The 263353-nt window shown below is 34.6% G+C and overlaps 13 protein-coding genes and 1 long non-coding RNA gene across 15 annotated transcripts; 8 read left to right on the top strand and 6 right to left on the bottom strand.

Moving 5' to 3' along the window:
- Positions 1 to 7564: 7564 nt before the first annotated feature.
- LOC130613836 (AP-1 complex subunit gamma-1-like) lies at positions 7565 to 20234 on the top strand. The gene is made up of 19 exons (XM_057435183.1): positions 7565 to 8257; positions 8818 to 8942; positions 9592 to 9648; positions 9726 to 9810; positions 10307 to 10403; positions 10509 to 10585; positions 10867 to 10962; positions 11471 to 11551; positions 12815 to 12913; positions 13084 to 13139; positions 13792 to 13905; positions 14353 to 14548; positions 15051 to 15173; positions 15985 to 16074; positions 16875 to 17403; positions 17532 to 17651; positions 18303 to 18466; positions 18580 to 18678; positions 19035 to 20234. Exons 1-19 carry the CDS (start codon positions 8057 to 8059, stop codon positions 19137 to 19139), a joined length of 2514 nt encoding a protein of 837 aa, XP_057291166.1. The 5' UTR covers positions 7565 to 8056; the 3' UTR covers positions 19140 to 20234.
- A 3348-nt stretch (positions 20235 to 23582) lies between these two features.
- On the top strand, positions 23583 to 26711 carry LOC130614173 (inositol-3-phosphate synthase-like). The gene is made up of 2 exons (XM_057435583.1): positions 23583 to 23993; positions 24487 to 26711. Exon 2 carries the CDS (start codon positions 24494 to 24496, stop codon positions 26192 to 26194), a length of 1701 nt encoding a protein of 566 aa, XP_057291566.1. The 5' UTR covers positions 23583 to 23993; positions 24487 to 24493; the 3' UTR covers positions 26195 to 26711.
- Positions 26712 to 32385: 5674 nt separating this feature from the next.
- Positions 32386 to 46693, bottom strand: LOC130614102 (glutathione synthetase-like). The gene is made up of 12 exons (XM_057435502.1): positions 46371 to 46693; positions 43839 to 43914; positions 42343 to 42518; positions 41333 to 41381; positions 40261 to 40334; positions 39680 to 39760; positions 39253 to 39354; positions 38824 to 38893; positions 38183 to 38374; positions 37265 to 37346; positions 32879 to 33071; positions 32386 to 32627 (listed from the first exon to the last, which is right to left on the bottom strand). Exons 1-12 carry the CDS (start codon positions 46631 to 46633, stop codon positions 32504 to 32506), a joined length of 1482 nt encoding a protein of 493 aa, XP_057291485.1. The 5' UTR covers positions 46634 to 46693; the 3' UTR covers positions 32386 to 32503.
- Positions 46694 to 66959: 20266 nt separating this feature from the next.
- Positions 66960 to 78510, top strand: LOC130614080 (proteasome subunit beta type-5-like). The gene is made up of 7 exons (XM_057435477.1): positions 66960 to 67136; positions 71213 to 71357; positions 72307 to 72418; positions 73002 to 73101; positions 74037 to 74066; positions 74211 to 74415; positions 78279 to 78510. The coding sequence occupies exons 1-7, from the start codon at positions 66996 to 66998 to the stop codon at positions 78368 to 78370; spliced, it is 825 nt and encodes a 274-aa protein (XP_057291460.1). The 5' UTR covers positions 66960 to 66995; the 3' UTR covers positions 78371 to 78510.
- On the top strand, positions 74422 to 78311 carry LOC130614081 (uncharacterized). The gene has a single exon (XM_057435478.1). It carries the CDS (start codon positions 75270 to 75272, stop codon positions 76023 to 76025), a length of 756 nt encoding a protein of 251 aa, XP_057291461.1. The 5' UTR covers positions 74422 to 75269; the 3' UTR covers positions 76026 to 78311.
- An 8216-nt stretch (positions 78511 to 86726) lies between the features above and the next one.
- Positions 86727 to 103122, top strand: LOC130614865 (3'-5' RNA helicase YTHDC2-like). Its single transcript, XM_057436330.1, has 13 exons — positions 86727 to 87578; positions 88733 to 89430; positions 92095 to 92651; positions 92916 to 93101; positions 94062 to 94226; positions 94438 to 94611; positions 95888 to 96133; positions 96378 to 96527; positions 96729 to 96902; positions 97336 to 97508; positions 97936 to 98245; positions 100571 to 100910; positions 101270 to 103122. Exons 1-13 carry the CDS (start codon positions 86934 to 86936, stop codon positions 102270 to 102272), a joined length of 4821 nt encoding a protein of 1606 aa, XP_057292313.1. The 5' UTR covers positions 86727 to 86933; the 3' UTR covers positions 102273 to 103122.
- Positions 103123 to 106647: 3525 nt separating this feature from the next.
- LOC130614866 (protein fantom-like) lies at positions 106648 to 135590 on the bottom strand. The gene is made up of 39 exons (XM_057436331.1): positions 135416 to 135590; positions 135013 to 135113; positions 133995 to 134038; positions 133445 to 133500; positions 131272 to 131366; positions 130920 to 131000; positions 130762 to 130850; positions 130606 to 130647; positions 129905 to 129952; positions 127990 to 128062; positions 127681 to 127751; positions 127238 to 127343; positions 125981 to 126055; positions 125768 to 125839; positions 125516 to 125589; positions 125308 to 125362; positions 124420 to 124504; positions 123755 to 123861; positions 123253 to 123303; positions 122402 to 122468; positions 121905 to 122023; positions 118878 to 118979; positions 118700 to 118768; positions 118347 to 118421; positions 117846 to 117961; positions 117182 to 117381; positions 116854 to 116933; positions 116394 to 116535; positions 115964 to 116118; positions 115449 to 115574; positions 115114 to 115209; positions 114121 to 114558; positions 113542 to 113641; positions 113229 to 113374; positions 112853 to 113045; positions 112620 to 112704; positions 112245 to 112332; positions 107085 to 107127; positions 106648 to 106979 (listed from the first exon to the last, which is right to left on the bottom strand). The coding sequence occupies exons 1-39, from the start codon at positions 135426 to 135428 to the stop codon at positions 106888 to 106890; spliced, it is 3870 nt and encodes a 1289-aa protein (XP_057292314.1). The 5' UTR covers positions 135429 to 135590; the 3' UTR covers positions 106648 to 106887.
- Positions 135591 to 136768: 1178 nt separating this feature from the next.
- Positions 136769 to 137784, bottom strand: LOC130614872 (ubiquitin-conjugating enzyme E2 W-like). Its single transcript, XM_057436337.1, has one exon. It carries the CDS (start codon positions 137435 to 137437, stop codon positions 136973 to 136975), a length of 465 nt encoding a protein of 154 aa, XP_057292320.1. The 5' UTR covers positions 137438 to 137784; the 3' UTR covers positions 136769 to 136972.
- A 3541-nt stretch (positions 137785 to 141325) lies between these two features.
- On the top strand, positions 141326 to 142017 carry LOC130613448 (uncharacterized). The gene is made up of 2 exons (XM_057434791.1): positions 141326 to 141835; positions 141946 to 142017. Exons 1-2 carry the CDS (start codon positions 141326 to 141328, stop codon positions 142015 to 142017), a joined length of 582 nt encoding a protein of 193 aa, XP_057290774.1.
- Positions 142018 to 145460: 3443 nt separating this feature from the next.
- Positions 145461 to 216453, bottom strand: LOC130614868 (coadhesin-like). The gene is made up of 10 exons (XM_057436333.1): positions 216442 to 216453; positions 149951 to 150015; positions 149552 to 149837; positions 147890 to 148074; positions 147300 to 147476; positions 147034 to 147210; positions 146768 to 146944; positions 146502 to 146678; positions 146005 to 146281; positions 145461 to 145923 (listed from the first exon to the last, which is right to left on the bottom strand). Exons 2-10 carry the CDS (start codon positions 150000 to 150002, stop codon positions 145629 to 145631), a joined length of 1803 nt encoding a protein of 600 aa, XP_057292316.1. The 5' UTR covers positions 150003 to 150015; positions 216442 to 216453; the 3' UTR covers positions 145461 to 145628.
- Positions 174443 to 180894, bottom strand: LOC130614869 (uncharacterized). 2 transcript variants are annotated; one of them, XM_057436334.1, is made up of 2 exons: positions 180744 to 180894; positions 174443 to 176233 (listed from the first exon to the last, which is right to left on the bottom strand). In XM_057436334.1, the coding sequence occupies exon 2, from the start codon at positions 176223 to 176225 to the stop codon at positions 174720 to 174722; it is 1506 nt and encodes a 501-aa protein (XP_057292317.1). In that variant the 5' UTR covers positions 176226 to 176233; positions 180744 to 180894; the 3' UTR covers positions 174443 to 174719. The 2 variants fall into 2 exon arrangements, with proteins under 2 accessions (XP_057292317.1, XP_057292318.1); XM_057436335.1 differs by having other exon boundaries at positions 174443 to 176244; positions 180744 to 180849.
- On the top strand, positions 190179 to 203743 carry LOC130614867 (vacuolar protein sorting-associated protein 35-like). The gene is made up of 16 exons (XM_057436332.1): positions 190179 to 190288; positions 193119 to 193217; positions 193436 to 193532; positions 197892 to 198015; positions 198413 to 198598; positions 198690 to 198894; positions 199176 to 199259; positions 199504 to 199710; positions 200236 to 200384; positions 200638 to 200911; positions 201204 to 201293; positions 201975 to 202097; positions 202171 to 202350; positions 202473 to 202727; positions 202929 to 203072; positions 203505 to 203743. Exons 1-16 carry the CDS (start codon positions 190286 to 190288, stop codon positions 203685 to 203687), a joined length of 2403 nt encoding a protein of 800 aa, XP_057292315.1. The 5' UTR covers positions 190179 to 190285; the 3' UTR covers positions 203688 to 203743.
- Positions 216454 to 220489: 4036 nt separating the features above from the next.
- LOC130614871 (protein CUSTOS-like) lies at positions 220490 to 228504 on the top strand. The gene is made up of 8 exons (XM_057436336.1): positions 220490 to 220762; positions 224098 to 224134; positions 224207 to 224299; positions 224386 to 224411; positions 224629 to 224670; positions 224949 to 225045; positions 225503 to 225618; positions 227020 to 228504. Exons 1-8 carry the CDS (start codon positions 220645 to 220647, stop codon positions 227121 to 227123), a joined length of 633 nt encoding a protein of 210 aa, XP_057292319.1. The 5' UTR covers positions 220490 to 220644; the 3' UTR covers positions 227124 to 228504.
- Positions 228505 to 236851: 8347 nt separating this feature from the next.
- On the bottom strand, positions 236852 to 242339 carry LOC130614873 (uncharacterized). Its single transcript, XR_008975984.1, has 3 exons — positions 242108 to 242339; positions 241712 to 241906; positions 236852 to 237727 (listed from the first exon to the last, which is right to left on the bottom strand). It is a non-coding gene; the product is annotated as an uncharacterized LOC130614873 (long non-coding RNA).
- Positions 242340 to 263353: the final 21014 nt, after the last annotated feature.

Raw genomic sequence — 263353 nt, 5'->3', positions numbered from 1 at the left:
TACCCTTTATATATATATTTCATATTTATAGCCATATAGCATTAAATGCGATGCAAAGACATTTATTTAATTTGATCATTTTTATCTTATGACCAAGCTCCATTGGTAAAAGCTTTTTCACTTGATTATTGTGTTTTTGTTGTGGCTTTTCTATTCTTGCAGTTGGAATGTTCTCCTTTGTGCTCTCCTTTGGGGTACAAAGTGGAATTTTCTCAGTCAAACCTTTACAGCAGAAACCTTAATTAAACAGAATTTACAAGCAAAACGGCATTAAAATGTCTCTAAATGGCAGATTTGACTGTAAAAAAAAGAATTCCTTGAAAAATCCAGTCTTGTATTTATGAAGGTTTCACCACGAAAACATTATGATTACGGCATGTGTGTACCATTTCATAATGGCTGCTTAATGATTGGTTCAACCAGTGTTATGACACAAACCCAACCTCAAAAAAGAATTAAATTCATTGATGCAATATACTGTAATTTTAGCACAGTCACATGTTCATTACAAATAAGCTTTCCATTTCTTTAACTTGTTGAAAAAGAGAAGTGATGATTGTTTTCATGCTTAGGATCAAGAACCTGCCAGAATAGATAGACATAGATAGATATCATCATCATCTTCTTCATAAATAGTTCTTTTCGGTTCTGTAGCAAAGTTGTAGTTGCATTTTTTGCCAGAAAATGTTTACACATTTGTGGCTTTCCAATAAAATTTTCGTCGTCTTTTTTGAACAGGCGATCAAGATGTTAAAAAATTTCTGGATTTGCGATATATTTGTCAGACTTCTCTGACAGCAGCTTGGCTGACTGTACACAATTTAGCCCCCTTTTATAGGGGCTCTCTTACCCCGACTTTGAATGCTGGGATTTTGCCAGTGCCATGTGGACCAACAATTATATAAGTTTAACTTGATATTATACCTATTTTTTATCTTGATTGACCATCTTTTATGACTGGTTGTATAAAATGGTTGTTAATACGGACAGTGCAAAGTATCCTACATTAGTGCCAATAGATTTAGCGCTCAGTTCGAAAAAGTAATTTAATTGCTCTTCAAAGATGTATTTGTATGCTAATTCTTTTTCAATTAATCTTTTGTGTAACTGGGTCCATTTTGCTTCACATTGATTTTTGACGATGCATAATTTTGACATAATTACCAGTGATGTTAAAAGATGCGTTCGTTGCTTCTGCGTGAATGTTAATAATGGTAATGCACATTGCATTGTTTCATTTTTATGACGTCATGGTGAATTTATTGCAATGTCAAATAGTATGCAATTCTTTGATCTTGGATGACCCTGCAGCCGCGCAGCCACGGAAGTTTAGGTCAAAAGTTTTGTAATTCATTGCACATGTGCAAAGTATGGATTATGGTAAGATTTGATATCAAAGAATGTAATTTTGTATATAGCTGCCTGGCCATGCAACCAGGTAATTTTAGTTTTTGATTTTTGAAGAGTCAATTGTAAAGTTTCGCCAATATGATTTTCTGCTGTGCATTTTCTACAGAATTACTAGGTATATTTGTACTAAATGTAACCTATAATGCACAAATTTACAGCTGAGAGATGGAGAAGGCCAAGGCACAGATATCTGGTTTAGAGACATTTGAGCCTTAATAATACTTTTGGTTGGTTGGCCAGCAAATAAAAACTAGAAAATTAGTCCAAAATTGTGTCCAACTATTATCCCAGTTGGAATGTCATGTGGTACCACAGTTGAGGAAAAACACAGACTTTTCATGGTCAAACTCTCACAGAAGAAGCTTTGATTAAACAAGAACTTCAAGTATCTGAAGTAAAGTAAAGCTAAATTAGCAAAAACCCACCAAAAAACTACACAATATGTCTGGTTTGAAGTTAGAAAACAAAGATTTTATGAGAAATTTACCCCCGATTTATGAAGAACTTACTGCTTGTTTTTGCTTGAATCATAATGGTTATCCTAAAAAATACGGACCTGTAATTTGTTAAAAAATGTCACAAGATATTTGCAGACTGGGACAATCCTGCAATTACACACTGATAGCTTTCACATGCCATTTTAAACTAGTTCTTGAGACCCTTGGCACTCATTACAGGCATTTTAAATTGAAGCACGATTATAATGGTGAATAATGGCTGGGAGGAAACAATGAACATAAATATTTTTTGTTGTTCCATGTCTTTCAACTCTGTATATAAAAAATTGTGGTTAGTCTGGTGACTCTAAAACTAAATATTTGTGACGCCTGCCTGATATGGTGCCCAGTGCCTTTTTAGGATGGATCAATTTTGAGAGTCCAGTTCAACCTCTTGGTGCTTTTAAAATGACTTATACCAATGTTTTAGCTTTCTACTATCATGTTAGGTAGTTCCTAGGATATTGACACAATTTATGACATTTTGGTGGGAATCAGAGATATGAAATTTAAAGGGGACCTTCCGCCTCAAAAAATCATTTTCTCATGTTGTAGATAATATTAAACTATTACAGAATTTAATAATTATTTTAAAAATATTGCATTCTTTTTTGTCATTTTTAAGACATGTGCTACCTTTAGCACTAATGGCAACCTTTCTCTTGGAAACGATCTAGTTCAGCGGATGCCAGAAAAATGTAAACAAATAAAGTAAACCAAGGTATGAAGCAAACGTGATCATAACTGCTTTTGCAGAATTAATTGAAAACACTGTTCTTGTATAGAATGTGTTTGGTAAGCGTACAGCTTTTAATTCTTTTTTAAATTAAATGTTTTATGGATCAAAAGTGAAATCTATATTCTAATTCCGTATAAGTTTGTCTGTCATGCAATGGGTGACTGCAGTAAAGAGACACGTGAAATGCGGTAAATAAAGGACAGGTGAATCTGTAGATTTATCCACAGGCCACCGACTAGTTTAACAATATTTGCTTGACATAAGACAGTGTAGAAAGATTATTGAAACAAAACAGAAAATACACACATCATTTTTATGAGAACCCAAACCTCAAATTATTGGGCCAGTATATGAATTCTCTTATAATTCTCTCTAAAGCTAAGAATATTATTTTTTACTTGCAATCATTTCTTTACTCATCCATAAGACTGCAAAGTAATATTCATATTGACGCCATTACAGCGCTGTTCATAAACACATTTGTGAGAATTTCCATATGAAAGTAAAATACAGCTGTTATGCAGCCTAATTCTCAGTGCCTGTTGTCTCTTTTTTATATCAGGACGGGGAGACAAATATCTTGCCACCCAGATATAAAAAAGAGAATGCGCTTGGAATGAGGTTGGAAGTTATGTTCTTACTATTAATCTTCCTTAAAAGCCTATTTATATATACATTCCTGTTTAGTAACAAGCCTTTGACCTTTTCCAATAACCCTTTTCACTTTTGATTTTGGGATGATATTCAGTCACTTACATGCCTTCCTAATATCAAAAAGTGAAAAACAACAAAGGGTGTATTCCTCACTTCAATAGTTAGCCTCGTACTAGCAGGGCTCCTTTCTTGCCAATTAAAAAATCATAATGGCGCTTATCATATACATCACAACTAGAATTTTTACAGATCAAATTTGACTATTATATATTTGTTTGAGTAGTTCCTCTTTTGTTACAATAGCCAAAATAATCCTCAGGTGAAGAATTAAAAAGTTATTTTAAAAGAAGATTTTTCTATTTGAAAACTTAGTGCTAGATTCTCAATTCGAGAGTGGAAGAAATTTATAGAAAGAAAAAAAGACATCCAAATAGAAGAGCTGCACCAACGTTCTGTTCTTTGTACCTTGTTGAGTCAAACTAGACTTTTGCTGCCCGATTTACCTGAATTTATGTAAACCGAAAACATTTGCGCCCCAGAGCTCTTTAACAGGTTTTTTTAAAAAGAGTTACAGTTGCTTTGTTTTTTTAGGGTGAGTTAGTCTTTCTGAGCTTTGGTTATTGCAAATAGTTAGAGTGCCTTATTTGTACTTCTTTTATTTTTATATCATGTTGCTAATATCTAGTTTGTAGTAAGTATGTTGAAATATATTAGATTTTTGTACTGCAGAATACCAGCGACTGGGAACCTTTCAAAAATGTTTCTTTAAAAGATGATATTTTTTGTATAAAGTTTATTTCTTGGTACTACTTATACGGTAGAGCAACAAAACCACCCTGCATTGTAGACTTACATATTTAAGTGCATTAAAAATAGGGAGGATCTTATCAAATTAACATCATTTTTTAAAACGTATTTCCATGAGAAATGAAAATAAACTTATGTAGAAGTAAAAAGAATATTATGCTCATATCCTACAGGTATTAAAATGTACAAAAACTCCTGTGGTATTTTTGCAAATTCTATGTACTACAAAATCAAACATTGGTATCATGCAGTACCATATATTCTATTTTGAAACCATTTGAACTGAAACAAATTTGATAAAGTGTTAAAATGAGTTGAGACTTTTATGAATGGTTTTTATTTGAAACATAACTATTTTAAAATGAATTTTTGATCATGGATATGTTTTAAATTAACACAAAAACATCCCGAAAATTGTGGTGCTTTTGGGTTTGTGACAAAAAGTCACATTTTTGCGAAGCATATTGTACTTATTATATTATTACCACCGCATGATTAGTTTTAATCTACAAAATAAAGAAGGCTTTACTTGAGAGAGGTGAATGTCAGAAAAGATTATTTTTTTAATGCATGAAAACTGAGTTCATTTATTTTCAACAAGCAAAATTTTGATGAAATAAGAAACAAAACAAATAACTATCACAAATCTGTTCCTTACAATGAAAAAGCTAACTTTAACAAACTTCAATTGATGATTATTTTATTGCATTTGAGATTGTTACCAGAAATATTGAAGAACTTAGGTGCGAATCTATACAAACAAAGCAGAATTACTAAAGAGGTAGATAAACAAAGAAATTTGAAATTTGAAATTAACCATTCTAAAAATGGGGGATTTTTTTCTGATTACATTAAGCAACACCATTGCCATGGGAACTTCAAAGATCATATGTGGGATAAAATGCGTACATTAATATAACTGCATGCGCCATCCTATATCTACGTAATCTTACTTTAACTACATGATTTAATTTTTTTCACACAGTGAAATTGCTTTAAATTTCTATTGCTTGCCAGTGCTAATATTACAAGCTCTCTCTGAAATACAATTCTGGAGATCATTTTTCTTTTGTGTTGAATGTAATTCTAATCTATTTATATCGTTGCAATCACATTGAGCACATTGAAATGATTTGCTTCTGGTAATAGAGCAATATAGCAGGTATCATTTTTAGGTTTAATTGACGCGTATTTCACAACCTAGTGCCCAGGACTTAATTATTAATTCCTGTTAAAAATATTAAAAAAAGTTAGAATTAAAGTATAAATAATAATTTTCTTTTTTTATCTTCGCTACCTTCGAGCAACAGGTGGCCACTGAGAATATCAAAAATAAATATAAATATAAAATACAATTGAGACACACGCAACTATCTCCTCCTCGTTGCCGCCACTCATTTTATCATTCACACTGTGATTGCTGGGATATAAATAGATAACAAAATTCTATAAACAGTAAAAAACGTTTGGTACATCGCTGTTACAGACAATCCATGATAATTATTATTTTGTTTATTTTTATACCAAAAAAACTTAAATATACATAAAAAACAGAGATTTTACTTTAGATTTATAACCTGATAGCATGGGTTTTTTTATTTTGTTTGTTTGTTTGTTTAATCGCAGGAAGTAAGTGTTATTATTGGCTTAAACAAATGTCTACAAATAAAAGGAAAAGAGCATTGTCAAATTAATTTTAATTCATTATTATTTCGGCAATCAGAGACAAGAAAGTTAAGACTGAGAGAGTCGCTAGTTCAGACACTCAGTTCTCGTGTTTGGGGTTCACGAGTTTAAACGTCCCCCACTTGTCTCCACCATGAAAAAAACAAAACATACGCACAAGTTTATAAAATCATTAGGGTAAGTAAAAATACGCTGAATTTTTTTCTTAACACGATGCGAGTTATGCAAAGGTGCGGGTAAGTAAAACACATCGATTGAAATTTTATTCGGATTATAAGAAGGTGCGGGCTATCTGATAGCATCTAGTTTATAACTCCCTTAAAAAGCTGAGCTGCGGGTTATACGATGTTCGAGTTATATACCGGAAATTACGATATTAAATTTATCAAAGTTTCAGTTAGTTAATATAAGGTGATTTACTTTGGAAAAGTGGAAATTTCTGCTTAGTCAAAATAGGACTTTTTCTTTTCCTTGTAGAAAGTAAAAAAGAGAAGAAAAAAGTAATGTCTGATATAACAGTTCTGGCACATATGCTTACCAGAACATTTTGCCTAACTGCTGGCATTGGAATGTGGTATATAACACGTCTCTATATAACAAAGTGGTAGTTTTTTACCTTTTTCATAACTTCCTACTCTATTTGTTTCAGTTGTGTAAAGCATTGTTAGATCGTGCTATTAAGATGAGAGACACAAAAGTTGACATCCCAGAGACAAAATTATCTGTTATCTGTTGATCCTTCTCAAAAGCCCATGTTTCTTTACAGTTTGTGTTGAAAATGTAATGGTGGGTCATCCGTTTATGTATTTAGAAAATTCTTTTGGAACATACACTAATAAAAAAACAGTTGTAAGAATAGAAAGTTACAAAATACGTAACTTGAAATTTGTTATTAAGTTATGTATCTATATTCAGTCTTGGTCATGAATATTCGCACCCACGTGTGGTGGTACGTACGCCTACACTAATAAAGGCGTGTGATCAGTATTGCACGCCTAGCTTATGATTTTGGCTTGCAATTATTACATTCAGGAGAGCAGCAGCGCGGATTGCCGACGTAATATTAAAAAATTGCCGACGTAATTTTGTTGTGAAATTTAAATGAATGGTGTTATTATGAAGAACATATGGTATAGAGAACATTAAAGTTGACCCCTTTCCTTCATGCTGATACTCTTATGCTCTAAGACTCGAACGAAAGATGCAAGACCATTTTGAACCATGCCACAAGTGAGTCCGACCTTCATCATCACAGAGAATACTGCAAGAAGAGTGCGCACCCATGCAAGTTAAATATAACCAGAGCATTGGAGAGGTTAGGTGTCCTGTACCTCAATACAGCTTTCGGACGAATGTTCTCGTGATGTAATAATACCAAAGAAAAAACATGTTCAATAAAGTTTAAAAAATCTTTTTAAAAAGGGGAAAGAGAAATCAAATATGTTTAGTAATAATAATCGAAAAAATTGTATATCATATTAAAAAAATCTCCAGAAGTTCTGTCTCCCACACAACACAGCAGGCAATAAGTCAGCCCTGCCCTTGGTTTTGTGAGAAGAGATGTTCTGCGAAGACTCTAACAATTGAGTCTCCTGTACAATTTTGCTTTGCATTAAACTGTGCTTGTGACAAGCATTTTTAAAGCATGTCACCAGCGAATTCTGCGATATTCAACTTAATGATGCCTTGACCTTCAGTTCATAAATAGCATGTGTACAACTTACTTCCTAATTAGTTTACCATAAAACATAAAGAGCTAGTTGGGACAGAACTATTAACTTAAGAAGTACACCATCGGGAAGGTAGGTCAATAGGAGTTGTACTTCATTTCCATTTGTCATCGTCTTAAGAAGATCAATACGAGGTTAACGACGAAATTTTTTGCCAGCTAAAAAATAAAAAAAATATTGTTGACGCAAATCCGAGGCAAAACATTTGAAATGTATCTCACATCAGCAATTTTAATGAAGGTGGGTATTTAATAGAAATACATTTTAGAGATACATTTTAACACTGAAGAACAATTATGTATTGGGTAAAGTTTGGGTAAGGGATTACTCTAAAATAGCTCAGTTCTGCTTGGCGTGTGTACAAAGTAGAACAAGGCATGTGATAAAGAGTACACCCGAATTTCACATGGTGTTTGTGGAGGTGTGCATGTGTGATTGCACGCCATTCATGACCAAGACCGTATATTCAATTGTGAATAGAAATTTTGTGTGAAGTACTTTTTGTTTAGTTTAGATATAGAGAAAAAATTAATATGCCATCTAATGTAAAACTCAGAGATTTGATTCGTTCTATCAGAGCTGCAAGAACAGCTCAGGATGAGCGCGATGTCATCACGAAAGAATGTGCACTAATACGTACATCTTTCAGGGAAGAAGATAATGACGTTCGAGGACGAAATGTTGCAAAGTTACTTTATATTCACATGCTTGGGTATCCAGCACATTTTGGTCAAGTAAGTTTTATATTTTACCTTTACATCATCTTCTGTTCTGTTTTCTTGTGTTTGTTATGATGCACTTGTAAATAAGGATGAGTTAAAATAAAGCAAAACCTAAGCCCTAGTCTCTTTCTTAAGATTTATGTATACAAATGATTAAATCTATGGGCACTGTTTAGTTTTTAATTTGAACATAAAGGCATAGCCTAGTTATTAAATTAAATTTTATTAGATCAAATATTGGTGTTATTTCTGTAATTTATGCAAAATTTAGCCTGCTATCATTGAGACATGTAAAATGGGCTAACCATGGTTTGGACTAACTGCTCATCACATTAAATATTAGTACCTAGTGTTTTTTCTAATATTGTGTAATTTTTGGGTGACAATCAAGACTTGTAGGATGACAGTTGATAGGGAACAGGGGGATCAATACAAGTTAGGACTCAGGCTCACAGGTGAGCAAGTCAAATGTTGCAGAATATCATACATACTTTGTTGCTTTCTATATGCTTGATTGTTTAAAATGAAACTTTTGTTGTTAATTATTTTATTTTCAAATGTTTTGATTGCAGTTGGAGTGTTTAAAGCTGATTGCTTCACAAAAGTTTAATGATAAAAGAATGGGTTATCTTGGTGCTATGATGTTGCTGGATGAAAAACAAGATGTCCATCTCTTAGTTACAAATTGTTTAAAAAAGTATGTTGTTTGTATAAATGACCAAATAAGTCCATCAGAATGAACGTTCCTGTTGTGTTGTGCACATATCTAAGGCATCATCTTGTGTACCAGTTTGGGACTAATTATTCATTGTTATAATCACTGTATTTGTACAAATTTGTGGCACAGATTTAATTTGATAGTGGGGCAAAATGTGTGTGTGGGTGTGTATTTAAATTGCTAATGCAAAAAGTGGATATAATTTGCTATTAATGATGGAGGTAAAATAGAGCCACATGGATTTGACATAGTCAAATCCATATGGCTCCCTTAGTGATAAGATAAATAATAGTTCTAATGCACAAAAATTCCTATTGTTGTGGGCAGAAAAAAGCAACATATTGATTCAGATTTTTTATAAGGTATCCTTTTTTAAATTTTTTTTAAAATGTACCTTTAAGGATATTTTTTACCAGTAAAATGTGGTCTCTGAATCTGTTGTCGTGTAAATAATTATTCAATCTAAGCTAGAGTATCAATTCATAGAAATGTGGTGTCATAACAGCAGTACTTGCACCAGAAAATATTTGCCAACATGTTTCTTTTCAGAATAGTAGTTTTTCACAATTCTGATTGAAGAAAAATTTACTCGTGTAAATTTTGTTTTATTGGTATCTTTATATTTTAGTGATTTAAATCACACGTCACAATACGTTCAAGGTCTTGCTTTATGTACACTGGGCAGGTATGTAAAAAATCGTATCTTCTTCATCTTTACATATCTTCTCGCTGAATTTTAATTTACCTTTTTTTGGTTATTAGCATATGTTCATCAGAGATGAGCCGTGATTTAGCTGGGGAGGTTGAAAGACTCATGAAAGCTGGCAACAGTTATATCAAGAAGAAGGTAGCATTTTGTGTTGTTTTGTCGACATTTTTTTGCCTCACCTGAACATTTCATTTGGTTGGTGAATTGCTTTAGGAGAAGAATATAACACGTGTACAAAAAATGAAGTAAATGCACACAAGATAAATTATTTACCACTGCTGCTTTCATGCCGCTTTTTTGCATAAATACTTAAACCTAAGATTAATGCATAAAACCAAACAGGGATCTTTTATCAACAGAAAAAGGGGGATCATTTCTCAATAGAACAAAAAAAAAGGTTTGCCAGCTAGATTATTTTTTTCTCAGGAAAAATTGAGAAAGCATGTCTACGAACATTTCCTACTGATTATTATTTGAAAGTTGTATTTGAAAGTAGTATACATATCACATCAAGATTTGTTTATCTAGAGCTATACTGAATTGTAAAAAGATAAGCAATTTTATGATAAGTACACTTAATTTGGTTTATTGAGTAAAATTGAATTTGCATGGATAGTGTTAATTTGATTATTAGGCCTGCTTATGTGCTGTCCGAGTTATTCGAAAAGTTCCTGAACTTATGGAGATGTATATTCCTTTAACAAGATCGTTAATGAGCGATAATAACCATGGTATGCTTACTTATTTCGTCTTGTAAAAATCTTTTCACAGACAGCACCATTTGGTACATCCAAGCAATTGGAAAAGTATTCTAACCATTTTTAATTTCTGCACAGGTGTTCAACTAACTGCAATTGTTCTTATTGCTGAGATGTGTATCCTTAATCAAGATGTTGTTTCCCATTTTAGACGAGTATGTACCAGATTTTAATAAAACCTTATTTAATTTTATTTTGCTTTATCCAAACACTTTTAATTAAGACTGATACTTCAGTGTCAAAGATCATACTATAGCGATGTGGACTGACACTTAATATTGATGCCGTGCAGCTGTTGTAGTTCGTCTTGTACTTAATAATATTAGGATGAAGGGTGAATTTGAGAATCTAAGTTTTGGAATATCTGTACGATTGATTTAGGTTACTCTGTCTATTAATATATTTCTTGATTAAACATATTTATTTTATTTTTTAGTATGTGCCCAACTTAGTTCGTTCATTGAAATCGCTAATTCAATCAGGGTATTCTCCAGAACATGATGTTAATGGAATAAGTGATCCTTTTCTTCAGGTCTGTTGCTTGCTTTCTGAATGAGTTACAATCATGCAGCATCTTTAAAAGTAGGATTTGGCAGAATGAATTTGCAGAGTGTTAGCTAAGGTCAAAATTCCCATGTTATTTGCAGTTCCTCAAAAGAGTAAAATAATTTATTAAAAAAGACCTAATAACAAAACAAGAATAAAATGGAGAAAACAGGATTGAAAAAGTGATATAGAAAAGCTAAGAATAAGTATTGTTAAAAAATACAAGTTCTTCACATAAAATTGCTTGCTACATAACAACGGTTACCAAATGTAAAAAAATCATGTTGTCCAACGTAACCTGGATCAAATGTATGCTAAAAAATTGATACACTTTTAGAAAAAGAAATCCATTCATTTGGTGAATAATTTTTGATTTTTTCTATACAAGTTTTGGTTTTTATCTTAACTGCATCGTTTTGTTCTATTTCCTAATCTTTCCAAGTCTAAAGTATTTTTACCCCTGGCTTATTAACACCCTGACCTTTTGTTTTTAGGTTAATGCACTGCGTTTGTTAAGGTTGTTAGGACATAAAGATTCCGATGCTAGCGAAACTATGAATGATTTATTAGCACAGGTAAAGTTTTTGGTGTATAATATTCCCGCTAGGAATTTAGGGGACTGTTGCACATACGTTAAGCTTGAGCGAGGTTTGTATATTATATATATTACATATATCAAAAATATTCAAAAATATTTAAGATAAACTATTTTTAACATTACAGACTGCAAAAAATAAAATATTAAGAAACAGTCAGGCTCAAATCAAATTTGACGATTTTTACAAAAAAAGACGTTTAATTTCGTTTAATCACTTTGGCAAATAAAATCTCATACCAGCGTACTGAAGTTCTTAAAGAAATCTTTAACATTGCGTGTTAAGGCCCGAAAAGACAGAACAATTTTGTAGATCAATTTTCGAAAAATACACGTCAAAATTTTGCGTTATTAATTATTCAAACCTTAAATTGATTTAATATTTTTGTATACATACACGATACAATATAAAGAATAATCTGAAATTAATTTATCATAACATCAGGCATGAGCGACAACAAAGAAAAAACAATTTGTGCTCCGTAATCTTTTTAAGCAGTTTTATTCTTTCACGCAAGAAAAGTTTGGGGCTGTTTATATGATAGGCGGGACAGGAAAATTGCGCGGGACGGGACATTTGCCGGAATCCGCTCTCATTAATAATTATACCAAAAAAGTTATAATAAGTTAAAGTTTTTAGCCCCTTAGAAAAAAAAACTGTTTGGGTGAAAGATTGGCTCCATCACAGAAATGAAAGGGGAGCATATAGTACAATTCTGAACGAATTAAAATTGGCGGATTTTGATACGATCAAAACGTACTTGGTAATAAAAAATTATCTGACATAATTTTCAGTCGCGTTTCTCTTTACTACTATTACCTCTCTTATTTAAAATGAATGAAAATTCGAACATGAGTTTCGAAAGGGAGTGAGCAGACGGCGGTTTTCTTTGAAATAATATTGGTCTGTCAAAAAATTGATCTAATAAAATCAAACCAGTTTGATTTTATTAGATCAATTTTTGAATATTGATTTGTGTTTTTCTGTTATTTGAGTATTATCGTTCTATTATTTTTTAATGATATATACACAACAATTTTAGATAAATTTAAGTTTAATATTTTATTTTAAAAATTGATCTGCAAAATTGTTCCGTCTATTCGGGACTTTAAATTTAAATAATCAATAAATTCAATCAAATGTTGAAAGGCTTGAAAAAAAGTAGTTTTGGAATGTATTTTGTTCTAAAGATTTTAACTCTTTCACATTAAATCTCTGTAAATCTGTCTTATTGTTGTTCAGGTTGCTACAAACACAGAAACAACGAAGAATGTTGGGAACGCTGTTTTGTACGAAACTGTTTTAACGATTATGGATATAAAATCAGAAAGTGGATTAAGGGTAAGCAATTATAATTCGCAATGATGTTGCTTGAAAGTTTAACAATGTTGATAGAGTTGGTGGTTGTTTAAAAAATAACGGCTGTAGTATTTTTTTCTTCTTTTAAGAATCGAACAAATTGTAATGTTTTAAAATATCTTTTTCTGAAAACTACAAATTTCTCTTCTCAGGTTCTGGCTATTAATATTTTGGGTCGATTTTTACTGAACAATGATAAAAATATACGGTAGGATGTTAGTAATTTTTTTTGCCATAGGACATCTCATAAAAAGGCCAAAAAATTATTTGATTTGTTACAGTTTGAGTGTAATGTTTGACACACATGCTTTTGTTTCAATTCATCAGGTATGCAGACATTATATGTTCAAAATCTGAGTTAAATAATGTTTTAATTTTACACTGTTACATGGCCAAAACGCCGTTGGAAGTATATTGAAATATGTCGTGAAAAGAATTGTTTTTTTCTTACATTCATTCAATTTTACTTGTTAGTTTTAGCCAAAATTAGTTTTAAATCTGAATGTTTAAGAAAAGGTATTTATCTCCTTTGTGATAGTAAACACGGAAAAGAGCATATTAGGATAAACTCTGTTGTGCTTGACTGGAGAGTAGTAAAGGGTTGGCATAAATAAGGTGTAAATATATTTGCCCAAAATTGCGCGCATGAGATGTTTTGAGGATATCTCGTGTCCTATGAAGCGTTAAGGCTTTTTTAGTATAAAGAAAATGCCAGAAAATAATGTTTCCCTGACACATCCTGAATATGTTATGATATTGTTTGGCAGTTGTGTCACCAGTCAAATATTTTTTGCATAGTATTCGAATTAAAAATGGATGTGTTGTTTTATTTCATTCCATGTCTGTTTGCATTCTTTTAGGTATGTCGCTCTTAACACATTGCTGAAAACGCTGCTTGTTGACAACAATGCTGTGCAACGACACCGTAGCACAGTACTAGAGTGTTTGAAAGATCCAGATATTTCTATAAGGAGGTATGGTTTTTGTCGCATATAATTACAAGTTTTAAAGTTTTTGGATTCTCATGGTTAACCTAGCAATTCATTTAGCCTTGATCAAACCACCTTATGTGATTAAATTGAGTAATCAGGGATTTATTATAAAGAATTTTCATGAATCTCTTGAAAATATCTTATGTAATTGTGATGGATTATTAAAGAAATTAGGGACAATTTGTATTTAGTGGGTGAGACATTTTAATTATATAATTGCAAGATGATAACGAAAACTTGTTTGGTGGGGGGTGGTTCAATTTATAGAGTGATAGGTTTTTTATTTGCCTTTAAGTATGAAATTCTGGAGTTAGGGAATTTTATTAAAATTTATCAGAGTAAGCCAGTGAATTATTTTAGTTTTATTTGCAGCTTAGCTGTTTACTGTTCTGTAAATTCATAATAGGTTATACTTTTGTTTTTTTACAGACGTGCTGTTGAGCTCAGTTTTGCTTTAGTCAACTCTGGAAACATTCGCAGCATGATGAAGGAATTGATCCACTTTTTGGAAAACTGTGACGTGGAATTCAAACAATACACTACATCAAATATAATTACTGTGTCTGAGAGATTTGCACCAAATAAAAGATGGCACATTGATACGATACTGAAAGTTCTTACTACAGTGAGTCATTCATATTAGCGTTTTCTACCTACTTATCTGCCCTTTTTTATTCTCTACTTACCGGATTCAACCCCTGCCTGTTTTTTAAAAAAAACATTTTTGGTATATTTTATGGCTATATTAATTACTGAATTTTATATTTTATTTATTAGACACTCAGAGTCTTCGATATTGGCCATTACTCGTAACAAAATAGTGCTTTTTTGGACAAATTTTAAGGTTCTGATAACATCAAAGTATTGCTGTCATTTTGATCATTTTCATGATGTACAATAACTGTATTAAGTTTAATTTCATTCAAAAGAAATTTGTGAAAGTTTCTATTCCGAAAGTATTTTTTAAAATCGCTTGCAAATATCTTTTACTTTACTCAAGAGTATTAAAATCTGAAGGTCTAAGTTATACAAATCTTCCAAAATTCAGAACAAGAAACTCAATGCTTTTATAACTATCGTTTACCTAGGTGCTAATATATATCACAAAGTTAAATATTTTTGTTCAGGCTAGCGCTTATGTTCGTGATGATGCCGTGTCGAATCTTATCCAGTTAGTATCAAATACAAGTACACTTCACACTTATACTGTTCAGCAACTATTTCGAGCTATCCAGGAAGACAAAACTCAGGTAAAGTTAAAGCAGTTCTCCATCTAACAATGTTCATCACTCAACAATGTTGTCCACTTAGCTAACCATGTTGTCCACTTAACAATGTTGTCCACTTAACCATGTTGTCCTCTTAACAATGTTCTCCACCTAACAATGTTCTCCTCTTAACAATTTTCTCCTCTTAACAATGTTCTCCACTTAACAATGTTCTCCACTTAACAATGTTCTCCACTTAACAATGTTTTCCCCTTAACAATGTTCTCCACTTAACAATGTTCTCCACTTAACAATGTTCTCCACTTAACAATGTTCTCCACTTAACAATTTTCTCCTCTTAACAATGTTCTCCACTTAACAATGTTCTCCACTTAACAATGTTCTCCACTTAACAATTTTCTCCACTTAACAATGTTCTCCACTTAACAATGTTCTCCACTTAACAATGTTCTCCACTTAACAATTTTCTCCTCTTAACAATGTTCTCCACTTAACAATGTTCTCCACTTAACAATTTTCTCCACTTAACAATGTTCTCCACTTAACAATGTTCTCCACTTAACAATGTTCTCCACTTAACAATGTTCTCCACTTAACAATGTTCTCCACTTAACAATGTTCTCCACTTAACAATTTTCTCCTCTTAACAATGTTCTCCACTTTGTTTTGTTTGTAACTTTTTTCGTTAGTTCTTCTTCAACTTTTTTTTTATTTAGGAAGCTCCTATCTTACCTGCTTATGAGTCTTATTTTTACTGTTTTAAACGTTTGCGTCACAGAAATATTTTTTGAAACAGAATTTAGCAGTTAAATGGTGAATTTTCTTTTTACAGCCATCCCTAGTTCAAGTTGCATCGTGGTGTATTGGAGAGTATGGTGAACTACTTATGTCTACAGATTTAGAAGAGGATGAACCTCTAAACGTTAGTATTATTTTTTTATATAGTTACCGCTGTAATTGAAACCAGTACTTTCATCAAATAGGTTGTTTCAGCAAAATGAGAATTATTACCTATAGTTTTGTGGGAAAGTGACACTATGATATGTCTGGAATGTTTATTTTCAACATCTGATGTGACGTTAGTGATGCCAACATGCTTAAAGATTACCTCTTACCAAGAAACAAGTTGAGCTCATGTAAAGAACTTTGAAAATTGTCTGGGAATCTTTTTATTTTTTAAAAAATCTTTATCAGTTTTTGAACTATGGGTCTTAACAGTTTCGCTTATTATGCGAAATTATGACATCAACTAGATGTAACACATGTAACTGCTGTTATCGAGCACATAATTGTAGTAACTAAATATTAAAATTGACTTAAAAAACATTCAACTCATGTGCTTGGCAAAACTGTTAAATACAGCACCTCACTTAGCTAGTTCATGATAGCATACATAATTAATGGAACTAGGTCAAAAATCTTACGAACCAATCAAGATTTTTAAAAAAATATAGAAATTCTTTGACACTTTTCAATCTTATGACATTAACTTGTTTTTTCGCAGGGAGTAAGCATCTTAGATACTTGCTTGCTAACTAACTAGCAGGCTTCTTTTAGGATTGATGATGTGGGCTTTATTACTTTATCCGAACAAATGAGGTTAGAATGTAAAAGGGAAGGTAACGGATGCGATGGCGGACAAAAACCACAGTATTTAAACCACAATATTTAAAGTATAAAAATAAATGGTGAATTTTAGGTGAATCAGTTTATCTTTTTCAGGTAACCGAAGCAGATGTTGTAAACGTTTTGTCAAGCATTTTAAACAGTACGCTGACATCACAAGTGACGAAGGAGTACGCGCTTACCGCTCTGATGAAGCTTACCACGCGTTTTACGACGTGTACTGAGCAAATACAGTATATCATTAATAATTTCACCACAAACACCGATGTGGAGTTGCAACAAAGATCTGTTGAATACGACGCCATATTTCGTAAGTACGAAACGCTACGTCCAGGCTTATTAGAACGGATGCCGACAGTGAAGGCTGAATCGAACAATAATGAAGGTTTCGAAGGCCCCGCTGTAAATGGGGAAGCAGTTCCTGCCGAAAAAGTTAAAATCGAAGTTTCACATACCCCACAACAAAAAGAATCCGATTCGTTGTTAGATCTTTTAGGCGATGGATTGCCTATAACTAATCCTAGTCCAGTTGTGCAACAACCTACAACAGAGTCATCATCCTCTGGATTGATGGATTTACTTGGTGATTTGGATATGGGTGCAACAGCAGCTGCTCCTGCTCTGAGTAAGCAAAAAAAATCACTTTTTATAGACTTAGACTTCGAAAATAAATAAAACTGATATTTGTTGATCTTTGTTGTTTCTTAAAAAACTCTTCACACGACTGTCAACTTTATTAACAATATCTACTAGCAATGCCAATGGATGGACCATCATCTTTAAATGATCTTCTTGGCATGGGTACGGCTAACAATTCAGCGGTTGCCACTCAAGCTATGTCTACACCTGTTATGGATATGACTCAACCAGAAGGTAATCTTTTGTTTAGTATCCTTTCTTGACTTTCTTGACTTATTGAATTATTTTAGCTTGGTTTATAGCTTGGTATTTTGATAAACTAGTCCCTGTTGTGTGAAATCTTTTGGTGTCATTAGAATGGCGAGAGTTACTTGACACGCGAATGTTTTATAAAGAACTTACTTTATTTCAGGAAATTAACAAGTCTGTTAGGATGTTAAACAAATATAGTTCGTTTAAATCAAATGAATAAAATTGCAAAATATATTTTTTGGAAATTGCAATTCAAAGTTAGCACGCATATTGTAGAATTTTTTACAAAAACAAGAGAAACTAGTTGTCATTTAAACCCATTCTTAAAATAAAAATAAACATGTCGTCGAATTTTGGTTTTGTTTTTAATTTCCTGTTTAAAGTTATTTTAATGCTTTTAGTAAATCAATTGAGCTAAATTTTTATAGCCATTCGCATTAATTTCTTGATCGTTCATTACGTGCCTCGTTATTTTCCTGAAATAAGGTATTTTAGAATAGCTATCTGTTTCAGTTTTTATGATATATGTGCAAAAACAAACTCAATGAGAGCATCTTATGTGCAGCTAGGTTATTTTAAGACCTTTTTCACACATCAGCAGCTGGATGATTGAAAGTTTTGTTGTTTTTATAGGTATTCCGCCCATAACAGCCTTTGATAAAAATGGTCTGAGCATTCAATTTTCTTTTGACATGACAAACTTACAAACCAGTAATGTATTTACGGTTACTATGACAGCAAAAAATTCACGAGTATCGCCGATGACCGATTTTGTTTTTCAAGCGGCTGTACCAAAGGTATAACAATATTGATAACAGAATGTCATTTTCTTGTTGGCGTTTTTGTTTTGTTTCTTGTTTATTTATTTTTGTTTAATAGATGTTTTATTATTTTATTGTGAAATTTTTAGTCTTTCAAACTTCAATTACAACCTCCAACAGGGAACCTCCTTCCTCCAGGAAGTAGTGGCGTTGTGACACAGTCAATGATGGTAGCTAATCCAAACAAGGTTGTTATTGTTTGTTTTCAGTAGCCACTTATTTTTTATTTTTTCAATCATTGCACAACCATTTTTCCCATTAGTTTTTGTATACTACCATAAAATTTAATAAAAATTAGTTACCTTAACCCTTCACTCCACCGCCCATTATATAAATCGAAAATTATAGGAAATTTTTTGTTTACTTTGTTTTTATATTTTTTGCAGACAGACAATAAGTTCCCTGGTGTTGAAAGTTCTATTGAAAGGCTGAGATCTGTAAAAAATATTCCTACCTTAAATCTGGAAAATTGTTCTCTAAAAAAACAGAATTGAAAATAGTACTTTTTGCATATATAAAAATTTAAACTTGTTTTATTTTTTAGGAATTGGTTCGTATGCTTCTTCGGATTAGTTACAACTTTAATGGACAACCAGTTCAAGAACAAAGTCAAGTAGATAATTTTCCGTCCGCCCTTTATCAATACTAAAAGATAAAAAATATAGATTTCAAGCTGAATAATTTCCAAATTCGCATATCGAATCTCACGACATACTTTTTGTTTTCTTTTTTTACCGCGCAAGAAATTAAATGCCAACACTACTGATTGGCTGTTTTGGATGCAGTCATGGAAGCGTTTGTTCAAATGGAAATAAAAATGGTAGATTTGTAATATGGTGAAACATTAGTACATTTTTGATTCGTCTTTAAATTTTCAATGGATTGTAATATTTCGTTGGGTGATTTCGTTTTTCCTTTGTTGTTGTTGAATAATATTTTTTTACTGTGATGCTTCGTATATGAGTTAGTATATTTAGGATAAACAATTATTACCATTTCCACTTTCAGCATGCCATTTATAGACACAATTATCGTTATTGTAAGATCCACGTTTTCCTTATATGTTATCCTGAGCATCTTTCGACCGTATTGTTATTTCAAGTTCTAAATACCGATAATCGCTTGTTAATCGCTTATTAGTCTCATCAAAAGGAATTTACAGTTAGGAGTTTTAGTTTTCTATTTACTGTATATTTTTTGTGCTCAACAGAAACGAGTGAATAATTAGTTCAACAGTTTGAACAGAATAAAATACCAACTTCTTTGCTTTTTTGATTGCAATTTTTTTAAAAAAATTAAATCGACTTTATGTCAAAATTGAGTATTCGTCAGCAGCTCTTTAAAATGTGCCAACACCGAATGATAGCCAATAATAGTTTTTCTTTTTTTACAAGTTAATTACCAAAGGAGTATCATATGTCTGAACTGTGAATATTAAATGTAAACAATGGTTGTGAAAACATAACTGAAAAATATGACATTTATTTTCTTTGTTGTCAAGGATTCTGATTGGTTAAATAACTTCGTACTCAGTTCCGTCAGAATGAATAGGGAACCTAAGAAACAAATGAGTCGCTCAACGATTCGTTAAAATAAACATTTCACTCAGAGCTGGGTTTTTTCAAACCTTGTATTATAAATGTATTCTGAAACGTTTCTATCTGTTTATGAATTATGCATTAATTTGTTGAGTAAATATTTTTTAAACTTGCTTTTTCATATATTCAAATATCTGACTGTACTATTTTGGGGTCTTTTTTGTTTTACACAAAAAACCTTAAAAGGGGGGCAAAAATGCGAAAAGAATCTTGAAAACCGTAAAAGTAATGATCTGGGAGAAACTCCGAAAAAATAGGTTTCCTGTGACAAACGATAGCTGCTCCTTTGTTTTTTTAAAATTTTGACCAACTGAATGAAGATAAAGCTCACGCCAGAAATTTTCTTTCGACTCTTTTCGTATTTAGTTCAATTTCAAGATTGTCGAGAAGAATTAAAACTGAGAAGATTCTTTTATGTAAAAATTGTGTCCACTCGGTCAGGAATTATAAAATATTGTTAAAAATGAGGGAAATATGAGGAATGTAGGTTCAAATGCAACCTCGACCCCAGGGCTTTTTTCTAGTTTTGCTAAACGTGGCGCCTCGCCGCCATTAAAAGAGCCCTGGGATCAAGTTTGATTCTTTGTCTATATTTCAGTTCAGTTGGTTCCTTGCCTATATTTCGACAAATTTATATTCGTCGAAATATAGGCAAGGATTAAGTTACAGATCTGTAAAAAAAATTGAAAAACAACCTGCAACAACTATTTGCTTATTTTCATTATTTGAACCTCTCCTTGAAAACGAGACATGGAATGGTAAACTTCAACACAAGAACTGACACACGTCCTGTTTCTGTGAAAATTATATTAACCGAGACCGAGAAATGTCGCATGGCTCTTTTATTAATACAAAAATGCACTATGGGATATAACACAAAGCCTCGTGGGTCCTAGCGACCCCGGGAAATATATACAGTAGACTCCCGGTAACTCGAACACCGGTTAACTTGAACTTTTCTACGGTTCCTTGGACATTTCTTAATACTAATAACATTCGTTTTCTCGAACTATTTTTGGTCCCTCTTAAGTTAATTTCTTTGGATAACTCGAATTTGTTAGTGTCTAAATAGAAAATAAATGTTCAAAAAATGAATACTGGTATAAAATGTAGCCAGAATTTCGAAAAAGCTATTCTTAAATGGTTCTCTTTACAAAGGAGTTAAAATATTTCTTTTGATGGCAATATGATAAAAGAGAAGGCTCCTTAATGTACTGAAAGTTATGATCTTACAATTTTTGAAGCGTCAGATGAATGGCTGGAGAAGTGGAAAAAAGAGTTAGAAAATAAATACATTTTTGCACGTAACAAAAGTTACTTCTGAAGTTACTCCGGGAGTCTATGTTGTTTAGTGAAAACGTAGCCTATCTTCACAAATACATCAACCTAAGAAGTCGAGTTGTTGAACAAGAGCTATCAACAAGGTCAAACCGACATACGAAATTTCTTTCAGTGAAAACTTACTAAATTGTAACATTTGTAAATTTTATAGAGTTTGAAGAAAAAATCGCCTTAACTCGAACTAATATCTCATTTTTGTCTTAGTTCGAATTAACGGGAGCTTCGCTCAAGTCGAACTTTCGTTAAGTCGAACTGTTTTCTCTGGTCCCTTGGAGGTTCAAGTTACTGGGAATTAACTGCACAACATATAAAAACTAAAATGACAATTTCCACAACGATTGACGATTTCTGAAGTTAAATCAAGTTAAAATTTTGTACACATAAAAGACTAATCTTTCTGAACACGACTAGAACAATTTTCTTATATCAAATAAATAGCTAGTTCTAAAAGCATTTTTCGTTAGGCCTCTCCCATGATCCCATGTAGGTTTTTTATAAACATGTTTCTTATAAAAAAAACGTATCTATATCAATCCAAGATTGCTCGAAAATTAGGGAAATGTCAGTAATTTTAGTCAAAAGTATACTTCCCAATGAATTTTCTTTTTTGAATATTTGAAAATGGTGCGATTTTCGTAAAATCGTACGATTTTTTTTAATACAATTGGTCTACCCCCGCGATTGCTCTTAAAACTTATCGTAGGTTACATAAATTTAAAATGTGCAGAGTGATATAAAGTTGAAACAGACAAACGCTCAAGAAAATCAATCTCTTTAACTCAAAAAGGTAACTTGGCACGAATTAAGTTTAAATTTGCCTGTCTGTCTGTCTGTCCGTCTGAATTATATTTTTATATCTGATTATGCAGTCGTGATCGCTAATTTTTTTAGCCACAGTTATTATACTACCATAAGGAATTATTTTAGCGAGAACTAATTTGCGCGAGAGATGATATTTCGCGAGAATTAAACTTTACAAGAAAAGAATTTGACTGTTTTGTGAGTTAGATTTTATTACAAAAATATAGTCACAAGAAGAACTGGTATAGTTATATTTGCGGAAGTTTATGACGTGCTTTGAAGAATTCTGCACTTACACATACGGAAGAACTAAATTTAGTTTAGACTCGCATCTCTCTCTGTATATATATATATCCTCCTAGCTTTTACCATGGAGGTAGAAAAGTGGAGGATTGGATATAGCTTCGCTTGTCTTATAGTTCTACAAATATTTGTACCATCCCATACTTAAAGAGATCAAATTTTAGGAGGAAATGAACAATCACTAATGATGAAGTCTTTCGTTTGAACTATGTAAAAACAACTACTTTGAAAGAAAATAGGTATATGTTTCAGAATATACAATTTTAGAAGGTGTATGGAGAAATCAACTTTTTGGTCCAAATTTTAGGTTATTTGCATTTAAATTTGAAAATCGCTTTAAAATCTGGTATTAAGCTAATGCACAAAAATATTGATTTTTTAAAAATCATGTGAGACTTAAAGCAAAAATCATCATTTCTTATGAGAAATAATGATTTTATATCTCATCTCCGATTCTTCAAAGACTTTGATATGATAAAGAGAGAGAAAATCTGCTGAGAACGTTTTTTATTGAGCAGACATCCTCTTCTTGTCTGAAATATTTACGATGTATCGAAAAGCGGTTCTGCAATTTTAAACACTTTTCCCACATTTGTAATGTGCAACTTCAAATTTGTTTTCACAAATAATTCTCGGTAAATCGTGTGCAATTCTTTGATTGCTGCCTATATGTTTTGAATGGTTTGATATTTTTAAATTCATCGTAAGATAACAAAGTCCGTTAATAAATTATCTTACGTTTGCTCGTACGATTTTTTTTAAGAGCTAGCCAGCTTATTAAGGCATGGTTTCTATTCAGCATGGAAATGTTCTTCCTCAAAACAGCTGTAATAAAAAAACAAAGCGCGTTTAGTATCAATGTTACTTTTAATGAACTTTAGAAAAATAATTATAATTAAATTTGCAACGGTACTAATATATATAAAAAATAATTTGCTTTTAAACAATTTTAAACGTTTAGAATACATAGAAACCAGGTCAATGTTTTGATCACGCCATCGTGGGCTGTTGGTGATAGTTGTAGAACGATTCTTGTTACAATCAAATGTCTATGCACTTTGCACTGGAACGGCAGACATGTTTTATTCATTCATGTTTTTTTTTCAGGGTGTTTTATAATAAATAGATAAATTCCACTGTTGGCAAAGCATAAAATTAAAGTTGTTTTAACATCGAGGAAAAAAACAAGACAGAGAATAAAAGCGTTGGTATGGTTCCTGAAAATAATCAAGTTTATTTGATATTATTTTGTTGTGTGGTTATGCTATTAAAGATAAAATTGTGCCCCCGTACCAAGTTAGAAATCACAGCCGACAACAACGCACGATGGAAAGATACCCTTGTTCAAAATTTACTACAAATATGTCCCTTATCTTCGTTGCCAGTTATTCGTCTTGAAAAGAAGAAAGCAGTAAACACTAGCTAGCAAAGCAAAAGTTAATAAAGCTAAACATTGAGTGGTAAGTAATTTTGTAGTTTTGGTTGCTAGCTAATCTGGAGGTGGGCTAGAGAGCTAGCATTAGTGTTTCATGTAGCAAAAGAAAATCATGCAAAGAACTGTGTAGTTAGATGCAGTCTTATTGCATGCTTGGCAATTTTAGTACTGTGAAGGTTTCTCATTTGGTTTCTTAAACTTGTAGCTATATATATATATCAAATAAAATTGACATTGACTTGTCTCTGTACCGTATTCAATCACATAAAGCGTAAGTACAAGTCTAAAAAATCCAGTACTGAAAGTTTTGTATTTTTTGGAAGTTTATCCTCTAGTGTCTTACAAACAGCTTTTTTTTAAAAAAAACATACATTGACTGTGGAAGAAAAATGCTCAAATAAGAATTAAAAAACATTTTAGACTGGACAAGTGAAAAGAAGAACATCTCAGGATGAGACTAAATTTCCTGAGGGTTCTTATTAATAAAAGTGTGAGCTATGATTCTCCTCTTTTTTTAGGTTTGAAATGGCAAACATTATTGTGAATTCCCAAAATATATCATATACTTCAGAGGAAATCAATAGCAAATACATCTATGAAACAACAAAAGTGAATAAACATAAAGATGGTATCACTGTCACACCAACTGAAGTTCCAGTTCATTTTAAGGTAAAGAGAAATATACCAAAGCTTGGTGTCATGCTTGTTGGGTGGGGTGGCAACAATGGTACCACTTTTACTGGTGCATATCTTGCGAATAAACACAAAATATCATGGGAAACAAAAACTGGTACCAAACAACCTAATTGGTTTGGATCAGTTTTGCAATCTTCCACAGTTAGTTTGGGCTTCAGTGATGATGGCGAAGTCTATGTTCCAATGCATGAAATGTTGCCTATGGTCAATCCAAACAATTTGGTTATTGATGGTTGGGACATTTCGTCTATGTCTATTAAGGATGCAATGCAGCGTGCAGAGGTTTTTGATTTTGATCTCCAACAGAAACTATCACCATACATGGACAATATGACGCCAAGAAAATCAATTTACCGCAAAGATTTCATAGCAGCTAATCAAGCAGAACGAGCTGATAATGTCATCATTGGAACAGCAGAGGAACAATTAATGACAATACGCAATGATATCAAAGACTTTAAAGACAAAAACAACCTTGATAATGTCATTGTTTTATGGACTGCCAACACTGAGCGGTTTTGTGATATCATACCTGGTATTCATGATACGTCTAAGAACCTTCTCAATGCCATTGCTCGCAATGAATCTGAAATTTCAGCATCTTCACTATTTGCAATTGCAAGTATCCTGGAAGGAAGTGCCTATATAAACGGTTCTCCCCAAAACACATTTGTACCAGGCATCATTCAACTAGCTGAAGAGCACAAAGTATTCCTTGGAGGGGATGATTTCAAGTCAGGTCAAACTAAAATAAAATCAGTTTTAGTTGACTTTCTTGTTAGTGCTGGCATTAAACCTGTGTCTATTGTCAGTTATAATCACCTTGGTAACAATGATGGCAAAAATCTTTCAGCACCAAAACAGTTTCGTTCAAAAGAAATTTCAAAAAGTAATGTTGTAGACGACATGGTTGAATCAAACCAAGTTTTATATTCACCTGGAGAAAAACCTGATCATGTGGTTGTGATCAAATATGTACCTTACGTTAGTGACAGTAAACGTGCTATGGATGAATACACATCTGAGATAATGATGAACGGTACCAACACAATTGTGGCACACAACACATGTGAAGATTCATTGTTGGCTACACCTATCATATTAGATTTAGTTCTGTTGACAGATTTGTGTCAAAGAATAACAATGAAGATTGGCAAGAGTGAGGAATACCAGGGTTTTAATAGTATTTTGTCTTTGTTAAGTTACTTATTAAAAGCCCCGTTAGTTCCCAAAGGTACACCTGTCGTTAACGCTTTATTTAAACAACGTGCAGCAATCGAAAACATTCTTCGAGCTTGTCTTTCTTTACCACCTCAAAATCATATGCAGCTAGAATTCAGACTTGCTGATTCAAGTGTGTTTAAACGGGAAATGACCCAACAAACTGCTATCACACAAGAAAAAAACAATATATGCAATGGAAATATAAAAGAATTAAACGACCACGTAAAAGTACAAAATGGACAGGCTATATTAAATGGATATCCTAATTTTAATAATAAATATGAAATAAATGGTTTTAGACATTAAGTTGATAGATAATAGATAATTAGGATATTTTCATTATTTTCTATTTTTTTTCTATTTTTCAAATATCTTCACCAGTTTTAAAATCGTATATACTAGTAGCACCTTTGCGTGAGATTTTTACTTGTTCAGCCTTAAACTGTTTTCATTAAGTTCTTAGATTGTAAGCATTTTTAATTCATTTACAGGACATCTTTGACAAGTTTTACAAAATTGCAACCATTGATTTAATAAAAAAATCTGCTTTTAAAAGATATTATTCCTCCCTGTTTGTTTGCCTCATTGTTCTAATAAAATTGTTCTTATACAAAAAAAAATTGCACATGATGTGTGTTTTACTCTTTGGTCGAAAAGATGGTCTATGACATGCAAAAAAACATTGTGCAAGCATAGAACCATGTATATATAGATTATTCGTGACGAATATTAAACTAATTTTTGTATATTTCGTATTGTTAAATATTAAATTATTTACATTTGTTTAGTTAGATCCATTTTTGAAAGATAATATACTCCTTGACGTTATGCATTTTTCTTAAGACATTAAAGTTAACGTGCATTTAAAAAAACGAAGGCCGAAATATTTTTTTCCCCAGGTTCGAACTTTTTTATTTATAATTTTTTAATGGCCTAATTATTTTACAAAAAAAATTTAATGAGATTCGGCCCAACCATCAAAGTTGTATGCTAAAGCCGGACAGGAGGATTATTCGAAAGAGTTGTTTATCTCAAAAGGTGTATGCTAGGTGTTCTAACATATTTTTAAGTTTTGTCAGCCACTATAACCCCTTACATTATATTGTACAATAATGTTTGTTTGTACTTTGCAATAAGCTATTTTTTTCCTCAGGAGAAAACCTTAAATACATAGCCTGTTGGGGCAAAAAAAACACGCTGCGATATACCGTTTATTTGTGCATTTTTGCTTGGAAGGATAAATTTTTACCACTTTAGATAGATCAAAATAAACCCAGGGGACTAGAGGCTTTAACAATTTCCGCAAGAAAGGCAATATAACGTAAAAAGCAAGGAAGCTTTGGGCTCTTGAAGTGTTATGGGATGTTTCTTGAAAAAAAACCGGCATTACAGGTCGTTTTGGACTAAATTTGGCGTTTGTAGTATAACGTTGCAACCTTTCTTCATGAAAAACACTTTTTTAAAAAATAATAGTAATAAAAAAAAACGTGCCATTAAAATTGCTTTTGTTTTACAATATTGGAAGCAGAATAGTTAGTTTTGACGAAAATATTTATATGGAAGTATGCGTGCGGAGCTGCGAATAAGACGAAATGTTTGCTGCACGTTCTAAAATTTTGTTGGAGTATAATTAGTCCTCTCCCGTCACGTTGGATATCTCGAATACCCGTTATCTCAAACTTTCGCTGTCTCAAACTTATCTTCCAGAGTCCCTTCAGTTCGAGATAACGGATTGCAGGATATAGAACATATCTCGAAATCCGTTATCTCAAACGTTCGCTCTGTCGAACTATTTTTCCGGCTCCTTCGATTTTAAATAAGTTCGATTAATACATAAAAGAGACTTTCGAATTTTTACAATTTGGGATTTTTGAAATCCTCTTTATTTTAAAACAGGATATTAAGCGAAAGCTTGTGGTAAAAACGTTGACTGTATTATGAAAATATAGATTATAGGAGAGGCGAACTGCGAACGGCTGTGTTGATTTTGAAGACAACATCGACGGCTTGGTGTCTGCTCTATAAAAATCAATATCAATGTTCGCTATCATGACAATAAAGTCCAAGAATGTTTTTTGACATTGAAACTGTTCGTAGAGTTATTTTTTTTCACGTTCGCTGAATGGGTGACTTAACTAAAAACAATGGAATATATTTCTCCTTATTATTATGGTCACTGATGAAGACGCACGAAATAATGAAACAAGAAAAAGTTAAAAAATGTTGAACAACATGTGACGAACATATTTTTATTATTTTGTACTACTTACTGAACATATTTGTGAGTAAATAAGATAAAGAAAATAAAAATTCGTAAATAAAAATGAAGTCTTCATATTGCGCGTCCGTCCGGTCTGTATATTTATTAAATTTGGCGCCATCTTATCATAACAAACTTTATCGTTCGAAGCTCGTAGTGTGTTGCAGAAAAGAAACCCAAAACAGGAAAAAAAATTGTTGGTCAGATTTATTTATTTTATTTATTTATCAATATTTATACAGGAAAAACATTTTAGATAAAATATCTGCTTTACAAATGTGTCCTGTTTAAAAAAATAGCTAAAAAATAGTTAATATTTGATTAAAATCAAAATAAAAACGATATGAGAAAAAATAGAAGAAAATGTAAAACAAAGGGCAGAGAAAATGATTGAGTGTGACACAAACTTAGAGTAAAGACGCTACTCAAATGGGACACATCTAGAAAACAAAGAAACAAAATTTCATAACATACACCTAAATATAGTATTGCTTCAATTTCTTTTTAAATGTTACATAACATTTTTCTTTTCAAATATCTAATGGCAACTTGTTGTATGTACCCATCAAATAAAAACCAAGCGTAATGATAACTGCTTATACCGTGTAACACTTTCGTGATTCATCAACTCGAAGTAACTGTTGAAGCTGCTACAACTCTCTCTGTCAATACATTTACGAACTACGCAACACACGTTTCTTATTATCATACTTTTGATTGATGTAACGTTTGCATTTTTCGTGACATTTCTCGCTCCGTTGTCCAGAGACACAAGCCTTTTCTGTTGTGTATTTGTAAATTTAAGGTTGATGATACTGTTAAACGTGATAAGAGGTAGTAATCATCATGTTGTAGATAATAGTAGCAGTGTTGTCATCAATTTGCGATCTCAATGCTGATAGGTGACGAAGCCTTGTTGAAGCTTTCTTGTACTTGTAGGCTGTGTCAAATTTTACCTGCATAGATAGTTTTGAATCCAGAGTCGAACCCAAATATTTATACTGGCTTGTCGTGTTGACTTCCACAAAATTGTAAAATAGCTTGAGCTTGTGGGATACTGAATTCAACTTTTTTCCAGTTCCGAATAACATCGCTTCCGTTTTTCCTCTTTTTAAGTTAATCACAAGGTACTGTTTGATATTTTTTAATTCTGAGTTCAAAATATCTTCGATATAATTCACATTGCTTCCAGCAATATAAACCACTGTGTCGTCAGCGAATTGGATAGTACGTGCTCTAATAAGCGAGATCTCAAAATCATTGAAGAAAATTAAAATAAAAGCGGTCCTATAATAGATCCCTGAGAGACTCCGCATTTTACATTCTCAGTGTTAGATCTGATGTTATCAATAACCACCTGTTGTGTACGGTTGAATAGGTAGTGGGTAAACCATTTTAACTCTTTGCCACAAATACCATATGCGTGAAGCTTTTCAAGCAAGATGCTATGTGAAACAGTGTCAAAAGCTTTCGACAAATCAATGAAGATTGCACCAACTAAATTTCCTTTATCAAGCTCTTTTCTGATGTTATCAGTAAATAACGTTGCAGCTATGTCCGTAGAGCTACGTCTGCGGTAACCAAATTGATAACGATATAATAAATTATTGTCTTCGGATAGCTGATAAGTTGGCTATGAACTGCTTTCTCAAGTATTTTTGATAGGCTTGACAATATAGATATTGGTCGGTAGTTATTTGGTTCAGATGGTGATCCTGATTTAAAGATGGGAGTGATCAGTGCGTGTTTCCAATCTGATGGTACTTCTGAGTTGTCTAATGATAAGTTGATGAAATAACACAGTGGTTCAGCAATCGCAGATAATTCATAAGTTCAAAAAAGAACCCTATACGACCATAAATTTCTGTGAAAATGTTGTGAGGAAAATATATAAGACCAAACGATAAATAAAATGTCTATATGTAGAGATAATTATCTTTAAGATTATTTTGAAAATTTAACGCAGTAAATGATCTGATGGAAAGATAAAAGTCGTTCAAGTACAAAATAATTTATCGCAAAAATAAACAAAATAGACAGTATGATGATAGGTCTGTGGTTTATCGAGAGTTGCAAAAAGTGATGGACGAATGGATAGAATATGAAAACCAAACAATTTCTTTGCAGAGCGCGAAGATTGAACAATTTCACAAGGCACTAAACTCACAAAACCGTAGGAATGGGTGTTAGTAGCAAAAGACCTTAACTATTTAAACTACATGACCTACAAATCCACAGTTATACAACTTGAAAAAAGCACAAATATCTCAACAAATTCAAAATACATAAAACCGTGCCTTGGGCGTGTACCTGATTGAATTTTTCAAAAATCAGCCACCAGAAGTTTTAGGAGCATTTTGTTATCCGTTCTAATGTATACTAATGTATACTAATGTTACTAAAGTATGTCAGGTAGGCATTGTTTCCCCACCTCCCACCTCCCTGGTCTGAATAAGATTAAACATGCTTCATTACTTGATAATCACATTCTGCGGATGAGAACTAAAATTAGGCCTTAAAAAAAAATGAGTCGACTTCACTTGTTACACTAGCTCGCAGATGCTAGGGTATTCAAATACAGCTGTCCGTCCCAAAATGGACCCTGAGCACCGACACGGGAGTAGTCGTGTGTTCGAATCTCATCTTGGTAACTATTTTTACTTTTTTTTTTCTTTTTACTATCTCGCCCGCGAGGATAGGTTTCCAACTCGCAACTGGTATGCCGAACATGGTGGTGACATCAAAATTTTGATTTTTTGTCACCTAAATGTCATTTTAGGCCAAAATTGGTCCGAAATTAAAACTATTTTATTTTCGACAAAATTTGGCACAGTTAACAAAAAAAGTATGCTGAACATGATGGTGACATCACCTAAATGCCGTTTAAGACCATAAACGTTTCAATCGCGCGATAACCATGAATGATAGGCTGCATTTTTGTTAGCAGAAATTGTAGAATTGGGCCGCATTGTGGATGTTTCATAGTTGTGCATTTTTAATAGCGAGATAGTTTATGCAGCGCCTGCATCTTGTTTGCTCATAGTATTGTTCTGTTCATCCTTCGCGTTTCATGTCAACTTTATAATTATGGTTCGCTAGAGCAAAAGGATCAAAAGTAATGTTCGAAAGTTTTTAACAAATTTTAAAATTAATAAATTTTAAAATTAGTTTATTAATTTTTAAATTAGCCGATCATTAATTTTGTCGGTGAAACTTAACGTCAAAAAAATCGTCATTTTTAACCGACGATTATTTTAGCTGTTTTTACATGGACGAAAAATTTATTTATTTCTTATTCATCTTTAACCAGCGTCGTCTTTATTTATCATGTTTGACGTTAAGGCCCGTTTCCACTCTGGGAAATTCTCCGTGGACAGGGAAAATTTCCACGGAATTTTTTCTACCGGCATTTCCACAACGAAGTTGAAGTTTCATCACTACTAGTGTTGTTTGCCATTTTGTTTGTTTACTCTACATCTAGCAATTTCAGCTACCATTTTTGTCCAATTTAAGTCGATTTGATTGGTTGAAAATATTTTTTCCGCCGTAAAGAAAAAAAAGTTGAAAATTTTTAACTTTTATTTTTGTTCCAACTTTTCCAGCGACAAAAAGAACCACCTCTGTTTTGATATACTGCGCATGTGCAATTCGGAAATTTTGACTTTGACATTCGTTTCAATTACGTGTTTTCTTCTTTTATGTTGTCCATTTCGACGTCATTAGAGGTGTCCCTCTTATTGCAAGATTCTATAATTCATTTTTAAAATTAGGACTTTCTTTTGACTATTTTATGCGAAAAAAAATCACAATTTTTAAATTTAACAAAAAACTTCTTCTGCCAATGAAAATTTTCGTCATCTAGTAAAAAGATCGTCATATTAAACCGCAGGATCTTTCACCGTATATCATTTTACGCGAGAAATAAAGAAGATAGAGATTAGCATACTTTAAGCAGTTTATGGCAGCCTTGGCCAGAGAAGAAGAGCGTAAGGCCCGTACCAAGGTGGGTAGGACAAAAATATCATGATATTACTGTACATAAATTCACTCCATTTCTTACAAAGTTAAATTGAATAGTAAAAGGATGAAGGATGTACAAATAACAATTAAAACTAGATGTCTTTCCAAGCGCGTAAAATGTGTAAAATTTTGTTCGTTTGAAAAGAAAAAGCAAAAGGGACTAAGGATCTGTATGTAAGATAGTTTCAACAAGGCAAGCAATTCGTGAGATAAAATAGAAAATATACACTATAGGGAAAATTGTTAGTGACAGGAAATACAGTAATATTTATAAAAAACAGAACATAAAAATCTATATTAATAGTAAATTGGATAAAATCAAAAAAGTTCTTTCGTTATATTAAGTATGGAGTGTCAAGAACAGCTCTTCCTGCAGCTACGCCGCCATCTTTATGTTCGATATCTTTCGTTCTTAATAAATGACCACTTGCTTTGTTAAAGATCTCCTTTTCTCCGTCGCTGTAAGAGAGATTGATATTTTTTCATACAGTTTTTATTTCTTTGAACTTACCTAGTTGTCGTAATTGCATTTATGTCAGAAGTTATTATTCCCCACGTTAAAGCGAAGATACCAAAAGTTATCATTTCGTTAGACCACGAAGGAAAAAAAAGGTTAGACACGAAAATACACACGAGGTATCTATTCTTGAAGCGCGTACGAAGACCTACTCCTATGTTGAACTGATGATGTAAACAGTGTTCACACGTACCTGATAAAAACGCCAAACACACCAAGCTCGGTAACAGTATCAGCTAATGAAGGTTTATCATGGTCAACGTGAACAATGTAATTCTTAACGATAGGTGGCTGCACGCGCTCCATTAAAATGTATTGACTTCTCTCTACAGGATCCGTAATTCGTTTCAACTCTGTTACCATATCATTGTCATACATATTGTTACCTAAAATTAAAAAAAAAACAGTTTAATTGGGGAATTGAATTCAAGAGCAATGTCTGCTAAACTGAAACTTATTAAACTTATCAAGTGAGGATGCCGAAACTTTGTTGAAAGAGAACTCGATTTTTTTGGAACAGAAATGACTTCTGGAACTAACATTTGTAATGCCAGGGGTGGATTCACACATTGGTAAAACGCAGCACTCGCCTAAGGAAAAATTTAGTCTCCCCACGCTTTCTAGAATCGTTACAACTAGGTTCCGTTTTCACTTTGCTTTTTCATATTATGTTGTAGCAGTATCTCCCTCACGGTGATTTGCCGTGTCTGTAAGATTTTTCCTAGTGCTACGGTACCGATTTAATATTGTCCTATTTCATACTTCAGGCCTGTTCCAAGTGCCCCATCTTAAGACTGGCCAGGCCAATCTTCTGACAGTGACAAATGGGTAGCCAGTCTTAAGACTGGACTGCCCAATCTATAGACATACATGTCCAATCTTAGAACAATTGTGGAAAACAAAGAGAACAGTGACAATTTTAGGACTGTACCTCTTAAAAGGAACTTTAAATTGAAACTTTTCTTGGCAAATCAAAAGGCGAAAAAATTATACCATTTATATAAAAATGTGGATAAAAAAAATTGAAACTATTTAACCATATATGGCTGACTATCGCTAGCTGGCTAGCTAGCTAAACTTCTCATTCAAAATGAAGTTAACAGCTAACGATTTATCTGATTCTTTATATATAAACCTTTTTTTTAAAAAATTTGGTCAATACGAGCTGTATATAAATGCCAAATATATAAACATGCTGGCTATAGCGAAATAGCTAGGATTTTTACTATGCACAAAAACTGGCCTGGTCAATTTAACAGTTTTTTGTTTTTCGTTTTTTGTTTATCATATATCCCAAATATGATGTTTTAATGTGCCTGAGAATGGTTGTTGGGTCTTGCAAACAACAGAGCTTGTGTGGCACATCCCTTCTTTAAAATTTAAAAGGCGTCTAACATGGTCTCCTACCCAATCTTGCTATCTTAAGACCGGGCAAGGCATTTTTATGTCCAAAGATTGGGCAGTGTCCTAAGATTGGGCAGAACAACTCCATAGGCTACCGTAAAATTTGGTAAAGTCGGCGAGAAGCACTTCTCGCCGACTGGGGAGTTCTTTTCGCCGACTTTGGGTAAATTTATGGCAGTTTTCTATAGGCCGACAGAAAGTCCACCTTACAAGGACAATATTGTTTATTTTAATCGCTGACTTTTTGACAAAAAAAAATAGTAGCATTAACTCGATGACTACGCTTTCAGGTACACCTGTTTACTTTTAATTCCATTGATTTTATAGTAAGATACACAATTGCTTTCTATTGCTCTGCTAGCTAGCAAGTGTAAACATGAAACTCTTTATAGTTTCACTTTCAACAAATTTGAAAAAGTTTTGTGTCAAATTCAAAAGAGCTTTATGTTGTCTTGGGTTTTTTTTATTTAAGTAACAAGACATTTTATAACATCACAATAAATCGAATAGCTAGCTAGCTGGTTACTTTTTGTAGCTGGTAAAGGTTTAATGTATATAAGAATTTGTTGACTTTGTAACAAATTTGTATGTTTACTTTTGTAGATTCAAAGCTTCTGGCAGTAGACACTTTCCAAACGATTTTTAACATGTCACAAGGCCAAGGAAAAGAACACTAGTTTTGGGAGGAAGACTTTGACTTTATAATGGTGCTAATTATATACAATTCGAATAAGAAAAAGGCATGGCTTTATTTAATGGGTGAAATGACAAAGGTTTTTCACATTTTCACTAAAGAAGTTGTCAAGCTGATAGACATGGAAAATGTATGTGGTTCTACCAATATGGCGAAAATGAGTTAGCATATACACTTATTACAACCCTATCCAGATGGACACAAAAATGTGTAATAATGTAGTTAACGATATCTGTTCTTGAATGATTTTGTTTTGGTAAAAATTTCAAGTATTTATAATAATTATTACATAACAGCTAAAAGGTATTTTCAAGTTTGATTCGACATTTTAAAAGTCTGAGCCAAAAATGGTTACCAAAAAATAAAAACAGTGTTTTTCTTGCTATTAGGCTAATAGGGCTAAATATTTTTTGACTTAATGTTACGCTAAATCAGTGTTCATTCTTTCATTTTTGTAGGTTATTGTGTTGTAAGAGTGTTTTTAATTAGCTATATAATCTTGTCATTTTTATTTTATTGTATTTATCTGTTGTTGTTTATGTTGTTGTTACTATGATCTAAAACAATACAAATAAAGCCTATTTACATATGTATTTTTGTGTTGTTGTTTTTGCTTATTTTCCTTTCAGGACCTCCTCTTTCATGTTATTAAATGTTTTGAATTGATTAAATATGAAAATTCTTTATTAGTCTTATATACTGTTTTGCATTACCGAATTATAAGAATTATGTCTTCTTAACTCAATCTACTTTCCGAAAATTTATAGATTACTTGCCAATGTTTACTATTATTATATTCACCCATAACTTGCAAAAAAATTTTTTGCATGGAGAAGAAAGAAGAAGTTTTGCTAGCTAGCTAATTTTAGCCTTAATTTTTCTGAAAACATTATTTGGCTTTCATTTAAAAATTTTATGATTGTTTTTTTTCAAAAACATGTAAGAAATGGACTTGTAAAGGTCCTGTCTGCTGCATTTTGGAATGCTAAAATATGTAAATAAACTAAAGCCTCTGGGACTTCCCCCCAGACCCCACTTGGGGGGCTTACAGCGTCCCCCAAGGCCCCCAACTGATTTAACACGCGCAATTTTTGCTAAGCAAAAATTGCGCGGTGGCTTCGCTTTGCTTCGCAAATCTGCCTAAGGAGAAAAAAAATCTAGTATCCGACCCTGAATGCCATAACTTTAGCGCACATTTAATTAAAATTATTTACCCAGGATAGCTTTCCTAATTCCTATTGATACTGCTTTCAACGCGGATGCTGCGAAGAGGATTCTATGATAGCGCTATTAACGACTGACGACAAACACGCTTGTAATGTAGAGAATGTACACCGCGTTGGTGTTCACATCATTGATTCCGCCAGCGAAGGCGGAATCTCTAAAATCGCCTGAAGAGATAGAGAGATAGATAGAGACAGCGCAGCTAGGCTGGACGCACGAAACTTATCCAGGCTAAAGCCTGAATCCTCGTTTTGACAGATTTTTTTCTGAGAACGAGGCCAAAATGAGTTTTAAGCCAATCCTAACAGTGCAACAAATTGTTTTATTATCCAATGATTAATATTTTATTTTAAAGTTTATATGCTATCGAAAGTTAAAGCTCGTGCAGTGTAGCATAATGAAGGTCATCTTATAATGCGCCATCTTTGATGTTATTAACGTCATTTCCCTCTGTACAATTTTGCAAGCACGTAGACTAAAGCTATATTCAACAGAACTAATTAATTAATTATTCATGGTTTTTAATTTAAAGAGGAATTTTATAGCTATAAAATCGTGACAAGTGTTTTATAAAAGAAAATGATTATGTGAAAAAAATTTGCTGCCACCTTTAAAGATATTTTCCAAGCTATTTTTCAGAGAAAAAGAGAAAATAGATAAATTTTCAGCTTTACCGTTGTTCTTATTTTGTTTTTATTGTTCATCAATTTTCAGGTTTATTATTTTTTTTTCCTAAATTGTTCTTATAGAGAAATGAAGTTTATGTAAGTTAAGTTAGCTATGATTTACAGTTACAATAATAATCAAAAATTGAATTTAAAATTTTTAGATAATACAATGATTTTGTTCCCCCATATTACTCAGTCCTCTTCAAAGTTCAGTACTTTTTCAGATTATTGCTAATTACGGAAATCTTTAAGCCGCAGGGCTTCTTGTTCAAATTTAATTTTTTGTGAAATTTAGAGTGAAATTTGAATGTTGAATATGAAAATATTCTTGTGTAACTGTTATGTATTTTTAAATATAATAAAGAACTATAGAATGTTTTCGCTGTCAAACAACTTAAATAAATTGTTTTTTGCACCTTGTTCTTCTCCCATTGCCATCGAAAATTATGGTGGATTAAATCTGGTGAATCACAAAAACGACGTATCAACTTTTGAAATATTCGCGAGTTTAATTTGCCTGAAAAAGCCTGAAATTTACGAAAGATCTCCCGCAAAAGTATCTTCACTAAAAACATAAAAGGTCACTCACCTCCTCCTTCTCTCTGCGGCTTTAAAACATATCTTGAAGGAACATTTAAAGCCATCTCTGCTGCAGCATCGCCATCAGCTCCCTGAAGATGACAACAATACAACGTATTCCAACCAATTTGAGGTTACATTCACACAAAACTTTATATTTAAAACAATTATGTCAAAATAAACGCGACACAGAAAATGCATTTTAACCATATAGACTACGCGTTTTTAGATCGAAGCATAATCGAAGCATCGCAGACACGTCTAATTTATCAGGTTACTTTCTTTCAACCTTCTTCCCCTTAAAAAAATCCTAATCAAGAAAATGTATACGATCGTGTACTTTTGACGAATAGTTACAGAGATATTAGGGTTTGGAGGTATTTTGATGCATCATTAATCCATCGGTTCCGAAACAGATGGATTGACCAAGCTTTAGGAAATTACTCCCATTTTGGTCCCAGGTGGTACTCAGGAGATGACGTCAGTTATTTCCATTCGTTTCCAAGTTATTTGGCTTCAAACTAAAAGTGCACTGCAATGGCTTAACCAACTTTCATAACTAAGTTAGTCTTTGTAATCACTTTTTTCGAATTTGCACATTCTTTAGGAAAAAACATCTCCTTTGGAAAGCGGAATTTTGGCCTGGTTCGGTATTTTCAGTCACAGACAACTGTATCCGTATTTTGTTAGTATTGTTTGGTGATGTCAATGTGTCTGGGTAACTCTGGGGCCGGAGATATTCTTAACATAAGCTTGTTTTTCCCTATTGCACCTTTACATGCATATGAGAAGAACAACTTAATCAGCCATACTTAAATAAGGTTTTAAGGCAACAGATACTCAATCTACATGGAAGTTGAAATATTTTCCGCGAACAACGTGACAGATGCTCGAAATTAGAATTTGATATTAACAGAACTGAACTTACAGGATCTAATGTATACAAACCAGCAAATGTTCTTCTGATTCTTTTAACAGCTTCTGCGTCTTGAATAAACCTTTCTACCATACCAGGTGCTGCAAATACTTGCTGAATTTTCTTCGTTCCGACCAATTGCTCAGCCATGTTTGGACATTTTGGTACAGTAGATCTTTCAATCATTAATCTTCCCTTCCATGCCTACATTAAATAAAATTAGAACACCTGCGTGATCAATCAAGATCCCTTGTCTAAAGTTACCATTTATTTATTTTTGATTAGCTGCCCCTATTGACCACATAGACAGGGTTTATCGTTTCGTCATACCTTGCGGCCTTCTGTCCAAGTAACATTAAATGTTCTGTTACAGCCAAGCACACACTGGATTAGTAAAGATGACTTTAATAGGAGTAAACAAGTATTATTTCCACAAACATTAAAAGTGGACTTTATTTGTTCACAGTTATTAACTTTTAAAATTCCACTTACAGCCGTAAACATTTGATGTAAGCATAATTTGGAATGGAGGCTCCTGTTGAGTTAACTCAGTATTGTTGACACATTCAGTATTGCATATCTCTGCTTATATTTTTCTAGCTTGAATATAGCCTAGTTTTCTCACTTTTGGTTTATTTACACACCATACATACCTCTTCGCATTGGAAATGGCTTGGAGCGTATCCTGCTCGAAAATAACACAATGCTACTTCTTTCTTTTCACTAAAAATAATTTAAAAAATAATTATTATATAAGTTAACAGTATTCTTATGGCAGTATTTCAACACTGCTAAATGTTTTTAGATAATTTCGGAAATTTTGTAAAAACTTTATTGTGGTTATGTTAGACACTTCCGAAAGTGCAATTAAAACTGAGAACCTTATTACAATAACTTCAACTTTAACTTATCTCTAATTTTAATCCTATTTTCTCTCAAATTCCATGTTTTCCTTAAATTTCATGTTTTCCTTAAATTTCATGTTTTCTCCCTCAAATTTCATGTTTTTCAGTATTAGTGTAGCTAAAGCAATGTGATACTTTTTAATCAGATGAATGGTAAAAACACACAAAAAAACTTACAAAATTAGGCTTCCATCTTCATTTAGTTTACCATTTTCATAAATTTGCTCCAAGCAACGAAATAAAACAGGAACATGCTTCTTTATACCAAGTCTAGTAATACTAAAACGAAATTTAAATATTCATATATGAATTTCAGTTCTAATGTTCTATATGGGAAGCAGGTATTAGTGCTAATTAATAGAAATTACGATAATAATTGGTATTATGTGTGTATAATCTTAAAATTATGTACACATAATACCAATTATTATCGTAACATCAGCTCCCAACTTTATTACATTTTTTAGTGACTGTCAAACATGAATTCCACATTCAGACAAAAAGCCATCTGTGAAATAACATAATAAAAATGAAATAAGAAACAGCTGATTTGATAGAAATAAAGGTCAAAATTGAAAAAAAAAATTAAAATAGGAATTCATACCTATCGTGAAAACTATATTCCAACGTTTTCTGATCAAATCTGTTTGAGTCACCTTTTTCGACTACAAATATAATAACAGCACTAAAGGTAAAAATATTATTGAGAAGTTTTATGAGAAAAATCTTATACAAATTAAGAGAACATTGCACAGATTAACGTTTGTTGTAACTGTTAGTTATTGAGACAGTATTAAGATTTCAATTTCTTAAAAGGTGATCAATGCTGGAATACAAAACTTCATTTTTAGATTTGCAGAGCAAAAGAAACAAAAAAGTTTTCGAAATAATAAAGAAACAATATGTGTTAGCATTTATGGTAACATACTGTTAGTTATAATCTAGCCTTCAACATTTCATTTGATTTTCATTCATCGGTTACAGAAATGCAATTAAAGCAAAAATGAACGACACGAAGTATACAGAATTCAGTTTTTTCAATTCAAATTGCTTTGGAGGAATATTGTACTTGTACACATGTATTATACTAAGTGCTAAAAAAATCTTAAGGGTTACATTGCACAAAACTTTATCACATGTGTAACATGTGACCAATTTACAGTTGATGAACAGCATTCCACTCACTCCTCATTTCCATACAGCTGCCATAGTTTTGCCATACCATCTGCAAGATTCTCAAGTGTTGTGTTAGTAGCAACCTGTTAGAAACAAAATATCATTTTTTAAAGTTCATAGTAAGTTAAAAAGGCATTTTTACCTAATTTGGTAAGTGTAATTTTATTTTCATTGTTCGACAATTAATTTGGTAAGTGTAATTTTATTTTCATTATTCGACAATTAATTTGGTAAGTGTAATTTTATTTTCATTGTTCGACAATTAATTTGGTAAGTGTAATTTTATTTTCATTATTCGACAATTAATTTGGTAAGTGTAATTTTATTTTCATTATTCGACAATTAATTTGGTAAGTGTAATTCTATTTTTATTGTTTGACAATTAATTTGGAAAGTGTAATTTTATTTTTATTGTTCGACAATTAATTTGGTAAGTGTAATTTTATTTTCATTATTCGACAATTAATTTGGTAAGTGTAATTTTATTTTCATTATTCGACAATTAATTTGGTAAGTGTAATTCTATTTTTATTGTTTGACAATTAATTTGGAAAGTGTAATTTTATTTTTATTGTTCGACAATTAATTTGGAAAGTGTAATTCTATTTTTATTGTTTGACAATTAATTTGGTAAGTGTAATTCTATTTTTATTGTTCGACAATTAATTTGGTAAGTGTAATTCTATTTTTATTGTTCGTCAATTAATTTGGTAAGTGTAATTCTATTTTTATTGTTCGACAATTAATTTGGTAAGTATAATTCTATTTTTATTGTTCGACAATTAATTTGGAAAGTGTAATTCTATTTTTATTGTTGACAATTAATTTGGAAAGTGTAATTCTATTTTTATTGTTCGACAATTAATTTGGAAAGTGTAATTCTATTTTTATTGTTTGACAATTAATTTGGTAAGTGTAATTCTATTTTTATTGTTCGACAATTAATTTGGTAAGTGTAATTCTATTTTTATTGTTGACAATTAATTTGGAAAGTGTAATTCAAATGTGATGTGTCAGGTGTTGAAAATACATAATGCTAAGTTATAGTGAGTAATTCTTGAAATTTTTTATAATCTGGTACCTGATCCTTTTTATAAGGGCAATTCTGGCCAATAACATCAGCCATATATCTATAAACAATACATAAAACTAATATAAAGCAAAGTGGATATGAATTTGAAAAGTACAGCAAACCCTAGTAAACGATCAGTAGTGAAACAATGAATCAAACAAAGTTTATAATTATTAATATATTATATTCTATCTAGCTGTGTGTGAATATTTTTTTTCAAATTTTTGTATGTATAGCTTAAAATTGGTGATAATTACTTTTACAATGAAAATGCATAATAAAAACAGAAATTAATGAGAAATTTAACGGGTCATTGCATCATATCCCAATTTTGCATATGTGCTACGTAAGTTGGGAGCGATTCTTTTTTAGTAGGCATAAAAAAAAGAATTTAAAATATGGCTCTGTTAAGCGTTTCCCATTTCAGTTTCTCAAATATGTCCATTAGTACGTAGTTATAAGTTTACTGTTTCACTAATACTTTCTCCTCACAAGGGTTACATGTCAAATAAAAGATGACATCTTTTAAATTACATGACATAATGAGATTTAATTTCTCAGATTTTTCTGAGAGCTTTTTAAAACAAGCTTACACATAAATATATAGAAATTACTAACTGGGACTAGTGGCCGTGTGGAGGGAAACTGAGATGGTGATAGTATTTGAATTAGGTTCTTCAACTGTTTCTGTGAAAGAATGTATTTGTCATACATACCTGGTATAATATCTGCCCTTTTATGTAACATGATTGTCTCGAAGATATATATTGACTTTCCTTTTTTAACAGGAAAACAAGTGTATCTAGCTTCACCATTTACATGGTGCAGGGGGTAAAATAATTAAATTTGTTCACACATTTATGTCCACCATCTGATATTAAAATGTGCTATTTTTGTGTATGACAAAGGTTTTACTGGTAATAAATTCAATATCAATATTTAATGCAACTACTTTAGGACTTTCTTTCAATTTTTTCACATTTTCTTCATGTCTTATATAATTAACACAATGAACACACCTATGTAGCTTTTCAACTTTTGAGTCCAATCCACCAAATGATGCAGCAATCATGTTGACTTCAATTTGTTTAATTTCATATGGACGAATTTCTTCTAAAGTATGCCCATTAACAACGACATCTTTTTTGGTTTCATCAACCATGTAATCAGAGCGTATAATATTGAAGTTGAACTTCTAGATTTGTTAAAAAAGTGAAAAAAGCCTGATCGTTGCCATATACATGGTAAGCTGGTACTTAACTTTGGGGCAATATTTGGATGATAATAAGACAATGATAACTCAAAGATAGTAATAGTATTTTTTTTTTTTTTTTTTGTAAAAACTATGAAAAAGGTTAGCGTCTTTTATTCTTCTGAAAATAAAAATGGATGAAGCCATTTTGTGCACAATGTAGTACCTCACTAAAGTAATGCTTGATATTACATATTTATTTGTGCATATAATTTTAGAACCCAATATATTTAGCAATATGGATACATGCTTGTTTACAATAGAAACTGTGACAATATGTGTAAAAGAAATTTCTTGGCAACCAAAAGCTTCTCTTAATTTAAACTTTTTTGCCCAGTAAATCATTTAGGCAAAACTTTTAACGAGAAATAGTATGTCGTCTTGGTGTGCAGTACTATAATGCTAGTGGTTGCAGCCATTCAAAGAAATTGTTGTGAACAATTAACAGCATTTCAGACTGTACTCGAAAAAGGCACTGGTTTAAAATTTCTAAAATAAATATTTGTCTGCCTAAGTGGATTCTTTTAAGACTACTATTGTATATCTTAATTTAATTTGCTTTTCTTGGTTACAAACTTTACATTGATGTGTGTGGAATTATTAGTGTTCACTTGTTTGACTACAGAGTGTATTTGTTTCTTTCTGTGTTGTTTTTCTGTGAAATATTGTTTCTCTCTACACATAATTTTTTCTGCTTTCTCAGGTGGCTAGCTTTCAGTGTTTACAACAAAATTTATTAATACCATATTTGCAAAATTTTACAATCATTTTTTGTTTATAGCTACCCATACAAAGAGCATGCTTTTGGATAGTTTTAATTTCTTGCTATTTTGGGTATATATACAATCAGAATTGTTTAAAAATATGCAAAGACCTACTTGGACAACATAACTAAGCATGCAGCAAGTATCAAAAGAAGTTTAGGGTATATGCTAAATGTAAAATAAAAAAATCAAAAGACCTTACATGTTGTATTTTATTGTGAGTGTTTCTAAATTCCTGGAAACAATGCACATAACGCCTTTTATAATTTTCTTTCAAGAATAGTTTTCTGCAGATTGTCAGGATATAGGTATACTCAAAAGATTTTTAATTCAAATGGAATTTAAACTCATTCTGCCAATATGTTACTTATTTAAGCTACATCCGTTTTTTTTTGCATTTTTATTCCTGCATTTTTTCAAAAGATTTAAGTGTTTTAAAAACACAATTTTAGTGACACCCATTTTTTTCATTACTTACAGGCTTTATGTCAATACTTACAGGTTTTATTCCTTCTTTTCTGACTTGATCGTAAATCTCATATTGTCGCTTTGTAAATTCATCGTGAACAATAACACTAAAAGAAAGTGAAACAATTTGTTTCGTCAATATTTGCCACGCATATGCCAGTGGATGGGGAAGTTTATTTCAGTTGGCTACATGCACCACAATTAATGTAGCAACCTTGTGACCAGTCTCTCCAATAAATTGAATTAATTTAGAATTGATTTGGTTTGTGTTAGCAGTTTTTTCTTTGGGAATAACAAAAATATCTGAAATTTCAATTGGACCGAAGTGACAAGATAGATAATATTGAATAAAACTTTTTTTAAAAAAAAACTACCCTCATGATTTTGTTTTGCCATTTTTTGATTTTTTCTCAAAAAAACAACACAATTTTATACTATCGGGAATCAAATGGTTGATAGCATATTTACTTGATATAAAAAATATATTATATAAGGCAAACACAAAGAAAGTTAAAAAATATAAATTAACCTTTTTTGTTTAAAAATTGAAAATATGTAATTTAGATTTTGTACACATACAGATGTTCTATGAACAAAAAAACTAAATTTGAAAACAAGTTAAAATAATTAAAAAAGTTATTATATATTTTCGCTATTTATGTCTACATATTCACCATATTCACAGGATGGGCTTAAATTTAAAAGGTTGCAAAAGAATTTAGTTGAAATGCTTGTGCACTCTTTCTTTCTAATTTCCACTATGCTTATATTACTCACTCTTTTAAATGTGAATAATATGTTAGAAAACCCCAGTCCAGGGGACAGAAAGAGTTTAAATGAGCTAAGAAGCAGGTTAGGTATCGTAGCATTAAAGATGTTATCCGGATAAGAAGATTGAGTTAGTTGGGACACTTGGTAAGAATGCAGGAGGATAGTTGGGTAGGAAAGTTTAGAGACTTGATACTTTTTGGGGCAAAGCCCAGAGGCAGACGGAGAAAGAGTTGGGAGGAGGTAATAAGGACAGACTTTTATGTTACAAAAATGACTAATTGATAAGAGTCACACTTATTAGTCGAAGACCATTCTGGAGGAGGCTTAATGCAAAGGAACTTGAGTTTAGATCTAACTAAGTTCAGATAAGATTGGAAGGTTTTTAATTTACCCCTTCCAACCCATGCTAGCATAGAAAACGAATGTTAAGCCGAGAATGATGATGATGACGAAAACAGCCATGTGACAAGTTCTGCTTAAAATTTTCATTATAGTGTAAATATAATTGGTTGTAAAATTTTTATACTTGTGAGCCTTAGTTCCTGAGATATTAATGGTCAAAGTAGTCCTACGGTTGCTACCTATACAGTGTTGATTAGTACTTTCTGTTTGATGAAATACTAACCTGTGTGACGTAAGTCTGCAGGGATGTAAACAAACGCATTCTAAATGAATGAAGCAAGGGAATGCTAAACTGTGCCTCTTGTGATTGTCTAAGAGTAATTTTATTCATTATGTTTTGAAATAAATACCTATATATATCAGAATAAAATGTTTCACTGTTATAGATATATAGTTTTAGAGTTTTAGACATGAATTATCACTTAGAAAACATAAGTATTACATGTACTCAACTTTATTAAAAAAAAATTTTCTTGTGTTATTTTTGTATCAAAAGGTCTTAAAAGACAGCAGGTGCTTCTTTTAATTTGCTTGACTTTAAAATAAAACTTCAAATAATAATGCTCAGTAAAGTGCAATGGAAGTGATTTTGTGATAGCAAAACAAAGCAAAAACAGTCTCAAAGTTTCTCTTTGTTTACCTACTTTTACATGTTAGAAAAGGAAAAAAAAGGAAAAATGTTTATGTCATGTTGTTTTTGGGATATGTAAAAACATACATTTATTTTTCTCGATGTTCCTCTACTGTTTAAGGTAGAAGGTACAGTGACTTCAATATATGGAGACAAAATTAGCATATAATTATTCTCAAGATATTTAGCTCTCTAAGGATGTTTTTTTTCATTTACACTTAAGAGTCTGAAAGAAAATGTATAGGATTGTATGCTTTTGATGCTTAGTTGAAGAAATAATTGGATTTTGATGATGTCATAAACCTATCTGTTCCAAAATAGGTGAGTTGACAGGGCTTTCAGAAATTGGTCCCATTTTTGTCTCAGATGGACAGATACCTGCGCATCACCAACCCATGATGATGCTATTTGGCCTCAAACTCATAACTGCCCTACATTCATTAATTTATGCTATTGGTGTTAAATTAATGTTATTTACATTATCAGTTTATGAGACAATTTTTTCAGCTACATGTTGGAAACAGATGTATTACTGTATTATTATAAGATAAAAATATACCATAAATTCTATAAGAAAAAAAAACCATTAACCTTCAGAGTTATCCCTAAAATGTCTAAACCAGGCCTCGAAAGCTTAGCAGAAAGAATTATTGCATTACTGTGTTGTTTTCAATAAATTGTTTTCTAACAATTTTTCTTATTTCCATAGGCAGTGAAGAATAGTTTCTTAGACTTGACAAATTTCCAGAGTTTAATTACCTTTTTAATGAACTGTGTATAAATTCATGATCCAGACTTGCTCTGTGAACTAGAGTGTGGAAATCCTTTTGAACCATCATTGCCTCATCATATAAATAGGTAGGAAATGGTGTTGGAAAAAGCATAAAGGGTGCAAAATTTGTTAGATGTTTATGCTTTCCATTCCTCATCACAATGCCATGGATAGTTGCCCAATCTGTTGCGTCTTGGGCAATTTGAGTGATGTCATCTTTATTCAATTTTGTGTTTTTATACATCTCCATTTTGCTGTACAAAACTAAAAGATATAAACTTAAAAAAAATGTGACAAAATTATAGCGAAAACATGAATAGAGGAAATACAGGGCATGATAAGGAAATATAAAAACAAAACAGCTCCAAAAATTGATGTGTTTTTCCCTGCACTAGCAGCAAAAAATTATGGTTACATCAAAAAGCCTTACAGGAACGATACAAATAATATCTTTGTTTTAATATATTCTCATGTACTTTAATAAAGCATTTCAAGCTTCTAGAATATGACCTATAGCTACTAAACATTACACAGTAGCTAAACATATGGAATTTCATTGCATTTTTGTTGCCCTGAAAGTTAACAATTGGCTTAGGCTTGTTGCTATCTACAATTAACAATACTAAGATTTGCTTGAACATCATTAATATTAAGAATCTACAGGTGCGTGTATATGACACGTTTGATGCACAGAACAATATATTTTGAAAATCATCATAGATATAGCTAGCAACAGGTGCAGTTAAGCATTAAAAATAGAGTCTATTCATATGGAAAGTATTCAAATTATAAGAATACTAGCTACATAAAGATATTTTCGCACAAAAAATTGCTAGCTCTAGGATATCAGGATATAGGATAGGATATCATCTAACCAGCAGGAAAAAATCGGCGGGAAAAATCGAATGTGAAACCAAAATATGCAACCTGAAAATAACAAGATAAAATTATGAATTCTCCTCCGTAGAGTTTTAAAGTTAAACAACTCCAACCTCGATCCCAGGGCCTGTAGCGTTTTTGATATGAGGATGAAACGCGTCTCCTGGGGGCGAGATTTTTTTCTACGGAGTATAAGCTGAAGCCAAAATACATTCTCGTCCCCAGAGCTCATTGAGATACTCACAAAGCTCTGGGAGCGAGAGAATAACAATCTCCATTTTGTCGCATTAGATCAATTGATCGCTTACCGTCCTTTTTTTTACACGATCAAATTTATCGAATTCTATCAAATTTGATCACGTATCACCTTTTTTTACACGATCAAGTTTATCGAATTTGACAAATTGGATTCCACAAGGCAAACCTCCATGGCTGGTTCTCCATGGCTGGTTCTCTATGGCTTTTTTTTCTTTCTTTTTATATTTGGCGATGCTGGACTTTGCTAGCATCGATCGTGTCGCCACCTACTCTTATTAACCGTTGCAGAACGTTGGTAATCATCTCTTTATTGTATTCTGATATCATGTGTCTTTTTAACAAAAAATGAAACGCAACGTATAAATCCCATGTATTTGCGATCATGGAATTAAGGCGGGTATAGATGCGATCATGAATTTCCTATTTAGTGCAGGTATAATTGCACTTTTTTAGATATGCGACAAAATCGAGACTGCCAATTTGCATTTGTGTCCGCGAAATTGTGGCCTAAATATTTTGAGATGACAAATGCGACCTAATTTAGAGGGGAACTAGAAATATTCCACGACAAGAACCATCATTTGTCGCCTTAAAATTTTGCTATGGTCAACTCAAAGGGGAATCTATGGTCGCAAATACTTTCAGCTCTCGTTTCCCTAAGCATGACAAAGAATAAATTTAGGTGCTCATCTTTAGAAAGGATCGTCGATCTCTAAAGAGGGGAACTTCGCATATTTAAGACCCAAAATCCGAGTTGCTGGCAAAAAATTTGCCACATATTCGAGGTGACACGGATTGTTGACATTCCTACCGCCTCATAGGTTTCCATCCCTTTACGTTCAAGGTTAAAAGTATTATTACAGTTATGCCTTACAGTTATGACTTATTTTGTCATATTACGATGGTCATAGCTTATCTACGAAGTATGCATTTATAGGACCCATTCATGAAGCCATTGATGAATTTTGATGAATTGAGGGGTTCAAACGGAAAACCCCCCGCTTCTATGGAGATCCACGTAGTTTTGGGGTTCAAACGCAAAACCCCTCTTCTACATAGATCCCCCGACACCCCAAAACTCTATGACGTCATCAGCATAAATTATCATAAATTATAAATCTGTGACGTCATCAGCATAAGTTATCATAATTATCAATTTATGTTGACATCAGCAAAAACATCTGCGCATGCGCAAAAATCTGATAAATTTGATAAAATCCACCGACGATATCATGCGCAAGTTGAGTAAAATAATTCAAAATCTTCTGTTTATCTAAAAATTTATTGATAAATAAAATGTGTATATAATAAAGAGACAAATAAGTTGGGTTAGAAATGTTCCTGATTGTTTCAAAACCCAAGAGATGTGTAATATTGCCGTTATGGATGAAACCTTGATGATAAAGTATGTTCCAGATCATTTAAGGACACAAGAGATGTGTAATAATGCTTTTATGGAGGATTCCTATGCGCTCATGCATGTCCCAGATAACTTCCAGACACAGGAAATGTGCACCAGAGCCGTTGAAGATGATCCCTGGTTGATCGAGTACGTCCCAGGTCATCTCATGACTCAGGACATGTGCACCAGAGCCGTTGAAAAGGAACCCATTATCCTCGATTATTTTCCAGATCGATTCAAGACTCAGGACATGTGCACCAGAGTCGTTGAAGAGGATTCCTTTATGCTCAATCCGGAATGGATCCCAGACTGGTTTGTTACTCAGGATATGTGTAGGAAGTTTGGGTTGAATCTGAATTGCTGGATGCCTATCGGCAGCGGAAAGCGGAGTAGTCTAGAATTGCTTCCGATAACATGGCATCCAGCTCGATATTGGGATTGGTGTATGGCGGAGAGTGAAAAAAATGATCTTGAAAAGTATTGGTTAAAAATATATATAATAAATGAAGCAACAGCAATCAAAACTCGACATATTTGTGGGGACAGCACTCACGATATTTATGGCCGGTATTGGTATCTCTCTTATGGCCATGTCTCTCGCGCAAGAAAGCGATAAGGAGAAGGAGAATGATAGATTGATTAAAGACCTGGAGGATAGGGTTCGTGATTTAGAAGAAAAAGATAAAACGATTCTGTTTAAAAAATTTATTGATAAATATTTTTCTGTAAATAAATGACTGCCTCAAAAATGTCCGTAGTTAAAGAATGGTATACCCAAGAACATCTCAATGGTCAGGAAATGTGTAATAAAGTAGTTGAAGATAATCCAGCGATGCTCAAGTATGTTCCAGATCGATTCAAGACACGGGAAATGTGCAGCAAGGTAGTTGGGCATAATCCCCATATGCTCGAGTATGTTCCTGATTATCGAAAAAACACAGGACATGTGTAACAAAGCAGTTAAATCTGGTCTATATATGCGATGATTGTGAATGTCTACTTGATGCATATGATAGGTGTAAATGTGGGAGGAAACTTGTGGTGAAAGGTAGAATTTTATGTTGGCATTGTTATCATGAATACACTTTGTATAACGGTGGTAGTTGTGAGTGTTAAATATATAATAAATATAATAAATTTTATTAATAACAGCTATATGAAAATAAATGAACGCACTTCGAAAAGTGGCCAAATTAATGAAAATTCCTCGTTATTCTACAATGAGTAAAGACGATCTTGTTGAAGCAATCCGCAAAATTAAATACAAGGACGCCTTAAGTCAAACGGATGGTCCTTATTGTAAACCTTCCGTTGAAATCGCATACGAGAAAAACACGCTTTGATTTTAGTCGAATCTGCTCTTTCAAATTACAGTAGTGTTCGACTTCTTTAAGAATGAAATGATTTTCCTCATGCGAGATGCGATAGTCTTCTACTGCTTTTGAGATGAGGCTCGAGATGGAATCTAACTTGGCCTCAGCTAGAGTCCTAATCTTGTCATGTTTCTTGGCTTTCGAGTCAAAGATTTTTTGCACTTTTTGCACGACAGCTGAAGAGAGCACAAGGATGATTCCAGCTGAAGCCAGAGCAATACTCACTGGAATTCCAACTCCTGTAGTGAGGGTTACGACTGAAACGACTTCAAGGACAGTGATTGCGGTTACTACCGAAGTGTCACTGATTGTAGCGGTAGTTGCACGACGCTTCGCTTGGTAAGGTTGTCTCTGTAGCTCACTTTTGATCGTAGAAACTTTTCAATCTTGTCAATCTTTCTTAGGCGGTACGACTGACTTTCATCCTGCATAGTATCGTCCTCAGGCGCACTTGGCGGTAAGGTCGGATATAATTTCATAGTATCCATGTTCTTTTATTATAAAATTATTCTATAAGCTACTGCATTGTGATTCCTGTAAAAGCTACATTTTTGTCAGGGTGATATTGATTGGTAAGCATGAACTCGAGCCTATCCGTCGACCCTTTCAAAGGAAGGTATACCGGAGTGTCAAAATTCCAGGAGAGCATATCTTCCCAAGCATTTAACTCTTTGGCGGGCAGCATTGCGAGAATTTTTTATTTCTTCCTATTAAACAAGCAATTGTTATCATCTAATTGGGGGCAGACTAAACTTAATCTCTGATAAACATCGGTCATGTAGTATACATCATAGTCACCTTTAGTATAATTCTTACCATCAATGGGGTCAGATAAACCAATGAGTTTTTGAAGTGATGGGTTAATACTAACTTTAAATCCATCATTTACACGAAGTCGGCAGTATCCATTATTCAATACAAATATCCCTACCTTTCCATTAGCCTGTTTGTTGATTATAGCTGCCAGATCCTAGATTTTGTACAAACCTTTCACGATCCAGATCCGGGTAACCAGCTGATTAGATTCCGCCTTCCGGATCGTGAAATCATTATTATTACCAAGATTAAACCAGCCGCCTCGAATACTGATCGATTTTAGAGCTATCCTCGTACACTGCCCTAGGTAATCATCAAAAATAGTCGGGTTAACAATATTTGTAATAATCAGTTGCTTAATCTTTATGAATATTTAATACATGAATATTTATTGGTATAACCCCAAAGCAAAATACAAATCAAACAGGGGAGAATGGCCTCTGGGTATCACGAATCTTGAACATCAGGATGTATGTATCAACGGAGTTGTAGTATTCCCAGAGTTTAACAAGTATCCCATCAAAATTCCAACGACTTACCTTAACGATCCCGTTCGAGTTGGATAGGATGGCCAAGCATTGGATTACTGGAACATTCAGGTTAATTCTGCAGCTTATTGTGCAACGACAGCATTAGGCATATCTGCTAAACATATGACGGGATCTTTACCACTTTTCATGTATACTATCATAAGCGTCGTATATTGGGAAGAATGAAAGTGCCCATGCCTTTTTGACGATGGGTTTAGCCAATACAATAATCCTTATTCAATATCTGGATTTGCAAAGGTACGTCGTGAGTATGGTGCAGATCCTCACGGTCTGTATAAATTTAAAGCAGTAGGTGCTTCACTAACCAACCGTGAATGGTGGCCACAGGTTGATGGTGATTATGCAAAGTCTATTATGCCAACAAGCCAGGGCCTTACAACAGAAGGTTTGACAAAACTTAGTGAAAGTGTTCGTGTATACGTGGTTTTGATACTTGGGTCGCAGGCGCAAGCAAAAGCATCTTTGGTAGGTTCTGGAGCAGACAACTATACAGTGAGGCAAATCCTGCTACAAAAGTTTGAAAGTATGGTGCTGCGGGGAGAAAATGTAGGGGAAGATATAACACGTCTCCAGAAAGTGCTCCAATATCCTCCAGTCAATTTTGCTGTCATACCTAGCGTGTACATGTTACCATCAGATATGAATCTTCGTATTGGTAAAATTGAGGGTTATGATAATAATGTCTTGATTGTATCTGCAATGTCAAACCCTGGGGTTCAAGTCGATCTGAATAAGGTGAAGAAGCGTGTTGAAAAACCGAAGCATCGCCTAGCGGCTCCGACATTGAAAAAGGTACCCGTGCCAGCAATACTTCCGAAGACCCCAGAATCGACGAACATTCGCCCACCCGCGCCAGCAACACCTCCGGGTATAGAAGTAGAGCAACACGATGACACTAAGGCTATGTTGGTTACGACCGGAATAGCGGTTATTGTTGGTGGTTATATCTGGCCCAGAAAGCAATATATACAACAGCAAATGGGATGACGCCAGCAATTGCCATGTATAGGTGTTTAGCCACAAATTCAACAACCTTTGCGGCCACTCTGAAAAAGAAGAAAACTATCGTTCCTATGATGCCAGGTAATGCTGCATTTCCAAGTCTCTCCAGTTGTTTTTGTACAAACCCTTTAGCACTACCGCCAGCTCCTGCTGTAGCACCAGCTGCCGATCCACCTCCTGTTACTGCTAGAACAATGGTGGATATCAGCAAGCCAACAGCTGAGACGATGCTTGCGATGGGTATGCCCTGCTCCTTGAATAAAATCTTGAGTTTTTTAACCAGAGATATCATCCTCAGCGATTTTCATCAGCGTGTCTTTATTTCCATTGAGTTGGCTGTGAATTTTGGATGATAAGTCGGCGTACGCCACTTGTGTTGCTTCTTTTTGATCCTGTAGCTTTTTTAGCCTCTGTAATACCATTATCCCAAATCCTTATCTGCTCCTCATCTCCTTTAGGAAATTCCTCCTCCTTCTCCTCCTTCTCCTTCTTACCCTCAAGGCTCTTTATCTGTTTCTGTTTGTTTTCAATATCTCTATTTATAAGAACAAGTTTACAAGTTCAAGGCCCCTTTCTGCGTTTTAAGTTGCAGATTAAGCCCTCTTCTTTCACGTGGTGAAAAGGCTTCATCGAAAGTCTCCTTGAGCCTCTCAGTTTCATCCTGAACAGTCTGAACATCCTGTGACAGGGTCTTCATTTCCATCTCATCTATTTTTTCGGCAGCCACAACGTCATCAATATTGTTCAGGACTCTCCGAACCTTGGATTCATGAGCCATGAGCCCCTGACTCCTAGCCCTGCTTCTCTTATTTGGTGTAGTACTATAAATTTCGAAACCTAGACCCTTCATTACGTCTATCTTTAGATTCTTCTTTATTCCACTGACTGCTAGTAATCCACCAGTTTTTTTATTATGTATCAGCTTGGTTATATCTATTTTCTCAGGGGGATTAAGAAAATTATTTCCCCTCCTTCTTAGCTTAAAGATAAGGTGATTTTCCTCTGTCCGTTCAAAATCATCATATTGCCTTCCATTTGGTTTCATCTTTAGTCCCTCCTAAGATTGTTGTGGAGAGCGTCGACCTTTTCTTTTTTGCCTCCTTCCAGCACTTTTGCTTTCGAAATACCCCCTCCTTCATCCGGCCCCCTTCCGGTGTTGGCTGGGCAAGGTCCTCAGTACTACTAAAATCATCAGGATCATCTGTAATATCTTTCTCATTGGTAAAATCACCGTCTGGTTCATAAGCTGGATTATCCATTTTATTTGAAGTAAAAATCATCTAATAATAAAGTAGTAGCATGACTGATATATTTGGTAAAACATTAAATCCAGAACATTAAAACGCTCTTTGCCATGAAAGGGAAAAATCAGCGTGTAAAGGTGAGCCACGATAAATCAGATTGAGGACTTGTATGTGGATGTCCCCAATATGGGACAGAATGATGTCATTCTCCCAGGGAGTCTTCGGTTATTGTTTGATCTGGAACTGACCGGCATCAACACGAAACGTACTATCGTTTCAAATATCGGCAAAAGTCTAGTGCAGAACTTAAAAATCACACTTAATAGTAATGAGGTGCAAAACATTAATGATTATAATGTGCTGACTGTCTATAGAGATCTCTGATTACCGAAATTCGAACGTGAGAACAACATGATTCTGTAGGGGATCAACCCAAATGATGGTACGATCCGTGCCTTGCAAGTGAAGGCGAGCGATTATGCGAGGACACTTGAGGAGAAGGCGATCGCTGCAACATATGGTAACACATTTTGTATCCCACCTGGTAAAATGTTCGAGCTGAATAGGGACACGACAGGTTGCAGTTTGTTCTCCATTTTGCGTCGTATGGAGATGTCATCAAAGATGCAGGTACAGCGGCTTCAGGATCTACTGCACCAAAAGCGGCCGATGCTGCTTACAAGATCACCAACATCTCTCTGGAATTCGATAAATTGAATAATGAAGGCCTTGTAGGTGCTATCGTATCACAGTAAGTCTTTTAGCACTACCTTTCAAAAGAATATTACGGAGTAAGGTGCTCAATATAAAAAAAGAGGATACAAGCTATAACCTTCAAATTGATATGCCAGCAAGAAGTTTGAAAGGTGTTCTACTACTGTTCGTAGACCCCTCGAAATATAAGGCGTACTCTGGGGCGAACGAAATTTTCTATAATTCTAAGATTGAAAAAATCTCGATCACTGTAGAAGGTGAGCCTAACGAATTGGAAAGAAAATCGAGCTGTGTATGTTGAGGATCGGGGCAAATGCCTTGTGACCTGCGATGTTTACAAGGCTGTTGGATATAACAGAGAAAATGGTAAAAAAGCAATTCGGAGTTTGATTCCAGAGAAGTATAAGATGCGGTTTGGAAACGTAAAATTCTCGCCTGAAAGTGGGGAAAATATTAGCCCACCCAACCAAACACAGTTTTACTGACGGAAGCCGGTCTTACTTACGGTCTATACTTTCTCTGGAGGTGTTGTCAACTAGAGCAGACAAGTTTATGGATTGGGTCGTAGAAGAGGTGCTGTCTAGAGAAATTGTTGGGATTATTGAAAAAAAAAACGCGATCATCGAGGAAAAAGATGCTAGCATTGCACTCCTCATGGATGATCTTGATGACAGAGATAAACAACTTATGGTGCTGGAGAACGATCTAGAGGATAAAGATCGAAAACTTGCGGTACAACACCAAGAAAATGCGGTCCTTAGACAAAGGTTTGTTCTACGTGCACAAGACCCCGGAAAAGATAACACAATTATGACTTATCGCAAGCATACCACGCAGGACGACGACTTTCATCATCATCATCTGCCATACTATTGTGCACGTATTCAGAGAGGTGCCATCCCTATAAAACGACGACGGTTCAGTAACAAATTTCCGAACTCTGAAGAAATTGAAATAAACAATCCTAATGGTATGTATGCGTTTAATAGATTTGAAGAGGATGGGCATGTGAAGCGATATCAATGTCACTTCAGATTGATCGATCCTACTTGAGATGGTTTGTATGATTTAGGTGTTCCGGCACTGGAAGATTAAGTCGCAGATCGCCTTGAGGCTCTGCAAGAGCACTTCGCTAGCAATATTTTTTGTGGCTTATCAAAGCCACAAAAATAGTCGCAGACCGCGCTAGCATAAAATTCGATCTACCACTTCATCACATGCTCTGGGGGTGCTTAGACATCTTCGGGGACCAGCATTAATTCTTCTGCAAGAAAACTACGGTCAGGCCGTCTTCTTTTAAATACTACATGACCCGACTATTTGGTTCTGTCACAATTCGATCAAGTCTGTACGTTTTCTTGCTCCAGCATGCATCCGTCGCACGTCTTTTTGCATCTCCATGCTTCTCCCCCGGCTGTAAAAAATATAAATACAACCCATCCTCGGGCAAAGGTTTTCCTCGGGGAACTCTTCACTTTTCAAAAGTGGTACATCATCCAGCTTGATGGCTTTTGATGGTTTCATACCATTTGTACGTGTTTCCATAAACCTTGTTATGAGGCACCAAAACTGGTGCATTTCATTCGGTTTTGTGATAGTAAAATGGGGATAATCAATCTTTTTTGGGCCCCGAATATGTCATAGCTATAGGAGCTGGTGGGATAACCAGTGTACGACTCTTTTACGTGGTAATTTACTTTCCTCAGCGAGTAATTTGATGGCTTTCCTTCCAACCCAAAGATGTTCTGGGTTGTCGTAAATACTACTCAATTTTTCTGCATCCCCCTCTGTAACAATATGTTGTTTTGACATGTTTATTACATGTTTACGATTACAAATGTTTATATGCCGCATATCCTAGAAGTGCTAGGGAGCCTACAATGAACGTAAGTTCACCATTCTTTTGTTCTTCAGAAGGCTTGTAAAAGTCCGAAAGTTTTGCAGCTTTATCGATCGTTGCAATGTAGTATTGCCTCATACCTTCATCGATTTCCTTCAAATCCTCACCGGCCTGTCTTTTCAATTCTCGCTGATGACTATACCAATCAATTTTTGCCTGACGATCACGTACCCATTGCGCCTGGGCAGTCTGCAATTGTTCAATAGCCTGATCATGGCTCTTTCTCTCTTCTTCTACATTTCCCCGAAGTTTGCTAAATAAAAAATTTGATCCTGAGAACGCTAGAGCATTAAATATTGCTCCTACTGCTATAGTTACCATTTATTTTGAGATGTAACGGTTGCCTTTCGACATATTTTCACTTGCCCACATAGGTTGGGTATTTGTATAGTGGAGCCTTCTCGCTACTTTCACGAGTAATGGAGCCTCTCCATTTTCTCGATACTTGAGAGGTATCTTGTGATCGATATGCCACTCTTTACCATAATTTTCCCAAGACATACCTTCCGTGAATTGTGCTTCAATATGATCCCGCAGTGTGCCCATATCACATCCAAGATACTCTTGGGAACTAAACTCCTTGTTTCTATATAGAGCCTCGCGTGTTCGGCTGGAAACAAGATTTGCAAGATGGCTGGATGATTACATATGGGGCAATGCCTCCTCTGTTTACCATGTTCACAAATACTTGCACCTTTACACTTTTTGCATGTGGATCTTATTTTTTGATGATCACAGATACTTCCGCCACCACATTCTCTGCATGTGGATCTTCTCTTTTAAAGATCACAGATGCCCCCCATCACTACATTCTTTACACTTTGATCTCTCTTTTTGATGATCACAAATACTTCCTCCTCCGCATTCCTTACATATGGATCTTATCGTACCATGATCGCAGATACTTCCTCCTCCACATGGCTTGCATTGAGATCTCAGTTTTCGATGCTTGCATATGCCCCCACCCCCACATTCCTTGCAACTATATATCTGTATGTCATGCGGGCATATTTCACTTCCTCCACACTCTCTACATCTTGATCTGTGTTTTTGATGCGGGCACTTGGTACTTTCTTTTGATGTCTTGCTGGCATCCAAGCATTTGATGCAACATTTCGTCCGTTGTCCATTTCCCTTGACCTTGAAATCGTCTAGGGATAAAAAGTGATTACATTTTGAGCATTTATTAATCTCTTCCATGTTCTTTTTGTGTTTGCCTATATGACAAACACAAATTTCCTGGACATAATACCTTTATTTTTTGGGGATAATTGAGGCCGGAATCCAGCCCTTTTTCACAGCCATTTCTTGGCTTGCCCTACCTGCTGCAAAGTACCTAGTTATTTTCAATACATCGTTTGTATCCATCTTACTCGAAGGCTGTCCTATTCCTAAAAATTTCTTACACGCAATATGTACCTCTATAAAATTTAAATATAATTCATAGAGCCCTCTGTCTTATATACATATTTAGAATTTTTTTCACCTAACGCCAACTCGCAGACATGGGCTGGAAATCTACCTGCGGGTGGAGTGATTACGATTTTTCGATTCATATCAAAGCCATGGCTGAACCATGCGTCAAAGCTTAGATTCCATCCATGCTTAACCTTCAATTGCAAGTTTGCCATGTCTTGATCATATTTTTCATATAAGCCTACAATTAGTTTTAACATATTGTTTCCCATCTTCTTCTTCTTGATCTTCTCTGTTTTCATTTTTGTTTTGTTTGGACAGAACTGTTGTGCGGTTCGCAGTATGCACCAACACCAGTAACGGTGCTAAAAATTTACCAAAGGTAACATGAAACAAGATACCCAGGTCTGTCATAGTTTTCCTTATTATGGGATCGTTATCGATATCTTTCCTCCATTTTTCAACAGAGTCTATCGAAATCAGATTGCTTACAGCAGTTGAACATAAATTAACTACATGTGCAGATAAGGCCTGGCCTGGCCTGTTTTTTTTCCTTTTTCCTGAAATTCTCATTGCATATATTCCGCATATGTCTTTTCGAGCGCTTCATCTGACGCCTTATCTACAAACTCATCAGTACATTTCTTTGGTAAAAGATGTGCTTTACCTTCCCTGATTGCATCTTTCAAGACTTCTATCGATTGGTTTTTCTTGTTGTTGTAAATATGTTGCTGTGGTATCTACTTCATCAAAGATGTTAGCAAGTTCTGACATTTTATTTATTATTTATCGAAAACGTAAAAAACAGAGTAGTACAATTATATAAGGTAGATTTATCGCAATACAGAGATATACATTCATGCCTTCCATTTATTGTCTAGTGTGCTTGATCTAGATTACTAGATTTACTTACAATTCCAAAAGCACCGTATGCACAACATCCTCTAAAACACGACGTTTGTCATAAAACTCTGATAATCCGAGCTTATTTTGTTCATATGTGATCATCCCCTGATCATAAACTCTAAATTATATGTTTTTCGCAGTGTCTTTATGTCCTTTCAACGTGCTCATGTACCTAGACCAAGTCATGGCATTTTGCTTCTTTGACATCCCTTTGCACGAAAACTTGGTGCCCTCTTTCCCTTCGACGAAATAGCACTTGGCGGTGATAGCAATCATCCTAAAACCTATAAATTTAGGTTTGAATAATCCTCATGTCCTATTGGAGTACGCGTCTGTCACAAGCCAATTTTTCACATCATTGTCGTACTCCTCGAGCAGCTCAGGACACACAACGTCTTGCAATTCTTCTCCGGAGATAGCGAAATAGGCAGAACCTTGACGATCTATGTATTTATCCAGGAAGTCGTAGTAAAATTCAGGCATACGTAACTTAGATAGTTGGTACACTGCAATACCACATTGGTAAGCCCTATCAATACTGCACTGGCGTTTGCCTTCTCTGATCTCATAAGCATCACCTATCGGCTCCAAGTCTTTCAAATATGGCTTGATCAACCCTCTTTTCGTCTCTTGTAAACGTTGTATTCGCATGCCCTGCTAAATCTTCGCTCATCTTACCGTAAAACGAGTTACCCTTCAACTTGGCCGTATCTCCAGTTATCCGCTTGTCTGGATATTTATCCGCTTCCATACGAGCAGCCGCAATTTCTTCAGGGAACCAAGAAAACGGTTTACCTTGCTTATATTTTAAAAATTGGTGGATCGCTGTCACTTTCAAACCGTAATTCAGGTACCATTTTAGAACAGGCGTATATAAAAATTTTTTTCGGCTTTCATCACACCCAACAGCTACCGTGTACCAGGAATACGCTTGCGTCCTGTAGATTTTAAATAATCGTGCATATGATCCGGAATTGCTTCCGCTGGTATCTCCTTGACCACAAATAGAGGTGAAATCTCGGAAAATTTATCATACAGCTCCGCAGGTACTTCAATGCCCACTTGGGCAAACCCAAACCATGAACCTGCTTGCACGCGTCCTGGTAGTTTATCAATGTTTTCTGGCCTTTCAGGTTCATCAATTTTGAACAATTTTTCTTTACCACATGGGAAGTCATACATCAGTGTGCTAGGATATAACATGTTTGCATCTAGCCCCACGATTGTTTTGCACAGTTTGGCGTCCTTGTATACATGGGATCTGATTCCTGTTACATCACGCTCATGGTACCTACAAAATACGATCGCTGGACCTCCTTTGTTTGTAACAGCTCATAAGCCTCACTCTTCGTACATTCCGTACACGCTTTATGCACCTCTTTGCAATCCTTACAGGTCTTGCTGTGGCAGTCTTCTTTACATTTGTGTTCACATGGTTGGCCTGGTGCATAGAGCTCTATCTTAGGGTATAATTTTAGAGTCTTGTTCAGTACATATTTCATCGAGTCACCTAGAACACTGACTGCATCCCTCAAAATGTCGATATCATCTCCATAGTATTGACGTCTGGTTTTATCAACGGCTTCGATGAAGGGTTCAACGTCTGCCATGTTACATTCACGTAACCAGTCCATCATCGTCGCAGCCCCGATTATAAAATTATGCGCAGAAATCTCCATACTCTTCGGTTGATAGCATACTTTTACCCTTTAATCGGCTATAGAAATCATCGTGACCGACAGGCCCGACATAGTTCAACTTGTCGTAACTCATTAACCATTCGTATGGGAACAGTAGCTTTTCGAGCTGACAGTCGACAGACTTGCACGACCGGTCGTAGCTCATATTAGGAGCAATGAAATTCATAATATCAAGAAATTTGAACTTAGATGTTGTCACAAACATATAATTGTTGTCCTTCTTTGCAACCTTGATTTTTTCGCTTTTATCTTGAGCAGTTTCCTCAACAAAATACCGCTTGATCATATTTAAATCATATTTTCCAGTGCTGAACCCTATCACCGCTACCTGGTTTACCCATTCGTTCAAAGCATCCTGGGTTTTTTTGGGAAGCATGTCAAAATCGTCAGGTTTTGGGTACATTATTTCCACCTCAGCAACGATAAGACCGTGTCTCCTTTCCAGTTCTTCCACAAAAAGTTTCAATAAAATTTTAGGATCTTCATTTTATAGGAACGTTGGGTTGTCATTCAAACTATCGTGAATACCAACGCTTACCGGGATATGCCTCGAAAGGTATGTCAAATCAAATGTTTGCTGGTAATTTAAAGGTGGCAAGAGGGCTTCAAAATCAAACACAATATAATGAGGGTACCGGATAGATTTTTTGTTGAAATATCGATTAAGCTTGGGAGGATTTTCACACTCCCACACTGTGATGAGGTTGTCTCCCTTTTCTTCTATCATAGCCTCCTTTTTCATCGTCTGTTCGTAACTATGTGTATTAGGTTCTGACTGACAGGAGCAGCCGTGCCAGTAAAAGCCGTGGTAGTCGTACACGGTCTTCGTGATAGGCTCGTAACCGTCGACTTTTCACTCCTTTTCTTTGTCATCACGTATCACGCGTTCACAACCATGAACACATAAAACATAAGGGATATGTAAGCCAGTCTCCATCGACTAGTACTCTAGCCATTGAGATGCAGCATAGCTATAACCTTCACCATATATTTAACTTTCTCACCTTTGCGTCGTCTTGACGCCTTCGCATTCATTTTTCTTATGCCTCGTGAGATTCCGGGTTTCAGTAAAGAACTGGCCGCATACCTTACACTGCAACGTTTTTGTCAATACCTTGATATTTTTGATATAGAAACAGTGGTCATCAACATTCCAAGAGTGATGTCATCTAAACCGTTTTTATCCTGCTTCTGACCATAGACGAGCCACCATGGCGTTTTCTCGCTGTTTGATTTAGGATCATACACTTTGATGTTAACCTTGAAATGTTGTGCAATACCTTCCATATCAACCAGCTTTGTAGGACGCGCCTCCTCTCGCTTTGGTTTAGGGTTCTCGTAAAACTCTCGAACTAAGGTGAGAGCTGGCCTTGTAAGGAACTCTGTTCCACGTTCTATGTTAGCCCTATTTATTACTGCTAAGCATCTCCAGAAGCATAAATTGTTTGTTCTTTCCGTTTTACCATCCATAGCGTATAAACATCTTTTCTTTCGCAACCAGTCTGGAAGAGGTCCGCATCCCAACAGAGGTTCACGCGTGCTTATGACTTTGATTGACGACGATTTTCCCTTCATATGCTGCTAGGGTCTCGGTGGTTCTGACTGAAGGTAAATATGCTTTACTCCAAAATTCACCATCCTCAAGATCAAGACGCTTCATTTCACATTCTTCTATGAATGCTTCAATCTCTGTGATGCTTGATAGCGACTTGGAGCTCTTACTTTTGTGGTATAAATACGCACTACCGCCACCTTGGTGAATATCACAGCTGAAACTGTAAGCAACATTTACGCGCATGTCTATATTTGGGGTGATTTTATCCAAGATAGCACACGTAAGCGGTTGGTTAAGGTTGTTCCTGAACCGCCATGTCTTAACACGATTCCCATCTTCCAACCTTTCGATATCATTTTCAATGTTTTCTTCTTTGGTTGTCTGCAGCATCATAATAGTCCTCCTGTGCTTCAGCTTCGATTTCATCATGTAGTGTTGGGTTAATTCATTTTTTTACTCCATCCTTTATTTTGTTGTAATAATCACTAACAGTATCCCACACACTCTGTAATCGAGCGGTAAGAGCAATGGTGGTTGCTGCTACTGACGCTGATACAGCGTTGTATATTGCGCTGATTGCATTTATAAAAAAACTCATTTTGCCTCTTTATTATATACGGATTTTATTTATCAATACATTTTTACATGGACAGAAAATTATTTTTATTTAAATTCCGCATGACTCTGTCGGATATCGTTGAAGTTTTACGCATGCGCAGATGTTTGTAGGATTTTAGCGCGTACGCTCCAATGACTTCATATGGTTGCTATGACATCATACGGTTGCTATGACATCGCAATATTGTCGTGCAGATTATACATGAAGTCCTAGATTTTACGGGGGGTGGCAGGGGAGCGAGACAGATGCGGGGGATTTACACCTGTACCCCAAAACTATGTAATGACAAGCTCCTTATATCTACTAAAGGTGAGTCATGTCCCATCTACAATCAATCAGAATGAGGACCGATATGTGGATGTCCCAAACATGGGACAGAATGATGTTATTTTTCCAGGAAGCTTTCGGTTATTGTTTGATGTGGAGCTGACTGGTACAAACACGAAACCCACAATAATGAGCAATATTGGCAAGAGTCTGGTACAGAACCTGAAAATCACACTAAATGGTAATGAAATTCAAAGTATCAACGACTTCAGAGTGTTCGCTGTCTATTGCGATCTCTGGCTCTCTAAATTTGAATGTGAGAACAACTTGATTCAAGAAGGTATTAACCCCAAGGATGGTACTATCCGTGTCATGCAAGAGAAAGCAAGCGATTATGTTGATACTGACGAAGAAAAGGCGGTTGCAGCATTCTACGGTAATACTTTGTACATACCTTTTTTGAAGAAATGTTTGGCATCAATATGGTGTAAGCAGCGATAATTTTGTAACTCTTTGTGAGATTGTCCGCTACGAAAAAAAAGAAGGCAATGGAATATCAAAAAAACAAAATATGGAAGCATATGTACAAAATTACAATTTAACAATATCTACAATATCTCTGTATCTGTACTACAATGTTGTATCAAAGCAGCGTCAGTTACTGGTTATTGCCCGCAATGCTTGGAAAATTTTAGATTTTGAAATGGAATATACTACGAAGGATTTGAGCATCCAACTGATGAAGAGCTTTTACACAGAGTAGTAGCAGGCGAAAAAGCATGGGCAACTTTCGCAAGACATGATATCGACATGGAGTTAGAGAATGATATAAAACGTCTAGGGCGGCATATGGTTAGTGCGGATTTGAACAAATATGGTGTTATCTGTTACGAAGTAATCAAAAATAAAGAAGCAAAGCTATCAGTCCTTGCGGACTTGGAAAAAATAGACGACATCGTAGACTTTCCTTTAGCACATAGACGGCTGGTTGACATCAACCTTGACAACGTGCCAAATGTTATTAAAGGAATCGTGTATGGACATTCTTTCTATACCTTACATCCTTATGATTATTTACGAGATCCAGATGAAGATGATCAGGATGACGATGATTGGAATGACGATAATCAGGATGACGATTAATGCATCTACTCAAATTTTGTCCTTTAAGTCTATAAGACTTAAAAGATGACAGATACCATTTCACCATTCTTTCACATAGTCCGGAGGTATTTCAACCTTTTCTGGTACTAGCATTAATTCTTCTGCGATAAAACTACGCTCAGGCCCATTTTTCAAATAACACAAGACACGACTATTAGGGTCTGCTGCAATATGATAAAGTCTATACGTTCTCCTGCTCCAAAAAGCGTCGGTTTTACGTCTTTTTTGATCTTCATGCTCTTCTCCAGGTTGTAACAAATATAAATAGAAACCATTCTCAGGCAAAGATTTTTCATCAGGATACTCTTGGTTTTTTACAAGTGGTACATCCTCCAGCTTGATAGCTTTTGACGGTTTCACGCCGATCATTGCGGTCTACTTTCCACTCCTTCCCTTTTTCATCACGTATCACACGTTCACCACCATGACCACAGAATGCATGATGTATATGCCTTCCTGTTTCCCTCGACATGTGTTCTAACCATTTAGATGCATCATAGCTATAACCTTCACTATAAAATACCTTCTCCGACCTGCTCGGCATATGTTTCACTTTCTTACCTTTGCAAATTATCGTCGTCTTAACCCCTTCGCATTCATCTTTCTTATGCCGCGTGAGATTGTAGGCTTTTTTGAATAGTTGACCGCATACTTCGCATTCCAATGTATTTGTCAACGCCTCTATATCTTTGATGTAGAAGCAGTGAGCCTCCAACATTCCAATAATGATGTCATCTAACCCTTTCTTATGCTGCTTCTGACCTTAGACAAGCTACCATGGTGCTTTCTCGTTGTTTGTCCTAAGTCCATACACTTTGATGTTGATTTTAAAGTGGTTTGCGATACCCTCCATATCCACCAACTTTGTAGAGCACACATTCTTACGTTTCAGTTTAGGTTTTTCGTAAAACTCTCGTGCTATTCCGAGAGCTTTCTTTGTTAGGTGTTCTGTTCTACGTTCTACGTTAGCCCTCTTTTTTACCGCTATACATCTCCAGAGACATAGATTATTCTTTCTCACTTTGTTACCATCCATAGCGTAGATACATCGCTTCTTCCGTGGCCAGTCTGGAAGAGGTCCACATCCCAGAAGAGGCTTACGTGTGCTTATTATCTTGATCTGCCCGTTGTTCGAAGATGGTTTTCCCTTCATATGCTCCTGGGGTCTCGATGGTTCCGACTGGTGGTAAATATGCCTTGCTCCAGAACTCACCATCCTCTAGATCCAGACGCTTCATCTCACATTCCTCTATGAATGCTTCGATCTCTGCGATGCTTGATAAAGACTTGGAGCTCTTAGTTTTGTGATAGAGAGATACACCACCTCCACTTTGGTGAATGCTGTAAATAACATTTACTCGCATATCTATGTATAGTGTAATTTTTCGCATGATTAGTGGTTGGTTCAGATTCTTGTTGATTCTCCAAGTTTTGACTCTATTTCCATCTTCCAAGATATTCATGTCGTGTTCGTCAAATATGTGTTGGATATCTTCAAGGCCTTCTGGATCTGTGGGTTGGAACTGGGTTCCACGTTGCTGCTTCTTTGCGTGTAAAAATATGTGTTTTATATCCTCAATACCTGTGGTTTCCTTCTTTTTTCGTGGGAACATGTGTTTGATATCTTTGATTCCATGATATTCGTCTTGCATGTCGTTCTCTTGTACTTCCTGCTCGACTTCATCGTGAAGCGTCGTTCCTCTCAAAAGTTGTTCCTTTGCTTTTTTGTAATAATCAGTAACAGTATCTCGCACACTCTGCAATCGAGCGGTAAAAGCATCACTAGTTGCTGCTACTGTGCCGATACAGCGTTGTATATTGCGTTGGTCGCATTTCTAAAAAAACTCATTTTGTCTCTTTATTATATACACATTTTATTTATCAATAAATTTTTAAATGGACAGAAAATTTTAAATTATTTTACTCAACTTGCGCATGATGTCATCGGTGGATTTTATCAAATTTATCGGATTTTTGCACATGCGCAGATATTTTTGCTGATGTCATCACAAAGTTATAATTTTGATAATTTATGCTGATGACGTCACACGGTTTTACGGGGGTGTCGGTGTCGGGGATCTCTGTAGAAGCGGGGGGGGGGGGGGGGGGGGGGGGAGTTAACACCTGTAACCCTGAATTAATCAAGTCGGATGCCGTCGGATTTGTTTACATTTTGTGAATACATTGGGGGGTGTGTGTCGGGGGATCTCTAGAGAAGCGGCGGCTTTCACCTGCTCTAATATCAGAAAAAGATATAAACAGGCCATTTATTTAGCACACAAGATGACATTTTTGGTACTTTTGCATAAGTCCGGAGGCAAGGAACAAAAAAAAGATGTAAATCATACACTAAAATAAGTAAAAATATCCATAACACATAAAAATTCTCTGTTAAATAACAAAAGAACCCTACAACGTCCACCCCTAAACTTTTGTAACAGTTCCTAATAAAAATGATCATATCCCCCACCACCCCCAAGGCATCACGTAATTGATGATATGTAACGATAAAGAGTATTATTACAGCAGTTATGTTGAATATTATGGCGCATTATATTGGTTAAGGATATCTCTACGGAAAATGCTTGTGTTGTCAGGATGTTGGATAATGAGGGTTCATGTGTCGGGTCCATTTGGTTGAGGTGATTTAGTCGGCGGGATGTCGGACTTTTCTTGTCATTAAAGTATGTCTGGTACGTATTTAGCGCTATGCTAAGTAGTGGATGGAGTCTTCGCCAGTTTGGGCCGTTTTCTACTTTTTCGTCGAATCACGCGGGGTGTGATCGGCACACTTGGTTTGTTTATTAGTTTAAAAGAAAGTGCATGATCACCGTGCTAAAAACAAAATGGCATCCACAGCCGTGCATATTTATAATTATAGTCCTTCTGAACTTTATGATGTGAAGAAAAAGTCTTCAAAGATTCTAGCTCCTTCAGACGGACTTGATTTTGCTGGAGAAAGTTTTGCTTTACCTTCAGTACCAGATGTAAGTATACTTTATTTATTCACATTCTAAAGCTATAGCTAGCTTAGCTAGTTAGCTTGCCGCCACCTAACTCACGGCTGTTTCTCGTGTGGACAAAAACGTACGAAAAAATAATACACCAGTTTACAGTTAATTAGGTGAAAATTGCTATTAATTAGGCATTAAAGAAACCAATTACTTGCATCCATACACACATAAATAATTTTACACTAGCAATACACCTTTACGATAATTCAATACACCATTTTCCGATTTCAGCGAGATCATAATTTTAAAATGACGTAATCTAATAATGGCGGATTTCGTATGTAAACAAACCCTTAACGTGATCGAACACAGTGAGCGTTACTATTTCTTATGGTAAACAATTAATTAAATAGACCTTTAAATTATTTTAAAATAGTTTTTTAGTAACATATTAACTTTATTTATATGAAAAGATGCAATATGTGTTTAACGAGTCAAGTTGATGTGCTAAATGCCATCAATTTCTCAGCGTCATTTTTGTAAAAATAGTTTTACTACGCTTCTTAATATCAATATAGAAAGGGTTGCGGAGAGGTTGCCAAGGCAAAGGCATTAAGCACGGCAATGAGACAGGAATGGGAATCAGCAAGGCAGGGGTAGGCAAGGCATGGGAGGCACAGGCAAGGGCATAGTAGTAGGCAGGCACGATAAAAGGCATAGGAAGGGTAGGCAGGGGCAGGAACCTCAACAGAAACTCTCCCCCTACAACTCAAAAATTACGTATAATAATGTACAATACAACAATATAGAAAGGATTGCAGAGTGTGGGACTGGCCCCCCTAGGTTTTCAAGCAAAAATATTTAGTGGTCCTTATTTTGAAAAGATTCCTTGGCAGGACAAACATGTATAATTGCCTTTTCTAAACATGACATTTTTGTGATATGTAAATGAAAGTGGTTATTGTTGCCCTGTCCAGGATTTGAACCTGGATCTCTCATTTTCATGAGTGTCTTAGCCATTAGACCAACAAGGGCATATATATGAAAAACTTTACTGGTGCATATGCTTATGGATTTACAGCACATATAGCCATTTAATTCTTCTTGTGGATAATAAAATTCAATTTTTTCTACTAAATAGATGGGGAGACCTGGTGTTGAAAAGTTTGGATAAGGAACTATATTACCCAATATTAAACATATGGTGGAGCGATTAATAGGAAACTGTGCCATCATTCATGTGGAGCGCTTTAGTAGAAGCATGCAGTATATCATAAATCGGGTGAAGCACACACACAGCATTAGGGAGTTTTAGGTTAATATATTTTTCCAAAAATAACTTTCCTGCAAAAATACAGTTTACATGTCGTGTCCATCATAGCAAATTTTCTCAAAATGTTTGCAGAAAAACTTAAAATATGAATTGTAATCCACGGTGAGCGCTTAGTACAGGTAAACAATGTCGCACATCCATATATATATTTTCATATATTTCATCATGACAGTAGGATTAAAAAGCTCTTATTCCAAACTGAACAGAAACCTCAAAAGTATAGCAATAAACTAGGCTAGCTTGGTACTTAAATAGAGCCGGGCTTAAAAGGATTCCTGAATTGAAAATGTTATTTTGTATGTTATAGAGGATAAAAAATGTTAAAAATCTTCCTTCGTTCTCAAGTTTATGTCAGCAAAATTGGTAGTTTTATCACAGCTAAGTAGTTAATTTTATGCTAGCTTTGTATAGCTAGTTTTATGCCAGTTTTACGCTACCTATATATTTACATACTTGCTCTATTTTATGCCAGCTAAAAGCCTTAAAAGTGTTTTTTTTTTACTGTTGGAAAGGTGAATAATCTTAAAAAACGTAATAAAACAGTACAGCTATCCGCCATCAAACTGTTCAATCTTCTTTAAAAAAGGCAGCAAGTTAGCGTTATATTTCTCACCAGAACGGTGGTTCACACGAACACATTCCTAAAACACGAGTTGTGGAACATGTGTGTGAGCTCCTCCATCTTTCTAGTGCATAATCTTTATTCCCACATACAGAAAAAGCACAACGTCTAGCCATGTTTTATATTCGAAGACTGTACGTCGACTGTTGAACACGCTTTGTTTACATACAAAAATGTAGATTAGTGCCGAGGCCCCACGCGGTAAATATGTATTTTACAGAACAAGCTGAAATCGGAGAATGGTGTATTGTACATGCGTTCCTACGGCTCTCCATTGTTTTACAATATCGGAAAAAAGTAGGTAAAAATTGTGTTTTTATGAGAGTTTGTTAGAGACGAAAGCATGTTTTCTCCATTTTTTAAACTTCTGTTGTATCAATTTCTTTCAAATTTTCAGGAAACGTTAATAATAATAAGATACAACTTATGTGTACTTTTCATTAAAAACAAAACGCGGCAAGAAATGTTATCATGAAAGAACGTGTTTTCTCCTTAATAAACTCTTATAAAAGTGTGATGTTTACCTCCTCCGATCGCAAAATAAGCTGTGATGGAGTTTTAGTTTTCCCGAATTATCGTAAAAGTGTATTTACCACTTGCATAAGGCTGTAATAACAGCCTTATGCAAGTACGTAATTTATGGTCTTGTATTCTGGATTTTAATTGTACACCTCCACAGTGACTCTGTTCTAACGAACACTGATATTATGGCTGGCCAGGCAGGCTGTGATAGGCATTTTCTTTGAACTTTGTGAATGAAACATTGACAAATTATTGTCACAGAATGATGGATTTCTCTCGACGTAATTTTTCTCTGCAAGATAAAACACCATTAAAAACCTAGGGATAGCGAAAAAAGTCGTGATGTAAATTGTGAATCTCAAAATTTAGTTTCCACGAAATTTTGTTTCATTTGAGAACAACAACAACTTTGCTACCTAGGGTATTTGCTTGTCACAAATGATATAAAAGCCAGTCGCCCTGATTATGTTCGTTCTGTAAGTCTCAAGTAATATGAGACTGTCGTACATAAGCCGGCCTGCCCTGATTATGTTGCCCCGATTATGTACTTTCTACACTGTTTATAAACGGGGCAAGCTGCCGTATATAATCTGGGCAGCGTTCATAATCGGGGCAGAACAGCTCCACTCCCTTGTAAATAAGGTTGAGAAATTTTTTGAAATTTGGAAAAAAGGTCAAAATTTTAACATTGTATACAATGGAGAGCTTCGCAGTGTATATTTAATTTAAAAAAAATAAGTTTGGAGACAATTAAACGTTGGTCTCGCTTTCTTCCCATGTATTTTCTAAAAAAATCATTTTTAAGAAATGTAAAGGGTCTATGGTTGAGGTTTGACCTTTTTCTTTGTTAAAATTTTCATATACTAGCTCCACTCTTTTTTAGAGGCATGTGTTCCTGTTACATAATATTTATGTAGCCCTTAAATATTACTGACTGTTATAGCCAGAAAAGATACCTTTGTTCGGCAAAGTAAAATAAAAGTTCTTTATTTACAATTGTTTTTTTTTTAAAAAAAAGAAAACAATAATTCTACATAAAGTTTTCAAACTGCTGCTAATGTATTATTTTTTTCGTTTTGGTGCTTAGACGACAAGTATATCATGTTGAATTATTTTTCATCAAATTATTCGTACAGAGATTAATTTGGAAAATATGTTGAATTTTTTTACATTTTTTGCAAAGGCATATTAATTGTTTTGGGCTATGAAAGTCATTAATTATAGCGAATGAAAGTCATTAATTTGAGTGGTGCATAAATATTATGTAACAGGGTCATGTGCCACTGAATGAAGCTAGTCTGAAATTTTTAACGAACAAGAAGATCGAAGCAGCCATCAAGGTAGCAAGAAAGACAAATATTTTAAAAAAATTCAACTTAAACAAGTACCTTGGGATTCCTTTAAGATCTTGGAATGGAACTTCCAAACTTTGCTTTTGTTAAGATATCATCAGGAGTATATCAGTTTACACACCAAAAAAATTGTGTAACTTTGCAAGATATTTAAAAAACATACTGCATGACATCATCAACAATAATTTGTTGTAATTATGCAGAATTGTTACTATTGCGATGGTCTCTTTCAATTATTTCTCTGGAATTCCGCTCAAGTTGAAATATATTTGATTTTTAGCCAGTTGGGTTTCTAAATGAATGTACAAATGGTCAAAACAATGTAAATATTCAAATGCATCATGGGACAACCACCCTTGCATTCAAGTTTCAACATGGAGTTATAGTTGCTGTAGATTCACGTGCTTCTGCAGGATCATATATTGGTAAGTTAAAATACAAACATTGTGTAGTTGACTTGTTTTGTAAATGCTGTTCTTTGGCTTAAATTTTGCTTGATTTTTATGTTTCTGTTTCATAGTATTGATTTAATTGCTGGCATTTTGACAATTGGCACCTAGAGCATACTTACTCAACACTTGACTCCTTTAAAAAATAAAAAAACTGCAGTAAGGTACTCCTAAGAGTTAATAATCAAAATGTTATTTCTGCTAAAATCCTTCTAAAGTTTCTTTCGATTTTATTATTTTCTGCATATCTGTAACTAGGTTTATTACTATGCTTTATTTTTTCACGTCTCTTTTAAAAAAGTATAAACCATCAAGTACTAATATTTGAGTCTAGTTTCTGTCACTAATGAAATATTTTTGGCGCTATAATTTTCCCTAAACTCTCCTTCAGTTTGAGCTTGTAAAATAGATGGCAACCTGAAAAGGATGTTTTGGTTAAACATAATGATAAATTACTGACTGGTAGCCTTGTGCTAGAGCGTTCACTTCCAGTGCAGGAGGTCTTAGATTTAAACCCAGGCTGAGTCATGCCAGACATTATAAAAGTGTGAATCTATCCTTTCTTCTCAGCGTTTAGCATAAGAATAGGATTGATATTTTACAACTTTCGCTTTAAATGCATTAGGACTCCCTTTGCAGGACCCTTATTGATAGCAGTACCAATAGCAAATGACAGCAAAAAGGCTATTATGGGTAAACAACAACAACAACAACAATAATAATAATAATAATAATAATAATAATAATAATAATAATAATAATAATAATAATAATAATAATAATAATAATAATAATAATAATAATAATAATAATCATGAAAAGAAGTGTTTTCCATTAAAAATGTATATTATTCTTTAGTTTGTAAAACAACTTTGTTTTAGCCCTTTTTTGCCTATAACCAATGATTTTTTTCGTTTTTCTTTAGCTTCACAAACTGTGAAAAAAGTTATTGAAATAAATCCTTACTTACTGGGAACCATGGCTGGAGGTGCTGCTGACTGTGCATTTTGGCAACGAGTACTGGCAAGAGAGTGTAGGTTAGTAGTTCAAGGCTTTTAATCTGATCCAGATCAAGTACTGAGTCCAATCAGACATACTTCTTTTAGACGAGCTCAAACAGTTAATTTGGATTAATTAATTCATTGTAACACTTTTTAGCCCCCCTCCCCCTCCAATTTTGTAAATGTATACCGTAAATGTATTTTGTAAATGTATACTGTTTAAGGCTTGAATTTATTGACTTTCATCATTTTAGTTAGCTTCAGGACAGGAACATTATTTTCAATATGACGTTACTCCTGTCCATGGTGACTCCTGAGTTTAAAAAATTAGACAAAAATAATTGTTCTTTTTTCGGGTATACTCATCAACAATTCCAAAGTCATATTTTGGCCTTTTCTTGCAATTTCTTGTAATTTTAGGCATATAAATTGTTCGTAAGACTTTTTTTTATTCAAAAGTTTTTGTTTTGCCATTTTTTAACTGTTTGACGTCATCCCAAATTTTTTTTTTCCTAATCAGCCTCTATTCTGCTTCCAAAAAGCCTGGCCTAAATAAGGTTAAACGTTTATTTTCATTGCTTACCTTAGAAAGTTGAAAATATCAGAATGATTTGTTTAGGATGTATCAACTTCGCAACAAGGAGCGAATATCAGTAGCTGCTGCTTCAAAACTACTCGCCAACATGGTGTACAATTACAAAGGAATGGGTCTTAGCATGGTAAAAATTTGTCTACAACTAATATAAGTTGTTATTAACTGATAGCTATTTAACTGGTTTATACAGGAAATCTGCTACGCTGATTGTCTAGAGGGCCTTCACTGTGGGCTTTATACAACACTGTTTGACTTTTAACCTCATAGCAACCAAAATGGTTGCTATAAATGTAAACAAACAACTTCAGCAGAGAATTGGTGACATAGCAGCTACATATATACAAACTGAAAAATCAACTTACAGTAAATCCAAAACCTCTCATCAAGCCGCTAGAAAAACAACAAGGAATGTAGATAATTTTAAATTCACTGCATGTTTATATCAACATCCATTGCAACAATGAGCAACATGGATGATATACTTTTTCTGACGAAGAATAAACCTTGGTTTAAAAAACGTTTAAAAAAATTCTATATATGGATATTGGAATGTTTTTTTGTATATGTATTAAGAAAGTTAATACAATGAATTTCAAATCGAACATTTTTTTTTCTTTTTTTACAACCTTTTTAAATCTTCAGATAATAATCCTGGTATAGCTATCAGCTAATAAATACAATATAAACTGTTTTATCTAACTCTTCCGAGAAATATTATCCCCAGTCAGCATATCGACCTCGCAAGTGTTGTCTATACTTTGGACCTATAGATAGACAAAACAGTTTTTTTTGTGTTATTACTAAAAATCAAGGTGTTAATGTTGGATCCCAACCTTCAACAATAAGTAATAACCCAGAAGATTTTACTTTTGGATTCGATATCATTTTGTGCAGAATGTTATCATTGCCATTTACCCAAACAAGGGTTTTTGAGGAACCTTGTCATAAAGAAAAAGTCTAAATCTCATTGTTTGTTGTTTTTTGAACTATGTGTAATGCTGTATGCATACCTTGCATTTACAGTACAGTAACTAAATAATTTATGCATTTTTTTTTTAGGGAACGATGATTTGTGGTTGGGACAAGAGAGTAAGTCTTTAAGATTTGTTCATGTGAACTTTGTAACTAACTGTTAAATTAAAAAATGGGATCAAAATGTTGAAGTTTCTGTGGTCAAGGTTTTTTTCGCAGGTATTATTATAAGAAGCATTTACCTTAGTGTTTTATGTCCAGGGTCCTGGTCTGTATTATGTTGATAGCGAAGGTACTCGTCACAAAGGAGATTTGTTTTCAGTTGGATCGGGTTCAACTTATGCATATGGTGTTCTCGATGCCGATCACAAGTGGGACCTGACTGAGGAAGAAGCGTACGATTTAGGAAACCGTGCTATTTATCACGCCACTCACAGAGACGCCGGTTCTGGCGGTGTTTGTAACTGTAAGTAATTACTAGTTCCATTTTCTATCAACAGTGGCCTTTTGTTTTCTGTTTTCGTGTAAGTTTGCATGAAAACAATCTTGCGCTTAAACATGCGAAAAAATTTTATCGGCATCAAAATTCCGTTAGTGGAACAACTGATGTTATTATCAGTGTTGCTATTAACTCATATCAAAGAATTATGTGCTAAGCTGAGTACAAAAAATATATTTTCTCAATTTGGCATGTAAGATAAGTCCTAAACTCTAAACTATTTTTGTTTCAAGTGCTAGAGTAGAGGGTCCCTTGCTTTTTCGCAATAGTTTTTTAATTTTTAAATCTATCCAAGCGAAAAACTTTTCATGTTGATTTATATTCGCGAATTGACTTTAAAGCAACTTTCACAATTTTGCGATTTTTGGCCATATGACGAAAGTACTGATCGCACACGCAAAGTATGCTGAAATTAATCGTTAACCAACTCTTTAATTTGATTGAAAATCGTGTGGTATTTCTTATAGATATTTGTATTTTATGGTAACACGCTATTTAAAGAACTCTCCTTGAATAATCAACATATTGCGAAAGTAAATTCTCGCAAAAAAAATTTAAACTAATCATGTACGAAAGTAAGAACCTGATTATATTAGGTGTGTTGGCTCGGTGTTGACTCGCCACATGCTCAGCATGATAAAATTAACAGCTCGGCATAATGGCAGATCACTACAAAAAAATATTTGACATTATATGAGGTGAGTCAACCCGCCTAGGCGAGCTGGCTCGTTTTTTCAACCCGGGACGAGTTGGTTAGGTGGGTTGACTCGGTTCATATAATATCACTTTGCTGAGCCAGGGCCGGGTTGGAAAAGACAAGCATGCGCATTGCCATCCAAAACAGAAGAAAAACAATAATGGCGAGCGAAGCAGCAGACAAGAAGTTTAAATGGATTTCAGAACTTGTGGAGCAGCTAATAAATTCCCTAAAGGAATACAAAGTCAATATGACATTTAATAATAGGGACTTTAATGCTGATAAACCTAAGCAGTATGAGGAAATTCGCGTAATGATGGCTCGAAAGAATATAGAGGACGTTGATCTTTTTGGCCTAGAAAAAACTACAATAATAACCAACGATATGTGTGAACAGGACAGGAGCAACATTATAGCTGCCATAAAAATCGAAAAAGGACGAATTAAAAAGGGGTATAATCGTGTTATGGAGAGGACTAAAAAAATTAGGCAAGCATTTTCAAGTGCCGTATTAAGTGGTTCTAGAAGTGGGTCTGGAAAATTAATAGTGGAGTATGATGAACTTGTTAGTATTTATGGTGGTTCAACTTCCACACAGCCATTACGCTTTGGTTGTCAATCTGTAAATGTGACAAATTTTGGTTTTAGTACAGATTCTTCCCATGACGAGAATGAGACAATATCAACTGGGGGTATGTCTACCTCCTCAAACACTGAGGATGTCAATGATGAGAATTTGGAATGTGAAGTTATGCAAACTCCAGTTTTGAATAAAGGAAAGCAAAAGAGACCTCATGCAAAGGACCCTTTCCAACTAATTGACGACAAAAGGCAACATCTGGAAAAAAGTTTGTCTTTGTCTGCCAGACAGCGGGATTAGTTGTTATTAAAAGAAAGTAGAGAAGATACAATGTTTCTTAAATAGCTTTGTGATTCGAGCAAGCAATCTAATGAAATGTTTGCAGAAGCAATACGTGCAATGAGTACCTCTTTCATTGAAGTAGCTGAAAGTATGAAAAGATCAGTTGAGGCTTTATCAAACTCTCCAAGGAGACAAACTTCACATAATATGGTTTACTCACACCTTACTTTTCCAAGTCAATCTAATAGTAATAACAATGCCCCCAATAGGCAAATAGTCAAAGCACACAATCCAGTACCACATACTTGGATTTCCTAGGCATTACAAACTTAACCATTTAATGTTTTGCCATGTATATTTATTAACATAAAGTTTTTGTTTTGTTTTTACATCATTAAAGCACCACATTAGTTAAGGTAAAGTAGTGAACTACTAACATGTATTATATACGTATATAGTTAAAGTCCCAAATTTTGGTAAATGTGTTTTGTTTTACGAATAGAGTTTTCTTTGACTTGTAAGATATTTCTGCATACTGGAATTTCCTTTTTGAAACAACCACAGGAAACTTCAGTTTTAGTGTTTATTTGAAATTGCAACTTTTTAAAAACATAAAACATGCATAAACACAAACTTTTATATATCAATTATATAGTTCAGCAACAAGTCACTATCACTTAGTATGAGTCCGGCAGGTTTTGATTGATATATTCAGTCAATAATGATCTGATCTCGTGTCCTTCAGAAGTATTGCCTGAGTATATTGGGTCTGGAATGTTTTTGTTTAAGCTTTTATCATTTTAATGTTAGCTGTGACTAGATCTTCATCTATAACTGTTGTATTCATTTCACAGAAATTATGTAAAGTGAAACATGTCATAACAATCAGTGGTACAATGTTCAAATCAAGGTCTATTTTTTTAATAAAATTCCCTATCGTCCTTTCAGTCTTCCAAAAGCACTCTCCATAGGATTACGTGCACATCTCAGCATTACATTCAAAATAACTTGACTGTTTGTGTTGCACGATTCATATTCTTTCATGCAGTGTGGTAACAAGGGATATGCAGGGTCACCAATTAAAAAATTTGGAATTCTTTCATAACCAGGTAAAAGGGAGCTGTGAGTTATTGGCAAGAGATTTTCCTTCATGTTTTTGCTGATCATTGAATTGGCAAAAACTTTAGCATCATGGCAAGACCATGGCCATCTGCAATCAACATCCATGAACATACCTCTGAAGTCACAAACAGCTTGGACATTAAGTGAAAAAAACTGCTTATAATTAAAATAATCTTGACTGCATTCTCCTGGTGTCTTAATTGGAATATGTGTTCCATCAATACAGCCAAATGCCTGCACCATTCCATATTATAATTCAAACTCTGATGCTTTTTTGTACATCTCTTCAGAAGTTTCAAATAGTTTGATTAATTTTGGTGTCAGGTGCATAGTTATAGTTGAACACACCTCTTTAACCACTTTAGAAACAGTACACTGGTGTATCCCAAAAGAGTTTGCTGTCATCCAGATAGAACTAGTGTCCTTTAGAAAATATAAAACGACAGCAACTTTCTTTTCTAATGATAAGCTCGGTGGTTAGGTGTATTGGATTCAGGTGTGAGAAAGGGTCTTAATTCATCGCAAAGTTTATTAAAATCTTCCTTAGTCATACGAAATTTTTTTTTCCAATCAAATGGGTTGTTATAAAGCTGGTATGTATTGATCCACCACTGGTCGGTTCTCCCTGGCCTAAACCATACAGATCTTCGTTTACGTGTATTTCCCTGTTGGTGTTTCAAAAGTTTTAAGAGTTTCCTTCGTTTTGTTAAAAAATATGTCAATATGTTCTGTATCAGGCGATTTCTTCGAAGCAATGACAAAAACAGAACACCTTGGATTTGGAATGACAAACTATTGGCGACCAAAATACTTAATGATAATTTTGACTTAATTTCGCTTGTTTGTTTACATCTTGCATCCGCCATTTTTTAAAAAATTACGCGCATTTTTTTTTTAACCCGGCAGCATTGTAGGTCTTGACCCGGGTTGACTTTTCCCATATAATATAAAATTTTTTCAACCGGGTTGACCCGTCAACCGGGCCAACACCAAACCAACTCGCCTCATATAATCAGGCTCTAAGTTCTCGCGGAAAGGCTTTGAACTGGTCATATGTGAAATTTTTTCCTAGTCGTTAAAAAAAGGCCATTCGCGATCACTTTTTTTTTCTTGAAGGTATTTATTTAAATGTGTTTGTTATGTTTATAGTGTATCACATGAAAGAAACTGGTTGGGTTAAAATATCACAAATCGACGTCACCGAACTCCATTATAAGTATCGAGAACAATTGGTTGGATAATAAACAATTGAATTGAAAAATGTTTAAAAACGATATTTGGAATCCCATCTCGAGGCGATGTTAAATTGTATTGGTTTTGTATACAAACAAACGTGAAAATTATTTTTCCGTATTTAAAAGAGGTAAACAATACAAATAAATAGTGATGGTTTTTTTCATTGTCACCTTGCGTGGTTTTTTTGCGTGTATTCGCACTTGGTGTTTCACAATATAAGCACAACATAAAAAAATGAAAGTAAATATAGACACCCCCATGGTATAGCTGAAAAAGCGTCATTTTTTTATGTTGACCCCTTGTCCACAGGTATCATCCGCTATTGCCATAAGATACTAGCGTTACGCACATGCTTAACACAGCCCACGAGGATTTATAGAAATCCTTTCTGACGTGAAAACACATCAATAAAAATAAATATAGAGAACCTATTATCATCATTATTCCACCTAGCATTGATATGTGTCCCTCATATTATTATCATTTTTTCACCCCGTATTGATATGGGGTCCTTCATATTATCATCATCATTTTTCACCTAGCAGTGTATCATTTATATTCGCATGTTGTAAAAGAGATTTCTTTGTGAATAAAAGTTTTACAGGTTTTAAATCTAGCCCTATTCACAGCGCGTCTATCGCAAGCAAAATGTTTCGCGCCACACTATTCACAGCGCGTCTCTTGCAAGAAAAACAATTCGCGCCACACTATTCACAGCGCGTCTCTCACAAGAAAAATCACTCGCGCTACGCTACAACAGTTTAATTTTTTTATTTAAATTTTATTTTAGTTAATACTACATTCTTCAAATTCAAAAAAAAAAAAAACATTCATTCTGTGTTCATCGCTTTTCACTAGTGGATTCTTCATTACCACCGGCTAAAACCTTTTCTACATACAACAAGTCGTGGGGACGAGGTTGTTTTACATGTGCCAATTTAAAAAATAGGATATTGTTAAAAAGCTTGCCTATGTTGTTGAGCTTATAAGCCGATCTACCAAAGTTTCTTCATCATTAGATCAATTAAGTACTTTTGAACAGTTAATGTTATATGAAAATCATTAGCCGTCATTCTTTGCCTGGGCTTTTCTTTAATAAAAGAATATAGATTGATCATAGGAATCTTCAATGCTTTCGAATGTTGTAATTGACATTGTGTTTCCCAGTGTAGGTAACTTCTGGAAATTTCGTGGTGATATGATATCCATGGGTTGCTAACCCACGTGACGTCTATTTTTTTCTGAAAAGAAGCAAGTACTTTAGATATCAAATCAAATCTTTTTTGACATGCTAACGCAGTTTCAGGAGCAGGAAATGAACCCCACAATCCATGCGAAAAAATTAAAACATTCGGAATGCTTTTTGTTTGAAATATATTGCTTTGCTGAGAGGGCAATTTTGAAATACATTGTGATGGTCTGGTGTAAAGTTTGCATAAAATTTTGTCCTTATGAGTCATATTAATGTTCTCGATGATACAGTCCTTCTCACAATGACGTATGTCTGACCATGTGTTGTTCAAGCGGTACATTTCATTCACAGATCCATGCATAAAACGCAAACTGACTCGCAAGCAGGAAATATTTTTAAACAAAATTATCATATCTTTATCAAACCATCTGATATCTCCAGATGACTTTGAGTATGAAGTGCACACTTGGTTTACGTTTATATTATCCCGCAAATAACTGTTCTGTATGTGCTGATAAATATATCGCATGTTTGAATCTCCTGCTAGCATGAGCCATTTATAAGAGTGACATGAAATATTAGAACAGCTTAAACGTTGCCGTAAATGTTCTTTTCGTTGGTGAAACTTCGCCACGAATGTTAATAATATGCGCCATAATATTTTGATTTTTCTTTTCCCAATGAAATAAATTCCAGCTATTAAGACAAGTGTGAAAATAAAGCGCAATTTTCTCATGTTTATGGTAGTTTGAAAGTTAACACTAATAAGAAAGAATAAGGTCGTAAAAAGAAATGGTTTGAAGAAATGCATTATTTATCATATTAAGTTTTGTACTGAAAGTATATATAACAGTGAATTAACAATTTGTGTATTAACGATGTAACCGCTCTGTGGTTTTACTAGAACGAAATAAGTTTCTCAACCCAGATATATCGATGAATAAAAAATTATGTTGTAGAAAAGGGGGTAGCAAGATAATAAAGTGGGGGGAGGGGGGATAGTTTGTAAAAAAATTATTCGCTTATCTTCCCAACATGTCTTTAAATCAAAAAATAAATATAGTCTTTAAACTTCTATTATAATACATTTAATCCTCTCCCGCTATTCATTTCCCCATCTAAAACCACTAAGATTTAAAAAATACCTGACTTAAAAAATTTGCTCTAGATAGTGGTATTTTGAACAAACTTTTAGCTTTCGATAACGTCACAGAAAAAATGTTGAAATAAGCAAAAACTTATTGCTGCCATTTTGTTGCTTTTAAGATGGACTATAACGCTTAGGTCAAACGTCTCCTACATTTTATCCAACATCAAAATTTTACGTTTACAGCTTCATCCAACACATTTTCGTGTTGGATTACGGTACACCATCTCAAAATGGACCTTACACAAGAATAGTTCAAAGTTAAATACAAAAGACAGAAATACTTAATTCTTGCTTGTATATTTATCATAAGTTCTTGTATTAGGAATATATTTTAAACTTACATTAAAAGAAAAACAGGAAATATACAATGATGCTTGCTAGTAAAACGATAATAATCAACAGATGAAGATTCATTCCCTGCAAAATACTATTATTAGGCTTGTTCCTAAGCGTTAGCGATCGCAAAACTTGTGAATAATGTACTATTTCATTTTAACAAACCAGCATTTGCTGCCTTCCTAATCGTAACATGCTTGTCGTCAATAGCCCCCAATGCATGCAGAAAATTCTATCTACTTTCAAAACGATCGGCAATTTTAATCCCCTCATCGGTCGAAGAAGGTAAAGGTATAAATATCGGCACCGTTCTTTCCACAATAGCATCACAAGAACCAGTCACAATGTAAAAGACAGCTGATATAGATATACGAAATTGAAAGGAAAGAGAACAAAACTTTTCTTCAGTTGCCAAAGACCGTAGGGGTCGCATACGCTCTCAACTCTCTCCTTCTTTGCATCCATTCTCTGGTTTTCCTGTCGTCACAATCTAAAAGTTCTGATAGAACAGCAGGGAAGATCAACTGCATGCCCGTCGCGAGCTTGAATTGTTTTCGAAAGAAAGAATTAATGAACATGTTTTGTTTTTATAATAAGAGAGAATGAATGAACAGATATGTTGGATGAAATGTTGTGTGATCATTTGACCTGCGCAAAATTATCCAACATCCATCCAACAACGTCCAGCACAATGATAAACTATTGGATGAAATGTTGGACACGTTTGACCTGTGCCAAGTTTGTTTCAATTTGGACAAGCCTAAGTTATTGGAGAGCCGGAATGACCCCCTCCCCGTCCGGGTCATAATATGTTCAAAAAACCCCAGACCGCCGCCTCTCTTTAATAATAGCCGTATTCTGTCTGTGTGACCGCGAAAGCCACGTGCCGTAACGGAAACACGAAATTTTTTAAAATGCGCACGAATATCAAATGCGATATATTTTTATCCACTTTGTTGCGACGGGTAAATTTAAAGGACGGGCGAACGCGACAGGCGACCCCGTTATTAAGCGCTCCTTGGGGCGTAAAATGTCGGGTCACACATTGACTTGTGGCTTACCCCGGCGTTTCGACGGCGGGTTTCCCGGCTAGTCTCTATTAAAATAATAGCTGTCGTCTGTCTGTGTGTCCACGAAAGCGGCGTCCCGTAACGCAAACACGAAATTTTTAAAATGCGCACGAATATCAAATGCGATATATTTTATCCACTTTGTTGCGACGGGTAAATTTAAAGGACGAGCGAACGCGACGTGCGACCCTGTGGATTTTTCCACGGGTTAACGACTAGTCTTTTTAATAATAGCCGTCGTCTGTCTGTGTGTCTGCGAAAGACGCGTCCTGTTACAGAAGCACTAAATGCGATATATAAAGGACGGGTAACCCCGTGGATTTTCCACGGGTTAACTACCAGTTCATGTATGGTCGACGTTGATGTTTCAAATCGAGCTAATTAGAGCTGACATAAATCTTTGCGTGCGACAAAATAGATGTCAAAATAATACCCTCAGAAACCAAAACACAAGCTTACCGCACTCTGAATCTTATAAAAACAAAATGTCACGGATGTAAGCCGCGCTGACAAATACCGATATATTTTTGAAGTGTTTTACCGATAAAAGAAAAGGATTAAAAGTAACTTTATGAAAGTATTATTTATTAAATAAATCACGAAAGATTCGTATAAAGTACATTTGAAAGAGATAAACTCACTCATACTTATATTGATATGGATTCTTAAAAAAGATTTTCAGTGTCTTAACGTGTGTTAAATTTTAAGTTCATTTAACGAGCCACGAATCCTGAAGTTTTGCAATTCTAAAAATGACTTTACCATTTTTCGGACATCATCGTACATTCCTAACGGTCGTAACAAAATACTTTTAAGTATGCCACTAATGACGTCAACAGATCTGGATAAGATTAGAAATTACTTAATCCCTCGATTCCAAGTATGAAAGAAATTTTTAATCACGTGGATAACATGAGACTTGTTTGTGATAACAGAACCTCTTGCCGTTAATCATCATCACTTTTTAAAGCATTTCGATGACACACTAAAAGAAGGTTTAAAAGCTGGTTTAAACCATTAATTTATAATGGTTAATGTAATAACATTAGGTTATAAAAATTACTATTATTAAAAATAGTCAATAATAATAATAATAATAATAATAATAATAATAATAATAATAATAATAATAATAATAATAATAATAATAATAATAATAATAATAATAATAATAATAATAATAATAATAATAATAATAATAATAATAATAATAATAATAATAATAATAATAATAATAATAATAATAATAATAATAATAATAATTTATTTGATAAAATAGTTTCAAACAAATTCACATTCATTGCTTAAAGGTAAACTTTACAAGTCTTGCTTCATAAAGACTTTAGCAATGTGTCAAATATCAGGCAACAACTCGATGTCACTCTTAGCAACAAGGTTCAGAAACTTTTCTACATGAAAATGCTGTAATAAAAAAGATAGTTATGAGTGATCTACTATATACTTAATATATATTTATACATGTATATATAAGTTTATCTTATGTACAATTCAACAATTTACAGTGAAAATTGCTAAAAAAATTTAAGTCATAAATAAAGGCGGGTGTTAGTAGGACAAAAGGAATTAATTTTTTTTAACAAACCAAATGTGTCACTTATTATTGATTGTAGTTTTATAAAATGTAGTCATAATAATGCACTATTGGCACAGGAAAACTAATAATCTATTTCTATGAATGCTATATCATACAAGAGCATAAAAATATACAAACTATTAACATGCTTATATCCACAGTCTTTTTATTTTTTTATTTCCTGCATAAACATCTTGGTAAAAATTGGTTTATCGAAAACGTAATAAATTCTTGGGTACTAAATTTCTCATGCATAAAAATTTCTCATGCATAAAAATTGATTTATCCAACACGTGAAATGTCTATTTCACAAACAAAGAGGTATGTGGCAGTTATTAAACTATTATAATACATATCAAACAAAATTCCAAATGCAACCAAATATAATAACACAAATTCGAAAAAAAAAAAATATATATATATATACTATAGTACAAGCATATTATATGTACATTAATTTAGCAGTCAAATTGTCTAACAAAATAGTATAACAAACAAATTGGATTGTTTGTATCTATATAATATATATACATAAACATATGAACAAAACTATAAAATTTAAGTTTTATATAATATTGGGTTTTAAACAGGAATTAGAAAGGCAAATATGTCTACAAGTTTCTTTCACTGTTATTGTATATTAAAAAAAGTCAATGGAAATGTGTTGAAATAGTTTCTGTTTACTATTCACTTCTGACAAACTCAATCTTCACCTGAAGGAGTAAGATCAGACCCACTACAAACATCACTTTCAAAGTATGTTAGCAATGTAAAGTCCCTAATCTATAACTTGAAAAAGGTTATATTAAAATCAGGGTTGAGACTTCCTGCTTTGTATCTAAATCATACAATGCAAATGCCATCTAACATTTTTTTCTTTTTAAATATAAATTCACCATTATTTTAAAAATAACGATAACATTCAAGCAATTTAAATCATGTGTTAAAATTCAAAATTAAGTTCTATCTGGTGTTACACAAAAAAGAATTGTAGGAAGATTATAACTGATGTTTGCACATAATTTATGCTGTAGGACGTCCTGCCAAAAACATACTTAAACACTATTGCCTAATATCTGTTTAATATGTAGTTAACTTACAAAAGGATGTAAGAACCAGTAATCGCTAATGATACAGAACTGTATCATTGTCCTTTCAATTTGTTAGTATACATAAACTTGACTGAATTTTAGTATTTTTAAGTATCAAGCCAAACATATATACAAACTTAAAAAAATACAGAAATAAATAATTTACTGTCCACATCAAATTTTACAATTTCATTTGCATACACGGGAAAAACTTGTTGGCAAGGAGTAGAATGTGTAAATAAGATTTAATAGATGCTTTAATAATTAATTAGATCCTAGGATTATATGAAAACCATCAAATCACTAAATCATTTATTCAGCATAATCATAATTTATTTCTTTTTCTAGAAATACCTTTTATTACTTGTAATTAAATAAAATTTTTGAGATTTTTTGAACTGAACACACCTTTTGTGTGAAAATTTTATGATTCTAAATCTAACTGTTGAACCATTTTTTCCAGATTGTTAATAACCCCAATTTGTCTTTGTTCAATATCTCCATTTAAATGTCTATGGTTTTTATCACTTAGAGTTTTTCTGTCTCTACGAAAATATCGCCGTCGTGTACGGCGATTTTGCTCTGATACAGAGTCAATTTTTCCATGTAACATAGCATGTTCTTTGTGTCGTTCATGTAAATTACTCAAGAAACTGCAACTTTTGGAATGCATCATGTTATTGTTATTAACAAAATCTCGAAAATCACCTTCAGAATAAGATGCAGTTAAGTCCATTTTATCTTTTTCATCACTTCCATTATTAACACCGTCATCTTGGTAAGACTGAGAACGCTTGAATTTACTTGAGCTCAAATCGAAACTTTTTTGACGTGATATTAAACAATGCCCATCATTTTCATCTTTATCAACCTCAACAATATGCCCCTTAGAAATGTCATAATTAAAATACCCAGCAGTCTGACGTGGGCTAGATATACCACTGTCATTATTGTCCATATCAGATAACTCACCACCAATGCTCCTTTGTTTTTGTGTAGATCTTTTCTTTCTGGAAGAGGAATTGGGCGTACTTACTTCAATTTTACTGGAACTTACTGACTTTCGTAAAACCCTTCTTGGTGATCTTGGCTTTTCATAAGTTTTCTTTAAATCTTCGAAGTACTTATCAATATCTATTCGATTGGTAACTTTGCATGTGGTAGAAAAGTTGTTTAATTCTGATAATGATAAATGCAGATTAACAACTTCGGCACTCTGCCGCTTGATATTGTTACCTGAAGAACCCATTTTATATCATCCTCGTAGCTAGCCACTCTGTTACATGTACAGTTATTAAACAATGATATTGTCTACACAAGACAACAAATCTTAGTATTTATTACAGGCATACAGTGCACAACACGTGCCTTTCCTTCCCGATTTCGAAAGTTCCTTGAGTGTGTTATTTTTTTCCCTGTTGCCGTTTATAGTGTTAATGTTTGGCTCAGCGCTTTATAAATTCCGGGGGTATTCATAATTTATAAACTCACAGAAACATTTATCTGTGTTATATATATAATGTGTTATGATATTAAAATAATTACAACTAGAAATTTTAAATACTTTATTTCTCCATTAGGTTTCTTTTGCTTGATTTATAGCAATGCATTTTCAAATTTATCAAATTTAATACTCCCAGAAGAACAAGTTATATTTAGATCGAACAAATCGCTATGCGGCACTCCATCCCAGTGATTTTTTGTTAAATCGTTATTACTATTTATCAGTCACTAGATAGATCACTGTTTTTCTAGAATTATTGCAAAAACGAGATATGGCCATCATAAGATAAAACGTACTCTTTTAAGGTGCACAAAAATGAAAATATTTACAAGAATCCTCGAAGGAGCGTGTGTTTATATTTTTTACACGATAGACCCTAACCTTCTCTATAGAGTTGAAGATTTTTTAGCAAGCTGAAGATTTTTTTAGTAAAACAAATTTGTTAAAAAATTGTTTTATCTCTTTTTACTCTAAAATTTGGGTCCGAATTATTATTTAGACATCAAACTTGATTTTATTGGGAAATTTAAAATCCAAAATCTTAATCGCGACAGTATACCAACAATTTCCGCACATGGGTTCTGCGGAAGACGAAAAACCGTCTGGACCTGTGCTTTGATACAGTCAAAACATGGCGGAAAGAAAAGGCGGTGGGAAAGGGAAAGAGAAGTCAAAAGTTGCTAATGAACGATCTGGGAAGACACTCTCTAAACAAGATATATGCGTGGGAGAAGAATTAAAAATAGCTGTTACACTTGCGGTTGATCGTTTTCGAGGCAACGAAGACGAAAAGGAATTAGAGTTTCCATCTTCACTAACCGCTAACGAGCGAGCCTATGTTCACCGCTATTGCCAAGATCTTGGACTTATCTCAAAAAGCCGCGGCAAGGGAAATAAAAGATATTTGACTGTGTACAAGGTTAAAGAAGAATCAGCAATTGTCAAATGCAAATTAAGTATCACTAAGAGTAGTTCAAGTACTATCAACTCCTTACTGAGTAATTTTCCAGTTACTAATCGAGATCGACATGAACTGTCTGGACAAAAGTTGCATAAAGGTATTATTAACGAGCAGAGTAAAATACTAGCAAGGGAAAACCGGCTAGTTTTGGGGAATGGTCCCCATGTGCCACCTGAAGCTGTTGAAGGCAATGAATTTAGTGCAGCAGCACAATCCCTTCCAATATATCACCAAAAAGAGGAAATCTTAAATGTCATAGAAGAGAACCAGGTTGTGTTAATAGCAGGGGAGACTGGGTCTGGAAAGACAACTCAGGTAACAGCCCATAAACAGTTATTGTACTTATTTTCAGCCATTTGCAAACACTTGATAGAGCTGTATAATATATATGCACTTTAAATCTCTTCACATTCGTTTCATGAAACGATCTGTAAACGATTTTAAGAAATGATAATACAATCTTGACATAATAATAATTGTTTCAATGCATATAAAATGTGAAATGATGGTGGAGACGATTCCTAAGTGGGAAAATCATATCATATACCGAAATCCATAAGTTGTGAAGCAAAAATTATTTGAATTTTTCGTAATTTTTAATGAACCAATTCCTTGAATCTAAATATCTTCTACAGTTCATTGCAGAGGGTTTTTTCTTCTAAAGGAGACCAAATGGTATGTCAGCATTTCTTAGCAATAAGTTAGACCTTACAACTGCAATACATTTGACATAAATAATTTGATTGAAATAACTGAAGCCATTGTGTTGCATATATAACTTTATGGACAAACCGCTAAAAGTAATTGGCATTTCTTTTGTGGGTTGTAGGGCCTACCTGGGACCAAATTAGTAAAATTTCTAAAAAAAACCTGTATAGACCTAAAAAATGCTGTACAAAGCTTTACTCAAACTTGAGTTACCATGAAAATTCAAAGCCTGCTGTAAAAATCTAATTTTGACAGTGTTTATTCTAGCATAGACACTATGCACTTCACTATATAGCTTCTAATAGATACTATTGTTAATGATTTGTTGAATCGGACTAACAGCTTGGATTTTAAATAAGGATGTGGTAGCCTCATAAAGTTTAGAATCAAGAGTTTATTTTGTTTTGAAATTGTCTCTAATGCACTATTTTTTATAAATCAGTAAAGTAGTGACTCTGTTATTGTTTTTCTATTTTTAATTTTCGTCAAATACTACAATTTCTAACAGTCACTGTGGAGAAAAATTTTCGACGACATCAATAAAATAGCTATATCCAATGTTTTTAATTGCTGTCGCTAATTTAAAAAGTTTTAATGCATCAGCCATTTAGTTGCCATGTCTTTATACCGACTGGTTGTTGCTGATTTTTCTTTTATGTTCTTGCATTGTAAGCTATAATAAACAACACAATTGTTTGTGTTTGAAATCACAATTTCAATCCAATGCCCTTTTAATCCTAACAATAATATAACATTTTTAGGTTGGTAAATTTATTCTGGAAAAACATCATCTGACGAAACAACCATGCAGAGTAATTTGCACACAGCCTCGGCGTTTGTCTGCGATGTCTGTTTCTGAGAGAGTTGCTGCGGAAAGGGGAGAAAAAGTAGGAGAAACAGTAGGCTATCAAGTACGGTTGGATAGTAAACTATCACCAAGTACACTTCTTCAATTTTGTACCAATGGTGTATTACTCAGGTTATTAATGGTTGGCCACAAGTGTTTATCAAATATAACACATATTATTGTGGATGAAATACATGAGCGTGACGTTTTCAGTGATTATTTAATGATTTCCTTGCGAGATTTATTAAAAACGTACAAAAAACTAAAAGTTATTTTGATGAGTGCAACACTAAATATCGATTTATTTAAAAAGTATTTTGGTTCTTGTCAGTTTATACACATTCCTGGAAAGTGCTATGAAGTAAAATCATACTTCTTGGAGGATGTTCTTAAACAAACTGGTTATGTAACAAAGGGTATGAGAAAGTTGTTGCAGGAAAACGACATACAGCTGTTTCAAGACGCTATGAACGGGCTTGATTTGGCCAGAAAAGATCAGAATGAAGTAAATAGCAAAATTAAAGAGAATGCTTTGAGCAAAAGTGAGGAAAAGGCGAAAACAGTTGAAGAAGGTAGTGACATGGAAATTGAAAGTGAAAATGAAAGTAACAGGTGTGTGTTGGTGTAAATTTTAGTTAAAATCTTCATAACTAATAGTCTGAAGGGTATGCCATATTAATTTAAATTTAATGTTTCTCTTTGTGTGTAGTTTATACAATAAGTTATATCAATTCTTGTATGCCATAAGTTTACAAAAAAATATCTGCATTCTTTGTCAATCTGGGATCCCAAGACTTTACCTACCAATTTGGTATTTCTTTTAATCATCCTGGCTATTTAACACTGTGTTGAGCAGACGAACTAATTTTGCTTCTATTGATATAATGTGCACATTGGGAATCTTTTTAAAAATGGATGTTGGATGGGGTATATTAATGACCCTCTTCCAATCTGAGATAGACTGGGATAAATCTAAACTCAACTTCCTCTGTATCAAGTCTGTCCTTATAACCTCCTGCCAAGTCTTTCATGGTCTGCCTCTGGGCTTTGCCCCAGGAACTTCTAAGTCTCTACACTTTCTTACCCAATTATCCCCCTCCATTCTTTCTAAGTCCCCCAGCCAATTCAATCTTCTTATCTGGATAACATCTTTAATTCTACGGATACTTAGCCTGCTTCTTAGCCTATCTGAACACTTTCTATCTCTCAGACTGGCGTTTCACATCCACCTTACCATTCTCATATTCCTTTCTAAACGATCGAGATCTTCCTGCTTCACTGCCCATGTCTCACTACCATACAACATAACACTTCTTACACTGGCCTCATGCAACCTACCTTTTAACTTAATTGACAAGACTCTGCTACTCAACAAAGGAAGTAACTCTCTGAAATTTTTCCAAGCAAAACCTATCCTGCAAGTAACACTCCCTCCCCCTCACAGCCCAACATATCACCTAAGTAACAGAAGTTCTTAACTATCTCTAAAGAGCCACTGTTGTACATCATTGAAGCTGGAAGTACTTCATTCTCTATATAATCTCACCTTTGTAAGGTTTGCATACAAACTGAATGTCAGCTCTTAACCTTCCACCAATACTACTGCACTTCTTATGTACCCAATGGTTGCAAGTCTGACAAAAAATTGAGTTACTACCAACCCCTTTCCTGCAAACTCCACAAGGCCACTTTCCAACTACAAGGTCACTCTTGGGTGCAATGCTACTAATCATGACTTTAGACTTTGCTGTGTTCACCCTTAGCACTTTCTCTTCTAGTCCTTTCTTCCACTTCTCAAACTTTTCAACTAATTCTTCCATCGACTCTGCTATGAGAACCAAATCATCTGCATACAATAACTCCCATGGACAACCTGTTCTGAACTCCATCAACAGCGCTTCTAAGACTAGAACAAACAACAAAGGACTAAGTACAGAACCCTGATGTACACCAACATTTACACTAAATTCATCACTAAGTGAATCGTTAATCCTGACACGACTTCTAGCATTGTTGTACATAGACTGTACCATCGTAACTAGCCACTCACATCCACACCTAATTTTCTCATAGCCCACCAAAAAACTTTATGTGGCACTCTACCAAAATCTTTCTCTAAATCTACAAAGGCAAAATAGAGATTCTTTTTCTTTCCTAAATACTTTTTCTGAAGCTGTCTGAGTAAAAATATTGCGTCTGTAGTGCCACGCTATCTATATCAATTCTTTCTCTAAGTAACTTATCAATCACTCTTTCAATAACTTTCATTACTTGATAGATATAGAAATAAGAAATATTTCATTTCTGTAAGATACAATCAACCTGCTGTCCTGATCAGCTCTAAAAATCAGCCACATCTCTACTACTATTAATTCCCTCAGTGTATGTTTTACTACTAGTGCTATAGCAGGGCTTCCACCGAGTCAGGGAAATCAGGGAAAGTCAGGGAATTTTATCTGTGGTCAGAGAAAAGTCAGGGAATTTTCTGTCTTTTAACTTGACTTAGACTGATAGAACTTTTTTTCTATAAATTCAAAAATTGCAAATGCAAAGTTGCATGCCTCATTAATGTTATGCCATGTTTGTGATATGTAAAAAGCAAACCAAACTTTGGTTTGCCCTACTTTTGTTGCAACAAATATGGTTTAAACGGTTTCAGTTAATTTGTTTTTCTGTTTGGCTGTGGAATTTCTTCAAAAAGTCAGAAAAACTCAGGGAATTTGACCTCAAAAAGTCAGGGAAAGTCAGAAAATTTGATACCATATTTTCGGTGGAAACCCTGTATTTTTGTCCAGGTTTTAAGTGCAGGTGTTTGTGTAAAGGTAATATTTATAGTATAAATTTGTGGAAATAGTACCTGTTATGACTGTGTATAAGTTTTCCAGCAACCTGTTTGTTAAATGAACATTCGCAAATAGAGCACCCTTTAAGCTTGTAAAGGCAATAACCATATTTAATGTTTTCACAAACAAACTTATTGTCCAAATTGGTGTCTTGAATACTACACACTATGCAAAGTTATTTATTTTGTTTTTCGAAGTTTCCTTGTGTAATCAACACATATTGTTATATTATGAAATAAAAATACGATGATTTTGCCAGTAATGCGAGATTTGAGTTGTGGCCATTATATAAAGATTCTTTATGAAACAACCATTTTTCGTCCCCAACTGAGTGACTGTCTTCGACAGGCTGGACATCATATTATTACTCTGATAATGTTAATGATAATGTTCTGATAATGTTCTGATATATGTTTCTAACGATTTATTTTAGCCCTCCAAAAGAAGGTACTGTCAGTGACACTGATACAAGAGAAGTAACCGATTTAAATGAAAAGTTGGAAAATATTGATGAAACAATTGATATTAAAGATAAATGTAGCAATGAAATTAATGACAAGTTAGCCAAAGATAATGATGTACCTCAAGATGATAAATTAACTGATGCAGTCATAGACAGCGAAGAAGTCGAAGCATACAATGATGACAAGGAGGACGAAGAAGATGATATTCTTATTGACGATGTAGAAGTCGAAGAGATGTCAAAGGAGATGGACTCTTGCTTAGCACAGGCTTGGTTAAGTGGTGACGACGAGGCATTTGATCAAATCATTCACCTCATCATGAACGAAAACGTTCTTATTGATTACCAGCATTCTGAAACAAAAATGACAGCATTAATAGTTGCAGCAGCACGGGGAAATTTAACACTCACAGAGCAACTTGTTGAGTTTGGTGCACAAATTGATATTCAAGACCCAAAAAATAAAAGAGATGCATTAGGTTGGGCCCACCATTTTGGACAAAATCATGTTGCAGTATATTTACAAAGTATGTTTCCATAATACCAAAAATCATTTATCTTTGTGTGAACCTCTATATTTCAATTCTGTTTATTTTTCTTTGTGTTGATATTGGGATTTTATTTGAAAGTTAAATATGATAGTATATCTAGCATTGTAGAATTAAACCATGAAGTCAAACTTCTAATATTTGACCCTGCACAGCAAAGCCAACTCTCATCAATGTCAATCAGAAATAGGGTGTATATTACAAGAAATTATTTGTCATGCTCTTTTGATACTATTTTTTAAGGTCTTATGTCAGAACAAAATGATGAATCTGCAGACACTTCTGCAGAAACTGTTGATGATGAACTTGACGAGAACGATAAAAGAAGGCTGGAGTTGTATCACAAATCTTTTGATGACCAACGTGTAGATCTTGGTTTGATCATGTCTCTTCTCAGTTACATTTGCAAAAAATCATCCTCTCTTCAAGGTATAAGTTTTTGCTGCATTGTCAAAATGAACAAGCTTATTTAAAGTGATTTTTATTTTAGCCTCTGCATTAAAAATTTCCACTATTTATTTGGATGTGAATCTTCGAAGTTTATTATTATTATGATTATACAAGATTTTATAGAACCTCTAAGCTACAAAAATGTTGATGGAGTATTTTTTTATTCAGGAAATTTTTAAAGTTTGATCTCAAGGGTATATTAAAGCTGCATTAAATCTATTGCAATTTGTGACATGTGCTACAAGCAGGTGGTCAGTTGCACCGTAGTTTCAAAGCTAAAGTGTGAACTGTAGCACTTTTTTTCTTAACCATATGATGAGCATATTTTATATTAAATATTACTTATACCTTGCAAGACAGTAGTTTTAAAGTTGTAAGTTACGGAACCAAAACCTCTAACTGGGTCGCTTAAACCCCAAATTGGATAGAGTTTAACAACATGAAACTAAGGTGCAAAAATCCCATGCTTTAAAGCCAATTCAAATTACTGTAGGAGGCATTACTTGTTTATTTTCACATATTTAGAGATAAATGGTTTTTTGTTTCATACATTTCTTTTATGCTACTTTTTGCAAGCTACCATTTTAAATAAAGAATTGTGTGATGATTTTTCTGTTGCAAGTAATGAATTAAATGATTAGAAAAGAGTGAAGTTATTTTACTTAACACTATGCGTACATCCAATATTTTGTGATCATATTTCTATATAAATTATTCTGAGCACAAAATGAAGGTCATTTTAGTACAGCAAGCATTTGCTGTACTAAAATGACCTTCAGTTAAAATACTCATATTAACTCATTTGTTTATTTATAATCTAACTCAAAAATGGTTACTTTTAACTCTAAATAACAATATTTTGGTATTTTATGAAAAACCCATTTGGCTAATAATGTATTATCTAAATGTCTTTTAAACCCATTTGCTTTTTTTGTTTAGGAGCAATCCTAATCTTTTTGCCGGGATATGATGAGATTGTTTCATTGCGTGACTGCTTAAGTGATGACAAGGAGTTCTCTAAAAGATCAAAGTATCAGATTTTGTTGCTTCATTCTATGATATCTACGAGTAACCAACGTAAAGTGTTTGCAATTCCACCCAAAGGTGTGTTTTTTTTATCATGGTTCACGTAATTTGTTTTGTTAGAAGTTATGCTTTGTCAGCTGTTTTAGATTAATTAAAGAATGGAATATTTAGGATTTACTTAGCCGCGAGATAATAAGGAAACTGCTTTAATTCACCTAATTCATGGTCTTGATCTCCAATACACCTTTGTCGTTTAATATTTTTATATATGTAGTTGTGGTTTTTTTAGGTGTAAGGAAAATCATTTTATCAACTAATATAGCGGAAACAAGTATTACTATCAAAGATGTTGTTTATGTAATTGACTCTGGTAAGGTAAAAGAGAAAAGTCATGATGCTGTCAGCTCAATATCAACATTGCGAACTGTGTGGGTGTCCAAAGCTAGTGCTATCCAGCGTCGAGGTATGCAACATTAAGAATAGTACAGTACCAATTTTCGTTTAGTTTTGATAGATGTTTTCATGAGAACTTGTGTGATTGTTTCATCATAATGCCACCACACTAAAAAAAAAAGAGTTTGTAAAAAGACATTGTGGCTATATTCCAGCGACCGTAAGACGTTTTGAGCTGAAACTTGTACACTTTCATTGTACTATAAACAACGTTTTTTTTTTACCAAATTCTATCAAATTTGGAAATTGTAGGTGTTGCATCCAGGTCATTTCACATGGAATGACCCAATAGTAATTTGTTAAATTTATTGCCGCCCGAGCATTTAGTGTTTGAAAGTGAACTTGGATGAAAGGATATGTGTACATTTTGCACAATCTAAAGGTTTATTTGGAGCCACGGAAAACAATATTCATTTATCATAGAAGAATATGGTTCTCATATGCATGTCGTTCTTAAAAATAGAAGTATTACAAAGCAATACAATATCCTTAAATGGAATTCAAAATAGAAATCTCTTCCTTGCCTGGATCAAGCTGGATATAAACAATGTTTTTGATTTTAAATAGATGATAGAGTCCAACAAAAGACGTAAACATACACTATACCAGTATGAGCCATCTTGATATGTGTTCTTTTTAACAGTGGAAAAATGATAGTTTAATTTCAATGGATTTGATGTATTTAGTGGTCGGTTACACGTACTCGATGTACAACGTCAGTCTCTTACAAACCTTAGTAAACGCTTATAAGTGGATACACGTTCAGGGTGAAGTAAAAACTTCAAAAAAGTAAAATCCCACCTGGCGTAAAAATAGCAAAAATTTATTAATTTTTTAAAAGTTAACTTTTTCACTTGGGGTATATAATAAGCTAATAATTCACTTCAGAAGATTTTGTTTCACGTAATGCGAAGGGTAGTCAACGGTTCTAGAATTTCTTAAATTTAAACTACTTTTTCGTACTGGAAATGTTCTTTAAAAAGAAACTTTTTAAGGCTTGTTCTAGCATCGTTGTGTACTTACAAAACGATTTTTTTCTGTTTTATAAGCAAAATGTCTGGCTAAGATAATAAAAAAAATTAAAAACATAATATCTACTAAACCCACTAACCTTACGTTTTCTATAAGACTTTCTAATATTCCTCTTTACTCAGTAATTTTTTTATCCAATACTCATACGATCTTACTGATGTATACCAACACTTTTCTGCAATATTACAGGGTCAGTGATATTGTCTTGCTCTTTGTTCTATGTGACAATAAAATACAATAATTTTTGCGTATAGGGCGTGCTGGTCGATGTGCATCAGGTTTCTGTTACCACTTGTTTAGTCAGGATCGATTCCACCACTTGCAAACATATCAGGACGCAGAAATACTGCGCGTGCCAATTCATGACCTCTGTTTACAGACCAAAATGCTAGCACCTGTTAATGTACCAATCAGTGATTACTTAGCAAAGGCTCCAGAACCACCTTCGAATTTGATGATACGGAATTCTATTCGTGTCTTAAAATCTATCAGTGCTTTAGGTATGATCATATTATTTTAATTGTAATATTTCATTACTCGTTAAATGCGGTTATGATAAGTTGAACTTTATTTGAGCAATTGTTATTATATTAAATATCTTTATGTTTGTACGAACAACTTTGTCTGTAAAAGAAAGGGAGAATCGCATGTTTAAAAATTCGGTTGTTAACCCATATTTGTGTCTTTAAGTATTTGTCTTGTGAGTGCAATAGATGTTATAAGAAGATTTTTTTTTCTCTTAAGATGAAAATGAAGACATGACAGATTTAGGAAAATTGTTGGTGGAAATTTCGATTGAGCCGCAACTTGGTAAAATGGTTTTTATGGGTCTGTCATTGAAATGTTTGGAGCCTGCTATTATTATTGCGTGCTGTTCTGCTTATAAAGAACCCTGTAAGTTTGTTTCGTTGTCGTTCTAGAAGTGCGCTGTTAAAAAAAAAATGTTGCGTGCATTTATCAGCTAAGGATCGTAGATGTAAATTCAGACCCTCTCCTATTGTGTATTTTTTCTAACAGATTTTAATGTAAATACTACATTTTATACAACATTGTTATATATTCCGAACTGGATTTGTTTTTTAATTCAATTTTTAGTTTTGTTGCCTACAGTGGCGTCACAGAAGAGTTACGCAGCCTCTAGTAAGTTAAGGCTGAGCTCAGATTCCCACAGCGATCAAATCGCAATGCTTCGAGCATTCCAAGGCTGGCAACACGCACGAAAGGATGGTCGGGAGAAATCTTACTGCTCCAGGCACTTCATTTCACCAGGTGAGAGTATTGTCACAGGTGAATCTGTGCATTTCATTAATTGATAATCATTCTTACCTTAAAAGCTTCAATCTGCTCAAAAAGCTATTCAAATACCGTATATGCTTAGAATACTACCTCTGAAGGGTTGGTCAGTGTAACATATCTTGATATTGATTGGTCACTGATGAGCTCACAAGTTTTCACTACAATTAGTGCGTAGCAGCAACGTTGCGAAATTACTGAAATTCATTGTTTTCTCATTTTCATTGTCTATCTAAAATGGAAATAGGATATTGGTCTTATTAACGCCGATACTTCGTAAAGTTATTTTTTTTAATGCATCATGATTCTTTTTATATAAAGATGTGTGAATATCTATATGGAATGACTGCTATTTACTTTATTTAGAACAAAAAACAGTTAGTGGGTCAAATTCCTTCTTACATTGTAGGTACGATGGAAATGGTGCACGGTATGAGACAACAGATCTTAACGAGACTTCGCAGCTTAGGTCTGATACGCTCGCATGGAGCAGGTGATATTAAAGATTTAAACAGAAATAGCAAGAATTGGGCGGTCATTAAAGCTGTAGTTGGAGCAGGACTTTATCCAAATCTTGTGAAGGTATTTATTTCCCAAACACGCTTTTTAAGGGAGTCACACTGTGTGTTTCTATCTAAGATCGGTATGAAAGGGGGGCTGATAAATTAAACTCGACTTTGTGCTGTGGCATCCGTCTAAACATTTTTCAAATTATTCAAAAAATCCTATTAAACCAGGCGAAAAGGTTGTTTGGATTGTCTATAAAACGACAGAGTTCGACCAAAGCTCTAAAAAGAAAATTCGCGCACTTTGATTTTTGTCACATCCAAAATAAATTAACCGACAATAGATGTGTTAAAAGATTGGCGAGATTGATAATTAGACCGGCTACACGATACCTGTTTGCATTAATCATGCGGGTTGATTTTTAAGAGAAACAGTGAAATTGTGTGTTTAAATAGAGTCCCTCAGAAAATACTTGCCAACTTGATTATTTATTTTCCTGCAGGTTGATCGAGAAAATTCTGTATTAGTATCTGAAAAAGAAAAAAAGGTTACCATTCACAACTCCTCGGTTATCATGGCTCGCAACGAAGACAAAGTGCAAAGTACAGTCAGTCGTGCAAACAAACTAAAATCCATTGTTTCAAGCCTTCCTTTTGATTGGTTAACTTATGAAGAATTGTCTCGGCTATATTACTCTGTTCAAATTAGGTCGGTGTCCGTTCTGTCTCCAGTCGCAGTAGCTCTTTTGGGCGGACAGTGTTTATCATACGAGCACAGTAGCTTAAGATTAAAGTCAGGTCGTGATAGAGAAGGTTTGATATTTCGTACTTGCTTTTATTTTTTGAAAGTACCTTATTGGAATTTTTTTTGGCGTGGATTAATTTTTGCGAGTTTTGACGCAATTCGCAAAAATATGTCCACGCAAAAATTTGAATTTTTTTTTATCTTTATTCGATTACAATTTTTTATTAAACGCATTAAACACATTTTTTAGCTTTATGACTGAAATAATTTTTTTAAAACTTTTTATTACAAGCTCGTGAGCTTGTATTAAAACGCAAATGTGTCCTACAAGAATGGAAATTTTTGCCTCTCTGAGCACCGACACGGGAGTAGTCGTGTGTTCGAATCTCATCTTGGTAACTATTTTTACTTTTTTTTTCTTTTTACTAACTCGTAACTATGTCCGAAATAATCAATTGCAACGTCATAGATTTAAAATTCGTAACTAAACTCTCTAAGTACTTGGAAGTCATCTAAATGACGTTTCAGGCCAAAATTGGTATTTGTTTTCGACAAAATTTGGTACAGTTAACAAAAAAAGTATGCTGAACATGATAGTGACATCAAAATTTTAATTTTTTGTCACCTAAATGCCGTTTAAGCTCATAAACGTTTCAATCGCGCGACTTTCAACCATGAATGATACGCTTTATTTTTTGTTAGCAGAAATTGTAGAATTGGGTTGCATTTTAGATGTTTCATAGTTGTGCATTTTTAATAGCGAGATAGTTTATGCAGCGCCTGCATATTGTTTATTTTTTAAAAAGATAAGATTAGTGTTCACAAGCTTTATTTAACTAACTGGTAAAATAAAGGTGTTTCCACCAAAGTTTTCAAATGTAGAATTAAGGTCTCCCCAAATGCCTGGAATGTAGTCTGCGAAAAATAAAATTTCCACAACAATACGTAAGAGAGAAACGAAGACACTCCACCATATATAAATAATTACGAGAACGAAATTCTTTTCGCTACGAAAAGATTTTCGTTCTCGCTTTCTTCTTTCTGTCAGTCAGTTTACCCCACACTGACCCAACGAAAATTGAAATTTCGAGGAATTTTCTGTTCAAGAAGATCTCACAAATTAATTTCGAAAAATAACTGCGTAGTCCACAACAAACGTTATTGCCCATCTGAATAGCAAAATATGTCGTGTCTAACTTCGTAACAGAAATCACAATTTAATAGACAGCTTTTTGTAAACTTTATTCGCGAGGTTGTTTACGTATATCATACGTCTTGTTACAAGCTCGTGAGCTTGTATTAAAACGCAAATGTGTCCCGCAAGAATGGAAATTTTTGCCTCTTTGACCACCGAAACGGAAGTGGTCGTGTGTTCGAATCTCATCTTAGTAATTATTTTTACTTTTTTTTTCTAATTTTATTTTTCAAAAAGATAAGTGTTCAAAAGCATTATTTAACTAACTGGTAAAGTAAAGGTGTTTCCACCAAAGTTTACAAAAGTAAATGTAGGCAGAATTAAGGTCACCCCAAATGTCTGGAAAGTAGTTTACGAAAAATAAAATTTCAACAACATTACGTAAGAGAGAAACAAAGACGCTGCACCATGTCTATTTATTAAATACATCGATTTTACAAAATTTGGTTAAAATGTAAGCAAAAGTTAAATTATATTGTAAATAATGACAAGAACGGAATTCTTTTCGCTACGCCAACATACAGATATATGATTTCGGAAACACTTCGAAAGAACGTAAATTTTCCGACCCCGTTCTTGTTATTTGTCTCCGCACCATAAGTGCACAGGATCTTTTTACTGAAGTTTGCCGGTTGTGACAGTGGTAATATATATTTTTTTAACTACAACTATTTCCTTTTTCAAACAAGATTTACTCGCATATTATTTTTTTATTTTGCTATTTCTCGCTGAGTGACTCTCTTATACCCCGTTCTTTTTTTTGGTGGGTCATCTGAATTACTGCAGTTTGCAAATTTTAGTTGGGGCTTGTGGTTTTTCTTCTTCCTGTCAGTCAGTTTACCCCAGACTAACCTATTGAAAATTAAAATTTCGGGAAATTTTCCGTTCAAAAAGATCTCACAAATCAATTTTGAAAAATAACTGCATAGTGTGTAGAGAATATTATTGCCTATTTGAATAGCAAAATATGTCGTGTCTAACTTCGTAACAGAAATCACAGTCTAATAGACAGCTTTTTGTAAACTTTCTTCGCGAGGTTGTTTACTTATATCATACGTCTTGTTTAATTTGAATTCGAAAGAAAAAAACAAAAAAAACTCATTTTTTGTGTATTGTTGACTCGCAAAAATAAATCCCAATAAGGTCATTTAAAATGAAATTTCTGCCTTACTAAGTCGCACATCTTGCTTCGTGTTAGGTAAAAGAAACGAACGGAATCGAGACAATTTTTTTCAAGAGAGTGATAGCGAACAGGAAGATAGCAATGACGAAAACACTAGTTTCTTTAAAATCGACGATTGGATAACATTTTCAGCTGACGACATGACGTTAAATTCTGTCGCCATGCTAAGGGTCAAGTTTTTGGCTTTGTTTACCAAGCATATACAAATTCCCGCTAAATCTTGGAGCGAAGCTGATGACGCCATTGTGCAATGTATCGTAAATATTTTAACGAAAGAAGAACAAGCGGTCGGCTTAACAAATCCAGCAACAAGAGACGTCGAAAAGAAAATATCTAACGAATCTCGTCCCGACAGGTATATTTCAACTTCTTTTTATCCATAACATTCTAGAAGCTCTGGCTGAGGTCCAAAGTTTGTAGAGCTGTATATGTAAATCTGTGTTATGTATTCAGGTACTTGAACCATTATGATTCCTATTCAGGTACTTGAACCATTATGATTCCTATTCAGATACTTGAACCATTATGATTCCTATTCAGGTACTTGAGCCATTATGGTTCCTATTTAGGTACTTGAGCCATTATGATTCCTATTCAGGTACTTGAGCCATTATGTCTCCTATTCAGGTACTTGAGCCATTATGGTTCCTATTCAGGTACTTGAGCCATTATGATTTCTATTCAGGTACTTGAGCAATTATGATTCTTATTCAGGTACTTGAGCCATTATGATTCATACTCGCATTCAAGAGGAGGTTATTCGCGAGGCTATAGACAAGAAGCGTCATCAAGAGGTAGGCGTCGATACCCTCCACGTCAACAGCGTCGACGTCATTTCAGTGACGAAAAATCTTCTGATAACGATGATGCAGGAAGCGAAGAAATAGGTGAACAGAAACGTCGGTCGAAACGTTTCTTTATTTTAAAGTGTAACAACGACCGTAACATGACGATATCTTTTGAACGCAACATATGGGCGACAACGAAAAATAACGAGAAAAAATTGGATCGAGCATTCAGGGAATCCGATAGTGTTTACCTGATCTTCTCCGTTCAAGGTAGTGGTCACTTCCAAGGGGTAGCGAAAATGAAAACCAATATAAGTAATCGATTCTGTGATGACTTCGGTTCGTCAAACCTTGGTGGTGTGTTTGATGTTGAATGGATAAGCAAGGAGGACATCGCTTTCCAGCACACGCAGCATCTTACTAATCCTTGGAACGACAACAAGAAGGTTCAGATCAGTCGCGATGCTCAAGAAGTTGAACCGAGTGTTGGGGAGCAGTTGTGCAAACTGTGGGAACACATGCGTGATATCCCGAAAGAGCCTATGGCACGCTCGCCTTCCGTATCGCCCGTAAATAGTCCTATTAAGGAGAAAGAAGAAAATCAATTTTATACCGGTACGGAAATATACGATGAAAACGAAGCCTCCTACATGGAAGGCTACCAATTGTACAGCCCGCCTCCATTTAGTCCGCAATACATGCCCGAATTTCAACACGTACCACCACACTATGCACCGCCACCTCCACCTATGTACCAACAACCCTACCCAGTATACGCAGCCACTGGTGGTATGCCAGCATACCGACCTGATTATTATCAACTGCAGTACCCTCCACAAAGAAATGGTGATACGGGGGTGTATGCAAGGGACGGTCAATATCAGGGTATCAGACCTGACTCTCAAAACCGAAGTAATTATGGAACGTGAACTGTGTTTACTATATGATTTCAACTCTTGTTTTATTTGTTAGCATTCAGATTTTGCGTTAAATTAGCAGTCTTTTAATTCGCCCTTCTAAAATTGTTTGAAACACGTATAAAATCCTCGATTTACAGTAAGCACGACCAATTTTTACATGTGGGGCAGCCATATTAAATTTTTTTGAGTTTTGCAGGATTACATACTCCTGCTGTACTTATTATATTTTTAGAATAGTTGTAAAACAAATTTGTTTGGTGCTACTTTAGTTTGCCAGTTTTCATGTGATCCTTATTTAGCAGAACTGTTTATAAAGACGAAGAAAAAAACGCGGAATGAAGTTTTTATGGGCTAAAGGGGGATGGATATACATTGTTTTAATTGTAAAAATTCAGAGTAAAGCATTTATAGCTAGTCTTTAAAATCCAAGGGATCCAGCTTAAAAATGTACTATTTTCGTTAATGTCTCGAAGTATTTGATTTATGAGTTGTAGAATATTTAATTTAGAATGACTCGTTTTTGTCTTCGTATGTTGACATTCTTGCTTCACCAATATCTATCGAATATTGTTCAATTAGTCTTTTCTTGTGTTTTCAATTCATTCAATTCAAACTTTTAACGTCCTATATTGATGGTCGCTTGATTGTCGTGAAAAAAATCCCATTTATACAAACATGTTTTTATTTTGAGTTGTAAATATTGAAACGTAAAGGTCTGTTTACACTAAGTGACTAAAACGTCTTTTTATTATACATGTTTTTTTTATCGGAATACGTTAGGTTTACCTTGCTCAGATATTCTTAAAAAAAGCGTGTATGGCTGAAATGGTATTTAGTAGAGAAAATAAATTTTAGCATATATGACGCTTTATTAACTATCTATATTATAATACCCGTATACGTCTGTCTGTCCGTCCGTCCGTCCGCCCGTCTGTCTGTCACGCAAAATGGTAGCTTAGCTTCGCAGGTAGCGAGACGCACGCAATGCGGTATAAAAAGAACGGGTGAACCCGTGGATTTTTCCACGGGCTAACGACTAGTCCTCTAAATACTGCTATCAAATGTGTCTTGTCTGCCTTCACTGACTTAACAATTAGGTAATCGAGCTAGTTTGATTGTGGAATTTTACAATCACGTGAGCATGACGAAATAAAAATAAATGATTTATGGTGGATGAAAAATTGCTATTTTTTATCCCTTAAAACGTGGTTTAAGCAAGATGCCATCCATCGATTCTTTTCCCAAAGTATAGATCCGATGCTAGCCATTCTTAACAATTTGTGATCTCACAGCTAAAAAATTTGAATTGTTATGTGGAAGCAATATTTAAGAAAGTCACGATGAAGTTGCTGCTGGATAGGAAGGGGAAAATAATTAAACAATTTTTTTCCTTTCTATACGAAGGGTGACACTCGAGGGCTAAAATATGCTGATATCAGCAGCAAAAATCTAAAAATCATAGAGCAGAACCACAAACTAGTCAACGAGACACAACTGAACTTCGCGGTTGAAAACTAAGGAGTCATGACTGGGAACTGAAGACAATCCAAAGAATGCCAATTTTTTTATGGATTTACAAGACCCAACAATGAGAATTAACAAACAGACCCCTTTCTGATGTCTGATGATGAGGGATGGTCAATTCTGGACAATATTTATTTTGTGATTTAAAGCTTCCTAGTTCCATGCCAGCACATTTGTTATTAAATAATTAAGTACAAGTAGCTTTATACATTATGTTTATGTAGCTAACTACATAAAAGATTTAAGTGTCATTTTAATTAAAGATAGCTAGCTAGTTATTTTGGACCTCCCATAACATTGAACAGTCAAGACTTATAGCTAGTTAGGTATGCAAGGCATTGCATGTTGTTTAAATACGTTGTCACGACAAAAAACAAACATTCACAGGACGAAGTCATTGTTACTTCTGCAAAGCAATTACAGTTGTTTAGCATTTTTCATTTTGCAGAATAAGTTCCTGTGGGTAATCGAAAATTAATTAACCGTGTTGCAGATCGAGGTGGACAAAAAAATAACTTTCTAACAACATACGGCATAAAATTTAGATTAAATATTTGGCACTGTGCTTTAGAAGCACATTCCCACTTTCTCTGGGCTGGATAAAGTATTTGGTCCTAAACCTAGGACACATTTTATCTGTCTGACATATTATAATCCTGAGAATCATTTTTATTGTTTTCTGTACATGTAGCTTGTCAAAATGGATATGCTGTCAAAAACAGTTTATCGGCGTCTCTGAAAATGGCTGAATTCAAAAGTGAAATTTTTTTTGAGTTAATTACATCAAACTGGTCTAAAACATATAATACCAAATGGCTTCAAGGACTAATCGGTTTCAAATTAATTTATTATATTTTGGTAAAAAACTTTTACTTCTGATGTGTTTTTTTTACTGCAAGAAAGTTGTTGCATAGCCTATATGACAATAGGGTAAGAACGAAAGATTTACACACTATATGAGACCAGGGAGGTTTAAAAGGAGGAGATACATCTCAGCAGTTTCTGTTGAAACCATCCGTTGCCGATTTGCAGGTTGCTGCATTGTTTTTATATTCAGTTTTGTAAACAAAATTTTTGAAATCTCGCGCGTAAATTATAAAAGTAACCGTTGTTCATTGTTATTTCTCCATAATTATAAATTATTTTTTCCAGCGTTAAGAACTCTTTTGCTTTTTATTTTGATCGTTTAACATCAGTTTTTAAACATTTTTGGTGGTACATGCAGAAAATAAGTAAAATCAGCCGAATATGAGGGAAATTATGGTAACATAAAGATAAAAAAAACAATATTAGAAAATAATAACACGAAGAAATAAAAGTAAATCACTGTCCAACGAAAAACGCATAATACACCTTTACGATAATTCGGGAAAACTAACACTCCATCGCAGCTTATTTTGCGATCGGAGGAGGTAAACATCACACTTTTATAGGGAGTAAACACGTTCTTTCGTGATAACTTTTCTTGCCGCGTTTTGTTTTTAATGAAAAGTACACATAAGTTGTATCTTATTATTATTAACGTTTCCTCAAAATTTGAAAGAAATTGATACAAGAGAAGTTAAAAAACTGAAGAAAACACGCTTTCGTCTCTAACAAACTCTCATAAAAACACGATTTTTACCTCCTTTTTTCCGATATTGTAAAACGATGGAGAGCCGTAGGAACGCATGTACAATTGAATTATCGTAAAGGTGTATTAGAGATAGTAACAAATAATTAATATTTTCTTTTGTTCTATGAAAGAAACAATAGTCACCGAACACCGAATCTATACCAAAAAATTCAGTAACTTTGAAGATAAAAATATGTACCAATATGCAACCCCTCCTGCGGTAAATTTTTTAAAAGTTTTACCAATTTTTTAACTGACGCTGTGCTAGGAGTGAACATACAGAAACATCTACAAGATATAAAATTACACCATAACTCAGGGCAACAATTTCCACATTATAAGCTCCAAATACCAGCTGAATCGTTTTGCAAGTGGGGATATTAAACTTCACCAGCATTAATTCTTATAGCTCCACAGAGCCATTTGTTTTATTTATGTTCGGTATAGTTTTTAATATGTTTTTTGAAAGTTCTGCTTTGTCGTTAAAACACTCGTCTCACACTCAGCATATAAAAATACAGCAAAAGCGGCGCAACGGATAGGTTCAAAGGAGCACGTAAACAAAAGAAATTTGAATAGAATTTAAATGGGCGTTGCTGAGATGTATCTCCTTATCTCTTTAAAACTCCTTGATGAGACATTGGTTTTAAACCTAAAAAATTTTCAGCGAGAAATTTAAATAATTATAAATCGCAAAATCGCAGAAGTTTATCTTGAAAAATTTTTAATGTTAGATAATGCGAAAGTAATCCTCATGAAAATTTTTCTGTTCTTTTATAAAGAAATATTTTATATCATATTTTGCCTTGAACCTTCTATTATTCTCCGAGACTTCAGATAGGTATATGTTGCATTAACATTAGTGAGATTATCAAAAACAGAAAAAAAATCTAAAAATAAATAATTCTTTAATAAAGATTTTTTCTTAAAAAATTCCACTCTGTAACACAAAAATTTCGGCGATTTATCTAAGAAAAAGCGGAATCTTCAGGTCTTCATTTCAATTGTCTTCCTTCCTCCAAGTTTTAAACGCACTAACGACAAGCGAAAATTACAATTTGAATGCTTTTATTTCCGAGAATGTTGGTGTAAAAAGCGAAAAAAAGTTTTATCATTTACAGCGCATTTTCGAAGAAAAAGCAGATTTACTGAAAAGCGATTGAAATGTGTAAAACCTAATCAAACAAAGCAGAAACACTTTACACTTTTCCGGTTACCGGATCATTGACACATACCAATCCGAAGGCGCTTTATTTTCATATATTATAAACCTAAAAAAAAGGTTGATTAAATTTAAATAAAAATATTGTCATTCGTTAACTATATACACGTAGTTTTTCTCTGTATAATTTTTAACATTTGTAAGCCTAAAGTCTAAAATTTCTTTTTTAGTGATACTGCGAGTAACTAAAGAATTGTGTCAACAAATCTCCACGGTTGCACCACGGTTTACTTTAAAATGTTGAAACTCTTTCGAAAACACGGTCATTGGTATAAACTTCGAAGAGCTGTAATCGCCTCCACCGTGACGTTCAACGCTCCTATCAAGTTTCCTTCTGTGCCAACAAGATCGTAAACTAAAAACAAAAAGGGTAGAATAGATAATATCAATTTTTTTTTGACCCGAACACGTAGGAAGACTGAAAAGTTAGTCCTGACAGCACACAACATTAAGAACTCACCATCGACATCGTGGTCAATCAGATCTTTTCCGTCACGCAACATCTAAGAGAAAAACAAATACTGAAATCATCTTTTAAGTTGGATTTCAGTGCCAATTTTTTAGAGTAATATGGAGGTGAAACGCGATCAAAACTTAAATCTTAATAATAATAATAATAATACTAAAAAATAAAATAATTCCTAAAACACCAGTGAGCTAATCATTTCGATAAAAAAGCGAAATCGAATATTCAGCTTTCTTTGAGAATATCAAGATACAGTTTCTCTCATAAGAAAGGTTAGATGAAAACGAATGCCTCAGAAGTCAAATAAACAAAAAAACCAACAATTTCTGAGAATTCAAATCGACCAATGAGCACAAACCATCAGACAGTTTACGAATTCATTATTTTTATTTGAGTGAAACCTATTCGCTCAAACATCGTTGATGATAGGGCTTTTCAAAAACATGATCACGTGATTAAAGAACAATAGAAATAACCAAGCAGCAAATAACTTCCTAAAAAATTCGTTTGCGACACAGCATTCCCCAACTTACTCTTTCATATTGTCACACCAACCTGAGCAGTTATTGACAAGGTAGAGAGGAGCAAGGTTAAAAGGTTAGTTGTGGCAAGTAAGAAGATCTCGAACAAAAAGACAAAACTGGAGAACTCTAGTAACAACAAAGGAAGTAAAATTACTAGCTCCACCATACCTTTGTGGGAGACATGGCATCGCACGCCGAATGTAACACTACAGGAAAATTCTCTATGCACTGATTTGGTTTGTCATTACACACATTTATCGTTTAAGCAGGGGCGGATCTAGCAAATTTTTTTAGTAGGTCATGATGCGCAGCAAATTTCGCTAAAACGGGCTTTGCGAACCCTGAAATAGGTTTAAACGGGAACAAAAAACAACCTCGTATACAGACGTTTTAGACATTGATAACAGAAACGAAACATTCTCCTAAATATCCCATCCCCGTATAAACACTTCAAAGAGAAAACAAAAAGCCCTGCGGCTTGAAGATTTCGTCATTAGCCCGGAAGATTCTAAAATTTGAAGTAGACCTTGAAAACGGAGAATAATGGGGTAAACAAATCATTGAGTATACTAATTCGCAATTATTATTGTAACTAACCTGCAATGTTAAAATACAATCTAATAAATAAAAAATAAAATTTTTACATAGCTATATGAAGTATTCTAAAATAACAGTTAAAACTTTAACTGGATATTTTCAATACTGATCTGGAAAATTCTGGAAATTCCAGGATACAAATCTTGTTATGTATGAACATGATTCGAATATAATAACTTTTAAACAAGTTTAATTTTAATGAATTATTATTCAATTAATTCAGCAATAAATACATATTAGCATTTGAATATTTCAGTTTTTAGGCCTTCAAAATTTACTCTCTTGTTAACGATTCCTTGAAAATGCTGAGGGCGCATGGTTGAATAACAGCTGATCTAAAAAAGAAAGTACATTTTAAAATAAGTAACAAGAATACAATTTTACCATAAACTGGATTAACACCAGGTTGTTCAATTATCTCTTTAACCTCTCTTTGCCTCTTTGATTTAAAGAGGGAATTAAAAATATACAAATCAATGCCGTGTGATGCACAAGTTATATTGTATATATAAATACATGTATATAAATTTAATCAAGCTGGCTTTTGATATCTTTATTAAACAAGTAACGTACTAAGCAGGCGATACATGACTGTAAAATCTGTGGACGATATATACAGGATGTAATCGATTAATATTGAATTCAACAAATTTTATCGTTTATTATCCAAATTCTTGAATTTCTTTTTGGAGATTCTGATTAGTTGCAGTTTTTCATTTTGAAGAAAAGAATCTGTCATTGTTTTGTTTGACAAATCCAAAAAGTTGAAATTTCAAATTGAAACAAAAAAAAGGCAAACAAAGAATTAATAAAATTGTCAGATTTTTTACAAGATGTTTAATTATCCTACATCGGCTAATGCTTTGACAACTTTTCTGCAGAAAATATAAAAAAATCCTGTGACGAATATCTTTTTATCTGATAGAAGTAGCATCACAAAGTGTCGTTTTAAAAGTTGTTTTAGTCCCCTTTTTCCTAAAGGAACAGGTGTTGGGTGTCCAGCCCCTCATGGAAAAACTACGTAAAGCAAAACAAAGGTTTTTGTTGCTGACGAGTTAAGAAAAAAGGCACTCTAATCAGAGCACTATTTTGTGTAGCTAGACTGATAACTAGTAAAAAGTCAGTACCAAAAGCTGACATAGCTGACATCCCACTTATATATAAATTAATTCTTACCTGATAAAATGCATGAATTTAAAAAAAATAGCATTTAGCTCCCTAGCTAGCTACATTAATAAAGCTACTAAGATATTGTGGTCATAATAACAAAAACGCATACCTAGCTAATATAGAAACAACAAAAGATAAACATAAACAACTCACTTCGACGTAATTGTACAACTATCCTTCTCTGATTTCACGATTTCACATAGGCAGGAAGGCATACTCTCCATAGCAATTTCTTCGGATAAAACCATAAGTAAGTTGTTTTGCAACACTTAATTAATTTAGCGTATATTTGAGGTAGCTCATCAAAATATACGTTTTTAAAAAATTAACTTTACACGCTCTCTCATGCTCTTGCAAGCCATGTTGAGAACGGAAAGAATTTTCCGTATGCCCTACTGATATTTATACCAAAGCGCCTTATAAAGCCTTATTAATACATAGAAACTATTCTGAAAGGTTTGTTCAAAACTTTCTGACTAAAAATAGGTCAGGCCACATAGATTGATTCTAGTGCACAGTGAAAGTTTCACGGGATAACTTAGTCAAAGGTAAAAGCCTCACGGGCCAAGACTGGCTAACACAGGTCAGGCCAACATAGGTTGATCCAACTCGCGTTATGAGATAGTAACGAAAAGTAGCAAAAACAAGGCGAAATATTTCGATCTTCAGATTCCGGGTAAATTTGACAGAATTCCATTTCGATCCTCGGCATTTTTTTACTAGGTCGCGTGACAGGGTTGACCTAGTCTAAATCCGCGCCTGTTAAGCGTTTAGCAAAAAAATGTTTACTAAAAACCTTTGGTTTAACCACCCTCCTAAAAGGTTTAAACGCAGTGCACATACAGCTACACATCTCTTTAACTTATTTCATGAATATCAAAAGTGAAATAAGTTGATTATAAAAAGAGATGTGGAGGCGAAAGTTTTTATGGAGTGGTTTTAAATCAATGTAAAGGAATCGACATAAGAACTGTTTTTTCGTAGTAGCCAGACCTTTCTCTTTAAACCTTCTTGGCTATACTTCTCAAGTTCACGAATTTTAAAGAAGAGTAAAGATTTTTAAAAAATAACAGAGTTTGACCAGATAATAAACAAATAACAGAGTTTGACCAAAAAATAAACAAATAACAGAGTTTGACCAAATAATAAATGAATAACATTCATTTTTGCTGCTTATAAAAAATAGTTATTCTCCAATAATAAAATAAGGTGAACTGTAGAGATTTTTTAACATAAAAAACCATTACTGTGCTAATTTAGACTTTGAAATGTTACAAAAAGTCAGTTGGAAGGTGAAATAGATTGTACGAGAATTAATATTAGTAAAATAGCTTTAATACATGAATATGTAGCGACCAACTGTCACAGTTTAACCAATGAGCACTTTACCATAAAAAGATAATTTAAAAACAGAATATTTTTTTATACTGAGTTATCGTTAATGACAAAGATCCCCGAAACGACGCTCTGTAAACCATCAACGACGAGAAGGTAAGGTGCTAACTACGAGAAGGTAAGGTGCTAACCACGAGAAGGTGAGGTGCTAACCACGACAGGGTAAGGTGCTAACCTCCTTTTTAGTACAATTTCTTACAACTTACATCTTTGGAGACCGAAGGCACATTACCTTGTGTTAAGGTTTCATCGACTTGACTGTTTATTAAATGCACCAATGGAATTTGAAGTCTACCTGACAGTGCATTTTTATTTGATTGATACTAAATATTATAAACTTGCTTACTTTTTAGAAAAAACTAATTTTAACCCCTTTGACCCAACTACAGAAAACTCTGAGAATCTGCCTAAATACAAAAATTTCTCAAAACTTTCTATTTAACTAAACAGCAGCGATGGAAATCAAAACAACGATCTTTCAAACGATTGAGATACCTATTTCCCAGATGTTATCCTTGGCATTCTCTGAAATATTTTACTTTAGGGGCAGAAACTTTCTCCAGGTCAAAAAATCGCGAGATTGTGCGACAAAATTTTTCAAGAATAACTTCATTTCAAAGGAAAATTTTTCGCCAATGGCAACAATTATCTATTTTTTTCTTCTTTTCTCTTATTATTAGTAATCAAAAGTTTGCATCTACTACCGTTTCAAAGAATCGGAATATCCGAGAAATGTTCGTAGAATCATAGAAGAAGACAACACTAAATGTTATTGTAGTTAATAATTAAAAAAGAAAAATTTTTGACATTTCTCTGTTTTTTTATTTTTTTGTGGTGAAAAAACTTTCGCGTTTTGCTGATTTATAATTTCCACAGGCATAAACTTTCGCGAAAAAAATGCTAAAAAACGCGAAAATCGCGAAGGTTTCCGTCATGATAGTTGACTATCATGATAGTATGAACATGATAGCTGACAATTTGGATTTGAAATATATAAAATATACAAAATATATAAAATAATAAAATAAAATATATAAAATATATAAAATAAAATATATAAAATATACAAAATATATAAAATAATAAAATAAAATATATAAAATAATAAAATAAAATATATAAAATATATAAAATATATAAAATATATAAAATATATAAAATATATAAAATATATAAAATATATAAAATATATAAAATATATAAAATATATAAAATATATAAAATATATAAAATATATAAAATATATAAAATATATAAAATATATAAAATATATAAAATATATAAAATATATAAAATATATAAAATATATAAAATATATAAAATATATAAAATATATAAAATAAAATATATAAAATATACAAAAGGTTTGGATTTTCCATAATAAGTTGGCAGGACTGTAAGTTGTTTCCCATGCAGAAAGCGAAAAAGAAGCCCATGGAACGAAATTGGAAAATCTACACTTTCTTACTTGTATGAGATCAACATAAGCAATTCCAACATCGTCACAATCTTCATCCTCATCATCCATTGGATCACTTACTACCGTGAAAAACAATCTGGAAAGTAAATAAATAAAATGGATTGGAGCAACCAGCAACAATACGAAGTTTGACAAATAATCTATTTTTTTTTTATTTCGAGAAACGAACTTTTGCGAAGATACTTCGAAATTTGCTCATGCTTTATTACTCACACGGGGCTCGTGAAAATAATATAGATCTAATACCTCGAGATGAGGGTGAGACTAAATCTAAAATTCCTTACAAAACTACAAATAAAAACAGTCCTTAACTAATTACATTTTATTGCATAAAATCTTTTAGAGAAAAAAACTTTTTCTTACCGGCCTTCATTTGGATGATCTGGCATCAATAGATGCATCAAATATTGTCGCGATGCCAAATGCTCTCCTTCATCGATATGAAAAACTAACAAAACAAAAAAGTCATGTACAAAATCTCTCTCCTATTTTCACTATATTTTTAAAAACCAAGTGTACACTTTTCACATGATACTGCAAATATACTTCCCGATGTAAAAAAGATGCAAAAAAATAGACGAGCCTAGTTTCCAAACCTTTTTTAAAGTTAAACGATAGTGGTCTGTTAGGTTTTGGCTTGGGTAAAGACATGGGCGTTTCCAGCAGCTCAGGATCATAATCGAGAAATTTATAGGAGACGAATAACTGCTTAATATTTTCCATCTCCAACATAGGTGCATCTTCGAACAATGTCAAACTATTGATGATCACTGTGATCGATGTGGGAGCCTAGAAAAAAGGAGAAAGTGTCATATCTCTCCTACGCAGTGGCTACCCTATTTACACAAATGAGTGTCCCGGTGTCTATTTAAGTGAATTCAGTGATGATAAGAGTTTGTTTCTGTTATAAAATGAGTTTGTTAGAGTGGTTTCAATAAATCTAAATTAAGCGACCATTTAGCTATCCCGAACCTGTAATTTAAACGAAGCTGCCCTCCCCCGCGATGTCGAAATTACGACATCTTCTTCAGTATCTTCACTGGTGACACTGACGTCATCGGGTTGCTTAGTAACGCGAGCAGAACTGGGAATAACAATATCTTCATCAGAATCCTCTTCTGAATAAAAAATAATAAAGAAAATATAAATAATACTAAAAATCTAAATGCTTATATAATATGGCTGGTTTGTGTTAAGAAATTTTATCAGTTATTAATTTGACATTACTCAAGTATAAATATATTCGCAAGCAAAACTAAACGTGACAAATGTACATAAAACCCACCTGATAACCTCTCTTCGAACATGGTGTCAGCAGCCTGGGGTAGTGGCGAAGGAGCTTCCACTGTACGGCGCAATTCTTCTTCTAAGAAGGCTTGATCACTCTAAATATGCGCGAAAAGACGCAAATAAAATCCAACAAATGTATTTCACTGGCAGCGCATATAATAACATTTCAGTTTTAGCTTTAAGTTTATGTGCAAGCATATTAGGCACTATCCAACGAAGTTCTTCGAGCAATAATCAAATTGTTGCTAACGTTTTATTTACATAAAGATGACAGAAACATATATGCAACCTTAAACGCAAATCTTTTGACATTTAAATATTTCATATTCTGAACCATTTTTTGGGGGAATAGGAATTATTTTTAACTGATTTGTCGTCTAAATGCTTCACAGGAGCGTATGTTTGAGTGCCCATGATTTCAGGTATTGACGACACTCAAATAATTTCTAGTATATGAATTTATGGCAGGAAGGAAGGGGAGTAAAGTATTAACGTTTAACGAAACGTCTGATTGACGTTTGGAGCACTTTTCGATTATTTTTACTTTTCTACACTAAAAAAAAACGCAACATACCTCGTTTCCAGTTTCCCTATCATCATCAGTATTTTTTTGGGATTCATCATGTATAACTGACTCCAGTTCATCTAAATTCATCGTCTTCATGTTTGTCTCATCTATGTTCTCCTTCAATTGTTTTCCCTTACCTTTGTTGGCGGACTCACTGCGAATTTCACTTATTTTATACAATTCTTTACTCGTGTTAGCCCTCTTGTCTTCTCTCTCAGACTGCATGTTAGTCTTGCTAACAATCTCATTTTGATACCTTGTGTTACGAGTGGGCCTATCCTTCTTTTTATCATACATTGGTTCCAGTACTGTTTCTTTGGACTCGTCACTGTACTCGCCAACAGAATGAGACTCAAATAACTTTCCGGCAGACACCATGGGTTGCATGGTACTTCGGCTGCCGGGTGTATAGACTGCATCATGATCAACTGCAGTAGTGACAGGCTAAAAATAAAAATACACCAACAGCTACAAATGTGACGAGATTTGAGATTGTTTTTAGTCGTTGTTGTATACCTTAACATAGTTTTTTGCATGGGTGTGAAACTCGGGACGTCGATTTATCTACGCCGAGTTGTCAAGAATGTAAAGAACTGAAAAGCCATAACAAAGAAGATGTCAGAAAAATCAAACGCGAATGATAACAAAGTGGTTTAACCGTTGGTGACGAATCACGTAGATCTACGATCAAAAACCTGGTAAAAATATCTCCACTATTATACCACAATAAATTATGAGCAGTAGATTGTCATGAAAAGTGTTTTACATAGAGGATGAATTGCGCTATCCAACGGTACAAACATGAACCATCTAAGTTTTTTCCTCGGCCACCAATGGCAACTCCAAATTTTGGAACGCTAATTATTGTTTTAGCAAGAAAAATGTTTTAAAAATGGTTGAGTATTCTATTAATAAGAAACAAACTGGTGCTGTTTGAAATAACATGAGAGCATGCGATTTGTGATAGTAGAGAGTAAAATTACACAGGTTACCACCTACCTTGGGATACGTTCGAACTTTCTTTGCACTGGCGGGTAGGTAAGTATACTCCCATTCCAAAGACACATCTATATATCCTGACACCTCATCTGAACGCTACACGAATATTTAGGACAGAATTTTTATATGTACATAAGAAATTATACCAGTACTTCATATACATTGATCATGTACACATGTTAATATTGTACGAGCGATAATGCAAGCTATTCAAACTAGCTTCAGCACACTACATATTACTACTGGACTACAATTTATGAGCGTACAGCTTTAAAAGGATTTTTAGTTTCAAATCAAATATAAGCAATCATAGCAACCAATAACAAATGAATTACATTTTTAAGTTGAAACTTTCCCTTCAATGGTTTATCATGGGTTAGTGTGATTAGTGGTACCATGGCAACACCGATATATGCTGTTGGTTCTGTGTCCAGGTCGTCGAACACGTAGATTTCCAAGTGCTAAAAGAGAACATTGAATTAATGTTTGGTAAAGCGTTATGTTCAACGGCGATTCCGAAGCTTGGTAACCAATTGGATACAATTATAGTGTTTTACAGAACTTGATATTAAATTATTTGGCATTTACTGAATTTATAGCATAAAATTAGATGGGGTTCTGTAGCATTTAAATGGTTAAGCTAGGAAAGGACTATACTACAGACGACTACAAATACTTACTGGAAAAATTCGTATGAAAGGAAGTTATTAACGTTTTCTGACACCGAAAAATACTAAATTTTATTGAACTTTAGAATTTACAAAATTAAATAAAAAAAACCCCGACTTTTTTGCCTCCTGCTTAAGTTTCATTTGTAATATATTCCCCACATGTAAAAATTAAAACTTACAGAATTTTTTAAATAATTATCCAGTTCTTCCGTCATTGGAACGGGATATACTCTATAGTCATGGAATTGTGGAGAATTAGAATTTTTTACAATTTCTGTATCATGATCAGGAAAATCGTAGAATTTGTAAACACAATATGAGCATGGTTGCACGTCTAAAATCGAAACGAAAAGAATTAAGCTCAATAAATTAGCAGTGAGCTTGAACAGGGTAAAAAACAGCAACTTTAACAATGACAACGTCGAAAAGCAATGACAAAAACAACGGCGACGAAAACAAGGACAGATGACAACAACGTAAAAACGTTACGATTCCCAAAAGTCGATGCAGAATTACTCCAGGTTAACATGTAGTAGCGAAGCCTAAAGTTAACGAAACACTCTCTATTGTAAGTGTTTTTCCAAAATATAATGAGGGAGACGAACATACCTTTTATATTATTTAGATTTAAACATTGATGGAGGGTGACTTTAAGTTCGTTTATTCCAGAGTCTTTCAAAGACTGTTTGGTTGGATGTTCAAGCTTTTTTAAATCGTTTGATGTAATATAACCAAGTGCTTTCGTACGTTCCTAAAAAAAGACAATGATCTAAATTTTTCTTCCGTGAAAAACATGAGTCATTGTATTGACCAATGTCAATAAACAAAAGGACGATGCATATTCGCCATGTTTACCAATCAGCCATACGCCTGAATAATAACCAATCAGACGCGATAATTTAACAATGATATCTAGCTTAAACAATTTAACAGATTTCAAGAAACGAGATTTTGAATCCTACGTACAAAATCGTTGCCTCTTTTTTATTTTCATCAAATCATGGAGATGCATTCGTACAAAAAACGTTGCAGTATCATATTATCTCTGCCGCTGTTCTTTATGCCCTACCTTGTATAACCTGAGAGCTTGCTCCATAGGAACACGCAGCCGCAGCCAGTATTCAACCGACACGATTTCTTTGTCGTTTTCTACAAGAAGAGAGGTGAGGGATAAAACACAAATGTGTTATCTATCTCTATCTATCTCACGCTGTAAGATGTTGATCAAACACAGCGAGACACTGAAAAGAGGATAGCCTACAACATGAATTAACGCTTCATCTCACTGTTCAATATTTGTTGAGTGCGACAAATCCGTCACTAAAAACTACTGACTTACAAAGGCTGACCAAATTATTCCCAAGAATTATTTTGATTGCTAAACTCACAACACATACCGAATAACACAACTTTCCCATGCAACCTTCCGTGACTTTTATCCATGAGTTCGTTGAATTTAATGGTAGCTTTGGCGATAGTTTGGTATTCCGTTCCAAAGGATTGATGAAATTCTAACAACATCGTTTCCTTTTGAAGATAGTGTAAAAAGAAATCGTCGACTTGAACAACGTATTGCGACGTATGATTGAAGTTTGGTCTAAATCAAACAAAACAAACAATCAATCAATGAAACAAAAAAACAAAAACGAATGAATGGATAAATGAATGAATGAATGAATGAATGAATACAGCAGTGGTCAGAAAATCTGTTTAAGAGGTTTTCATTTCAGATATAATTTTTCAGCTGTTTCGCTGAATTGATATATACATCTTTTAATTTGTCACAAAATCAGGTGGTTTTAATGAATTCCTATTCTGCAGGGAATACGATAGAGAGCATGGCTTTTGAAGTGCGGATAGAATCATAACACACAGAACTAATACTCTACAAAAACCAAACATGCATATATACATGCTTTGTAGATGTCATCCCTTAAGTGTTAAAATTATGTGGAACTACAAACAATAAATTATTTCAAGATAATACTACGAGGTAATTTAGTTTGAGAAAATAGCATTTAACGTCTTTAAAAACATATTTGGCATGGAGTATCCTTTTACCTTGAACCCTGTGCCACTGGTGTAGCTTGTAGTTCATATTCAAAGAATTCAAAACTGATAAAAGTCATCGGCTCTGCTCCATTAAATCTCTCCAAACCATTTTTAGTTATGTTGATCTAACGTAAAAAAAAAAAAAAATCAGTTAGCTTTCAACACAATGAAGTGAACATCTTTCTTGCATGTAAACGAAGTATCGAAAGTATCGTAATAAATTATTAATCAAAAAGTAAGATACATAACTTGAAACAGCTATTCTAAATCAACTGGAGAATTATCAGCTGATTTTTTATGAAATATTGTTACGCATATATTCTCACTACATGTACAAAAATAACAAGACACAAGAATATAATTTTGTATGTATCTCCTTGAGAAATATTTTCTTACTGATGATTGATATATAGATACATTCGAGACATATCAAAAAACTATTTTTTGGTGCAGCCTCCAGATGACAAGACTGTAATAAATAAGGGAATTAAAAGAATAAATGAAGCCAACCTGGCCTATATGTATTTCAAAAATATTTTGTCCTCTTTCCAATTTAACGGTAGGGTCCTCATCTACCTCAGTGATCTAAGGAATAAATAATAACTTGAGGAGTTATTGTAGATAGAAATCATCTTTAAAAATGAAGAATCAAGGGGGTGTGCTAATCTAATGTCTAATTAGTAAAATTGACGAGCCACACGATTTTTCACTTGTGCATGTAGAAGACAAGTTGCCACAAAATCCTAACTCAAAATTTGAAACGAAAATGTTTTTCCCCAACTAACTGAAAAAAGCAGGAAAAAGAGTTTTCAGATTTATTTGATTTTGTTGTTTTTAGAATGCAAGATGTTCAAATTGCAGACCTCATCTTCTGGTTTGATTTTAAACTGTTTTGTTCCATATGCAACATCGCGTAACTGAGATTCCAATTTCTATAATAAAAAATACTAAAGTATTCACAACCAACATTATTTAACAAAATACTTATCTAAAAACGTTGTAAAAATTCGTTAATGCGTTGAGCTCAATAAAACGACCTACTTTGATGCGTTCAGCTCGAATATCAAGCAGTTGTGCATATTCATGCACTCTCGTGTCTGACTCTCGTTTGAGTTCTTCCATCTTTTTGGTAGTTAACCCAACCTTAAAAAAACAAAGTAGAACACAATATTGTACAATCACAAGAAGAAAAGTTTATTATCGAATTTAGAACAGTTCAAAACTGAGTCAGATTCCGAGGTGCAGCACCGGTACATTTGCACGAGCAAAATTTGTACAAAACTTTTTAAGGCGTATGTCATTATGTCAGTATTTTGTTAAAAAGAAGATGAGTTGCATCTCATCATATCTCCACAAAAATAAAGCGTGTGACGTGTTCTATCCTTTCACCCTCCAAATGCAACAAATAATAGATCGGTATCGGCTTTATTTTTTTGCATCCCTTAAATTGTTGCAAGTGTGCATCTCTCAACATTTTCTGGTGTAAGTTCTAGTGCAGTCAAGCTGGTGCAAAATTCTAATTTATCTATTGAACACTTGGGATCAATATTCAGGTAATTTTCAAAACAGAATGAACGCTTGAGACTCCGACGAAGGAGATGATTGTTGTTTAGCTTTGCAAATGTTATAAGTTAACTGGAATATTCTACTTACAATTATGCAAAATGTTCTTTATTTATAGCTTTATCAAAAGTTTTCGGATTAATTTTGTAACGAAAATGTATAATCAAATATTTCATACTATTGCTTACTATAGCTAGCTTTTTCATGTCATAGCCAGATATTTTTACTTTTTCCTCCATCCTAGCTAGCTGGCTAGCCACTTTCCACAAATTCCCTAAATTTGCGCTACTAAAAAGTTGTGTAATGTGTCAATACCCTTTTTGTTTGTAACAAATCTGTTTTTAAAAATAATCAAAATTATTTTGTGGAAATGCTTTTTTTTACAAAAAAAACGATGCACTGGAAGTTGACATATTTGCTATATTGAATGCAAATCTACCCTGTTTTATGACTTATTTTTTTAATTTATGTCGTCAGCATTAGATTACGGAAAAAAACTAATTGGCTAAACCGTAGTAGCCATGAAGTTAACATTAAAAATAATTTTGCATTGGCTACACTTTCTCAATTTTACAATTTAGGCATTTTGAAGAAGGTCGACCTACATAATAACAACCGGCAAACATTCAAAGCAGCTCTTCTATGGTCTAAAAATTATGCTAAGAAAATTACGCACAAAATGGAACATTCATCATATTTTAGGCCACATAATTAAGGTTGGTCCATCATGAATTTCCGATACCATCCCTTCTAAAAATATGTTCCTGTATTTATCAATTATTTGATCAATTTAGTTTTTGGTTAATATTTTTTGTGTTGTTAAACATCCAAAACAAGTTGACTTAGTTAATTTTACAGAGAAAGAGACTTTTTTATTAGGAGTAAGGTCATATCTAGAATTTATTTGTATTTTATTTTTCAATGTGACTAATCATTTACTTAATATTTTCAATATACATTTCCCATAAAATGGACTACACAACATGAATTGTAAGAGAAATAGCATTGCAAATATGCAGCAACCATGGTGAACAAAAAATGAGAAAGGAGTAATCTAAGGGAAGTATGTGTTTTTTAGAGAAAAATTTTTTAGGTTACAGGAAAATTTGCAAAAGTTTATTAGCGCAGAATGTAAAAATTTTGCGGTAAAGTGGAATTGCAAACTGTTTTTCCACAAACACCATATTCCCTAAAGGTAGTGTTTTTAATACAATAGTTTTAAAACTAGCCTCGAATAACTGTTGAGCATGCTGAGGAGTTTGATGTGTACGAATGTTTTATACTGTTTTGTTGTTTTATAGAAGTTGATAAGAAATGTTCTTTCTAGAACTGCAAGTTCTTTTCTTGATATAAATATAAGACGATTATAAACACCTGGGTTCAGAAACAGCAAGCTCGCTTATCTATTTAAACTTTTTGAAGAGATATAAAAATATTGTCTTTGTGTTGTTACATAATAAAAATTTTCTGCAAATTGATTATATTGGTACAATAGAAAAAAATTTTTAGAGAAGTTTTTTTACACGTGTAGCTGTCCTGGTAGTACATGCGTGCAATTATCGCAAAGCAACCATACAGAATTTATTTTTAAAGCTATTGTAGGGCATACCACCGTGACTTAAAAATACCTAATGCAAAAAATAAGCAATTTGAAGTAAAAGTAACAACTTTGTTAACTCGGCTGCACAAGTTCAGGAGCTGAATTTTGAGCCATTTTAACTGCTCTAGGTGTTACAGGTTGTCGTATGTAACCACGCTTACTCTCAGTTGTCCTAACAGGTAATTTAGCTTCCTTAAAGCTTTCTTGCATCACTCATAAAAAAATCCCAAATCCGGCGCTACAAAAACTGTAGTGTTATCGGCCACAATAAATTTTTTTGCCTGTATATAACTCTCTAATTATTTGATTCCTCAAATATTTAGGCATTTTTAGAACATTTATTAACAAAATGAGTATAAATTAAGTTAATTTTAGAAAAAAATATTAAAAAGTTTCTCATGACTGTCTTTCCCACGAAAATATTGAACGTTGTGTTGTGTTTTGATACACCGAATAACATTATTCCATCTTAAAGCTTGTCAACTTTATTCCTTGAAAATAACATTGGGCTATTTGGGGGCTCCTCAATGCAGACGAGGGCTGTTTTTCCCCAACCCCCTGTGTAATTTCTTAAGTTCAAGTTCAATAGACACGAAACTTAGCGCAAGTGTTGCTCAGACTTTAAGTAACAACTTGGTTAAAAAAATGCTGATATCAGCATCTTTGCTAATGATGTCATCAAATTTGATGAAAGTGGTAAAATTAGCTTAAATTTGAGATTAAATTTGGCATCTCTTTGAAGAAAATTAAAGCTAAATAACAGCTATGAAAAGTAACAAAATATCGTGTAACTGTAATCCAATTCAATATGCTTGATTAATGTGATTTAGGTAGACATGAAAAGGTGAATTATTTGTTCAGAGCTGGACACACAAACAAACACGTATCATATTTGGTTTAGTTACCTCTTTCTGATAGTCTTTATTGATATTATGTTGCAAAAGTAACATACTTCTCGTCTTCTCCAGTTCATTAATTGTTTCAGCATGTGCTGCTTGAAGTTCTTGCATTCGCTTTTGCACATCTTAAAAAATTGAAAATATGAAAAAAAAACCAGAATGTTTTGCACCAAAATTCATGCAAAGTGGGTCACTAATTACTTTGTTATGACTAAACTCAAATAATCAGATCAATGACACAATAACTATTGTCATAACAGGAGTAAATATTGCATAAAACAAGTACTGAATATATGAAACTAAATTTTAAAAGAAATATATTTCCTATTACAGACAACGCTTTATCCTTGGAACATAAGACATTAAGTTATTCTCTGTACGTATTCTTACAGAAAACATTTTCATTTTATTTCTTAGATTTCTTTTCTTTTGGTTAATCTTTTAAAACTAGTCCAAAAATATAAAAATAAAAAATCTGGTTTGCAAAACAAAATACTACTAACCTTGGTTGATTTCTTCATCAACTTTTTCAAGAAAATTAAGATCTTGACTCGCTCTTTCCTTTCTTGTCTATGGTTAGAAGTTCATAAAAAACAAAAAGTTTCACAAATTTTGATGAGTCTGGAGGTTTTTTACATCAGAACTTTTTGTCTCAAGAAACTTAGATTTTAAAGAAGATAATGGAATTAAAATGTGTCAAAAAAGCAACAGACATCTTTTTTAGGAATGTTTAGTTCTGGATTAAGTTAAGAGCACACAATGAAAAACCAAACTGTAATGTACATAAACTGATCATAAATATACGGAGTAAACTGCTTCCACAAAGAAATTGGTTAACTGAATTTTAAGGATACTGTAAGGTTTTTTTTGAAAATAAATTTGAAAACAATTTTTTTAATAACTTTGTTCCCAGTAATTTAAGGACTGGAACTTGCTTTGTCTTTTATTATTTTTTTTCTCATTGTGTTAAAACGGAAAAAAAATCAGAAAATTCTTTTGTACCTAACTGTATTTATTTGACTTTTCCATGTTTTTTTTACTTTCATAAAAATAAAAATTCTTAAGGAAATTCCTGCTTATAACAATCATACTAAAAGTATTATTAGTAAAAATTTTTACACTCGAATCAGGTTCATGCTGAGATTTGGCACTGTTCCATCTACAGATTACAAATAATCAAGATTAATCTTAGAGGTCAAAAATATAACCTGTTAGAAATGGCATCTTAATAAGTGTAAAGTGTAAACACAGACTGAGGAAACTTGCAAAAACTTTTATAAAAATAGCAGATGAGGAAAACTTGAAAGTTAGTCAGGACATGATTTTTAATCAGGACATGATTTTTAATAGTTACTTTGATGATTAGCAACGCTTCTTGTATCTCTTCGAAATCTGTAACACTCTCCTAAAAATGTGAAAACACTGTCAATCAACCATAACATTGCTACAGAATTTTTATGAGCCTGAAGTGGTAAAGTAAAGTCTATAAAAATTATTCGAATCAACGCTTTTGTTAATGCATGGACTATTTGGATATAAGTGTCGTTTCACACACTCAAACATACCAGTAATATTACAAATTTTTCAATTCCAAACATTACAATTTTTTCAATCAATCAAAGACCATTCAAAATTAAAGATATTCAGGATTACTGGAATGAATATAAAAATATCCAGCTTTCAAATGTAAAAATGTTGACCTCAAGAGATTCCCTGGAAAAAAAATTTAATGTGGATACAAAACAACCACACAGTTGCGGGTGCCTATTCTCTAAAACTCTAAAATTTATTCAACTGTTAAAAAAAAAACCATAAGAAACATGTGGGGCAGTAAGCAAGTTTGTAACAAAACATACACTGGTGAAAAACTTTAGTTTTTCTGTCAAGTCATCGTGTTTCTCCTTTAATGCATAGTATTGAACTTGTAATTCACGATATTGTTTTTGAGAGCTGTCAGATACATCTGTAAAATGAAAACAAACAAACAAAAAATATGTTTTTGGTGTAATCTGCTCAATACTACATTGACACAATGGATCAGGTTTCCATAGGTTCTGTAAACACTAAATGGAATGAGTTTTTGAAGCCAGAATGAAACGAAACAAAACAGAAAAATGCGGAAGTTGTGCAACTTGAATAATCAGTTTGCCTTAATAACAGTCATCAGGAACAAGTACCAAAAGCAAACTACTTGCAATTACAGAAGATCCTGTTTATTTTGGTTAGAAAATATAAAGTGTGTGATAGAACGAAAGTGACAATGATGGCTTGCAAGTTGCTTATAAGCAAATACTTATCTAAAAATCAGGATGAAATTGTTTTTTTAAAAAAAATATATATATCCTCAACCGCTTGGGAAAAAAACCTTACCACATACTTGTAATGTTTTTGTTGTTGATTTTTGGAGGTAAAAAAGATGATGACGAAAACCATTTTGTTGCACAACAGAAAATCAATTTAACTTTCTCTTATACAAAATTAAAGTGGCAAATATTAAATATGCATACAAAGAACTCTATACCTCTTTCACTAGTTAACCGATCAAGCACTACATTCTTTTCTGTAACATCAGCCTTTATGGTAGCTTCTAGCTGTGCAATTTTAATCTATACAAAAAAATGATGATAAAGAAATTTTTCTTAAAGAAACAATAGACCCTTAGAGTGTAAATTTCTCAAAAGATTTTTTTGCAGATGTAACTCAATGCTAAGTTTTCTGCAAGTTTTAGAAAAAAAAAATCACATAAAAGTTAATATTTTGCAGAATAAAACAAGGAAAAAATATTTCTTCATATTATTATCTTTAACAAATGTATTGTTTTTTAGACATCTATGCTCTGTATAGCAATTAAAGGCTTTAAAATTGAACTGTGAAGTTACTGCGAAAAATATTCAGTAAATATGGAAAGGTTCAACATGACAAAAAAACATTATTATTTTCATTTGTACATTTTAAAACCATGTTTTACATACAATACAAATCATAAATTATTCACCAGGATGAAATTGTAATGCAAAAATTTTTCACAGGTACCAGAAAGAAATGTTCCAATTGTTTTTTCTCCAAACAAGAAAATTGGTCAATACACTGTATGTTTGCTTTGGTAAATTCCTCCATTTCGTCCAAAACTAACATTTCTTTAAAAGAAAAAAAGGGTGGAGGGAAGTTACCAAAGCTTTAACTAAGAAGGGTGTTTCTATGTTTAGAATTTATTTTTTAATCCAGTTTTTTTCACAGAACCTTTTTTCTTACATAGTCGTAGAGAATTCACAAATTATATAATTTTTTTAAAAAAAGTGGCATGTGAAGGAGATATTTTGAAATTAGGGTCTACAAAGTAGAATTAGACATATAAAATTTTTGAATTTTCCGTTAAAACTATTCTAAGAAAAAACAAAACAAAACAAACCTGGTATTGTTTTTCCTTTGCACGGTGCTCTCGTTCACGTTCAGCATCAAAAGTACTAAATAATATATATATGCAATCCAATATATAAAAATTCCTCAATGCAAAATCTTAGCAGAAGATGTACAACACATTTTTGTACTGAAACATTATACTCAAAGATACAGAATGGCATTGAAAAGTTCAGCAAAAAAGTTGCAAATGAACATACCTACTAAGCAACTTCTCGTGAGCTTCTTTCAGTAACTGTACTTCTGCTTTCAAGTCTGTTATTTGTTCTTCTTTCTAGAACAAACAAAAAAAGCAGACAAGAACATAAAATTAGTGAAATATGTTCAATAAATTGGTCCTGTTTAAAGTAAACAAAATCATGTCAGGCTAAAGAAAAATGAAAAACGTAAAAGAATCTGTAATTTCTTTTACTTGTTTTTTTTTTCGAAAAAATAACCTTTTTCTATTCTACCTGTGCTAATGTACGCTGAGAGATGTTTCCATGCTTCAGATCATTTTGTAAATTAGTATTTTTGACTTGCTCCTAAAACCACAGCAAAGCTATTTCAATTAACATTATGCTGCTGTAGAGGTTTTAAAATATCTTGAGATCTCTCAAACTAATCCCAAGACCAGGATTGATTTTAAAAAACTTAACAGAAATTTCCTTTGTTATTTTACATACTTCTTTTAGTTTTGATGCTAGCTTCTCCAATTCTTGGAGTGACTGCTCATGGCTTGACTTTACTTTATTCAGTAGCTGTGAAAAAAACACAAAAAAACATAGCTTCTAACAGACACAATCTAAGGAAATTCTTTCTGTAACATATTATAAACATCAAAGCTAGATGACTGCATGTATACAAGGCATGTATGAAAAATACATTTCATATTGCCAACCATTTACTCATTGCTTTGCATGACTGCATTACTAGTTTATTCAAAAACTATGCTTCATTAGATATTTGGTGGCACAGGATAGTAAACTGGAATTTCAAGGACTAGATATTTAAGAAGTTTTCCTACTCTTGACAAAAGATCAAACAGTTGGCATACTGTGAAGTGCATGCTGCACTTACACTTTTTTTTTTTTTATTAAACAATATTTTTACAGAATAGTCTTGAACAAAATAAAATAAAAACATAGAAAAAATACTTTTGGTAAAAGGGCTTCAAATGCACATAATATTTGTGGAAATGACCAATTTTTAACTAAAGATAGTGGAACAGTACTAATTGGTCAGCACCCTGCAGCTTGTAGACTATAAAAGTTCTACTTTGGCAGGTGCATAGGTCAAGTAAGGGGCTGGCGACAAAAGAGGTTTATCACAAGGTTTCCCACCCCACCCTAACTCCCCTCCATTTTGTTGAAACATGCAACTATAAACGCTGTTGTGTCGGTAACACCTGTTATAACAAGCTGGGTTTTTCCTAGTGCTGAAAATGAGTCTGAGCAAAATATGGCAACAAATACATCAAAAAAACCCAAAAACCTTTTAACAAATTGGAAAGCGTTTTTTAAAAAAATGAAGCAAAGTGAGTGAGCTCTGAATGAGAGCAAATTGACCACAATGCTTTTGGTGGGAATTTTTGTTGTTGTTGAGGGAAGGAAGTCAAGTCAAATCCCAATATTTTCTTAACTGTTTGTCAAAAAGCACATGATCCTATACATTACTTTAATCAGGTTCCAAAGCGATACAAAATAAAGGCAACAGGTAAAGCAATTTAATCAGAAAAAATTGTATCTGGATTGCTCAGATCAGCATTTTTTCTGTAAATGGTCACCTACCAAATCAAGTGAATGTTTTCATATCCGATCTACTAGTAATTGATTAATTGTTGCATATTACATGTCACATTGTGTCACTTGTGAAGCTGAAACCAGCTATAGTATATTATTTTTATAATTTCTTTTTGACACTAAAGTGTTTTAGCACTGTACCTCTTCTAAATTTTGATATTTTCCTTGAAAACTTTGAAGTTTTGCCACTTTATCTTTCACTTCTCTTTGAAGTTTTATCAATTCAACATTTTCTTGTATAGACGATCTAAAAATAATAAATACATAGATCAGAGCCTGACTTAGGAAATCATGAAACATTCTAAAAAATAAATTCAACATCAACAGGAAGAAAAACATTTATGGTTAAAGAGGGGGAGAGGATTGGTCATCGTTTTCCATTGCTTGAAACTGTTAGGTTCAGTTTTCAAATTACCAATGTGACTTAAAAAGTAATATTTTTTACTTTTGGTACTTGAAATAATATTAGTATTAATATTAAAAATCATCAACACATTGTATATCAGGTAAAAAACTTCTTCACCATTAATTGAACCAAAAGAATATAAAATACTATTATTTTGAGATATAATAATGAAAGTTACCTTTGGTTGCCAGAAACCTGTTTTCTTAATTTTTGCAAATCTTCTTCATGTTCAACTTCTTTTTGATGAATCTAAATACACAGCCAAATTATGTAGAAATAACAAGTTCATTATAATATAATGCTGAGAAATACAAGTCTGAAAAAGCTTGGTTAAAAAAATTAACAGGTTTCATCCAGAGCTGTCTTGAATGCACATTCTAAAGGTAGAATGTTAAATGCACATTCTGAAGGGAAGAGTTCAGATTTTTTGTCTGTATTTAAAATGAAAATTTGCATTAACTGGAAATTAAAGAGGTTATTTACACACCTGTTCATGTAAAAAATCTATTTTATTTTCATAATGACCAAGCTGTTCTTGAAGATGAGAGACTAGATCTTCACTAAAGGTAAAAAACTTTTTTTAAAAGATATGAAACAAAAACAAATAAACTTGCGCAGTGTGTGTATTAAAATAAAGTCTTAAGCATTGAACACATACTACCATGGAAAACAAATATGATAGCAAAATGGATTTCTTGCCACTGGTATTTTTGAGCACTAATATTTTGGTGATAGTTTACTTTCAGGGGAAAAACTTGTACTAGTAGTCCTAAACAATTCTTCACTTGGCACTATATTGCTTGTGTTCTGCCTTTAATATGACATTTTTACTGCTATTATTAAAAATTCAGATTTTACAAATGCATTCCATGTAATTATAAGGACATTAGAAGGATTTGTCGGAGAATTTTAAGCTTAACTCCCACTTAGAAAAAGTAATTGAAAATCAACTCTAAGTTTTGTACTAATTACAAAAATAATATTATTTTATACTTGTTTTGATTTGTTTGAATATTAGCAAAATATTAGCTAGCCACCATCTTGGTTCATGAATGTAAATAAACTCTCTTGCAGGAGGGCTTGTGTCAATTCCTGGTTGATAATTTCGCTGAACAAGATTTTATATATACAACGCAGTTACATATATACCATGTGGTTGTTTTCTTTTGTTTCTTAATATTTGCAACAGATACTGAAAATGATCTTAAAAGAGGTACTGAGTATGAGTAATAACTTGTTTTACTACTTTTCTCACAGAAAAGTCTGCAAAATTGTAAAATGTACAGCAATGCCCACATAGAGTTTTTGTTGTTTACAGTTTGACTGGCCAAGTGTTTTTGATTCAGAAAGTCAGTAAAGAACTTCCCTTATCGCTAGACTATTGGCAGTGTTCATCATCACGAACAAGTGAGTAAACAAACAAAGGATGGGTGCAAGCTAAAACACCTAAGTTGTAGTATGGGCCAGGTTTTCGGCCCAGCACATGGATTCTGTGACACAAAAAATAAGTAGAAAAAGTAATATAAAAAAAACAGAAGAAACAAGTAGGCGTTTCATCCATAATATCAAAGGAATTTTGCATGCCCTGTGATCGAGGTTGAAATTCATGCAAATGCACAGGTGGACGGTACAACAAGCACAAAAAAGCGTGCAGAGCAAAAAAAAGCCTGTAAATTCCTGCATCGTACCAATATAAGAAAACGCTGACCGAAATTTGTGCAACACTTATGCTCAACCACAAGGACTCTGGAACTGAGATTAAAAATTGCCACGGGCTTTTTGACAGCGTTTATCAAAATATTTGGTGAAAGTGTTCATCTTAAAACTTATTTTGGAAGAGCATCTACTCTGTTAAACAATACACGCACAACCTTGTCCCCAGGGGTTCTTGCATTTTTGACATTGAGGCTGGGCGCTAACAATGAGGATGGTCCACGTTTTGCAGCAACATGTTCAAGGGGCCTGTTTTTGCCATCCAGGAGATAATGTCAAAGTGAGTTTAACACGAAAAAACACAAAATAGTGGCTTTCTACGAGGAAGCATATTGAAAAAGACAAGAAAATATGGTTTTATATTTGCTTTATTATTTCACATTTTACTTAATAAATGCTAAATTACTAATTCTCAACATAAACTCAATATAAAAAGGATAAAATATAGTTTTTTTGAAGTGGGAGGTAAGCTTTAAGGTTGAAAGAAAGCCTGATAAAATTCAAGTCAAACAACACTGCATAATGCAGTAATGCAATCCCTACAAAACAAAATGGTGGAGTTAACACACTTGCAGTTTTAACTCTGAACTATTAACTTAACTTTCCAAACTGAAAATTCTAAAAATATAATCTCATTTAAAAAAAGTTACCAAATAAGTTATAATAATTCATATATAATGTGTACATACAGTTCTTGTTTTTCTAATCTTGCTTCTTCCAATAAACTGTGACCATATCTATATTGAGAAGAATCTAATTTCAATTTAGACAAAAAAAACCCAAAACGTTTTGTGGTATAGTAATATGGTGAATATTCATTAAATCTTCCTTGTCAACATACACATAAATGTTGATTTACAAGAGGTTTTTTTTAAAAAAATGTTTAAATTGTCTGTGCTATAATTATCAATCCATTAGTATTATTTGCATTGAAAGAAAATGACTAAAACCAGAAAAATGTACTTTTTCTATCTTCAAACCTGCCTAAAAACTTATTATTTTATATACCGTAAATGTGTTAATATACACCCTATGGAATACCCATCTCTAATAACACTCCCTAAAATTTGAACAATACCTTCCCTCTTAAATAAATAAATAAAAAAATAAATAAATAAATAAATAAATAAATAAATAAATAAATAAATAAATAAATAAATAAATAAATAAATAAATAAATAAATAAATAAATAAATAAATAAATAAATAAATAAATAAATAAATAAATAAATAAATAAATAAATGCCTCTCTTTGAAACCATAATTTTTAATTTTCTTCCATTTTTGTTTTAAATAAACAGAAAATTAAGATGTATTACACTTATAATTATACTGCAATAATATAACAGTAAACAACAAAAACGAAAAATCAAATAAACAGTTTTCTTACCTTGGTTGAGGAAGTACTGGTGGTTGCCCTTTGGCCGAGTCTCTGAATAACAATGCAAGAATATCACAGAAAACAAAGGATGAAAAACTTGCCTTAAACATAGAAACAACAGAACAAAACTTGACGGTACTTTAAAAATGTACTTGAATTTTTTACCTTGCTGGAGTAGGGGAACCCTGTACACGCATTTGCTCTCTAATTCTTTGTTGCTTCTGTAAAGATATGCCCTTTTTAGGCGAAATCCCCTGAAAATAATATCTTATCAGTAAACTTTATAATATTAATAACAAACTAACAAATATTAAAATATTTACTGTGTTAATTCTTGATTGGATATGATCATACGGTGTTGTCTTTTTACCATGAGTTTGTAATTGTTGCCTAGCAACCAATAACTAAAAAACAAAAATAAGTTTTCTAAAAAAATTAAAAAAGGGTTGAAGAGTATGGATACACTAAAAATAAACAAGACTTGGGTGAAAATGTTTAAATGTTATTTGTAGCAAAAAAAAGAGTTGAAAACAAAACAATCTAAATTTGTCATTAGCAGGTGAACAATTAAGCCAGGACCATCCAAATCATTTTAGCAAATAAAATGATATAAAAAATAACTGTGCTAAAATTAAGAATGAATGACAATTTAAAGTTACTGTAACGTTGACTTACTTTACTTTTAAGTTGATTGTTTTGTTTTTCAAGCGAGCCCACAGTGACTTTCAATTCTTCTACTTTATCACGAGATTCCAGATCAGGAATTGCAACTGGAGAAATGACAAGGCATTAAAACACAACCACAACAAGAAGATAAATGTTGATCACTCAATATAGTGGTTGCCAATAAAATGTTTTTTTAAGGTTTTTAGTGACGTAATTTCTTGTATGTAGTCTCTCTAGCCCCATGAATATAGGCTAACTTTTATTAGTCTTTCGTAAATACTGCCATGAAGCATGGCAGTATTTATGAAAAAGGAAATCCCTTTTTAAGATGACCACATAATATAAATTATTGTCAGAAAAAGATTGTTCCAAATTTCAACAACCAACAAATGCTGTTTAAAATTTTGCAAATTCTAACATTGTACACAATGAAGATGTTCAATTCACATACAGTCACATCAGGGTCTTTAATTAAACTGTATATCTACTTGTGGGACAAATGAATTTAATTTTTTTATAGCTTAGATATTTACTGTCCTTGATTTAAAGAAATGAATATAAATAACATAATAATAATTTCCTTCTTTCATTGCACAAGAAAGAAGGAAATGAAAATTCTTTTGGTTTCTAGTTAAAGGCTCTACTGTGAAGACACATTTTAAAGTTTGTAAGACCTTAATTTGTTAGGAAAACATCAAAGACAGTCTTTTTTTATTTTTAATTTATTTATTTTTCTTTAATTGTCATAAAGCCATGAAGAAGACATTCAAGACAATGAAGGGGAAGAGATTAATCAGCCAAATTCTGCAAAGGTCAGTAAAAAAGAAAACAATGCATAACACAAAAAGTAAATTAATCTGTGTAAAAACAAGTTTAAGGAGCCAATTCACAGTTTGGTGGTAGTACTGCATGGATCATGTGAATGTTCCATCCCACACCCCTTTTTTTCACTTAAGACTTTACGGCTTGTTGTAAAATTTAATATGGTGGACTCTCTCTATCTTGACTAATCTCTGTCTCCTTCGACATTATTTGTGTACACTTTAAGCTATTTCATCTCTTTATCTCAAACTTCTTTATCTCAAATTTTTCTCTGTCTCAAACAAAAATCCTGTTTTCTTGCAACTTTTTCTCTCTACAACCGTAACTTTTTTGTATCTAAGGATTCATCCACACAGCAAATTGAACAAGAAAGTTAGAAAAATGAAAATTCGAATGCACAAAAAACATTTAAAATTTGAAGTTTGGATACAAACAATGGAATCAGTGGGTTTTGTTTTGCTCAATTGTTAAGATGTAAGCTGTCAACAGGAAATGTGAAAGCAAAACTCTGGTTCAAAAGTGCAAGTGTCCTGATAAATGGAGGATACAAGGCTCCTGCATACCATTGCCATCTCAAAGATTTACTGCTTCTTCAGTGATAGTGATGATACAACTACTATACGGATCCACATGTAGAAAGTATAAAACATTTTAGCAAACTTTTCATTTTCCTCTACGATAATAACCAATGAAACAACGCACTCAAAGTCACAAGGACTAATGGGATATCTTAGCAACAAAGGTGGACATATGAATAGACTTATTTTTAGCTTGTACGGCTATGTGAAAACGAGAGACTGGAATCTTTTATGCAATAAATCTTTGATACCCCCTTTTGCTTTGTTAACTAAAATTTCAATTTCAAACAAATTTCTGTTTTCTAGCGACTTTGAGATAGAGTGTCTATAGTAACTATAGTAAAACTTGTAAAAAAGAACAGAACAGTTAATTATTAAATTAATTAAGTTAATTAAATTAACAAAATAAAGTGTTTAACGTTTTTAATGTGTCCCTTACAAGGGATAGGAAAAAACATAAACTGTAAGAAAATCATTTTTTAAAAAAGCAAAAATTATGTCACACTCATTATGCAACTCTTCTTTTAAAGGGAATAACTGAGCAGGCCCAAAAAATGTCAAATCCTTTTAATAATAAAGGCAAAAAATTGCAAAAAAACCCGCCAAATATCACCTATGAAATTAAACAAACTGTTAAGGTCAAATTTCCTTATTTTTTACACTTTAGTGAGGAAAATACAATTTTAATCAAGAAATAGTGTAAAACAAAAATGCAAAGTGAATCCCTCTAGTATTATATATAACATTTAAACACTCAAAATTAAAAAGAATAGATAATCAACCTCCTTCTTCTAGCTTTTTACGGTCTTTGACCAGACGTAGAAGTTTTGTTGCCATCCTACAACAAAGTGCATATACAAAATATATTGAAATTATGGACACTTGCTAACAAGTTAATGGTTAGTCAGTTTATACACACAGTCTGGATTAGAAATATTAAGTTGGTGTGCAAAAAATTGCTGATTGTAGATAAAACCATTTTGCAGCTATGGTCTGGGAACACTGTAGGTCACTTGTTCCTGTGTTAAAGGTTATTTCGTTGCAACAGCGATTACAAAAAAGGTGATAAGGCAACTTGTGCCTTCTTTTTGCTCCATCCATTGTTGTATATATTTAAAGAAATTTTAACCTGTAACGTTTATAAAATCGTGAGATATTCTACCATCTACTACTCGTTAGAACATTTTAAAAAATTATATCTTATCAAAGGTGTTCTATTCTACTTGAAATGTTCAAATCTTGTAAAATTGCATTAAAGTAACTAAAAGCAGAAATAAAATTATGTGTTTAAGTTCAAAGAGCTTGACAAAAATTTCAAGCATAAAAACATACTGTTTCATCTTGTGTTCTTGTTTGTGTGTGTTCATCTTTAACTCCTAAAAAAATATAATAAATTATTACATCTTACCCTACGACTGAAGCCCCCCACTTAAATTCCCCAAATTAGTACAATAAATTTATCAAGTGTGACCTTGTAGTTGGAAAGTGGCCTTGTCAGACTTGCAACCATTGGGTACATAAGAAGTGCAGTAGTATTGGTGGAAGGTTAAGAGCTGACATTCAGTTTGTATGCAAGCCTTACAAAGGTGAGATTATAGAAAATGAAGTATTTCCAGCTTTAATGATGTACAACAGTGGCTCGTTAGAGATAGTTAAGAACTTCTGTTACTTAGGTGATATGTTGGGCTATGAGGGGGGGTGTTGGAAGAAGTGTTACTTGCAGAATAGGTTCTGCTTGGAAAAAATTCAGAGAGTTACTTCCTTTGTTGAGTAGCAGAGTCTTGTCAATTGAGTTAAAGGTAGGTTGCATGAGGCCTGTGTAAGAAGTGTTATGTTGTACAGTAGTGAGACATGGGCAGTGAAGCAGGAAGATCTTGATCGTTTAGAAAGGAATATGAGAATGGTTAGGTGGATGTGAAACGCCAGTCTGAAAAATAGAAAGTGTTCAGATAGGCTAAGAAGCAGGCTAAGTATCCGTGGAATTAAAGATGTTAACCAGATAAGAAGATTGAATTGGCTGGGGGACTTGGAAAGAATGGAGTGGGATAATTGGGTAAGAAAGTGTAGAGACTTGATAGCTCCTGGGGCAAAGCTCAGAGGCAGACCGAGAAAGACTTGGCAGGAGGTTATAACGACAGACTTGATACAGCTGAAGTTGAGTTTAGATCTAACACAGTCTAGATCAGATTGGGAGAGGGTCATTAATATACCCCGTCCAACCCATGCTAGCGCGGAAAACAGACGTTAAGCCGAGAATGATTATGATCATGATGAAATGTTTATTTTAAAGCGAAATCAGCAAAACTGCTAAGTACATAAAAACAACAACAGACATAACAATGACACTTACAGTATGTTCTTCACGCAATCTTAAGTACCTATCCTCCAAATCTTTCCTGCTTAAACTTATGACCAATTGTCTCTCCTTCGCTTCACTTATGGTTGGTCCATCTAAATAAAGTTAGGACTCAAGATGTGATAAAAAAAAAATTAAGGAAACTTTGTGCATGCCTTACAATCCAGAATCTTTCTATCAAATTTTTGGTTCTTTTGTCTTCTATCCTTTGAGTCCAATCAAGACACTTTGTGCAAACAATGAATCAAATACCAAAAATACATGCTCTATTTTATCACAATAAAAGTTTGCTAAACAAAATGTTATGATTGGTATTTTTATAGTTATTTATTAGCTATTTATTAGTTGAAACATATATATAGCCAATTAAGTGAAACATATATATTTAACAACTTACCATTTCGATCCATTTTTGACTAATTCTCGGGTATGCAGAACCCTATCTATTAGATTTTACATGTCTTTGTTTTCTGTTTTTGGATTTTTACATGTTATATTTACATGCTTATTTACCTAAAAATTTGAATGTAATACATAAAATAAAATAAAATGTATAGCGTTGATCAAAATTTAAACACCAAGAAAGTGTCATTCAACAAAATTTACTTGTTAAACTTAAATTTATAACTCTTATAATTTTATAATTGCTGTTTTTGTTTTAACCGAACATCTGACAGTATGTGTGTTTTAAACTGATGAGGAGGATAAAATAATAAAGCAAGGGTATCTCAGCCCTAACAGACTGGAATTTTGTCCCAGATTATTTTACTAAAATTAAGTTGGAAAAAGGTCTATTTTTTTTTCAACCTGAAATTCGAAAAGATATAATGAGATCACAAACTAGGCCAAAAGTTAGTCAGTCGAGATTTGAGATGTAAAAAGTCTTTATATATTGCATATGTTTTCTCTATGGAAAAAAAATCTGATTATATTTCACTGGTTTATGTCAAGAAAATGTGAAAGAAATAAGAAAAGAAATTTTTTTTCATTATTTTTTGTTGCTTCTCCAACAACTCAATACTGTTCTTATTCAACATTATTATTTTTTTGTGGGTAAAAATTTTAAGAATTAAAAAAATTTCAGTAGGCCTGCACCATTTCAAAACAAATTGCAACATATTATTTAACATATTAAAACATGCAAACCTCTTTTGTTGTGATGCTGATAATGGTTTTTTTAAAATAGAAAATTATTAAATGCAGAAAAAAAACATAAACAAACAAACAGTGAAACAGTAAAACAAAAATATAAGAAATAAAACAGATCCTAAAAGAATGGAAAAATGATAGAATAATAAACAAGGCACAAGAGCTTTAAGTTATTTTAATGAAATTTAGGGAACATAAAGCATGTGTTAGCACTTGTCTATCAGTGTGACATAAAGAAATAAAGTTGGAAAAATGTTATACATAAAATATGTTTCAAGATGTGAGGAAAACTGGTGTTGTGAGTTTAGTGAGGGAAGACATCTCAAAAGCATAGACATTTAAAAGGATAATAAGTTAACTTAAAAACATTCACTTAGCATTTATAATAAATTATAAAAATTATAATAAGACCACAAGATAAGTATGAAATTTTTTATATAAAAAAAAGTTTTGCATAATTTTACATAGTGTCATATGCAACAAAAGAATCTTTTGTGCACCTAAACACAAGTCTTTCCAATTTTTGCATCATTGTGACAAACTGAGGAAAAAAATTATTTTCAATGCTTAAAACTAGGTTTTAAAAAACTACAAACATGAATTAAAAATTATAACACATATCATTAAAATTAAAAAAGAAAACAATTTTTTTCACTCTATTCCTAATCCCTCCCTTTAGAAATTTTTATTTACTTGTATCCAAAGCTTCAACAAAAAGAAAAATGTGCACAACACATTTCAACATATCAATTGGATTCTTAGATTGACTATTTGATACCTAACCAATAAACGTGTGAAAGAAAATCTATACTTTGTCATCGTGAAACCACCATTTGGTTTTCTTAGGGTTTTTATTTGCAGTGCGCACATACATATTATTATCCGGTGGTAGCTTTTTTTCTTTACAGCTACTCAGCATACTCACTATACTTAAGCAAATTGATGTTACAGACATAGCTGGAGTCCAGTCCTCTGTTAAAATTGATAAACATATATGTCCATTAGTATATACATGTGGATGAATAGGTATATTTTCGCCAACAAAAGTAACTTGTGGAGAATCAAAGGGATAGTTATTTCCAAATGTAAATTCTAGCTGGAAAAGTTCCCCATCGTAAAGTGTTTCGGGTGCACCTTTTACTGTGATTCGCCATTTGTGAAGATTTGTCGAGATTTTATCAGAATCAAAAATAATACCATCAATTGGCTGCTTAGAAAGATCAAGCAACTCCTTTGTCAAACGTTTTGTCGATGTTGGAGGTAGTGACATTTTTGTTCAATATGAACATCTGATATCTAAACAACAAGCTACACAAAGTAAACAAACTTATATTTTGCAGTATTCATAAATATCTTCATGGCCAATGTACCTAAAAAATAATTGATAGTAAATTAATTAAACTAACTATATAGTGTAAAAAATAATCATTGGACTTGAGAAATGTATTGGTATATGGGGCATATTTTACAGCTTAAATTTAGATTGTGTTGCACAAAGACAACATGAAATCGAGTCTGTAATGTGTACGTCATCTATTGTGTATACCCTTTTTTAATATAAAACTAGCATAAGGTTTTTGTTCATGCTACTCCTACACTTTAGAAGTGGCATTGGATCACAGTTCCTACAGTTGTAACATTGTACTTTCGAAATTCCAAAAGAGTCAAAATTGAGGAAATTTCTAATTTTAAAAATATTATATTTTTTTAAAAACTTATTCTAGATAAAGGTTTTCGTGATCCATTGTTAGCATCTAAAACACAAGGTTATACTTCTAACACATTTTGTGATTTACTCACATACAACTTTCTGTCATTTAACTTGCATTTAACTAAATAATTAAAGATTTTAATTTGGTTTATTTTGACAAAACTTCCCAATTTTATTAATTTTCTTACATTTTGATTTTTTTTGCTTATAATATAAAGATAAGAAATAATCTTTAAGGTGTAAAAAAATACAATCTTAAATCAAGACCACACCGTTTTAAATGGAGCTGTTAGTTTCAATTAGCAGTGTAGCTTAGTGGTTAAACTCTGTAACTTTTGGGGAAATCGGGGTTTGATTCTCCTTAGTGACAATTCAATATGGCGTGAATGTTACCATAGCCCCAGGCTAACCTAAGCGATGGGAGGGAAAATGGATAGAGTTGTCTAGTAGAGCGCAGACCCTAACTTGGTCTGTGTAGCTCAAAATGAAGATCAAATATTCCAAGGAATGATAATAATTATATACAGGTTTATTGTTAGCACTTTTAACTAAGACATATGATGCTTTTATGGATTCTTTGCCTCCAATCCCCAAACACCTTGTAGAAAAGATTAAGAAGGGAGAGTACATTAATTTTGATTCTCTTCTGCCACCTTCTACTGCGTCTTCCTGTGCTTCTTTTCCCATGATGGGTGAGGGTGGGGAATTTGACATTAACATTAGTAATGTGGAGGGCACTCCTAGGATTTCGTTAGCTCAGAAGACCAATGGGAAAGGGAGGGTGAAAGATTTTAACTCCTGGGTGTCAGCACGGACAAATTATTTGAGGTGTGTGGTTTGTTTTCAACCCAATCTTGTACATCAAATGTTGATGTATCAACCGTTATAACTCAGTTTGTCTTCTCTTCTGTGTACGAATATGATCAACTGAATCGTATGCAACTGGCCAACAACCCTGCTAGTGGCAGATGGGACGTGGTTGACTTTGTTTAATATGTATCTTAGAGGTGCTCATTCATCAACGTCGTTCACAAACTCACTCCCATCCAGGTTAGGCAGGTGCTTTAGGTGTCAGGGCTCTGGGCACTTTGCTGCGCAATGCCCCAATAAATTCACTGGTCCAGCAGAATCATCAACACAGTTTCGGAATGTTCCAAGCAAATCATGGCCACCAGACAGACCTGCTTGCTTTTCCTTCAACAAAGCACTTCCTTGCCGACCAAACTGTTCCTATCCCCACTGTTGCCACTTCTGTCAGAAAAACCACCCTGTTATCTTTTGCCAATCCAGGTCCTCTAAGCTCAGTCCCAACTAATTTTTCCCCATACCCTCATTTGTGCACACACCGGTTAAGGTTCGGGTTCTAAATAAGTTTTTGTTATCCCACCCCAACAGGGATCTTGTAGATTTCATTGTATCAGGTTTTACCTACGGATTTAGGTTAGGATGCAGACAGAACACTCCCTTACCCTCGGTACAAGAAATAACAAAACTGCTTTTACTTATGAGAATTTAGTTGATGAGGCAATTTTAAAGGAATTAAACAGAGGCCACACTGTAGGACCATTTGACTTTAAACCGTTGGATAACTTACACTGTTCTCCTTTGGGCGCAGCACCTAAAAAAGATGGCACTGTCCAGGTAGTTCTTGACCTATCTTCCCCCAGAGGGTTCTCTGTCAATGACAGGATAAGCAAGGAAGACTTCTCTGTACAATACTCATCATTTGATGAAGCAATCAATCTCATAAAATCTTTAGGCCCGAACTGCTACATGGCTAAATTAGACATAAAACACGCCTTTCAGTTATGTCCTGTACACGCCGATGATTGGCATCTTTTGGGTACCTATGGAAAAACAGGTATTATTATGATGTGGTTCTGCCGTTCGGTGGAAGATCCTCACCTTTCATTTTTAACAACTTCGCGGATCTACTAACATCGATTCTAATTGTTATTATACTTGTTACTAATTTAAAACACTATCTTGACGACTTTATAACAGCCCACTGCACAAAATCTCAATGCCAATACGCTGTTGATGCCATTATCCACACATTTTCATTAATTGGTGTCCTTCTGGCTGAAGAAAAAATTATTGGACCAGTACAAGTAATCACTTATCTTGGTATTGAAATTGACACCATCAATTTAGTTCTAAGATTACCTCATCAGAAATTTTGCAATCTCATGGCAGAGTTGAGGAAATGGCACGGCAGGAAAAAATGCAAAAAAAGGGATTTGTTATCATTAATAGGGTCACTTTCTTTCGCTTGCAAAGTAGTCAAGAGTGGCAGAATTTTCCTTCGACGTTTGATTGACTTGTCCACCAAAGTATATAGGTTACATCATCATATCGACATTAGTGCAGAGGCTAGGAAAGACATAGAATGGTGGCTTGAATTCTTACTATCGTGGAATGGGGTTGCTTTATTTCACACAAACACCCAGGCCTTTTCAGGAGATTTTGAGAGGGTGTGTGATGAATAACATGCCCAAAATTCATTTGCGTGTGCTTTAGGCGTGCTATTCTGGTCAATTTCTCATAGAATATAAGATTTTAAGCGTGCTATCGACAGAACGCCTGAATCATTTCAGGTGTGTGGGCGTGTGCGCGTGCTATCGCACGCCTCTCATGAAAAGGCCTGAACACCATTTTGTCTAGCAAAGTTGACCTGTTCATTGATGCCTCAGGAGTAGGACTAGGGGGATACTATAATGGCCAGTGGTTCTCATTGCCCTTTCAATCTAAGAGCACTTATAGCATCAGCTTCCTTGAATTGTTAGCCATTGTTATAGCTACGTTTTGTTGGGGAGAAGGTTGGACAGACAACGAGGTGGTGTTAGGCACAGACAATGAAGCTATTGTGCAAATCTGGCACACAGGCTCATGCAAATGCAAAGATATAATGACATTAATCCGTCACTTATTCTTTTTTACCGCTCAACGTAACATAAATCTGTTGCTTTGTCATGTCCCAGGTTGTTCTAATATTTATGCAGATTTACTTTCTGGATTGCAGGTAAGCAAGTTCTAAAAAGAATGCACGAAAGCAGACAGGTGTCCCACAGCCATTCCTTCATCTGTTTGAAATCTATTGAAAAGTCTGTGAATTATTACTTGTATTCTTCCATTTCACCAAACACAAGACTAACTTATCGTTCTGGTATCCGGGCATACCAACAATTTTGTCAAAACGTCATGGTACCTATGTTTCCTCTTAAAGAGTTAACTTTACAATTTTTTGTGTCGTACCTGGCAGATTGCATTAAATTCTCAACTATAAAAGTCTATTTGTCTGGCATACAATATCATACCAAGATGCAAGGCTATAAAGAAAACATATCTTCAATGGCTAAATTATTTTACGTCATGTGAGATATCCGCAGATGCCATCCACATTCCCGTACTACGAGATTGCCTATTGCACCTATTCATCTGCACGAAATGTTAAAATTTATTCTGAAATCTAAATTTACTTGTCATGACAAAGCATTATGGTCTGCTCTCATCCTTGTTGCGTTTTTTGGGTTTTTACGTGTATCCGAATTTGTTACACCATCAAAAAATTTTTATGATCCTAAAATTCACCTGTCACCTTCAGACATTGAATTTTCTTCCTATGCAATCGTAAAGCTAACCATCAAGGCATCCAAAACAGCTCAATTTAGGAAAGGTGTCACAATTCGTCTTGCAATGATTGAACACCAATTTTGCCTAGTAAAAGCTTTAAGAAATTACCTGTTATTTTGGGGGGCTAAGGCTGGTCCGTTGTTTGTTTTATCAAATGGGGATTTTAGTTTCCGTATTGGTGGGGCCTCTACAGCAGCTTCGTGTGGCATTCCTGACTCAGCCATAAAAACACTTGGTAGGTGGTCCAGTGACTCTTACAGAAGGTATATCCTATCTAATAGCGCTTTGCGTAAGTGGAGTGGCAACATGGCTCGCCTTGATGCGGTGACTAAGTTGTGGGATGTCAATTTCTGATAATTGCGTTATAATGTCTTTATATAATTGTAAAAGGCTAATTTATAGGCACTTGCATGTGGTTTTTTTTTCATGTCAAGTTGTTAAGCCTGTTATGGCATGTTGAATTATCTTGTCGTAGCTCTCTTCAAATATTGGCTCATAGATCATGAATTTTCATTTGGGAAATTTGGGGTGCTGGGAAGCCCTGGGCAGCCACAAAGTGTAGAGATACGCGTGTACCCCTGGAAGAGTATGGTGCATTAAGTACAGGTGCGAGGAGATGAACGACGGTGCCCCACAGGACAGAAGACTGTGGAAATAACGCAGGGGGATGCGGCGCTGACAATCAGAGGTGGGGCACCAAGAGGTTAATAACAGGTGTGAAATGCATAAGAAGCTAGAGCTCATAGAGAGTAGGTTCTTGTGAGGTATGATAGAGAAATGGAATCACAGGAGAGAAGCTCCGGATGTGATTGAGAGAGTAGTTAAGCCAGAATACACTACTAGGAGAAGAGCTCCGGATGTAGTGGAGAAGAGCGAATTGATTGGGAACACGCACGTGAGCTTGAGACAATATCTTCTCTTCAGCCTAGCATCCTCACCCGATTCCGCCAAATTATCCTCAGTTTATTCTTACAAATTGAAATAAAATCTACTCCAATAATATCTACTCCAAGTTGGTGTTTTTTTGGGGGGAACTACAACAATTAAGTACAGGATGTTAAAAAAAAATTATCAATTAAATACTCTAGGACTCTCCATCTAAACCATGGCCCCTCCTGGAAATAATAGACAGGTTATATCCCTTGATTTTTGTGAGGCTAGTCATGTAAAATATGCACATCTCTCTATCACACTCTTCACAAGCCTGGGGGGAAACACAAATTGCATGTAAAATAGCTAGGCTGGTCAAAATATAACTACTACATTTCTTGGTCATTTGAAAGACCATACAATAAGAAAGAAGTGAAGTAATATATGCAGCAAAAGCTGAGAAAATTTCGAAAACGAAAGGGTTTGAATATAAAATAAAAGTAAACAAACAACAATCCCGACCGCCGTTTTTATTTACTAACAAATGGAGTTTCGTGTAAAAAATACACAAGTATTGACCGCATCGTATTTCAATGTTTATTGTTTTACGGCTTTAGCCGGTAGAAACTTTTAATTTTTTTGTCGCCGTTTTTACTATCGAGACCAGTGAAGTACGAAAGGGTACCAGTCTAGTGTAGTGGCACGTGAATTAATAGTTTTTGAGTGTTATTAATAGAACTACCCTGTTAAACGGTACAAAAGCTACTAAAACCTTTTATTTTTACAAAAAATCATTTTGAATTATTAATTTATGTTCAGTTGGTTTCGCCAGTTTCACCAAGCTACAATGGTCATTTGTTATTTTTTTTTTTGTGATCTGAAACTTTACAAGGAGTTTTAACAGGCTAAGATTTGTTTTAAAAAACGAAATAAATAAAAAATTGTTTTTATTGATTTTTATGTTTTATTTAGCTTTCATAAGATCGGTGTTTACAAAATTGAACTAATTTTTCACAATTCATATTTTTCTTTTCCCGTCCCGTATAGGCTGTAATAAATCATTAATACGCCGTAAAACTTCCTGCAAAAACTGTTGGCTTATTACTTCTAGTCTACTCTATCGGAAAAATTCTATTAGCCTTACTTTCTTTGTAGATGGTAAACTACTCTAGGACGTAAGTATTCATATTTTGTTGGATAAAATTTTCGTCACCGTCGAAGGTTTTGTCACTTTGTCCAACATTTTTTCCAAAAAGGTATATTTGTTTTTGGTACAAGTGGTTTTTAATAAAGTGACTTTGAAAATTTTAACTGCGCGAGAAAAATTGGATGAACATTTTTAAGAATAAAAGTGACCATTCTGTCTCAAATTACCTAGTCTTAGAAACAAATTCGCCCCCACCCCCCTCCACTTTTTTGCCAAGAAGTGATGTTTTTTTATAAGGTTATCATGTGTTTCAATCAATTTTTATTGATCAATACATACATATGCTGAGTCTGAGATCAACAATGCTTCCAGCTCGTTTCTACTCCATCTCGATTCTCAATTTCCACAAAGATAGAACTGACAAACTAGACCTGATCAAAATTGCCAATGCATTTGTTCAATCGGACGACAACAGAAAGCGAGTATTCGGAAAATTTTCGAAGGAGGAATGGTAGTTGTCATATACTATAGCCTTTTTCTGCATTATCTTTATTTTGCTTCGATTTTACTATTGCTTATAAAATATGGCGTTTCTATATTTCTATATATAATCTCCTGCATTTTGTGAAGGCTTTCGAGCGCAATATTTCGGAATTTGAAGTATTTTTTAGCCAATCCAGGGGGCTGAAAGTTTAAAAATTTCCTTCGCCTGTCGGCCCCAGCCATGGTCGGGCTTCGTAATACTGAATAATTTAGCCCCTCCACTTTCAAAATTGATCCGTTGGGCCTGGAAAAGTGATTTGATACAAGCTATGATATTTTATAAACCACCTGATAAACTAATGGAAGAAAATAAACATAGAAAATAACGATCAGGGGTGTTGTTAACACATAAGCATTTTGAAGAAAATAGGACCTTGTCGGCATCCAGTGTTGACCTTTAGCACAGCAAATACCCGTTACAATTTCTTTAACCAATGATTTTGCCTAGTTTATCCATAGGCCGTCTTGCTGCGGACAAATTCTTTCTAAGAGTGAGTAAGACAGTGCGACAGAAATCTGTTTTGTCGTCGCATTCTTTAAAATTTAGCAACAATCACATCGTCAATAATACGAAGTGCTTTTTTCCCTACAAGCAAAACGTAGGAAGTTTTTAAAAGAAGATGGTAAATCTTCCACAGCGCTAGAATTGTCTTCAAAAGCAGTACATATTTTTAACGTCTTCATATTGTCCGCTACATAAGATGTTAAAAATTTATTCTACACATACGTTTCAAGCTATGGTATATTCTTTAAACACAAATCCAACATGCTGATGTATATGTTCTGTCATATGTATTTTAATACCATTTTAAAGTTAACACCTAACAAGTCATTGCAACGTTTCAGTTGATGGAAACTACATCCCATCTCCAAATATTGTGCCAATCCACCTGTGTCGCCGTTCAGGGTTTTTTTCTTAGCTCTTTCTAAGAAGAAACTTTTTTATCAACCAATATAATGTGATATTTGTATATCCCTGATCGGTATTTCTTCAAGTAAAAGGATAGTTAAAGCCCTTAAAATGACTTTGATACGTGTTTTTATATTGATTATCACAACTGATTTTTTGCAGGTCAACTGTCTTGGATTTGTTGTCTTGGTAGGAAAACACGCTTGAAAACTTACTTAAAATATGGTTATAGTAGAAAAAATGACGCCAAATGAACCTTCAGATTTTACAAAGTTTGGATTGAAATCTATCACTTGATCATACCGATGGAGCAAGAATTATGTTACAAATGTGTTTTAATTGTAGGGATAAATTTCCGTCTGTTTATTTAGAAACTCAGTCAAGTTTTATGTTGTCAAACCTCTCAAGTTGAACATGACGTAGCATATTGGACGTAAGGGAGTAAGTCCGAATTTCAATGAGCGTTATCACAAAATCTATAATGTCCAGTAACGTTTAAATATGCCAAGAAGTATACAAAAGTGTAAATTTATGTATAATTTTATCGTACCGTTAGTAGATAAAATATAATAAAGCCAAATAACAGAAAAACCCGCATAAAAAGACAGTAAAAAAAATTACGACAAGGCAAGTGAATTCAAATGTTTTTATTTGCAAGTATATGACACTTCCAAGTACTTTGATGTTAAAAGGCATGGATTACCAAAAACTTTATTTGATGCCTTAACAGAACAACTGTGTTTATTCTCGCATCGTGACGTCACAACACGCTTTGATGATTTAGCGTGACAGTTTGACCGATGAAAGAATTTGTAACCACAATATCTTCTTGAAGTACGACCATAACTTGCACCACTAATGCGAATCCTCTTACTTCCACAGTTGATCGTCATTATTTTGTTCTCACATACTTGTTTATGGTGGAGATCGGTTTTTCTTGGGCTAGTATAAAATACATCATAAAAGGCGTTAAAACTCGTAAGTTATAAGACAGTTGACGCGTAGTGTGTGAAGAGTACCTACTTGCATGAATACTTGACTTCAAGATATTTAACAGTTCCGAAGCATGGATTGCCATAAATTTTGTTGGTGGCTTGAATAGAACATGATCTTTTGTTGTTGCACAAATTTGAAGTACGATATAAAGAGGATCGGGACCTACAATTCCGGCTGTAGTAGAATCTCCATTTACAATAACTGCGTGAAGTGCGTCCATACAACGCGGAATGAATTCTTACAACGTAATTGCGCGGACATGATATTGTAAGCCTTTTGTTTTGACATACTCTTTTTAGATGCACTGAAAAGAACAAGCTCAAGCGAAATAAAAATATATTAAATTTATTTTCGGTGCAATGCATTATTTTTTACTGTGTTTTATTTTTTTAAATGTCATATTAGATATTTCAACAAGATGTGATTGATGAAAAGACTGTTCTTAAGTAAAAAGCAGCAGAATGTGGTTTACCACGTCGGCAGTCTGCACCACAACATTCAAATGTATAACCGAGCTACCTTACCTGGACAGGGCTGTTGATTACAAACGCGTGTAGAAGAAGAAGGCCCAAGTCTTGTACAATCCAATCCACCATGCTTTGGGGAAGGATTTGTGCACGTTCTTGTTCTTTCTTGGCTACCACCTCCACAACGAACACTGCAAGTGCCATATTCGCTCCAGTTGCTGTAACCGCCATTTACTAAATAAGCCATTTTATTCTTATTAAAAAATAATAAAAATTTGCGAAGTTAATCTTCACGAACTGCGTCCTCTTAAGATAAATCTTACCTGGACAGGGCTGTTGATTACAAACGCGTGTAGAAGAAGAAGGCCCAAGTCTTGTACAATCCAATCCACCATGCTTTGGGGAAGGATTTGTGCACGTTCTTGTTCTTTCTTGGCTACCACCTCCACAACGAACACTGCAAGTGCCATATTCGCTCCAGTTGCTGTAACCGCCATTTACTAAATAAGCCATTTTATTCTTATTAAAAAATAATAAAAATTTGCGAAGTTAATCTTCACGAACTGCGTCCTCTTAAGATAAATCTTACCTGGACAGGGCTGTTGATTACAAACGCGTGTAGAAGAAGAAGGCCCAAGTCTTGTACAATCCAATCCACCGTGCTTTGGGGAAGGATTTGTGCACGTTCTTGTTCTTTCTTGGCTACCACCTCCACAACGAACACTGCAAGTGCCATATTCGCTCCAGTTGCTGTAACCGCCATTTACTAAATAAGCCATTTTATTCTTATTAAAAAATTAGAAAAATTTGCGAAGTTAATCTTCACGAACTGCGTCCTCTTAAGATAAATCTTACCTGGACAGGGCTGTTGATTACAAACGCGTGTAGAAGAAGAAGGCCCAAGTCTTGTACAATCCAATCCATCATGTTTTGGGGAAGGATTTGTGCACGTTCTTGTTCTTTCTTGGCTACCACCTCCGCAACGAACACTGCAAGTGCCATATTCGCTCCAGTTGCTGTAACCGCCATTTACTAAAAAAATAATAATATTGCGTTTTCATCTTTTCTTGCTATATAATAATTTTGCTCTTCTGGCCACGGTTATTAGAAATGTATCACACACCCCGATTTGATAAAGAAAACAGAAAGTAGAAATTCGTTCAGCGTTAATTTCCGTAAAATTCTCTATGTCTTTCCAAATGTTTCATTTCTCACTTTTTCTTACGTTTTCTCTCAAAAGGATTTTAGTAAAGAAGCTCACATTGTCATTTTTTTAAAAAAGAAAAAAACTGGTAAATTTAACTTTAATGGCTGTCCTCAGTCCTCACTTCTGCTTGGCATGTTTTCAAGTTTCAAATTTAAAGCTCGTGTACTTGTAAATTCTTCTCATGAAAATATTTTTTAATGCAGGGATGTGAGGAATTGTGAGAAACACAGAATCATACTTGGACAAGGCAACGTGTTGCAAGTTATTGTCATTTCAGTTGGGCCCAATCTTTCACAGCTTCTTCCACCATATTTGGGTGACGGATTAGTACATGTCCTGTTACGGAATTGTGCCCCTCCTCCACAGGTGCGGGAACAAGGTTGAGTGTTCCAATCTGTGTATCCTCCATCAATAGGCAAGCGTCTATGTTAAAAAACATGAAATCTAATTCAAAACTTTTTCACAAGTAATGGCATCTTGTTTTGTAGAATTAGACGTCAAGTTTTGCTACCATCTTAAAAAAGTAACAAAATGCAAGTTTTAAATAAATATCAAACTCTTGTATGTATATGTGTAAATTTTGCTGAAAACGAAGGTAACATTAAGAACGTATTCAGCCTGAATTCCATACCTCGATGATTAAATTTTTTAGTAAAACTGAACTTAACTAGTTTAGTTTAACAATTTATCTTAAAAACACTTGAAGTATATGTGCATGGCTCTTTCAACCTATAATTTTTAAACAATGACATTCAAATATACTAGAAATACTAGTCGGTGGCCCGTGAAAAAATTCACAGGTTTGCCTGTTCTTTTTATACCGCATCGCTTGCGTCTCGCTACTTGCGGTACCATTTTGCGTAGCAGACAGACAGACGTATACGGGTAATTTAATAACAAACAATGAATGCCGGTTTCGCTACTTTTTTGGAAAAACAAATAAAAAAACATTTGAGATTAAAAAAAATGTAAAAAAAGAACATCTATCCCCAGCTAAAAAAAAGGTGTAGACAAGCGTTTTGTACGAAAAAAGCGTGTAGTACGATTATTAATTCGTATTTTTTAAAATTGCGATTGTTATGGAATGTTTTCTTCATTCCCTCCATAATTGAAGAAGTAAAAGTGTACACACTTTTACTTCTTCAATTATTTTAATAAAAGGCTCCCTGCTCGTTAATATAAGCAGAGTCAAAAGTGTTGCAAAAATCAAAGTGACTACGATAGGGCTTAGCCTTAAGCTTGTCCTCATGATATTTTTTAAAGGAAGCCATTTAAATTGCCGAAGAGATGAAAAGCCCTGGTATTGATATTGCGGCCAGGATAAATAAAAATGTGGCTAAGAAGGATACTTTAATGGTTTAGATACATATCCAAATTTTATTTTTTCTTAGGTAGCCATAAATGTACATTTTGGTTTTTCGCTAAAGTGTCCGAAAACTCCTTGTCGTTTTACTTTAAATTGCGTATTTTTTTCTCAATGAGTTTAACATTACCATAGGAAGAATACTTTGTCACATTTTTTTAGAAAGCGAGTCGTTCGTTATTTATTTAAAAATTTGTGAAAAATTTTTTTTTGCTTGTTCTTTTGTGCATTGCGTGTTGCTTTTATTAAATAATCAAAATCTACATAAAATATGGCAAAATCTGCAAAATATGGCAAAAAATAGAAATATGTCAAAGTAGTTTGCAGCAGGCATTAATGAGCACGTGTGCAAAATTTTATCGAGAATCTCCACTGTGGGGAGGGCGGACGAAAAACAAAAATGTAAAATTATAGCTACCCGGAAAAAATTTAAATTTTATATTTATATTATATTATAGACATCTAATAAATAATTTTGTAAAAAAAAACGAACTTTCGAGAAATAATGAGTCTACTGAATACTTAAATATTACTTACTTGCATATGTAATCGACTTCCAAATATTTATCCGTTCCCCGACACGGGTTTCCAAAGATCCGATTGGATGCAATAATTGAACAACTAGTTTTGTCCTCACATATCTTTTTCACTTCCGACATGGATTTTGTTGAATGACAACGTTTGTTAAAGAAAAATTTCCAACCACAATAACGACTCGAGAATCTTCCGTACAAAGCAAACTGAATTTTTATACCAAAACCAGGCTGGCACGCCAGACGAAGACGCTTTGTTTGACATGCTCGTTTGCGAAAGAATGCAACACCTGTGAAAAAATGCAATTAAATTTCTTCGCAGTCAGTGAAACGACCATTTTGTCAAATTTCTCAATCTTCTTTTGCGTATGTATGTCTTCCTGTCGAACATAATAAGACTTACCTCCATGTGTGAGCACCAACAGAACTGCAACAAGTAACTGCCAAAGCTTCATATTTGATAGATCTAAAATTGATGAAAAGTCTGTTTTAACAACAACTATAACAACAGAATGGCGAGAAAAACGAAACGACGACAAAAAAAAAAACACGATGAAGAATGAGAATAAACGACGAAAACTAAAACTAATTACAAAGAATATCGACAACATAAACGAACAAGAAAAAAACAACAATAAACAGTGACACAAACAGTGACGACGACTTAACATATTATAAATACAAAGATAGAAGATAAGCGACAGCCAACGTAAGTTATATTTTATGCAGCATGTTTAATCAATTTGAAAACGCTTTGCAAACTTTTCTTATATAGTCTGTTAATCCTAACGAAATAAACACCCCTGAAATTCTACTATTTAGTAGTAATTTACAACTTCTTTTTTATTACCACAGGGGGAGCATTTTGCATTTTAATTTTTTCTAGAAAGGAAGTATTTTGTGAGATTATAAAACGTTCAACAAATAACCACAAAATTACTCCTTTGATTAATTAGAACCATCAATTACAAAAAAAAACATTCGTCTTGCTGTATCTCATCAAAATCAACCTATTTTCACATCTTTTGTATGTAGTATTATAATTAAACATTTTGTTAAACCTTCTATTCTTTGACGTACATAAATTAATTTTTTAATGCAGATAAAGACATTTTTTAATTACCAGTCTATCGCATGTAGTGGATCGAAACAATATTAATAAGATTGGAAAGTAATTAGTTCACTAAGCGGAAGAATCTGTTCTCCAACAACTACCAAAATTTTGAGCGTGAAAAAAACTTTCGGACAACTTTGCAGGATAGACAATGGTCATGTGTACGCAATTAAAACAACCTCGTTCTTAGGCCTCTCACCAAAGGGAATGTCAGGAAAATTAAAGATACCTTATAGGTGAGGATTTATTACCATTATCGGATTCATGAACATTTATATATTGTAGTCTTAAATAAAAGGGTATTCTTGATTTTTCAAATGTCGCTAAAAATGTCAGTCCAGTTGGACTAACAACATACGAATGGCTGATGGTGTAGCCTATGAAGTTATAGGGAAGTGTTTTTAACGATAAAATGTTAAACTTCTGCTTCCAAATTTTGTCAACAAGACAAAACCCTTGTGATAAAAACGATGATACTGATGATTTAGCTTATGAAATATCATGAGTTACTTACACTTTTAGATACTTATGATTTTTTATTATATCATCATAAGTTTCATGTGTGTCACTGTATTTACCTAAGGACGAGGAGCCATCACTATCTTCAACGCTTCCACCTGCAACCAAGTTTTTAACACTTTCATATATTTCAGAATTTTTTGATGGCTTCAATTAGTTTTAACTAGCTAGTTAACTCTCAACCTAGATGTACTTGTGGATAGCTACACGCTGCTTATGCCCGGATTAGTATTAGAAACCGACCAAGACATTGCCTAGCTAGCTAAAACAAATCGTGTAGAAAGATAGGTACAGATAGATAGATACTTGTTATTTAGTTTTCATTACTACTACTGAACATCAGAATACAAAGAAAGCGGAGCTAGCTACATAAACGAAAATACAGATAAAAAATTGCATGTATTTGCTATGCTAATTTAACAGATTCAACATATTGCAAGAATTCTGTTAGTGTTAAACTTCTAAAAAGGCAAGGGATTCAAAATAAAAACACAGAGTTATACTTACATGTAGCTTTACATAGAGTTAGCTATATTAAACCACAAATCTATGTTCATAAATTTTTTTTAGCAATATTGGAAAAAAGAAAAACACTGATAAGATTAAAATTATTCAAACACATGGGTTCAAAACAACGGAACTGGACGCTCTTCTAACTGTTATATGTCAGTGTTGTCTCCACATTTGTCGAGAGAATGTCTGTTTCGGAAAAAATGTTCAACAGAATCAAATTAGGTTACGACAAAATGTGTCTGTTAAACGTGGCATATTGTCTCGCCGCAGAAAAATATTGAAAGTGAGAAAAAAAATGAAAAAGGAAAATCTAAAAAGCAATTATTCTTATTGTTATTATTTATTTGTTTGTGTCCTCTATAAAAAATTAGATACAAAGACAAAATTGAAAAAGTTGAAATGAAACTAAAAGACTGAAAAGTGAAGTAATCTTGATAATCTCAAGCTTATAAGTTTTATTCACTTCTGGTTATTTTATCTATTCATTGTCTGACTCTCGAAACAACTGTTGTATTTGCAAAGTATCCCAACGTACCAACGGAGCGGAGTTGAAATGCTGGAAAAGCCGCGTCCCACAATAACCATTTTTGTTTGAACAAACGTCACCACCTAAACACTTTCGTACAAAAATGTTTTTTTTTCTTTTTGAGAATGTTTTCGGCGACATACAGTTTTTATTTGACAATCTGCTCTGCACACTGTTTTAATGATCTCAATTTGGACGACTGTGTTCTTGTAAAATGCAACTCGACCATGTTTGTATACGTCAGTATTGGAAGAATTGTAGATACATAAATTCGCATAGCTGATACCTGGGTAAAACAAGATCGAAGTTTCATTATTAAATGGATGCGATTTGTTCATTTCTTGTACAATACATCAGAGGCATCATTCAAAGTCTACCTTTAGTCCAGCACATGTCCGAGGTAAGTGTAAGAGTTGTTGTTATTAACAATTTGATTTCTGTACTTGGAGAGGACACGGTCGAGCTGCAATTCTCCACGAAATTCCAAAAAGCATAACCTCTATTTCAACTTAACTTTATTCATAAGGAGTAAAAATAAATAAGGAGTTAACTTGGATAGCCAGCTAGCTAGCGTTACTTACCATATTTTAACACAACATGCTTCATCAATCACGCAAGCTATCACATTGGTAAATTTCGCTCCTTAAGATTGAACGGCCTTGGTCAGATAAATAGGATTCTGGATGGACACATAAAATGTTATTATTTCCGTCGTTGTCCTCCACTGCATCACTTCGAAACAAGTTCTCATCTACCTCAAATTTCCCATGTTCCAAGTTTAATACAGCAGCAAAAAAAATCCCATTCAAGTATTTTACCTGATCATTTATAATGGAAGTTAGAGGTGATGACCAAGACAATGTTATTTTCATTTTTAACTGAAAAGAGATCAGCAAGTAAATGAAAAATAATTGGTTTTCCAAATGCAATAGGAAAACTGCCAGAACATCATTATTTTTTAACAAAGCCTCGAAGCAAATGATTTGCTTTGGTTTCAGGCAAAATTGAAACGCGTATACTTGCTTTATTTAATAGGTACTTTAGAGCCATCACAACCTAACTAAAATTTCCTTAAACTCGCTTACCAAAGACTAGGAAGTAAAACAATCCGGATAAACGAGACATCAGTGCATTGATAAAAAATATGTGGAAATTACAACAGGTTCTGGGATCGAGGTTACCTATCTTCTATTGACACTATTCTTTTCTGGAATGGAGTTTGTTTAACTTTTTTTATTAAATTGCCAATCCTTTAAAACAGGGAGGTGACAAGTTGCGCATATCTTGTAGAAGAATAATCTGCAAGACATTTATTTCTTCGGTCAAACCATGGAGGTTCTTTTTTATCTCCATGGTCAAATATTTTCGTCACTTAACCCTATTCGGTCCGGGGGGGGGCGGATTCCGCCCCCCCTGACGGTTTTTTTTTAATAACTCCTGATTGCTTTCTTATATGGCTATGATACTTACTGAGTTTCAACATTTATCTATTAGACACCTGCATGCTAAATTTTTAGGTGCCATACCTTTCAGAGGCGTTGATATTGGCCATTACTCGAAACTACCCCTAAAAATCTTTATGAAATCCTTATAATGGGGAAAATATAATAACTCCTGTTAGGATTATCCTTAGAACTTGAAACTTGCAACACAACTTTGTTTCATCAAGAAGAATCATTTTAAATAATTTTGACACGTGACTATTCCAATTTCCCGATTTTGTCGGATTTCACCCGAAAATCGGAAAAAAACTTTTTTTCGGGCAATTTTTGGCAATTTTTTATTCGATCCATGTAAAAACCGGAAGATATGTTAAAAAAAAATTATTTAGCTTTCAGAAACTTCAAACAGAATGTAAAAATTCGCTCTAGAACAAAAGTAATTATATTTTAAGCAGATAGTGGCATTTTTAACAATCTTCAAGCTTCTGATGACGTCACAGAAAATGTACTGACGTAAGCAAAAATTTATTGCCGCCATTTTGTTCCTTTTATGACGTACTATAAGTGTGCCAAGTTAGATTCAATTTGAACAATCCTATAAAAAGTTATTGAGGGGGGGGCGGAATCCGCCCCCCCCCCCCCCCCCCCCGGTCATAGTATGTTCGAAAAACCCCGGACCGAATAGGGTTAAGATTTTTATCACCTTCTAAATATTTCGTCCATCATTTCAGACGTTTTGTACTCCGATAAGATATATGCGATATTATAGGGTGTAACGTTTAGACTTGATTTGATTTTGCCCCTCAGGCAAAAGTCCGTGTGAGAAATAATGACATTGTCATTGTTGCGTTGATTTTTGATGTGTTTTATTTTAACAAATTTTTTACTATCCGCGCCCTCAGGATCCCCTGAGCCATTATTGCGGTCTCTTGATCATCACGATTAAAAAAGGTAAAATGCCCTAGAAACGAGGTGGAGATGTAAAACGCAGTAACTGTGAGTTGTGGAAGTTTGAAATTATAACAGCTTTTTGGTATTCAATTTGCTAAAAGAAACGTTTGATACTAAACATAGTCAAGGTTTTAGCGCAAAACATGAGCGTAAAAGAAAAAATCAAATATCTTTACCACCAGTGACATCTGGGTACGCATTTGGTAATCAGACAAGATTATTTTTTTTAATATTGTTGATAATATAATCTCCAAGCACATCTATAATTTGATTTTGAATAGTTTTGGATGTATACGTGGCATTTTTAGGTGCACTATGAAGGAGTTTCTAATAAATCCCACACATTCAATTATTGGTTAAATCAGCATCCTGTTTTTTATACTATAATTTTATTTGCGACCATATTAATAGATGTGAATGGGTTAAATACATCATTGTTTGGTAGCTACTTTAATGGGATAAATTTCCGCGGGGATTAAATTACGCGCATTTCGCGGATTTGGATACTATCCGCGAAAATATGTCCCTTCGAAAATTTGGAAACAGGCCATCAGCGAAAATTTTGAAAAATAACTTAATCCGCGAAATTTTAAATTTTTGTTTTTCTTATTTTTAAAGTCTGAGGCTTCCTTTTTTGTAGGCTTAATTAATTAACCGAGTACTGAAGGTGAAAAGATAAGGAAAAACTGACAAATGTCTCTAATCAGTTGATCCATTTAAGGAGCTCCCAGCTTCTATTGCAAATGATCAACCGAATTTGATTTCTCTTTCCAGCCTTATGGATGAAAAATTGAAAGTTCCTTGCACCCCACAAAGTGAAATAGTAGTAGTAGTAGTAGATGTAACGGATGAAGAATCAGCTTTTTTTGGATTCAATTAGAATTCAATTTCGTTTTTTATCTTGTTGTGCTTATTCTACATGACGTTATAGTTGTGTTGAAAGAGCTTTGAACTAAAATGCAAAACTACATTTTGTCTCGGTCGGTGTAGAATTGACCGGTGTAACGAGGGTTGATGAGGGTTGATCGGCCCAAACCCTTTAGACAACTTATTTTACTTTCTTCAAAAATTGCTATTATGACCTCATCCGCGAAATTAAGTCCCCGCGAAAAACTAGATCATCTCTCATCCGCGAAAATAAGTCTCCGAGAAACGCTAAAATTTCGCGGATGAGCTAAACCGCGAAATTTAATCCCCGCAAAAACTTATCCCATTAAAGTACTTCTCGTGTGATTTTCATTGTTTTTATTTTAATTTTAATGTTACTGAAAATGTTTTTTTATATTTTTCCCAACAAGAAGAGAAGGTAAATAGCATAAGGCTGATGTAGAATACAGTAACCAGTTATACTTATCCAGCCAAATCAATTTGCAACAGTCACTAACTCTTTCACTAAATTTAGGGAACGAAAATGCTTTGGTTGTCTACCTTACTTTTTTCTTTAGTATCTTCAAAAAAAACGAGTCTCTGAGTTGTCAATCGTTGTAGTATTTAAAAGTGTAATTTATTACTTGAATAAGGTATCCATCTTGTGGTATATATTTCTTAAGTGTTTGGATTGTATCCAAAATTATTTAACAAATCGTGAAATATGGCACAACAGTTACTTGCTTGAATAAAACATTCATGAGCGGAACATTTTATCTCTTTGATCATTAATAATTATTGAAACTTCTATCAAAATTGATTTTAACAATGCTTAAACGTAAGGGTCTATTTTTGGAGAACTTTGCGGATTCGTACAATAGAAAAACCAGAAAAGGGCGTTCACTTAGCGCCTATGTATGTTGCTGCGCCCAAATCTCGTCCCACTTGCTGCAAACCTCTGAAACTTGCGTGTCACATTTCAGCCAACTTCATCGATCCCTGGACGCATACGTTTAAAGTTATGGAAACACCAACGTGTGCATTTTCCCACCCGACACTCTTTGGGATATCTCAGGGCCTTAAAAATTGTCATTTCCTAAGAAACGAATAGGAATGATTTGTTTTTACTTTCAACTAATAAAAATACAGTATTAATGTAATCTTTACACGGCCTGTTAAAAATCTTTACACGGCCTGTTAAAAGCATTATTCGATTTTATTTGATGCCAACGATCTAGAACCTCGTATGCACAATATAATGCATTTACACAGACCCGAGGATATTTTTCGATTTATCCAGTTGCTTGCTGTTGACATTCGAATATTTCTTTTCTCCGAAATCATTTCATTAATTCGTCAAAAAAATGACTGACATTCTCTTGCTTTTCCTCCATGGTGTGAAACTTCCTCGTTCGCACTGCAATATAGAGTCGTTATATGCCTGTTTTTTCTCCTTTTCGTTCTTATCGAATGCTTTCTTAAGACTCTGGTTTACATATTCTCCGGCTAGAGGATTGAAAACCCTAATATCAAAAAATACCTTCTGAGCTGGTATCCAGAAGCCTCGTGCACTGATGTCGAGTCTGGATTTATCCTAGTCATTCGAACTTTCAATCAATTCTCCAGTTATTTTTTAGAACGTTGGTTCTTTGCGTGCGTCTGGATACTTCCGATCGGAGCTCCGCTGTAATATCCCTGGCTATGTTGTGTTGAAGGGTCACGAATCCCCTTTTTTTGCATGAAAGTGCATGTAGGATATCGAATTTCGCACCGTAAGTACAGTTGTCTGGAAGTCGATCGAGTTGCTTTTCGTATCGCATCTTAGTAAGATCCCAAAGGCTGTTCTTGTCAAGACTGTAATCCTGTTCATGGATGGGTAATGATGTAAGCCATGACGAAGTAAGGTACTTCGTCATGGCTTACATGATTTCGTTTAATCGCCTGTTTTTATCCGACATTTGGCTCGTTAACTCTGCCTTTTTCTTGTTGTTTCGTTTGGTTTTTGAACTTTTCATTCCTGCTTTGATCTTTAATCGAGCTTCTGCGTAGATAATTAATCTCCTTTCCTGGTTTACAATTGAACCAGTGATTTGTTTAGTAACTTTGATGGAGTTGGAGAATTCGATGTTGCTCAAAGATCAGTATACCCATACCCCCATACTTGGTGGTAATGAGAAAAATCTCCTCATGTCTTCCGTCAATATCATACCACCTGTGATAGCAAGGATTAGTTTAATTTTGATGAAATTATCCACTTGCTTCAGATAATGACTAAAATCCGACAAGGTTCTCATAAAGTACCCTAATTTGTGTATATATCCGCTTGTAAAACGAGTTTATGTTTCCTGCGGAGCAAACTTTGCAATTTCGGATAGGGTCGATATTTCGTCAATCCAATCATTTACTTTGTTCGTCACAAATTCGTTTTTGAAGGCTCTGGTTTACATATCTTCCGGCTAGAGGGTTAAATCCTAGATTGCGTTTTGTTTTGATCTCAATGCAATGACATCATTTTCAAAACTTTCGAAAATATTTTCATGAGCAGTCACATTTCAACATGGCAACGTCAAGGAAGAAAGTGCTCTCTTTACCATCAAGGAAAAGTATCAAGCATTGAAAGAACTTGAAGAAAAAGGAACAACAAAAACTCGCATCGCTGAAAAGTATAGTGTCCTGCCAAACACCTTAACTTACTGGATCAAAAACAAAAACGCAATAATAAGTAAATGTGGCCAAAATGGCGCTAAGAGACAAAAGACACGATTACATTGATAAAGCTGTGTATAAATGGTTCATGAACACTCGTGGAAGAAACGTGCCCATCAGTGACTTAACAAATCCGAGAAAAGCTTTGGAATTTTCGAAACAGCTCAATATAACAGATTTTAAGGCATCTGAAGGATGGCTTGATCGCTGGAAAAATAGAAATAACATTGTACATCGTACCATATCAGGAGAACAATGCTGTCAAGATATAAATTGAAGGACATTTTTAATGCTGACAAATTTTGTTTATTCTATCAGCAGCTGCCAAAAAGTACCTTGCATCTTAAAGGTGAACGATGTGCTGGTGGAAAATTCAGCAAAGTACGTTTAACTGGCTTTGCACCGGGAAATTCCATTGGTGAAAAATTGCCAATGTTAGGGATTGGCAAGTCAAGAAGTCCATGATGCTTTAAAGGAAGAAAAACCTTCCTTGTCAATACAAAACCTAGCAAAAATCTTGGACGACTCTTCACACTGCACACTCCGAAGTTGAAAATCTTGAAGCTATAGAGTTGGTATTTTTGCCATCAAATACCACATCCAAAACTTAACCTATGGATCAAGGTGTCAAATGCTTTCAATGACCTATCATTGAAAGCATTTTATCGTTCTAATGTGGTGAAGCGTCAAATCAAGCACTAAAAATTAACTTTCTTGAAGCAATGCGAAATTTGGTCAAATCATGGAAAGTTGTATCTGCAAATACTGTAGTTTTAAAAGGGAAGACATCACTAAACAAAAACAAACTGCAATTATTTATCGATCGTATTGCCAGCATTTTATAATCTTCGTTATACTTCTTGGAACTTTATAAACATCTTTCACAGCCAAAATAATATTATTTTCGTAATTTGGTTCGCTTTTTCACAACATATATCCAACTTCGAACGATGAAGCTTGTTGTGATGAGATGGCGCCAAATTTGATAAATACACAGACCGGAAACTTTCAACAACAAATCGAACATGCAATATGGAGGTTTCAGCTTTGTTTACAAATCTTATTTTCTTTATCTTTACTCATGAATTAGTTTACTAACTTCAGTAATAAAAATAAAAATATTTTTTTCGTGGGGCGGAATCTTTAAAATCGCCTGATGGGAGATAGATAGAGAAAGACAGCGCAAAGCCCGGACGCTGTTAAGTTTTTGTCCAGGCTAAACTCTCGGAAAATTCCATTTTTGGGAAAGCCAATGAAGATGCTTTATTTTAATCTCTGTCAATTAAATGACCAATCTGAACAGAGAGTGTACTTTTCGTGTGGCCAGAACATTCCGTGTGCGGCCATGACTAAAAGTGCTTACATTTTGTTGGTTGCCCCTTGCTGGGAAGATGCTTTATCCAAAATGCCATTCCGTGGTTTAAAATTTTAAAATTAACTCTTATTTAAAATACTTCGGCATTAAATATGGCTTCCTTTAGACGCACTTATTACAGATTTTATTGGTAGTTGAGCAGCAGCGTCATTAAACTGCTCCTGCTCCATTGGTAATGACAGATGGATCGTATTCAGGGAACTCTTCATCCACAGACGTCGCATGATTTTCTTCTTTTTGAGAGACAAATGTTGATTATGGATGAAAACTTTTTTTTTCAGCAGCCAAACCGACTCTTCCCGAAAACACCGATTTTTTTGGTTTTGGGAGAGGTTGGAATTTTTTACTTAAATATGTTGATCCTATAACTTTTGGTCTTTCCACCCACGGGTTTTCCACGGGCTAACGACTAGTCTATGTTACTAGCCATAGTTACCACTAATGCGCCCCGAACTGCTAATAACAATTTCAAACATTCAAATTTAGAGCGGGATTTAAAATGGAAAATGGTGGACGTTTGAAATCTATAAAAACTGCAGTTAGAACTTATTATTTTCGTTATTTTCACATTTGGCTAAGGCTCTATCTATAAAGTTAGATCTTGATTAAATATATGTACACTTTAAACGCCTCTAGCCTTCTTGTTGTGTAATTTCACGTAATCATTGCTTTTGAATTTTGGTTAAAATTCGTTCAAAAGACTTACGAATACATTTTTGACTTATCAAACCTCCGAAAAATTCTTGTGCTGAAATAACAAATTGTGTCCGAAAGCTATTCTGCTGAAACATTTTCCGCCGAAAAAATTTTGGTTCTGCGCGATAACGAATATGATAGAAATGCAGTACGGAATTGCATAGAGGCTTGTGAATAAGCTTATTGCCCAGGGGAAAATTTTTAAATAAAAAGCTCTGCGACTTGGAGATTTCCGTCATTAGCCTAAAAGATTCTGAAATTTGAAGTAGACTTTAAAAACGGAGAACAATGAAGTATATAAACACATCATAAGTATTTTTTTTTACATATATATAATATATATTCTAAAACAATAGTTAAAACTTTAACTGGATTTTTTATAACTGATCTCGATCTGAAAAATTCTGAAAATTCCAGGATACAGGATGTATGAAATTCACGATTCGAATATATATAAAAACTTCTGAACAATTTCAATTTCAATGAATTATTACTCCGTTAAGTTACCAATAAAATCCTTAAAAATTTCTCTCGTTTGATAACAGGTGATCTGAAAAAGAAAGTATATTTAAAATTGAGAAAGAAGAATACAATTTTACCAGAACTGAATTAATACTAGGTTGTTTAATTAATGTCTACTTCTCTGATTTAAAGTTAGAATTTATTAAAAAAATTCAAATCAATGCCATGTGATGCACAAAAGGTATACTATATAAATAAATGTATATATATAAATTTAGTCAAGCTGGCTTTGATATCATTGTTAAACAAGTAAAATATTAAGCAGGAGATACAAGATTTTCAAACCCGTGGACAATACAGGACTTATTTTGTCGAAATCTATTTATTGAATTATACAAATTTGATTGTTTATTATCGAGGAAATTGATTGGTCATTTTTTTCCGATTGAATTCAACAAGTTGATACAAAAAAGGGTAGACACTCAATTAATAAATTTGTTAGATTTGATAAATCAACAACATCATATTATAATTTCAAGAAAAAACATGAAAAAGTGAACAAAACAAAGAAACCTGTAACCTACTGTGGGTAGCGTCTAGTTGTACTGCAACGGCTAACTATGTTATGTTATTGGTTAATTTATCAGTTCAACTTGACTGTTCCGTGCAACGAAGAACAATATTTTTTTATGATTCAACAAATATCTTTTTATATATATTCTTGAGGTCGGATTCGTGTCAACCAATCACGAGCCGGTTAAGCAGACATTATGAAATGGAGTACAAATGCCGTAATCATAATGTTTTTGTGGTGAAACCTTCATAAACACAATACTGGGTTTTTCAAGGAATTCTTTTTTTTAGTAAAATCTTTAATATGTTTTAGATACTGCTTAATTTTTGCCATGCTACTGTGAAGGTTTGACTGTGAAAAGTCCACTTTGTCCCCCATCGGAGAGCAACGAAGGAGAACATTCTGACCGCAAAAATACCTGATAGTAGCCTCACAAAGGTTCCTTTAGAAGTTATTTTACTCACCCAAAACACTAAATGTGCTAAACTAAATGTACTAAATGTGCGCCCCTTCGGCGGGCGCAATAATACCCGTATACGTCTGTCTGTCTGTCTGTCACGCAAAATGGTAGCTTAGCTGCGCAATAGCGAGAAGCACGCAATGCGGTATAAATAGGACGGGCGAACCCGTGGATTTTCCACGGGCTAACGACCAGTAAAATAGTACAGTAGTATCTGTACTATTTCGGTCGAAGATTTGGCCAAAAAAACTAAATACGTATTAATAATATTAAGTATTAAATCTTCTTGAAAAAGATTTTTTCGCGTGAAAAAACTTTTGCGTTTTGCTGTTTGAAATTTTCGAAGGCGAAACCTTTTGCGAGAAAGGGCCAAAAGCGCGAAAAAATCCGAAAGTTTCTGCCCTAAAGTATTAAACATCGTACAATTAGGTCCACGGTCAATAGTTTCACTTTTAAAAGCAATGCAACCTAATAATATCGGAAAAATATCGCTAAATACATGATGGTACGAATATGTGACGCAATCGTTGTAACTCAAACGGACTGATACCGTTAGAAAGTCAATGAAATGTAGTTTTTGAAACTGTCTCCCTTTCCTCAATGCGCGTTAACGGCTTGGATTGGTCCCTGTGTAAAGAATGACTTATCGAACTAAATATTTAAGTAAAGAGCTAACAGAGAGTCTAGTGTAACAGCGGAGTTCCTGCAGTCATACCAAAGTGAGAAGAATGTTATTTCTTGGAGTCCAATTGTCTTATTTATCACATTTATAAGGTTAAAGTCCAAAATCAATTCAATAAGATTCCACGGTCAATCGTTTCACTTCTAAAAGCAATGCAACCTAGTAATACCGGAAAAATATCGCTAAATACATGTTGGTACGAATATGTGACGCAACCGTTCACTCAAAATCACAAAGAACATTTTTAACAACTATGTAGATTCGTTTCTTTTATGTAAACTGTAGAATTTTCCTTTTTATAGGCTGTTGCTGATCAGAAAAAAGCAGGGACAAAAAACTTTAAAAAATAAGCATATAATAAGCATATTTCGACGTCTGATAATTTTAGCCTCAATTTATTTTTTCCCAAATCAATTTCAATAATACTGTTACTGTCGCGCATCTTTCAGCAGGATATGCTTGTATTTGACACCTCTCATAACTTAAAATAATTAAAAAAATTGGATAAAATTAAATGGAGGGATTAGTTTTGGTTCTTTGAATTATTTATACATTCGCCTTCCATATGACCATAGGTGTTACAACTTTTCTACCCAGAAAAATTGGTTGCTTCGTTGATCTTTTCGGAACTCAAAATACGACAAAACACTGTGTACGTTTGAAGAACAAGGTTAGGTTTACTTTTTAAGCATAATAATAGTATATGTACATGTATACCTACATGTAGAGTCTGTAATTTCATTCAGATGTATTGTATGTAATTTGAAAACGCTTTAGCTATGGCCTAATAATACAGCTTATTTAGCTACATTGCGGACCTTCCAGGGTATTGGAAATCCTGAGTGCTTAGGTAATATATTGCTGATAATATTAAAGTACAAATAACATTTCGTGGACACTCGTAGTGCTACTCGTGTGAAGTTTTCTACCTGACCTTCGCAGTGCAGTACTGTTAAGATTGTCGAAAAATTTTACGTTATGCGCAATCTCTGTTATTAACGTTTCTCTTTAATAATTACGTAATCTTTTCGGTACTAAAGCCGTTTTCGGCAGTAAAAGTATTAATTTTCGCGGGTATTCAATTTCGCGATTTTCGCCCAAATTTGCGAAATTAAGCTGTTAAATTTTATTTGCTTTTCCACTGGCCTATTTCGAACTTCTGGAAAAAAGAATACAAAACAAATTTCTTTTAATTAATTTTTAATAAATTTTAATTAATTTCTGATGTTTATAACATCCAATGTTATTCAACAATTGTACTATTTACATCAAAATCACTTGAAAGCAGTTACGAATATCGGCACTCTTTGGCGTAGCTTTTTTTGTTTCTTTTTCCAATCATTTTTCGTTGCTGGACCAGCGGCGGCTGGAGTTTGCTAAATGACGTGCCAACGTGTCAAAAATGGCGACGTGCCAACGTGCCAAAAATATTTGACGTGCCATACATGCCAAAAAAAGTTGACGTCAACGTGCCATAATCTTTCGACGTGCCGTATTTTGACGTGCATAATTTTGTCGACGTGCCATGATATTTTGACGTGTCACGATTTTTCGACGTGCCATTTTTTTTTTTTGAAAAATTTCTGTAAACGAGAGTTATCTTGGGAAATGTTGGTATAAGAGAAATGCCATGTTAGTAGAATTGTTCTATTTTCTAATAAGTTTAACAAAACCGAACCTAAAGATCGAGTAAAACTCGAAACAAACGTGACAATAATACACGAACTGAATAGTCTAGAAATAGAAATCATCTCCATTTTGATCAAAAATATTATAATAAATGTTATATAGAATTATCCAAAAAAGATAGTAAATTGTGAAAAAATGAAAACTATCAAACTTTTATCCAAGTCTTATTTCGCCCTTTAAGATCTCTGAATAAAGATAAAAAATAAAAATATATGCATTCTTTGCCTGGTTCAGAATGATTATAAAATTTGGAGGGAAAAACACAGAACACGAAAAACAGAATAAGTGTATTATGCAACTCGCTTAATTAATGAAATATATAGCAGAACGTAATATATAAAATGTATTTTGTCTCGGATGAATATGAATCGTCTTCACGCTAATAACAACAATACTAGGATTTTTGGTGAATTCATAGACATCTACTTTCGTTACATCATTCACGTGCTAGTTTCCAATGCTGTTCGTACATTGAATCAAGGAGGTGGTGATCGCAAGCAACTGTCAGCGGCGCAAGTGAAACTTTTGCTCAACTGCGCGATCGCTGTTTTTCGCGAGCATTTATTTTTGCGAATGGATGAGTGTGAAATTTTTCGCGAGCATATATTTTCGCGAATGGTAGAATGGACCAACCTCATTCTCAAGGCTCCTTGCCTTCTTTGAAAATATTGATTTTTTTTCGAGAGAGAAGAAGACCTGGGAACGAGGTAGAGAATGGAAGAGTAACAAAGCAAAAAGTTGATGCAAGGTTTGATTTCTTTTAAGTTTCTAAAGGCAAATGATATACGGTCAACCATACGACCCAACCATACAGGTAAATATACTAAACGATAATATATAACATTTCACATAATACTTTAAAAACCATGGTTACGTGGAGAAGAATTGAAATCGTAGAACAAGTTGTGATCAGTTACATGATAAGTATATATACCATATTTAGAGCTTAATGTATTACGTTAATAGAAAAACCCAGTGTATATACAAATAGTTTAGTCATCTCGCTCATCATCAAACGTGTCGTGTTTCTATAGTCAGTCTCTTCGTTTTCCTCGATCCAGTCTCCGTCGCTTTAGCAGTCACTATTGTAAACATCGACACTCACGCATTTGGAACATTCCTGAATTTTTGGAAGCGACGTAGGTCGTATCTCAAAGTCAAACCCGCCTACCATTGGGTCAATTTCTTTGAAAGGGTCCAGATCTAATAAGTGTCAGAATCCTTGTTCCACTGTTCCCTTTATTCCAGCTACTTCCCATCCTTTCAAACAAACATTCCTTCCTTCTTCACTTGCCATGTGGTTGTACATTTCAACAAACCATTTCGCATGCAAAGGCTTAATAATCGATAATTTTAAGGGGATGTCAATTTTATCAATCCCTTGACCTGCATATCTAATGATTCAGTAATTTGGTTGGCATACCAATCTTAAAACCTTTTCTTCATAAAGCGTTTTACGTAGCCATTCAGACCACCCTGAACATCGACAGGCTGGAACAAGTATGTGAGGTTTGCTGGAACCGTGATAAGAATAATATTGTTGTCTTGTAAAGTGCTAATAACCTTTTCAGTCATTTGCCCCTTAAAAACATCCATTATAAGTAGGGCTGGTCGATCTGAGGGCAGCTGAAGTGATTTTCGTTCATCAACTGCTTATGAAGAAAAGTGGTAACTCGAGCAGTAGCAGTAACATCCCTCAAATGCCCAAAAGAAAAGATCTACCACCAAAAGTTATCGATCAGTCGAAAAAAAATAACGGTATAGACATTAGAAAAATGTTTTAAAAAATAGAGAAAAAAACAAAAAGTAATGAAAATGATAAAGAGGAAGGAGAAACTGAGGTTATTAAAATTCTAAATGGACTTATTTTGCGTTCTTGATGTAATATGTAAAAAAAACAACGTAATAATAAAAAAATAAATAAATAAATAAAAATTTCGCGAGCATTAATTTTCGCGAATCAACATTTTCAAAAATTTCTTTTCGCGAGCATTAATTTTTGCGAATTGGCCTTTTCCAAAAATTTCACGAATTAGCCAAAAAATCGCGAAATTCGCGAAATTTAATGCTCGCGAAAATTAATGCACTAGGTCATGTTTGAATATCTTTGAATAAACGCTTTGGTTTTTTCTGCGTTTTTTCTTGCCTAAATCTATCTGCAACGACTTTCCATTAAAAACTTGCTCTACGTTTTCAATATATCTATTTTTCATAGAAGACAGTCAAACTCTAGAAAATTACATAAAACGATGATTACGTGTTTGCACAGAGTGATTTTACTGTTTTTTTGAAAATCTGTGCAGGTACATGATGGATAAATTATCGTTCACATGTTTTTTTTTTAATTGATGATAATTGCAGTAAAACTGCTTGACTTTTTTATTGGCGGTATGAATGGTTATTAGTTGCGAAGTGTCATAAAAAACGTGCAAAAGCTTTCCATCGATCATAAATAATTTTTTACCTGACTCCATCCATATCAACAAACTAACAAAGGAATAAACGTACAGAAGCAGAATAGAACCAACTGAAACCACCAAATAAAAATTGCGTATAAAAATAAATTATAGAATAAGTTCCGTTCACGTTATCACTCAAAATTCTTCCACTTAACCTCGCTTCTAACATCTACTTTCTTCTCTCTTTCTCATCTTCTACTGCGAAAAATTTCTGTCAATTCTCAAAATAGCGACAGAAGAAAAAAGTGTCTGGGTGGAGCAAGACTCAACGAGAATTTCGGTAACATTTAAAAAAAACATTTTCTGAATGAAAATTTGTAGCAAAAAAGTCTACGTACTAAAAACTCATGACACGTCGAAAAATTATGGCAGATCGAAAAATCGTGGCACGTAAAAATATCATAGCACGTCGAAAAATTATGGCACGTTGGCACATCGCCATTTTTGACACGTTGGCACGCATGGCACGTTGACACGTCAATTTTTGTCGGCACGCATGGCACGTTGGCACGACAATTTTTGTTGGCACGTATGGCACGTTGACACGTAAGACACGTCATTTAGCAAATTCCGGCGGCTGTTAGAAAAATTCCAGGGATTGGTAATAGGAAAAAGGAATGGACGCAAGATTTCTTCATTCTAAGATTTCTTCATTCTTGAGTTGTGCATACAAACAACATCTCTTCATACTGTCCCAACAACACTTGGTTGTGTGCTGAACAACCATTCATTTTTCACTATGACGAAGCAAGGGATCTCCAGCCCACCTTGAATAAACGGTAATCGCCTATCTATTTGCGGTGATCGCTTGTTCTTTTCGCACTCATGACAGCACTACGATCAATCAAAACTTTGTAACTCTTGAAATTTCGAATGAATAAAAAAATGTACGATATTGAATACCAAAAAGGTGTTCAAAACCGAAAACCTAGTTATCTTTGTATACAACATAAGACGTCTTGTTTTCCTTTCAATGGTTTCTTGCCGCTGGTTTCACACATACTTCACAAAGCCTGCTGTGATGCTTCCAACAGAGGCATCAAGAGCATCTCAAATTTTATACCTTTCGGGAAAGAAATTTTTTGGGAAAGAAATTTTTTGGAAAGAACTTTTTCGGGAAGAATTTTTTCCGAAATATCACAAATCAACGAACGTGCCGATGCAACAAAAACATTAGATGAAATAGTGGTGGTATGTTTAAAAATAACTACATAGTAGATATCTTACATTGTTTTCGGTCACATATTTCACCAGCTTTTATGCGAGTAAAATATACGAGAACTAACAAAACGGAAAAAATGTTACGATGCTTTTCGACATGAAGGGAAATAACTAGTTCGTATATTCTGATCTGCCAAATATCTAAGAAAAACACAATGAGAAGACATGTGAACCTGTCACATGTATTATAATAAAGGGAATCCGAGGTATAAAATGATGTTGGACTTATATTATAGAGCCTAAAAAGTTAGTTAACATGTCTTTTTAAACTTCTAACAAGAAGCCCTGGGGGCTCTAAGAATTTCCGCCCGCTACCAAAATACTTGATGAAAACCTGCTAATTCGTTGTGTTATTGTGCCAAACATTCGAGGAGGTTTGGTGCATGAACCTCTGAAGATAAAGCACACAAGTGACATTATATCTTACAACAAACGCAAACAAAACGAAACGTGTCATAATAAACTCACATTTTAAAAGAAATTGCTAACAAAAAATACAGCCTATCATTCATGGTTGAAAGTCTTTCGATTGAAACGTTTATTGTCTTAAACGGCATTTAGTTGACAAAAAATCAAAATTTTGCTGTGACCATCATTTTCAGCATACTTTTTTTATTAACTGTGCTAATTTTTGTCGAAAATAAAGCAGTTTTATTTTTTGGTTAAATTTTGGCCTAAAATGACATTTAGGTGACAAAAAATCAAACTTTTGTACCATCATCATTTTCAGCATACTTTATTTGTTAACTGTGCCAGATTTAGCCGAAAATGAAGTGGTTTTAATTTTTGGACCAATTTTGGCCTAAAATGACATTTAAGGTGGCAAAAAACCAAAATTTTGATGTCACCATCATATTCAGCATACTTTATTTGTTAACTGTGCCAGATTTAGCCAAAAATGAAGTGGTTTTAATTTTTGGAACAATTTTGGCCTGAAATGGCATTTAGGTGACAAAAAATCAAACTTTTGTACCATCATCATTTTCAGCATACTTTATTTGTTAACTGTGCCAGATTTAGCCGAAAATGAAGTGGTTTTAATTTTTGGACCAATTTTGGCCTAAAACGACATTTAAGGTGGCAAAAAACTAAAATTTTGATGTCACCATCATATTTAGCATACTTTATTTGTTAACTGTGTCAGATTTAGCAAAAAATGAAGTGGTTTTAATTCTTGGATCAATTTTGGCCTAAAATGGCATTTAGGTGACAAAAATCAAAATTTCGATGTCACCATTATGTTTAGCATACTTTTTTTGTTAACTTTGCCAATTTTTGTTGGAAATGAAGGTTTTAATTTTTGGACCAATTTTGTCCTAAAATGACATTTAAGGGGGCAAAAAATCAAAATTATTATGTCACCATTATGTTCAACATACTCTTTTTGTTAACTGTGCCAAATTTTGTCGAAAACAAATACTAATTTTGTCCTGAAACAGCATTTAGATGAGTTCCCAGTAGTTAGGGAGCTTGGGTACGAAGTTCACATCTGTGACGGAGGAACGTGTAATCGCAGGGTCGATTTTTTCTCAAAAAATGCTCCAAAAGAAAAAAAACGACTGTTTTAAAGAATTTCCTACGCCTTCGGGCGCGGAAATTCAAAAAAGCTCTTTTCGTTCTCAAGATATTCACATTTATAGATATTGAGATTTAATTATGCTGCATAAGTTATGATGTCACATTTAAGTAATAACAAAGCAAATAGCGGTGTCACGTTTAATTTTTGATCTTTTCAGGGAACTGTTCCCATAAAATAAAGCAATGAGCAATGTTGCAGGATTATTTTTGCTTTAACAGGGTAAAAACAGCTTATAAGCTGTGTTTTTATTTTTAAATGTTACTAAAATTTTCCACAAAATAAAATTGCTTAGTGATTGTTTTAGCTTCGCAGGGTAACAACAGGCTGTTTACTGTCTGTTTATTTGAACCGAAGTTAGGATAGTTTTTTGGAGATGGGTGTTATAACTATTTGGATGTGCTACATTGTTTACCTGCATTAAGTGCTCACCCATTTTGTGAAAAATAAAAAAGGTTTGCTGAATGTTTTCGCTATGACGTGGCACAATATGTAAATTGTGTTTTTATTCCAGCTAAAGTTAAAGGAAAATTTATTTCTGAAAAAAACCTTATATGCTGTGTGCGCTTTACTCGATTTACCATATACTGCACACCTGTACTAAGGTGCTCCATCTGAATGTGTGGTACAGTTTACTATGTGTATTAATTGTTCCACCAAGGGTTTTACACCACGTAACACAGTTACTTGTAAGGTTACTTAACTAGGGTGTGTACTGTAAATTCCTAAGTGTATATATTATTCACCGGTAAAGTTTTGTACATATATTTTCATGCCTGGTCTAATGCATATGACACTCGTGCAAATGAGAGATCCAGGTTCCTGGACAGGGCTAGAAGAAACATAATTATCCTGCACGTACAACAACCAGGTAATCATGAGTATATATAGCTATATTGAGGATATTAGGTAATCTTTGAGGCGTAGAGGGGGGAGTTGCATACATTTATCACTTTCATTTATGGAGCACAAAAAGTGCTTTGTTTTTTGTAATAGATCTATCACTTTTTGGTAAAAAGTTTTTGACTTCTCTGATCGTTTCTGTATCTTGACTTTTTAATGTTGTTAGAGTTATTAAAAACCAATATTGTCAAATTCATTGGAACCAAGTTGACTTTTAATTTCAAATTTATAAAAAAATAATAGTTTTTTTCAGGCGTTATGGCCAATTGTTTAAATTCTTGTATTGGCACATCATTCTGCCAAGATAATTCACTGTATATTGACCTTATAATAAATTTAAAACGCTCTTTTAGTTTTTTGAATTTGAAATATTTGCACCTCAATATTTTCTATACTTCTGGACTAATATGATACATAGCTTAGATGAATACGTAATGTTTGGGTTGTAGAGGGGAAAGATTCTATTAAGGTGTCTGTCCCTGCCTTGACGTTTCCCTTGCCAAGTTGCAGATCCAGAGTTATTGGGTCATTGGAAATTAATTAAGAGGCCTAGCAAACGAGTGTCATTTTGGCAAAAAAATTATGTTAATCAATTAACCTTTATAATATATATGCATTAATCAAGTTTGAATGCACATCCTTTAACAGGTCTAAAATTACTGATGAAAGGAAATGTCAAAATTTGTTATTACTGAAATATGACATCATAATTTATGCAGCATAATTAAATCTGAAATTCTTTAAATGCGAATATCTTAAGAACGAAGAGATTTTAAAAATATTTAAAAAATTTGTTAACCAACTTTTTTAGCTCTATAATATAAGTCCAACATCATTTTATACCTCGGGTTCCCTTTAAGGGAAGAACTATTTGCGAAACATATCCTTTTGTAGCGATTTTACGGTTAAAATTAATTAAAATTTTCTCTCCTCCCCAGCTATTGGTTTTCCTCAATTTAAAAGCCTTAAAAGCTACCAACAGTTTCGCATTTTCAACATCAGATCTTACGATTGCATAAAAAAACTTCTAATCCGAAAAATTGTTATTTCACATCTTAAACGTAAGTCTCGCAAAAATTCATTTCCTTAAGGCCGAGATACATTTGAAATTTTTATTTTAGAAATATTTCAAAATATTTTGAAACATTTCAAAAGCTTTCGAAAGCTTTCAAGAGTATTTCGAATTGCTCTGAAATTAATTTCGAGACATGCTGCAAAACTTTCACAGGTATTTCAGAGCAAGAAAATTCTGCAAATCGATTTGTATAATTTTCTATATTTGGAAATAAGTTTAAAGCTGCCGACAACAGGTGCGCATTTTTCTGACGTTTATGAAAAGCTTTTGTGCATTTTTTTTTTGCGATAAACAGGAGAAAACATGAAAATGAGTAAATACGAAGATATTTTCTATACTCATATGCGTCTTCCATACTCAATTCGCTTAAAATTGTATGACATGCACCGGACTCCTCTCTTCTTTGCAGCTATGACTTCATCCATATGCTTCGTTGGCGTTTTTTGTAATGTTGTTCATTCCACTCTTCTTCGAAGAAAAAGGAAGCGACCATTGATGTGAACACAACCTCTTTCAATTCATGTTTAAAATAATGTTGAAAGACTTTATATTAATTTCGAAACAATGGAAAACGTATTTCGAAATATTTCTGAAATAAAATATTTCAGACAGTTTCGAAATAAAAATTTCAAATGTATCCCGGCCTTTAGGTACCTAATCGGGAATATGATGAGAGTGATTGATAAAAATCTATGCTACTGAATGTTCAATACTCACTTGACGTATTGCTTTAAATTAGATGCAGAATGTTGGAACTAAAAATGCTTCTTACGATGATACGCCGACAAATAAACGCGTTGTTTATTCGTAAATTGCTGCACTGTCAAAACTGAACATCTTTCTGCAACAAAATATTTCTTTCGAAATATATTATAAAATGGCTAATTATTCTGTAATATTGGAACCCGTGGTTAATTAGAAACTGCGTCTTAAAAACAACATTTTATATCTATTAAAATCAGTCTTGGTAAGGTAAAAAATCATTTCCATACATTTTGTACATCTTCCGGCAGTCATGGAAATTGCATGCCATGTCTCAAGTTTTCCATATGCTGAATCGTGTTCACGACTTTTAATTTTTATATGTGCAGCAAGGAAAAAATATCTCTTTTGATTCTGTAAATACGTTCTCAACTGAACTGAGAAAGAATTGGTTCTTTCCATTATTTCAGCATGCTAGTAGTATTTCCTCGTCATATCTGTCAAATTTCAAAATATTTTGCATTACTGTTTGCATTAAAATCTTGTATTATTCATTCATGCATTTCGCAGCGTATTAGGTTTCTGTCGGAATGCGTTTTCTCCTTAGAAAGGGTTGTTAGTAGAAAAGTGTTAAACGAAGCCTCTGATCTGCGCAAGATATTTTTTATCAGCATCAGAATCATTATCAAGTCATGTGTAAAGTATAAATCAAAAGTAAATTGGTTTAAATTAGTTTTAAAGTTCGAAAACCATACCACTTTCATCTTTTAGTGGCACAAGCTCATCATCAACATTTTTCTACAGCTGCTCACTTAAAATGTTTCGTCTTTAACATGAGGTACAGTAAACACACAATTAACTGTTTAATCACAACTTCATCATTAAATTTACTAACAGCGTCTCATGTAGTAGATCTGTTTATGGTTGTAAGGCATTTAACACGACTAATTTGACTAATTTAACTCATTGTATCTCTTTATCCTTAGTGATATTTCCTTAGCAGTGGTTAACGTTGCATTTGACTGGAAATTATGGAAAAACAACCCATGGTCACCAGTACAATTTAATTTTGGACTACCTAAATTGCAACAGGTGCAAAATAAAATCGTAGTCAACATGACTAAATATTCGCACAGCTCCCTTGCACCTAAATAAAACTCACTTAAAAAATTATTGTTAAAGATAGCAAACGGCAGAACAAAACCATTGTTTGAGAAAAAAATTCAACTTTATGTCTTTCAAGGAGTTTCCTGATTTTCCTGATTGATGGACAGCCTACACAGTCCACGTAGTTTTTTCAATTGCAAACCAGGTCTACTAATCAGTCGGTTTCCTTAACATTAAAAACATCCTCAAACATAAACATAGTACAAGATGCTGTCCAGAAGACTGAACTTGCAAAAACATTTCCTCCAAATGCCGCCATGAATCACCTCAAAAGAAACTCTTTTGAAAAATAATGACAATAACATAAATTTCTGGATCCCCTTGTATACATTGTTCTTGTTTCTTTCTTCTCAAACCATACTTCCATATAAAACATCCGTATACATCAGTTTATCAAACTAACCAGTAGTCAGAAGTCTTTCTTATGCTTTAATCTACAAACAAACAAATAAAGCAGTCGTTCTTGCTACCTTTCTTGACGTACACTTAATCTCAAGCCATCAGTGTAATGTGGAGGAGTTCTCATCATTTTGCAATAAAATCCATTTCGTCATTTAAGACACGCCATTCCAGGTCCCATGCCTAATAAAAATATACTTACCCCATGCAGAATGTTAGGAATATACTCCATTTGCTTTTCCACTTGCTTTTTTGTTTTTTACATATTGACAGTTAAATCAGTTCTTAAGAGAAGTTGAAAACTGTTGATTTGAATGGTGAGAATGTACACTTGTTCTTTTAACACACTCTATGCAAAGCTTCTTCCAAGTATAAAAAAAGAAACAACAAAATTTTAAAAAGGTCAAACTAATCCTTCTTCTTCTTTGTTCAAGTTTGAAACATTTCTCCAGATTCCTCATGATACCGCTCTTCTAAAACTGTAAATCTAACAGGTAGTAATGGGAAAAACCAATTTTAAAGTTCCGTATGATCAGACACTGCCTTAAAGTGATTATTTGGCAGTGACATATTGCAGTAATGTGATCCATTCATGCTTTCAACCTGCCTGTAGTAGTATTTAAAAAGTACTTCTCGTGCAGTCTTGACATTGTGTTTGCTATTAGACCGTGAAGAGCACGCTTAAATAAGGTGTGTATATATCTTGTGCAATGACAAATCAAACGACACATTTTTGACGTATAAAACTCATATTATAAAGAAATAATATTAAAGGCAAAAACAAGTGTTAAAAACATTATCTGTAACAACACAAGCGACAGGTTTCGCAAATATATTTCAAAAGAAATCTGTGATAAAAACTTATGTAAAAAGTTTATCCACATTTACCTTTTTTGTAGGTAATACTCTGAGAAGAACTTTAATCATCAATGAAATTAAGCTGCACCTTGTGCATCTACATCAAAAAAACAATAGTTGTCACACAAGCTGAAGCATCATACAGTTCACGTAGCTTCCACACCTTTTAAAATAAACATCTTTATCACAGTTTAAACAGTTTGAGCTAAAAGCGTTTTTCACAGTTTTGTTGTTTTTCAAAGGAAAAATAATTCGACTTTTCTTCGACCAATTGATCGTTTATTCAGCGTGCTAACAGCGTTTCGTGCTTCCCTGTTACCACGAAAACATATAATCGCGTCTCCTGAACACCGTCCGTCTTCCAAGTAATGAATTCTCACCGAATCGGCAATTGCATGATATCCACGGAAAAAATCTAAAATTTCATCAGCTGTAACTGAGAAAGGCAAATTTCTTATGCCGACAACTTTTCCCATTTTAATATCGTTGACGTCAATGTTTGCACTATTTGCAACTCGACTGATCACCGGATCATCTCTTTGTCTATCTGAACGGCGACTTCGGTAAGACCTATCGTTAATACCAGGAAGTGGATGTTGTTGTGGCTGCTGGGCTGACATACCGGCAGCACCAGCCAAACTATTTACTGTAGCTGTCAACAGTGTTAACAAGTTTTGTACTTGTGGATGAGCATTAGCAACAGCATTTAACGTGGATATGTCAGGGACCATTGGTCCTGAAACATGCTGTCCTCCACCAGGTGGTCCGTTAATGTTGTTTCCTTCGACAGCACGTAAAATCTCATTTCTCTCAGCTGGAACAATCACTGCGCGTCTTGAGCCACACTTTCTACCATCATTTTTCAGTGCCTGCCTTCCATCATTCTCTGTAAAAAATTCCACTATTGCACTTCCGTTAGGTTTACCAGCAAATCTGCCACCAACATTACGAAAAAAGAAAATATCTCTAGTTAAGATCGGTCTGAAAAAATCAGATATTGCAATTTCTGTTATATCAAATGGTAAACCGGACACTTTAACGAACTTTCTTTCGTTAATTGTATCTAGTGGGTTGTTAAATTGAGAAGGGTTTCCAGCATTCTTATGAATTTCTCTGCGTTGCGGGGAAACTCGACTTTTCCTGCCTCTGTTATTAGATGATCTGTTGTCAAATGCAAAATTCTTTAAGAATGAATCTCTTTCATTATCTCTGTCATTTCTTAGGGGAGATCTAGAGCGGTCTCTTCTGCCGTTTTTCTCAATTCTTTGTTCCCGCTGATCGTCCCGGAAACTATTATTTCGCTGGATGCCTCCTCTGACAATGCCGTTTCTTGAGGATATACTGCCTCTACCAATTCCAAAAGATTGTCTTTCCTGTTGACGCTTTGAGCCAACTTCATTGTGCTGTCCTCTGCCACGACCACTAAAGCCACCACGACCTCTTGGCATGCCTTTCTGATTTGTAATCATAGATACACCGGGGAAGAAATTGTTAAATTCACGAGGATTACTTGGTCTCACAATAAGCTTTTTGTCTCTTAACATCACTCCATTAACTCTCAATCCATTATCAGCTTCTTTTAGCTCTTGAAAGATGACAAATGCACTACCACCGTGTTTCCAGTTGGTACCTGGTGTCATATGAATATCTTCAGGGCGTGCATCATAGTCTTTAAACAACCTTCGAACGTCGCTGGTGGATGCATGGTAATCAATGTTTTCAACTTTCAGTACACCGACCATCTTCTTTACTAAAATCAAACTACATCGTACAAAATAGTATCCAATATTGGTCAAACAGGAGCAGATTATCAACAAGTCACAAAACTTTATGATTATGTAATAACAGCCTTTACATTTAAGATCATATCTTGACGTTCAAATAACAGGATATTCCAATATAAGACCTTCATAATAAAAATAGCAATACATTTACCAACTCCACTCCCGTAGAAATTTAAACAACTTTTCTTAATTTCATATTTTTTGTAAAAAGGATAATTTAGTACAATAACAATTTTTATAAGAACTAGTAATGTTTGACCTACAGCTGGCTGTTATTAAATTTTTAACTTGATTTTTATTTATTAATTTTTTTATGCAAAAAAGTGCGCAGTAACAAAATAGAAATCCTGACTGAGTACTCTTTAGCTACCAGAGTGTTTTCTGGTCAAAATTGACAGGAGAGATGTCCTCCCTTTCCTTACATCAAGCTGGATACACAACGATTGGAAAAACATCTCCGCACTATGTGGATACCTTCGAAAACACTTGGAAATTATAGGCTATCCATCCTGTAATGACAGTCAATTTGTTTATGCGATAATATAGACAATAATGATATGGAAGCCTTGTAGTAATAAGCCAACAGGATATGTGTCATAAGTAATTCTTGTTATTTTTATTTCGGATACCCAATCTTGCCTGTATTTGCAGCAAATCATGTGCTATAGGTAATTGCAAAAATCCATACAACCTATATTTCGCATGAATAAAATATAAATATACTTTCGTCTTTTCAAGTGGTCCAATTTCGTCTTGGCAAAATGTTTTCTATTGGTTCATGTGAAAAATGGTTAAAGTCTGATACAATTCATTGTGACAAAAACACCACCAGAGAATTTAAAATCCAAACGTATTCCCTTTAAATTTAATTTTGAAGCAAAGAAGCAAACAATTGTGGATTTCCACTGTTGTGATAACTTCACGTAATTGTGGTATGGGCGAGGAAATATGCAATGCGGATTTAAAAGTGGTACATCTGACAATCCGACTGGAAGAATTTCTGCAATAGCTATATTTAATGTGTTATTATATTTGCTTATGTTCTGTTTAATTATGACTTCTAATGTGTATTTTTACTTTGAAAATGCATGTTTTACACCCCCATCTAAAGGTGTTATGTAGAACATTTGTATGACAAGCCTGTCTGTAAGAATAGCTAGCAAGAAATAACTGCTCGACCTGAACAGTTGGGATTGGTAATCTTTCAGTCGTGAGCTCTGTGAGCTGCTTAATTTTACGGTTACTGATTCCTGGAAAAAAAACTTCCCTTGCAACAGCTAACATTTTTACTTGAAAACAGAATAGAAATGGGAAAAATACAATTTGTTGATTTTCTTAAAAAAAATTATTAAACTCTGTAAAACCTTTTTTAGAGAAAAACATAATTCACACACCAAAATCAATATTAACAAAATGTTTTATATATGCTACTTTGTGGAGATGTTTCGAATAGAAACATGTCATATAGCTAGAATAGAATAAAGATAGAAGATGACAAAGACAAAAATTCTGCAGTGTTTGCAGGTTTCTAATCACTTTAAATGGTTTCTAGGCATAAGGTCAAATTGGCAGCAACCCTTCCCCAACGATCAGTGGTATGGGGATTGTAGCCATATTGAATTTCGGAAGAGACGTGTTTTTTGTTTTATTTTGGAATTTGTTATGAAGAGATTCTATGTTTTAGAAAAGTTCACAATAAAAACTTTATTATTTCAAGTCCGTTCAGAACCCTAAATAAAGCCAACTCACTCACAGATCACTCATTACCAAAAGATTTACCATACCCTGAACAGTTGGCGTGAGCAGTTTTAGAATGCCAAGTTTTAAATTCATTGGATTCTAACTAGCAAAATACAGTAAGCAAATTTTACCTAGCCTCACAAATACCAAGGGATATACTCTGTCTACTGTTTCCAGGAAGGGCCATGGCTTAGATGGGGAGTCCTAGAGTATTTAATGCTCATTTTGAGCTACACCAATCCAATTAGGGTCTGCAGTCTACCAGAAACTCCCTGCAACATTCAACATTGCACACAATGTGCTATCTCCATAATTTCCCTCACATGGCTTGGACGGTCTTGTTTAAGCCAGCTTCTTGACCATTTCGACAACATTCTACAAATACTCTGCAACAACTCAAACGCTGATGTTGTATACTTGGATTTCGCAAAAGTGTTTGACAAGGTCGATATAAACATAGCCCTTAAAAAGATAGAAAACTTAGGTATCAAAGGCAAACTACTCAAATGGCTGAAGTCCTTCACCCAGTACGTCTCAGTTAAGGTCACCACTCACGCACCACAAAAGTCATCTTTGGTGTACCAGAAGGAAGTGTGCTTGGGCCGCTCATTTTCCTTATCGTTATGGGGGATATTGATCTTTCTGTAAAGAACGTATCACTCTTAAGCTTTGCAGATGATACAAGACTTACAATGAAGGTTAGCTCTGAAAGTGACATTGAAAAAATGCAAGCGGACCTAAACCCAGTCTACGAATGGAGTTAACAAAACAACATTATGTTCAACAATACAAAGTTTGAACTCTGGCAGTATGGAAAAGACCTAGATCTAAAGTCAAAGTCAAAGTACAAAACAACAGCATCAACACAAATCGAACCAAAAACACAAACCTAAGATTTTGGAATACTAATGACAGATGATGCTACCTTCAAATCGCATACAAATAAAATCGTAGAAAATACAAAACAACTTAAAAGCTGGATTCTTCAAGTCTTTCGATCGCGACCACTAGAAGTTTTCCTACCACTATGGAAATCCCTTGTCATCCCTAGACTCGAGCACTCCTTTCAACTCTGGTCTCCTGCTAGTAAAGGACAAATCAAGCTCTGCAATGGAGCTACCTGAAAAAGGTCAACTGTGTACACAGGATGACTTACAACAATGCACTTAAACAGCTCAAATTGTACTTGTTACAACGACAACGTGAACGCTATCAAGCCATATACAGTTGGAGAATAGCTGAAGACATTGTCCCAAACCTTCACCTACCCATGCAAACCCATGCAACACAAAGAAAAGGATGTCTCTTTAAACTACCACCGGTGCTGAACAATTTCACAAGCTTTGCTAAAGTACACAACAGCTTCCGTTATCAAGTTCCAAGAACCTTCAATGCCCTGCCCAAGTCTCTAAGAAGCAACACTTCATGTTTAAAGTTTAAAACAGCCCTCGACAAGTTTCTCAAAACACTGCCGGATGAACCTCTGATCCTCGGGACAAATAAAGCCTCAGAAAACAGTATAGTCACTGTAGTTCGATCTAACCCTCATCCTCCTCTCTTTACAGATGGAGTATAGAAGAAGAGGAAGAAGTGACTGATGTCGGTCGTCCATGACAGGTGTGAAGCTACAACTTCAAAAGTTATAAGTAACATAAGTAAGTTTAACCTGGTTACATTCACTTGCCCATATTGAATCGTCGCGAAGGGGAATATCAAACCCCAGTCTCACGCACAAAGAGAAATAGACTGAACATAACCTTGCTTCACCTAGTATATCCATCTTTTTTCCTGCCAGACAGATGGCTGGACCAAAAGAGGGTAACGATAAGCCGCAAACGCCTGCATATATACAGGCAAATCCGGGCGACTTTTCAAAAAAAATTGGCGGTTGTCCCCCGAAACTGCCCGCACTTTCCTGAACTCGCCCAGAACATTCCTGAAATGCAATTCTTTGTAACAAACCATGAGGACGATAGTTGGGAAGAAGGCGCTTGAGTTATTTATAAAGTTATTTATAAAGTAAACTTTATCAAAAACCATCAAAAACAATTCTTTTAAGAACTTCGATACCACATAGTGGGTTTGTTTTAATTATTATAGTTTTTTTTTAATCATATTAGTGTCTGTTGTTGTTTGTTTTTTCAGGCATTGTTCGGGCCTATGCTGGTTTTTTCGGGTGAATACTTGATTTTTTTTTCAAAACGTCGAACTCGCCTGAAAACGCCTGCACTTTTTAAGGCTTATCGTCACCCTCAATGAAGAGCTTACCACTAAAAAATTTAAGCATCTATTATCAAGATTTTATTTATATAGCTAAGTAACATGCATTGGGCAATGTTCACAGCAGACTTATTACTTAAGATCTTAGGCTATTTGGTTAGGTGCAATTTTTGTTGATATAGGCATATTTCAGACTTTTTTGGCTGAATAAAAGGTGGTGGAGTGGGTTGTTTCATAATACAAACAGTGTAGCTATCACATTTTTGACATTGGTTACTCGGCCTACACCCCTGCTAAAGTAAAACCTTTGAGCACTGGCAAGGTAATGCTGTTTGCCCATTTTAAGATAAACCTTAAAAACAAAAAAATCCCAGATATTGTTTCCTGGGTTGTGGCTAGCAGGGTAAACTATATATAAAGCTAGTTAGTAATTTCACAAATTTAGCTTGAACTAAATACACACAATAAAATGTAGTTTGCATAAAATGCAGTCATTTAGATCAATAGACAACTTACCATAAAAAACTACAACAGCGAGAGTTTCTCAAGGTGTTAGTTTCTCTTTTACTATGGACGTCAAAATGTTAGGAACAGGATGGTTTGTGATCGCTAAATAAATCGTCGCACTTTATGTATTTTTGCCTTACTTGGGACATATAGAAATACATTCTCGTCCCCAGAGCTCTTTGTATTATTGTACTTTCGAGGTTTAATTCAAAGTGCTCTGCGGTCGAAAATGATAGAAATAGAAACACCTTGTATATGATGTTATGTTTACGAAAGAAGTGTAATTATTCTTTCGCGCCGGGAAGCATGCATATAAAAAAGCGAGAAAGAAGCTCTGGGGACGACTTTAGCATTTAGGGACTTGTAGAAAAGACAACTACAGTCTTCTTCCTGTTATTTTTAACTACTCTAGCTAAACCTAAATGTATGCTATAACCTATTTCTAGATGCTACGTTATAACGGCGAAATAACATTAAAAAAATATGTTAATCCAATACGCTGTATCATGCTGGCATTTGTCTCGATTGACGTCATTAGTAAGAGAGTTAACTTCTCCACTGTGTCGATATCAATGTCAAAGGCTTTGATTTTATCGTTGATTAATATCACTATCTGAGCTAGAAAGCGGTATTAGAAAAAAGACCTGTGCGGGCGATGAAACCTTTTTTTCTTCTTAGGTCATCTTTTACCCACACAACGTCCCTTACAATAGTTTGAATTCTCCACCAGACAGTGGGAAATTTCTGATGCATGGTATGAAGCGGAATCAATGTGCTATAATTCGGTTTATCAAGTCGACGAGGAGGGACATTAAATCAGTTCTTCGAATCGTCAAATCAGTGTGCTTCAAAGCAACCTCGATCCTAGTATCTGTGGCGTTTTTTGATATGAGGATGAAACACATTTTACCCTCTCATATCAAACAACGCTACAGGCCCTGTGATCAAGGTTGTGTATCAAAGAGCTCGAATCATAAGCCGAATCATTCTATACAATAAAAAAGGTTATATCGCATAAAATCACAAATCAAATCTGGTGCAACAATTTGTTTCGTTAACCCAGCCGGCACAAGACGTCTTTAAGACGTCTTAAGATGTCTTTTTTAAATATTCTGTTAGAAAACGCTATTGAGATGTCTTTATTGCATCTTCTTAAGAAGATCTTTCAAAAGACATCTTTTAAACGTCTTTTGAAAGTAAATAAATTCGAATCTTGTAGTATACGCATTTTAGATGTCTTTTAGGATATCTTTAAAAGACTTCTTTTAAAAGACATCTAAAAGTTATCTAAAATATATCTTTTAAAAGACGTCTTTCTCTTCTTGCTATAATGCATCTAAAACGCGTCTTTTTATATGAAAAATTCGATTTAAAAAGACGAGGTGCTCGCAAACTTAGTTAGCATGTTTATTTTTTTCGGAAATCAATTTTTTACGAAATTGAAAGTGGTAACCGTCACTTGCAATTATTTTTAAATACTAATGTATTTTGGCGAGCCTTCATAATACGTTTTCATTTCAATACGTCGTAATTTTGTTTTCCTGCACCCCCCTGGCGGATATTCTTTGACAATTGATCATCGGAACATTCAATAAAAATTGGCGGTATTTTAATGACAGCATCTGCGGGACACCTGTTGTTTAAAAGTAAGTACTTTTGTTTGTGATTCTCGGTAAATTAATTTATAAAATTATAATAGGTAAGTGTATTAGCTGATGTATTCAATTGTTACCCTTCTACAAATGGTGTGTTTTCTGACTACGTGTCTATGAAAATTTATTTAGAAATAAGCTATTATTTTCTCTCTCTCTCAAAGATGCGAATGAGCAAGAAATGCGACACATATTGGGACCAAGCTGCCAAACGCTCCCAGTTAGAGGATCATGTGGGGTACATTAAAAGTATAAACAAAAGAAAAGCCCTTTCGATTTTACTCATTTATGAATGACATTTATACATTTAATATTTTTCCTTTTGTTTTTTTGAACTGACTTCTTTATTATTTGAAATATTTATTTTGTTTATTTTGGCCTTGCAAGCGTTACGACGAATTTCAACTACTAGCAATGTTCACAGAATTTTTAAAGTGATTCTTCCCTATGGCTTAAGCTTAATATGGTTAAGATTTTTTCGATTACAGTTCCAATTTATGCTTTACATAGCATGCTTCATTTAAAAACTGACGTAGAAACTAGTGTACATCTCTACACATGGATAAGTTCATAAGGTAGAATTCGTAATACAGAAGATTTTAATAATTAGAATTTGTAAATATGATTATGAATGATTTAATTGTATAGTGTTTATTATAAATAATATTTTATTTATTTATTTCCGGTTATATTTGCTTACTGTAATTGTAATATATATTTATTTTTTAAATTGTCAATACGAATTTGATTTAAAAAGTTCAAAATATTTTTATCGCAAAGTATTTGACGTCTTTGGTATCGTTATTTCTTCAATTTATTAAAAATATACGCTTCAACGTTAACATACAAAAACGTCTTAAATTAAATTTATTTTATAACATGCCTATTTTTTCTAAAAGGTTAAATAAAAAAACAATAAAAACCAAGGAAGACGTCTTATAGATAGATAAAAGATGTCTTTCTAAAGATGCATTTAAAAAGTTGCATTAAAGATGCATTTTAGTCGCTGCTACATCTGTAAAAAATCTAAAAGATGCGTCGTAAAAAAATTTCTTAAAAACATTTAAAAGGCGTCTTTGGAAAGACGTCTTTTAAAAGATGTCTAAAAGAGATCTTTTGAAACGGATCTTTAAAAAGACCTCTTTTAGAGGCTTAAAAAGATGCATTATAGACGGACAAATCAGCGCTAAAAAAGACGTCTTTTAGAATTGCGAAAGATATCTAAAAGACGTCTTTTAGAACTCTTTGTGCCGGCTGGGAATTGACACTTGCTTGTTGGTTTACAATGCGATATAACCACATTGCATATTCGCATAGAAAAAAAAAAGTATTTACAGTGTACTTTCTAAAACTCGAATCTCTATTACTCTTATCTCCCCTTAACTTGCACAAATTTGCTGGCACGAACGGAGATTTCCTAATGAACTCTCCTAAAAAACTCTCTCTTACTCGAACCTGCGTAACTCGAAAACCTCCTTAACTCGAACAATTATTTTTGCGCCTAAGCGTATTTCCTCTCTATAACTCGAACTACGCGACATATATCTAGGACTTTAAACGATTCCAATGACATTAGCAGCTTCTTTATCGCTTTATTTGACGATTCGAATGTTTAAGAGCCCAGCCGGCACAAAGAGTTCTAAAAGACGTCTTTTAGATATCTTTCGCAATTCTAAAAGACGTCTTTTTTAGCGCTGATTTGTCCGTCTATAATGCATCTTTTTAAGCCTCTAAAAGAGGTCTTTTTAAAGATCCGTTTCAAAAGATCTCTTTTAGACATCTTTTAAAAGACGTCTTTCCAAAGACGCCTTTTAAATGTTTTTAAGAAATTTTTTTACGACGCATCTTTTAGATTTTTTACAGATGTAGCAGCGACTAAAATGCATCTTTAATGCAACTTTTTAAATGCATCTTTAGAAAGACATCTTTTATCTATCTATAAGACGTCTTCCTTGGTTTTTATTGTTTTTTTATTTAACCTTTTAGAAAAAATAGGCATGTTATAAAATAAATTTAATTTAAGACGTTTTTGTATGTTAACGTTGAAGCGTATATTTTTAATAAATTGAAGAAATAACGATACCAAAGACGTCAAATACTTTGCGATAAAAATATTTTGAACTTTTTAAATCAAATTCGTATTGACAATTTAAAAAATAAATATATATTACAATTACAGTAAGCAAATATAACCGGAAATAAATAAATAAAATATTATTTATAATAAACACTATACAATTAAATCATTCATAATCATATTTACAAATTCTAATTATTAAAATCTTCTGTATTACGAATTCTACCTTATGAACTTATCCATGTGTAGAGATGTACACTAGTTTCTACGTCAGTTTTTAAATGAAGCATGCTATGTAAAGCATAAATTGGAACTGTAATCGAAAAAATCTTAACCATATTAAGCTTAAGCCATAGGGAAGAATCACTTTAAAAATTCTGTGAACATTGCTAGTAGTTGAAATTCGTCGTAACGCTTGCAAGGCCAAAATAAACAAAATAAATATTTCAAATAATAAAGAAGTCAGTTCAAAAAAACAAAAGGAAAAATATTAAATGTATAAATGTCATTCATAAATGAGTAAAATCGAAAGGGCTTTTCTTTTGTTTATACTTTTAATGTACCCCACATGATCCTCTAACTGGGAGCGTTTGGCAGCTTGGTCCCAATATGTGTCGCATTTCTTGCTCATTCGCATCTTTGAGAGAGAGAGAAAATAATAGCTTATTTCTAAATAAATTTTCATAGACACGTAGTCAGAAAACACACCATTTGTAGAAGGGTAACAATTGAATACATCAGCTAATACACTTACCTATTATAATTTTATAAATTAATTTACCGAGAATCACAAACAAAAGTACTTACTTTTAAACAACAGGTGTCCCGCAGATGCTGTCATTAAAATACCGCCAATTTTTATTGAATGTTCCGATGATCAATTGTCAAAGAATATCCGCCAGGGGGGTGCAGGAAAACAAAATTACGACGTATTGAAATGAAAACGTATTATGAAGGCTCGCCAAAATACATTAGTATTTAAAAATAATTGCAAGTGACGGTTACCACTTTCAATTTCGTAAAAAATTGATTTCCGAAAAAAATAAACATGCTAACTAAGTTTGCGAGCACCTCGTCTTTTTAAATCGAATTTTTCATATAAAAAGACGCGTTTTAGATGCATTATAGCAAGAAGAGAAAGACGTCTTTTAAAAGATATATTTTAGATAACTTTTAGATGTCTTTTAAAAGAAGTCTTTTAAAGATATCCTAAAAGACATCTAAAATGCGTATACTACAAGATTCGAATTTATTTACTTTCAAAAGACGTTTAAAAGATGTCTTTTGAAAGATCTTCTTAAGAAGATGCAATGAAGACATCTCAATAGCGTTTTCTAACAGAATATTTAAAAAAGACATCTTAAGACGTCTTAAAGACGTCTTGTGCCGGCTGGGAGGCCTTAGGTGATTCCAATGATTGTTCGAATGTCATTTGAACAAAACGTAAACATTATCCTATCGTTTTGAAATTTCATAATCATAGCGTCTGTTGCTGGGACAAAACGTCGAGCCGAAAAAAAGTCCTGCAAAATTAAATACAAAACTTTAATTTTAAAAGAGTTACAGAAGACGAGGATATAATCACCCAACCAACGACTGAAGAAGTGCTGAAATGAAAGCCATTAACATCCTCAAACATCTCAGCATTTTTTCAAATTTTGGAAAAGAAATGATGAAGTCACTAAGTGGCTAAAATCACAATATTTAAAAGAATTCCATACAGCATAAAATCTTTCTGTAAGCTTTATTCCATACAGCTTACAGAAAGATTTTGTTACAATCCTACATAAAATAGAAAAACCATGATAAATTTCCAAACTCTCTATTACTCGAACTCCCCTAACTCGAACGATTTCTGATTCCCCGTAGCTATTTGAGTTATAGAGCCAACTGTATTATTACTGCCCTCACCCTCCAGCAGCGACACACAGAGGAGACAGTCAATCTCGTGTTGCCGCCGCAAAATGGTTCAGGTGTCAAAAGTATCAGAGGGGATCGGTGCCACATTCCGGCAATCATTTTGATCGGCGTTTATCAGGTTGGCAGACGTTTCGGCGGACGTTTCGATGACCCGACGGTCGTTTTTTTGCGCTGCTACGTGATATCGGCGGTCATTTTGACCATTGTTTTTATTATCCAGCGGGACCACCCTTTTAAGGAAATGAATAATTTCGCTATATTAAATAAATCCATTAATAATACCGCCTTGCTCCTTCCTGGCACCTTACTGAGACGACGGGGCACTCGACTGAAGTACCGACCTGGGTCGCTCTGTGTAGAGTCAATTGACTGGATCACCGCAAAGGAAAATTCGGCGGAGGTAAAAGAGGCGCTGGGACGAGAGGCGGTGCAGGTCGTCGGTAAAATAACGTTGGTATTTTGCAGAACAACTTATTCCTGTAGGTTAGAAAGTACCTTTGTACGGAAGGTACAAAGGTATATAAAAAACTTACCAAAAAACCCAAACAAGTGGAAATCTAAACACAACTATCTTGTTCCAACTCTAATTCATTCTGTTTTTCTTTCCTTCATTCTGTAAAATATTATACAAATTATTCAAAACGAGGCTTCAATAAATTTTTGACCGGCCCCGAGTTTTTTACAGCCGCTGCATTTCGTTCTGCTCTTATAAAAACGGTGGTTTCCATCCTCCAAATGACCATTCAAACATTAAACACCGCAGTACTATATCATCTCTTGAAAGTGTTTTGCCGTGCTGTGAAACTATCGAGAAAACGCAAAGTCGAAACGACCGCCCAGGCAATAAATTGCCGAGAAGAACACCCCCGGACTTTATTACACCAAGAACACCTCGGTTATTGATACACCGGCCTAAAACATCGCAGGATCATAGAAACAAACGGCCAAAAACATCGTCGACCTCGAGCAGCGCAGAAAAACGACCGCCGGGTCATCGAAACGTCCGCCGAAACGACCGCCGACCTGATAAAACGCCGACCAAAATGATTGCCGGAATGTGGCACCGATCCCCCCCTGATACAAAAGACACGTGGGACAAGAAGCAACGTAAGGTGCGTTGTTGCGTTGCGAGCATAAAGAACGCGGCAGATAGCTTTTCTTGGTCATCTTCAGGGTAGCATGTCTGTTCCCGTACTGTGTGCTGTGTGTATTCTCTTCTCCCAAACTAATACAATTTTAAATTTTGTTTTATGGTATTGACGTTTGGATATGCTATTTTATTGTCGTAGAAGACATGCAGGAAAAGTGTGTTCTAAAAAAAGTGTCACAGCTAGCTAGCTCTCGCTGTCCGCCATGCTATTATAGCTAGCTAATAGTATATCAATCATCGTTGCATTATATCTGTTCTCAAATTTAGGAGTATAGCTATATATAACATTGAAATTCATGGATCAAAATCCTGGGAATTATATAAAATGGGCAACACAGATATGCAGATAGCTAGAGCTATAGCTAGGTGACTTCCCAATTCTCGGATCCGGGTTAACAATATCAAATTTTGAAAAAGAAAACAAGGAACTTCTGAGAAAAATGGATTTATCAGCAAAAATTATATAACATAGGAAATTGAGAATACTGAAAGATTATTAGAACAGGATTTATTGTATTTTAAAGTTTTTAAATTTTATAAGAGTTTGACCATAATATCTATATAACTGCAGTGAAAAATTTTCACTGCAGTTAATTTGTGTGGTCATTTCTTCATACACATCAAAAGTTTGGCTACTTAGTGTATAAACTTGAAAATTTGCCTGTTTTCAAAAATTTTGGTGCTGAATTTAAATATGTTGGTCATTTTTGTTGAAAATGATCAGAAAATTTCAAGCATGTTAACCCGGATCCGAGAATGTTAACAAAAGTTAAAAAAGTTGCTGCTTTTTTGTACATGTGCAGGCATTTCTGTAGGTAGAAAATATAAACAACAGACCATGGTAATCAAAGAAATCAATCCAAAAAAGAAATATTCACTTAAAATTGGTGAAATTTTTTAAGAAGAATATAGTTAAAATTCAATTCCAGTATCTCTTAGATCTTATCTTTAACCAAAAAAACTTTAATCTTTATCAATGGCCATTTTACCCTGTGAAAGTCCTGCTTTATTACCTACACCACCCGTTGTTCTTAAAATGAAATCAAAACAAATACATCACACGTAAAGTGGTCTATAAGCTACCTATTTTTTATGTAATAAGATAAGCTTCTGATTTTTGCATTGAAGGAAGCAATGTACACATACACAGCATACTTTCCAACTTAATTGTTCAATAAAACAGGAGGTTTAACATTTTTTAATAACTCTTTGTGGCTTCAACTTTGGTATTCTCCAGGCAGAGGGGATGCTCTCCTTCTGTGGCTCTTGTTTTTGGTGTTGTGTACAACATGAACTTTTGTCAAATGGTCAAACCTTCACAGTAGAATCTTAATTGAACAAAACTTACAAGTTAAAATGTGTTATAATTTAAATGACAAAGATTAACCAGTATATATCTAAAAAATAGTACAGATTTAAAAATAGAAAAAGAATTCAAATATCCAGTCTTTAATTTATAAAGTTTGACCACAAAAACAGCATGCTTAAAGCGTGTGTAAACCATTTTATAATGGCTTATGTGGCAATATTACACTGCATAATCGAAACTGATAATGGCATATGTTTTATTGTCAACCTTTCTAAATTAAAGGGTACCTCTCACCTCAAAAAACTTATATATATTAATGATATAAATGGTGGGTGTGGATAAAGAATTTAATAGTATTAGTTTCTTTCTGATATCTCCAAAATATTTATATAATTCAAATTTACTTTTTCTCATCACATGCCCAAAAAACTGCATTCGTAATAGCGAATCTACTGATGTAATGTAATTGATGATTTACACAGGCATAAAATATGCTGAACAAGCCTGGCAGAAAAACATGGTAATATTTTCAGCTTATAATATAATTTTGTGCAAAATATATTGGATATTTAATGTTAAAGCTTACCTCCTGCGAAAAAGCAAGTTGATGTCATATGAAGGAGCTCGAAAAGTTGTCTAACAATCTTTTTATTTATTAAAAAAATCTTTATTGGCTTCTGAGATATGTATTGAAAGTTTAGCCAATTATGCAGAAATTTGACATCATCAATTAGATGCTAGAAACAATTGCTGGTATGATGATAAGCAGGGTAGCTAAGTAATAATATTCAAGTAATATGTTCAAAATACCAAACTGGATGGGTGAAAACATATTTACATCACCACATACCTTAATAAACTCTTCAAACAAACTACACCTTTTCTCTAAGGATTGTTAGGTTTTTTTTTATATAACAGCCCTTGAAAACGAGGTTGATAGGATACATACTTTTTTCTATCATACTTACTTGAATAATCATTACCCTGCCCAGTAAAGCAGGTTTTGGATCAGTATTTTTACAATTTCACCTAAAGATTTGTTTTCATTGACTTTGTGTCCTTTGCCAATAGTACTCTGACTCCTCACAGCAAATGAGGAAATTATTTGGAAGGCTTATCTCGCTGTCTAGATATGAAAAAGAGAAAACAGGCTCTGGGAAGGAGCTTGGACTTTGACTGCAGTAGTGTAAGTAACAGTCATTTCTAAATTTTCAAAAGTTTAGAGAGGAAAGCTGCTATCACTGCCGAAGGTAGCACACACCTAAAAATGGCAAAAAAATAATACAGTATTTCTACAAATTATGCACAATAATTAATTTCTGTAATAGTTTAACGCTGAGAAAAGTTTTCTTGAGGTGGTAGGTAACCTTTAAGTATACTTTAGATATATAAAATACATTACAATTTTGGATTGAAGTATTGTTCTGAATCATCAAATCAAATATGGTATGTATATTACTGTTTATTTAATGATTCCCAAAGAATATGAACTGTGGACAACATCAAAATAGTGCAAAAGGATTTATTTTGTATATTTTTTCCTTTGGCGACTTCCATTTAATTAGTTGTTCTACAGGCGAAGTTGATAGTAGCTTACGGTTGGTTGGTCGGTCGGTCGGCAAAATAAAAATAATTTTATCGAGAATATATGGTCGAATCAACTAATAAAATAATAAAAAATAACAACGGAGGAGGGTGTTACGACAACCGTTTTTCTATGTATTTTTGCATAACGCACGCATTTTATATTTTTTAATTGTGAAAGAAAAATAATAATAATAATTTGTCTCACTAAAAAATATGTAACTAGTTCTCAAGGTGAAAAGATAAAAATACTTGCATGCTCAAAAAATTGTTTTTAAAGGTAACGCAGCAAGAATTTTTTTTGTGTTGTTTTGAAAGTTATACAGCAAGTTGTACTTGCGCTGTTTTGAAATTTATACAGCAAGTTATTTTTCTACCTAAAATAATAAAACAAACAATTTTGGTGTTCTTTTAATGTTTTTTGTGCAGTTTTATAGGAAAATTTAAATTTAAGTGCAAATTCTTTTTCGAACTATGGGTATATAGTTGAGAATATTTAAAGTCTTTTGCAGCGTTAAAATCATTTTTTTAAGATTCATAACGGAGGAGGGTGTTATACGACAAGCGTATTCTATCTTGTTTTAATTATTTTTCCTAAATGGTATGACTAAAGTCTTACTGTATTACAGTTTGTGTAGCGTAATTTTAAACATATATATTAAACATAACGAAGGAGGGTGTTACAACAATAATCTCTTGTTTTTCACTTGTATCATAACTATATTTTAGTGAAAGTAGCTAATTTTTGTTATAAATCACATAAGAATTTAAACTTCTGTTTAATGTTACTGTAGAGGAAAAAACTATGAGTAGTCTCAGAAAAACCCTTATAATTTATCAATACTTTTATATTTTTTATGTTTTTTTGTTTCTGAATGCTTGATGAAAGACTTTTTTGGTGGTGCTATTTTCGTGAAATGGTAATTTTCCAAAAAGAAAATATAATGAAATAAACACACACCAATTTTTTTTCACAGTACGTTTTAAAATGGCTTCTTTTTCCGAGCGTGTGGCCGCAGACTTATTCGTTTTCGCACCATTATATTCAGCATAAATTAAATTCAAAAAGGTTCCCAGGTTTTTTTCTAATAATGTCGTTATGAAATTATTTGTAATTATATATAATCATTCAAAAAAAATGCATATTTTTTTCTTTCTGTCGTCATAATTCGCTAATCAGTAATTTATACAAAAAAATCCGGGAACCTTTTGTGCATAATTTATTCAGCTTTTCATAACCGAAAATTTCAATGAGCCAATAGGAAGCTTTTGGAAAAAGAGACCACAAACGTAAAGGCATGTATGCGAAAATTTACTAACGGGATAATTGTTTTTAAAGATTTTCGTAGGTGTTATAAAAATGTGTGAACTGAGTATGCAGAAAGATAATAGAAGTGCGAACTTTTTCTTTGAATATGCATGCACACGCTCAGAATCATTAATAGACAGAAGTCAGGTTTACAAGAGACAGCTTATATGCATATTCCTTAACTTTGATTTTTTTTAATTCAATAGTGCAAGTAAACTATCTAAAAGATATTATTATGCATATTTTTATACAGGTGTGAAGGATATAACAGCTCTAAAAAGGCTTTTTCCAGAAAAAAGGGATGTTCCAAATATTTTCATAGACTATAAAACAGGCCATTCCTTGAGACGAGTGCGATGGCACGCGCACTCGTCCGCACATTCGTAAAAAGATTTACGAGTGCTTTTTTTGCACTGGTGAATTTTTTCTTTTTCTAAAATATTATAGAGTGATGAAAAAAGCTATTACGCTGATTACATAACATTCATTTCTTCGTGATTGATTTGTTTAAAAAGTATAAAGAACATTAAAGTCGGCCCCTTTCCTTCATGCTGACACTCTTATGCTTGGCATAACACTGAGACTGAAACGAAAGACGGTAGACCATTTAGAACTATTCCACAAGTCAGTCCAACCTTTATCGTCACAGAGAATACTGCGAGAAGAGTGTGCACCCATGCAAGTTAAATATAACCAGAACATGGGAGAGGTTAGGTGTCCTGTACCTTAATACAGCTTTCAGATGAATGTTTTTGTGATGTAATACCAAAGAAAAAACATGTTAAATAAAGTTTAAAAAATCTTTTTAAAAGAAGAAGGAGAAATCAAAAATGTTTAGAAATATATCTAATGCCAAAAACATGCCAACACACTTGTGGTTAATACGTTTTACAATCAAAATTCGTCTCTATACAGCAATAACATAACCTTGTGGTAAACAAAAAATAGTTAAGTGTGAATCACACTTGCAAATATTCACATCGCACTTGTAAATTTAGCTTACAAGTGCGATTTTTGGCACACCATAGCACTCGTAATTTTTTTAGCGGGTGCTTTATGTAGCTCTGGCATAGTTTTATTCAAGAAATGGCCTGATAAAATATTTTTTCTATATGTCATGAATTTTTTGCAAAAAACCTAAAAACATTCGGTCAAAATAAAAAGAATTTAAAAATGCAAGAGGCCTCGTTGATAATATTTTACCACCAATTTCTCCATCTAGAATTGCAAGCTGTGATAAATAAAACAAGTTGTCAATTCGAATTTCTTGGCATTTAAATTACTGTGCCAAAATTTATTGTCTGTGCAAAGTAACATACCCTTGTAATTAACGTATTGTAGAAGTGACCTCAGATAAAATTAAATACGATATGTCACCTTTAGAGTACTGCACACATGTCACCACAAGAGGAACAGGAAAAACTCCTTGAGGAATCCTTACAAGTAGTCAAATCGCAAGCATTTCTGATGAAAAGATGTTTGGTAAGAACTTATTTGTTTAATTTATTATATAGCATTGGCATATTTTATAAAGGATCTGGAATAATAGTGTATGAAATAATTTCTCAAACCATTGTTTCTGAATAATTCTAGCCTATTGAAAAAAACAATTTAAAAGAAATTTGATTGACTACTGTCTTATTATTTAACATATAGATAAGATACAGTTTTTATATACTTTTTATGTATTTTGCTGCTAGGACAAAGCCAAAATAATGGATGCTTTGAAACATGCTTCAAATGTACTTGGAGAACTACGGACCTCACTGTTATCACCAAAGAGTTACTATGAATTGTGTATCTTTTTTCGTATAATGTTGATCATTTATTTCTGGGTTATTATGTAAAACATGCCATCGCAAAAATATCATTGACATTTTTTTTTGAAAGAGAAGATATACTGTATATCACTTATACAATTATCGTTATGAAAAGCAGACATGAATTTATTACCATAAAACTTTTTGCCAAAATGAAACTCCTTTGCTCGTCCCAGGCCTCTTGTTTCTTTTCTGACCATTGACCTTTATAATATATATGCATTAATAAAGTTTGAATGCATTCCGACTAGTATGACTAAAATTACTTATGACAGATGACATGGAAATTTCTGCAGCATAAATAAATCTGAAATTCTGTAAATGTGATCTTGATGACGAAAAGAGTTTTTTTAAAAAAATTAAAACAACTTGTTTTATACGTAGGGTTCCCTTTAACAGTGCTTACACATCTCTTTTCAATAATTATATTATTCCACTTGTTTCACAAAATAGCACACTTGACAAACATGTTGGTTTGAATATAGCTTCGGTTTAAAAAAAATTTCTCATTCAACCGCTTTATTTTGTAATTGTTTGCTGAATTTTACTCGTTTTTTTTTTTGCTTGCCTGATAAATCCCCTTGGGAAAGAGATAGAATGTAACAAAAATCTTTTCATTACCATTTTCTTGTTTGAAATAGAATAATAAAAACTTTTGTATTAAAAAATTCTGTTGTTTTAGGGATTCAAGATCTTTCTTTGAAATATTCAAATATTTTAGAGAATGATTTAGACATAAAAAAAATTAAACAAGAACATTACAAAATTAACTTGAAATTACCCTTTAATACCTGGGTCCCAAGACCAATAGCGCTAACCACCTGAAACTAAGCAAACTGTTAAGTGTCTTGAACAGGTTTGTGTGGTAAAATTTGTAATGGTAAATTTAAAAATCCCACAAAATGAAGGCAATACCCCAAAAATGTGAGAATACTTTCATAAATTTGTATGGGGTTGCAGAGCTTAATAAAAGTTGACATAAATTGGCGATTTTCAGCACTAAGAAAGAAAAACAGTTGATTGGAATTCAATCCAAATGGTTTTTCATAGATCTAAGTTGCTTTTACAATAAACAATGTATACAAGTATTAAATACATAACGACCGGGCAACGGTCACTGAAAAGACGTTACCGAAATCTATGCACGATAAAAAACCATTATTTATCAAGATTGTAGCTATACTGCAAAGCAGAAGTTGTATATAACTACCAAAAATTCTTAGTGAGTAAACAATGTTAAATTTACCTTCAATTGGATCATTTTAAACAGTTTCATATCACTTGTGGGTAAGGTAAATTGTGAAACAAATATCCCTGCTGTTTAAAGATTTCTGCCTTTAGCAACCTAGGGTTACCTGCAAAGTTTTGAAATTAAAATAGACCTTGAAACTAAGGAATATGGGGAAAACAAATCATCAGTGTGTAATTAAAGTCTAAATTAATTGGTAACTAACCATCAATGTTAGATCATGGCTCACTTTTTTAAATTACATAAATAAAATTGATTAAAAAAGTTACAGCTATTATTCTGAATAAAAGGTGAAAACTATAACTAAATATATTTTAACTTTTGAACAAGTTTAATTTCAATGAACTGATAATTTTCATTTGTTCAGCAATGAATATATTAGCATTTGAATGTTCCAGTATTTACTCTTTTTTGAATTGTGTTTTTGGAAAATGCTGATGGTAGATGTTTGGATAATGGCTGATCTAAAAAAGAAAGAATGTTTAAGAATGAGAAACAAGAATACCATTAGCACAAACTGAATTAACACCAGGTTATTGTTTTTTAACCTCTGGATTTATTAAAAAGAGACAAATTATTATGTCATGTACCGCACCATGTATATATTATAAAATTAATCAAGCTGACACATAATTATTATATTACTTTGATCAGAAGGAAACAATTTTCAGTGATAAAACACAAAAAACCCTTTCTAACTGGTTTGCGATAAACTGTTTAAAAAGCCACTGTATGTTGTAAATAGACTAAAATTTGGTGAGAACATAATTAAAAAAAAAAATCATAGCAAAATGTTTTTATTGCTGTAGTAGCTTTTTGCGACTGATATTTCATGAAATTCTGGTTTTGTGCATTCCAAATATTAACAAATGGAAAAGGGTGTTACACATAACCCAAATGTGGCACACATTTTATTTATACCCTTTTTGACTCATTTCAATCATAAGAATTGCTCTTAATGTTTTTTTGCACATATACCTTTAATCAAAATACTGTCAAAAATTATTTATCGGTGTTCCTTAAAAATTATAAAACTATGATAACAGTGGAATTTTTTTTGGCTCAATTTCATTAAACTGGTCTTAAAACATGCAATAGCAAGTTTCAAGTCATTATTTTAATTTTCATTGAAGTTATATGAATTTTATTTTTAGTGAAAAGTACGGTTTAAACGAATTTGATTATGTATCACTCTTTTTGATTCAATTTCTTGAATATAAATTTTATTTTTGAAAGTGCGATTTCTTTTGACAAATAAAAAAGTTGAACATATTTCCAACTTTTCTAATTCGACAATTGGATTCAATAAGTTGAAGAAAAAAATAATATACATATAATCAAATTTGTCAAATTCAAAAATCAAAGGCCCGTTTTATGAGATATTTTGAAAGAGGTTGATAAGATATTTGAAGGAAATTGTGGTATTTTTAAATTGTTTTTGTTGAAGGGTTAACAACTATCAGCTATTTTTCACTAGAAAAAATCAAAAGAGTTCTGTTTACAATTGTAGAGATAAAGCTTTTCACACTATATAATATGGATTCTTTTTGTAGTAGGTCAGGGATTTTTAAAGTTCAGGTATTTGTCAAGCAAACTTTGGAAAAATATTTTGTGAATACATACTTTGGGTGAGTTTAAGGAGTCCTTAAGGGACTTAAAGGGAACCCAAAGTATGATATGATATTGGACTTATATTACAGAGACCTTAAAATTTGGTTAACAAGTCTTTTTAATTTTTTTAAAAAGTTCTTTTCGTTCTCAAGATATTCACATTTAAAAAATTTCAGATTTAATTATGACGTCATATTTAAGTAAGAGCAAATATTGACATTTTCTGTCATCAGTAATTTTAGACTTGCTTAAGGATTTGTATTCAGACTTTCTTAATGTATTAATGTATTTTTTCTCTTTTCTCTTACCTTGGGTTCCCTTTAAGGGGTCAATGGTGAAAACGTTTTGTCATGCTTTAACAACTTTTTTGGGTGGAGGTGTCTCAACAGTTCCACACAAGAATATTGTGTAGTGACTATATCTTTTCATGTTATAGTTAAATACACAGAACATTGTTTGGACGTTATCTTTAACACCCTTTTTACATTACAAGTTGTAAGTGACGGGATTTTAAACACAATATCAATTTTAATTAAACTTTAATTAAACTTAAATTCCCTGCAAAAAACGTGCGCACATTTTACCATAACATTTGCATTTATTCTTATTTTTATCTAGTTACAATGGTTAGTTTAACATGATTTGATAGTAGTATCGAAATTTATTATTTTGTCTTTTTTTGTAAATTCGAGTAATGTTTGCATATGTTTTCGATAGCGTATAAAATTTCATTTTCTATGCGAAAGTTATACTTTATGCTACCCGCTTATTTTTAACAAATTAAGAAAGTGGTACAGTTTTTTGAAGTGTTTTTGATAAGATAAACTCTCAGGGATCTGCAATAAATAAAAAGTACAAATAATAAATAATAAAAAAAGAAATTTTTAATTTACCACTACAGAGGGAAACGACATATTTATTAAATAAAAATTGACTTTTTTTTACTTCTGCTAACCTATAATGTGTATATACATATATATAGTTACACCGCAGAGCACATATCCTGCTAAGTTGCTGGTATCCAGGCTAAAACATTTGACCTTTGAAAATTTCCATTTTCTTAAATGGAAATTGTCTAGTTGGTGGTAACCAGCTTTAATGTAATCTTTTTTTTTTAATCATGTAATTTTTCAAGCAAAAACTATTTGAGTTTTCTTAGCTAGTTAGCTGCATAACGTTTTGATGCTGACCTGCCCTTTTCTCAGAGTTATATAGCTAGCTTAACTAGTAATTTTTAGAATTTTCCTGCAAATAATAGTCCCCTACCCTTTGCAAAGAAAATCTGTGTTCATCAAAAAACAAAAATAGTTTTACAGTAAACTTAAAATACTTGCTGCAAAAATTTTAAATTTTTTGACCACCAACCAAATTGGCTTGACTAGCCATGGTGATCTTGAGGGAAAAGATATGTCTTTAGTCTTTTGACCTGCTGATCAAGCTTAAAATTTATGCATCCTTAATTTAATGGAATTTCAGACATGAGTGTTAGTGATGAACTAAGACATCTCGAAATTTTCTTGCTGGATGAATTCAACAAAGGACGCAAAGTAAACGATCTATATGAACTGGTCCAATATGCTGGCAATATTATTCCTAGATTGTAAGTATATATATTTAAGTGAAAGAAAACTTTTGTAACAAATATTTTCTAATTTAAAATATCCTAGTGAAGTCAAAATGGTTTGGTTCTTATGGTGATAGTGAAAATAAAGTTGGAGGGAATATATAAAATGCTAAAAATAATTATTATTTAAACATTCATTAAATAAACTTCTACAGAGCTTTAAAAGTTTATTTATGTTTTTAAATAATAAAGAATAGTTTTTTTTATTGTAATGGATTTACATATTTTTTTAAGGAACTTGGCAAGATTTTTATCCAATCCAATTTTTATCCAATTTTTATCCAAATCATATTTGAACAGACAATTCTGATGTCAAAGGATTTTTTCATCTTTTTTGATACGGAATTCTTAAATGTTGATATAATTTTTTCAGATACCTATTGATTACTGTTGGTATTGTTTACATCAAATTTGGTGACGTTCCTAAAAAAGATGTGATCAAAGATTTGGTTGAAATGTGTCGTGGAGTTCAGCACCCATTGAGAGGGTTGTTCTTGAGAAATTACCTTCTCCAATCAACTCGAGGGCAACTACCTGATAGTGATACTGATGACCAAAGGTTGGTATAAAAAGTTTGGGATTTTAGTAGAAAAGCATTGGTTGGCATAACCAATACTTTTGTAAACTACAACCAATTTTTATCTTTTTAGCGAAGGTACCGTGAAGGACTCTATTGATTTTATTCTCTTAAATTTTGCTGAAATGAATAAACTTTGGGTACGAATGCAACATCAAGGTCATTCAAAATACAAAGAGAAGAGAGAAAGAGAACGACAAGAGTTAAGAATTCTTGTGGGTACTAACCTTGTTAGACTTAGTCAGCTTGAAGGTGTTGATGTTGAGACGTACAAAAAAGTAAGTTCTTTTATACAAAGAATAAATAGTGGAGCAGTTTTTGTGAACTGTGCATAATTTAGTTTCAAAATCACAACCTCGTTTTATTATGTGAGGGGAATATATCTTACCATCTAAAGTTTGTTTGTCTATTTCTCTTTTATGAAACCTGAACTTAGGTATCCTAAACTAAGGGCTGCTTTTTATTAGAATTTATTAGAGATATCAGGGAATTTTATTTCCCTCTTTTGGCTGTAAATCCTGTGTCATGTTCTACACAACTACAAATTGGTTTTTGTTAGGATGTTTTACCTGGAATTTTGGAGCAATGCATTTGTTGTCGTGACCCAATTGCACAGGAGTATTTGATGGAATGCATTATTCAGGTATGATAGTAAAAAGGAGAAGTGTTTTTGGTGAAAAGGGAGTGGGGGATGTACTTGGTAGTTTCCTATTAAATACGTTAATCGTAACAAATGCATTTGTCAAAGGTTTAGTTTTAAATTTACAAGAAATACTTACCTGTGAAGTTACTCCTATACTCTTTTTAAGTAGAACTGTAATTAACAGAACAAATTTCAATTGCCCTGCAAACACTTAACTTTAATTCAAAGACATCTTCTCTTACAGGTTTTTCCAGATGAATTTCATCTACAAACCCTCAATGCTTTTTTGAAAGCTTGTGCGGAACTTCATCAAGATGTCAACGTGAAAAACATCATCATTGCTCTTATTGATCGATTAGCTATGTTTGCGCACCGAGATGATGGACCAGGAATTCCAAACGATATACGACTATTTGAAATATTTTCACAACAAGTTGCTCATGTTATACAAGTGAGTACATTGATTTAGTTTAATACAACAATTTGATCTTTGCGTGAGTGCGTGGTAGTTCTAGAAAAATGCTGTCATTAACATGGAAATAACTCATATCAACCCCAGGTAACTAGAGCCCCCCTCATCCGTTTTGGAATCGACGGATTGGTGGCATTAAAATTTCTTTAAACCCTTATCTCCTTATCGGTTCGTCAAAGGCATGGTATCCTATACAATATCTTGATCAGTGTTTCAAGCTCTGCACAATAGGATGTAATCAAGTTTCTGAAAAAAATATACATTTATTGTATGTTCATTCAACTAGTCAAAGAACTCTCAATTGCATTGATTGATGAAAAAACATAGTTCAAGACATTATACACTGAAAACATGTACATCTGATCAATCTGTTTATAAATGTTTCTATACCATGATTTAAGATCGGGATTACAATGTTTTGCTTTCTTTCACAGCGGAAGAGATATTATTTTTTTCCTGCTTAAAGAGAAAAAAAGATTTTTACAGTATAACATTTACTTTTAGTCTCGAAGCGACATGCCCACTGAAGATATCGTAGCTCTTCAAGTTTCCTTGATCAACTTAGCCTTGAAATGCTACCCTGACAGAGTTGATTATGTTGACAAAGTTCTCGAATATACGGAAGAGATTTTCAGCAAGCTAAATCTTGCTCAGTAAGTTTTATATTATTAGATACTTTCGCAATGATGTTGGTCAGTTTTGTGTAAGTCGTTTCTCTTTGCTGACAGATATTCCTGATTTCCTGATTTTCTGCTTAACATCAAATAATATTAATGTTGGAAGTGATTTAAATTTATATTACACGTGTTTTTTTTTAAATGAATAACTGATGACTTTACAGTTTACATTCAAGAAGGTAATTTCTCAAGAAACCCGCTTATAAAAATACTTTTTCCCCTTATTTAGCATCGACAAAAACAACGCAGTCTCCAAAGAACTTATGCGTCTTCTGAAAATTCCTGTTGACATATACAACAATGTGTTGACCATTTTAAAGCTCAAGCATTTCGCACCACTCTTTGATTACTTTGACTACGCAACACGTAAGGAAATGGCCATGTATGTGATAAATAACGCGTTAGATAACGACACTTACATCCCATCTATGGAAGAAGTGGAAGGTATCTTGCAGCTTGCTGCTCCACTTATCATGGACCAAGACGATCAACCGACTGAACCAGTAAGAATTCTGCTAACTCTTTGGTTTCATAGACCAAAATTATGTCATTAACCTTATTGAATCCTAGTTTTATCTACAACTATTGAGTATCCGTGATCCAGTTGAAAACGCTGTGTTGAACAATATTGCAGAAAATAATAAGTCCAGATAATTTATGCACCAATTCAGTCGAAATCTTTTAAAGCATCCTGTTCAGATGAAAATTGAATTTGTGACATAATGTAAGACAAGCAAAAAAAACAAATTTGTTTCTTTGTTAGTGAAGCGTGTCATGCTTTTCTTGTGTTTATAGGAAGATCCTGAAGATTTTGCAGAAGAACAAGGCCTTATGGGACGGTTTGTAACGTTGTTATACTCAGACAATCCTGACCAACAGTACCTTGTAAGTGATTACTCCCTTTTGCATCTGTTCTGCATGAACACTCCATGCACGAGGGGGTTAGTTCATCGGATTTCTCTTGTTTTAGACCCAGAGTAATTAAGTAACTGACTTTCTCAACAAATAGTGCAATTTAACAAAGAAATTTAACAATTCTTTTATTACATACGGTTTTTTAATAAACATTCAGGCCTATCAATAAGAAAATAACACCAGAGCTATAAATCGCTCCCCCAAGGGTACAATAATTTAAACTGGGCGAGCAATTAGAATAAATAAAATAAGATTATAAACCCATATTTTATCACAAAGTCTGTTTTCTTTATGTTGTGTTATCTTTTTTATGTATTTTAGTTCTTTTTTACTGTAAATAATAAGAAAGATAACATTGATTTCTATGTGAGATGAATTAATGTTGCTCAGCAGGAAAACTTTTTTTAGAATTGGGGGAGCAATTAATGGCTCAGCTAGTTTCTCATTTCTCAGAATTGGGCGAGCCTTTGCGTGAGCTAGAGCAATTGCTCTCCCCTTATTGATAGGCCTGACATTTGAATAAGAACTAGGGTTTGTGACAAACGTTTGCGGTTTCTTCTTACATCACTAAACGTCACTACTTGTACGCTCTGATAATATAATAAAAACTTTTTAAAAAGACTCTGGTCACACTGCTTTTGATTTTTTTAGATATTAAATACTGCTCGTAAAAACTTTGGCAGTGGTGGAGAGAAGCGTATTAGGTGGACTCTCCCTCCCTTGGTGTTCGCTGCATTTCGACTTGCGTTTATATACAAGGATCAACAGGATCAGGTATGTATAACCACTCTGATTCCAACTTTGAGCTTCAATCAGTCAGATATTTTAAAATGTTCTCTTTTTTCAGGATGATAAATGGGACAAGAAGTGTCAAAAAATATTTCAATTCTGTCACCAGACTATCTGCGCTCTCTGGAAAGCAGATTATGCCGACTTGTCGCTCCGCTTGTTTTTGCAAGGCGCGTTGGCCGCCGATCAACAGAGGTTCACGAACGCAGAAACTGTTGCTTATGAGTTTATGAGTCAGGTAACAAGGACCACCTATGATTTCTTTTAATAGACATGTACTTGTTTGGTGAATGTAAGAGCGTGTTTTGATGAGTCCACAGAAGAATCTCACTGTTATACCTTCATTCACATTATTTATAGGCGTTTGCAATTTACGAAGACGAAATATCAGATTCAAAAGCACAACTAGCCGCCATTACATTAATCATCGGGACGTTCGAACGTGCAAGTTGTTTCACAGAAGAGAATCACGAACCACTTCGCACTCAGTGTGCTTTAGCCGCCTCTAAACTTTTAAAGAAACCAGATCAATGTCGTGGCGTTTCAGTGTGTTCTCACTTGTTTTGGTCAGGAAGAGTATTTGATGGCGAAGGAGAAGAAAAGGAGAGTTCAGAGGTATGACTTTAAGTGTGCACAACTTTGGCTACTGTTGCAAGGATGATAAGTTAAACCGATACCGTAGTGTTGGGTTATCACTTTAAATGAAATTATTAAATAACTTTGTGCAGTTGGAGTGGATATATTCTTCGTATAGTAAACTACATTGTCATAACTTTGCAGCCGTGATAAATGTTTTTTCTATGTTTCGCATTTTAGTGTCGTGATGGAAAGCGTGTTATGGAGTGTTTGAAGAAGTCTTTACGTATCGCCAACCAGTGTATGGACCCAACAGTTCAAGTGCAGTTGTTTGTCGAGATACTCAACCGATACTTGTACTATTATGAAAAGGGGAATGAAGCTGTAAGTTTTATTTTTTTTAACAACCATGCTTCCACCGAAATATAAAAGAGATAAATTGTCAATCTGTGTTCAATAATTTATTGGAAGAAATAGCTACTCTCATCTTGGGTCAATAGAACGTAAACTTAAAATTTTATCCTAAATTATAGTTCGGCATACTCGGAGAACTTCCCTATTGCTGTTTTCTTCAATATTACACCAAATGAAGTCTATAAACTTTAGGTTTTCTGTATGTATGTTTTGTGTCATGTTGTGACGAGAAGATCTTAAACTTGCAGTAGACTAGTATGCTGTTTAAATGAACGCGATAATGATACAGGACCCTATTAAATAACAGTACCATTTTGTAACTGGTTAGGCCATCCTGTGTAAGTATTAACTAATAAATAAATAAATAAATAAAAAAATAAATATCATTTGAACATCGTTTAGGTAAATGCTACAATTTTGAATCAGTTGATTGACAAAATACGTGAAGATCTTCCTGGATTAGAAGTAAGCGAAGAAGCAGAAGCGATAAATAAACATTTCCAAAACACACTTGCTCATATCCAAACGAAGAAAGAAAGTGGCGATGAAAACGAGGCCGCAATTTATCAGGACTTTGTATTTTAATCTTTGTAGACATTTTTATTTCGAATGGGGAGGGCGTTGATTTAAAATTCGATATCCGTTACGATAAATTAGGAAGCACATCTCAATTTTTCAACAAGAACACGTAACAATTAAATCACCTTTATTTTGGTAAGAAGTAGTCGTTTTTGTTGTTTTTTTGTATATATTAACTGCCTATTTCATTTTTTTCTTTAGTTTTTTTTTTCTTTTTTTAACAATGAAATTTTTATATACTAGAATAAAAATTATTTTTAAAGCATGTGCAATGATTTCAGGTATAGCCATTCGATGGTGTCCTTGTATAACAGCTTTGAGACATTTAAGACATTTAAATAAAAGCTTTTACAAAAGAAATTTGCATGGTGTCACGTGATGACTTAATGCATAAATGTTTCTTAGAAGCAATGAGTATAAACATGACGTTTGAACGGTAGAAATATAAAAAAGTAGGCAATCGTAATTTGACGCCAGATTTTGTTTTACGATTGACAGGAGTAAAATATGAATGCAGCTTCGCAAGTCTTCACCACCTGGGAGTTGGTGAAAAAAATCTTCTCTTACCTGCAGTGGTATAAAGTCTATCAGTTTCGTTATTTATCGCCGGCTGCGTGGTACACTTGTCAATCAAAAGTGCATGAAATAAATTGTTACGATGATAAAGATGTCGATAAAAATGGTAACTTTAACTCACTCTCAAATAAAAAAATTGCTTGCAATTTTCATGTTGTCTTTTTTTGTAGAAAAATGTCTGATCTCGTGTTAGCTAGGTAGCTACTTTTCTAAAGTTTTGCTTAATAAAACAACTCTGCGTTGGATTATGTACAACATTTTATAAGTTTTGCGATTTTTTTTCATTCTTTATGTCATCTGCATCGACCCATGAACAAAAGCTTTCATTTCGCCGTTTCATATAAACAGCGAGACATTTTAGGTTTTTTAAAATGCGAAAACGGACGAGCAAAATGTTGCTATAGTCATTTTTAGTTTTCTTATTGCAGCCAAAATAATGCTGTGGAATAGAAAAACTGTCTATTAGAGGATTCTCATCGCTTTAATATTTCATATTCTAGAGCTTGATATTTACGAGTTATTTTTGTGTCTTGCCGTAAATGGTTGTCGAAATCTAAAATCGATTTGATGAGTACATCGAGGTGAAAAAAGCCTTTAACAGCAAGATGACAGAAATATTCCAGGGTAGCGACGTAGACAACGTGCTGGATAGGATGTTTGCTGATATCAAGAAACACGTGAACAATCCAGCACTACCCCAAAGTGGATTCACCATTACTCGAATCCTACACCTTGATGTAGATTTCCATAAACTGCGGCTAACAAGGGGTTCATCATACATAGAACTACCCAAATGGATGGCTTCCAAAAAGGCTATCATCAACCCAGTGAATGAGGATGATGAATGTTTCAAATGGAGTGTCATAGTATCCCCACACCATACAGAGATCGGAAGGAACCCGAATCGAATATCACAAATGCATCGCTATATTCCCCTCTACAATTGGCAGGATATTGTTTCCAACAACTATCAAGGATATATCCAAATTTGAAAAGAATAACACGGACATTGCGGTAAACGTCTTGTAGGTAATAGGAAAGAAGATCAATATCCTGCGGCGATCCGTATGTAACAGGTAGGTTAATCTGTTGCTTATCACGGATGGTTCAAAGATTCACTACACAGCTGTCAAAAGCCTATCGCGACTATGGGTAGTGAGACCTCAAAGAACACAAAATCAATGCATTTTTGCCTGAACTGTCTACAGGCTTTCAATACTCGTCCCAGTAGAAGATGTAAAGGGGACGAAAATCAAAAAGCTGAACAAGCATGTACCATCCGGATGGTGTACATACTCAAATTCGTCTATGATGATGTACCAGATCCCCTAACAGTCTACAGTGGTGAGGATTGCGTCAAGCAATTCGTGGACCACCTGGAGGACGAGGTGAAGTGGTTATATAAGACCTACCCCCAATAACTAATGCTGGAACTGACAAAGGTGTTAAAAAGGGAACATAATGAGGCCACCGAATGAAGATGTTTAACGACGAGAATAACCGCAAAGTTAGGGACCACTGTCACTACATAGGTTTGTACATAGGCGCGGCGCATATCAAGTGGAACCTTAAGTACAAGATACCTAACCATATAGCTGTCACCTTCCACAACCTTAGTGGCTACGATGCGCATCTCTTCACCCGCGAAAAATACGACACCCAGAACATTGGTTGAATAGCAGAGAATACTGAAAAATATATAAGTTTCAATGTTAAAATCAAGGTACCACTTGCAGGTATGGGGCATGGCGACGGAGAAATGTATAAGAAGATAGAGATTAGGTTTATCGATAGCTGCCGATTAATGCCATCAAGCCTGAATAAATTGGCAAGCAACCTCACTGACGAACAGTGCAAAAATCTGCGCTGGTTTTTTAACAAGGATGATACATTTAATCTCATACGCAGAAAGGGTGTCTATCCGTACGAGTGCATGGATGATTGGCAGCGATTCGAAGAGTTGGAGCTACCACCTAGGGACGCCTTTTACAGCATGCTGAACATGAATGAAATTAGTGATGATGATTATGAACATGCAAAAAGAGTATATGGAATTGTATCACCCCAGATGATGTAGTCACCATAGGGGACATGTGTATCTTAAGACAGACGTCCTGTTATTAGCCGTTGTTTTCGAAACATTTCGAGACGTGTGCTTAACAAACTACAAGCTTGTCTCTGCGCACTTTTACTCCGCACCCGACCTGCCATGGAAAGCAGCACTCAAGTATACTGAAATTAAGCTAGAACTTCTCACAGATCCTGGCATGCTATTGATGTTTGAGAAGGGGGTACGAGGAGGTATAACTCAGGAGGTACACTGGTATGCCAAAGCAAACAACAGATACATGAGGGACCAGTATGATTCGGATGTTGAGTCATCATACCTGCAGTACGTAAATGCTAATAATCTATATGGATGGGCCATGCGTCAGGACCTACCAACAGATGGCTTCAAATGGATCTCCAACGTTTGTTAGGGACAATAAACATGAGTACATTTTAGAGGTAAATATGGAATATCCTGAGAGGTTGCATGATAAACATAATGAGTTACCATTTTTACCTTAACGCATGACGATCAACAAGGACAAGAAACTGGTACCTAATTTGAAAAGCAAGCGTGGGTACGTGGTACATATTAGAGCCCTCCACGAAGCCATGAAGCATGGGCTTGAACTAAAGAAAGTACATAGGGTCATTCAATTTAATCAAAAGTCATGGCTTAGGGGATACATAGATCACAACACGGGGTTGAGGACTGCTGCAAAAAATGACTTCAAGAAGGATTTCTACAAGCTCATGAACCTCTCTGTGTTTGTAAAGACGATGGCAAATATCCAGAACCACCGCAACATTCAGCTGGTTACCAACGAGGACAAGTATATGAAGCTTGTTATGAAGCCCAACTTTAAGAGTGGAAGCCGGTTTAGTAAACACCTCCTAGGCTTTGAAATGGGGAAGACTGAGGTAAGGGTGAACAAGCCGGTGTATATAGGCCAGGCAATCCTAGACATGTCAAAAAATTGTGATGTATGAGTTCCACTACGACTACTTGCAAGCAAAATATAGTAGCAAGCTGCAGCTCTGCTACATGGATACGGACTCGTTCGTTTATCACATTCGAACCCACGAATTTTACAGGGATATCAAGGACGATGTCGAGAAACGTTTTGATACGAGCGCATATAGTAGGGACGATAATAGGCCTCTCCCCATAGGGGAAAACAAAAAAGTCGTGGGTTTAATGAAAGACGAGCTAGCAGGAAAAATCATGACTGAGTTCATAACACTGAGGGCAAAGTTATATGCCTATGAGAGACTTAAAAGAGAGGGCGGTTACAGGAAAACGAAGGGCGTAAAAAGATGTGTGACCAAGAAGTCTATCACTTTTGACGACTATAGGCGATGTATGAAGGAAGGTGTTGATATATGCAAAAGCCAGGTCTTGATTCAACACAAGAACCATAAAATATATACCCAAGAGGTGAACAAATTAGCACTTAACAGGGTAGATGACAAAAGGCTCGTGCAACAGGATCAAATTTCAACACTGGCCCGTGGACACTACCGCCGGTAGACACCCGAGAATAACTAAATGGAAGTGTGTTTGTATATCTCTGTAATACTACCTTATGCCCTGATTGTATTTTGTTTTTTTCGTTATAAAAGGCTAATAATAAAGATGTCAGAGCTTGCACAAGTATTCTACACAGCCTCAGAAAATTTTGAACATGTCGAAAAACCAACGGATAAACGCCAAGCCTGGAAGGATGCCTTGCATAGGGGTAAGGGACATCTCCTACCGAAGAAATGTACAGAAGGCTTTATCGACAAGGCCCCTGATGACGCGGTAGAAAAGGTACATGCAGAGTACGTACAACGAGAATTACAGGAGAAGGGGAAAAGACGGCCAAGGATTTGACTACTCACGCGGTCAGCCTATACGCAAATTTGATTGGGAATGTCGTGGATAGCGACAATGTCGATTATTTACGTAGGGACATTGAAGAGGACCCTATTATACGAGATGCCATGACACATCTCGGGATCCTTGTGTACTGCAAAATTGGTAGATGTCTAGCTCCAATTTTGGTTGCGGGGCATACAGCTAGACAAAGGAGTAAAAAAGAGGATGAGGCGGAGGGAAGGAGAAAGATCTTTGAGGATGTAAAATTTATCTTATAGCCCTTCATAGTTATAACATAAATGATTGAAGAACAGAAACAAGAAGAGAGAGTCATTACAAAGCCAGTAAAGCATCCGGGGCGTGTGGCCCAGGGACACAAGTTGGCGGCACTGATGAAGAAAAGAAAGGAAGAAATGAAACAACAAGAGGGTACGGTAGAACCTACAGTCAAAACCTCTTCTGGAGCCAGTTCCGTACAGTCAGTCTACATGTACGGTGTAGGGACTTTGGCCGTGCTTGCGATAGGGTTGGTGTATGGTACAAGTTTGGAAACAAACCCCACAAGCCCGCGATTCATCCCGAGCCTCAACAAAAGGGCAAAGCCCAACCCCAGATTGACATTTTTCGAATGCACTAATGTTTTTTAAAATGCTCTAAGTAAATGACTACAAGCAAAGCTCGCATGGATAGCAACATTATCCCCAAAAGAGAAGGAAATTTTAGATATGTTGTACGAGACTGTCGTAGATTTATCTTTCACCTTTGCCTATACCCTGGCGGGTAAGAAATTCTTGAGTATAACACGGCCATCTACCAAGATGGATACAAACGATGTCCTCAAGATGGTGGCCTATTTTTCTGCAGGCAGGGAGAGTCGCGAAATGGCTGTGAAGATAGGGTGGATTCCCACAAGTATAGTCCCGAAGCCTAAATAAATAATACCTCCAAAATAGACCGTGCGATAAAATTTCTGTTTGTCATAGAGACAAATAGAAATCAGCATGGAGGATGCTAAGAAATGTTCAAAATGTAAACACTATCTTTCCCTAAACTATTTTAGGATCAAGCTTAATAGTCAAACGATAAAACAGTGCATAAAATGTCTCGATGCTAACAAGGCGTTAAAGGAGCGCACAAGGTGCCCGCATCAAAGGCAAAGATACCAGTGCAAGGATTGTAAGGGAAGTGGAATTGGCCACCATGAAAGGCAAAGATATAAATGTAAAGAATGTGGCGGTGGTGATATCGCTTGCGTTGTAAGAAACCAACCCTGCAGGGTTCTACATGAAAACAAGGAGCTCATAGCTACGCTGCAGGCCCATATTGAAGCTCAGTTTTCTGAGGGAATGACCTGGGAAAATTAAGAGTGGCTGCACATTGATCACAAGGTACCATTTAAATATCAAGAAAATGGCAATGCTCCGACGCTTGCTGAGGTTGCTAGGAGATTACACCAACACTCAACCCATGTGGTTGAGTCTCGGAATAGACGTGAAATAATAAATAGATCCAATCAGAATCGATAGAGAAATTAGAGGGTTACAACAAGACGAGTTTTACTTGCGTCTTTACGCCCTTTTTCCCATGATATTGTGCCTCGGTACGCCGAGCTGTTAAAAACAACCATCAATATGCCTTTTTTAAACTCGAACCTTCCCCGTCAGTCATGAGAAGGTACGGCTCGTCAAGAGGTACCGCAAGGTACTGCGGTACCTAGATGGCAAGATAGTGTTTGACCCCCTACCCCTCGAATACAATACTCGAAAGACCAAGTTCTGCCCCGTCTGTCAGGGCTTTTTGATGAACAATCACGGCGGCGTATGGATTTGTTCTACCTGTGCCGCTATATATCCAAAGGTTAATGATAAAAGATGGTGTTATCAATAAATGTTAGATGTTGTAAAAGACTCCCATACATGTATCTTTACAGGCCCAGCAAGCCGCGGAAAAACACAACGTGTTTTGAATCTGCTTAAAAACGAATACAGACACCACTATCACAACATAGTGATACTATTTCCTACCTTGCAATGGAATAAAACATGCCTTGAGAGGGCCTCGCTCTGGAGAGACAAGTATGTGTTTCTTATAGACCTCAAAAATCAATTGTTTAAAATTAATTGAGAAATTATTGTCCTTACTCGCTAGTGAGGATACTCTTTTCGTCGTGGATGATGTCATAGCCGACGAGAGCCTCGACAAGTGGCGGCAACTCTACCTGAGCCTGCCATCAGTGGTAGGCATCGTAAGCACAGCTTGTGGCTCTTAACACAGTCTTACACTGCTTTGCCTAAAAATTCGAGGAGACAGAAAAAGCAACTATTCCCCTGGTATCCCCACGAACGTTCAGATATGAAGATGATCGACGAAGAGACGAATATGATCCTCGATTGGGGCGAGATCAAGGCTGAATTGAAAAAGTCAAAGCATGCGTGCTTGTACGTGAGATTGGAACATCCAAGGACTTGGAAAATCCTCGAATAAAATCTTCTGGCTTATGTTGGTATATTAGAAATGTCTTCACAACTTTTGCTATTCAACGCCGTACCCGCAGGAGCAATTGAGACTTTATTTGACAAACAGAATCAACCTCTGTTCAAAAGAGAGATTTCTAGGTATTCCAAAGGCTAGGCAGTATGGTCTTAATCGCCATATGACAACATCAAGGACGGAAATAGGGTGTGTAGTCACCGACTACACTCGGTCAGGTATGCTAGGAGGAGGGAAAAATCCGCATGACGTCTTCGTTACGTTAGGAGGGGCCTTGGAAATTACGCACCGTTCTAGGAAACCAAAGGCGGCACAGCTAATTAAATGGCTTGCCAGAAAGGTGTTGAGATATTACAAGATGAACTTAAGGAGCAGCGCCAGACTATAGAGGACAGAAATATTGTCGTCGCCATCCTTGAGGACGATCTAGACGATAGAGATAATCAGCTCGTGGTGTTGGGGGATGAAATTGAGGAGCTCCAGGAACAAGTAGAAACACTTCAGCAACGTACCGTGCTTTACCTCGAAGATCCTGGAAAAGATAACGGCATGGTTGTGATCCAGAAGAACAACAACTACCCCTTTCCATACCTGGCCATCTGTGGCCAACAGGGGTATGTGGTACAAAAAATACGGAACAAGCTTGTTGACTATCCCAAGGGTGAGATTGTCGTACTAGCAGAGACCCCGAATGCCATCGTACACTATAACTGCCTTCGAGAATGTGGATGTATCGAGGTAAACCCCGAGCGTGTGAGACATTTCAGGCTTGGTGAACATTATACTCATCAACGTCTCCTAGAGCTCGCGGAATAATATAACTTAAATGTTTTTTGTATGGAAGATTTGTTCATATAAAAAAGCTAATTCTAACCGAAAATATGATAAAAGATGGAGGCATAAATAAAAATACAACCATTCACAAATGATTACAATATTCAAGTACCTGTGCTACGATGTTGCATCAAGGCAGCGTCTGTGACTGGTTATTGCACAACATGTTTGGAAAATTTTAGTTTTAGGGATGGATTACACTACGAGGGGTTTGAATACCCTACTGACGAAGATGTTTTAACCAGGGTAGCGTCAGCTTGGGGTGCATTCGCGAGATGTGTGATCGACGAGTATCTAGAGGCTGATATTCAAAGTCTAGGGCTGCATATTGTTAATGTTAAAGAAAACAACTATGGTGCAATCTGTTACCAGGTCATCAAAGATAAGGAATTGAAGCTATCGGATTTAGCTAATATAGCAACAATAGGCAACATACTGAACTTTGATATAGACGATAGACGTGTAGTCGATATTAATTTGGAAAATAAATCCAATGTCGTCAAAGGTATCGTCTATGGGTACCCGTTCTATGCACTACATCCTTTGAAGAAGGCGAAGATGATGATGATGCTTTAGATGAACGCCTGAAAAACTATTACCAAGCCTTGACATGTTCTGGAGGTATCTGAAAATCTTCAGGAAAAAGCATCAATTCCTCTGACACGAAGCTTCTTTCAGGACCGTCTTTTAGGTAGTAAAAAACACGACTAGCTACCACGATCCTATCCATCCTGTAAGTATGTTGGCTCCAAAAGGCGTCAGTTGCGCGTCTTTTAGAGTCTCCATGCTCCTCTCCTGGTTGTAGCAGATAGAAATAGAGGCCATCCTCAGATAAGGGTTTTTCTTCAGGGTATTGCTGACTTTTCGCGAGTGGGACCTCTTCGAGTTTAATCGCCCTGTTAGGTTTCATCCCAATCATGGGAGTCTTGGTATTGTTGAGATTTTTTACGATAGTGTATAAGTGTTTAACCCAAATGCTAATAGTCTCCGCAGAGACCAACTCCTGTGCATCCTGAGGCTTGAAGAGCCTTTCAGCGAGTACCTTGTTGTAAGACTCTACAAAGGCTGTGAACGTCTGGTGGTATTTGGTGCTGGCCCATTTAATCTCCACACCTTTATCCTCTAACAATTTTGTTACATTTGACTTGAATTTAGAACCATTGTCACATTGAAAAATCTCGGGGTAGCTCAGGGGTCCCGCCTTGTAAATATCCTTGATCATGTCTGCAACCTGACTGGCTTTTTTTGTCCGTAGGGGTCTCGCTACCTTGTACCTCAAAGCCACGTCAATGCCTGTCAGGATGTATTTTGTAGGTGTTTCCATATACCCTATCGTGGGGCATATACAAGATGTCAAACTGATGCATCTCGTTGGGTCTTGTAATGGTGAAATGGGGTAATCGATACGTTTCGGACCCTTGATGTGTCGTAGCCAGAGCAGTTGCCTAGACAGCCAGTGAGTGACCTTCTTTTTGGATAGGCCAGCTTCTGAGGCTAGCAACTTGATGGTATTACGTCCAGTCCAGAGATGCTCTTGGGTGTAGTAGATATTGCTTAATTTGTCCGCCTCCTTCTTAGAATGCTTAATGATCCAACGATAAAGCTCAATTCGCCATCCTGTTGTTTCTTGGAGGATGTGTAGAAATCTGACAATTTCGGAACTTTATCATTCGATGCGATGTAGTGCTTGTATATGTCATTGTTCAGCTCCCGAAGGCTCTTACCGGCCTGTAGTTGTAATTCCCGTTATTTGTTGAACCAATCGATCTTTGATTGTCGATCGCTTACGCAATGAGCTTGAGCATTTTGGAGTTTCTCCATGGCTTTATCATGCCTTCTCTGCTCTGCTTCACCGTGTCCTGCAAGTCTAGAAAACAAGAAGTTGGTGCCACTAAAGACCAATGCGTTAATTAGCCCGCCCTTGATGTTGGTAATTTTATATGTGGCATCGGCCGGCTTTGCCGCCGTGCTCCCTGAGGCTGCCGTGCCTGCATCCTTTATAACGTCGCTATATGATGCAAAATGTAGGACAAACCGTAGCCTGTCATGGAGCCTTGCTTGGTAAAACGGTAGGTCTCTCGTCAACTCAAACATCTTGCCCAACGGGATACAGAAGTGTTACCATAGGCCGCAGCGATGGCCTTCTTTTCATCCCTCCCGACAAACTCAGTAGCCTTGACCTGCAAGGCCCTGATGGTACCATCATTGGGGTTGATCCCTCCGAAATTAGGTTGTTGTCCCTGTCAAATTTGGGTAGCTATAAGTCCCGGTAGACCGCCAGGGTGTTGAAATCAGATATATTTTGAACCTCGTTGCCATTTAAAGTAATACGTAAATCTCGCACTAGACTTTTCCTATGTTGCTGACTTGGGTACGTTTCGTATTGGTCCCCGTCAGCACCAGGTCAAGTAAAAATTTGGGACTTCCAGGAAATATGACATCGTTCTGCCCCATGCTGGGAATATCCAAGTACAGGTCTTCGTTTTGATTAATCGTAGAGGGTATGTTACTGATCTGAACACGTTGCTTTCTCCCCTTAATACCGAAGAGCTGTTTCGTCTCTGCGTAGGGGTTGAGTTTGTCTCCGATTGCGCTCATTTATTTAATACAGGAAATTTTGTTTTCAAATAAATGCCAACTAACCCAGTATTCGAACCAGATCTTCCGGATGAGGAGGGGCGTCCAGATGATAAACCTGAAGATCAACCCTCAACACAAATGCCTCTATCAACGCCGGGGCGTTCAACGTCACGAGAACAGCAGGGAGAAAAGCAGAGTGAGAAGACACCCAAAGAGAAAATTTTAGAAACTAAGGTTGATAGCCTTTGCGCGACCCTTATCAAGGATTTGAATATGATACCAAACGCGAAACATCACGATTATTTTAGATTGGTGGAGCAGAATCAACTAATTATTAAAAAAGTAGTGATAGGGTAAACAACTTTAGCTGAAAAAGTGCTTACTAATCAAGATGGTCCCCTTCCAACTATTGGACAGTTCCGAGAGTCGTTAGGTAAGAAGCGTATGCAAGCCCTAGGTTTTACCGAATATACTACACCCAGCAAAGGTAGTAAAGCAAGGGTCCAAGGGCTCCGGCAGGACTAAAAGCATATAGAAGAGGAGGTTGAGGAGAATGCTGATGATATGAAGATGCTACCCTTGGTAGAGAAGGTTATAAACAAGACGCAAAGTTTTATTGAAGATACGTCGTTTGGCGGTGCTGATAAAGGCATCACCGAACAGGATATAAGAGGAATTAACATCGAAATTCAAACCTTACAGGGTTACATTAAAAGATTGAAGGGTAAGCTGATTTCGTTTGATAGTGAGATCGGCAAAGCAAAGGCTAAGGTGAAACAACTCAAGAAGCAGAAAACCGGGGCAACCGAGGGACAAAGGAACATCTTGGAGAGGGAAATTGCCAAGGTTGAGAAAAAATTGAAAAATTTAAGGATCAAAAAAAGGCCATTGTGGATAAACACGGCCTACTATCCTCAGATATATACCACCAGCCCAAAACCATCAAGGAAACGTTGATGAAAATTGCTGGAGATGACATGTCCCTGCTTGAAAAGCTCAAGATCCTCTTCAAAGAGCAGGGTCTGACTATAGCGAGTATCGTGTCGGCTGTTGGTCTACTGGTTTCCACCATTGCACTCGCAGTTACAGGAGGAAGTGCCGCAGCAGGTGCAGGAGGAAGTGCCGCGGTGGGTGCAGGAAAAGGATTTGTAGCAAAGCAGTTGAAAGACTTGGAAAATTTCTAAAATGTTTGGCAGGTAAGGCGGGTGCCGCATTACCCGGGATTATTGGTACCGTAGCCTCATTCTTTCTCAGAGTAGTGGCAACCATTGTCCTTTGCCTTGTAGTGGCCTATTTTGGAAAGAGGAAAAAAGCATGATCTATTTAAGCCATATTTAGGCAATGATGAGCCCTACCCCTGCCGTGATCAACACTGTTTTGGTATCCTCATGTTGTTCCTCCTGCAGGGTATAATCAGGAGTATGTATAGGAGGTATAGTATGCTTAGGAGGTATAGTATGCTTAGGAGGTATAGTATGCTTGGGAGGTGTACTATGCCTAGGAGGTATAGCCTGTACAGGAGGTGTAGTATGCTTAGGATGTATATTATGTATAGGTGTTTTGATAGTATGCCTAGGGGTGGTTTGATGACCCTCACTGTAGGCTTGACAATAGGCTTGTTGTTTACATCATGCCGGACACCAACGCTTACATTGGCAGGTGCGATCAAAATGCTGTTGTTATACCCCTCAATCTTACCTATACGTAGGTTCATGTCTGAGGGCAACATCTACACGCTGGGCATGACGGCGAAATTTACTGGAGCACTTTCTGAAATTGTGTCATGTCATTCCCTACATTCTCCTCCCTACGCACCACGCTTAACATTTTTGTAACAAGATTTGTCTGGCCGTATAGTTGTCCGCACCGGACCCGAGTAAGGATGCCTTGGCTACTGCTTGCGACCCAAGCAACAAGACCACGTGGACGTCAAACCTTGACTTGTTGGTATGTTGGATTTGGCCCAATCACCATCAACCTGAGGCCACCATAAACCGTTGGTGAGTGATGACATGACAGCCTTGAATTTGTACAGGCTATTAGGATCTGCACCGTATTCGCGGCATACTTGTGCCTATCCAGAGGTTGAGTAGGAGTTTTTGTACTGAGAAAACCCGTCGTCGTAAGGCATCGGAACTTTCATTCTTGCTAATATACGACGCATGTGGTAATACAAGACATGGAATTTAAAGATCGAGTTGACAAGGGGTACGGAGCCCGTTATGTGCTTAGCAGAAATACCTAATGTAGTAGTTGCACAATGGGTTGCAAAATTCACCTGCGCGTTCCAATAATCCAAGGCCTTCCCGGTCCATCCCACTTTAACAGTGTCATTCAACAAATTTGTGGGGGTTTTGATTGCATATTTGGTAAACTCAGGGAATACCACGGGAATATGTGATTCTGTAGACACATACATGTCCTGATGCTCTAAGTTTATTACACCAGGAGGCCATTCTCCTCTGTTGGATTTGCATTTTCCCTTGAGGTTTATGAGTATATGTTCATCCTTGATTTAAAACAAAGATGAAGCAACTCTACATTACTGGTATCGAAAAGCCCACGATATTTGAGGACTACCTGGGACAGGATACTAGAATTGCTCTGAAATCTATTAGTATCAGACCCGTATGGCTGAATCTTTATTGCGACAATGACTTTGTCATTCGTAGAGTAGGGTCCATGGACGTACTTCAAACAATCGAAATCATGAACAGCTTGTATAGGATTGAGGATCTGGCAACCATCGTCAACAGCCAGGCGCAGGACAGGATCAAGCTCTTTGTTCTGAAAAATGGACTCTGCAGACTCCGTGTTAATGAAGGCTATACGGTGGTAATCAATCGAAAACTGCATGAACTCTTAGGACTGCTCTACGACCCCGCGAAAAAGTATTATACGAAGGGTGACTATGACGGATTCTACAAATTATTACTATAGTAACGTCGGGTGTTGGGATCGGCCGTTAGCCTCGGGCTTCGGAGCTCCACTCTGTATTGCCATGGGCGGGACCACAATAGCTGTAGGGATTAAACAAGCTGGTCTCCGGAACGCCGGGAAGAGGTTGGGTGTGAAATCCAAAAAGCATGAGAATATAAGACTATTGGCGGAGTCTAAATTGAACTCTATTGTTGATCTCATCTTAAAAGCAGTAGAAAATGGGGTGATTAGCGACTATGAATTCACTACCGTTATCAAAGAAAAACAAAAGTATATGCTGGTAGAGGAACAGATGAGACAACGCTTTAACCGTATTGTCAATGCGATCAACGAACAGGAGCGTGCCCAGCTAGTTGCGAAAGGTCGGGAGGAAAAAAACTGTCATCTGTACAGTATGCAAGCGCTACCTAGAGTCTCCACCTAAGTATAAGCCTTAATTTTATATATTTTATAGGCCCTACAAGACCTATAAAATATATGGGTTTTTTAATCCTCGCTTAGCAGCCATTCTTTTGTCCTTGTACCGACATTCCACAACATGTACCTGAGGGTAGTAGTTTTTACCTTGGACGTACACGGATGATAGTGCCAGGATAGCACTGCTCATCGTAGGGCACTGGCATACCGTGGAATTTAGTCGTGATTGCATCCTTGTAGTATTTGAGTTTGGCATTGATGTAACGGTCCTTTTTCACAGGCTCCGGCGTCAATTTTGTTCCAGATTTGGCGATACTTCGCAACCCAATCGGGGTACTCTTCGAAATCAAGACTTATCGCTGGTACAGCATTGGCGTTGTACCGGCTGACCCCATGCGGGGACCAGATTTTTGGTGTTTGGTACCCCACTATGAAACGTTGATCCTTACCTCCATTGGCAGGAATAGCATCTGACACTGTTAGATAGTCCACGTTGATATCGTTCATGTCTGTAAAGGTAGCAGTAAAGTTGTAAAATATTTTAGGGTTGACAATTTCTTCTTCAAATTTCAGCATCCTTTATTGAATTTAAAACAAGGCCCGAGGATTGCGTATCGTTTTACATACACAGCTACCCCCGTTATACGTTATATATTCATTATAACAGTACCAACACAACATTTTACCCTTTACCACAAACCTACGTCCACATCTACACCTGTCATACTCATCGAGTACCCGTTCACAGTCCTTACATTGTTCCATTTATTTACAGGTGTAAACATCATCCTCTAAGTCTTTAATCCTTTGCTCATTCTCCTTCTCTTTCTCTAATTCTTGTACTAATGCTAAGGCCATAAGTGGGAGGGAGAGACCAATGCCAGCTATAAAAATTAAAGCTACTACATTTTCAAACATTTCAAATTTTGATTGACGGTGGATGCACATTTTTTTTTTTTTTTTTTTTTACAGCCTTGTTGTAAGATAACCTTGGAAATTTCACCTACATATAGGACACATGTTGTCACCAGAACATTTCGTGGTTCTTATTGAAAGCTTTGCTGCACATTTCCTGTGCTTTGAACCAGTATGGTACAAACTCAAGCATGCGGGGATCCTCCTCGACAGCCTTGCTGCACATGTCTTGCGTTTTGAACTGGTCTGGTACATCTATAAGCATAAGGGGGTACTTTTCAACAGCCTTGCTGCACGTGTCTTGCGTTTTGATCCCCTGTGTTGCGTACTTTAACATCTTCTCTTTCTTTTTTTTCTCTTAAGGCTAAAATACACGGTAAGTTTAAACAGACCGTTTAAATGTAAGGAAAAAAAACTTACCGTGTAAACAGCAAAGATGTACAACTTTTCTCGGTTTTATAAGTTTTTTTAAAAGTTGGACATGTTCAACTTTTGCTACGTTTTCTCTATTGAAATTAACAGAATAATTAATGAGCTAATGTTAAACTAAAGATTTGAGCATATATTTTCGGTTTCTAACCAGTAGTCCGCTTTTTTTCTTCTACGATTACCCCTTCTGCTGCTATAGCAATAACCGCAATGAAAGATAAACGTGTTTTTTATTTGGTATTTATTGTAAAAAAATTTTTTTAGAAAAACTTATACATTTTAACTTAACGTGTAGACAGTTTTTTTCTTACAACTAAACGGTCCGTTTAAACTTACCGTGTATTTTAGCCTTTAGGGTTGTCAATTTGTTCACATTGACGTCAGCAGTGTACGGGGGAATTACTTTGACGTGTGCTAGAATTTTTTACTCATTTGCTGCATTGATTTGATGTGCATGACTAAGCACAGAGGGACTTTATCATGCATGACTAAGCATAGCATCATAGGGACTATGCATGACTAAACATAGCATTATAGGGACTTGTACTGGATGTGTGTGCGCCTAAGAACTTGTGATGATGTGCGTGCGCGTGTGCGTGTGTGCGCCTGTGCCAGAACATACTTTTCTCTATCTCTGGAATGATGTTGTGGCAGTTCTGCCTGCCTATTTTTTATTTACTTGCTGATCTCTTCCCAGTTAAAAATGAAAAGAATATTGTTTTGGTCATCAGCCCTTCAAATTCCATTATAAATGATTAGGTGAAATACTTGAATGGGATTGTTTTTTTCTGCTGCTGTATTGAACTTAGAACAGAGAAAGTTTGAGGCAGGTGAGAGCTTGTTTGAAAGTAATGATGCAGTGGAGGACGATGATGATGGTACAAATATTACAATTGATTGTGGTATTAAAAACGGAGATATTAAGAATTTATTTGCCCATCCAGAATCCTTTTTATCTGATCAGACCTATCAATAAGCGTAGCGCGGATGAGAGACAAAAAGCTCTGGGAACGAAGCTGCTATTTTCACATTTGTGAGTCATTTTTAACAAGAAAGAATTCCTCTTCTGAATTAAGTGTTCTACTTCGTCCTCTTTTGTTTATTTCTTCTGATGTTTTACTTTCCATATTTGTGTTTGACCCCCAGTAAACTAGTTTACTAGCTGCTGGCTCCAAATAGTCCTATACTATTTTGAATATATCATAGGATTATAATCCAGTGTAAAATTTGAAGTGTGCATGATTATGTTTGAATCTGTCAGTTGTAAACTTTGTATTTTATTTTATTATATTTTTTTCTAAACTTTCAATCATTGTTTTCAACTCATTTTCCTTGCGGTCAAAGTCCATTCTATTTTTTTTAGTTTTTCTGTTAATTCAAGCTCTTCTTTTAATGACAGCTGTTTTGCCCCTGCCCTAAATAGAGAAATTCATTGTCGCAAATATTCCCCGCCCTAAATGGTGAATCCATGGTGGCGAATACTTCATTTCGCATCTAAACATGGCGAAAAAAAATATTCAGGTGACCATTTCTGAAAAGAGTCATCGCAACTGTGCCGGTCTCTAGAGAGGGAGACTTTTGATCACATTTTTGCGACCAAATATCTGAGTTGGGGGCAAAATTTTTCCGACTGATTTGAAGTGACGCGGATTGTTTTTGACTCGTATAATATAAAATAAATATAAAAAGTTGAAAATCTATATACGGTATATAGATTTCCAACACTTTCTGCGATTTCGCGGGAATAAAAAGCGCCCGTTTAACTTCATCACCAAGCCACTCAATCGTAATCAGAACGCTTTCGTTTTTGTTTTCGTTTTTTGGTGGAAGGGGAGGTGCAGACAACAAGTAGGCAAAAATATTTTGTTTGTCATGAGTTCCACATCCTCTAGCGATACTGAAGATGAAGAAGAACGAAAGAGGCTTGAAGATATTGTAGGCAGCTATAAATTTGAATCTTGCATTCAAGCAAAAACTAAGAAGGATACAGGTTAGTAGTGAGCTAAGCTAGCTAGCTAGCTAATGCCAGCCAGGCAGAGCAGAGGGAAGTCACATGCGGAGTTCCCGTCAGTACAACTTTTAAAAACCATGTGGCGAATCTTCATTATTTATTATTCATTATTTACATTAGGCATACAACACAATCCACATTTTTCCACCATGTTTTGGCTTTTGCGATATTAAATAATTTTTTTTTTTGATAATGAAAATTTTCTAGCTAACTATGACCATGACACTGGAAACTTTCATGTGCATTCCTTCTGGGTGACGATACAAAGACTGTGTGACTCTGTGTGACAGGCAATAAAAAGCATACTTTAAAGGATAGAATAGATGGAACAATTTTGCAGATCAATTTATAAATAAAATTTTAAACTAAAAATGATCTAAAATTGTTGTGTATATATCATTAAAAACTAATAGAACGATAATACTAAAATAACACAACTCAATATTCAAAAATTGATCAAATTTTTGTCAGAACAATATTATTTAAAAGGAAACCGCCAGCTGCCTCCCCTTTCTTTTCTGTTATGGAGCCAATCTTTTACCCATAGAGTTCTTTTTTTTCAACTTTTCTTTCATGTAAAAGAATGAAACTGCTTGAAAGGATTAGGGAGCACAAAATTGTTTCTTCTGCTTTGTCACTCATGCCTGACGTAATGATAAATTAAAGTCAGATTGTTCTTTATATATATTGTTTCGTGTATGTATACAAAAATATTTAATCAATTTAAGACCTGAATAAATATTGACCTTAAATTTTTGCGTGTATTTTTTTCAACAATATTCCAATAAATAATATTTTTCCAAAATTGTTCTGTTTATCCGGGCCTTAAGAAGAAAGTCAAATTATGATTAATTTTTTACTCTACTGTGGCTAGTAGCAACTTTTCACTGATTAATATTCTAAATGTAAACTACACGCAAACTATATATTTTATTTTCAAAATCAAAAAATGCCCCCACTCAAAAATAAAGTTTGGAATAGGTTGGTCCAACTGCAGGTGAATTTCCCACAATTTTAAAATTTGTTAGTATCACTCATATTTACAAAAATAAAGGTTCACTACTTGAAGTGAATAATTATAGACCTATTCATTACTCAGTAATATTGATAAAATCTTTGAAATATTAATTAAAAACCGCCTAATTTCATTTTTGGATAAATATAACATTATCTCCAATAACCAATTTGGATTCAGAAATAAGCACTCTACAACACATGCTCTAATCAGTTTGACAGAAACCATATGGCAAAATTTAGGCAGTGGAAAATTTTCCTGTAGAATATTTATTGATTTACAAAAAGCTTTTGACATAAATTTGAATCTTGCATTCAAGCAAAAACTAAGAAGGATACAGGTTAGTAGTGAGCACTGGCAGGCAGAGCAGAGGAAAGCCACATGTGGAGTTCCCGTCTGTACAACTTTTAAAAACCTTGTGGCAAATCTTCATTATTTATTATTCATTAATTTACATTAAGCATACAACAAAAAAATCAATTGAATTGAATTGAATTCATTGTTGTTTATGTATGAGAATTTTAATCCACATTTTTCCACCATGTTTTGGCTTTTGAGATATTAAATAATTATTTTTTTGATAATAAAAATTTTCTGGTAGCTAGCTATATATTCTAGCTACGATCATGACACTGGAAACTTACATGTGCATTCCTTCGTATATATCTTTTGTCCAAAATAGCAACAAAATGACAGTATTGGGTGGGGCTGACTTGCTATAAGCTTTGTTTACATTTTTTTCGGCTGGCAAATACTTTTTTCATTACTCAGTAATATTGGTAAAATCCTTGAAATATTAATTAAAATCCGCCTAATTTCATTTTTGGATAAATATAACATTATCTCCAATAACCAATTTGGATTCAGGAATAAACACTCTACAACACATGCTCTAATCAGTTTGACAGAAACCATACGGCAAAATTTAGACAGTGGAAAATTTTCTTGTAGAATATTCATTGATTTACAAAAAGCTTTCGACACTGTTAGTCACGAATTTTTGTTATCAAAACTTAAGTGTTATGGCATAAGAGGCATTGCTAACTCCTGATTTCGATCTTACTTCTAAATCGCAAACAACAAATTATTATTAATTATTTTCTACACATTAAACATGGTGTTCCTCAAGGCTCGGTTATTGGACCTTTATTATTTTTACTTCATATAAACGATCTTAGTAATGCAATCATCTATTCCAAAGTCTTCCATTTTGCTGATGACACGAGTCTGCTTTGTTCAAACTATAGTCTTTAAAAAATCCAAAAGCAAGTTAATATTGATCTTAAACTCCTATATAAATGGTTGAATGCTAATATATTTTCCTTAAACGATGCTAAGACTGAAGTCATACTTTTTGGACTAAGAAATAAAATTTTAAATTTTAACCTAACTCTAAAGCTAAATGGAAAAAAACTCTATATTAGTTCTCATGTTTGCTATCTGGGTGGTCTTATTGATGAATTTCTTGCGACAAACTCAGCAAATTGTGGTCTAAGTAAATTTCGACATTATGTTCTAAATGACATTATTATGTCTATTTATTATGCCTTATTTCACTCTCACATGACGTATGGTTCTCCAGCATGGGGTATGTCTACAAAATCTATTAGGATTGTCCGTCTTCAAAAATCTGCTTTTCGTATCATTTTCTTTTCTCCTTTTCTTACTCCATCCAAACCTCTTTTTCATGCACTTAATATACTTAATTTTAAAGACCTTATTGATCTTTCTAACATATTACTTATATGTCAAACTTTAAATGGTACCTCCCCTTTAAGCATTCAAAATATTTTAAATCTAAAATATCAAAGGTCAAATTATGTAACAAGGGGGAAATTTCTTCTCAATAAGCCTGTGGTAAGAACTTCCTCTTTTGGACTGAATTTAATTTGTTATACGTCTATTCTTTCTTGGAATAGCTTTCAGAATATACACCAACAGCATGACCTTGCCTCTGTTGACTTCAATACACTTGAACGCTTATGTAAAACACATTTTTTAACCCTCTATGTATTGGAATAATCACTTGCCTCTGACTATTTGTTAGTTCTGTTATATATTTTTCCACTATTTTATTTTATTTTTCTGTTTTTAATTAAAAATTGGTAAAACGATCTTATTTATAAGTGGCCATCACATCGAATTAGTTTTTTACTATTTGATGGTCTCCTCACATTTATTGTCCTTGTAAAATGATCTACAAATATGGAAATAAATAATTACTACTACCACTACTACTGATTGGTAGAGCAACATCTTTATTTAGTTGCATTTTGCCATGACATACATTCATTTTTAGCATCTTCCTCACAACAACAGAAAAAGACAAGCTTAAGGTATGGAACACTTATTTTTAAATTCAAATTTTGTTTCAAGTTCAGAAGTTTTACATATAAGATTTTTCTTAGATATATACAGAGTGATGAACAAAATAACGTCCTCCAAACAACTCCAGAATGTAGAAATTTCATTAGTCGCAAACTAGATGAGTACTTAGAAAGGTGAGTAAAAACAAGGATTTATTTTGCCATCATTTTTTTATCTGTTTGAACTAAAACCTAATGTATTTATTGGTTTCTTTTTTTAGTGTATTGTGTGATACTGTTGATACTCGTAAGTTTTGCTTGACAGAAATTATATAGCTTAATCTTTCTTTGTACCCTTAACATGCTTTTTTAGTAAATACTTGATTATTTTTGAATTTGTTATAAATAGTGGTGAAATTAATTTTGAAATTGAATCAATATATCAGAAGTTAGAAAAGGTACTCTTTTACCAGTGAAAAATAAATGTTTAGAATAATTTATCGTTAATTTCTTTACAATTTTAGGTCAGGATCAAACTGCCAAACAAAATTGTACAGATGTTGAAGGTATTATATAATTATTAAAAATAGTTTTTTTAGATTAGATCATAACCACTCATGTTTTATAAGCCACCATTATCCCCAATATGAAAAAAAATTGACTTGGAATGCATAAACTACCCCTGGGATACGTTCTTTTTCTAAAATATAGTTTTTGCACTGGTTTATTTTTACACTTTAACCCTACTAAAAAGTTTTGTGGTTTTCTTTAGAAAGTAACATTCACAACAACGTGAAAAAAATCACTCCAGCGTTTCATTTTTTTATTGAATTTTATGATTTAGCGTCAGGAGTAAAATTGTTAAACCAATCCACTTGTGTTTTAAATGATAATCTCCATCAAAAGAAAAAAAAGAAGAGAAAATACTCCACATCTAGCAGGTATGTTGACAAAATAAAGTTTTCAATTTTTTTGTGTGTCCCTTCATGCCAGGTTCTATCTGGCGTCTCAATAAAAAATAATTTATTTCAATTTCCTTAAGTAAAAGTCAACTAATATAGATACCAAGTGGTAGATTTTCAATCAAACTTCAGTGAAAAAACGATGACGTCAGTAAAAATTATCGCTGCCAGTCATTTCAGGCATGTTTTTTAATTGTCATGGCATTATTTGCATCAAATTTTAAAATATAACTCAACACAAGGAAAGCTATGCTGAGGTTTTATTCTGGTAGCAGATGCTCTACCAAAATAAAACATTTTTACAAACTTTAAATTGATAAAAGATATAATTGAGTTAACAAATCCTGAATCCTTGAATTTTAACGGTCGAAAACTTTCTTTTAATTATAACCATGTTATAATGTGTCCAACATTATTTGAGATATGTTTTCTTTAGTGAAAACGACTCTGATAGTATGGAGCGTTTCCGATCGGCTGCCGTAACCATGGAACATATTGCCAAAGAAGCGGGGAATAATTTCATTGTTGAAGCATGCGATCACGAAGAAAAAGGTATAAAATATATTGCGTGCGAATAATTTGAGAAAACAAAAAAATCTTCTTGTTTTAAAAACTGTCAATACGGACAGCTTAAAATGAAACCCTACTGTGAAACAGTGTCGTCCGAAAACCTTATGTGCACAGAGTTAGACTCCCCCCTTTTTTTACAAAGAGGGTTGACTTTCTGAACTTTGGCAAAAATAGGGGGGTTAAAAATTCCCTAGTAAAAAGATGGGGTTGAGCAAGGTGGGATTGTTGTAAAAAGGGTGGAGACGATTTCAGAGTAAATTATTGCTTCTTAGATTACCTACTTTAGGCAGGAAAGATCATACAATTTAGCCTTGAAACAGAAATTGCTTATTTTTTATTGTTTTAGTTTGCAGCCAGTTTCTATTTCTTTTTTTTAAAAGTGACATCCTGTTTATTCATTAATATATCTACATCTATGTTTCTGCCTGCCAAAACATTTAAAGGTGACGATGGGAAAAGATTCAAGAAACTCAGAGAGAGACTTATCTATGCATTAGAGATCTTTCTGAAAATTAAAAAAATACAGGTACTTTTGTCACATTTAGTGGCTATAAAAAGGGCGCAGACAATGTAGACAAATGGAATTAGCGAGAGCACAATTTAGTTTGTTAGAACTTTTTCTCACTATCAATTTGTTGCAACTATTTAACATCACGTTTTGGTAGGTTCCATATATTTTTTCAACAACAACAACTAATGCGGGGGCTACTCTTATAATAAGAAGGGTGGGGTTCCTAATAATAGGGCGGTTCTTTTAAAAATAGGGGGGTCTGACCCCTTTGGAACCTATGGTACATAGCTGGGTGTATCTGATTGATCCATAATTTCTGCGTAAAGTAAACAAGATGATGAAGATGATTCTTGGCAGGGAAAATATTACTTAAAAGGAATACTCCTGATATGGTGAATATAGAGTTAGTCGTTTATATCATCCCATGGCAGACCATGCGTTTTTTGTGCGTGTGATCACCATGCTGTCTGAGTATGTGAAAATGTAATCTAAGTGTCAAAATAACACACAACGCCCTGATCGTGTATAATAAATTCTAAAGCTTTATTAAATTGTTCCAAGTCAACATCTGAGATGAAAAAACCCAATTGGTTTTATACTTACGCAACCAACGAACTATAGCCGCTAGACCTCTGCTGTTATGACGGCGATTTCACAGCTTGTTGCCGGAGGCAAAAGTCGGTATTCGTAAAGAAATATATATATGTAGGAATATCAATTTCCATCGTCCCTGTGCTAGACGGGATGCTGGCGTTCCCATCTGCTTTTATTAAGAAGAAAGGGCTAAGGTCCTTGGGTATACTTGTGCATTTAGTCTTCTTTAGAAATTGTTTTCTTAATACGCAAAAATCTTTCTTTAATTATTTACGTAGCCACAGCAAAGTTACTAGATGATGCAACCACCGATTTTACTACAATCAAGGAAAAAAAGAAGAAGAAGAAAAAGAAGAAGAAGAAAATCAAAGACAATGGGTGAATTGCTTCCTGGTAATGTGGCGATAATCATGGCGGATAATCATAATCATTGTAAAACTACTGACAAGAACGAAAAGCATGCGTACAAAAGAGGGAATTTGGTAGACTAGGAAAAAAGTAGTGGATGACGCAACACCAATGTGATTTCAACATTTCGGTCACGGTTTCTCGTACGTTGACTAATTATAACGGTAAGGATGACAAAATGTCTTAAAAGGATTTCACTGATGTTCCATAAAATGTTAGCGAGATGGTTAAACTAAACAGCAAAAATATTAACTACAATATTTGAAATTTTGTTTTTTATTATTGGAGATTTTCTATCTGCTTTACCGCAAGACATTTCTGTTTTGCAATGGCCTCATTTAATAAAGTCTTCTTTGTTTTTATCACTGAAGAACCACTATAAATTTCTACTAAAATCTAGCCAAAAACGTAACAGAATTACTAAAATGCTATGATATTTAACATACCTTATTTGTAATATGCTTTTCGCAAATGATATTCAAGAAATACTATAAATGCTTGTGTCTGTTGTCTACTATTGTTTATTTTCTTCGCGCTCTGTCAGAGAATAAAGTTAGCTTATGTTTTGTTTTATCTTACACATTATATATTATATAATATATCGTAGTGGGTTTGTCTCCATTAGTACATAAAAATTTACCCAGTGGTATATATATATTTTTGGCATAAGAACTAGTGAATTTGACTTCAGGTGAAGTGTTTTTACAAGCTCGTGAGCTTGTATTAAAACGCAAATGTGTCCTACAAGAATGGAAATTTTTGCCTCTCTGAGCACCGACACAGGAGTCGTCGTGTGTTCGAATCTCATCTTGGTAACTATTTTTACTTTTTTTTTCTTTTTTCTTTTTTAAAAAGATAAGAAAAGTGTTCAAAACACTTGTTTAACTAACTAGTAAATAAAGGTGTTTCCACCAAACTTTTTAAAAGTGAATGTAGGCAGAATTAACTGAATTAATGAATTTCGCAAATTTTGGGGTTTGTGGGTTTGTGGTCTTTCTTCTTCCTGTCAGTCGGTTCACCCAAGACGGACCCATCGAAAATTAAAAGTTCGAGGAATTTTCCGTTCAGGAAGGTCTCACAAATCAATTTTGAAAAATAAGTGTGTAACAAATATTATTGCGTATCTGAATAGTAAAATATGTCGTGTCTAACTTCGTAACAAAAATCCCAATTTGATAGACAGCTTTTTGTAAACTTTATTCGCGAGGTTGTTTGCGTATATCATACGTCTTGTTTTATTTTGTTCTTATATTTTGGGCATTAATTTTACATTACAAATTTTAACGGCATAATAAAATGAGTTCCATGTTTTTGTTGTTGTATTTTTCTAATCCATTAAATTCCCAGCTTCGCAATTTGTTTTTATTTTGTTTTTTAATTTCAAACTATCCCAGCCCTATTGTTGTTGTTATCAACGATGTGTACTTCACTTCTTCTGTTATCTGTTGCTAAATCAGGGTGGCAACGCCTGCTCTTAAATCCTGTAGTGTCTTCTTTTTAAAAAGCCTTGTTCTGTTTTTAAAAAACTTCTAATGTCCTCTTTTATCCTCTAAAGAGTTGAAAATGTGACTGAATTTTTTCTAATAATGGTTTGATTTCTGCACTGGTGGTTAATTGTAGAGGAATTTAAATTTTAGTTGCAGAGAGATGAAGGATAAAACAAAATTATTTTTGTAAAGTTTGTTACAAGTCGTTTAGTATTGTAAACAGTAGAATTAAGGAATGCAAGGCAGCATGCCAAAGAAAATAAACATATAGAGAGATCATCTGGTAGCAATAAAATAATTTTGTTAAAAAGCCTTCTGAAGTAACTAGTCCAGCAAAACCGAAATTGATTGAAATAGTGTCAAGAGATCAGACATTGAATGCAGGGATAATTTGATCATTAAAAGTTTTTAAATGCAAACTTTCATACCGCTCATCAGAATCGAATAGTAAGCTGTTCTGTTTTATGTTTCGGGATGTAAAATTGCTCATAAAAACTCATTTTTGTGGAAAAACAAAACGTTACGTTATGTTACTCCTTTTGTTGAAGACACTAAATGAATTGAAAGAGGAGCCCCTTATTACACCACATTATTTGATGAATCTTATAATAAAAATTCTACAAAAGATCTACATGTACGTTTTTGGGATGACACAAACAATGAAGTAATAAACAACTTGTTGGAATTCTAAGTTTTTAGGTAAAGCATCAGCTAATGACAATTGTTGAAGTTCTTTAGATCGTACTAAAGACCTCCATCATAACCCGAAAAGCAGCAAATTTATAGTTTAAAAGTTGCGGAAATAGTGCCTGTAGGTAAATAAGTGTATGTGTTTTTAACTTTCTGCAACACGCTCATTCCAACCCAGTGCAACCCAATTTATATTTAGGCTAAATTGTGACGAAAAAAGAAATGATACTCTAACTTGCCCCTCCAACCTATGATAGAAGTCACGCGTGCCCCGCGCGCCCCCTCGTTCCCACAAAAAGGTAAAACGACAGAACAAACACCCCTGTATTCGCATAGACGGCTCCAGTGCCAAGCGATGTCCCATTTTTCCAAACTTTAGTCCGTATTTCTATAACTTTCCCCTTTAACCCATAAGTCTAGTCACACGTGCCCCCTGCGCCCCTTCACCCCCCCCCCCCCCCCCCCCAAAAAAAAGGATAACGACAGGACAATTAACCCCGCACCCTGATGAACCGCGTCAGTGCCGAACAGCGGTTATACGTCAATGCACCAATACGCGTCCGCAATCCGATACGCGTCTTACCCTCCCATGCAGCCCTTCGCGAGCAATTGTGGTTATGGTAAATCGGCAAAATTAAATAACGCTTATATTAAGTCATAAGCCGCATTTTGCCCCAACAGGTTGTAGCCTAGAAGTCCGTGGTGAAAAAGCTACAACCTTTGCCAGTCTATAAGAATTTATCGCGCGTCCCTTTACCATTTATTCCCGCGATGCCCCAGAAACTTGAGGTAAGAAATTTGTGACTACTGCAAGACGGTGGCTTTAATCTTGTCACGCATATCGCTTCGCAGCCTCTTGCCTAGAAGCTTAGATAAAATTGGTAATTATAGCAAGCGATAGTGCAACTAGTGCATGTTGCGAGCGCGCTTGTTCTCAAAATATTTTGTATATGGTTGGGTACAGAGATTGTTCAAATTTGGACTTCGTTGAAATTAAAAAATAGCATAATTTGTTGATTTAAATTTATTTGGAAAAATAATTTTGTACGGGCTTACCATGGCAGTGGGGAGGTGCATGTGTGTGAGAGATATATCACTAAAAATAGCGATAATCCCTGTATTTTATTGTGCTTTCTGATGCTGTTGAATTGTTTTGTTTTGGTTTTCTTTGATTTTTATGGTGGTCATTGGATTTGGTGTTTTTTCGATTGGAATTGGAGTTGGTGTTTTTGTAGTATAATTTAGGTGGTCGGATTTTGAGATTCATGAGTGGTACTGGTCGCTGCGTTTGATTTGGAATTTCTTCTTTTGGGAGGAGTGTAGTTCTTTTAGTTTTTGGATTTTTCTTGTTTGTGGTCACAGGTGGAGACAGATTTGTTTTTATTTTGTTTTTTAATTTCAAACTATCCCAGCCCTATTGTTGTTGTTATCAACGATGTGTACTTCACTTCTTCTGTTATCTGTTGCTAAATCAGGGTGGCAACGCCTGCTCTTAAATCCTGTAGTGTCTTCTTTTTAAAAAGCCTTGTTCTGTTTTTAAAAAACTTCTAATGTCCTTTTTTTAAAAAACCTCTATCGTCCTCTTTTATCCTCTAAAGAGTTGAAAATGTGACTGAATTTTTTCTAATAATGGTTTGATTTCTGCACTGGTGGTTAATTGTAGAGGAATTTAAATTTTAGTTGCAGAGAGATGAAGGATAAAACAAAATTATTTTTGTAAAGTTTGTTACAAGTCGTTTAGTATTGTAAACAGTAGAATTAAGGAATGCAAGGCAGCATGCCAAAGAAAATAAACATATAGAGAGATCATCTGGTAGCAATAAAATAATTTTGTTAAAAAGCCTTCTGAAGTAACTAGTCCAGCAAAACCGAAATTGATTGAAATAGTGTCAAGAGATCAGACATTGAATGCAGGGATAATTTGATCATTAAAAGTTTTTAAATGCAAACTTTCATACCGCTCATCAGAATCGAATAGTAAGCTGTTCTGTTTTATGTTTCGGGATGTAAAATTGCTCATAAAAACTCATTTTTGTGGAAAAACAAAACGTTACGTTATGTTACTCCTTTTGTTGAAGACACTAAATGAATTGAAAGAGGAGCCCCTTATTACACCACATTATTTGATGAATCTTATAATAAAATTTCTACAAAAGATCTACATGTACGTTTTTGGGATGACACAAACAATGAAGTAATAAACAACTTGTTGGAATTCTAAGTTTTTAGGTAAAGCATCAGCTAATGACAATTGTTGAAGTTCTTTAGATCGTACTAAAGACCTCCATCATAACCCGAAAAGCAGCAAATTTATAGTTTAAAAGTTGCGGAAATAGTGCCTGTAGGTAAATAAGTGTATGTGTTTTTAACTTTCTGCAACACGCTCATTCCAACCCAGTGCAACCCAATTTATATTTAGGCTAAATTGTGACGAAAAAAGAAATGATACTCTAACTTGCCCCTCCAACCTATGATAGAAGTCACGCGTGCCCCGCGCGCCCCCTCGTTCCCACAAAAAGGTAAAACGACAGAACAAACACCCCTGTATTCGCATAGACGGCTCCAGTGCCAAGCGATGTCCCATTTTTCCAAACTTTAGTCCGTATTTCTATAACTTTCCCCTTTAACCCATAAGTCTAGTCACACGTGCCCCCTGCGCCCCTTCACCCCCCCCCCCCCCCCCCAAAAAAAAGGATAACGACAGGACAATTAACCCCGCACCCTGATGAACCGCGTCAGTGCCGAACAGCGGTTATACGTCAATGCACCAATACGCGTCCGCAATCCGATACGCGTCTTACCCTCCCATGCAGCCCTTCGCGAGCAATTGTGGTTATGGTAAATCGGCAAAATTAAATAACGCTTATATTAAGTCATAAGCCGCATTTTGCCCCAACAGGTTGTAGCCTAGAAGTCCGTGGTGAAAAAGCTACAACCTTTGCCAGTCTATAAGAATTTATCGCGCGTCCCTTTACCATTTATTCCCGCGATGCCCCAGAAACTTGAGGTAAGAAATTTGTGACTACTGCAAGACGGTGGCTTTAATCTTGTCACGCATATCGCTTCGCAGCCTCTTGCCTAGAAGCTTAGATAAAATTGGTAATTATAGCAAGCGATAGTGCAACTAGTGCATGTTGCGAGCGCGCTTGTTCTCAAAATATTTTGTATATGGTTGGGTACAGAGATTGTTCAAATTTGGACTTCGTTGAAATTAAAAAATAGCATAATTTGTTGATTTAAATTTATTTGGAAAAATAATTTTGTACGGGCTTACCATGGCAGTGGGGAGGTGCATGTGTGTGAGAGATATATCACTAAAAATAGCGATAATCCCTGTATTTTATTGTGCTTTCTGATGCTGTTGAATTGTTTTGTTTTGGTTTTCTTTGATTTTTATGGTGGTCATTGGATTTGGTGTTTTTTCGATTGGAATTGGAGTTGGTGTTTTTGTAGTATAATTTAGGTGGTCGGATTTTGAGATTCATGAGTGGTACTGGTCGCTGCGTTTGATTTGGAATTTCTTCTTTTGGGAGGAGTGTAGTTCTTTTAGTTTTTGGATTTTTCTTGTTTGTGGTCACAGGTGGAGACAGATTTGTTTTTATTTTGTTTTTTAATTTCAAACTATCCCAGCCCTATTGTTGTTGTTATCAACGATGTGTACTTCACTTCTTCTGTTATCTGTTGCTAAATCAGGGTGGCAACGCCTGCTCTTAAATCCTGTAGTGTCTTCTTTTTAAAAAGCCTTGTTCTGTTTTTAAAAAACTTCTAATGTCCTTTTTTTAAAAAACCTCTATCGTCCTCTTTTATCCTCTAAAGAGTTGAAAATGTGACTGAATTTTTTCTAATAATGGTTTGATTTCTGCACTGGTGGTTAATTGTAGAGGAATTTAAATTTTAGTTGCAGAGAGATGAAGGATAAAACAAAATTATTTTTGTAAAGTTTGTTACAAGTCGTTTAGTATTGTAAACAGTAGAATTAAGGAATGCAAGGCAGCATGCCAAAGAAAATAAACATATAGAGAGATCATCTGGTAGCAATAAAATAATTTTGTTAAAAAGCCTTCTGAAGTAACTAGTCCAGCAAAACCGAAATTGATTGAAATAGTGTCAAGAGATCAGACATTGAATGCAGGGATAATTTGATCATTAAAAGTTTTTAAATGCAAACTTTCATACCGCTCATCAGAATCGAATAGTAAGCTGTTCTGTTTTATGTTTCGGGATGTAAAATTGCTCATAAAAACTCATTTTTGTGGAAAAACAAAACGTTACGTTATGTTACTCCTTTTGTTGAAGACACTAAATGAATTGAAAGAGGAGCCCCTTATTACACCACATTATTTGATGAATCTTATAATAAAATTTCTACAAAAGATCTACATGTACGTTTTTGGGATGACACAAACAATGAAGTAATAAACAACTTGTTGGAATTCTAAGTTTTTAGGTAAAGCATCAGCTAATGACAATTGTTGAAGTTCTTTAGATCGTACTAAAGACCTCCATCATAACCCAAAAAGCAGCAAATAATTTTGATGCCCACCCTTTTTTCTCAATTCATACCGTTTTTTAAAGAGTTTCATGCAGGACGCTTTTTTCAAAATGGAAAAAGAAAATCCAAACTTTGCGGAAAATAACGAAAACTCGCGAAATTTAATTCCCTTAAGGTACACCCACGAATATTTTGGTAACTTTTAAGTTTGGAAACTGTTTTGGTTTGACAGGGAATCGACAGACTGGGGATAGGTTCTATTTTGGTCGCAAAAAACTGATTTTTTTTAAAAAGAGACATGCCCAATGTACTAAGCATATTAACCGCTATGCAACCTCGTCCCTAGATTTTTTTTTCTATTGACAAATTTCGGACGGCGAAAAGTTGACCCACTGCGCAATACATGGTGTACCTTTACTACGACAGTAGACTATGAACTTATAGTAATCAAACTCGTGACGTACTTTCAACACGTAAATATAAACAATCGAACTCTTTGACTTGTTCATTCATAGATCAGCATTTAAACAAACCGCTGTTTTGTATTGAATTAAAGAGGTTTACATTTGTCAACATGCGTGCATGCGAATTTGTTATTTCCCCTTCTTTAAACTTCCAGTTTGTGTTCGGGAGAGATAAATCAGAACAGATGTTTTTTATTACTCTCCTTTGCGCCCATTTTTGTTGTTGAGCAAATAAAATGCTTGACATTTAGATATTAGATTCGTTGTTAAACAATTTATTGAGCCGTCAAGTGAGTGCTAGTGACACCAGACAAGAAACCCTGGGGACGAAGATGTGAACAACCTTAAAAACAAGTGTCCATCTCTTAAGAAACTTTTATAAAAAAACTACAGTAAGTATAGGATAGATTTCCGCGCAAGATAATCTAAAACTATGTATAAAATGAAATTCTTTTTTTGCATATAAATAATTTCTCGAGACTTAATGCATTATGCTAATGGTTGGTTTTAATTATGACGCGTTACACTTATTTAGATCGGAATCTGAATGGTGCCGGGATTGAATTGAATTCTGATCCGTGCTTGCGTAAAAAAATTATTTTTCGATCTAAAATGATCAAATACTGTTCCAAAAACAATCTAGAAAAATTTAAAAGATCTTTAACTATTTTCTGATTTAAAGCAAGTGGAAACAAGAAGCCCAGGGGCTTGAAGATTTCGGCCATTAGCCTAAAAGATTTTAAAATTTGAAGTTGATCTTGAAAACGGAGAATTATGGGGTAAACAAATCATTGAGTATTCTCAATTATTATTGTGAAGGGCCTGATACACTTGTACAATATCACTGAAATATAACTTATAATATCAATATAATTTCCTAAAATATGTTTAAAATAGAGTTATAATTTCTTATAATTTCTTATAATATAGCTATAATATGTATAATTTCAACACATGATATGTGCGTCATAACCTCATAATTTGCTGCATGGCTATAACATTTGAATAAAATCAAACGAGTTTGATTTTAATAACATTGTTGGTGATCTGGTTTCTAATGCCTTTTGTTTGTGTGACTATAGATCTATTATCTGCTAGCGTTGTTGTGGCAACGATATTATGAAATTAAATGAATTTGGAACGATATTTTAACAAATTATAAGTATATTGTAGAAAAATTATAACTGTATTATAGAAAATATAAATTGATATTGTATCCTGGCCTTAACTAACCTGCAATACAACTCAATAAATAAAATAAAATTCATGAATAATTAATTAGTTCTGCTGAATATAGCTTTAGTCTAAGTGCTTGAAAAATTGTACAGAAAGAAATGACGTAACATCAAACATGGCGCATTATAAGACGATCTTCATTATGCTACACCGCACGAGCTTTAACTTTTGATAGCATATAAACTTTAAAATAAAGTTGTTCATTGGATAATAAAACAATCTGTTTCACTGTTAGGATTCTTATTGGCTTAAAACTCATTTTAGCCTCGTTTTCAGAAAAAAATCTTTAGCCTGGATAAGTTTCGGGCGTCCAGCCTAGCTGCCCTGTGTCTATCTATCTATCTATCTATCTCCGTATCTCTCTATCTCCTCAGGCGATTTTAAAGATTCTGCCTTCGCTGGCGGTAATCAACAAGCCTTTTGAAAGTTTCTGAGAAGTAAAAACAATATATTTTTACTTGGTTATTTAAAAACTTCTTGGTATACATCACATTATATTTTCGTAATAAGTGAGACAGAAGCTTTGTAATTGCAAACATGCGCCAGAAAACATCAACGCGAGTGCCTTGCCTAGTTATCGTCGATCAGATGAAAATAATGACCGTGTCTTAAAAGATTCATCCGTTTGATTCGTCATGACCTTGTCGGTGAGACTGGTCGCTTATAAAACGTAAAGAAAGAAGAGTACCACCCCGACACCCCCCGTAAAATCATGTGTATATTTTATGTAAACCGCCCGCTTCTCTCTCGCTCCCCCTACCCCCATCTGCGCATGCGCAAAAAATCTGACGACATCCGACAAACATCCGCGCATGCGCAAAAACTTCAACGATATCCGGCAGAATATGACGTCATCATGCGCAAGTTGTCCAGCACGTTTGTTTGCCGCTACCACGGGAGTGGAAATTAATTATGCACATGTGCGGAATTTTAGATTACGTCATCTTGTTTTTTTGTATGATAACGCTAACTAGGGTCACACCACAACCCATTATATTTAAGTAGGCTGTTCAGGTCAAATTTTTCTATGCGCCGCTCGACCTTCTAGCCGTATGCAACGTTTTCTACATTTCTATACGGTTTCAACGAGGGGTCGCGCAACTCCTAACTCCAAGCCATTCTCTAGTTATTGTTATTTTTATGATAGATAGTATAGCCCTTTTTTGTTGCGTTTTTCGGCCAATTTCGCAACAAAACACGGCACAAAGACGGGGGTCATGTATAGGTTTTTTTTCACAATTTCTATCTTTAAAAATCAATAACTCCAGATTGAGACATGGTAAGAACTTAAAATTTTTACAGTAGATAGTATATTTGTAAAAGAAAAAATATATTAATTTTTGATGGTTTATTTTTAGAAATGACGTAATGATGACGTCATAGCTCAAATATTACTACAAATTGCTCTAAAAGCGCAAGAAAGTATACAACAACCAGTAAACAATTTTATAAACTGTAATCTTAACGTTAAACAAAGTTCATTAGAGTGTACGAAATTTCGGACAAGGGTGTAAATTTGCAGACCAGATAGAAAAAATGACGTCATAGTTGAAAAAATCTTTCCAAATTGATGAAAATGCAAAAAAGTTCACAGGAACATAATAAAACACCACAAATTAGTAACTATTCAAAAATTATACAAACACTCTTAAGGAGTACAAATATCTGACAAGAGTGTAATTTGCAGACCAGATAGAAAAAATGACGTCATAGTTGAAAAAATCTTTCCAAATTGATGAAAATGCGAAAAAAATTCACAGGAACATAATAAAACACCACAAATTAGTAACTATTCAAAAATTTTACAAACACTCTTGAAGAGTACAAAATATTTGACAAGAGTGTAATTTGCAGACCAGATAGTAAAAATGATGCTGTAGCTCAAAAATAACATAAAATCAATGTATAAAAGCAAAACAATTATACAATAACCGGCAAAAATGTTTATAAACTGTAATCTTAACATTGAGAGACTTCATAGAAATGTACGAAATTTATATTTTTGCAGACCAGCCAGAGAAAATAACGTAATAGCTGAAAAGATATTTCAAATTTAAGGAAATGTAAAAAGAAAGTCCACAGGAACCACTGTAAAACACTAAGTTGGTAACTATAAAACTTTGACAAACACTCTTAAAGCTTGCAAAATATTTGACAGAGTATAAATATGCAGACCAGATGAAAATGGAACAACTGCACCTTTTAGCACCTAAATAAAAAAAAGAACGCAAAATATTAAGCTACCATAAGTGCTAAATGTTTTAATAGAACAATATATACCACATGTCACAAGTTGACAAAACAATGATCCTCAAAGGAAGAAGTTTTTGCCATAAAAAAGTTCCACGGTTTGAACGAAATACATTACCACAAAAATTTCTTCCCTCAAATATATAACTATACTATAACTAACTATATTCTAAGATAACATAATAACGTCTCCCTTCTCAAAATCTAAAATTATTGGAAAACTCCAAACTGTCTCAGGTTCTGACTCATATACTACATTAAACAACGTGCGTTTAGGATTGGAATGTCGTTTTGCTACACTTAGAATTTCCCCTTTACACCAATATGCATCCTCTTCATCTTCTTCCTTTAAATGATGCCGTATGTGTAAACCAACTAAACAATCAGGGTCTTTGATGAAGGAAGGGAGTTTGTTGCTTTTTTGTTGTTCAGACAGTTTTTTCATCCTTTCTTTCTTGATCTTTTCCATCAGTTCCTTTTTTTGGGTTGCAACTACTTCATCTCTATCTTCCTTCGACTTCAGGTTATCCTTTGTTACCTTTTCTGCAGATGATGAAAATGTTACATGCATGATTTTAACAAAGTTTTCAAGAAGCTCTTCCCAAGACAAATCAACTCTTTTGTTTCCACTCTGTTTTGTTTTGTTAAACAATTTGGAATTGCATTTGAAAGGCATAACATGCCTGTAAAAATTCATTTGCGCTAGCAAAACTTCTGCACGTTTTTGTGATGATATATCCATGATGTTTTTTTTCAGTTCATCAACAGATATCCAAGCCTGGACATTTAGCTCAAGCAATTTGTTAAAAGCTTCCACTTTCTTCAATGCTATTTTCTCTTCAGCTTTCTTTTTCATATCTTGTTTAGCAAGCAATTTCCTTTTCCTCTCCTCCAACAGTTCTTTTCTCCTTGATTTATACTTCGCCTTCATTTTTTCCACATTATGTCTGGCTGATTCCATCATACTTTTTTTCTCATCATAAGACTTCTGTTCAAACCAATCAAGTGTTTTGTTACGCGACCACATGGTTAAAGCCTGCAATGTTTCAACATTGGCACTTGGCTTCGTTTTCACTAACAAATCCAAAATTGCAAAGTCACTTTCAGAAGCCTTATTGGTTACTGGTACAATTGATGACGTCTCCTTTATTATCTGACTGGGGCTCCAGTACTTTCCTCCAGGCAGTTGATCCTTACATTGACGCTCTAAGATGATGAGAATTGCATGGCAAATAATTTCAAGGGCTTGCTGTGTTAGAATATCCAATTCATCATCACCTGTATCCTCAAATAGCTTGATAAATAATTCATCTTTGTTGTGTACAATAATACCATCCTCTTGGAAAATATGACTGCCAGATAGAAGTGATGAACAATTGTTGCAGAGTGCAGATAGTTTGACTTTAAGTTGTAACAGGTATGGATTTATTTCGAGGATACTTTCACAAGACTCTATTAATCGCCACAATGGACCAGTCAATAATTTATCAATAATGCCAAGTGCTCTGACTTCACTAAGAAACAACTTATTTGATACGTCTTCATTTACAGCTTTCAGTAAATTATTAGGATCAGGCCATGATGAAAGAAAAGATACGACTGCATCACGATGGTAATATAATGCAGCAGCGTTATAAAACAATATGTTAAAACGATTTCCAATAAATGGTACAAAGTAAGATTTCTGATTGCGACCAGCTAAAAACGAGTTAAAATACGATGCTACTCCACATTCGTCACTTCCACGCACATGAAAAGCTTTACAAGCTGTACGCACTAATCTAGAAGCAGAAGATTCTTTTGCACTATTGAAGGCAAATACTGTTTCATAGTCATCACAGAGGACCATTCTCTCAAATGAATGCAGAACTTTATCTGCCTCTGAGGCAAAATTTGCCAGAAGATGTAATTTGCAAAAGAAATTTCCCATATCGGTCATGTCCGTTTTTTGTGTTTCGCTTAAATAATTCCAGTTTTCTACAACATTTGGTAATAATTTTTCCCTTAAAGATTTCAGTTGTGAGTTAAATAAAGGATTAATAGGGCCAAGATCCGACATTGTAGATTTGATTGATGTGACAAGCCGGGAAAAATTTGCATCCTTGTCACATTCTTTCAGAATGTCACACATGTCATCAATTGTGTCAGTAAAATTTTTCATTACTATTGCCGCATCGCCACCTGCAACTTCTGATAATCCAAATGTTAAAGTTTTTCCTTTCGATGTTGTAATCTGAAAATTTTGATAATGTTTATGGTATTTTGATGTACCATCTCCATGTAAACAATTACCAAACGCCTCCTTGTCATTATCAATCATTGCTTCTGCAACCTGTAATTGTGCTAAAATTAATGCTTCTTGCATTAAATGACTTTTTAAACCTTGTGAAGGCAACCTGTCAACCCTTTTTTTTGCAAGTTTTTCAAGTACAACCTTGATCACATCATTTACCTTTCCCATGCTGACATTCAAGGAAAGTAATTCCATAACAACTTCTCTTATTTCGTCTGAATAACGACCACCTTCAAATGTTACAATTTCATTGTCGTTTAATAACGAAACGAGCATTTGCAAATCACGATTTTCTTCAGTAAGTTGCTTCATGTTTGTACAGAGTTTGTCATAATCACTTTTTAAACACTTCATATCATTCACTTCTTTGTGGTCAATCAATTTTTTCTGGTTTTCAATTTTTAACAACAAACTGTGCGTCTTTCTTTTCAGTTTTGCTTTCTCATTCCGCAGATCATCAACTATAGTTTCACTGTTTTCTAATTTATCATTGAGTCTGTTCAAGTTTACTTTCATGTCATCCAACTCATCACTTTTATTCTCAGTACCAGATATCAATTCAGCTATTTCTGATTCCATTTTATTAATTTTATCATCTCTGTTTTTAATTTTCTTTGATAAATTTCTCAATTTATCTGCCCTCGCTTTGCTATTATCTTTAAATTTCAATTCCACATTTCTAAGTTTTTCCTCTACTTCAAGATAATTGTTCTTTATACGACGATATTCTGCTGTCAACTTATTTTCATCCTTCATTGCTACAAATAACTCGTTACTAAGTTTCTTAACCTCTTTGACTTGTGTGTTGTATTGAATTTCTAATTCTTAAAAATTTTCGCACTTTCTTTTTAAACTTTTGTTTTCCTCCTTTAATTGTTTCATTTTCTCTTTAAACAAAACTTCATTTCTAGAACTAGCCGCATCAATAGATCGCTGATGTGGGGTAATTTGCACTGGAACACTAAACTCAGCTTCCAACAAAGTTTCTATAGCAGAATTAGCTTTCCTTTTTTTCAGACCATTTACTTTCTCTACTAGTCTTTTAACTTTTGTATATAACGCTTTTTCTGGACATGTTATTTCAACACCAAGTAAAACAAATCCATCACTTACTTCTTTAATGCTTTTTTCATTCAATGAAGAAAAAAGATCATAAACTTGTTTATTTTTAATACTCATTTTTAAAGCTGAAAATATATCAAGCGAAACTGCACTAATAATTTTATTGTCTAACATAAGCTGCAAAACTTTTAACCAATGCATATTATTTTTAAAATACCATTCCTACCTAGACTGTGTATTATCTGCCTTTCTAGTTTACGTCAGCAATTATGATATAGCTATACATACTAAACAATGGAATATTTACAAAAATAACATTATATAATCATTATCTCTTCAATTATTATCTAAATCTTGCTTTTTAAAACAGTATAAGCTAGCTATAAAGTAACCTACTCTGACTCTTAGCTAACTTTAGGCCTGGAAAGTTGGAAGAGAGGCGTTTTTGTAAAAAAGAATAATGGTAAACAGTAAACAGTTTGCAAGAACTGAGTGGGTAACAAATTGGTATCTGGAATCAACAAATTTCCAAGCCTAATACTTTAAGTGTTTAAAAACCAAATCACACTAGTAGTAAGCAAAATATACCTTTATCTATTAACCACACAGTGGTATGGAATAATTAAACACAACATCACACACTCCATCTTCTGGTCCACTACTTCGGCTAATATATATATAGCTAGGTAGCTAGCTAGCTTTGGTGCTTTAGTTTAGTAGCTGTGTCTAATGTTAACTGGAATATCTAGCACATAGCCATGATTAATAGCCATCATTCCAAGACTATAAATTATATAATAAAATAAAATAAATAAAAAGTCGAAATTCGTTGTTGCACTGCAGCAAGTCACATAGAACTTTAAGACGGGGGTTCGATATAAACAAAAAATGCTTTTTCTCCAGATTTGTCATGCAGGAAAGTTAGGAATAAGAATAGAAATTGAAAGTATATTTTTAATATAAACTAATTTCAAGTGAGACTACCTGATACGTCATGCACTTTCCTCTGTTTGCGCCAAGTTTACATTTCCCTCGTCGAAATCTGAATACACTGTTGGTCGTTTAAACAAGTCTCATTCAAAAAAACAAATTTAAGGTACTTAACAATCACTATCTGCCCATACACCATCTGTCTTAAGCGAAATAGGTGCCGAATTCGACGATTTAAAATAAGTGCCATCACGCGCAATAACAAAATACGCGTTGCCGTGTGCGAGCTTGTTTTAAGCTGAATTTCCGAACACGGCAAAAAGTCACGTGACTGAACAGCCTAATTTAAGCTCCAAAACTACATTTAAAATGAAACTGGGCATTTTAAACATTATTTTTCATAGAAAGAGTGACCAAGGTACTTAAAAATGACCTTTGATACATTTCGATATGTAAACAAACACTAAAAAAAAGCGGGAAACTTTCGATGTACTGTTTACGAAATTTGAGCTACATTGAATCATTATATCTATAAAAATAAAATTTTTGGCGACTTATAAATTAATGTAAAACGTTCTACAGACTTTACTTTATTCCTACAGACCTTACTTTAACCCCTACCACTTTTTTCTATCGCATTTTTTGAAGACTTTTTATATCATGGTTTTCTCTTAAAATTTATCCAATATGGCTGAATATCACTCTGAGAAAATAAACAGACTTTGCAGATTTTGTGGGCAATTGCTATCAAAGGACACAGTTTTAGTATCTAAACATAAAAGCAGATTATTAAAATGATTATTGATGTTGACCAGGACTCAAACGAGATACGTCCAACAAAAATGTGCCTCAAATGCTGTTCAAAACTGACACATAGTGAAAAGAGAACAACAACTTCTATAATGCATGAAGTTCATTAACAGCAACACTCTGAAAATTCTCCTTACAGCTTCGAAAAACTCAAGAGAGGACGTAAAACGAAGAAACACAAATCAGGCAGGCCAACAGCAAAAAAACCAATATGGACACGGATTTTGTTAAACATTTTCGAAAACACCAAAGATGTCGTTCCCCCAGAATTAACACTGGAACACTTAAACACCAGTCTTAACCCTCATGTTAGCCTCTGCGGTTGCTCTATTCAGCGCAACCACGTTTGCTATGGTTACCATTTTTAATCAAAACAAAATTTGACACATGCGCTTAATTAATTTCATACCGTAAACGAACTTGCCAGGTTGAAAAAATTATTTCTAAAAAAAAAAAAATAATAAAATGAGTTGGTTTCAAAATGTTCCGAACCGATTAAAGACGCAGGAAATGTGCAATTGGGTGGTTGAAAAGGATTCTTGGTTGGTCGAGCATGTTCCGGAGCATCTCATGACTCAGGACATGTGCACGAGAGCAGTTGAAGAGGAACCCGTTATCCTCGATTAGATGAATTCAAGACTCAGGACATGTGCACCAAAGCCGTTGAAGGGGAGCCCTTTATGCTCGCATGTGTGCCAGAACATCTCATGACTCAGGACATGCGCACCAGAGCTGTTGAAGAGGATCCCGGACTGCTCAATCCGGAGTGGACCCCAGACTGGTTAGTTACACCGGATATGTGTAGGAAGGTTGGGGTTGAATCTGAATTGTTCGATGCCTATCGCCAGCGGAAAGCACAAAAGGCTAAAATTAAAAATGAATTGATGCCGATAACATGGCACTCAGCAGATCGATATCGGGATTGGTGTAAGCCAGAGGACGAGAAGCAAGAGATTTCAAAATTATGGGAGGAATCAATAAATTCAAAAAAAACAAAAAAAACATATTGATAAATAAAATCTTATAATAAAAGGAAAATGTATCGGTTTCAAAATATTCCAGATAAATTCAAGTCGGAGTAAATGTGCAATAAAGCAGTCGAGGAGGATCGCTATATGCTCGGGTATATTCTGGATCAATTCAGGACCCAAGAAATGTGCAATCATGTGGTTGAAACGAATCCCCTGGCATTCGAGCTTGTTTCAGATGATTACAAAACACAGGGCATGTGCAATTATGCGGTTGAAAGGAATCCCAATATGCTCCTATTTGTTCCGGATCGATTCAAAACGGAGAAAATGTGCGATAAGGCAGCCGATAGCTATCCCTATGCGCTAAAGTATGTTCCGGATCGATTCAAGACGCATGAAATGTGCATGAGAGCCGTTGAAAGGATCCTGAGATGATCGAGTATGTTCCAGATAATCTCATGAGTAAATATAGACATACATTTCAAAATTATGGGAGTAATCAATAAATTCAAAAAAAAATTATTGATAAAAAATTACTCTAATAAAGAGAAAATGAGTTGGTTTCAAAATATTCCAGATTGCTTCAAAACGCAGGGCATGTGTAATATTGTTGTTGAAGATGACCTCTATATGATCGCACATGTCCCAAGGCTGTTCAAGAGCCAGGAAATATGCAATTAGGTAATTAAGGAGGACCCCAGTCTGCACCACCATGTCCCAGACGCTTATAAAACTCAAAAGATGTGTAACAGGGCCGTTGAAGAAGAGCTCCAATGCCTCCAATTTGCTCCGGATTAATTCAATACTCGAGAAATATGCATGAGAGCCTTTGAAAAAACCCACCTCCTGCTCGAGTTTGTTCCGGATCGATTAAAGTACCAGGAAATGTGCATGAAAGCCGTTGCAGAGGATCCCTCAATAGTCGCATATGTTCCAGATTATCTCTTGCATATGAACTGGTAGAGGAGAGCCGTTGCAGAAACGACAGCCGTTGCAGAAACGAGAGCCGTCGCAGAAGCTCAATTTGTGGATGGTGTATTGAAAACAACATTAGATATATTTAAAATGCATTGAACACTATATAAATAAATGTGTATCAACTGTAAATCAAAATTTGAAATGTTAGAAAATGCAGCGGTCGCAACATTACTTGCCGGTATTGGGATCTCTCTACCACTTATGACCATGGCTCTAGTGAAAGAATCTGATAATGAGAAGGAGAATGGTAGATCAATTAAAAATTTGCAGGATCGGTTTCGTGACTTAGAATAGTAATGAGACTATACAGGATTTTATGTATCGTTAGAAACATAAAATAAAACGATGAAAAAACAATCCGATGATTGTGAACATGTGCTTGACGAATATGATAGATGCAAATGCGGTAGAAAACTTGTGGTGAAAGGGAAAATGTTATGTTGGCGTTGTTATCAGGAATATACGTTATATAACGGTGGTTTTTGTAATTGTTTGACCAAACAATAAAAAGTATGGATCAAATTTTTTCATATAAATAAAAGAGCATGTTGAAATTTGGGGACAAAATTGTTAAATCAAAAGAATTTTACAGTAATGTAACACCGTACAATATCGAAGATGTGAAAATTGAAAACCTAGTGGTGAGTGATTCCACAACAGCAAACAAAGGTAAAGATGAACGGTTTGTGATTGGCTATCATGATCACGACGGCAACATATCCGCGTTACTAATAAAAACCCCTAAAAAAATCTACTCTTAGGGCGTCTCTCAATATAGTCCGAATTCAGCGTTCACCATGTCGTTCGATCTTGGTGACTATCCTGAATTTATCGAAAAATATGAGAAAATCTTGAAAAAAGTTGAGTGGGAAAGTGGAGCTTACTTCACGAACCTAGGTGTGAAGAAAAAATCTTTATATCAACCCCAAATTGAAAGAATGGGAAGGTAAAATTAGAACCAATTTTCATAAAAAAAAGATACCCGAGGAATCTTGTGAGTGTAACTCGCAATTTACTCAAAGGCTTTGATCATATTTTTCATAAGCCTACAACTTATTTGACAGATTATTCCCCATCTTTTTGTTCTTCTCGATCTTCTCCGTTTTCATTTTTGTTTGATTGGACAGAACTTCAACATGATTCCCAGTGTACGCTATAACCAGTAATGGCGCTAAAAATTTACCAAAAGTCACATGAAACAGAATGGTCATTGATTCCTTAATAATAGGGTCATTATCAATATCTTTCCTCAATTTTTCAACAGAGTCGATCGAAATCAGATTGCTTACAACAGTTGAATATAAATTAAATACATGTGCAGATAAAGCCTGGCTTGTTTTTTTTCCTTTTTCTTGAACTTCTCGTTGAATATATTCGCCATATGCCTTTTCTAACGCTTCATCTGACTCCTTATCTACAAAGCCATCAGTACATTTCTTTGGTAAAAGATGTGCTTTACCTTCCCTGATTGCATCTTTTAAAACTTGGCGTCTATCAATTGGTTTTTCTTTCTATGTCGTCGCTTTTGCTGGAGTATCAACAACTTCAAATATATTGGCAAGCTCATTTGTTTTACTTATTAAACGTCAAAAATGTAAAAAAACAGTAATACAATAATCATAAAAGGTAAAATTATTGCAATACATAGATATACATCCATTTATTGTCTGGTGTGTTTGATCAAACACACTAGACTACATGTCATATAACTTACAAATCCAAGGGCACGCCATCATCTAGGACGCGTAGCTTGTCGTAAAACGCTGATAATCCTAGCTTACTTTGCTCATAGGTGATCGCCCCCTGGTTGTGCAACCGGAAATCTATGTTTTTCGCAGTATTTAAGCTTCCTTTCAACGCGTTCATGTACCTGCACCATGTCATCTCATTCTGCTTTTTTGACATTCCTTTGCACGAAAACTTGGTGCCCTTTTTCCCTTCGACAAAATAGCACTTAGCGGTGATAGCAATCATCCTAAACCCAATAAACTCAGGTTTAAACACACGTCCTGTCCTACTCAAGTAGTCGTCAGTCACCAACCCGTTTTTCACATCATTGTCGTACTCCTCGATCAGCTCACGACGCACGACATCGCGCAATTCTTTTCAAGAGATAGCGAAATAGGCAGAGTCTGTATCCATATAGATGTACTCGAAGTCTCTACGATTTACGTATTTATCGAGGAAGTCATAGTAAAATCCAAGCATCCGTATGCTTGGCTAGTTGGTACACCGCGATACCACTTGGTAGGCTCTATGAATGCTGCACTTGCGTTTGCCTTTTCTGATCTCGTACGCATCACCTATCGGCTCCAAGTCTTCGAAATAGGGAGATCTCATCGCTTGATCGATCTTCCTTTCGTCTCTGGTAAACGTTGTATTCTTATTTCTTGCTACATCCTCGATCATTTTTTCCATGGGATGAATTCCCCTTCAATTTGGCTGTATCTCCAGCCAAACGGTTGTCTGGATTTTTATCAGCTTCCCTACGAGGAGCCGCAATCTCTTCGGGAAACCAATTGAACGGTTTACCGCGCTTGTATTTCAAAAATTGATGGATTGCTGTCACTTGCAAACCATGATCCAGGTACCATTTCAGCACAGGCGTATAGAGTAGAATCTTTCGGCTTTCATCACACACAACAGCTTACGTGTACCAGGAACTCGCTTGCGGCCCGTAGATTTTACATAATCGTGCATGTGCTCTGGAATGGCTTCATCTGGTATTTCCTTTTCCAAAAACAGTGGAGACATCTCGGAGAATTTATCATACAACTCCGCGGGCACCTCAATGTCAACTTGGGCAAATCCAAACAAGAAGCCTGCTTGAACATGTCGTGTTAGTTTTTCAACGTTATCCGATGATCTAGGTTCGGCAATTTTGAGCAATTTTTTCCTTACCGCAGGGGAAGTCATACATCATTGCGCTAGGATACAACATGTTCGCATCTAGCCCCAGGATTGTTTGGCACTGTTTGGCGTCCCTGTATACATGTGATCTAATACTTGTCACACCACGCTCGTGGTACCTACAAAATACGATCGCCGGGCCTCCTACCATACCCGTTTGTAACAGTTCGTAAGCCTCATTCTTCGTTCATTTTTCACATGTTTTCTGCACTTCTTTACATTTCTTACAAGTCTTGCTGTAGCAGTCTTCTTTACATTCGTGCTTGCATGGTTAGCCTGGTGCATAGAGCTCAATCTTTGGGTTTAGTTTTAGGGTCTTATTCAACACATAATGCATCGATACGCCAGGGATACTCACTGCATCCTTCAAAATGTCTATATCATCTCCGCAATATTGACGTCTGATTTTATCAACTGCTTCGATGAAGGGTTCAACATCACTCATGTTGTATTCGCGTAACCAGTCCATCATTGTGATACAACCTCGATTACCGAATTCTGCGCAGAATTCTTCATTCTCTTCAACGGATAGTGTGTTTTTATCGATTAATCGGCTATTGAAAAATAAATTTAGATTTAAGTAAATCTTCGTGTTGCGTTTCTAAGTTTCCCACTCTGATATTGTTTAATAATTCAATCCAACATTGGTCACCACGCTACCTCATAACTTCTGTTAGTTCAGCAATCTTAAAATATTTCCAGCAATGCGAAAGATTTAACAGTACATCTTTATAGTCTGCATAAATTTGCTTGCTTGAATTGGTGGAAGTTGGTAGAAATCGCCACATGCTATATAACAGATATTCCTGCAAATGGAATGTCATCTGCGCATCCAAATATTTCGGTTAGCCGTTGGTGAATGTGCAACAGCAGCTTGTTTGAAATCATTGAGATTTCGTCTATTACGATAATGCTTAGCTCTGAAAGCTTATTTCGCAACATGCACCTCTTTTTATCACTCAACTTAAAAATTTTTTTGGTAAAACTTCTATTAACTGGTATACCCGAGGCTGAATGTATTGTAGTTCCCTCTACATTGATGGCAGCATCACCAGTGGGCGCCAGAAGTAGTAGTAGGGAGTGATTATAGGTACTTTTCTTTCCACATACACCTTTTAATCACAAAACCCCGCTTCCACCACCACCCAAAATGGAATAAAATGAAATCATATACTGATATCAACACATAATAATAATATGCCAATAACCAATAGATACTCATATTAATACAAATAATCATATATAATATGACGTCATCAACGCATGCGCAATAGTATATACTCATATTATACAGAATATGAGTAAGGGAATTCCCAAATTATTCAATCCTTGACCAAATCAAAAAAAAATGCTGGTTGGAAATGAAATGTCCCTATAATAAAGGAATGAGTTGGTTCAAAAATGCAATCAGTAAAATATATAATACCGTGTCGGCACCAGTAGCGGCAACTCGCGAAGCTCTCACTAAGCAATTAAGGAGTGTGCGGGATACCGTTAGTTACTACTACAACAAGGCCAGGGATCAATTTTCAGGATCACCAACTCTCCACGATGAGGTTCAACGTGTCACCATAGATAAGGAATATCAGGGAATATCCGATCTTAAGCATATGTTCGGGAAAGAATCGAAACAAGCCACAAACCCTGATGTAATCGAGGACATTTAGAACATTTTTGATGATAACGCGGAAATGTTTGAAGAGGGAAACCGCATCAAGACATGGCGGTTTAATAATAACATTAATAAGCCATTGACGGACGCTATCATGCGAAAAATCACCCCCCCCCCCCCCCCTCATCTAGACATGCGTGTGAAGGTGATATACTCATTTGGCTGCGACATTTACCGAGGCGGTGCAGATGTTGCAAATTATCACAAAACCAAGAGCTCCAGGTCACTCTCAAGCATGGCTAAAATCGAGACTTTCATCAATGAATGTGAGATGAAACGCCTTGATTTGGAAGATTCCGAATTTTGGGTGAAGGCCTATTTACCACCAGACAGAACTATTGAAACACCAGGAGCATATGAAGGTAAAATAATATTCAAGCACGTGCAGATCAAGATAATTTCTACGAGGGAACCCCTACTTGGATGTGGAACTTTGCCAGATTGGTTGCGGGTCAGGAGGTGCATTTATAGTTTTGACAAGATAGATGAAATAACGAACAGCCTATGTTTCTGGAGATGCTTGGCCGTTTATTACCGCGAGTATCGAAAGCAACGCGAAAAAACATATTACGCAAGAGGCCCTCAAATTAGCTCGTGAATACTACGAGGAACCCAAATTAAAGAGGGAAGAGGTACGTGCCACGAGGCTCGTGGATTTGGAGGGTTATCGCCAAAAAATTCAAAATTAACATAAGAGTCTTTGAACCAAAAACAAACACCGATAAGGCCTCATGGCGACTTGTATATGGACAAGGCCAGTACAAAAAGGGGCTAGACACGATTAATATTGGTATGTTGGAAGGTCATTGTTTTTATATCAAGAAGATGGAGGTCCTAACGCAGCATTGGGAATGCGAGGTTTGTACACAAAGATTCAACAGATCGGAGAACCTCCACGACACAAACAAAATGAATGTGAAGGTATTATAACCAAGATCATTTGCAGAGGTGAAAAAATCGAGCGGATGCAGAGTAGCTCCGAGCGGGTATTTTATCCCGATAACGGTTTCAGTTACGCAGCATGCCAATGGCTTGAAGCTATGTCAGATCAAACAGGTAGGCATATTCATCATGCTCTTTGTGGGCATTGGGGAGAACGTGTGATACGCGACGGTAATAAGGAAGTATACAAGATCGACGGTTATGATCCTCAGACAAAGACAGTGTACGAATACCACGGTTGCAAATGGCATGGATGCCCATGCCAACCACAGCAAACCAACGCCGATAAAAATAATTTCAATCGTACCAAATTCAAAGAGGAACACATTCGGAATTTAGGCTACAACCTGGTTACTACATGGAAGTGTGAAAACCCTCCAAAGGTTAAGAGGTTATTCAAGAAAGAATTTCGACCATACCCCCACTTCATCGTTTTTGATTTTGAGGCTCTCTTAGCACCATCGAAACAGCAGCAAACGTCTGATTTGACATATATATATCAGAGCATATCCCAGTAAGTGTTGCCATCCACGATAGCCTACAAGAACATCCTACATTCATCATGAACGAAGACCCTAGGGTATTGGTGAGGAAATTCGTTGAGCAATTGGAGCAGAGTCAGATCCGTATTGCTCAAGAAGTCGAACGTATATATTCCAAGCCCGATGATTTCGATATGCTCCCGGAACAAACCCAAAATGCTTGGCACGAATGGATAAATCAAGTGACGGTGATAGGCTTTAACAGCGGTAAATATGATATCAACATGATAAAGCGGTATTTTATCGAACGGCTTGCGGGTTAGGCTAATATCAAGGTCGCTAAAAAGGATAATGAATACATGTTTCTCACTACCTCGATGTTCAAATTCATAAATATAAAAAATTTTCTAGCTCCAGGCCTGAGCTATGAAAAATGATGCAAATCACTGGATTGCAATCTCAAAAAATTAGTGTTTTCATACGAATGTCTAACATGTTATGAAAAGAGGCGTTTTATAGTACACTCAGTGGTAAAAACACACTCTCACTTGAAGATTACCATACGTTCAAGGATGATTTTTTTAAGAGGGGATGCGTCACGATGCTTGATTGGTTGGGTGAATACAATATGGCTGATGTAATACCATTTATCGAGGCCGTCGAAAAGACCCGCAATACATACTACGAGGATGAGATTGACATTTTGAAAGATGCAGTTAGTATTCCTGGTGTGTCGATGCGGTATGTATTGAACAAATCCTTGCGGCTGAACCCGGATATAAAGCTTTATGCCCCTGGGGATCCGTGTAATCACAAATGTGACAGCTTTTGTGCAAAGGCTCGATGTGAGGATTGTAAGCAGATTCAAAAATCTTGTAAATCTTGTGCAAAAAACGAGGCGTATGAGCTCCTGCAAATAGGCACGGTTGGTGGTCCCGCGATCGTATTTCGCAGGTACCACGAGAGGGATGTTACAGGTATCAGATCGCATATTTAAAACGAACCGAAAAATTGTAGGACCATCCTGGGGTATGACGCCAATATGCTCTACCCGAGCACCTTGATGCAGGACTTCCCTTGTGGGAACGAGAAGCTGATCAAAATGTCAGACCTTGCTGGAGAATTAGATGTTCTAATGGGGAGCATTTTAGATGGATCGCTATTCGGGTTTGCCCAAGTTGATATTGAAGTCCCTACTGAGTTGTACGAAAAATTCAGCGAGATGTCACCGTTATTTGTGGTTAGAGAGATCCCTGACAGCCAAATCCCTCAGCATATGCACGATTATTTGACCAAGACCGGGCGAAAACGTATCCCGGGTACTAGGAAGCTGTTGGGAGTGATGAAAGCTGAGAAGATTCTGCTTTGTACTGACCTACTGAAATGGTACCTGGAGCATGGTTTAAAAATTACAGCTTGTTATCAAATACTCAAGTACTCAATGGGTAAACCATTCGCATGGTTCCCGGAGGAAATCGTGGATGCGCGGCGTCAAGCAGATACAGATCCCGATAAGCGTATTGCGGGGGATACTGCAAAATTGAAAGGGAACTCCTTCTACGGGAAGATGATCGAGGACCTGGCGAGGCATGCGAATACTACATTTACGCGAGATGAGAAGGTAGTGGATGCTGCAATGAGGAGTCCTTACTTGGAGGATTTGGAAGAAATCGGAGATGCATATGAAGTAAGGCGGAGTAAACAAGGCGTTTCCATTAATAGAGCGTATCAGTGCGGAATATTAGTCTATCAATTGGCTAAATTACGAATCCTTGAATTCTATTACGACTTCCTTGATAAGTACGTAGATCGACAAAATTACAAGTATATTTACATGGATACAGACTCCGCGTATTTTGCAATCTCTGGAGAAGAGCTGCGAGAGGTCGTTCGTCCTGAACTACTCAAGCAGTATGATGAGGATGTTAAAAACTGGCTCGTTATCGACAAGCATTGGAGTCGCACCGGAGGGTTGTTCAAAGAAGAATTCATCGGATCCAGAATGATAGCGCTGACAGCCAAGTGCTATTTCGTCGAAGGTAAAAATGGCACGAAATTCTCGTGTAAAGGAATGTCCAAAAGACAGAATGAGATAACATGGTCGACATATATGGGAGCATTAAATGGAAAGCTGGATACTGCAAAAAATGTAGGATTCCGGATTTATAAAAAGAGTATGGTCACATATCACCAAAATAAACTGGGTCTATCAGCGTTTTACGATAAGAGGATAGTGATCGAGGATCGTATACATACAAAACCCCTAGAGTAGTTCGCGTCCAATATTTTGTTATCGGCCATTAAAGTTTTATAACAAAAAATGCCTTGAAAAGAAGATTGCGAGCGATCCTTTTGTACATATAACTGTGATCACCCAGGGCGCTGGGTATGGGTTGAACCATCTAACCCCGAAAGTGCAGAAATAAAAAAACCCCGCGGCACAGGCTGCTGCTGTTGTAGCGCGGGACATATCACATATAACAAGGCCTGGGATAGAAGTATTACAACCTATGCGCACTAATAAGCAGTAAAGGTGTTGTGAGGCACCACCTTTATACACAAAGCTGCAAATAAAAAATGGAGGCATTGCTATTAATCGCTATATTGCTCCAATACAATTGATCATTCTCGGTTATTTGAAATATCAACGTTTAATAAATAAGATGTCTTTATTGGCAGAGATATTTGATGATGTTGTCGATACCCCAGCAGAAGCGCTTGATCAAAAACCTATAGACAAATATCAAGCTCTCAAAGATACTCGTAAGTCAAAGCCCCATCCTTTACCGAAAAAATGTACTGAGGCTTTCCTGGACAAAGCATCACCTGAGGTTGTCGAGAAAATACACGCCGAGGTAGTTAAACGCGATCTCCATGAGAAAGGAGAGAAGACTGCCTTGGCGCTCAGTACCCATGCCATTAATATGTATACCAAAGCCATCGGCAACGTGGTAACTCTCGATAGCCCTGAAAGTTTGAGGAAAGATATTGAAAATGACCCCATAATCCGATATAGTATGGCTGACTTGGGTATTCTCGTTTATACAGCCTTTGGTAAGTTCCTCGCACCTCTGTTGATAGCTGCCCATACATTTAACCACTGTCAACTACCCGCGTCCAAAATGAATGAAAATAATGTTGATGTAGAACAAGAAAACAATGGGGAATACTCTATCAAAGATATGCATGGGCAATCGTGAATTCTTTGACAAATGGAGTAGGATAGTAGATTCAAAAAATAAAAACAGACTAAAGGCGCCGTATACGGATTGGATCTTAATATATGCTGTTTCCAATGTAATACCTCTTGTGAAAATTCTAACACCGGCAGAAGACCGATTTCCACCACAGGCACATGATTTGATCGTGGTTTCACAGATTAATAAATTAAGGTACCTTGGTGGTTATAAGAAATGAGCACTGAACAATCACAAGAAGAGAGGGTAATAACAAAGCCAGAGAAGCATCTTGGGAGGAACTAAGGCAACAAAAGGGTGTAGTTGTTACTCCAGTCAAAACCAGTTCTGTACACTCAGGCGTATACATTGGTGGAAGCCTACTCGCAATCGCTTGTGTGGGAGGTGCCTACTATTTTTTCCGTGAGAGACCCGCGAGTACCCAGCAGCCTGCACCAGCGGCTTAGCAACCAAGCGTTAGGCAGGAGCCTAAGGCAGAGATTGACATTTTTCGTATGAGATAGGCCTATAATAAACATGAGTTCGAATGTTACCTCTCAACAGAAGGAGATTATAGACATGGTTTACGAAAGTGTCGTAGACCTCGGATTCACATTTGGATATGCCATGGTTGGTAAGAGGTTCCTTGGGAACTCAAGCCCCAGCACAAAACTCGACACGAATGACGTGATGAAAATGATTGCGTATTTCACCGTGGGGCGAGGGTCACGTGAAATGACCGTAAGCAAGGGATGGCTACCCGCTTCCATCGTTCCAAAACCTAAGTAAGCAACCACAAGTTTCGTGTATACCCGTGAGTATACATGAAGAATAAATGACCTTGGATATTATACTACAGCCGCACAAAGCGATATTCACAGAACTTACCTCGTGCGGTAAAACTCAAAAAGTCCTAGATCTCCTAGAGAATGAGTATTTCAACAATGTCGTAGTTTTGTGCCGATAGAATTGCTGGATAGAATTAACGAAGGGAGATGGTGAGTTTAGGGCAGTTGGAGCGATAAAGAGAGCCTTGGGTGCGGGCAGGTTGCGAGCCATGTGGTTCGATGAATACACCACCCAACAATGGTAGTAGGAAGATGGCCCAAAAACTACTAATTGACCTTGACAGCATCGATAATAGCACGGATGATATAGAGATGCTCCCACTCCTCGAAAACGTACTCGCTAAAACAAGGAGCCTGGTGGAGGATACTTCCTTTAGCGAGGCCTTCGATGAACGAGAAAGAAAGGGGTTAAATTGCGAACTTCAAACTCTCCGCGGTAATTTGAAGAATTTGAAAAGTAAAATGATGCTGTATGATACAGAATACGCCAAGGCAGAGGCCAATAGAAGAAGCTGGAGGCGAAGAAGGCAACACTTGGAGTATCCAGGGAACAGCTAGACATCTGGGATAAGGATATTACCAAAGCACAGGGGGATCTGGAGAGAATACATGATCAGAGGGAGGCTGCCAATGAAGCACATGGTTTACTAACATCAAGTATCCATAGCCAGCTAAAAGCGATTAAAGATACATTGATGAAGGTCGCTGTTGACGACACATTGCTAAGGGATAAACTGAACATTTTGTTTAGGGAACAAGGTATAACGATTGCTAGTATCGTATCGGCTGTGGACTTATTAATATCCACCATCGTGCTCGCTAATACGGGTGGTGGTGCACCAGCAGGAGGAAGTGCTGGAGGAGGTGGTGGTAGCAAAGGGTTTGTTAGGAGGCAGCTGGACAGATTGGGAAAATTCCTGAAGTACCTTGCTGGCGCCGCTCTTCTCGGAATCATCCCGGAAGTATCGTATCATTCTTTTTTAGGGTCGCTGCAAGAGTCGTGGAGTTCGTGGCAAAACACTTGTATTTGGCCATCGCAGGTGCTGTAGGTATCGTTGTGGCCTATGTAGGTAACAGGAAAAATAAGAATCGATGAAAGCGGTGAACGTTCTGGTAAGCCACTTGGTTTACCATACAACTATTACATCTATTTTTTTAGCTATATGATGGCAATTATCAATGCTACCCCCGCAGTTATAACGGTGGCCTTTGTTTCCTCATGAAGCTCAGCCTTAGATGAGGCTGCTGGAGGATGCTACCCTGATATATGTGCCTGGGAAGGCTGGCGTTGATGCTTCCTTGGAATGGGCTTTGTAACAGCATGCGGAGCGTTGATAGTCGGATTAACACCAATCTTGAAATGGTCCTGACTGATTAATATCTTATTCGTGAAGTTCGCAATGTTCCCGATATGTAGGCTCATATCACTAGGGATCATGTAAACCGAGTGAGCAACACTATGATCTACCTTCGACCTCGCATACTTAAGGACGTTCTCAAACTCACCGATCTCCGTACCTGTGTTGCTGGGCCTTTTGACAATATCCTCGAATGTCGTCAGGTATAACCGTCGGGCATCGATCGCGGAGCTATCATGCCTAATGATGTTGGACCGAGCGCTCGCTTGGCTCTCGAGTATGAGGTAAGCGTAATATCTAACGCTTTGGGATAACTTTTCTATACCAATGCGAGTTAAACCCTCTGATTTCTCGATTATCACCTCGACCACGAATTTTCATCGAAGTAACTAGGTCCTGCACCGAGGAAGTCTTTGCGAGTAGCTTGCCAGGAGCTAAATATTGTCTCATTTTTCCAATCGTGTTCATTTGGAGATACTCCAAATTCACGTGCCAGTTGCCTGAATTTTTCCATATTGAACGGATTGTTCGTGGAATTAAATCGGGAGGAGCCAGGCAACGGTACCTCCAGCTCCTATAGAATCTTCCTGATTGAAAATACACATGGAACCGATACACGGCACGCACAAGGTAATGGAGACCTTAGGTGTTGCATTGATATCCCATAACCTGATGTTGCACAAAATACAGCGAAATTTAGCTTCGTTGACCAAAGGTTGAAGGGGTGATGTTTCCATTCATCAACCGGAGGGTTACTATGGAACACGTAGAATACGAAAATATCAGGAAATTTTACTTTAAATGACGAGCCCTTCGCGTCTATTACTATATCCTGCACAATGAGATCAATGCTTTTAAGTTGTTCAAATACCTGCCATGGTTTGGGGTATACTTTGCCCGTGGGTTATACGAGTAAATATTCATTGTTTTCTTAAAGAAAGATGAAGCAACTGTACGTAACAAATATTGACAAGCCTACAATTTTTAAAGAATACCTGAGCGAGGATACCAGGATCGTTTTAAAAAAAATCAGCATTCGACCTACGTGGTTGAACTTCTACAGTAACAACGAGTTTACCATCCGCAAGGTAGGGCCTGATCAAAGAGTTACTCGAAATGAAATAATGAATGGGTTGTACAAGATCGAGGATTTAGCGAGTATCGTCAACAGTCAGGCAGAGGACAAGATTAAGCTATATGTCCTAAAAAATGGACTCTGTAGGCTCCGTGTCAATGACGGGTGGTGATTTATCGACAACTGCAAGAGGTCTTGGGTCTACCCTACGATCCCAGTAAAAAGTACTATACGAAAGGCGATTATGATTCATTCTATAGGACTGACGTATACCATAGGTTACGACTTGTTTGCCCTCAATTGGACGAGGATGACTGCCTGCTTAACGAAAAAAAATCCAAGATTCTTAGCATGCTTCCTTCCAAAGAGATAAACGCATGGAAAGATATGCTCACGTGGAGTTTCGATAACCCTGTATACCTCCCTTTGAAAGGTTCAACAGACAGGCTGGAGTTCATGCTGACGGACGAGTATCACCACGATAAGAACGTTTCGTTCGTGGGGCTAACAATGCAAATCCTTATAGAATAAATGAATGATGATGTTATGAAGCTATATCCTTCATTACCACTGAGTGCTCCAGATCAGGAAAATGAGGGGCATGTATACAGGCTTAAGAAGATCGAAGAAATAGAACAATTTCTACGAAATGAGGTAAAGCAGCGCGAAAAGCTCGCAAAAAAATTTGGGATGCATGGTACCTGGATCCATTGTATGGACCATGGATTACTCGCCATAAGCGTGATCACGAGCGGTTTTGGTATTGTGAGTATGTTATCGGGAATCGGAGTTCCCCTAGCAGTGACAATGGGCGGCTTCGCCATCGCCGTTGGATTGGGGCAGACTGCCTTAAAACAAGGTGGTAAAAAGCTGAATTACAAATGCAAAAAGCATGATAGTATAAGATTATTAGCGGATACTAAGCTGAACTCCATCGTTGATTTGATATCAAAAGCTATCCAGAACGGTGTGATTAGTGACTATAAGTTTATCCTTATTATGCAAGAAAAACAAAAATATCTCCTATTGAAGGAACAGATCCGACAACGCACTAAGAAAATCGTTGAGACGATTAATGAACAAGAAAGGCAGCAATTAGTACCAAAAAGCAGAGAAGAGGGTAAACTCGAGTTGTTGAAAAAACTACAGTCTGTGCAATATGTAAGCGCTACCTAGACGAGCCGCCAGAATATTCATAATCTAATGTTTTGTACAAAACATTAAACAATACCAACCACTTCACCGGTACTGGCATCAATCATAAAATCACCATCATATATAATGGTTCGCGTTTGTTTTGCCTCGAGGCCTTTGATAAATTTATCCAATAAGGCCCGTCGGTCTGCATTGCAGTATCTATATATTTTACCTTATGAATAGCAGCGAGAATATCAGCCCTCTTGAGGGTTGAGTAACCGCGAATCCCAAGCTTCTTCGCTTCTTTTTTCAATTCAAGACGAATGGTTCCTCCATCCGTATCTTTATATATTATAGATGGATATCATCATATGAATCGATAAGGTGTCTGGTCCTGGAAAGTTTCACTGGCCTGTACTTGCATTCCTCCAGAAGAACCAGGATGAAATGCTTAGAATTCTACCGATAAATGCTAGATAATTTAAGTATGCAAATACATTCACATGGCTGTCGTATGGGTACTGGAAGATCGTAGAAATACGTGTTTATTTTACCCTCTTATTCTTTTATTTTTGTGTTCAGGTATCTACGATTCTTCACTGATGAGGTCGTGAACTCACTACCATACAATTGCTGTATCCTGGCCAGGATACACTTATATTTTTCCAACCATTCAGAATGATCACCAACATTAAATGGCATGGTAAGGGAGGATCCATCATCGTATCTGGATGCACCATTGCTATATAGGCCCCTAGGTGTTATGATTAGCAACGACGATATCTTGCTACCATGTTTATAACCGATAACGAATCTAGCATCCTTACCCTTATTAGCTTGGATGGGATCGCTGAGTACAATGTTCTCAATTTGAACATCATCAATATCAAGTACTGTTGGTTCGCTGCAAAAATCACTTGTCTCTACGGAGTCATTACAAAATTTAAACACCCTTTTATTTATGAAAATTGGACTCCAACTAAGGAATTTTACAAGGACATATTCCACCGTTGTACGTTATATGTATGTAAAAACAGGACCAGCAAAGTAGTTTGTCGTTTTTAAAGAACCTCCGTCCACACTTACATTTATCGAATTCGTCAAGGACCATTTCGTCACATTGTTCTCGCATCTTTATTTAATAGGGCCCTGGTAACTGGGGTCCTATAACGATTTGGAACATACCCAAACATTCCAGGATTCTGCTGTACTACTCCGATGCACATCTCCAGGATCTTGAAATAATACGGAACATACACGAATACCATTGGATCCCTTTCAACCGCTGATTTGCACATATCATACTGGAGCATCCAGTGATTGAAATTCACATTCCTATTACAGAGTTCCTGATAATGATCTATTATTTATTTTGGAATAATTCAGGTACTTGATTCAAAGGACATTTCAAAATATTTTAGGAATTTACCTTATTTATATTCTGTATAATATGAGTATATACTATTGCGCATGCTTTGATGACGTCATATTATATATGATTATTTGTATTAATATGAATATGTGTTGGTTATTGGCATATTATTATTATGTGTTGATATCAGTATATGATTTCATTTTATTCTATTTTGGAATGAGGTGGTGGTGGAAGCGGGGTTTTTGTGATTAAAAGGTGTATGAGGAAAGAAAAGTACCTATAATCACTCCCTACTACTACTCCAGAATAAGAATTTTATCTTTTTCTAAGTCCCCTGTACGATAAGAAGGTGCTTTATTTAGCATGTCAGAAATTGTTTTTATCAAATGCGACTTTCCACAACCTGCACTCCTGTTAGAAAGATGTGAATTGGCTAAATGTTATGGTGTGCGTTACATGCCAAATCATTTACGACTTCAAAAACTTGCCTTTGAGTTTCGTTTAATGTTTGAATTTTTTCATGGAGTTCATCATCGGAAATTCCAGGTTTACTAACCAATGAAAAAGTGTTTCCAATAACTGGGACGTTTTCGGTTTCATTTGGATCTTTGTCATTGCTTTGGTAATTTATATTACTCATCTCACCAAAAACATCGTCATTTTCTTGTTCGGCAAAGGAATCAAGATTATTCACATTCGTGTGAAAATTTATCATTGCTTCTTCAACAAGTTCACCGAACGGTTCGCACATTCTTTTATATGTATTTATAATTTCTAATACACCGTTTTCCAATAATTTCTCTGAGTAAGTACCTGAGTTTTTGCTTAGCAATTCTGCTTTCTGGCGAAAAGGATAAACATAAAAAGCAAATGATGTGCATACCCTTCTGGATTTTTCTCTCGACTAGGCACATGGTACCTTAGAACACATTTTTCTTTTCGTAAAGATAACATTTCTTTTGAGGACATAAGAGGTACATTTTTCGGATAAGGAGATTCCATATCAGTATCAGCTATTATTTCTTCAAGTACTTCTGGTTGGCTGTCATTTTTATCTTCTAGTTTCGGCTTTATTTTCATAGAGTAGCTTGACAAGAACTCAGCACAACACATTTGTTCCAACATAGGGTATCTCCTTTTTTAAAATTCTGGATTTGGTCTATCCATGTATCTATCCAACATATTTCGTTTAAAAATATCAGTACTGTCTGGTGGCAAACTTAAAATTTCTTCTTCGTTACGACATACCCTATATCTCTTCTCAGGAATGTTACTGTTTGCAAAAACTACAACAGGAAACGTCTTTCGTAACCATATTTCTGGCATTATAATAGCAACTGCTTCTTGAACTGACATTTCGCGATGATTTCAATACGCATTTGCAATTGATCTCATTTGTACAAATAACGAATCACCAGTTTCTAATGCTTGCGATACTGCTTTTTTCATCGCTTCTGAAGATTCGTCTTTAGCTTTAGATAGATAAGCACACATGTAAGACACTGCTTTATAATAATGAAGAACAGGCTGAATGTCTATGTTGGCTTCCCATGCCATCAAGACTTCGGTAAAATAATTGTTTGAAAAACAGGAATCTGGAAGCCTTTGAAAGTGAATTTGAAATCCACTATCAGGAGATATGCTCAGTGCATTTTCATACTCTTCTTTTGTAATGGCTAAACTTTGAAGAATTTTTTCAATTGTACCTGGTTGGGTATAATTAGGTTCATCTGGATGAAGAATTTTGTTTAATCTTGAGTTCAAATTTGAATCTATGAAAGTTTTTTACCTTTTCTAGTATAGTCTTTCTTTCCTTTAATTGTGTTTCCCTTTCTTCCTTAGAGATGTTGTCAAGTAAAGGCTCAGCGACAGTTGTATGGGCTGTAAAAAATTTCCCGAAAGAGTATCGACAATTTTTGTTATTATATTTACGACAAGATTTAGAATGAGAATGTGTTTGATATGTCGAAACTAATTTGTGAAGAACTGGGTTGCTTTTTTTACCAAAAGCAATATATTCTTTCTTATTATCGCTACGTAAAATTGGTGCATTAACAACCCATAATAAAGAGTGGATGTGTTAGCTTCCACTTACCTGAAATTCAACTCTAATGGCGTAGTAGTTTACTATACCTAACGGTCCGTTGACAACTATTGTTTTAAAGAAGGTCTCAACTCGGTATTGGAAATGTCTTGCTAAAAGAACTGGTTTACTGTTCGGAATCTTGATTCGTTGATAGTAATTTAGATTGTCGATTTCTTCTTCAGATATGTCATTTCCTTGTAATTTAGTGATGATTTTAACCAGTTCATTCCATCTTAAATCTGCACAAGACAAAGTCATAAAAAACATTGGAAGTCCTAGCTGTTTTACCATAGCCAAAACTTCAAAAAGAAATCGTTTCCAATATGCAGGAGTTTCTTTCAACGTGTTCATAAACGTGAAAGCGTCGTCACTGGCTATAAACGATTTAACTCTTTCTTTAAAATTCGCAGACATCATTCCTGCTGTAAGACCGTCCACTTTAATTTTTTGCATAGCGATATTTTTGCGACTATTCAAATTATAATGTTGAGTCACTGCATGAGCAAAAAATATATAGTCAGTATCAGAGGCAAACTTCTGTCTATAATTCAATAATCTTTGGTTGAAATACTTGGTCGGGGAAAGTGGTACTTCTCCTTTCGTGTGATATCTGTATTTACCTGTTTGAAATAGGTAAGGGTGGGAAAGTTCTTTACAATGCTCATCAGAAATTTTTGGTATGGGAATTTTATTCCCGCCTGGAGCAATACCAATATTTCCGTCGTCAATTTGTTCATGTGGAATAGTTGGAACAAAAGATGTTTCTTGGCAAGGCAAGCGATGTTCGTTTAACGGATTTTCATTCTCTTCTTCGCTATTGTCCAAGTAGTCCTCATTCTTGGTTTTTATGTCACTGATATTATTACTTGGTGTCGATTTTATTGCAAAATCAACGTTCATTTCATTTCCACTTTCCCCAGTTTCATGTTCTGATGTTAAATTAATCCAGGAAGGTGGTATGTTTGTGAGGTTAATTTCAATATTTGAATAAAGAGGGTTAACCAGTTTTAATAAAGGACTTCTCGAACATCTGGCCTTACAGACTCTAAGTAAACGTTAGATTTGAAATTGATTTTCTTCTTCAACGTCACTTGCACTACACCATTATTATCCATTCCTCTTGACATTGCTTATTTCATCAGCTTTTATTGAGACATTACAGATTGCCCCTTTTATTTTAGGACACTGACCCTTACGCATTATTGCAATTCGTTTAAATAAAATTCTTTTGGATATAACGATTTTTTCCAATCGTCGTAATGTCATTGATTCTGGGAGATCAAACATTTGAAGATTATTAGATACAGCTTGGGAAGGAATTTTTCCTCTCGTAAGTTTTGAATGGCATGTTGTACATATATATTCTTTGCCATCAAAACTTTCTATTCTGAAACGGAAATGCTCTTCTGAAATAACAGTATAATCGACATGGCGAAACAATTTAATTGATCGCTTATACAAAGAACGATTACATATGACA

The sequence above is a fragment of the Hydractinia symbiolongicarpus genome, chromosome 11, assembly GCF_029227915.1.
Source record: "Hydractinia symbiolongicarpus strain clone_291-10 chromosome 11, HSymV2.1, whole genome shotgun sequence".
Lineage (NCBI taxonomy): Eukaryota > Metazoa > Cnidaria > Hydrozoa > Anthoathecata > Hydractiniidae > Hydractinia > Hydractinia symbiolongicarpus.
This window is presented reverse-complemented; position numbering and strand designations above follow the sequence as displayed.

Coding starts and splice junctions, on each gene's coding strand:
- LOC130613836 (XM_057435183.1), top strand. CDS start 8,057: ATGCCATCTAATGTAAAACTCAGAGATTTGATTCGTTCTATCAGAGCT. Junction 11,552..12,814: donor TGAATGATTTATTAGCACAG/GTAAAGTTTTTG, acceptor ATTGTTGTTCAG/GTTGCTACAAACACAGAAAC. Junction 17,652..18,302: donor GGATATGACTCAACCAGAAG/GTAATCTTTTGT, acceptor TTGTTTTTATAG/GTATTCCGCCCATAACAGCC.
- LOC130614173 (XM_057435583.1), top strand. CDS start 24,494: ATGGCAAACATTATTGTGAATTCCCAAAATATATCATATACTTCAGAG.
- LOC130614102 (XM_057435502.1), bottom strand. CDS start 46,633: ATGGAGATGTATAAAAACACAAAATTGAATAAAGATGACATCACTCAA. Junction 39,761..40,260: donor CAGCTGTATGGAAATGAGGA/GTGAGTGGAATG, acceptor TTTTACCTTTAG/TGCTGTTATTATATTTGTAG. Junction 32,628..32,878: donor GTGTTTGGCGTTTTTATCAG/GTACGTGTGAAC, acceptor TCTCTCTTACAG/CGACGGAGAAAAGGAGATCT.
- LOC130614080 (XM_057435477.1), top strand. CDS start 66,996: ATGGCATCCACAGCCGTGCATATTTATAATTATAGTCCTTCTGAACTT. Junction 72,419..73,001: donor GTACTGGCAAGAGAGTGTAG/GTTAGTAGTTCA, acceptor TGATTTGTTTAG/GATGTATCAACTTCGCAACA. Junction 74,067..74,210: donor TTTGTGGTTGGGACAAGAGA/GTAAGTCTTTAA, acceptor TTTTATGTCCAG/GGTCCTGGTCTGTATTATGT.
- LOC130614081 (XM_057435478.1), top strand. CDS start 75,270: ATGCGCATTGCCATCCAAAACAGAAGAAAAACAATAATGGCGAGCGAA.
- LOC130614865 (XM_057436330.1), top strand. CDS start 86,934: ATGGCGGAAAGAAAAGGCGGTGGGAAAGGGAAAGAGAAGTCAAAAGTT. Junction 97,509..97,935: donor TTTATCCAAATCTTGTGAAG/GTATTTATTTCC, acceptor ATTTTCCTGCAG/GTTGATCGAGAAAATTCTGT. Junction 98,246..100,570: donor GTCAGGTCGTGATAGAGAAG/GTTTGATATTTC, acceptor GCTTCGTGTTAG/GTAAAAGAAACGAACGGAAT.
- LOC130614866 (XM_057436331.1), bottom strand. Junction 112,333..112,619: donor GATCATCCAAATGAAGGCCG/GTAAGAAAAAGT, acceptor TTTACTTTCCAG/ATTGTTTTTCACGGTAGTAA. Junction 107,128..112,244: donor CTTATGTTGATCTCATACAA/GTAAGAAAGTGT, acceptor TTTTTCTCTTAG/ATGTTGCGTGACGGAAAAGA.
- LOC130614872 (XM_057436337.1), bottom strand. CDS start 137,437: ATGTCACTACCTCCAACATCGACAAAACGTTTGACAAAGGAGTTGCTT.
- LOC130613448 (XM_057434791.1), top strand. CDS start 141,326: ATGTTAAAATTTATTCTGAAATCTAAATTTACTTGTCATGACAAAGCA. Junction 141,836..141,945: donor ACATGGCTCGCCTTGATGCG/GTGACTAAGTTG, acceptor TTTCATGTCAAG/TTGTTAAGCCTGTTATGGCA.
- LOC130614868 (XM_057436333.1), bottom strand. CDS start 150,002: ATGAAGCTTTGGCAGTTACTTGTTGCAGTTCTGTTGGTGCTCACACAT. Junction 147,477..147,889: donor CAACACGTTGCCTTGTCCAA/GTATGATTCTGT, acceptor TTATTTTTTTAG/TAAATGGCGGTTACAGCAAC. Junction 146,282..146,501: donor TAATCAACAGCCCTGTCCAG/GTAAGGTAGCTC, acceptor TGTTCTTTTCAG/TGCATCTAAAAAGAGTATGT.
- LOC130614869 (XM_057436334.1), bottom strand. CDS start 176,225: ATGGTCGGTGTACTGAAAGTTGAAAACATTGATTACCATGCATCCACC.
- LOC130614867 (XM_057436332.1), top strand. Junction 198,016..198,412: donor GGCAATATTATTCCTAGATT/GTAAGTATATAT, acceptor TAATTTTTTCAG/ATACCTATTGATTACTGTTG. Junction 202,098..202,170: donor ACAAGGATCAACAGGATCAG/GTATGTATAACC, acceptor CTCTTTTTTCAG/GATGATAAATGGGACAAGAA.
- LOC130614871 (XM_057436336.1), top strand. CDS start 220,645: ATGAGTTCCACATCCTCTAGCGATACTGAAGATGAAGAAGAACGAAAG. Junction 224,412..224,628: donor GTGTGATACTGTTGATACTC/GTAAGTTTTGCT, acceptor TTACAATTTTAG/GTCAGGATCAAACTGCCAAA. Junction 225,046..225,502: donor AAATACTCCACATCTAGCAG/GTATGTTGACAA, acceptor TGTTTTCTTTAG/TGAAAACGACTCTGATAGTA.